A 220,165-nucleotide genomic window follows, 5' to 3' on the forward strand; every position below is an offset into this window, starting at 1 on the left:
ACAAACCATGTCTCTCAAATACAGAGAACAAACAGGGTTGCTGGAGGGGAGATGGGTGGAGGGATGGGCTAAATGGGTGATGGGCATTAAGGAGGACACTTGTTTGGATGAGCACTGGGTGTTATATGTAAGTGATGAATCACTAAATTCTATTCCTGAAAACATTATTACACTACATGTTAATTAACTTGGATTTAAGTTTAAAAAAAAAAAAGGAATCCCAAATCTGATTTTTGCTGGCTTATGTCATAAGGGGAGTTCTGTGTATCTATTTCTGCTCGCTCAAAGGTATATAGAGACATCTGGAACTCTGCAACATACCAAGCCTAATTATTTCAAATCAAGGAGTAAGAGAGATTCAGAAAATATATTTAAAAGAATACTGGGGTGCCTGGGTGGCGCAGTCGGTTAAACGTCCGACTTCAGCCAGGTCACGATCTCGCGGTCTGTGAGTTTGAGCCCCACGTCAGGCTCTGGGCTGATGGCTCGGAGCCTGGAGCCTGTTTCCGATTCTGTGTCTCCCTCTCTCTCTGCCCCTCCCCCGTTCATGCTCTGTCTCTCTCTGTCCCAAAAATAAATAAAAAACGTTGAAAAAAAAAATTAAAAAAAAAAAAAGAATACTAATAAGGGTGACATGTGTTACCAGGTATTAAAACATATACACACCCATGAACAATAATTAATAACGTGTGGTAGAGAACACAAGAAACATGGATACACATCTATCACAAGATGAAGGCCCCATTTCCAATAATAACTATAGTCTTTCATTTATTCAACTAATATATTTATTTTTTAACCTTTATGGAGGTATAATTTTCATGCCATAAAATTTTAAATGTAAAACACAATGATTTTTAGTAAATTTACTGAGTCATGTAGTTTTAGAACATGACTACCTCACTAAAATCCCTCTGTTCCCACCTGCAGCCCTAAGCAGCTGCTAACCTACATTCTGTCTCTATAGATCTGCCTTTTCTGGGCTTCTCATAGAAGTTAAAGTGGGGTGCCTGGGTGGCTCAATCAGTTAAATGTCTGACTCTAATCAAGAGTCAGCTCGAGTCATGATGACTGAGCCCCAAGTTGGGCTCTGTGCTGGGATTTTGTGGAGCCTGCTTGGGATTTTCTCTCTCCCTCTCTCTCTACCCCTCCCCCACTCAGGCACGTGTGCACTCGCTCTCAAAATAAATAACTATTTGGAAAAAAAAAAAATCATACGGTGTGTGGTCTTTAGGGCCTGGCTTCTTTATACATTATACTTTAAAATAATGCATTCAGGGCACCTAGGTGGCTCAGTTGGTTGTATCCAACTCTTGATTTCGGCTCAGGTCATGATCCCAGGATCGTGGGATTGGTCCTGCTCTGCTCAGCAGAAAGCCTGCTTGAAATTCTCTCTCTCTCTCTCTCTCTCTCTCTCTGCCCCTCTCTGCCATTCATGCTCTCTCTCTAAACTAGAATAGAATAGAAAATAAAATTAAAAAAATAAATAAAATAAAATAAAATAAAATAATGTATTCAACCAACTTTATTGGGCAGCCACTTTATGCCAGGCACTATAAACTAGGCTATTGGTAATCACAAAGAGACATCTGGATCTTAGGGTCTAGTGGGGGGGTGGGGTGGGAAAGCAACCAAATAATTATAAATATAAAATTTCAACTAAGTTTCATGATGCTCTGGGAACACGGCTTAGAGTCGCAGGAAGGTTTCCCTAAGGAAGTAACATCTGACTGAGACTGATGAATAGGTGTTAATTAGGCAAAGGAAGCATTTCAGCATTTCAGATAGTGGAAGGAGGTCATGCCCAGCAGCAGGAAGGAACATGTTTACAAATGACTAAGAAGATGTTTGCTTGGAGCTCAGAGAAGGAAGAACAGTAGGAGATAAGGTTGGAGAGAAAGGCAGGGGTCAGATCAACTTGGATCTTATTAAGCCATGTAAAAAATTTTGGTTTATTTTAAGACCCACAGGAAGCCACTGAAGTATTGTAAATAGGATTGAGGGGGTGGGGGAGACATGGGAGACATGGCAGGTTTGTTTAGAAAGACCTATTCTAGCTGCAGGGTGAATAAATTGGAAGAGTCTATGTGGAAGCAGGGAGGTCAGTTAGGCAGTTGCTGTATTAGGTGGGTCCCTTTGGGGTCTCCATTGGCATGCAGGATGGATATTGTCTGGGTGTTGTGCACCAGCCTCCAGGGTGAATTCCACAAAGCTGCATAGCAGGGGCTAAATAATGGGCTTTATTGAGGAAAATAAAAATGTATAGGGCCAGGACAGCAAGAAAAAAGGCAAAGCCCCTCAATCCTCCTGTCATCCCATGGAGAGGCAAGCCAAGGGCCAGAGTACTGTTTGGTCTCAGTACGGAGCACATATCTGCCTTCTAGTCCCTCTTTTTATGGGGCAAGCGTGAAGAAGCAGTCTTGTCAATGGAGGAGTGTACAAGCCGCTGAGCAACAGACAGTTTGGATTTGGGGTGAATGCTTTGTAGAAATTGTCTGGGAATGTCAGCTGCCCATGGAATGTCACCATCTCCACTGCTAGGGTAAAGAAGACACTGTTTCCATGGGACTTGAGTTTGGGTGCAGTCCCTTTCCCCAGGAGAAGGGGGAAGTCGTAGCCACGTCAGCCTGTTCACCAGGCAACCCAGAATGAGGTCATAGTATAATAGCCCTGCTCGCTGCACTGCAGGGGCCACTGCAGTGTCTAGGTAGGGGTTGGCAAACCTTTTCTGTAAAGGGCCAGATGAAAAATAGTTTTGGCTTTGCAAGCCTCTCTTGTCCCAACCACTCAGTTCTGCTCTTGTAACATAAAAGCAGTCATAGACAACATGTAAACAAATGGACGTGTCTGTGTTCCAGTAAAACTCTATTTATGGGGCGACTTGGGTGGCTCAGTTGGTTTAGTGTCCAACTCTTGATTTTGGCTCAGGTCATGATTCCAGGGTCATGAGATCGAGTCCCGTGTCAGAGTCCATGCTGAGCATGAAGCCTGCTTGGGATTATCTCTCTCTCTCTCTCTCTCTCTCTCTCTCTCTCTCTCTCCCCCCGGTCAATCTCCCCCCTTTGTGTGCTCTCTCTCTAAAAAACAACACCCCCCTCCAAAACTGTATTTACACAAAAAAGTTGACAGTGCACAATTTGGCCATCATTTGCTAATCCCTGGCCTAGGCAAAAGATTATGGCAATTTGAATCAGGGAGATGGCAGCGGAGACAAAGTATTTTAGAAATGTTTAAAGATAAAATATGTAGGACTCGGAGAATATGGGAAAGGCAAGGAACAGGGACATGTCAAGGAACTCATTCATCCATTCTACAGTATTGACTAAGGTCTGTGGGGATGGGAGGAGGCATTCTGCTAGCAGTAGGGATACAACCAGTAAAAAAAAAAAAAGTTCCCTGCCCTCATTTAGCTTATATTAAATAGGGGAATCAATAAATAGGTGGTGGTAATTACTAAGAATATTTAAGTAGCCATAGTGACAGGAGTTGAATGTGCTATTTTAGAAAGGGTGGTCAGGGAAAGCTTCTTATGGAAGAAATACTCACCCATTATTTTTCATCCCTGATCCTTCTCCCCTTCCATCCATTATTTCTGTGATTTCACTCTGCTGGTTCTCCTACCTTTCTGGCCAAGCTCTCTCAGGCTCCCTTGAGGGATGTTTGCTTTCTTCTTTTCTCTTTCTTTCTTTCTTTCTTCCTTTCTTGTTTATTTATTTATTTGAAAGAAGAGAGGGCACAAGCAAGGGAGGGACAGAGAGAGAGGGAGAGAGAGAATCCCAAGCAGGCTCTGCACTGTCATCACAGAGCTCTACGTGGGGCTGGATCTCACGACCATGAGATCATGACCTGAGCCGCAATCAAGAGTCATATGCTGAAACGACTGAGTCACCCAGGCACCCCTGCTCCATGCTTGATGCTGTGCTCAGCTGCCACCTCTTCTCACTTGATACTCTTCCTGACAATTCCAGCCACTCCCTGACTTCAATCACAACCCAAACACGGGTCTCTGTTCAACCTCAGTCGCACACACCAAACACGTGCTGGATGTCCTCAGCCAGACTGTCCTCAAGTCCAGAAAGTTAAGAAAGGAATTCATTTTTTCTGGTCTTCGTTCCAAATTCCCATCACAATCTACCCAGCTGTACAAGCCAGAAACCAGGGACTCTTGCTAGACTCCTCCTACCCTTCCCTCCACATCCCATCAGTCAAGTCCATCTGCTGCCATCTCCCTTCCCGCTGTCCTCCTCCCTGTATCAGCACTCTCACTGGGACACATGCAATTACCACTAATAGAAAGATTTAATTTTTTGAATAGGTAACACATTTATATTCTCAAGTGAAAAAGGGCTTTATGGGAAAAGTCCTCCACCCATCTCCCAGACACCCAGTTCATCTTCCCAGAGGCAACTAATGTTATTCACTTTCTTGTATATATCTTTCCAGGAATATTTTATACAAAAATGTGCATTTCTACATTCTAACCCTTTTTTGTCATCTAAATTGTAGCACAGCATAGACAGTGTTCTAATTGTTCTTCATGTAATTTATCTTTCAGATCTATCTTTTCAGTACATAAAGAGCTTTACTGTTCCCATTTCAGGTCTGAATAGCATTCCTTTTCATAAATGCAACTATTTAAGCAAACCCATTTGTTTCCAATCACTTGTTATACCTTGTATTTCATAACTTTGCCTAATCATTTATAAGATAAATTCTTAGAAGTAGCATTGCTACGTCCAAGGATTTCTAATTTTGATAGACACAACGGCTTGTTATTGTTTTTCTTTTAACAGGTATACAAGCACATGGATTTCAGAATCAAATAATTCTCTCAGGTTTGTTATTAAAAAAAACCTAAGTAGACATCATTCTCAAAGGCACCTCTGTTAGGTTTTTTGTTTTGTTTTTAATTTACCCCCATGACTAGGTAACAAGCTGCTTCAGTAATTTTCATGAGTTTTAGCATTATCCATTGACCCTACACTACGGAGATGAGGATTTGGCCTACCTATCCAGTACTCATTACACAGTCGCATTCATCCCCACGCACATCTTTTTTTCTTTTTTTTTTTTTTTTTTTTTTTTTTTGAGCCACAGTGCCCGGCGCGCCTGTGAAAAGGGGAGGGGCAGAGAGTGGAGTACAGAGGCCCCGAAGCGGTCTCTGCGCACCCAGCAGACAGCCCAATGCGGAGCCCGAACTCACGAACCCAACTGCTTGTTAACGCACACCTTTTCCAAGCCTTTAAGGGCTTTCAGGCGCCAAGCAGCCGCTAATTTGCCAGCATTTCCTCTCAGTTGTGACGCTCCACGCCACGTGAGGCCGCTAAGCCCCCGGAAGTTGGCGGGCCGGGGGGCGTTCCCCCTCCAATCCCCGCCTCCTGCGCCTTGCCTGCGCTCCAGTCTCTTTGGCTAGGCCAGAAAAGAGGCGGGACTCCGTTATCCTAGGGCAGTTTCCCGCCGGACCGGAAAGCCGAGAGCACCTAGTGTCGCGGGAGCAGTGCTTTGGTCCCCTGCTCCCGCGACATGGCCTTCAACTTTGGGGCTCCCTCGGGCACCTCTGGCACCGCTGCAGCCACCGCGGCCCCCGCGGGTAAGTGATCCTCCCAGACCTTCTCCCGGGGAGAAAGGGAGGCCTCTGGTCAGCCCCCTCGGTCCGAGACTCTCCAGTCCGGCGAACCTGGGGTCTCTTGGCCACTTGGAGACTTTAGGTGCCCGGGAAAAGGGCGGGCTGCGGCAGAGCGGGCCCAGGCGGCTCCTGAGGAGGCCGCTACGGAACTTGAGGCCCAGCCTGTGGCTCCCACGCTGTGCGTGGATCCCTGCAGTGCCCTGTCCTCCTAGGGTTCGCTTCCCGCCGCCGGCGAGTCGGACTCGGAGAGACTGGAGGACGGCTCCTCTTTCCCATTGCCGGAGACCCGCCCTGCCCTCCCCACCTCAGCCTCCCGGACCCGCGGGAATCCCTGCTTAGCTCCCGCTGCTGGGCTTGGTGAGGTTAGGGCTAGGGACCCCGGGGCGGTGCCCTGCGGCTCCTTCGGTCCTGGCCCCTTTGGTTCTTGCTGCGGGACTTCACGCTCCTGCTCCTTCCTCCTGTCCCCACCTCCTCCGCTTTCTTAACTCGTTTGGAGCTAAGTCAAGGTTTGTCTTTGCTCACTTCTGTGAAACCTGCTGACTCTTCTAATCCTCTTGCTTTCTTTTCTTTTTCTTCTTTCCCATTTTAAAATTTTGTTTCTTTGCCTACACGCCTATCAGGATTTGGTGGGCTTGAGACTGCCAACTCCACCGCCAGTGGGTTTAATTTTGGGGGTTTCGGATTAACTGCTAATCCTGCAGTGAACTTTAATATTGGCAATTTCGGTGTTTCTACTACCTCGGCGACTCCGTTCAATTTTGGTAACAGTCTGGCAAGTGCAGGTAGATACTGCGGGTCGTATGTGTAACGAATGTTGGGAGCCGGAGTCCAAGAATATTTTGTGGTTCCTAGTTTGGGAAAGAACACTGGCTTGCCTAATGAGGAAAGGAAATTCACTTTCTAGTGTGGAATCAAAAACATTTGTATCCAGTTTTGACTGCCTTAAAAGATTCGGTTTTAGGAAGTCTTGCAAGTTATAATGTTCCTTTTTTAAGCTTGCATTTAATTAAACAATATACCTTCCAAGTGATGAGAATTTCGAATGGATTATTATTTTGAGTAGATTATGTTTTCCAAATTATTACGTATCTCTTCCAAAATAAAAGCTCAGCAGTCAGGCTCGTTTTTCTGGGATTCTTGGACTCCTGCAGTCATTTTTTCTTTTTTCCATTTTTCCTGCATCTTTCATTGGAATTTCATTTGATTGTCCTTGTGTTTCCCAAACAAGTCTTATACGAACAGCAGTAACTTGCCTTGTTTTTTATGGTGTGTAACAACAATAATGTATTTCTTTGGTCAACCCCAGATTAGGACACATTTCTATAAGATTTGTAGTTATGGAAAGAGCCCCCAGTTTTTTACTGGATTTTTTGAGAAATGATTAGAGCAATTTATTGTCAAGTAGCATTGAGTTCAAGTAGGTAGGCTAGACATATTTGCATTCAAAGAGATAATTAGGAAGATTTTAGTGTCTATGTGGATTGAAGCTCCTTGGAAATTTGCAAAACACAAACTATAATGTCTGTATATGTGTATATAAATTTAAAATAGGTCTATGTGTCCTTTACATACAGTCACCCTATAGAATAGTCTTGTTCCTCTGCTGCTCGTATATGAATTTCTTGTCCATATTCTCTTACATTACGCCACTTATGCCCGTGCCAATTATATGCATTTGGTAAACATTATTATTTATTCTCTAAAATTTACTTGGGAAGTCTGGTGTTCGTGCAGTATTTGTTAGCACAGTGCGAAAATCATCTTGGCATCTGGTTTGAAACCTTTTTGAAGAATACTTGAAACCTTGAATTCCAAAGATAAAATAATCCATTATTAAATAATCATGTATCACTGCCATTTGGTATGTTTACTTTTCCCTGTTTGCTTAAAATTGGCACTGGGTAAAACAGCAATATTATTTTGAAATTTGTGTTTCTGAACAAAGCCACCCAGCTTGTAATTCAACAACAGTAAATAAACTTGTTGGTATTTGCTTGATTTCATGTTCATTTGGAGTTACCACTGTTAAGTGTTGAGTTGTGATAATATAACTGTATTTTAACTACTTTATATATATGTTCATTAACTGAATCTTCAGCAAAGGGATAGAAACCCTTGTTTATTTTGTATCTTTGCAGATCCACTATTACGAATAAACATTTTTGGTGTTATGAAACATGATAAGATACTAATATTTTTATTGTGTAGCCAATCCAGAATATATCATAGTTTTTCTATGGAAGTGAAGAATAATGAAAAAGATTGAGAACAGTGTTCTGTACTTTAGGTGATTTTTATCAAAATGTTTATAGTTTGCAATACTACAGTAGAACCTACCTGGTTATGGCTGCAACATGCAGTCTATTTGTGAGTAATTTTCCAAATTAAAATTATATGATATCAAAAGGGTTGGGTTTTTTCCTTATATCTTTTATATAACATGAATCCCTGTCTCTTATACTAGGAATATATGAGATTAAAAATTAGAATTCCAGAAAACCTGTGGCATAACTCCGAGATCACTGATGGTTCAAATATTTTTCTTAAAAGTCTTTTTGGTATCACCTTGGTAATCAGACTGACAATAAGGGAAAAAACATAAAACAATTTTAGCTCGTCAGTATTCCATTCCATCCATATGTCAAGTTACATATGGTTAAGATTAGTTTCATCTCTAAACTTAAATCTAAAAATGAAATTTGTAGATCTGTTAGTTGCCAACTTGGTCCATAGGGCTGTGCTAGTTCTCTCTTTCCCTAGTTTTTCCCCCTTCACTCTTCCTTCAAGAAACACATTCTTGTTGTAGGGAGGTCAGTATGTTTCCTTGGGAAAGTTGGTAAATTTTCATGAAGACTAAGTAGAAAGGAAGCTAAAATAGAACCTAAGTTAATTCACCAAAGCCAAAGTTTCAAAGTTAGCACCACAGTCTGCTAATACGATTTGTTTAGCACGCTACTTTAAAAATATTTGAATTCGTTCCAAAAAATTAATTAGTTAATTAGGGTCTAAAATTCTGTAAATTTCACAGAGAAAATCTAGATCTTCGGGTTTTTGGGGGGTGGGATGGGAATAAACAACATTACTACCTTTTTCCTGTGGCAGTAATCTGCTTGAATTTAGAAACTGCTTCCATTTTTAAAAACCGTTCACATTGAACAGTTCTACCAGTCAGTTAACACCTGGTCTATTTCACTTATTAATGTTATCAGCCTAAATCTTACAGGCATTTGAATTTGCAACTCCTGCTCTAAAAGTATATACATAGTCATTTTAGAGTTTGTTAAGCATGCTAGTAGGCTTAACATGTTTTCTCAGCTGTGACTTAAGGGTATGTTGAAGAGTATGTATTGCATTGTGCTATTTCTGTTTTAAATACTTAGTCACTTCTTGCAACATTTGACTTCTTGATTAGTAGTATAGTTTTTTAAAAATTGAAGTTGAAAGTAGAGGAAGGAAAAATTAGATCAATAGATTTTGTCTCTATATGTGGCAACGACATAAAATAATTTGAAAAAGAAATGTATGTATATAAAAGATTGTGTCTGTTTTATTTATCCTTTTTTAATTAGTTGGGTTTGGAGGATTTGGGACAACATCTACAACAGCTGGTTCTGCATTCAGCTTTTCTGCTCCAGCTAACACAGGCACTACTGGTAAGAGGACATCGTACGCCATTTGTAGAAATGAATGAGCTAGAGCTTGGTTTTTTGGTTAACTTAATGCAATTTTAATTTTTCCTTCAAAGGACTCTTCGGTGGTACTCAGAACAAAGGGTTTGGATTTGGTACTGGTTTTGGCACAACAACTGGAAGTAGTACTGGTTTAGGTACTGGTTTGGGAACTGGACTGGGATTTGGAGGATTTAATACACAGCAGCAGCAACAGCAAACTAGTAAGTATAAGGGGCCTTTATCTTACTTTATATGACTTTATATATAAAACTGTAAGATATAGCTGACATCGAGTGCACTGTTCAAAACACTTTAATGATACCTTTTTTTTTTTTTTTGAAAATTTATCAGTATGTTCCACAAGATTCCAAAAGCTACTTCTCATGTCAGTATATGATAATAGCAACTGGGGAGAAGACTGATTAGCAGGATGAGGATTATAAAACTTCTGTGTTTAGTAACAGTCTATGTAAATTTTTGTTGCTAAAAGTAATACAAAAGTAAATCTGCATAAAAGTACAGCTTAATGAATTGTATATATAATAAAGTGAACACCCTTGGAACCAGTACCTAAGTCAGGAGGTGGCCCCTGGCCAACCACTTGAGAAGCCCTCTACATTGCCCTCCCAGTCATTTCCCAGTCAGAGGAACTATAGTCCTGTCTTTCATGGTGATCTGTTCTTTACTTTTCTTTACAGTTTTGTCACGTAAGTGTGTAAACAGTATTGTTTAGTTTTATGTGTCTTAAATCTGTGTAAGTTCCCCTGTTAGCCCTCCCCCCTTTTTTTTCTTTTTCCTATTTGTTAAATCGGACCATTTTTCCTGTAGAGTTTTTCAAGTCAGGACTCTAGTGGATTGCATTCCTGTGGTATAGTTTAACATATTTCGTTGTTTTCTGTGTTTTTTGTAAATTGGGTTGGATATAGGCACTTATTTATGTTGATAGTTGTTTTTTGGTTTCAAGACTACTTTATGGATAGTGTTGTATTCCTTTTTTTTAATGTTTATTTGTTTCGAGAGAGAGAGTGAGCAGGTGATGGCCAGAGAAAGATAGAGAATCCCAAGCAGGCTCCACACTGTCAGTGCAGAGCTTGATGTAGGGCTCAATCCCACAACCATGAGATCATGACCTGAGAAAAACCAACAGTTGGATGCTTAAACCGACTGAGCCACCCAGGCACTCCAGTAGTGTTGTATACTTTATCAAGAGGTATATAATGTCTCTCTTTTTCATTGTATAAGCAGCAGCCATTGGTGATTGTTACGTAGATCCGTTAATTCATTAGGGGTTGCAAAATGGTATTTATTCCAACCCTATGATTCCTTTTCCATGTATTTGTTGGAATACTTTAATAACAAGAAACTTTATCCACTATTTGATTCATCCTTTCCCATATTTATTATTAGTTTTCAAAATAGTTGGTTCCCTATCATTCTCTAAAGGAAACCAATTAATTTTTTTTATAATGTTAGGAACTTAAATATTTCAGCTACCTATATTTGGTATTTTTAATCTGTTGCAGTTATTATCCTTATTGATGCTTAAATGTTGCATCTGTGGCCAAAGATGCAAGCCTCTTCAGACTGGCTCTCAAGTCCTTTGACACAACGTAGAATTAGTCTTTTATTTATTTATTTTTTAAAATTTATTTATTTATTTTGAGAGAGAATGGTGAGGAGGGGCAGAGAGAGGGAGAGAGAGTGAGAATCCCAAGCAGGCTCTCCACTGTTAGCACAGAGCCCAATGCGGGGCTTGAACCCATGAACCATGAGATCATGACCTGACCCAAAATCAAGAGTCGGATGCTTAACTGACTGAGCCACCCACACGTCCCTAGAATTGGTTTTTGATAGCTTCCTTACTATCTGGTATGGCAGTGTTCTCTTGTATGGGCTAATTTATTTAATTCTCACGAGAATCCTATGAAATGGTACTCATGGTATTTCCATTTTATAGGTGAAGAGGGATTGTGACTTTTCCATATACCTCCCAGGAAGTAGTATAGAAACACGAATGTGAATTTTTTGACTTCCTACGTAATGCTCTTTTCACTTTTCCAGTCTTCTACCTCTTAAATCACTTTTGCTTCACTTTTCTTAGGTAACTTGATTGATTGGCTAAAATTCATCCTACTAAAGTTATTCAAGATTAGTAGTTATTAAACATAAATTTAAGGAATTGTCTAGCTAAAAGGACAAAGATAATAATAGTCTCAGAATTCTTTCTGGTATTCTAATTATTCCTCTTTTCTGTTCTCTTCCTGCAAAAATAGAAAGTTTGTTGGAAATCCAAGTACTTTAGGAGAAGAAAGGGAAAGTGAAGTTTTTTTCTTTTGAAATTTTCTTTAAAATAGTATCTCTCCAACTATCCATTACTGTAGTTAAACTTACTTTGGTTAGGAAAAATGGGAAGTTGAATTTGGTGCTATTCATTTGTATAATGAAAGGGGCTTATTCAGTTATGTAGCAGCCACTTACTGACTGTATGTTTGTATGTCATGCATTGGGTATATAAGGTTGAAAGCCACAGTCCCTGCTTATAGTCTACAGGGAGGTAGAATAACGAACATTTAATTAGAATAATAAACTCCAAGTTATCAAAAATACACATATGTTTGAAAGCACTAAAACAGACCCATACAAGGTACTATGGAATACAGAGGAAGAGCTGAGTCTTGAAAGAATTAGTTGGATAAAGTCAGGAAAGGGTATTCCATGTAGAGGGGTAACTGACAGAAGCATCAGTGTATGGCATAGCATGATGAATTTGGGACCTGCTGCTGTAAGGAGTTTTGAGCTTAATCTGCAAAGATTATGGAGCTGTTGCGTTACTTTTCAACCCCCCGCTTGTATGAGGTGCTTGCTGTCTGTTCCATCTGAGATGTGTTTAATTTCAGTTACCTGCTGACTTCCTGGACAGTACCTCTTATTCAATGAAAACTTTGGCAACTGGCTCTCAGTTTTGCTTTTCTTTTCAACTTCTGTCTGGGTTATTTAAACATCACATGGCTATATACTGAGATAGCCATGCCATCTAACTTTTATTCCAGAGACTTCTTCCATTTCACTTAAACCATACTTTTTACCCTGGACCTTGGCAACATCTGAAAATGTTCAGAATCACTAATGTGAACATCCCACAACCTATTCTTTTAGCCTGCCTTTTTAACTACTTCCAGTGTAGCTATTCCTAGACCTCATTAGGAGCTTTAGACAGTGACATTTTCGTTTAGACCATTTTCTATTCTTCCATCAGCTTCTTGTCTATACTCTCTAATTAGCTTAGATTCCATAGCCTGCCATTTCAGTCACTGATTGGCAGTATGCTAAACTTTTTCGTCATTGTATTATGTGCCTGAGGGGGAAAAAAATCCAAGCTGGTGTAAGCCCAACTGTCTGTCTAGATACTGCTTGAGAAAATCACATAATACAAAGGATTAAATAGTATCTCTAAATTCTTTTTTTTTTTTAACATGTTATTTTATTTTTTGAGAAACAGACCATGAGCAAGGAAGGGACAGAGAAAGAGGGAGACACAGAATCCAAAGCAGCCTCCAGGCTATAAGCTGTCAGCACAGAGCCCGATGCGGGTCTTGAACCCATGAACGCAAGTTTGTGACCTGAGCTGAAGTCGGACGCTCAATCGACTGAGCCGCCCAGGCTCCCCCGTTAATTTTTTTTTTAATGTTTGTTTATTTTTGAGAGAAAGAGAGCGCAAGCAGGAGAGGGGCAGAGAGAGGAGACACAGAATTCCAAAGCAGGCTCTAGGCTCTGAGCTGTCAGCAGAGAGCCTGATGTGGGACTAGAACTCAGGAACCATGAGATCATGATCTCTGCTTAAGTTGGACACTTAACCGACTGAGCCACCCAGGCGCCCCAGTACCACTAAATTCCTAATCGCTGACCTAAGTTGGGGCCTCAGCACTGCCTGGTAATTCTACGAAGTTTCTATTTTGTTTTTATGTTTATTTATTTTGAGAGAGAGCACACACGCAAGCGGGGGAAAGGCTAAGAGAATCTGAGGCAGGCTCTGCATTGACAGCACAGAGCCTAACATGGAGCTCATCTCATCAACTATGAGATCATGACCTGAACCGAAATCCAGAGTCCAACATTAACCAACTGAGCCACTGACGCGCCCCAGATTGCTGAAGTATTTTAAAGCAAATCCCAATATGTCCCTTCACTGTCACTTTACTATGCTTCTCTCTTTAAAAATATGGGCATCTCTCCAACTTGCTATTAATAATTCCTTGGTATCCTCTAATACCTAGTTCTTAATCACATTTCCATTTATGTTTCATTGAAGTTTTCTTCAGCTGGTTTACTCAAATAGTGATCCAAACAAGGTCTCCACATTTATTTTCTTGTTGTGTCTCAAGTTTCTTTTTAGTATAGAGTGTTCCCTTGCTCCTTTTTCCCCCCTTCATGAATTGTTGGAGAAACTGGGCCACTTGTCCTATGAAATGTCCCCCATTCTAGATTTGTATCCTTGTAGTATCATTTAACTTTATCCCCCACTTTTCTGGTTAATGAAGTTAGCTTTAGGTACTTTATATTCAAGTTTGACTTTTTGGCACAGATACTTTGCCAGTTGTGCTACGTGCTTCATACTATATCACATTGAAAGTTTTTTTCCCTCTTTTGGTGATGCTAAGATTGATCTTTGGGTTCAGGTGGTGACAGCCAATCTGTCTTGTAAAGTTCCTCATCAGTCTTTAACCTAATGGTTTCATTCACTGATGATCATTGCCTCAGTCAGTTATTTTATTAGGAGTTGCAAAATGGTGATCTCCCATTTCTGCCCTCCCTTCTACACTAAAATTCTTCCGTGAAACAAAGGTTTCCTCCCTCCAGGCGACTGTTTGGTCACCCTGAAATAGAATTTGTATAGGAAGAGTAGGCTAAAAATTTTTTCTTTAATTTTTTTTATTTTAGAGAGAGAGTGCGAGCGGAGGGGAAGGGCAGAGGGAGAGTGGGGGAGAATCTTAAGCAGGCTACACGCTCAGTGCAGAGTCCAACACAGGGCTCTATCCCATGACCTGAGCTGAAATCAAGAGTCAGATGTCCAGCTGACTGAGCCACCTAGGCGCCCCTAAAAATTCTTTTCAACTGACAGTTTTTATAAGAAGTTGTTGTTGGCCTGATTATTTCCAGTGGTGTCCAAGGAATTGCATTTTAAGTTTTTGATCTTTACTTTTAAAAACTGTAATTTTGAATGCATGAGTTTTCATAAATTGACTGTGCTTGAGTTGGTTGCATTCATTATTCTTTTTGATGCTCAAATTATCACAGTTTTGGTCAATATGAGCCCTTGAACAATACCCTGGTCTGTTATTTCTTACCTTATTGTTTAGTACTCCTTATTGCTTCCACTGGTTCATCTTCCCCCTCCTTTTTGCCAGAGGTTTGCACATGCTGTTCATCTTTGCCCCTACCTCATGGCTTGGCTGACTGCTTCCTTTAGGCCTTAGTGAAATTCTAATGGAGCAGTCTTCTCTTGTCTCCCTCCTCCCCCACCCGACCCGACTTGATTAGCTCCCTCATTCAGTACTCTCATAGCCTCTGTATTTCTCTAAGGAACTTACCACAATTGTAAATATTTGTTTGGTGTGCTGAGTTTGTTCACCATGCTGTTCTTAGTATTTAGCTCTGTGTCTAACATTTAGGGGATACTCAGTAAATACTTGTTGAATGAGTGAATGAATGTATGTTATCAAAGATAAAACCAGAAGAGACTATGTATTGTGAGGAAATCTAAGGAAGAAGAGCATTTCCTAGGAGGATGTGTGTTCAGTGAAAGTTGAAGATTTTCTTTGGGAGCTAAAGGAACAATCTACAGCATGAGGACCCTGAGAAGGTAGAGAGGTATGAGAGGTCTAATAATGCTAAGGGGTTGAAAAGAATGTATTGAATTTTATAATTTGAGTTCCTAAGTGCCTTCCAGTGAGTGAACTCTGAGTAGACTAGTGTGGTTGTAATCTAGTGTGAAATGTAAAAAGGCAGCTAAATGAATCAGTACAGATCATAGTTTATCTCATTTAAAAGTTGAGGAGATTGGGGCGCCTGGGTGGCTCAGTCGGTTAAGTGGCCGACTTCGGCTCAGGTCATGATCTCGTGGTCCGTGAGTTCGAGCCCCACGTCGGGCTCTGTGCTGACAGCTCAGAGCCTGGAGCCTGTTTCAGATTCTGTGTCTCCCTCTCTCTGACCCTCCCCCATTCATACTCTGTCTCTCTCTGTCTCAAAAATAATAAATAAACGTTAAAAAAAAAAAAGTTGAGATAAAACCTAGGAATTTCTTAGCCAAGGCTACAATAAATACAATAAATATTGAGCTTATAATACCAGGATTCAAGTCTTGTGGCTTCTAGTCCAGTTCTTTACAGTGTTTATATGTGCCCATTTGGGAATTTATACTATTCATCTAGGGGGGTAATAGTAGCCCCTCTCTAGCCCTGTAGAAGCCCCAGTGACCATATGGTACTTAAAATCTTTAGACCTGAAAGAAACTTAACTATCATCTAATATAGTGGCCCTAAAACTCAGATCATTTTGGTAATATTTTCATGATTTTTCTCTTACCTACTTACCATTTGTGTTATTAAGAATTTTCTTTAGGGGCATCTGGGTGGATAAGTTGGTTAAGTGCCTGACTTCGACTCAGGTCATGATCTCACAGTTCGTGAGTTCGAGTCCCATGTTGGGCTCGCTGCTGTCAGCACAGAGCCTGATGTAGGGCTCAAACTCACAAATTGTGAGATTATGACCTGAGCCTAAACTAAGAGTTGGATGCTCACCCAACTGAGCTACCCAGACTAGGTGCTCCTAGACTTGTTCTTTGATAGAAAGTGAGATAAGCAGATGTGAGGCATTAAAGGCATACTGGCACCCAACCTAGACTTTTTAAAACGTATTATGAGAACAGAGAAAGACAGATACCATATGTTTTCACTCTTATGTGGATCCTGAGAAACTTAACAGAAACCCATGGGGGAGGGGAAGGAAAAAAAAAAAAAAAAAAAGAGGTTAGAGTGGGAGAGAGCCAAAGCATAAGAGACTCTTAAAAACTGAGAACAAACTGAGGGTTGATGGGGGGTGGGAGGAGGGGAGGGTGGGTGATGGGTATTGAGGAGGGCACCTTTTGGGATTAGCACTGGGTGTTGTATGGAAACCAATTTGACAATAAATTTCATATATTGGAAAAAAAATTAATAAATAAAAACAAGGAAAAGTAAATATAGGGCAAGCAACAATCTTTGCCACATCTAGTGCCTAGTGGTGAGCATATTACGGACACTCAAATTCTTCTTGATTGATTAAAAAAAATAAATAAAATGTATTATGAGATAATTAAAAGATATTTTTTTGTTAGGTGAATTAGTCCATTTAGTGACTCAGCTGTTGCCTGATAGCTATAATTTCATGTTCTGGGGATATTTGTCTCCCACTTTGGAAATATTGATCTGATCTAACAACTTCACCCATTTTGTTGGAGAAATTGTAGCCCAGAGAGGTTAAGTGACTTACCCAAAGCTATATAACCTGCTAAAGCTTTAAAAAAAAAAATTTTTTTTTTTAAGTTTTTTAATTTATTCTGAGAGAGAGCACATGAGCAGGGGAGTGACAGAGGAGACGGGAGAGAGAGAATCCCAAGCAGGCCCTGCACTGACAGTGCATAGCCTGATATGGAGCTCAAAGTCACAAACCCATGAGATCTTGACCTGAGCTGAGATCAAGACTCGGACAGTTAACCAACCAACTGAGCCACCCAGGCGCCCCATGACCTGTTAAAGCTTTTAGTTTAGAATCTTGATGATTAGTTCATTTGTTCTTTTTGTTATATATTTCTTTGTTATGAGAGAAGGAAAAGTGATTAAGTTGATACTGATAAAACACTGATATAATGATTCTTGCTGCTTGTTTCCTCCAATTTGTGTTTATTATACACATTTAATAGCAATAAAGGTTTAAAAAACAATTCCACAACTTCACAAACTTTACTTTTCCATTTCATATCCGTATGCATTCTTTCTTTTTTCTTTTTTTTTTGGTGTGGGTCTAATATGGATCCACCTTGTATACTGGTAATGGAATTACTTGTATGAAGAAGATAATCATTAGAAAAGCAAGTTAACATTGTAAGGATTGTCCTAGTATATTAGTTTCCTAATGTTGCCGTAACAAAGTATCACAGACTTAGTGGCTTAAAACAACACAGATTTATTAGCTACAGTTCTAGAGATCAGAGATTGAGAAATGGGTTTCATTGGCCTAAAATCAAGGTGGTGGTAAGGCAACTTATATACATAAACCCTGTGTTACTTCTTCAGGCTCCAGGAGAGTATCCATCCCCTTGCCTTGTCCAGCTTCTAGTCTTTCTCTCCATTTCTTGGCTTATAGTCCCTTCCTCCATCTTCAGACCTCACTTTGACTCTGACCTCACACTTCCCTCTTTAGAACCTTCATGATTGTGTTGAGCCCACTCTGATAATCTGGGATAGTCTCAACTCAGTCTCTAAATTTAATCACATCTGCAAAGTTTCTTTTGCTGTGTAAGGTAACATAGGTTCTGAGGATTAGGATGTGGACGTTGTGGGAGTGGGGGAGGTTGTGGGGGGGTATTATTCTGCCTACCATATCTAGGTTCTGAATTGATTTTTTTTCTTGAAATACTAATTATGGGGTACACTTTTAGCATTAGGTGGTCTCTTCAGTCAGCCTACACAAGCTCCTACCCAGTCCAACCAACTGATAAATACTGCAAGTGCTCTTTCTGCTCCAACACTGTTGGGAGATGAGAGGGATGCTATTTTGGCAAAATGGAATCAGCTGCAGGCCTTTTGGGGAACAGGAAAAGGATATTTCAACAACAACATTCCACCAGTGGAATTCACACAAGAAAATCCCTTTTGCCGATTTAAGGTATTAGTACTTCTTTTGATCCTTACTTGAAGAGTGTGTGTAAGAGAATGTAGTGTTTGGATTAAAATAATACCAAGAAAACAATTGCTTGGTTTTTAGCACTCCTTGAACACAGTACAGTTATGCTTTTGCTTTAAAAATATAGAAGTTATTAAAATGAAGTGATTTCTTACATATATGTGATTGAAGGTGACCAGAATATGACTGAAGGAAGGTGTGATTATAACTTAAAACTGAGGAAAAAGTGTTAACAGAAGGGGAGTGGTCTGCTTGGCATCTATAAAGGGGAGACCCAAAATTAGAATTTAGTGGTATTCATCCAACACTGTCCAGGAAAGTACACCCTAACCAGCAGACAGAAGTAGATGTTCTGTTTGGCATGTATAATTCTCTTGGCACTATTACAGCTGGATGCTAAAGCCATTGAAACAGTGTAGTCTATTTTCTTTCTGATTCCTTGCCTACCAAACAACCTTTTCATTTGAATTTAACTGTCAGAGATTCTGTTTCATCAGCTAGTGAGAGTATTTAGGTCAACTTGATGGTGTATTTTTCATAACAAATTAATGTATTGCAATCCAGTTTATAGTTCAGCCACTTTGGCAAAAAACCAAACAAACCCACTTTTTTGCTGCCTATGTCAGTCACTAATCAATATGTACATAAGCCCTTGTTTGGAGCTGCAAGGCTGAGGATCAGACCCTTTGAACATGGTTAAACAACAAAAAGTGACTAGCTTACCTTATTAAAGAACATCTCTTTATCTCATCACTTTAACAAAAAGTTTTTGAGTGTTTATAGTTGAAATTTTAATACTTTTGTTTAGTGAGGGCTATACAGTGGACATTTTTTTAAATCTGATATATAACATACATACGGTAAAACGCAAACTAGTGTAGAATGAATTTAAATTAAAAAAAAATTTTTTTAGTGTTTATTTTTATTTTTGAGAGAGAGACAGAGCATGAGCAAGGGAGGGGCAGATAGAGAGGGAGACACAGAATCCGAAGCAGGCTCCAAGCTGCCAGCACAGACCCTAATGTGGGGCACGAACCTGTGAACCTCGAGAACATGACCTGAGCCGAAGTCAGATGCTTAACCAACTGAGCCCCATTTTTAAATTATTTTTTTAGAGTTGCATAAGTGGTGACCAAAGAGAAGACTTCTATCTAAAAGAGTGCTTAGAAAGCCATGGTTCGTCATATTTAATATTATATTAAAAACTAACATGCTTCATAAAGTTTTGTATTACATGAAACTATAAAATGAGGTAGATAGTCCTTATAATATTTTTAAATTTGACAGTGTTATTCTACTTTAGAAGTATTTATGTTCAGTAAGTCATTTTTTTATATATCTAAAACTTAGTTTAAGATCCTGTAAGTATATAGTAAAATAAATTAGATCTTGGTCCATGACTTTTGCAGTTACTTTTACAGTTACATGCAGAATTGTTTCATCAGAGTTCAGAAACACCCAACGATAACAAATATCAAAGTTTTTCAGAGGAGAAAGCTATTTGGTTACTCTGTTGGAGAGGAAATTTAAATTTCACTTTAAGTTTATATTATTTTTGGTTAAAATAGTTTCTTTTTATAATTGTGTGATGCTATAGGGCACAGAGTGGTGGGAAGAATCATTATTTCCTTCTTTAGCAGACATTAAGCTGTTTTCCTTGTTTAGGCAGATATTTAAGATATTAAACATCTGATTTAAAATCTACATATTTTTGATACTGTTTATTTTGTCATTCTACAGGCAGTAGGTTATAGTTGTATGCCCAATAATAAAGACGAAGATGGGCTAGTGGTTTTAGTTTTCAACAAAAAAGAAACAGATATTCGAAGCCAGCAACAGCAGTTGGTAGAATCATTGCATAAAGTTTTGGGAGGAAACCAGACCCTTACTGTAAATGTAGAGGGTATTAAAACACTGCCAGATGATCAGTAAGTATACATTAGATGTACTGTTTATTTCTATGTGCCTGCGTCCAGAAAGAGTGATCAACAGTGTTTTTGTTGATAAAACACAGATTAAATCTTAGAGCAGAATGTTATTTCTCAGCTAGTGACCATTCAGTATTGACAGCAACATTTGTTTAAAAACTTTTTTCTTAATCTTGGAGTTCTTAACCCACAGGATGCTAATAATTCCTTAGATTTTCCATTCAGAAACAGGAAGAAACATTAATCATGGCTGTATGCAAATCAAAGCCCACAAAGATGTTACTGGAAAGTGTGATTACTATTCATGTCCATTCATGGCTAAATATGACTGACTTCCCTTCCCTTGTCTTCTATATAATTTTCATACTTAGTGGCAAAAACATTTACTTGAGGATATTTTGGGTTAGAAGAATTATTATCAGTGAGATATAATAACTGAGATCAGATAAGCTTCAACAGAATCTCCAAAGTACTTCTCAATTCTGGAAGATATAGGACTTTGCAGCTAAGCAAACCTTTTACAAATATATGTCTGTCTCATTTTAACTTTATCATTTAGGTTGATTTAGAGGTGAACTTGTGAAGTAAGGGTTCTTTATTTTCCAAGATTTAAGAAAATGCTATTTTAATTCTCTTCTAAAACAACGATCTTTGAATTCAAGTAGCACCTTTCTAAAATCACATGCTGTAGTGATATTTGGAGCTATGAGTTGTGTGCTGTTTTATAACTTAATTATTTTTCCCCCAGGACGGAAGTTGTCATTTATGTTGTTGAGCGTTCTCCAAATGGTACTTCAAGAAGAGTTCCAGCTACAACACTATATGCCCATTTTGAACAAACTAATATAAAAACACAGTTGCAGCAACTTGGTGTAACCCTTTCTATGACTAGAACAGAACTTTCTCCAGCACAGATCAAACAACTTTTACAGAATCCTCCTGCTGGTATGTTTTAGAATCACAAGAGTTGAGGAAATGATAGATTTAGAAACATATATGCTTCCTCTATTTTGGGCGATGGTAGTTGGTTATTAATAAAATCAGTGTTTATCATGTCTGCTATTTTGGGACATAGTTTTGAATGTTTTCGTTGTACTAATTCATTGTCGCTTAGCTTTTTTTTAATCATGGTTAATGTGTTTGTTAGAAATTTTGGGAAATGTTGAACTAAAGAAAAATAGTCCATAAGCTACCCAGAGGTAATTCACTTTTAATATTTTTATTTTTTTCTAGCTTATTTGTTGTTCTGAGTATTCAAGTAAAATATGTGTTCTCACCATAAAAGATTGTAGATAGCATAACTAAATTGAGTATATGACCTATATGACAGATCCTTTTTATCTCCTTTCCACAGAAACCGCTACTATTAATTTGTTGTACATGTGTATGTACATGGAAGTGCTAAAAAAAAAAAAAGGGATTCTGCACTGTACATTTACTGCAACTTGCCTTTCAGTTACAGTATTTCTTAGCACTTTCCATGTTAGTACATGAAAATATTCTTTTTAAAATCTACATGGAATACCACGGATGTACCGTACTTCACTTCTAAGTCATTTCTACCTTTTCTTATGATATTAACATCCTTGTAAATATGTCTTAGAACGTGTGGATCTGTATTTTTTTAGAATAGATCCCTGGTAATGAAATTTTTGAGTCAAGATTGAGTATATTTTATGTATTGTTAGATACAAATTGCTCTTCAAAGAAAGTTGTACACATTATAACACAAAGGTGTTTCTTCTCATTTTTAATTTTTCTAGTATTTTCTCATTTTGATTTATTTTTGCCTACAGTGGAGGTTGTCAGTCTTTTTAATTTTGCCACTCTGATTGGAAAAACTTAATACTTACTTTGATTTGTATTTCCCTTATACAGTAAAATTAAAGCTAAGTAAAATTGATTACTAAGTAACAAAGTATGTTTTACTAAGTAAAACATCTTTTTGTATGTTTATTAGCCACATGTTTGTATCTTTTATGAATTACCTATTCATGTCCTTTACCCATTTTTTTTTTTTATGTTTATTTTGAGAGAGTGAGCATGTGTGCAAGTGGGGAATGGGCAGAGAGAGGGGGAGAAAGAGAATCCCAAACAGGCTCCCACTCATAGCCTGGAGCCCACTGTGGGGCTCAATCCCACCAACCATACGATCATGACCTGAGCTAAAATCAAGAGTTGTACGCTCAACTGACTGAGCCACCTGGACACCCCTGCCCATTTTCTGTTAGATGTTTTTGTCTTCCTTTCTGATTTATAGGAACTCTTTCTATATCCTGGAGGGTAATCTATTTTCCTATAGGTTGTAGGTATTTTCTTTCAATCTATAATATTTTTTTAAGCTTTATCCTACAAAAATTTTCATTTTTGTAATGGTTATATTTGAGAGTCATTTTTTATCACAGCTTTTGAGTTTTTTGTCTTACTTTTAGGAAGGCCTTTCCCATACAAATATGAAAATGGAGAATAGCTTTTATTTTTTTGATTTTGGTTTTGTGTTTTTGGTTTTTGTTTTGTTTTTTGTTTTGTTTTGTTTTTCCAGAAAAAAAAATTTGTCTTTTTGGTAGGTGTTGATCCTATTATTTGGGAACAAGCCAAGGTAGATAATCCTGATTCTGAAAAGTAAGTATATCTTCATCTTGTTTTCATATAAAAACTAATATTTGCTACTAGGGAAGCCAACAAATGCCAACTATTAATTACAATTCCTACCTTTGAGTTGAATTTCAGTTTCATTGCTTTTTAAAGAATGTTCACTGGTAAGGCAGTGTAGTGTAGTGTAAACATTGAAATCTGAGTACCAGTCCCCTAATTATACTTGCTTTTAAAAATACAACTTCTGACCGAACTTTATTTCCTCATTTGTAAAATAAAATAAGGAGGTTGAATAAAATCATTGTGATTTAACATGATTGATTTCATAGTCCTTGATCTGCCTTTGAACCCTAGAAATGTATTGTTAAATTATGTGGATGTTATTATGAAAACCCTAATTTCTTATACTTTGTAATAACAGTAAAAGGCTTAAGGTATGAAAATTAACCAGTTGGATTTCTTCAGGTTAATTCCGGTACCCATGGTGGGTTTCAAAGAACTTCTTCGAAGACTGAAGGTTCAAGATCAGATGACTAAACAACATCAGACCAGATTAGATGTAAGCATTTAGCTTCATTCTCTGCTTCTAGGAGTAGTAAAAGAGATATAGACACTTCTTTTGACCATGCACATTACCGTTTTGTTTTACAGGGAAACAAGATAGTGTACACTGTAAGTTAACAATTACAGTTTTGTGCAAGTACTTAATATAGAGCCTCCAAAATATGTAAATCTTATTTGATACATTTTAACAATGAATTTAGAATTGTTAGCATTGCTATTAGTTTGTAATTTCCATTTCGAGCCAGAGAATGCATACTTTCTTAATTAAGCAATGATATTTATGAGGCCTTACCAAAATGAAGGCTACAGTTATGATTCTTTATGTTGGTGTAGTATAATTGTAGATTGATGAAGCAAATTTAAATTACTGAATGCTTAAATCTACTTAATGTTTTAGTAAGTAGACCTAGTAATCAAATACTTAAAGGTTCTTGAGGGTTACCTCCACATTCTCGTATGTGGAAATCCTGATAACATATTCATTCAGACTGAATAGTGAAAAGCTTCCTGCTTTATGAAGCAACCCATTTCACTGTCAGCTAGCTCTGATAAAAATTCTCTTTCTTACATTGATCTAGTATCTGCCTTGGTATAATTTATACCCTTTTTCCCTGGCATTGCTTTGTAAGCGATAGCTGTGCTTCCTGTGATAGCACTGTAGATATTTGAACATTGTTCTTTTGAACAATTCTTCTTTTTTAGTATTCCCTTCTCTGGCATGTAAATTCAAGCATGTTTTTTGTTTTGTTTTTTAAGTTTATTCTGAGAGAGAAGGAGAGAGAGAGACAAAGTGAGTGGGAGGGGCAGGGAGAGAAAGAGAGAGAGAATCCCAAGCAGGCTGTGCACTGACAGTCCCAATGTGGGGCTTGAACTCCCGAACCGTGAGATCATGACTTGAATTGAAACCAAGAGTTGGACGCTTAACTGACTGACCCACCTAGGTGCCCCCAAGTCGTTTTTCATGTGACATGATTTCCAGCGCCTTCATCCTCTTAGGCTGGACACACTGAATTTATTCCCATCACTTTTAAAATGAGTTACAGTAGTACTACAAATAGGGTTTGACCAAAGTTCTTCAAAGTAAGACCACAGAAGCTATTACTTGCCTTTAGTTTTGTCAGTCTTGGTAGAGGTTTGTCAATTTTATTGATCTTAGTAAAGAACCAAGTTTTTGGTTTCGTTGATTTTTTTCTGTAGTACTGTTAGTAATTTCATTAATCTCTGCTTTTAACCATTTCCTTCATTCTGCTTGCTTTGGGTTTTTCTCTTTTTCTAACGAGACCTTTCCTTTCTAATATAGCACTTTAATGCTGTTAATTTCCTTCTAAGCACTGCTTTACCTCAATCGTGCAAATTTTGATAATGTTATAGTTTAATCTCCGATGCATTAAAGATATTTTCTAATTTGTGGAATTAGAACTTAGAATTGTGGAACAGAACTCCACACTTGTGGGAGTTCTGTTTGACTGTTGGATCTTTTTGACTAATAGATTATTTTAGAAGTATGTTTCATTTCCACATCTTTGGAAATTTTCCTTTTACTCTCATTGATTTCTAGTCTAGTTAGTTCTATTATTGTCAGAGAACTTTGTATGATTTGAATTTTTTTAAGGTGTTTAACCCACATGCCTTTGAATAGAATGTGCATTCTGCTGTTCTGGGTGAAGTTTTCTGTTAGTGTCAGTGAGATCCAGTTGGTTAATTCTTCAGTTCTACTATATTGATTTTTCTGTTTAGTAGTTCTATTGTGAGGGTTGAAGTCTCCAGCTAGAATTGTGGGTTTTGTCCTTTGCTCCTTTCAATTCTTTAAGTGATTGCTCTTGGGCCTTTCTCAGTGGATGGAAGGTGGTGGTAATGGTGTTGGTGCTTTATCCCCCGGGGCACATTTGGCAATGTCTGGAGACTTCTTTGGTTGTTAGAACTGGGTGAGTGCTATAGGCATCTACTGAGATGAGGCGAGGGTGCTGATAAACATCCTACTGTGTACAGAACAGTGCCTCTGCGACAGTTATCTGGCCCAAATCAATACAGTGGTTCCCCCCTTAACCGCCATCTGGAAGCAGATGATCGTCCTGATGAATCATCGGGTCAGTAGTAGCCTAATGCTGTGTCACAATGCCTGTGTCATTCACTTCACTTCATCTCATCAAGTGGGCATTTTATCATCTCACATCATAAGAACAGTAGTGCAGAACAATATTTTGAGAGACCACATTCATGTAACTTATTCCAGTAGATTGTTATAATTGTTCCATTTTATTGTTAATCTCTTACTGTGCCTAATTTATAAATTAAGCTTTATCAAATATGTGCATGTATAGGAAGAAACATCCTATATATAGGATCTGGTACCATCCATGGTGTTAGGCATGGGGGTTGTGTGGATGAGGGGTACTGCTGTAGTACTGGAGCTGAGCAAACCTCTAGATATTACAGTGTGTCTCCTCCATCGGAACTAAAAGGCTTTTCTTGGAGTTGTCAGCATTATGCTCACTTGTCAGTTTTGGGCTTTGTTGAAACCTGTGGGGTGTGCCAGAATTGGGGGAAATGGTAACCTCACCCACCAGTTCAGTGGTACTTCAGTTCATGTCTCCTTCCCCAATCCTCCTGCCACTATTTATTTTTCAAATAGTTGCCCGTGCAGTCTAAGTTTTATAGCTCGATTCAGTAGGTGAGATAAGAGTGGCATATACTAAAGTCCATCTTGTCCAGAATCAAAATTTTTCCTATCTTGGGGTACCTAGGGGGCTCAGTCAGTTAGGCTTCCGACTCTTGATCTCAGCTCAGATCTTGATTATGAGGGTCGTGAATTCAAGCCCCACGTTGGGCTCCACACCGGGTGTGGAGCCTACTTTAAAAAACATTGTTGGGGGACGCCTGGGTGGTTCAGTAGGTTAAGCATCTGACTTCAGATCAGGTTATGATCTCATACTTCATGAGTTCGAGCCCTACATCGGGCTCTGTGCTGACAGCCTGGAGCCTGCTTCACATTCTCTGTCTCCCTCTGCCCCTCCCTGGCTTGTGCACTCTCCCTCTCATAAAAATAAGCATTTAGAAAAAGTTATTCCTATCTTTTCCTAGTTTTTATGTTGGATTTATCTTTTCTTTACTGAATTTCAGGAGTTCACTGTTTACTCTAGATTTTAATCCCTAGTCTGATTTAAATGGTACAGATGTCTCCTACTTTCTCACCTCTCTGCCAACTCTGCTTTTTGGTGTCCTCAGTTGAACAGAAATCCTTAATTTTAACATAACAATACCCACTAGTTTCTTGCCTTGTTTTTCTTCTTGGGATTTTGCTCAAGAAGTCATTCTTCAATCCAAGGTCTGAGAGTCTCCTACATTATTTTTCTGACATTTTATTTAGAGTTTAACCTTCCACATTGGGGTCTTCTGTCTTCATGGAGTTTGACTTTGTACAGTAAGTGGTATGAACCCAACTTTATTTTTCTCTAGTGGGTCAAGTTTGCCAATGTCATCCATAAATAATACCCAGTGTTATTTTACCCAGTGATTTATCAAAGCAAATTTATCCAACCAAATTCCCATATATGTATATGTTATCTATTCTGTTCTTAAGTCAGTTTTACCATTTTCTTTTTTTTTACGTTGTGGCTTTGTAGTGTATCTCAATGTGTGGTAGAGTGAATCTCTGATCTTTGTTCTTTTCAGAGTTGTTTCATCTTTATGGATCTTTACTGTTCTGTAACAGTCTCAGAATCTATTTGTCAAAATGCTAGAATTTTAGTTGGAACTGCATTAAACATATTTGTAGAGAACTGAATCTTAATAAATTATTCCATTATGAACACACTATGTTCTTTTACTCACGGAGGTCTTTACTCATTGAGGTAGTCTTTTGAAACAGTTTAAAAAACTTTTTTCTTGAGGTGGGGGGAAGGAACAGAGAGGGAGAGAGAGCATCTTAAGCTGGCGCCATGCCCAGCACAGATGCAGGGCTCAGTCTCACAACTCTGAGATAATGACCTGAGCCAAAATAGAGTCAGATGCTTAAGTGACTGAGCCACCCAGGTGCCCCTTAAATATTTTCTTTAAAAACCTTATGCCTTCTGGGGCACCTGGGTGGCTTACTCAATTAAGCTTCAACTCTTAATCTTGGCTCAGGCCATGATCTCACAGTTCATGCTTTCAAGCCCCACACCAGGTTCTGCACTGACAGCATGGAACCTGCTTGGAATTCGGTCTCTCTCAAAATAAATAAACTTTAAATGAAGAACTAATAATTTTTAAAACCCTGTGCCTTCTTTCTTGGGTTAACTCCTTAGATTGTTTTCGTGTTTGTGAATAAATACTAAATGGCAACCATTTCTACTTTTCTTAGTTATTGTTGGTTGAGAAGACCACTATATTATTCTTGCGTCTGGAAGCCTGTCAACTTTTTAAAACTGGGGTGGAGGAAGTGCCTAGGTTATGTAATGTAAAACATGGCCACCTAATTTTGTTCCTTCAGCATGACCTGTCACTGGAAAGTTCCCTTAAAAGGCAGTGGACTAAATGTCTTGCACAATCTTCTTCTTACCCTCTTTTCTTATAACATCTCAAGGCAGTGCCACAGAATGATTATGATAGGAACGGTTATGGGATTCAGGTTGGGTAGCGTTAATGAAATGAGTTTTTAACTCTGTAAGGTTAAGACTTCTGTTAAGGCAGAACAGTAACGATTTCAGGCCAAAGAGCAAATCCATGATGGCAAGGCATAAAAATGTATTAGGTTGTATAATAAATATTCTTCCTTTCCCCTCCACTTTGATCACTCTGTCTAAAATATTCAGCACTTAATACTGGACTATACTGTACTTTTCAGATTGTCTGTTAAGGCCACTCCTGGATGTGACTTCATAGATACTTTTTCCATTCAGGGCCTGGTTGTTGGTCCTATACCTCAATATTTTTCAAGTATACACTTATTTTTCTATACACTTTGCCTCATCACTAAATTTCCTAGAGCTCTTAAGAAGCCTTTGAATGGTACTTTTTAATTTTATGGGTGCATAGACGGGAAGAACTATAAAGACAGATGTAGAGGTGTTTATATTTTGAAAGATGAATCTCCGTCTCCTCTTAGAATCAAATTTTTCATATAAACCTGATAAATATTTGTGATGTTTATACTCACCTTCAAAACTTTCTTTTGAAAAACAGATCATATCTGAAGATATTAGCGAATTACAGAAGAATCAAACCACAACTATGGCCAAAATTGCACAATACAAGAGGAAACTCATGGACCTTTCCCATAGAACTTTACAGGTAGTAATTTGGAATTTTTTTGAACATCTGTAAGATTATATGTGTGATAGTGCCGGATAGAGAAAAACACACTGAAAGGAAGGAATAGTAATTTGAAACTGTAAGTACCAAACTTTCTCAGTAAAATCTAGAAGTCAGATGAGAGGTCTCATAGGAGTGGGTGAAGAAAATAAATGTATTCTAAAATTCACATCTTATTGAGAGGGTAGAAGCAGTGAAGAAGTAAATCATCTCGGAGCACAGAAAGCATGTATCTAGTTCTCATAAAAGTAAAAGAAAAATATTTGATTTTCAGTGCTAGAAAAGGGAGTATAACTATTAATGAAACGGCCAGATGAAAAAACAACAGTGGAACTTCAAAATTAACAAGAGGGAGTAAAAGCATGAATAGCAACAAAAACTGAAATTTTAAACTATCATGAAAACAGAAACATTAGGTACCAGAATCAATTGAATATATCAAGAGCTGTATGCAGAATAAAATTTGTAGCATTTAAGCTTTCACTTAAAAAAAATTTTTTTAAATGTTTATCCACTTTTTGAGAGAGATGGAGACTGAGCATGAGTGGGGGAAGGGCAGAGAGAGAGGGAGACACAGAATCAGAAACAGGTTCCAGGCTCTGAGCTGTCGGCACACAGCCTGAGTGGGGCTTGCACCCATGAACTGCGAGATTATGACCTGAGCCTGAGCTGAAGTCGGACACGTAGTTATCATCCTTAAAATACAAACGCAAAGAATAAGCAACTGGTACTTACCTTAAGAAGTTAGAAAGACTCTCAAGAGAAGCCAGTGAGAGAGAAATACAGATATGAAATAAGTGAAATAAAATTAATCATAGTACAGAGAATAAATCGAAAGCTGTTTGTTTGAAAAGATCTTTGAAATGGCTAAACATCTCATGAGGAAAAGGAGAAAGGAAACATTACTACAGACAACAGAACAGAATGAGAAAATACTGCATGCAATTCAGGACAACACATTTGGGAGCTAGAGAAAACAGATTAATTTTGATGATTTCAATTTTGCTAAAAAAACATCTACATAGGTGCAAAAATCTTAAATGGACAAATATATAAATGAGAAACTTCTTAAAGATCAACCATGGAAAAATACCAAGGCCAGATGTTTAACTGCTTAACTTTGTCTAACCACTAAAGAGCTAATTCCTTTAGACAAAAGGAAAAATCTATAGACCATTTCCCCATTTAAAATCACTTTGAGATATAATTCACCCACCATACATTTCAGTGTATATAGTTCATTTATTTAAAGTGTATATAGTTAGTGGTTTTTAGTATATTTAGTCTGTGCAACATTGCCACAGTTAATTTTATGACATTTTCCTCACCCTAAAACAAAACTTCATTCCTATTAGCAGTCACTCCCCATTTCATCCCAAAACCCTGTCCAAGCAACCACTTTCTGTCTCTGTGGATGTGCCTATCCTGGACACTTCAGATAAATGGCATCAAGAGATGTAGTCTTTTGTGACTGGCTTCTTTCATGTAGCGTAGTGTTTTTAAGGTTCATCTGTGTTGTAGCATGTAGTATTACTTCCTTTTTATTGCTGAATAATACTCCATTACATGAAAATACCAATATTCATCAATTCATTAACATTTTGGTTGTCTCCCCCGTTTGGTTATTAACATATGTTGCTATTAACATTTGTGTACAAATATTTGCGTGGACGTGTGTTTTCATTTTTCTTGGGTACCTAAATCTAGGATTGGAATTGCTTGGTCGTATGGTAACTCTGTTTAACTTTTGGAAGAATTGCTGAAAACTTTTCCAGAGCAGCTGTGCTACTTTACATCTCTGCTTCTGGTACCCCCAAATAAAATCTATTCATGTACATTTCTAATAAATAGAGATGCAGATTATGCTAAGTGAAAGAAGCCAGATTTCAAGGCTACAAAAGGCATGATTCCATTTATATGATGTTATGCAAAAAGCAAAACGAGAGACTGGTAACAGGTCAGTAGTTGCCAGGGGCAGGTAATAAAGGGAGAGCAGTGACAACAAGGAGTAGATGGAAACGTTCTGTACCTTGATTGTGGTGATGGTAACAGGATTTTGTCAAAATTCATAGTAACTGAGCACCTAAAATGGGTGATTTTCTTACATGTGGACTACACCTCAATAAATGTGACCAAAAGCAACGTAAATGCATAAAGGATCCAACTATTTATCAAATCCTAAAGGAATATACTGTGATGAAGTAAGGTTTATTTCAGGAATGCAGGGTTGGTTTTATAACAGGAAATCTATCATAAAGGAAAAATATAGAGACTGTTACCAAAATGAACAGCAAATATTCAAAGAAGCAAAGCATTAAAATCCCATTCAGAAAGTAATCCCCCCACCACCAGAAAAAGTAATATCCATTATCTTGGAGGTTTTCATAAATATAACAAGGTAATTAGGTAACTAATATAAACATTGGACAAGATTAAATTGTCTTTTTGCTGATGGCATGATTGTAATATCTAGAAAACTCTTACGAGAAAACCAGAGAATGTGGTTAAAATGGCTAGATACAAGATAAATGTACCCAAACCAGCATACCATTAGTGAAAACAGGAAAATATTATTGTGATGTAAAAATTGTAAGATACTTAGGAATAAATTTATGAGGGAAGTACAAAATCTGAATTCGTCTTTACAAAATGACGTATAAACCATATTTAGATGAGAAGATTCACTATCCACTTTATAAAGTTTGAAAATAATTTCCAACTTTTAAAGACTTGATCAAGAAATCTTTCAGTTCCTCAAGAAGGATAAGTGTTTTCAGAACAGCTTTTGGGGGAACAAAAAGGAAATAGTGAAGGGGACTTGCAAGACTTTAGAACCTATCTTAAAGGTTCTGTGACAAATCAGTGTGGGACTGGCATAAGATTGGACAGTAAAGATAAACAGAATAGAGAATCCAGAAATAGATGCCAACTACATCTTCATGCTTCATATGATGAAGGTGGTATCTCAATTCAGTTGGTTTATTTAATAAATAATGCTAGAGTGACTGGCTGTCTGGGAAAAAAAGAAACTGGACCTCTGTATCATACCATAGACAAAAATAGGTGGATTAAAGATTTAACTAAAAAATTTATGAAGCTACATGCTTGACTGTAGACATTGGAGAGATTTTTGGCCAGAAAGCCAGAAACTATAAAATAAAATTGGCTAATTAGAATTTTGCACAGCAAAAGATATCAGAAGCTATTTGTCAAGTCATGTGACAGATACCAGAAAAAGAAAATTGAATTTGCAAATGGTGATTATTCGTACTATACAAAGAGATTGTTTTTTTACCAAAAAACTCACAGTATGGGCAAAAAATGTGTAAAGGCAGTTCATAGAAGAGCAAATGCAAAGTAGTTTTTGACTATTAAAGGATGCTCCTTTAACTTTTCAGGGAAGTACAGATTAGAGAAGAAATGTGAGCTCCATTCACACTCGTCAGTTTGGGGAAAACTTAAATAACTTCTTGCTGATAGCATTGTGGGGAAAAGGGTACTCTCATGTGGTTTATGAATTTAAATTGTAAAACAATCTAGCAGCTTCTGTTAGACTGAAAACACGTGCTTTTAAACCCAGCGGTCTCATTCTTGGGGGTCTAGATCAGTATCTCTCTATAAAAGTTTATTACTAGAAACAGAATATATACCCCTCAATAGGAGGAATAACTGAATAAATTATTGGTTATTAATGCATGACAAATTATGCAGTCATTAAAAACAAATTAGAGGCATGTCAATATTCTAATGTAGATTGCCTAATAAAAATGGACAAACCTAATCCAACTCTCAAACTGTTAAGATTCCTACTGTAAGTGTATTCAGCTGGTTTCTTTCAACAAATAATGTAAGAAAATTACTTGCATAACTAAAAAGAGACTCATGATTCTGTTGGTATTGTTGGTGGATTTTCTTTATATAGGTCCTAATCAAACAGGAAATTCAGAGGAAGAGTGGGTATGCCATTCAAGCTGATGAAGAGCAGTTGCGAGTTCAGCTAGATACAATTCAGTGTGAACTGAATGCACCTACCCAGTTTAAGGTAGGCATTTATAGGACCATAGAGCTAGAATTTGTCAGTCTTCAAAAAGAGGAATTATGTATACTTGCTTTTATTAAGTATTTTGTTCTCTTTAATCAAAACTTCTTTTTTAAAGTAGATTCTTAATGATGTGGTTTTGGCTTACGTTAATGTTTCACATAATGTACAGAGGGAGAATTACACAACTTTATAAGAGTAGTACCCATCCTTTTAAAAGAAAAAATTCTCTTTTAGAAGTGGTTGCTGTCATTAGCAGTTGTAATTTGACTCGGTCTTATTTTTAGGGCCGACTAAATGAACTGATGTCCCAAATCAGGATGCAGAATCATTTTGGAGCAGTCAAATCTGAGGAAAGATATTACATAGATGCAGATCTGTTACGAGAAATCAAGCAGGTAAGTGCACTAGGGCTAGGGTGCACATTTTAAAAGGAGAATTCACTTCACATCTGTTAGGCTTGCTATTACCCAAAAGAACAGTAAATAACAAGTATTGACAAGACTGTGAAGAAAACAACTTTTGTGTATTTCTGGTGGTGATGTAAAATGGTGCAAGTGCTGTGGAAACAGTTCCTCAAAAAATTAAACATCTAGCTGATACATGATCTAGCAGTTCTACTTCTGGATATATACCTAAAAGAATTGAAAGCAGGGACGCACATATGTTCTTAGCAGCAGCATTCGCAATAGCCAAGATGTCGAAGCAACTCAAGTATTCAAAGACAGATGAATGGATAAACTAAATACAGTGTGTATGTACGTATGTATATATATATATATGTGTGTGTGTGTGTGTGTGTGTGTGTGTGTGTATACACATATATACATACACACACACACACACACACACACACACATCGTGGAGTATTATTCAGCCTTAAAAATGAAGGAAACTAACACTCACTACAACACAGATGAGTCTTGAAAATGTTACGCCAAGTGAAATAAGCCAGTTTAAAAGGATATAGTATAATTATATAGTACACTTATACAGTGTAATTCAGCTCATAGAATGGTCGTTGCCAGGAGCCTGAGGGGAGGGAGAATGGGGAATTAATATTTAATGGGTACAGATTTGGGGAAGATGAAAAAGTTCTAAAAATACAGATTGTAGTGATTTTGCATAATGTGAATATACTAATGTTACTGAACTGTGTGTTTTTAAAAAGGGTTAAGATGGGTATTTTTGTGTTTTGTATATTTTATAATAAAAGATGAATTCAGTTAGTGGAGGCACCACAGTTCCCTACACCCTGCTACTCGTGGCAACAGCAACACACGAGAGGTCATTACAAATGCATAATCTCAGTCCTTACTCCAAACCTACTTAATGTACATTTTATTAAGATCAGAGTGATTTGTATGTACAATTTGAGAAGTAACTGCTCTGTCCTCTATGCCCAACCTGTATGTCACATATAAATTGTAAATATGTACCAATCATTGATCTCCTCAGCCCTCAGGGGACCCAGGTGGAGGTTGGGGTGGCCAGAACCCCTCCAACTACTTTTAGCTCATCTGGTGTGAAAAGTTTGGAAAGTACTGCTCTAGTTTATTTTCCTCAGTATAAATACAGATTGATTTAATGAAACCTGTCTAACCAGTGACTGTATCTAAAGGTATTAAAATGGTAAATTTTGAGGAACATCTTAGGGCTGTTGTCATGGCCTGGGGCATTTTTAGATGGTTATAATTGTCACCTACAAATCCAGTTTTATTATGTGCTTTAGAAGGGATATTGCTATATTATACAACTAAAATCCAGTTTGGCTCCTAGGTTCTTGGGACATATACATCCACTTGACTATATTCCATTGTAAATAACTACAAAACACTAGCTGAGAAAGATTCCAGTATATTGATAGAGTGATTATGCAATAAAGTTTAGAATAACATGAACACTTGTTTTGGGACTGGATCACAGCTCATCACCTAGTTTAGGACCTTGAGCGGGTTTCCTACCTGCATCTCAATTTTTCTATCTGTAGAGATGCTGTAATGCATCCCCAAGAGTGCTTAAAAAAATTTTGTTACTACCCATGAAGCTCTGAAAACTGCTTTAACACTTGGATGCTTTAAAATGTTAGCAATTGTAGTTCTGTTATCATTATATACTTGGTACTTCAAAACATGAAAACTTTTAGTTTTCAGAATTATTTTGCTAGTCCTCCATATCTGAATACCTTCTTGCATTATATTTTAAAAATCTGTATCTTCTGTACAATTTCTATGGAAAATACTGTTCATTTTTTTTGGTTTTGTTTACTATAGGTCATAGAAATGTGTTAGCACAAGCTGTAGTATGAAATGTTTTAATATGCATGTCCACTCTATTTAGAGCAGCTACCAAGTGCTGTATTGCTAGTAAAATAGTGAAAAAGTCCTTTTTCCTGTGCATAGTGTGCAGTTTAATGGCTTAATATATTGATATATATTTTAATTCCTTCTAGCATTTGAAACAACAACAGGAAGGCCTTAGCCATTTGATTAGCATCATAAAAGATGACCTAGAAGATATAAAGTTGGTAGAACATGGATTGAATGAAACCATCCACATCAGAGGTGGTGTCTTTAGTTGACAATTCACAAACTTATGTTAAGGGTTTGTGAAATGTATCTTCTTGCAACATCAGGCCTTCCTTAAGAATGAAACTGACCACATGGAGGGGAGAAAAAGAAAATCCTCTCCTGGTTTTTGAGGAGGCTACTGTCAAATTATTTTCATCAGATCTGAAATAACATCCACTTCACAGCTGTTCAAAGATAGCCTTTGAAAGATTCATACCTGAAAGCTGTTACTGTAAAAGAGAAGTACATAATTACGAAAAGTATGTGCCGCTGTACATTTGGACAACAGCATTATTCTTAAAACTAATCAGTGTTTAATGATTATTCTCCATTGAGCCTGTACTCTGCTTTCCATAGCAAGTAAATATGAAATACCTACTTTGCACATAACAAAATAAACTGTGTAACTATTTGGCTGTTGGAGCTTTGTACTTCAGAATGTAAATGTACGTCAGTTTTTATATATTTGTGAATTCATCTGTGGGAGGAGTAAAGGAAATCCAAGAGTATTTAATGATTGTGGTTATCTTTTCATCCTATAAAGATTTGAAAATATATTTTTATATTATTTTACTTATTTGGAATTTACAGAACACACTTAAGCAATTAGGATATAACAGAATTACATTTTATCATTTTTGCAACTTTTTTTGCTTTTTAGATCTTTTTATTTCTTAAAAAAATGATGAAAACAAATAAATTCTTGATTGTAATTACTTTTATATAATTCTGTCTGATGCTTTATTTGGCTCTCCTCACAAGTATTAAATCATAACCGCAATTTAAGAATTCTAGTCTTGAGTTTGATTTTTCCCTCCTGGAAAATGTATCAATGCTGACCTAGTTTGACTAGGTTATGGCAAGTAAAACTTATTTCAAGTATCATCTATGGTAAAGAATCCCCTGGGGCACCTGGGTGGCTCAGTGCAGTTGAGCATCTGACTTTGGCTCAGGTCATGATCATGGGGTTTGTGAGTTCAAGCCCCCCACATCCAGCTCATTGCTGTCAGCCTGTCAGTGCAGAGCCAGCTTTAGATCCTCTGTCCCCCTCTTTCTGCTCCTGCCTCTCTTGTGCTCTCTCAAAAATAAACATTAAAAAAATTCCTTAATGTATCATTCGGAACTGAAAACACTAGAAAAATCTGAATTAGACATCATGATATGAAATGATTTTTTTTTTTTTAACATTTTGAACAATTTCTGACTACAAACTTCACCCCTGGGCTGTATGTTGACCCCTCTTGTGGTGCTTCAACTTTTCATTTCTGTCGTGCTTTGGCTTGTAATGAGAAGTGTTTTGAGAAATAGCCCCATGAATCTTGCCACACTGTGTTTATGGGAATGGTGAGGGATATGATACTTATCAAGAGGCCATCCTCTCAGATCTCACTGAAGGAAGTTCTGTCCAGCTGTAAACTAGGTTAAAGATGTGTAGAAGACTGGGAACTTCAAAAATGATTCTTTCCAAGTTAGGTGCTGAAAATTTCCAGCCACTTTTGCCAAGTTAATGCCATGCAAACTTGCTATATTCTCTTCCATCATACTTTCCTACTCATTGTGGCAATTCCAACAGTCCCAAAAGAGGAATTTGTCTATTTTTCTGTGTTTTCTTCCTCAGCCAGAAAACAGGCAGTCAGTCCCATCGTCATCCATGTAGCAGAGTATGGAAGGAGTTTCTGGCCCTCTGTATACCCTCCTACAGTAGGGAGAGTTGCTGATGTGTAACTGATGAGAATTGTTACTCACTGAGCCACATACTCTAGTGGACAGACTGCGAGTCACAAATGCTATGTTCACTTCTCTTGCCTTTCGTTTTTTGTGCTCTGATACTCTTAGGCTAATTTCACAAGGTAAATACTCCTAGACAGGGCCAGTCAGCCTCCCAAGTTTCAATCCCACTAACTTCATGTGTTAAGGCAGGCTTATTACCCTCATTCATATAGGCTGTTAGATAACTGGACTTGGTCAAACTACAGGTGTGGTCCAAGCAAGTAAGTCAAGTTCCAGTTTGGGTGGGTAGGAGGAGGAAGGACCCAGTTTGGCCTTAGGACTAAGCTGTGTTCTCCAGTGCTATTTATACAAGTTCTGTGTTTAATCTTCAACTGGCTAACAGTTCTTACAGACAGTCGACTCAAAATTCTGAACATGAACAGAGGCGAAGAGAAGAAAGCACACTGAGACTGCAGGGAAGATGACCACACAGGAGGATCCCAGGCCCACCTCCTCCCACAGACACACTGAGGATGCAACTAACTCTGAAAATGACCTGAAGACTAGCAAAACGGCTCTCTTGCAGCTAGGGATATAAAAAAACCACACTGAGAAGGGTTCAGGAGGCGAAGATGAACCTGAGAACCAAACAGCTAGTGTGGTGACCCACAAGGAATGGAGGTCTTCCCTGAGGAGTGAGGGGATCAGACCCCACATGGGACACATGGAGTGCTTCCAACCCTGGAGACATGCACTGGGAACATGAGCCCCCATAACATCTGGCTTTGAAAATCAGCAGGACTTCTCTCTGGGAGACTTGAGAGGGCAACAGGAAACTCATTCCACTCTTAAAGAGCCAGAACCCTATATCATTAGGTTTAAGACCAAAACAGAGGCAGCAGTTTAAAGTGTCTGGCTAGTATCTGCAGTCTTTATTGACTAATTTTAGGCTACGTGCTGGAGGGGAAGGGTTCCGTAGACACTTTCTCCATGAATGGACATGCTGGTGCACACAATTTTTCTTGCCCTCCTCTTTAAGCCTAGCTGGCCAGCCGCTGGCAGGAGCTAGTATTTACACTCCATCTACTTGCCTATTACTGCTTACCTAGCCCTGGTGTTCTCCTGTGGACCTGCCCCAGCAGGCTCTCTTTGACAGTAGCTCCCACCATGCAAAACTCAGCAGGCAGCCTCCTTATAGCCCTGTGCCCCTCCAAAACCTATCCTGCCCCAGGAAAGTGGGGGGAAGGACCAAGCCCTGTCTTCCACCACACATGCAGCAGTTGCAGCCAGCCGTACCAGGAACTAACCCCACTCCATCAGTACACCCATTACAGCCACAGGCACACCTCTTAGCCAGCCAAGCAGGGGATGAGCCCTGCACACCAGTCTGCCCACAGCAGTCATGACCAGTCATTGCAGCAGCCCTGCCCACCAGTGTACCTGCAGCAGCGGCATCCAGGCCTCACATCCACCTGTGCTGGGGGCCAGCACCACCCACCAGTACACCCTCAGCTGTCCTGGCCCAGTCACAACAGGAGGGTGCATGCAGCCCACCCGGGACACCCTCAGAATGCCTGGTTCTGGTGACCAACGGGACTATGCTACTGGACCCCAAAGGATGACTTCTATATAAGGTCACTACTTTCAAGACCAGGAGATGCAGCTGACCTACCTAACACTCAGAAACAGAGTCAGACAAAATGAGACAATGAAAGAAAACAAACCTCAGAAAAAAACTACATGAAACTACATGAAACAGCAATCTACTTGAGTTCAAAGTCATGGTGATAAAGATGTTCACTGGACTTAAGACAAGAGTGGATGAACTCAGAACTTCAACAAAGAAATAGAAAATATAACAACCAATAAGAGGTGAAGAATTCAGTACTGAAATAAAAAATACATTAGAGGGAATCAACAGCACGTTAGAGGATGTAGTACAGATCACTAATCTAGAAGACAGGGTAGCAGAAACCACTAAAGCTGAACAGCAAAAAGAAAAAAAAATTAAATGAAGTTAAGATTAAGTGAGCTCTGCAACAACAAGTGTACTAACATTTGTATTATAGGGATCCCAAAAGAGGAGAGAAAGAGCCAGAAAACTTATTTGAAGAAATAAAAGTAGAAAGCTTCCCTAATCTGGGGAAGGAAAACAGGCATCCAAGTCCAGGAAGCACAAAGAAACCCCTAACAAAATAAACCCAAAGAGGTCCACACTAAGACACATAATAATTAAACTATCAAAAATTAAAGATAACATCTTAGAAGCAACAAGGGAAAGCAACTAGTTACATACAATGAAGCCCCCATAAGGCTATGAGCTGTCTGTTCACCAGAAACGTTGCAGGCTAGAAGGGAGTGGCAGAATATATTAAAAGTGCTACAAGGGGAAAAAAAAAGGTACAATCAAGAATATTCTACCCAGCAAAGTTATCATTTAGATTTGAAGCTAAACCAACCTTACAAGAAATGTTAAAGGGACTTCTTTAAGGCCATAAATAGAAAATTCTGAATGAAAAATATTTCACTGATGAAAGCAAACATATAGCAAAGGTACTAGATCACTTATAAAGCTAGTATTGTAGGTTAAAAGACAAAAGTAGTAACATCAGTTATATCTACAACAATTAAAGGATACACAAAAAGATGTAAAACAGGCCATCCTAAAACATGAAGGAGGCAAGTAAAAATGTAGTGCTTTTAGAGTGTGTTTGGATTTAAGTGACCATTAACTTATAGATCTAGATTACATAGAATCTAGATATTGTATATATACACAGAATGTTATACATGAACATCAAGGTAGCCACAAACCAAAAACCTGTAATACATATACAAAAAATAAAGAGGAATTAAAGCACAACACTAAAGAATGTCATCAAATCATAAAAGAAAGCAAGATAAGAAAAAAGGAACAAAACTATATGAAACAACCAGAAAACAATAAAATGGCAATGAAGTTCATGCCTACCAATAATTAAATGTAAAGAGACTAAATGTTCTAATCAAAAGACAAAAGGTGATGGAATGGATAAAAAGACAAGACCCACCTACATGTTGCCTATGAGATATTCACTTCAGACCTAAAGACATACAGACTGAAACTGAAGGGCAAGAAAAGGATATTCCATGCAAAAGGAGCCCTCCTCACCCAAAAAACACACCAGGGTACCAATACATATGTCAGATGAAGTAGACTTTAAAATAAAGACTGGGAAGGCTGGGAAGATGGGGGAGTAAGAGGACCTTGAGCTTCCTTAGTCCCCCAGATACAATTAGATAACACCCATATCAGAATAAATAACCCAGAAAATGACCTGAAGACTTGGCAGGACAAACTCCACAACTAAGGCAGGGAACAGGCCACATCAAAGAAGAGTGAAGATGTGGTCTAGGAGCAAAACGGACCATGCCCATCCACACAGCTGGTGGTGCAGAGAAAGCCAGAAAACATACTTTCACACCAGGGAGCCCATGAATGAGGAGGAAAAATCTCCATATTTGCCTCTAACAGTCAAAGGTGCTGAATATTTTGCATTCTTAAAACCAGCAGGACTTAAAGCCTAAAATTTGAAAAATCAGTGGGTTCAGCTCAGAAAGCCTGGATGGCATTAGGACATTAGAAACAGCACAACAGCCTACACAGATACAGCGTAGAACTATCAAGTTGAAAAACAATGGGGAGCCGATGGGAGGGAGAATGATTTGACCATCTCATCATAGCCAGGAAAGACAAGGATCACAGGGAGAGCCCTCCAAGAACAAAGGAGCTGGCAGGCACCATTTCCCTCTTCCACCCCCACCCCCACCCCAAACAATGGCCACCTGGGAAAACCAGCAAGGTGCTGACCCTCCTTACCTAACTTACTAGCACCAAGCCCCATCCTCCATTGCTTGGGTGGATCCGCCCTCCCCAGTCACATCTGCCTGAGTCCTGGTGCCATGGGCCCCTCCCCGAGAAGACCTGTGCAAACCCTGCCAACACCACCTGTCCTGATCCACCTGTCCGTTTTCCAGAACCTCAGTTCCCCATGCAAGGGGGTAGGTCTCATTTTGCAAGCAGATCACTGCACACCTTGCCACCCACAAGAAGCAAAGAACCTCTGAAGACAACTGAAGGAAAAAGAGGCCAAGACTCAACAGCAGAGCACACATAACACACATGGGAGACACTCCCTAAAGCACCAGGCATTGGGGAACAGGAGACACTGCACTTCAAGGCACCACAGGACGTCTTCTTCATAAGGCTATTATTGTTAAGAACAAGAAAGTAGCTGACTTTCCTAACACATACAGACAAAATAAGGAGACAAGAAACATCTCCCGAATGAAAGAAGAGGACCAAACCACAACAGACCAAAATGAAATGGATGTAAGTAATATGCCTGATAGAGAATTTAAAGTAATTATCATAAAGATACCCACTGGACTGGAGAAAAGAGCAGAAGACATCAGTGAAACCTTTAAAACAGATTAAAAAAAAAAAAAAGAACCCATCAGAGATAAATACAATTAATGAAATTAAAAATACACTTTATGGAGGGGCACCTGGGTGGCTCAGTCAGTTAAGCGTCCGACTTCAGCTCAGGTCATGATCTTGCAGCTCGGGAGTTCGAGCCTGGAATCAGGCTCTGTGCTGACAGCTCAGAGCCTGGAGCCTGCTTCAGATTCTGTCTCCCTCTCTCTCCGCTCCTCCTCTCTCTGCTCCTCCCTGCTCACATGCTGTCTCTAAAAAATAAATAAATGTTAAAAAAAAATTTTTTTAATACACTTTATGGAGTAAATAGCAGGCTAGATGAAGCAAAGGAATGAATTAACAACCTGAAAGACAAGTAATGCAAAGTGACCAAGCTGAGAAAAGGACAGAAAGAAAATTATGTGAGCTGAGAATAGTCTTAGGGAACTCAATGACTCTATCAAGTGTAATAACATCCACATTAGAGGGATCTGAGAAGAAGAGAGATAAGGGGGCAGAACATTTATCTGAAGAAATAACAGCTGAAAACTTCCCTAATTTGGGGAAGGAGATAGATACCCAGATCCAGGAGGCATAGATTCCCACTCTCTCCAACCCAAGGAGGTCTACACGAAGACACACAGTAATTAAGCTGGCAAAAAATAGCAATGAAGAAAAAATGTTAAAAGCAGTGAAAGAAGATAGTTCTATACAAGGGGGAACCCCCCTAAAGCTATCAGAGGATTTTTCAGCAGACCAGAAAGGAGTGGCATGATATATTCAAAGTGCTGAGAGAGAAAAATCTGCAGCCAATAATACTCTATCCAGCAAAGCTATCATTCAGAGTAGGAGAGATAAGGAGTTTCTCAAACAAAACTAAGGAGTTCATGCCCACTAAACCGGTCCTACAAGAAATAAAGGGGACTCAGAATGTAAAGAAAGACTGTAAGTGAGAGTATGAAAAATAAACACAAAAGCAGTGAAAATAAATATTTCTGTAAAAATCTATCAAGGGATAAAAAAAAAATACAAGGAAGTAAAATATGACACCATATAACTAAAATGTGGGGAGGACAGGAATAAAGAACAGGTTAAAACTTCAGTACCATCAACTTAATATAGACTGCTATATGCAAAAGATGTTATACACAAGCCTACTGGTAACCACAAATCAAAAACCAATAATAGATATGCAAATAATAAAGAGAAAGGGATCCAAGTATACCACTTAAGAAAGCCAAAACCATGAAAGAGAGCAAGACAAGAATTAGAGAAAATCTACAGTAAAATCACACAAGTAACAAAATGGCAACAATACAGGTCTATCAATAATTACTTTGAATGTAAATGCACTAACCATTCCAATCAAAAGACACTGGGTGACAGAGTGGATAAAAAAAATAAGACATCTCTATGCTGCCTACAAGAGACTCATTTCAGGATGAAAGACTCCTGCAGATTGAAAGTGAGGGGATGGAGGGGGTGCCTGGGTGGTTCAGTCATTTGGGTGTCTGACTTTGGCTCAGGTCATGATTTCCCAGCCTATTATGTTCGGGCCCTGCATCGGACTCTGTGCTGCAGCTCAGAGCCTGGAGCCTGCTTTGAATTCTGTGTCTCACTCTCTTTCTGCCCTTCCCCTACTCACACACTGTCTCTCAAAAAATGAATAAATGTTAAAAAAAAAAATGAAAGTGAGGGGACAGAGAAACATTTATCATGCAAATGGATGCCAAAAGAAAGCTGGGGTAGCAATACTTTTATCAGACAAATTAGACTTTAAAACAAAGACTACAACAAGAAACAAAGGACACTATATAATAATAATAATAATAAAGGGGACAATCCAATAAGAGGATATAACAACTGTAAATATTTATGCACCCAATCTGGGAGCACCCCAATATAGAAAACAGTTAATAACAATGTTAATAACAGTTAATAATAATGATCATAAAAGAAATCATAGCAATACAATAATAGTATGTCCACTTACATCAATGGACAGATCATCTGAACAAAATCAACAAGAAAGCAGAGGCTTTGAAAGACACACTGGACCAGATGGACTTAACATACCTATTCAGAACCTTCCATCCTAAAAGAACATAATACATTCTCTGCAAGTGCACACAGAACATTCTCCAGAAAAGATCACGTATTAGGACACAAAACAAGTTTCAACAATTTCAAAGGAATCAAAGCTATACCATGCATCTTTTCTGACCACAACACCGTGAAGCTAGAAATCAATCACAAGAAAAGACATGGAAAGACCACAAATACACTGAGGTTAAATAACATGCTATTGAACAATGAATGGGTCAACTAAGAATTCAAAGAAGAAATTAAAAATTACATGAAAACAAATGAATATGAAAATACAACAGCCCAAAATCTTTGGGATGCAGCAAAACTGGTTCTAAGAGGTAAGTTTAAAGCAATACAGGCCTATTTAAGAAGAAAAATCTCAAGTAAACAACTTAACCTTACACCTAAAGGAGTTAGAAAAAGAACAAACAAAACCCAAATCCAGCATAAGAAAGGAAATAATAAAGATTAAAGCAGGAACACCTGGGTGGCTCAGTTGGTTGAGCATCCTCTTGATTTGGCCCACATCATGATGCCAGGGTCATGGTGGAGCCTGCTTAAGATTCTCTTTCCCTCTGCCTCTTTCCCCCACTCTTTCTAAAAATTAAAAAAAAAAAAAAAAAGAAGAAGAAACATTAGAGCAGAAATACATGATGTAGAAACTAAAAAACAAGGGGCGCCTGGGTGGCTCGGTCGGTTGAGCGTCCGACTTCGGCTCAGGTCACGATCTCACGGTCCGTGAGTTCGAGCCCCGAGTCAGGCTCCGGGCTGACGGCTCAGAGCCTGGAGCCTGCTTCCGATTCTGTGTCTCCCTCTCTCTCTGCCCCTCCCCCGTTCATGCTCTGTCTCTGTCTCAAAAATAAATAAATGTTAAAAAAAAAAAAATTAAAAAAAAAAAAAGAAACTAAAAAACAAAACAACAGATCAATGAACATAGAAAGTTCATTCTCCGAAAAGATCAACAAAATTGATAAACCTCTTACCAAGACTCATAAAAAAGAGAAGATTCAAATCAACAAAACCTCTAATGAAAAAGGAGAAATAACAACCAACACAGCAGAAATAAAAACAATTGTAACAATGTTTTTTAAAAACCTACAGGCCAACAGACTAGACAACTTAGAAGAAATTAATAAATTCCTAGAAACATATAACCTACCAAAACTGAATCAAGAAAAAAATAGAAAATGTGAGCAACCAATTATCGGCAATGAAATTGAATCAGTAATCAAAAAACTCCCAAAAAACAAAAGTCCAGGACCAGATGGCTTCACAGGAAAATTCTACCAAACACTTAACGAAGAGTTAATATCCATTTTTCTTGACCTATTCCAAAAAATACAAGAAGAAGGAAAACTTCCATATTCAGTCTATGAGGCTAGTATCACCCTGATACCAAAACCAGATAAAGACACTACAAAAAAGAAAACTAGAGGACAATAACTCTCATAAATACAGATGCAAAAAATCATCAACAAAATCCTGGGAAACTGAATCCAATAATACATTAAAAGATATACCAGGATCAAGCTGGATTTATCCCAGAGATTCAAGGGTGGTTCAATATTTGCAGGACAATCAACATGTGTCACATCAAGAAAAAAAGGATGAAAACTGTATGATCATTTCAACACATGCAGAAAAAAGTATTTGACAAAGTACAACATCCATTCATGATAAAAACCCTCAACAAAATCGGCCTGAAAGGAACATACCTCAACATAATAAAGACCTTCTATGAAAAAGCCACACCCAACATCATATTCAGTGGTGAAAAATGGAGAGCTTTTCTCCCCCAAGGTCAGGGAACAGACAAGAATGTCCACTTTCGGGGCGCCTGAGTGGCTCAGTCGGTTAAGCGTCCGACTTCAGCTCAGGTCACAATCTCACAGTCCGTGAGTTCGAGCCCCGCGTTGGGCTCTGGGCTGATGGCTCAGAGCCTGGAGCCTGCTTCCGATTCTGTGTCTCCCTCTCTCTCTGCCCCTCCCCTGTTCATGCTCTGTCTCTCTCTGTCTCAAAAATAAATAAACGTTAAAAAAAAATTTTTTTTTAAATAAAAAAAAAAAAAAAGAATGTCCACTTTCACCATTTTTATTCAGTACAATAGTGGAAGTCCTACCCACCGCAATCAGACAACGAAAAGAAATAAAAGGTATCCATGGTAAGGGAGAAGTAAAGCTTTCACTATTTGCAGATGACATGACAGTATATGTAGAAAACCCTAAAGACTCCACCAGAAAACTACTAGAACTGATAAATTAATTCAGTAGTCACAGGATACAAAATCAAGGTACAGAAATTTGTTGCTGTCCTATATACTAAAAATGAGACATCAGAAAGTGAAATTAAGAAAACAATCCCATTTACAACTGCACCAAAAAATGATAAAATATCTAGGAATAAACTTAAGAGGTGAGAGATCTGTGCTCTGAAAACCATGAAAAACTGCTGAAATTAAAGATGATGCAAAGAAATGGAAAGAAATTCCATGCTCTGGATTGGATGAATAAATACTGTTAAAATGTCTATACTACCCAAAGCAATCTACAGATTTAATACAATCCCTACCAAAATACCATCAGCATTTTTCACAGAGCTAGAACAAACAATCCTAAAATTTGTATGGAACACAAAAAACCCTGAATAGCAAAAGCAGTCTTGAAAAAGAAAAACAAAATCAGAGGTATCACACTTCCAGATTTCAAGTTTTATTACAAAGTGGCAGTAATTAAAACAGTATGACGTAAAAACAGACATACATAAGAATGGAAAAGAACAGAAAATCCAGAAATAAACCCACAAGTATACGGTCAATTTATCTTCAACAAAGGAGGAATGAATATGGGAAAGAGTCTTTCAACAAATGGTGCTGGGAAAACTGGAAATATGCAAAAGAATGAAAATGAACCACTTTCTTTCACCAGACACAAAAATAAACTCAAAATGGATTAAAGACCTAAATGTGAGACCTGAAACAAAAGTCCTTGAAGAGAGCATAGGCAGTAATTTCTGATATCAGCCATAGCAGTATTTTTCTAGATATATCTTCTTAAGCAAGGGAAGTAAAAGGAAACATGAACTGTTGGGACTTCATCAAAATAAAAACCTTCTTCAACAGTGAAGGAAACAATAAAACTAAAAGGCAAACTACTGAATGGGAGAAGATATTTGCAAAATATCATATCCAATAAACAGTGTCTAAAATATATAAACAATGGATCCAACTCAATACCCCAAAAACAAATAATCTAATTAAAAAATGGGCAGAAGGGGGCACCTGGGTGTCTCAGTTAAGCGTCTGACTTCAGCTCAGGTCATGATATCACAGTTGGTGAGTTCGAGCCTGGCATCAGACTCTGTGCTGACAGCTCAGAGCCTGGAGCCTGCTTCAGATTCTGTCTCCCTCTCTCTCTGCCCCTCCCCTGCTCATGCTCTGTCTCTGTCTCTGAACAGTAAATAAATGTTTAAAAAAGAAAAAAAGAAAAAAAAATGGGCAGAAGACATGATCAGACATTTCTTCAAAGAAGACATACAGATGGCCAACAGACACCTGAAAAGACACTCAACATCACTCATCATCAGGGAAATGCAAATCAAAACCACAATGAGATATCACCTCACACCTCTCAGAATGGCTAAAATCAAAAACACATGAAACCGTGTCAGTGAGGAGGTGGAGAAAAAGGAACTCTCTTGTGTTGGTGGGAACACAAATTGGTGCAACTGTTGTTGAAAACAGTATGGATGTTCCTCAAAAAATTAAAAAATAGAACTATCCTAAGATCGAGGAATTGCACTACTGGGTATTTATCCGAAGAATACAAAACCACTAATTCAAAGGGATACATGCACCCCTATGTTTATTGCAGCATTATTTACAATAGCCAAACAGGGAAGCAGACTGTCCACTGACAGAAGACTAGATAAAGATGATGCGGTGTGTGTGTATGTATATATATATATACATACACACACACACACATATATATGTATATACATACACACACACTACATATATATATATATATATATATATATATATATATATTAGAATATTATTCAGCCATAACAAAGAATGACATCTTGTCATTTGCAACAACATGGATGGAGCTAGATGTAATGCTAAGCAAAATAAGTCAGAGAAAGACAAATACCATATGATTTCACTCATGTGGAATTTAAGAAGTCAAACAAATGAGCAAAGGAAAATAAAAAGAGAGAGAGAGAGAGAAACCAAGGAATGGACCCATTTTTTAAAAAAATGTTTAATTGAGAGCGCGAGCAAGAGAGAGTGAGAGCACAAGCAGGGGAGGGGCAGAGAGGGAGGGAGACACAGAATCTGAAGCAGGCTCCAGGCTCTGAGCTGTCAGTACAGAGCCCAATGCAGGGCTCAAACCCAAAACTGTGAGATCATGACCTGAGCTGAAGTTGGATGCCACTTAACCAACTGAGCCACCCAGGTGCCCCAAGGAACAGACTCTTAACTACAGAGAACAAACTGATGGTTACCAGAGGGTAGGTGGGTAGGAGTTGAGGGAAGTAGTGGGTAGGGATGAAAAACTACACTTACCCTAATGAAAAAAATTAAAATAATTAAAAATAAATAAATAAGTAGGTAAATAAATAAATAAAATGAAGACTGTCAGAAGGAACAAAGGCATTAAATAACGAAAAGGGGATCTTTCCAACAAGAGGGTTTAACAATTGTAAATGTGCATCCAATGTGGGAGCACCTAAACAAATATTAACAAACCTTAAAGGGAGAAACTATCCCTAATACAATAATAGGAGATTTTTATTTTTTTTAATTTTTTTAACGTTTATTTATGAGACAGAGAGAGACAGAGCATGAATGGGGGAGGGGCAGAGAGAGGGAGACACAGAATCTGAAACAGGCTCCAGGCTCTGAGCTGTCAGCACAGAGGCCGACGCGGGGCTTGAACTCACGACCGCGAGATCATGACCTGAGCCGAAGCCAGCCGCTCAACCTACTGAGCCACCCAGGCGCCCCAATAATAGGAGATTTTAACACCACACTTACATCAACAGATCATCCAGACAGAAAATAAATAAGGAAAGAGTGATTTTGAACAATATATTAGGCCAGATGGACTTAACAGATGTATACAGATCATTCCATCCAACAACAGAATATACATTTTTTCAAGTGCACAGGCAACATTTTCCAGAACACATCACATGTTAGGCCGCAAAACGAATCTCAATGAATTTAAGGCAACTGAAATCATATCAAGTGTCTTTTCCAACCATAACAGCATGAAACCAGAACTCTGTTACAAGGAAAACTTGATCAAACATAACCACATGAAGACTGAACAACATACTACTCAATAAACAATGAATGGGTCAAGAAAGAAATCAAAGAGGAAATGAAAAATTACTTTGAGACAAATGAAAATGGCAATACAATGGTTCAAAATCTTTGGGATGCAGCAAAAGCAGTTCTAAGAGGGATGTCTACAGCACTAAACCTATCAAAAAATAAGAAAGATGTCACACAATCTAACCTTCCACCTGAAGGAACTAGAAAAGAACAAAGCCCAAAGTTAATAGAAGGAAGAAAATAATAGATTGGAGTAGAAATAAATGACATACAGACTAAAAACCAAAATACAAATGATTAATCCAACTAAGCAGTTTTTTTTTAAGTTAATTTATGTATTTTGAGAGAGAGAGACAGACAGCAAGTGGGGGGAGGGGCAGAGGGAGAAAGAGAAAAAGAAAGAGAGAGAGAGAGAGTCAGTCTCAAGCAGGCTCCATGCTGTCAGCACAGAGCCTGATGTGGGGCTTGAACCCACGGACTGTGAGATCATGACTTGAGCCAAAATTAAGAGTAGAATGCTAAACAATTGAACCACCCAGGCGCCCCTGAAATGGTTTTTTGAAAAGATAAATAATAGTGATAAACCTTTAACCAAACTCCTCAAGAAAAAAAGAGGAACCAAATAATCAGAAATGAAAGAGAAGTTACAAATGACCCCACAGAAATACAAAGGATCAAGACTACTATGAAAAAGTGTTATGTCAACAAATTTGACAACCTAGAAGAAAGACCTAAATTTCCAGACACATACAATCTTCTAAGATTAAATCAGGAATAAGCAGAAAATGTGAACAGACAAATTACAGGTAATGAAATTGAATCAGTAATCAAAAAACCTCTAACATAAAAAGTCTAGGACCAGATGGCTTCATAGGTGACTTGTACAAAACATTTAAAGAAGAGTTAATACCTATCCTTCTCAAGCTATTCCAAAAAAATATTAGAGGATGATTCCAAATTCATTCTCGGAGACCAGCATCACCCTGATACCAAACCCAGACAGAGACAGTATGAAAAAAATTAAAAATTGCAAACACCCCAGAATAACATAGATGCAAAAATCCTCAACAAAATATTCATAAATTGAATTCAACAGTATGTTTAAAAAAAAAAAAAAAGGATCATTCACCATGATCAATTTATTTTGAATTTATTTCAGGGATGCAAGGACAGTTCAATATCTACAAATAAATCAACACGATACATATTAAGAAAATGAAGGATAAAAATCGTATGATCATTTCAATAGATGCAGAAAAAGCATGTGACAGAATTCAACATCTATTTATGATACAAATTCTCAACAGAGCGGGTAGAGAGGGAATGTACCTCAACATAACAGGCCACATGTGACAAGCCTATAGCGAACATACTCAATGGTGAAAAGATGAAAGCTTTTCTTCTAAGGAACAAGACAACTTATTTGTTGTTCTAATCAACTAATCAACTGGTTAATTAGTTACTAGTTGAGAACTAATTAAGTGGTCTAATAAACTAATAAAACTCTCACCACACTTATTCAACATAGTATTGGAAGTCCAAGCTGCAGCAATCAGACAAGGAAATAAAAGGCATCCAAACTGGTAAAGAAAAATGAAACTGTCACTACCTGCATGACACTATATAAAGAACACCTTAATGCTCCACCAAAAAACTACCAGGACTAATAAATGATTCAGTAAAGTTTCAGAATACACAATTAATAAACACAATCTATTGTTTCTATACACTAATAACAAACTATCAGAAAAAGAAATTAAGAAAACAATCCCATGTACAATTACATCAAAAAGAATAAAATACCTAGGGAATAAATTTAACCAAGGAGGTCAAAGACCTGCACTCTGAAAATTATTAAGATATTGATGACATGAAGAAACTGAAGATGACACAGATAAATGGGAAGATTTTCTGTGCTAATGAACTGGAAGGATAATGTTAAATTTCCATACCAACCAAAGCAATCTACAGATTGAGTACAATACCTATCAAAATGCCAATAGTATTTTTCACAGAACAAATAATTCTAAAATTTGTATGGAACCACAAAGGATATGAAATAGCCGAAGCAATCTTGAGAAAGAAGAACAAAACTGGAGGTATCACGCTACAAATATACTACAAATATAGTACAAATCTATTGTAATCAAAACAGTATGGTACTGGCACATAAAAAGACACATGGATCAACTAAATAGAACAGAAAGCCCAGAAATAAACCCACATATATATGGTGAATTAATCTGTGATAAAGAAGGCAAGAATGCACCACAAGGAAAAGACAGTCTCTTTAATAAATGGTACCGGGAAAACTAGAAAACTACATGCAAAAGAATGAAATTTGGCCACTTTTTTATACCACACACAAAAATAAACTAAAAATGAATTGAAGACTTAAATGTGAGACCTAAAACCATAAAACTCCTAAAAGAAAACATAGAGGTAATTCTGGACATCAGCCCCAGAATTATTTTCCTAGATCTGTCCCCTCAGGCATGGGAAACAAAAGCAAAACTAAACAACTGAGACTATATAAGATAAAAAGGCTTTTGCACAAAAAAGGACCATCAACAAAACAAAGAGGCAACCTATGGAATGGGACAATGTATCTGCAAATGATATATCCAATAAAGGGATAATTCCCCCCCCCCCCCACCAAAAAAAGAACGAATTCATACAACTAAATGCCAAGAAAACCAACAATCAGATTAAAAATGGGCAGAGGATCTAAATAGGCATTTTTCAAAGAAGACATACAGACGGCCAACATACACATGAAGAGAGATGCTCGACATCACTATATCAGGAAAATGCAAACCAAAACCACAATGAAGTATCACCTCATAACAGTCAGAAAGCCTAGTACCAAGGAGACAAGAGATAACAAGTGTTGGCGAGGATGTAGAGAAAAGGGAACACTTGTGCATTGATGGTGGGAATGTAAATTGGCACAACCAGGATGGAAAACAGTATGGGGGTTCCTCAAAAAATTAAAAACAGAAATACTATATAATCCGGTAGTTCCACTACTAGGTATTTAGCCAAAGCAAGCCAAAACTCTAACTCGCAAAGTAATATGCACCCCAAGTTCATTGTGGCATTGTTTATAATAGCCAAGGTATGGAAGCAACTCAAGTGTCCACTGATAGATGAATGCACAAAGAAGTTGCGGTATTTATATATACAATGGAATATGACTCAGCCATAAAAATAATGAAACCTTGCTGTCTGTGATGACATGGATGAACCAAAGGGTATTTAGACTATGTCAGACAGGGAAAGACAAATACCATATGATTTCATTTATATGTGCTAAGAAACAAAACAAATGAACAAACAAAACACAGAAACAAACTCATAAATACAGAGACCTGGTGGTTGCCAGAGAGGTGGGGGCAGGGAGGTGTGCAAAATGGATGAAAGGGATTAAGAGGTACAAACTTCCAGTTATAAAATAAGTCACAGGGATGAAATACAAAGCATAGGCAATGTAGTCCATAATACTGTAATTAACTTTTGTGCAGTGATAGCTGGTAACTACACTTACTGTGGTAAGCATTTCAAAATGTATGTAATTCTTAAATCACTGTTGTACACCTGAAACTAATATTCTGTGTCAATTGTAATTAAACATTTTAAAAATAGGGGTGTCTGGGTGGCTCACTCGGTTAAACATCCGACTTCAGTTCAGGTCATGATCCCTCAGTCCATGGGTTCAAGCCCTGTGTGGGTCTCTTGGATAGTTCAGAGCCTGGAGCCTGCTTCGGATTCTGTCTCCTTCTCTCTCTCTGCCCCTCCCCCACTTGTGCTCGGTCTCTCGCTCTCAAAAATAAACATTTAAAAAAATTAAAAATTAGATATAAAATAAGCCAAACAAGGGGGAAAAAAAGTGTACAGACTTTTTAAAAAAAGCACATTGAACCGCTAACACCTAGTTTACATTTTTAGTTTTTCTCTGATCTTTCAAAGTGGACTTAAATCCTCTTTGAAACATTGCAAAATGTAAACAAGTGCCAGTTATCAAAGCCTAGGCCTAAATAAGTCACTATTCAACCACCACAGTATCTTGGGGAAAAGGATACCACACTGTATAACCGCATTTTTCCTTGCTTATTTAGCACATATATTCATTCACTACTGTCTACTTTCCTGGGTTAATATGAGATTTAACTCAGGGACTATAAATGAAACACTTCGTTAATGACTGTGTTTATGTAAGTGTTCATATATTGAGGGAAGATGAAGAGATTGAGGGATGATGCTATTTGAAGTTAAAGTCTGATCACTGAAAGATGAGTAAAAGAATCTTTAAAATCCTAATTCAGGAATTAAATTCATGTTAATCACTAACAGTATTGATATTTTAATAATCTGGCAATTCTGAAATTATATCCAACAATCTTAAATTCTTTTATTGAATTCAATCAGAAGTATACAGGTGAGTTTTTTGCAATCATAAATTAATATAGAAATAAATGAAAAATGAATTCTATGACATATCTGGACCAACTCTGAATTTGCAAAGTAAATAACAAATGTGCAGTCCTCATGTTATCAAGTGACTTTGACCAAAAGTGAAAAATACATCATTCCTTTTGATGGTTTCCTGTGGGATCCCTCAGGATATTTTAAGTAATAAAGAATGTAACAGACTACAGAGCAACAAAGAGATTTACAGCAGAAGCAATGATTAAAATGATGAACGTCGCCAATGGTGGAAGGAGCATTTTGCCAGAGGATGCAGAGGGATGGGTTTTGGGACCTGGAACTGGAACTGGAACTGGAACCGGACCTGGAGCTGTTAATGAGAAGACACAGTGACTGACACATGTCATTTCTGATACTGAGTTTTATCCACCTAAACCATGCAGACATTTAGCCTGAGTCACAAACTTAACTAAAATACTTCTAACCAGAAACAATGTTGAAATAAATATAGTTCATTACAGATTTCAGGCTACATTTTCATATATACCATCAGGGTATGCTGCTCTAGGTTTCATCGAGAATTCCACAGCCTTTTTAATATCTATGCAGACAACATACTTTGTTGTTGTTGTTCAAGTTCTCTAGAATTTCATAGCAATTTTCTGTTTTCATTTTCTGTATATACATGCAAGGTAAAGTTTAATTCTGTGTTTATTTCAAGTAAGGCTATATCTAATATATATATATATGCCACCAGCGACTAATAAATGATTAAATATAGCTGCACTTTTAAATGCTGAGTCCTGCCAGCAGATAAAATAAATTAACTTTTCCCCTCCATACATGAAACACTGTAGAAAATGGCTTCCCTTACATAGGAACTAGTGAAGAGGAACAGTGCAGTCCATCCATGTGAGGATGATGTTTCACATGATAATTCAGTTATCCCTTAACTAAATTATGGCTATATTTTGGTTTAGACCATACAAGGGAGAACTAGGAAGTATCCAAATGGGATCACCACTCAGATTTCATACATGAAACACAGAGAAACAGGCAATAAATTTTATAAGTCTTTAACTCATATTATCAATTTACTTGCCATGCATTTGTATGTATACAGATGGGGAAATGGAGAGGCAGGTGTATTCATACATTAGTTTGTTACTACAGAGCCGTGGTTCTCAAGGGAGCAGTACTGTCCCCTAAGAGGCAGTTTGGGAACTTGTCAGAATATTTTTTGATAGTCACAATAGTGAGGTAGAAGTACAGAAGGCAAGATGGATGCTGTCCAATGCTCTGGACAGTGTTTGCACAATGAAAAATTAACCCACTTCCACACAAACTTCAAATGCATCGCCAGACACACATGTAAGTTAATAATCTATTTATAATGCTTAAACCCAGAACCAAAATCAATTTTATGTAGAAACAAAGTATTTTTGGATAGTTTTAATAAACATTAGTTTCCATCTAGTTTCTACTTCTTCTCTTTCATTTTCTTATACTTGCATAGAATAGCTTCCAGTCTTCTCTTAAATCCAATTTGTGTTAAGTAAATACAATCATCTGTCCATTATGTCTTTTAGTATAATGTAGGCACTTACATATTGAAATGTACATAATTTTGTTATAAATTACAATTAAAAAATTATACTGATATTTTTATGGGTGCAGGTGGGTCTTCTTATCTATGAATGGTACTTCAGCATAGTATAAAGGCTTTATAAATACTTGTTATAAAAAGGGAGAAGTGGGTTGATAGGGTTGAGAACCACAACTCTAAACAGAACACAGCTGAAAATGACTGCTTAAGAAATAAAGCCCAGTTGCTCCCACCATATACACACAATAAGCATTTGGATATGACATTATATTCCGTTACTATGATTCCTGAAACTCTTGAAACTTTGTTCCTGTTATTGAAGAAAAATAAATTTGTCACTTCTTTTATATTGCAGATCAGACACTTATCAACTAAGGAAATGAAGTATTTCTTACTAGGATTGCCAATATCTTCCTGACTTTGGTCTTCTAAAATAGAAACAGATTTTGAGTTAGTTGCATTGTACATCTATATATCCAGAAAGAGAAAAATCTGACTAAATGATTAAGCAAACATGGTTATCTCTGAGAATGGGCCTGCAGGGCAGGGTATTGGGCTTATATGTATGTGTGGGGTTGGGGAAGGGTTTAATTTTTACTCACTTGTGCTCTTTGAAATTTTGTTTACCTTGTATGTACATGTGTTTCCATTAAAAGAAAAATTAAAATTTTATTTACAAAAAAGTACTTTTTCTGCACGTTGAACTAAGATTCCCAAGTACAACATTAATACCAACTATTTACTGAGTGCTTTCTATGTGTCATGCATTGTGTAAACGATTTATGTAATTGTCAGATTTCTTACAGTCCCAGTAGATATAGTTATCAGTATTATACAGATGTTCCTCAAAACTTGCACAAAATCACAGAGGCAATCAGTGGTAGCAATGTCTGATTTCAAAGCCTCTGTTCTCCATTACTATGATATACCACCTCAATTACAATGCTGTGCTAGCATTGAAATATTACAATATTGCCACATTTTGATAGTTTTGAAGCCAGATACCCATTCCAGGAGCCCAGGATAGAGGCGTATTTTTTTTATAACTAAATCTGGCTGGAAGACAAGTGTCATATGACAGAAAGTGAACAAAATTTGAAAAGTGTGAGTCCTGGTTTTCTCTTTCTAGTCCTTTACAGGTTCCTTAAATTTCCTATATTCCATACTTTCATCTCTGAAATGGCAATAACAATATTTATCTTAACGATTAAACGAGATCCTGTGTAAATGTTTTGACACTTTTAAAAAGCTTGCACTACACACAGCTTTCTAGGAGAGAGCACAATACAAAACATTCCCAGCAAAACCTAGTGGCCTCTCTGGAGGACATGGCAAGTGCAGTGAGGAACACAGAATGACTGGTCTCATGCTGTAGGCTTCTCATACACACCTCTCTGATGATGCTGTTCCTGTTACTACAGATCCCCTCACAGTAGCCACCTGACCCTGGGAAGCCTCCTGTTCCATTCTGCAATACACATGTGCAGCTGGAGGCCAACTCTTCCAGTTGCTGGTCAACTATCTTTTTCTTTGCTTAGCCCAGAGAGCCATAATAGCAGCCTGCTGCTCACACTGAAAGGGGTTCTCAATATTTTCTCCCTCTGGCTTGCATACTGGGGTATCAGAGAAGCTGTGCAGCCCAGGTGTCTTCCTTAACCCCCTTAAGACTGAGCTAACTGAATGATAATATTAAAGGACCCAGAACCCCATGGTACCTCCACCCCCAAAAAAGAATTTATTACCAGGTTTTTCATCCAGTTGCACCACTTTTATTCCTAAATGAGAAAGAATTTCAGATAATAATAAAGACAGCTACAACTTACTACTATTTTAACTATTTTAAACTACCATTCATTTTGCCAAACTTTATCTCATTAGGACTTTAATCAGTCCTGCAAGACATAAATTTTCATTTTACAGATGTGGAAGTGGAAGCAGAAGCACCAGCACAGGAAAGTGAAATAGCTTACATAAAAAGTTACCCTGTGAAAATGGCAGAGGAACGACTTCATTAAGCTGGGACTGTCTATACAGCCTGTGTTCATTCCCGACACCTGGCTCAGCAGCTGCCTTTCAGATAACCACTGTATCTCAAAGGAGTCAATGAAAATACTATGCAAACTCGGGCCACTGAGCTGAAGAGTTGTAGACACACAAGGTGTGTCATCAGTGTTGTTAGAGGTTCACTTCAAAGTTGTAACCAAATAAATGTGTGACACAACACGGCAAATCCAGGAAAAAAAAATGAAGTTTGGGGGCCTTTCAACATTTTTCCTCCTCTGTAAGCATATTTTCTGAGCCCCTTCTGAGGAACTTGACAGGAAACACTATACAGTTTCTCTGGTCACAGAAGCTCAAGGCTCCTCAATAGCCTTGTCCTCACCACAGCCTCACACTGTTTAAATATTTTTTTTCATGATTATATTTTATTGGTAGGCTAAATGTGCCATGGTAAATAAAACTGGAAAAACACTTAAGGAACCAAAGTCTTCAGGAATAATGGGTACTTGGCCGTAAGTTAAGAGACCTGGGTCCTTCACTCACTTACATGATCTTGTGCAAAGTACTGAGGCTCCCCTGCATATCTAATGGTGACAACTGTTAACTAAACCCCCCAAATGGGCAACTTCTTCTCTCATATGCCAACCACTGCTTACCAGGTAGTGAAAAAGTTTCTGGAATTTTCATTCCTAAACGAGAAAGAAGTTTTCAGTGACTTACAGTTTGCTCCAATGAGTACGTTCTCCCAACTCTTCTTGTCTGATGAGCTTAAGTGATATAAATGCCAAAGCTCCCACTGCACTGTGATTCCTGGCTTTTTATTTAAAAGTTATGGCTATGAGAGCCCTCACTGTGCAAATCCACTTCAAGCTTAGAGAAGCTTTCTGCCATGGCTTGTCTGTATGCTAGAAGACTGTATTTTGTTACCTGGAAATTCTAGATGCTGAAATGTTAGCCAAAGCGAATAGTCAGCGTCTTCATGACGCTGAATTCTCTGAGTAACTTAAGCTATAGAACCTAGAAGGTGCTGGCCTGCATGCCTCCAGGTCCCAGCAGCCTTGCCTTCAGCCATGCCCCTAACAAGCTAAGTTTCCTGCTCTAGGAACATATGAATGCTAGGGAAGAAAGACACTTTTTTTCCTTTCTACTCTCCTCCCCAGCTAAATCTTAGTAGAATGGCTAGCAGTAGGCTGTAAGGGAAATGCTAATGAATAATAGTCTCATGAAGATATATTTCTTAATGCCTGGGGGAATTCTTCTCACCTCATACTTGGACCCAAAGAGTAAAAAGAAAGCTGTCTTACCAGGTATTTGCGTGGGTTCATGGCTCATCACACCTCAAGACAAAAATAAATATTAGTGTTAATCAATTGTCTTGCATTGTGAATGGTCCCCTCTGTCTACACTTCCCCCATCTCCAATCCTTAAAAAAAAAAAAAAAAAAAAAAAAAAGGGAAAATAAAACTATCAACAAAAACACCTTTTTTTTTTTTTTAAGTTTTATTTATTTTTGAGAAAAAGAGAGCAAGGGAGGGGCAGAGAGAGAGGGAGAGAGAGAACCCCAAGCAGGGTCCATGCTATCAGTGCACAGCCCCACATGGGGCTGGAACCCACAAACTATGAGATTATGACCTGAGCCAAAATCAAGAGTTGGACGCTTAACCGACTGAGCCACGCAGGCACCCCATTTTTTTTTAATTAATTAATTTATTTTTTAATTTTTTAATTTATTTGAGAGAGAGCGAGTACATGCACAAGTGGGGGAGGGTCAGAGAGAGAGAGAGGGAGAAAATCCCAACAGGCTCTGTGCGGCCAATGCATAGCCTGACACGGGGCTCAATGCCACGAGCCGCGAGATCATGACCTGAGTGGAAATGAAATGTTGGACGTTTAACCAACTGAGCCACCCAGGTACTCCCCCCCACCCCAAACACCTTTCAATGGCTTTTCATCCTCTGACAAAGCAAGCCCACTCTTTAGCCTGGTCTTCAAGAACTTTCATGATATGGCCCATATATCTTCAATCAATCTTTATAAGGCAGTCCTAGCACATTGGCTTTTAAACGAAATAGTGCTGGGTCTAAGAGTCTGCTTGGTCTAGTACTATTGTCATTATAATTATTAGTTCTGTGATTGGGCAGGCTTCTAATCCCTCTGAGCTTCAATTCCTTATTTATGCCAACAAATACTTACACTGTAGGTTTGTAGTAAATGATAATTAAAGGAGATACATCATAAAAGTGCTTAGTACACTGCGTGGAACATATTAAACATTCAATTAACGGAGTCCCTCTGTTCTGGCTTAACTCATTCCTCAAACTCTTCCATGTCCAACAATGGCCTTAGTCCTAGGAGTCAGTCCTCATGTCACCTCCTAACCTTATAGCCAGTCTCAGAGGGTACGGAAAAGATCACTTACCAGGTAAGACAGTGGTCTCCTGGCTTTTCGTTCCTAAAGATGAGAGCAGAAATTGTTTAGTGAAAAATACAATCAACTTGAAAATTAATGTAACCTTATATTTATATGGCTTTTTACAGTGGAAAACTAAAAGCTCTGAGAGGTGGCAGGGGACAGGGGCCTGGAGTCTGACTTAACGGTGAGAACAACTATGGCTACTGACCCAGGAGCTCTCTGAAAGTAAGCAAAACTTCCTCTCAGCTCTTGTTGATTTTATAAGATTCAGTCCAAAGACTCTGACCTAGATTTATTTCTTAAAAATAAAACTTCTCGATTACATACATTACAATTACAGATAATTTGGAAAAACACAGGAAATTATTAAAAATTACTCAAAATCCAGATTTCAGAGCTACTCACGCTCAACATTTTTGGTATATCTCCTTTCAATTTCTTTGCTATGTATAATGTATGTTCATATACATTTTTAAGCATTTTTCCCAACTTTATTGATGATGTAATTGATAGCACTGTAAGTTTAAGGTGTACAGCATGATGATTTGAATTATATATATTGTGAAATGATTACAATTAACATCCAGCATCTCATATAGTTATTTAAAAAAAAGAAAGAATGGAGAATTTTAAAAAGCATCTCATGTAGTTATTTTAAAAAAGAAAGAATTTTTCCCTTGTGACAAGATCTACTCTCTTAACAACTTTAAAATGTGCCATACAGCAGTAGTAGTCTAGTCCATCATTCTTTACATTACATACCCAGTACTTATTTGTAAGTGGATGTTTGTATCTTTTGATAGTTAAAATGAAGTTGCCATTACAGTCTGTACACTGTTTTACATATTTTTACTTGCCACTATAAGCACTTTCTCATGTCTTTAAATATTTTTCAAAAACATGATTTTTAAGTTGTTTAGTATTTCATAATATGGATATTAGTTAACAATACCCCACTGTTGGACACTAAGGTTATTTATAAATTCTGGCTACCATCACAGTGTAAACATTTTGCACACAAATCTTTATATTTCCTTAGGGCAAATATCTAAAAAGTGTTAAAACTAGGTTAAAAGGCATGGACATTTTTAAGGCTACATACTATCAAACTGCCCTTCAAAAAAGTTCCAATTTACAATCTTATCATTAATTTATGAGGGTCCCTGTCTCAGCACCCTTGAGGACATTTGAGTAATATCATTATAAAAAAAAAGACAAAAACAAAAACCTGGAAATGAGTTGTACTTTGAAATACACTAAACAATCAGATGTATATAGTTAACAGCATTTATTACTCAGATTGCTGGAAGCAGAAATAAATACACAAAATCATTTTAATTTAGAAAAGAATAATGCCATTTTTTAATGCTCCTGCCCAACACCCTAACCCTAGGTCACAAGAGTTTGTGAGTAATTAGTTATACCTTCCTCTACCCATGTAACAGCTGACCTTATATAAAAGCAGAAAATATGCTCTTTAGAACTAATTCCTCATGTCATGTCTCTAACTGCTCTGTGGGTCATCTTGGAGATAAGACAGATAGGTAAGAGAGAGAGCTTCTGTGTCATCTTTACAAAGAAGGTCCATCTGTAACTCAGGAGGGCTCTGATATACCAAACGAGTACGCTAAAGTGGGTTCTGCCTTCTTCCGACTTTTCCTTACCATGCCATGCTTACCTGTTTCCATCACTAAGAGAGCCATATTGCAAATGAAAACCCCCAGAGTTTATGAAAATGTCTTACCAGAGTCTTCAAGATTCTGGTTTTTCTCACCTAAGTTATAAGAAGAAACTTATCCGTTTTAGTGATAAAACAAAATAACTGAGAATTACTATAGTTACAACAAACTATTTTCAGGTATGATAGCCATAAAGAATCACTTGGTATATCCAGTCAACTAAAGCTACTAAATGTAAGCCAGAGTCTAAATGTACCTAATTGGAACCTTCCTCTGGCCCCCTTTATAAAGAAAAATCATCACATATAGCAAATCTCTTGGGGATCTCAATGAGCTAGAAAAATGTCTGTCTTGAAGAGTTCGCTGAATCTCTGTGAAATGACCAGTAAAACTTGTGGCTGCAATGGGCCAATAAGAAGTGTTGCAAAGCAAGTCCTCAAGGGCATAAAATGCTTCACATCAGGACAGGAAATATCTGCTAAAAATCAAGTAAATTGCATACTTAAGAAAAAGCCAGATGCTGTTCTCTCATCAATAAAGAAAAACATACTGTAGCTACATGGGCCAAACACATAGTAAGGAACTTAAATGCAAAGAAGTGATCTGAGTCATATCACCATAAGTGGAAACTTAGGGAGGAAAAGCATCTAATCACCTAGATACTTTAGTCAAATGATAGCAAATATCAGCATCTCTGACAGATGCAAATGAGTAGCTTTTCTACTTTCATCTGGATGTGTGGTGCCACACAGGCTAATTTCAATGACTAAATACAGAACTATACATAAGAGGTCCTCAGACCTGTCAAAAGCAACTAGCTCTTCAGGTCTACTCTCCTGAACGTTTCCATATTCTTCAGATCTCCAAAGACCCAACCCCTCTCATTTGTAGGAAGGTAAGTTTCCCCAAAATAGATTACCACCCCCCACCCCCGCTTATCTGTCAAGTTACTTCCCTTCCTGTCTGCAAAGTACTTTTTCTTCAGCTAAGAAGTGAATTTGCTAACAGGAAAGAGCTGCTAAATATTAAATATCCATTTAAAGATTATTTTTAAAAATTAGAGCACACTTACCAGGGTTGTAGATATAAATGGGTTGAGAATATTCTGAAATACAAACACGTTTTCATTACCTAAGTACTATCATCAGATTTAAATAAATGTCAGGTTCACTCTATTTTTAAATGCTTGTTAATAATAAAGATTTAGGTTGGCTTACAAAAATACAGTAATATGAGAAATTTAAGATTTTAATCTCAAAGCAAATGGATATGGATTTATTTTAATTACATGAAGAATTCATAGAAAAACTAGCCAGGAAGACAGCTAGAAGCAGACCGTTATTCTCAAACTTTTTAGCAAGGAAATCTTCAAAAGGATCCACCCAAAGCATGCATTAGCCTAAAGCATTTTCTGGAAACCTTGGTTCAAATCTATTGGGCTTATCTGATAATGCCATTCCTCATAGAAATCCTGTTTTTCTTCCCAAATCTTTCCTATGGTCCTCTGAGAAAGATTATTTTTGTTACCTCCTCTTATTTTTCACTGAGGAAGCAGAGACAGACAAACCATATTACCATTCTGTCCCCCCCAATTCCCTCCTTAAGCCAAATGCACTCTACTTCTTCCCTTTGTCAGTCCCCCAGATGTTATTTCCTAAGATATCAAAATATAAGACTATGAATCTAGCTCTGTGCATAGGAATCATGTAGGGGCATTTAGAAGTCCTTAAGCTCCTACATGGACAGGCTACGGTGAGAGTAGCATGGTCCCTGCATGCCCAAGGCAAATGCTGTGTTTGAGAGCACAGCCCCAGGCGTGGCTAGGGGTGGAGAGTAAGCAGCAGAGGCTCCTGGGCCCTCCACCTGACACGGTGGTGGTGGTGGTGGCGGTGGTGGCAGTGGTAGCAGCAGCAGCACATCTTAGCCTCAAGAAAATGATGGCTGATGGTATAATATGGTGGGGTGGCTCTGCCGCATGCCTGGGAGAGGAACGCTGATAAAATTCCCCTTAGAAAGATAATACTTTAAAAGCATATCTTACCCATGTTCTCAATACAATTTTCAGCTTTTAGTCCTGAAATATGAAGATACAGCTTTGTTAGACACAATCTATCTTAGTAAAGATTTCAAATTGGTTTTATGGCTACTGATAACTTAATTTGTCAGCTTTAGTCTATAAGATCCATAATTTGGTGGGATTCAAAATGCAAAACAATTACATTTTTGTATTTATATTACAGCCACCAAACAGTATGATCTTTGATAAAACATCTAATGCTTCTGGAATTAAGTTTCCTTAGCTGTACCTTTTACTGGGAATTTGCTTCAAATGACCTCTAAATACCCATCCAAGGCTAACATTTTATGATTCTATTTTATGATTAGTCTGCAAAAGTTAGGAAAAAATTTACCCATCTGTTCAGTTAATCTTCTCTTCAGATACTAAATGTCCTCAACAGCAAACCTATCCTTTTACTATGACAATTCCTATTCACTGGAGAAAGAGAATCTCAATCAGGTCTTCTAGATCCTTGAATATATAAAGAAAGATCCTTCACATTCATATAAGGCAACAAGTTGGTCTACCCCAAACATTAATCTATGGTCTGTTCCAGAACACTGATCTACATATATAAGAAAATTCTACAGTTTTTGGAGAGCAGGAATATGGCACCTACTAGTATATCTTTATAAGGTCCTAGTCCCTCTCCTTGGTGATGCCCTAGAAAAAGTCACCAGTGCTAGAGCAACAACTCTGATATGCCCAACTATGGTTATGGCAAGAACTTCAGTGAGAGGATGTTTAGATTTGGAGCCATCATGAAATATGGAGGGCTTCCCAGAAAGTCACATGAGGATCTAGAGTCCCATGGTCTCTTCTCCATGTTTGGCTAACTCACTGATCTAATCTGGATATTCAGCTACCTGAGGATGAATCTATCCATCTAAAATGGGGGGGGGGAATCCCCAAGATGTCTGGCTTCACTATGAGAGATGCACTTTTCCATAATCTGCTCTCAAATCCTGTACCATCTTGTGTAGGATTTGAACCAAGAATCTAGGTGTCTTGGTCCAGTTTCCACTGGTCAAGGAAATGGTAGGGATCTGTTCAAATCTGGATGGTGCCCTGAGGCTAACCTCAGGTGTCTGACTAGACTGAAATTTTTATCTATTTATTTTGAGAGAGAGGCAGAGAGAGAGAGAGAGCGCACGTGCACACATCCGGGGGAGGGGCAGAGAGAGGGAGGGAGAGAATCCCAAGCAGGCTCTGCACTGCCAGTGTAGAGCCCAACACGGGACTTGCACCCACAAACCGTGAGATAATGAACTGAGCCAAAACCAAGAGTCAGACACTTAACAGACTGAGCCATCCAGGCGCCCTTAGGCTAGACATTTTTTTTTAATTTTTTTTTTAATGTTTTTATTTATTTTTGAGACAGAGAGAGACAGAGCATGAGCAGGGGAAGGTCAGAGAGAGAGGGAGACACGGAATCTGAAACAGGCTCCAGGCTCCGAGCTGTCAGCACAGAGCCTGACGCGGGGCTGAAACTCACACACCGCGAGATCATGACCTGAGCGGAAGTTGGACGCTCAACTGACTGAGCCACCCAGGCGTCCCTAGACTAGACATTTTTTAAGAACAGTCTAGAGACTAATACAAAATACTGCTTTAGCAGGAAATGAGTAAGTGCAAGCCTTACTCAGAGGACTTAGTTGAGGGTGAGGTAAAGGTGAGGGAAGATGTGGATAAGAAAGCTATTGGTATAATAGAAAGATTCGGCCAGGGGACTAGACACTGGGGGATTTTAAAACTTTTATCTTTCGTCTGTACCACACATTAGAGTATATTTCTCAAAGTGTAGTCTTCTAATCACATACTTAAGAATCATCTGGGTGCTTATTAAAAAGTACACCAGGGCCCTAGCCAGGACTCCGGACTGATACAGAATTTCGGGGGGTGATGCCTTGTATTCTGCATTTTAAACAAGAAATCCCAAGTGATTTTTAAGCACAAAATTTTTGAGAGCCTCCAGTAATAGAGAATGGATCTTCTTTAATGTTTAACACAGATCCATTTATTCAAGACTGCATTTATCTTCCCTATTTGACTGAATTTAATTTTCCGTTAGTTTTTCAACAGCAAAAAAGTAAACTATTTTGGGTTAAAAGAGAGGAGACTGGTGCAGAAATAAACAGGAGAAAGCACAAATATATAGAGAATTAAAGAAGGGACTATAACCAGAGATTTGATAGGTGTAAAAAAACCCACAAGATTACTGTGACTAGATTTACACCAATAAATTTGAAATATAGAACAAATGCCTAGAAAAATAGAACTTATTAAAACTCAAGAATAAATAGAAACTTGAATGGTACTATAACCATTAAGTAGTTTAAATTTTTTCCATAAAAAAAATACAAAGATAATTTGGTTTTTACAGAGTACTAAAGAGGAGGGTGCTGTACAGAGAGAACCCCAGAGATCTTCAAAGGGTTTCCTTTGAATACTGAGCAAAATACGGATCAACTTATGTGATCGGGTATGGGGAAACTACCTGAGGCCAGGGAAAGAATCCATGAGAACACAAATGGTGCCTATTTTTACCAGTCACACTAGAAAACCTTGTAAACTGCCATTTTAGCAGAGAACTCTACAGTAAGAAGACTTAGAAACAGTCCAGACAACAGTAAATAAAGCCCTCTCCGGAGTTCCCTTTCTCCTTCAGCTCCCCAGAAATTACAAATGTCTATAACCAAACTCAGAGCTGATTGGAATTTCCAGCAACAAGACTAATGCAGTATTTGTTAATCACTGGGTTTCTGCACATAAGCATTTCTTCCCTTTGGGAGCTGCTACTGCTTGCCTGTTACTGGGACTGAGACTGTCTCACTGCAAGAAAAGTCATGTCTCTCCAACCCACTATCTTATCATGCGATGGGCTCTCCCTGAATTTAAGTTCCACCAGTAAGATAAAACCCCAGAAGTTCCATTGTCCATGGAGATTTACTTCCAATTAAGAGCCAAACCTGACTCCTAAGGCCTTGACCACTTTCACAAACAAGTGGCTGTCTATGGGACCTGCAGTCTCCAAACAGTGGCGGAGGTGTCCGTGAATGCTATAGCAAATTCACAGGGCTACCAAAGGATATTTTAAAATTTCAGGACAAACGCAGATGTACTTGGTATCTGTCAGGCAGAGCAAGAACTACAACTTGAAGTGGAACTCAGTTGCAAAGTCATCCCATGTCAATATTCTGTTTGATGGACATATTTGCAAGGCTGGGTTTTCAGCAATTATGACAAAAAGCAAATATATGTGAAAAATCAATGTGGATCAGGAAATAAGTGGTGTCTAATCTGATTGCAAAGTCTGACAAACTGTGCAGTGTTAAACAGGCATATATATCCCATTAGCAAGTTACTGTAGCTAAGAATAAAATAATCTTTAGAAAACTGTTTATGTATATTACTTTTTCAAACACTTACTAAGGTGTTAGAACATAAACACTTACTGAGTTGTTTGACTCTATAAATGGAACCTTTTAGGTATTTCTTTTAGCATATGGATACTGTCAAAACAATTACAACACTAGGAACACCATGAACCAAGAAAATCTGAGAACCTCCACATCAGACATCACAAAAGCCTTATGTACTCCTTTACCCTGAACTACTGGCTCAACGGAGACCTTAGCTACAAGACTTCACACCTGAAAAGACAGCACAGTTCTCTAATAAAACAGCCTTCCCCCAGGTCAGACACATCCAATGGAGTGCTGCATCCATCCATTATAATAACTTATTCATTTTCTTGGATGCTCTTGCGAGTAGCTGAACTTCAAATGGTGATCCTGGCAGGAAGTACACCGCCCTGGGACTGACTAAAATCTACCTTTATATACATTCATGTGCCAATCCTAATGCTCTAGACTGTATGATCAGGCCCCTGAGACACTGAGAACTGGATTACTAAAGATAAAGCCATATGTAGTCCCTCTCTACATAAACAAATGCATCAAATACAACTCAAGAACTCAAGCTTTATGCTACATGTGTACATGCTTATATGAAGTGAATGCACCTAGAGAAAAGCACCTGGGGACTGGCAAAGCAAATCAGGCATGTGAGGCCATCATCTACTATAGCTTCTGGCTCTCTAAGCAAATCTACCACAGTAAGGAAGTCATTTATAAAGGATTAGGACCTCGAACGAAAAATTCTATTAGCCTTCCAATGAAGATCTCTACAAGACTGACTGGTTGGCTGTCTTGAGATATTTATAAGTTGCATTAAACCATGCTAACCTCTGTTAGCTAATTTTCCAAGTATCAAGGAATTAGGTGTTAAAGAATGAGGTGAACTGGAGGAATAGCATACTCTCCTCTTTTCTGTGTGGGTGTGCTTGTTCTGACCTCAGTGGATGGATAGACATTCACACAATACCTGTTTTTACTTCAGTAAATCAATACATATTTCATGACCTCAGCAAACAAATAGATCATATTGATTAGATCAAAACCATGAGTACATGAAACTGGAGGTTGACTTTGCTTCCAGTGGTTCTGTAGCTAGACTCCTTTGCCACAGAGGTCACCATGGAACTGATTATTGTGGAAAAAGGAAAGCCAATCTGGATCATCCTCAAGAGGAAGTGACCAACTGTAACGGGATGGGATTATGGTAGGCAGCTTCTGACATGGTTCCCAGTGATCCTGCCTCCTGGTACTCACGCCCTTATATAATCCTCTCCTCTTGCATGTGGACTGAGCCTAATGACTTGTTTTTAGCAAACAGAATACAGCAAAGGTGATGAGACGTTACTTCCATGATTAGGCTGTGAAAGACTATGACTTACTGGAACTTTACTCCTCTCAAGGGAGGCTAAAAAGGAGTGTTAATCAGAACCAGTGAATATACTTATGTTTAATGAGCCCTCAAGGGCTAGGGGTGGATTTATGAAAACTAAATTTGGACAGTCCTACAGGTTTATCTTCCTTCCCTCTTTTGATGGCTTAGCAGAGAACTGGCTCAACAGGTCTCAGTAAGATTAATAAAATAGACTAAAACCAGCCACTGGAATCCAGGGGCTCCTCTGGAGTAAAAGTAACAGGGTTACTTTTCCAGCTAAAGAACCTTGATATATTCCCTGGCCCCATGACTCTACTAATATGTAGAACATATTTACATATATACAATCTTGACCCTCTCTATAGAAACACTGGCCAAAATGACAGATGATCTATGCCTAGCCTGTTCAGTAAAACAATGAGAGATCAGAGTATGATGTATATTGTACTATTTCTCGAAGTTTCCTTCCAGTAAATCTTATATTTGCACTATAAGGCACAGGGAATCCCAAAGCTATGGTTTTCCACAAGGTATCATAATTCATCTATAGTTTTCTCAATCCAGGTACAATTTTCCAATGGGTCATTTTTAAAATAAGGAATGTAGCAGGATTGTACCATTCACATTCACATTCTACCTTTATCAAGTTTTCTAGGAAAATGGTACAGAAGAAGGTTAGCCTGCAGTAATTTCCCCATGAGAAAGGAGTAAGGATTTTGTTTCCATTTACCCCACAGTTCACTCATACAATCTTTGATTAAAACCAAAATTAGTACTTTTGACCACCAGAAAATTGTACTACACCAATGTTTTCTCCAATTCATAACCAACTGACCTATTTTTTGGGTGGAGGGGGGATAACTAGTTTTTGTAAGGCCCACAATAAATTTTTACCTTGGAAATCATACACAAGTTTAAAACCATTAACAGAGAACTATATTAGAGCTAAATTTAGTATAATTTTTTATCCCTTCTAGAAATACATTTTTTTCATCCAGAGTTATATTCAGTGACATTGGAACAAGGTTCTGATTATATCCATCTGGCTTGAGTTTTTAAAATCCCTTATTATCCAAAAAGCCTAGCTTTGGGGCATCTAGGTGGCTCAGTCACTTAAGTATCCGACTTCGGCTCAGATCATGATCTCACAGTTCATGAGTTTGAGCCCCATGTCAGGCTCTGTGCTGACAGCTCAAAGCCTGGAGCCTGCTTCAGATTCCCTGTCTCCCTCTCTCTCTGCTCCTCCCCTGCTCACACTCTGACTCTGCCCCCCCCCCTCAAAAATAAATAAACATTAAAAAAAACCTTAAGGGGCGCCTGGGTGGCTCAGTCAGTTGGGTGTCCGGCTTTGGCTCAGGTCATGATCTCGTCATTCCGAGTTCGAGTCCCGCGTTGGGCTCTGTGCCAACGGCTCAGAGCCTGGGGCCTGCTTTGGATTCTGTGTCTCCCTCTCTCTCTGCCCCTCCCCCACCCACGCGCATGTGCGCGCTCTCTCTCAAAAAGTGAATAAACATTAAAATTAAAAAAAACAAAAAAACTTAAAAAAGAGCCTACCTTTATTATTCTTTTTCTTTAGCTCAAACTAGTTTATACACATTTCTGTTTTTATTTTTTATTTTACTTATTTTCTTGTTTCAAGTTTTCATTTAAATTCTGGTAAGTTAATATGTAGTGTAATACTGGTTTCAGGAGTAGAGTCTAGCGATTCATCACTTACATATAACACCCAGTGCTCTTCACAAAAAGTACCCTCCGTCACCAGCCCACCCTCAGTTTGTTCTTTATAGTTGAGAGTCTCTTATGGTTTGCCTCCCTTTTTTTCCCCCTTCCCCTATGTTCATCTGTTTTGTTTCTTAAATGCCACATCCAAGTGAAATCATATGGTATTTCTTTCTTTCCCTGATTGACTTATTTCACTTAGCAGAAGACTCTCTAGCTCAATCCATGTAATTGCAAATGGGAAGATTTCATTCTTTTTGATAGGTAATGTTCTATTATATGTGTGTGTATACACACATACACACACACACACACACACACACACACCACATCTTCTTTCTCCATTCATCAGGTGATGGACATTTGGGCTCTTTTCATAATTTAGCTATTGTTGATAATGCTGTTATAAACATCAGGGTGCATGTGCCCCTTCAAATCAGTATTTTTATATCTTTTAGGTAATGCATAGTAACACAACTGCTGGGTCATAGGGTAGTTCTATTTTTAACTTCTTGAGGAACCTCCATACTGCTTTCCAGAGTGGCTGCACTAGTTTGCATTCCCACAAACAGTGTTAAGAGGGTTCCCCTTTCTCTGCATTCTCACCAACGTCTGTTGTTTCCTGTGTTAATTTTAGCCATTATGGCAGGTGTGAGGTGGTATCTCATTGTGGTTTTGACTTGTATTTCTCTGATGATGAGTGAAGTTGAGCATCTTTTCATGTGTCTGTTAGCTACGTGAATGTCTTCTTTGGGAAAATGCCTGTTCATGTCTTCTGCCCATTTCTTAACTGGATTACCTTTAGGGTGTTGAGTTTGATAAGTTCTTTACAGATTTTGGATACTAATCCTTTATCAGATATGTCATTTGCAAATATCCTCTTCCATTCTGTAAGTAGTATTTCAGTTTTGTTCTTTCCTTCATTGTGCAGAAGGTTTTTTACTTGATGAAATCCCAATAGTTCATTTTTGTTTTTGTTTCCCTTGCCTCCAGAGATGTGTCTAGTAAGAAGTTGCTGTGGCCAAGGTCAAAGAGGTTGATGCCTGTATTCTCCTCTAGGATTTTGATTTGTCTCACACTTAGGTCTTTTATCCATTTTTATTTTTGTGTATGGTGTAAGAAAGTTGTCCAGTTTCATTCTTCTGCATGTTGCTGTCCAATTTTCCCAACACCATTTGTTGAAGAGTCAGTCTTATTTCCAGTGGATATTCCTTCCAGCTTTGTCAAAGATTAGTTGACTATATAGTTATGGGTCCATTTCCAGGCTTTCTATTTTATTCCATTGACCCATGTGTATATTTTTGTGCCTATCCCATACTGTCTTGATGACCTATAGCTTTGTAATACAGCTTGAAGTCTGAAATTGTTATGCCTCCAGCTTTGCTTTGCTTTTTCAAGAATGCTTTGGACTCTAAGGGTATTTTCTGGCTCCTACAAATTTTACGATTTTTTCTAGCCCTGTGAAACATGCTGGTGGTATTGTGATAGGGATTGCATTAAATGTGTAGATTGCTTTGGGTAGTATAGACATTTTAACAATATCTGTTCTTCTAACTCATGATCATGAAATGTTTTCCATTTCTATTTTGTCATCTTCAATTTCTTTCATAAGCTCTCTAGTTTTCAGAGTACAGATCTTTTACCTCTTTGGTTAGGTTTATTCCTAGTATCATATGGTTTTCTGTACAATTGTGAATGGGACTGATTACTTGATTTCCCTTTGTGCTGCTTCATTATTGGTGGATAGAAATGCAACAGATTTATGTACGTTGATATCATATTCTGCAACTTTGCTGAATTCGTGTATCAGTTCTAGCAGTTTTTTGGTAGGGTCTTTCGGGTTTTCTACATAAGAATATCATGTCATTGTGAAAAATCAAAGTTTGACTTCTTACTTTGACTTAATTCGGATGCCTTTTCTTTCTTCCTGTTGTCTGATTGCTAAGGCTAGGACTTCCAGTATGATAATAACAGGAGTGAGAGTGGACATCCCTGTCTTACTATGGGGCTTAGAGAAAAAGCTCTCAGGTTTTCCTCATTGAGGATAATATTAGCTGTGGGTCTTTTCAATATGGCTTTCATGATGTTGAGGTACATTCCATCTATCCCTACTTTCTTCAGAGTTTTTATCAAATATAGACACTGTATTTTGTCAAATGCTTTTTCTGCATCTATTGAGAAGATAATGTGTTTCTTACCTTTTATTAATGTGGTGTATCACATTGTTTGATTTGTGGATACTGAACCACCCCTGCAGCCCAGGAATAAATCCCACTTGACTGTGGTGAATGGTTCTTTTAATGTGTTGTTGGACTCGATTTGCTAGTATCTTGTTGAGAATTTTTTCATACAGGTTTATCAGGGATGAATTCCCTGTAATTCTGCTTTAGTGGGGTTCTGGTCTCATTTTGAAATTAAGGTAAATGTGGCCTCATAGAATGAGTTTTGAAGTTTTACTTCCATTTATATTTTTTTGGAATAGTTTGAGAAGAAGAGGTATTAACTCTTCTTCAAGTGTCTGGTGTAATTCCCCTGGGAAGTCATCTGGTCTTGGATTCTTGTTTGTTGGGAGCCTTTTGATTACTGATTTACCTTCTTTGCTGGTTATGGATCTGTTCAAATTTCCTATTCTTCCTGTTTCAGTTTTGGTAGTTTGTATATTTAGGAACTTCTCCATTTCCTCCAGAATGCCCAATTTGTTGGCATGTAATTTTTCATAACATTCTAATTGTTTGTATCTCTATGGTGTTAGTTGTGATCTCTCCTCTTTTATTTGTGATTTTATCTATTTGGGTCCTTTCTCTCTCCTTTTTGATAAGTCTGGCTAGGAATTTACCAATTTTATTAATTCTTTCGAAGACCCAGCTCTTAGTTTCATTCATCTGTTCTACTGGGATTTTTTTTCTATATCATTTTTTTATCTTTATTATTTCCCATCTGATGGCTTTTCTAGGCTTTAATTTGCTGTTCCTTTTCTAGCTCCTTTAAGTGTAGGGTTAGGTTGTTTTTTTGGACTTTTCTTGTTTCTTGATGTAGGTCTGTATTGCTATATACTTCCCTCTTAGGATCACCTTTGTTGCATCCCAAAGGTTTTGGACTGTCATGTTTTCATTTTCATTTGCTTCCATGCACTTTTTAAATTTCTTATTTAATTTCCTGGTTAACCCATTCATTCTCCAGTTGGATGTTCTTTAACCTCCATGTATTTGTGGTCTTTCCAGAATTTTTCTTGTGGTTGACTTCAAGTTTCATAGCACTGTGGTCTGAAAATATGTATGGTATGATCTCAATCTTTTTGTACTAGTTGAGGCCTGATTTGTGACCCAGGATGTGATCTACTCTGGAGAATGTTCCATATACACTCAAAAAGAATGTGTATTCTGCTGTTTTAGAATGAAATGTTCTGAATCTCTGTTAAGCCCATCTGGTCCACTGTGCCATTCAAAGCCATTGTTTCCTTGCTGATTTTCTGCTTAGATGATCTGTCTATAACACCCATGGTAGGGGGTATTAAAGTCCCTTACTATTATTGTATTATTGTCAATGAGTTTCTTTGTATTTGTTACTGATTTAAATATAATATATACATATACACACACACACACACACACATATATATATATATAAATATATATATAAATATATATATATATATATATATATATATATATATATATGTACATCCAAGTTAGTATATAGTGCAAAAACGATTTCAGGAGTAGAATCCAGTGATTCATCCCCTACATATAACATTCTGTGCTCATCTCAACAAGTGTTTTGGTAGTTTATATGTTTCTAGGAATTTGTCCATTTCTTCCAGATTGCCCAATTTATTGACATATAATTGCTCATAATAATCTCTTATTAATGTTTTTATTTCTTCAGTGTTAGTTGTGATCTGTCCTCTTTCATTCTTGATTTATTTGGGTCCTTTCCTTTTTCTTGAAAAATATATATATTTTTTAATGTTTATTTGGGGGGGGGGGCAGAGAGGGAGGGAGACACAGAATTGGAAGCAGGCTCCAGGCTCTGAGTTGTCAGCACAGAGCCCAACGTGGGGCTTGAGCTCATGGACTGCGAGATCATGCCCTGGGTTGAAGTTGGACACTTAACTGAGTGAGCCACCCAGGCACCCCCTGGGTCCTTTCCTTTTTCTTTTTGATCAAACTGGCTAAGAGTTTATCAATTTTGTTAATTCTTAAATCAGCTCCCAGTTTCATTGATCTGTTCTGTTATTTTGATTTCGATAGCATTGATTTCTGCTCTAATCTTTATTATTTCCTATCTTCTTCTGGATTTGGGTTTTACTTGCTTTCTTTTTCCAGCTCTTTAAGGTATAAGATTAGGTTGTGTATCTGAGACCTTTCTTTCTTCTTTAGGAAGGCCTGGATTGCTATATACTTCCCTCTTATGACTGCCTTTGCTGCATCCCAGAGGTTTTGGGCTGTTGTGTTATCATTTTCATTAGCTTCCATGTACTTTTTAATTTCTTCTTTAATTTCTTGGTTAACCCATTCATTCTTTAATAGGATGTTCTTTAATCTCCAAGCTATTTGTGGTTCTTCCAAATTTTTTCTTGTGGTTGATTTTGAGTTTCATAGCATTGTGGTCTGAACATACGCATGTCATGATCTTGATCTTTTTGTACTTGCTGAGGATTGATTTGTGTCCCACTATGTGATCTACTCTGGAGAATGTTCCATGTTCACTCAAGAAAAATGTGTATTCTGCTGCTTTAGGATAAAATGTTCTGAATATATATTAAGTCCATCTGGTCCAGTGTGTCGGTCAAAGCCATCGTTTCCTTGTTGATTTTCTGCTTAAATGATCTGTCCACTACTGTAAGTTGGGTGTTGAAGTCCCCTACTATTATGGTATTATTATCAATGAGTTTATGTTTTGATTGATTTCTATATTTGGGTGTTTCAAGTTTGGGGCATATGTATTTATAATTGTTAGCTCTTTTTGTTGGATAGACCCCTTTATTATGATATGGTGCCCTTTTCGTCTCTTTTTAGAGTCTTTGGTTTAAAATCTAATTGGTCTGATGTAACTATGGCTCCTCTGGCTCTTTTTGACATCTATTAGCATTAGAAATGGTTCTCAACTCCTCACTTTCAATCCGGCTGTGTCTTTAGTTCTAAAATGAGTCTCTCATAGGCAGCATATTGAGGGTCTTAATATTTTTATGCAATCTGATACCCTATGTCTTTTGATTGGAGCATTTAGTGCATTTACATTCAGAGTGATTATTAGGTAAGAATTTAGTGCCACTGTACTACCTCTAAAATCAGGGTTTCTGGAGATTTTCTCTGTTCCTTTCTAGTCTTTGTTGCTTTTGGCCTTTCTATCCTATTCAATGAGTCCTCTTTACTATTTATTGCAGGGCTGGTTTAGTGGTCATGAACTCCTTTAGTTTTTGTTTGTCTGAGAAACTCTTTATCTCTCCTTCTATTCTGAATGACAGTCTTGCTGGATAAAGGATTCTTGGCTTCATATTTCTCCCAGTCAGCATATTGAATATATCATGCCACTCCCTTCTGGCTTGCCAAGTTTCTGTGGCGAGATCTGTTGCTAACCTTTTTTGTCTTCTCTTGTAGGTTAGGGATTTCTTTTCCTTTGCTGCTTTCAGGATTCTTTGCTCATCTCCGTATTTTGCAAATTTTACTATGATATGTCCTGGTGTTGGCCTGCCTTTGTTGATTTTGATGGGAGTTCTCTGTGCCTTCTGGATTTGGATGTCTGTTTCCCTCCTCAGATGTGGGAAGTTTTCAACTATAATATGCTCAAATAAACCTTCTTCCCCTTTCCCCCTCTCTTCTTCTGGGACTCCTATGATACAAATGTTATAATGCTTTATGGAGACAATTTATACATTCGTGATCCAGTAATTTTCTTTTCATTTTTTCAGCTTCATCATTTTTCATAATTTTATCTTTTCTTAAATGTTTATTTGTGAAAGAGAGAGAGAAAGAGGGAATGAGTAGGGGAGGAGCAAAGAGACAGACAGAAGATCTCAGGTGGGCTCTGTGCTGACAGCAGACAGCCCAATGCAGGACTTGAACTCACGAACTTTGAGTTCATGACCTGAGTCAAAGTCCAACACTTAACTGACTGACCCACCCAGGCACCCCAATTATTTTATCTTCTATATCAGTTATTCATTCCTCTGCTTCTCCATCCTGGTCATTACAGTCTGTTTAGCATCTCAGTTACTGGATTTTTTATTTAGGCTAGTTTTTAGGTCTTTTGATCTCCATGATAAAGGACTCCCTGGTGTCTTCTATACTTTTCTCAAGTCCAGGTAGTACCCTTATGAATGCTGTTTTAAATTGTGATTCAGGCATATTACTTATACCTATTTTGATTAGATCCCTGCTCATGACCTCTTCTTGTTCTTTCTATTGGGAAGAATTCCTGCAGCTTGTCATTTTGTTTAGATCTCAGTCTTCTGTGTGTTAGGAAAGCCTGTTATGTTTCCTGCTCCTGAGAGCAATAGCTGTATTAAGAAGTCATAGGCTGTTCAGGGCTTCAGGATACACCTCAGGAAGTGTTTTTGGTATATGCTGTGTGCACTGTTGTGTTTTGGCTGTTCTTTTCCTTAGGTCAGTTCTCTGCAGTGCTTCTCCTTGCCTACAGTGGGAGTGTTTGGCCTTGTCTAGTGTGTAGAAAATTTTAACCCTGTGTGTTTTGATCTGCTTGTTTAAAAAGGCTAGATCCTTGGGCACCTGGGTGGCTCAGTGGGTTCAGTGTCTGACTTTGGCTCAAGTCATGATCTCACGGTTCGTGAGCTCGAGCCCTGCATCGGGCTCTGTGCTGACAGCTCAGAGCCTGGAGCCTGCTTCGGGTTCTGTGTTTCCCTCTCTCTCTGCTCCTGCCCTGCTCACACTCTGTCTCTCATAAAGTAAATAAACATTAAAAAAAATACTTAAAAAAAAAAAAAAAAGGCTAGATCCTATTTCCCCTAGAGCTGAAGCTTTGCAGCATTCTGTGGTTAGTAGACTTGGTACTTGTGCTGGTCTTCTGGGGTAGGGGCCCACTGCTGCTCTGGCTCTCAAGTCCACAGTTTAAAAAAAAAAAAAAAAAAAAGACATTCAGAGTACAGGGAGGCAAGGGCTTGGTATAAGCACCTCAAGCTTCCACTAGTTTCTGTGCCTCTCTCTGAAGCCCACTGGTGCTGACAGGAGGGGTTAAAAATGGTGTCAGCCTGTTCTCATGACCAGAGAGGGGAGTGTGCACCTGCTGCTGCTCAGGAAGCCCTCACAGAAGAGCGAACAATCTCCCTTCTGGTGTCTCAGGCTTCCATCAGATACCTGCCTTCACCTTTTCTAAAACAGCCTACCTTTAATTATTACTTTGAGAGGTTTTGTCCCTGAGATCCCATTAGCTGTTTCTAGATAGCAGCAGAGGATGCTGGTTAGATTCCAGTTTAGCATTAAATCTATACAATCATTTCCAGTGGCCTTTGTCAGAGCTCTCCAAAGAAATCGTGCCTGTGAGCCTCCACAAATGTCTCTCCTTGTGGCTGGTTTGAACATTAACTTGCTGTGCAGCCTCTGCCTGACCTTGTGGGGATGCCCACAGTGGTATGCATATTCCTCTCTTCCCTCCTCACAGGAGCTCATATTGCACTTCCACATACAGATCTGAGCTCTGGCTCATTCTTAGTCAACCCAATGGCTCCACCCATTTTGTTCTTTATAATCCAATTCACAACCAACTCTGTGGGTTCCACTGCCCATCTTTTGTCTATCAACCAGATATCAGTGATTAATTTGGCATACAGCTAATGCAGCCAGGGCTTCTGACAGTGTAACCAATGCCTCCACAAATGGCATTTGGCTGAATGCATCAGGAACACCAAAAGTGGTATCATTTTGTTAGCCTAGCTTCAAATGGGTTTCTTGGCTATAATGTGGTTTAGGTGAACAGGTTTTGGGGTGGGTGGTGGGGTCCTAATTTGTAGCATTCACTGATTTCCATGGTAAAACTCTCAACCATGGTGAACTTCAAACTCCTGTGATATATGAGGAACTGGGAAGAGATGTATGCCCACAATCAGCTCCCAAGAGCTGGTATGAACCAGCTCTGACTGGCTTGGTTTTTGGACAGGTCCATTGTATGGTTGATGAGGGGAATGGGTACTTTTCCCCTCAACGCAAATTTACTCCCTCTAGTCTTCATCTGTCCTCTTAAGGTGAATAGTTAGTTTCACTGACTTGCAACTCAGGTCCAGGATTAGGGTGAAGCAAATGAGCTGCCTATGAGTGCAAAATTTAAAAGGCACTTACTCTTAGGATCATGCAAGTTTGCAGATGGCACAAGTGTATGATCCTAAGAATAAGGACCTTCCTTAAATTTTGTGCCCCAGGCACCTCAATGACCACACAGTTTCTGCCATTAAATCAAAAGCAGATCAGCCTCCCACCCTGGCATGATGTCTTATCAGCGCTTCCCTACCTGTTCTTTTTTATCTCATAGTGCCTTGGACATACTGAATCAAAGTCTAAAAGTCTATCCCACTTCTGAAGCCCTACTGTAATACTCATTCTGCTTCATCAGTGGTTTTGGTTTTGGGTTCAGCTAGACCGTCACACTGCTAAGACCCAAAAAGGTTCTCCTCCCACCTGTTTACTTAGTTTGGCAGAAGAATACAAGGCAAGGAACACTGCACACTATTTAGCAGCAGGGAAGCAGCAGATACATACTTTTGGCGCAAGTCATCACAGCTGCCCAAGGCTATTCTTTAATCCCAGAATTATAGCTCAGGTACAAGGAAACATATTTATACAAGTGGTTAGAGGAACCATTCTAGTTTAGTAGCCTCATGCCACATAAAGACGATGATATCTCTGAGACCAGTCCATGAGTGCAGTTTTAGGACTCAGCAAGAAAAACACCTGGGTATGTCATACCACATTCAGGAATGCCCAAAACTATGGCTTCCCCCAAGTATTTATAGTTTATTCACAACCCTCCCAGCTCAGATGCATTTTACCAATCAAGGGCTATGTTTACCCTTACGCAGTGTTCCATGTTTACACAGCTGCCACTCGACCTTCAGCAGATTACAGAGAAACAGTGTGAGGAGAAGAGCAACAGTAGGTCATTCCCACAGGATAATGGAGAAAGGGTTTTGTTAACCTTTCACTCACATACACCAAGCCACAACATCATTAAATTTCAGAATGCTGGGGATAAAGAAAACATTCTAAAACCATCCAGAGAAAAGAAATAAGGTCTCATTCAAAGCTTTAGTAATTAGAATAGCTTCATACTTTTTAACGGCAGCACCAGAAACCAGAAGACAATGGAAGAATAACTCCAAAATTCCAAGGAAAATATTTCCAAAACAGAAATACAAACCTACACAAACTATTACTCAAGCCTATAAGTAGACTTTACAAACATGTAAAGTCTTAAAAATTTCCCTCAATGTCCCTTTTCTCAGAAAACTTTTAGAGAACCCATACCCCTGCCAAACAAAGGAGTAATTCAAGAAAGAGGAGAAAAATCTAAGATATAGAGGACTCCTCACAGGGAAGAAGCAAAAGAAAGTCTCAATAATTGTGAGGAGAGATTTTAGACTATTTAATAGCAGGCCTAAACAGTATATCACAGAGCAGTTTGATGGGAGAATCCAGAAGGAGTATATTCAAAAAAAAAACAAAACCCATAAGAGTGTCTGATATGTCTGATGTATTAAGAAGAGATTTATATTTCAGGGCACCTGGGTGGCTCAGTCAGTTAAGTGTCTGACTTCAGCTCAAGTCATGATCTCACGGTTCATGAGTTTGAGTCCCACATCTGGCTCTGGGGCAGCTCGGAGCCTAGAGCCTGCTTTGGATTCTGTATCTTCCTCTCTCTGCCCCTCCCCTGCTCGCACTCTCTCGCTCTCTCTCTCTCAAAAATAAACATTAAAAAAAAATTTTTTATAACAAAAAAAAGAAGAGATTTATATTTCTAAGGATTTGGGGATGAATTATTGATGGGATATTAAAAACTAAGGATACAAAAAAGCTAATAACTCTGGGTAAAAGAGATATTTAAAAAGGTACCAGTCTTTACTACAGTGGAAGACTGGAAAGGGGACATACACAAACACTGAGGAGGAGGATGGTGGTTATCACATATGTTTGGTTTACTGCTATAACAGCTATTTCAAACTCCCTTCTCTCTTGCCTCCCTACCCTTGAGAGGAAAAGCTAATTACCTTCTTTCCACATTTTTCTTCAAGTTATAAATTACCAAGTAGCTATTCTGGTTAATGATACAGAATCAGAAATCTACTAGCAGTTTCTGGGAAAGCTTTTACTTTCCTTATTAAACAGGCAGATTTAGCTGCCATCCGGATCCCTTCCCTTTCTTTTTGTCTTGAACATGGATTGAGGCCTACAGTTGCAACAGTCACACTGCAAATATGAATCCATAAACCCAACATGCTAAGATTGGTGGAACAGAATAGAGTCTGAATTACTGATGATGTAACTGATGAGGTCTAAAAATCTAACAATCAAGAGATAACATTCTGAAGCCTGTTATTAAAAACTTTGGCTGAAAAATTAAAAATCAATACCACTGAGGAGTGAAAATTGGGGACAGGGAGTGGTGGGGCAGGGAGCTGCTATTTTTCATTGTAAGCCTTACAAGCAGGATTATGGACCAGGTACTTCTTTGTTAGCAGGACTGTTCTGTGCATTTTGTTTAGCAGTGTCCTTGGCATCCACCCATCAGATACTACTAGTAGCAACTAGGGATAACCGTGACAATCAAAAAATTCTAGTTATTGCCAAATGACCCAGCAGGGCAAAACTGCCCCTGGTTGAGAACCGGAGCCCTACAGTATTTTATTTCTTTAACCTTCTAGAATGCTAGAAATGTATTCTTTTGATAAAATTACATTTCCGGGAAAAAAAAACCTAATTATACGAAAGGAGGTAGACTAAGACCATCAGCATCATTTCTCTTTTAAAATACCTTAAAGTTTCTTTTCTGACCTTTCCCTGGGGCTAAGAATCCCACTCCTTCCCTTCCAGACAAGCACAGAGAGAACAGAGATACTTACCACCTAGAAATGCACACTCGTAATGGCTGCAGGTCTTGTTTATGCTTTGAAGGATAAGGTTATTGCTGGTCCCATCCTGTGACACGTTAAAAATCTCATTGAGAGGTATTAAAATAATTCTTTCACTTTCTTTATCAAAAAAATTTTCAATGGCAACTCCAAAGCACGCGTGGATGGTTAACAGAATGTGTTGGTCATCAGGAGCTTGAGGCTTGGCTGAATATGCCAGAGTGAAATGGCCCAATCTGGCTTGGTTGAGCCCTCCAAATTTAAATGAGGTGTCCCGGCTTACACTATACACCACATTTTTGTAACTTTCCTCACAAGGTCTTCTCAGCAACTGCAGGGCTTTTGTCAGGTAAAAATGAAAAGCTTTGAACTGGAAGTCATAGACATATTCTTTTCGAGAGAGACCAGCCATCCTCACAGCTTCATTGAACATACGGTAAAAAGCAGTCTGCTCTCGAGCTTCCGAAACATATGCCATCAGTGCTATTCCATGGTTATCTTTAAAACTCATAGGGAGAAAGATCTGCGTCTTCCTGGCTTCCCACTTCACTTCTGCATTTTCCCACACAGCCTTCAAGAGTGCATGGCTTGCTTTTTCCTCCTTGAGCAGCTGGGGAACATATTTGACTTCCATTCTGTCAGTGCATTTCAGGTATTCATCATCAAATGCATTTTCTGCCATGTCTAACATTTCAGCCTTCACCTTCAAAGGAAAAGGAAAAGGAAATTAACACCCTTGAAAGAAGATATTTGCTGTATATCATTTTCACTCATTTACTGTCTCCACCCTCTCATGCCCTGCCTAGAATTTCTCCCTTGCTTAGAAACAACTTTGGACATGACTTTTATGTAGGAAGTATATTCCATTGCTACTGATAACTCTTCTCAGCTGTGACCTATTTGTATTAAATAGTAAATGTGAGCAGTGAGAAGTATGGCAACAATTATGCCTGTAACTCATTCATTTGAACCTTATGATGCAGAGGAAAGAATGAGTGTGAAAGTGAAGAAATGAGTGGCAGTCCTGGTTTTGAACAATATTCTTAGCTAGATTGCCTCAACCCCTTAAGACTGCTAAATGAATCAAACATCACGTGTGAAATACTGTACATGATAAACACATAATTGTAAATATTCCTTCTCCCTTGTCTATGTGGTTTGAGTAGGACTGATTCTGCACCTTTGGCTCCAATGATAAGCAATGATGCAGATTTAAAAACCAGGGCACTCGCAGCGGGGAGGAAAAAAGCTTTCTTCCTCTGTATTCATAACTCTAAGGATAATATTGGCTTGGGGCAGTCAATAGTTATCCTTTTAGTTCCATGGAGAATCCTGTTTATAAATAAAGCCAACAAAGGAAGGTTTGCAGAGCTAAAAGGTAGAGAGACGAGGCCCTGATAACATTAATTAAGGACCTGGGTCTAGCTGTACCTGAAGACTTTATTCTACCTCAGTTATAAGTATCAATAAATTCCCTCTTTGCTTTAGCTAGTTTGAATAGTGTTTCTGTCATATACAATTGAAAAGGGCCTAATATATCTTTAAATGATACATATAACATAATAAGCAGGGTGGTGAAATGTAATTAGCACTAGCCTAGAGCCAGACAGATCTGAGTTCAAATTCCATAAATAGGTCTAGTTGGATATGAGAAAGTTACTCGTTATTTCTGAGCTTCAATTATTTCATCTAAAGGAAATAATATCTTAACTGCAAGACTGTCGTGTAAAGAATTAATGACAAAATGAATATATGCAAAGCCCCTACCCACAATGCCTACTACGTACTAAGCCTTCAACAAACTGTGGTTATCTTCATTATTTTATGATAGGAATACATGAACTACTATATGTTCCTCAAGGATTTGTATCACATTTACCTTTTCAATTCCAAGCTTCTAGCATAGCAACTAGCAAAATATTCAAGTGAACTAAATGAAAACCCTGTACTCTGGCCTATAGATCAAAACACAGAATGAGCAAATATGCCCACGAACACCATTTAAGGATATCTACAAACAAAAGGATAATGCCCTTACCATTTTCTCTTTCCACTATCCTATACTTGCAATAGTACATTGGCTACATAAGCTGCAACCTAAGCTGGAGACCTCAGTTGAAACGTTAAAAAGATCCTTAGCCAGGGGCTGTTAAAGCTGCATCCTCCACGTGAATGAGTCTTATAAAGTGTGTGAGTAGTGTGTGTGCATGAAAGTTTGTGGTGGGGTGAGGGGAAAGAGTTAAGGGCAGGGAGGGGGAGGGAGAGGGAGAGAGAGAAGGGGAGGGAGAGGGGAAGGGAGGGGGGAGGGAGGGGGGGGGAGAGGGGGAGAGAGAGAGAGAGAGAGAGAGAGAGAGAGAGAGAAATAATCGATTTAAGAAAGCAAAATAGATAACCCAGGTTGGCTATTTGCTTCCTAACATCACTCTTCTCTCCCTCACAAACTTCTTGAAAGAAATGTCTACCCTTGTCATCTCCATTTCATTTCCACTCATATCTCAATCCTTCCCAATCTGGCTTATCATTCCCATTCCTCCACCCAAACAGCTCTCATTAAGGAACACCTCTTATATTCTTTTGAAGACCCAACATATCCTACTAGCCATTAAATGCTGGAGTTTCTTAGGGATACTTTTTTTTTTTTTAATGTTTATTTATTTTTGAGAGACAAAGAGAGAGCATGAGCAGGGGAGGGGCACAGAGAGAGAGAGAGAGAGAGAGGGAAACACAGAATCGGAAGCAGGCTCCAAGCTTTGAGCTGTCAGCACAGAGCCTGACGTGGGGCTCGAACTCATGAACCATGAGATCATGACCTGAGCCGAAGTCGAATGCTTAACCGACTGAGCCACCCAGGTGCTCCTGGGATACTTATTTTTTTAACTCTCAACTCTATACTCTTAGGCAATTGTATACATGTTCATAGTTTCAATTATCATCTAAACACCTCTGACCTGTCCTTGTAAGTGCCAAACCTGTATTATCAACTGCCTACTTAGTAATTCCACTTGAATTGCTCAAAGACCCTTCAAATGTTAATAGTCTAAGACCAAACTTATAATCTTACGACAACCACCAACAACAACCTGGTCCGTACACAGAACCATCTATTCATTTTTTAGTTTTCCCAGGTATCCTCCTCCCAGTCACCCTCTGGGATCACTCCATCACTAAGACCTAACAAACTTCTCCAGAGTGTTTTCTGTATGCCAATCACGAAGTGTTCATATATATTAATGAACTCATTTAATCTTCATGGCAACCCTGTGAGGTAGGTACTGTTATAGTCCCTTCTTAAGGATGAGGAAAGTAAGACAGATTAGCCTGTCTGAAATTGAGATTTGAAGCCAGGAAATCTGGCCCCGGAATCTGTCCTTTTAAACAAAATGTCCTGTTTCCAGTGATAAAAACCACTGACATTGACGCAGCTCTTTCAGAAGACTTTAATTTTCTCCTTGTAACAACTCTTATGAAAGGATAGACAGACAATTCATAACACCATTTTACAAATGAAGAGACTGTGCTAGCATCAGAAACTGTCTTTATTACCAGCTACAAAATATTCTTCTGGGGAAGTCCTTGAGACCCCTGAACTCCTGGGTCTGTAGGTCAGTTTCCTGATGTGGGAATTTGAGCTACAGGAGATCAAATCACTGCCATCTCCTACCCAAGAAAGGTACTTTTCTCTGCAGCACAGAATATACCACAAGGTATCTTGGGCACCGATGCCTGATTTATCTTCAAGACTTAACATATTATAAGATAGCATACCATGAAATGACTTCCCACATTCCTCACATCATATCAGAGGCACATATCATATCATATCCAGTATGTTCCAGTCTTTTCCACATGCCTCTAACCAGTCTCCACAGGTTTAATTTTAGACATCCAGTCTTTCTGGCCCAAGGCCACAGTTGATTGTGTGTTCTGTACAGTGAGTGCCTTGGGCAGTGAAAAAGTTCACAAGTGCCACCACCATTCAGGGACAACTGAATGGACATTAAGGGACATGTCCAAAAGGCTACATGAACACACTGATTATATTTTCTTCCTCTGATTCATCCACTGAAACAAAATCCCAAACTAAGGAAATTTAATTACCTCAAATTTCCTACAAAAATATTATTAAAAATGTGGAAATGGTCTGAATGTTCACAAAAAGAAATTGGTTAAACAAATTACAGAACATTCACAGAACACACATGAAAATTATGTTACAAAACAATGTTAAAAATGCACAGCAAAACCCCAGGGAGATACCACTTCACATCCATTAGAATGGCCATAATAATGGGGGGGGGGGAGGGAAATTAATGTTGGCAAAGATGTAGAGAAACTGAACCCTCATACATTGCTGGTAGGAATATAAAATAGTGCAGCCACAGTGGAAAACAGTTTGGCAGTTCTCAAATATTAAAACATAAAGTTACCGGGGCGCCTGGGTGGCTCAGTCGGTTAAGCGGCCAACTTTGGCTCAGGTTATAATCTCACGGTCCGTGAGTTTGAGCCCCGAGTCGGGCTCTGTGCTGACAGCTCAGAGCCTGGAGCCTGTTTCCGATTCTGTGTCTCCCTCTCTCTGACCCTCCCCCATTCATGCTCTGTCTCTCTCTGTCTCAAAAATAAATAAACGTTAAAAAAAATTTTTAAAAACAAACAAAAAAAACCCATAAAGTTACCATATGACCCAGAAATTTTACTCATAGGTATATATCCAAGAGAACTGAAAACATGTTCACATGAAAGTTCATGAAAATTCAGAGCAGAATTATTCATTCATAAAAGCCAAAAAGTGAGAACCCAAATGTCCATCAATATATAAATGGAGAAACAAAATGTGGCATAATCACACAATGGAATTATTCAGCTCTAAAAAGTAATGAAGTCTAGTATATGCTACAACATGAATGAAGCTTGAAAACAATATACTAGGTGAAAGAAGCCCCGCAAAGGGCCAGATACTGCATGATTCCATTCAGGTTAAATTTTCAGAATAGGCAAATCCAAAGAAACAGAAAGTAGATTAATGGCTGCCAGCGGATGCTGGGAAGAGGGAATTGGGACTGACTGCTAATAGCTACAGGGCTTCTTTTTGGGGTGATGGGAATGTTCTGTAATGAGATAATGGTGATCATTGTACAACATAGTGAATTTACGAAAACCACCATATATTATGCACTTTAAAAGTGTGCTTTTTTAATGACATGTGAATTATTCCTCAATTTAAAAAATCATACTGAAGCACAGGCAACAGAATATACAATGATTCCACAGACAAGGGATCAGAATATTAAATTCAAAAATGACATTTTAATAATTTAACATATTTTAAAGAAGAGACTTCAAATCATTAGATATTCAGTAGCAATGTGAAGCAAGCATGGTGGGGAAAGAAACCAAATGAGATATCAGTCTCATATATACATAAAAATATGTTACAGAATGCTTGAAGATTCAACTGCAAAAAATAAAATCATGAAAGTTCTATCAGAAAAAAAGAACACTAGATGTGAGAAAATGGTCATTACGTAGTTCAATAAAATATACATAACCAAACACTGCACTGTCGTCTTATTTGAACCAAATACATATTTTAAGAATATTTAATGACAAAGACATTTGTAGCACAGTAGTAACTTAAAAAGCAAAAAAATAGTATGCACACTGTGAACCCATTTTTCTAAATGGGTTACATACACACAGAAAAAAACCAAGAAGACTATATACACCAACAGATTAAGACTCTTTCCCTCTGAGTAGAGGGACTGTGGATGATTTTCAGTTTCCTCTGTTTGCTTAATTTTAATTTTTTCAACTTTCTACAGTCAGCCTGTATCAAAGTGTAAAATGAAAAAATAAAAGCTACTTGTAAAAAACAAGTTTACCTATTCTATCCGCTCTCATTTCCATCATCAACCCACATGGATGCCTCAGGCAACATTATATCAAGAGTTCCCATTCCAATGACCACATACTTCCCATTCCAAACATTACCTGGAAAATGTCCATTAGGATCACCGCTGCCAGCAGCATGGTGACCATATCAAAATGTCCTGTCTTCATTTTTCTCTTCTAAATTAAAAGGGAGAAATTCCAATTTAGTTGTTTTAAAAAAGAGGTTTAGGTACGTACAGCAGGATGACACACTATATATTATTTTCATTCACGGTGAAAGTATCATGATGGTCAGGAAGTGATCATCAATAAGTTTCCAATGGCTGTAAGGTCTATTATAATTTGTCTGGTGGTCTAAGACTCTCATTCTACAGATGAGGAAGCAAAAGCTCCAAGAACTTTAGCAATTTGCTCAAGATTAAATCTATCCATTTCCAGTTGTGTTGTCTCTTCTACCATAGTCAGTCACTGGTAGTCATAATTTCTTCCTGTCTCTAAGTTTCTCCTCAGCATACACAAGAAATAATATAAACTAAAAATCACCATTTTAGATTGGTGATCTCCAAGTTCCCAGTTTCCAAAAGGTCTCCAGTAGTTACTGTCCATGCACATCATGCATTCTCTTAACTTCTTTGCAAACCAAGTCACACATATTTGGGTAGGATGGAAGGAATGATGAGCCCAGTAGTGGTACAAACCAGAGAGTTACCAAGGGGTCCTCCTTCCCCCAAATATTTACATTCAAAAGAAGCTCAAGGATAAAACAAGTGTCTTGCATACATTTCTGATGGTGGGAATGAAAATAAGAAAAAACGTGGTAAGCAACAATTCTAAAAAGATTATACAACTCTATTGGCCATACACCCAATCCTTGTCCCGATGTTTATGAGACTGAAAGGGGGTAAACAGGAGGGTGAGAGGCCCTCAAGAGCTGAAGCTCTCTCACAGCCATTAAATGAGTCAATTAAAGGTTGGTCTACAGTTCCTTCCACATACCTACAACAAAGTTGACATTACTGGAACTGAACCGAGACCTCTATTTTATCCTACCATTCACCATATTCTGGCATCTGCAAATGGGAATGAAAAGCACGGGGGAAAGGAAAGTCTTCCCTTTGGCCCCACATTCCTATTTTTATTCAGGAGCAGCCTCTTTCACTAGAGATACTAACATATACTACCAAAATGTCACTTTTGTGTTAAACTTCACTTTCTAAAAATGATTCAAAATATAATACTTGATAGATAATTGTCATGAGGCAGTACGTGCCAAGCAAGCTCTGAATTAGGGTTTTCTTGAAAATTCTTTACTTCCGTAGTCTGAGTGTAAATAAGTCAAAATGTTTACCTGGCTTTTCTGCCTGTGGAGGAAGTTTAAATGATGCTAGGTCTCAAACTGTTTCCCCACTCTTTCAGTTGTGGTAAGCGTGTCTTCGGGATAGGAGGTTGTTGACAGTGAGAGCTGAGAAGGGAATACTTTTCTTTTTATAAACACCCCCAGCAGTAGCCTGGCAGTGGCACATTACCCCATTTGTGTCCTGCTATTTATATCTGGCCCCCACACTATCCTTTGGAATCACTGCTGTTAACACATGAAATCTCCAAGAGGCTTGTAAAGCCACAGCAATTCCCTCTAACCACACACCATGTTCAGTTCTGAACCCTACTGTAGGCTTCTCAGAGTGTGATCACCTCCTTTCCTAACCTTTGACTCTGAGATGTCGAACTAAAGCAAGGATTTTACCCTAGCAAGATGGTTCACATAACTAGGGGAACTTGCTGTGTTAATCTCTGGCAATAATGACTATCACCATTCACTCACCCAGCTTACTATTTTTCAGATACTGTGCCAGCTGCTGGGATACACAAGCACGTAAAACAAAGTACTAAAAAGTACTCATGATGCGATAAAACACATTAATATGCATACTTAACCAAAATACATGTTAAAAACCTAAGTGAATTTTAGAAAAAGTCTAGTGAGAACACCAAGAAGGGAAGGATTTGGTAATACTTGGAACTGTAGCTCTCATTTGAGTATGGTACACATAGTAAATATATTGACTGTAACGCCAAAGAACACTTAGAGTTTATGGACTATAGATAAAAAACTGTGAAATGTCCTAGGCAATTTATGCATATATATAAATCAAAATACATTAAAAGAATGTATTGGGATAGTACACTATGTATAATGGCCCCAACGTGGAAACCATCCAAATGGCTAACAACAGTAGAATGGGATACATCGTTATATTCATACAATGGTATTTTGTATAGCACTGAAAATGAATAAACTCTAACCATATGTAAGAAATGTGGATAAATCTTAACATTTATGCATTTAAGTGACTGTATGACTTAATTCATACAAAGTAACAAAATCAAGCAAAACACATCTATAGCATTAGAGTCAGAATACGGTTACTCTGAGTAGGAGGTATTAACTTGAAGAGGAACAAGGAGAGCATTTAGGATGCTGGTTTTAGTTCTGGGTGTTGACTATACTGATATATTCAGTTTGTGAAAATTACTAAGCTATACATTTATGTGTATTTTCCTCTGTACGTATACATGTATACATATATTATTACTCAAGTAAACATTTTAAATAAAGTGTACCCATTTTTACAAAACCCATCTCTAATCTTCAGCCTTCAAAACCTCTAACCTCTTCCCACCCCACTGGCTAAGCAATTTAAGATACAATTTAATACAGCAATAACATCATTAAAGAAAAAAGTTTGGTCAAAAGGAAAAAAGAGGGTTTGTACACGTTTCAAGCATTATGTTCACACTGACACTGTTTTAAGTCTCAGGCATGTGAGCCTATGGGAAATGCAGTAGTGGAGTTTTCCTGTCTTTGAAGCTGAAGCCTTCCAGATTCATCTACATATCACACAAAAGACAAAGTTCACCAAAAAGAACCTAACAAACACCACAGGAAGTTCAAGGCAGGACTGGCCTTGTTTATGCCCAATACGGTTTTGCTCCACTCCTGTTTTATCCCAGTTATTACCTTTTTAAAATTAATATATAATTAACATACGATATATTAGATTTAGGTATAACAACATAATGTTTTGATATTTGTATATATTACAAAATGATAAGTCTAGTTAATATGTTACCATACAGTTATAAATTTTTGTGTATGTGGTAACTTTTAAGCCTTACTCTCTCAACAACTTTCAAATATGCAATACAGTATTACCTACAATCACCATGTTGTAAATTACATCCCTACGACATTTATTTTATAACTGGAAACTTGCACCTTTGACTCCCTTCACCCATTTCGCCCACCACTCCCAATCCTCAACTCTGGAAACTACCTATCTGTTCTCTGTATCAGGGAGCTTGGTTTTTTTAGTTTTGTTTTGTGGTGGGGTTTTTTTTTTGTTTTTTTAGATTCCACACATAAGTGAGATCATAAGATATTTGTCTTTGACTTATTTCACCTAGCATAGTGTCCTCAAGGTCTATCCATGTTCTCACAAATGGCCAGGTTTCATTCTTTTCAATGGCTGATGACATCCCATTTTATTTACATAGTTGTATACATGTATGTGTATGTATACACACACACAATTTCTCTATCCATTCATCTGTTGTTGGACATATAGTTTGTTTCCATATCCTGGCTACTGTAAATAATGCTATAATGACATGGTGGTGCCTACGTATCTTCCCAAGTTAGTGTTTTGTTTTCTTCATATAAATATCCAGAAGTGAAATTGCTAGATCATATGGTAGTTCTATTTTCAGTTTTTTGAGGAACTCCATATTGTTTTTCATAGTGGCTGCTCCCATATATACTTACCACCAACAGTACACAGAGATCTCTTTTTTTCACATCCTTTCCAACATTTCATGTTTCTTTTTTTTTCCCCCTGTAGCCTGACCCCTTTCTTCTGACTGTAGCCATTCTAACAAATGTGAGGCAATAGCTCACTGTGGTTTTTACTTGAATTTCCCTGATGATTAGTGACTTTGATGGTCTTTTCATTTACCTGTTGGCCTTCTGTATGTCTCCTTTGGAAAAATGTCTGTTCAGAACCTCTGCTCATTTTTAAAACTGTTTATTTTTTTACTGTTGAGTTGTAGGAGTTTTTTTTAATATATTTTGGATATTAACCCCTTATCACATACATGATTTGCAAATATTCTCTCCCATTTAGTACACTGCCTTTTCATTTTTGTTAATAGTTTCTTTTGCTGTGCAGAAACTTTTTAGTTTGAGGTAGTCCCAATTGTGGACTTTTGCTTTCGTTGCCTTTGCTTTTGGTCTCAAATCCAAAATTTACTGCCAAGATTGATATCAAGGAGCTTATTCCCTATGTTTTCTTCCAGAGTTTTTATGGTTTATTTTCTTACATTTAAGTCTTTAAACCATTTTGAGTGAATTTTTGTGTATGGTCTAAGAAAGTGGTCCAGTTTCATTCTTTTGCATGTGGCTATCCAGTTTTCCCAACACCATCTATTAAAGATACTGTCCTTTCCCCATTGTATATTCTTGGTGCCTTTATCATAATTTAATTTACCATATATGTAAGCTAATAAGCCTCTCTCACAGAAAGACTTGCCTCTTGCTGTGGTAGCCCGTGGGGCAGTAGCTATTTAAGAACTCTATCTCTGTAAGGTATAGTCTCATGGGAATGCCACCACCAAACCTAGGTGATGTAGAGGCATCCCCTGGTAGCAAAAATCAGGGCACCAGAGAGTAATGTAAGCTCCTTTATAGAAGATACTGGAAAGCTGGAACAAGGGAGAGAACAAAGAATGCATCTATTGGCCACTGTTCTCTAAGACCGGTTATGGAGCACACCCCGCCCATGTGTGCCAAACCGAAAGCCTGCCCCTCAGTCCAAAGCTCCTGGACAAACAGGTCTTTCTCCGAAACAATAGGTGTGTGTTTCAGTCTGCTATCTCTGCACCTCCCCAGGAGTCCTCACAATGTTCCAGGCACTGTTTAAGATACAGGGGTAGATCAATGAACAAAATAAATAAACACCTTGCTCTCGTCAAGTTTATATTCTTGTGGCAGAAGGGAGTCAAATAACAAAACAAGCAAATTATGTGAGTATGTTAGAATATATTAAGTACTACTGTTTTTTAAAAGTATTACAAGGGGGGCGCCTGGGTGGCTCAGTCGGTTAAGCGGCCGACTTCGGCTCAGGTCATGATCTCACGGTTCGTGAGTTCGAGCCCCACGTCGGGCTCTGTGCCGACAGCTCAGAGCCTGGAGCCTGCTTCACATTCTGTGTCTCCCTCACTCTCTCTGCCCCTTCCCTGCTCGTGCTGTGTCTCTCTCTGTCTCAAAAATAAATAAACATTAAAAAAAAATTTAAAAAAAAATAAAAGTATTACAAGGGAGACTGGGAGTACATGAAGAGTTTACAATTTAAATTCAATGATTAGGGAGGACTCACTGAAAAGGTAATATGTGGGCAAAGATTTGGAGAAGGTATGGCAGTCAGCTACGAAGACTATGGTGGAAGAGCAGTCAGGCAGAGGAAATACAAAAGGTCAATATGGAACATCAGAATAATAGGTAACCACAGAGTGGTAGGAGATAATAAGGTCACAGAGGTAAGGGGGGGGTGGTTGTGGAAAGATCATATAAACCTTTGCAGGCCATTGTAAAAATGCTGGATTTTATGCTAAATGGAATGGAGAAAAAGTTTGAGCAGAGGTATGACATGATCTCACTTATTTTTCAAGAGGCTCACTCTGGCTGTTATGGGGAGAAGAGTCTGCAGGGATGAAGTAGGAAGAGCAGCTTGCAGGTTATTACAATAATGAAAGCAGAGATTACGGTGGTTTGAACCAGGATAGTGACAGTAATGGTAGTCAGGGTGTGACTGACTGGGTGCCTTGGAACTGGTGGCCACACTGGTCTGGAGGAGGGGCTGTCTGGTTCAATCAGCGTCAACCCCGCTTCCGTAGATAGCAGGTACCAAGTGCGGAGGGGCGTGATTTGTTGTAGGTGGGTCCCACCTCCACTGTGGGCCTGCCTACTGTTCCCTGAAGCCCCGCCTTGTTGGTGAGGGGGAGAAAAATGGCCATACCCCAGTCTCTCTTCTATGGACCATGTGTCCCAAGCCACTGTGTTCAGGCCATCCTTGCAATGCTTCAGGCGTGAACCAGGTGGTCTGTCCCACTCCAACGACTCCCACGCTTCCCTGGCACTCAGCTGGGATTTAAACCCTGATGTCTTAAAGATTCCTGCTCCATGAGTCCAAAGGATTAGCACAATACTTTGAAATCCATTCACACTGTTGCATTAATCTGTAGTTCTAAAACTGCAGTGATGGCTGCACAATTCTGTGAATATACTCAAAACCATTAAATTGTATATTCTAAACAGATGAGTTGTATGGTATGTGAATTACATCTCGATAAAGCTGTTTTTTAAAAAGGCATGACTTGTTGATATATGCAACAACAAAGATGAATCTCAAAAGCATTATGCTAAGAAGTCAGTTACCAAACTGACTATATGGTATGACTATATGGTATGACCAGACTATATATGGTATGAAAATATTTAAATGACATTCTAGAAAAGGCAAAACTGTTGTGACAAAAAGCAGATCTGTGGGGGAGATCCAGCAAGGCAGAGAAGTAGGTTCCCTTGTCCCTCAAACACAGCAGTATGGAGGCCAAAGGACTTTGAATTCCAAGAGTCCAGGCTGCAGACTGACAAAGATGTCTCCAGGGGCCCATGGGGACAACTTGGCAGGCCATAGCTGTGCTGTGTGACTGTGGAATGGAAGAGATAAAACAGGCCAGGTAGGCACAGATGGGAGGGACCCCTTCTGGGGAGAGACAAAAGGAAGAGAAAGAGAGGCTGGGGAAGCACAGGACTGTATCTGGATGAGAGAAAAACCATGGACCAGGACCATGGATCAATCTCTAACTGCGGGGCTTTCTCTGGACTGGGGCCAACTGCCCTGTTCAAGCACCTGGGGAGGAGAGGAGCCAGCCCAGGACTAACTAGTTCAGAGGTGCAGTCCATAGTGGGAGAAAGCAATCCCTTCCCTGGAGTGCTGTGGGAAGAAGGTATATAACCATTTGGAGGACAAACACTGCCTGCTCCCACCAGCCAGAGGCCATATATCAGTGGCACGGAGTGGTATTTCCCCGAAACCAGGACTCATGGAGTGGGAATCTGTAAGACATCAGGGTTTAAATCCCAGCTGAGTGCCAGGGAAGCAAGGAAGTCGTCAGAGTGGGACAGACCACCTGGTTCATGCCTGAAGCACTGCAAGGATGGCCTGAACATAGTGGCTTGGGACACCTGGTCCATAGGAGAGAGAATGGGGTATGGCCATTTTTCTCCCCCTCACCAACAAGGCGGGGCTTCAGGGAACAGAAGGTGGGCCCACAGTGAAGGTGGGACCCACCTACAACAAACCACACCCCTCCGTGCCTGGTACCTGCATATCTACAGGAATGGGATTGATGCTGATGAACCAGACAGCCCCTCCTCCAGACCAGCATGGCCACCAGTTCCAAGGCACCCAGAGGTTTTGCATTTCCTGATTTAAGTGTTGGACAATTCATGTTCTGTATGTGTGTGTATATATATATATATATATATACACACACACATATATATATATACACACATATATATATTATATATACACATATATATTATATATACATTATATATATTTAGTTCCCCACCCCTTCTTCCTATTCTCCTTATTTCTTCCCTCTTCTACTCTGGTTATTCTGGCTGTTGGTTTGTTTAAGCAGACATATTTAATCTATTCTCTTTATTTACACCTGTTCTATATCTCCTTCTTTATTTTCCTCTCTCTCACTCTGGATTAAGCCATTTGGTTTCTCTGCCTGGTGAATTTTCATTTCTTTTTCCCCACCCCTGTCATTTCTCTCTTTGTATGGCCTCTTCCATCAACCACTCCCCTACACCATTGTTTTGTTGTAGCTGGTGTTTTTGTTTGTTTGTGTGTTTGTTTTCTTTTCCAGGGCTACTTCTATGAACAAATCAAAGCACACCTGGTTGAGGGTCCAAAACATCACTAGGAGTAGGGAAATAAACCAACAGAGAGCAAGTAACAACTCCAAAAAACAACAACAGAGAGCAAGTAACACATGCCAAAAAACACCTCTTGAAGGGCCAGGCCCTGGACACTGTATAATCCCTCTTTAATACAGTAGTGCTTGCAGGTGCAGGACACATAACAAGCTTTTAAATCACATAAAGGACAGAAAACTAGCCCAAACAATGAAACAGAAGAATTCTCCTCAAAAGAAATTCCAGGAAGAAATGACAGCTAAAAAATTGATAAAAACAGATATACACAATATAACTGAACAAGAATTTAGAATAATAGTCATAAGATTAATCATTGGGCTTGGAAAAAAGCATGTAAGACAGCAGAGAATCTACTGCTTCAGAGATCAAGGAACTAAAAAAATAGTCATGATGAAATTAAAAAATGTTGTAAATGAGGTGCAAAATAAACTAGAGGCAGTAACAGTGAGGACTGAAGAGGAAGCAGGGAGAATAAGTGAAACAGAAGATAAAATTATGGAAAAAGATGAAGCTGAGAAAAAGATAAAAAAAATTCTGGACCACAAGGGAATAATTAGACAACTAAGTGATTCAATGAAATGTAATAATATCCATATCATAGGAGTTCCAGTAAGAAGAAGAGAGAAAGAAAGGGGTGGAAGGTGTACTTGAACAAATCATAGCTGAGAACTTCCCCAATTTGGGGAATGAAACAGACACTGAAATCCAGGAGGCACAGAAAACTCCCTTCAGATGTAACAGGAATTGACCTTCTACATGACATATCATAGTGAAACTGGCAAAATACAAAGATAAAGAGAGAATTCTGAAAGCAGCTAGCGACAAATGGGCCTTAACCTACAAGGGTAGACATAAGGGTAGTAGCAGACCTATCTACTGAAACTTGGCAGGCCAGAAAGGAGTGGCAAGAAATTTTCAATGTGCTGAATAGGAAAAATACGCAGCCAAGAATCCTTTATCCAGCAAGCCTGTCATTCAGAAAGGAGGAGAGATAAAGGTTTTCCTAGACAAAAAAAAACAAACAAAAAACCTGAAGGAGTTCATCACCACTACACCAGTCCTACAAGAGATCCTAAGGGGGACTCTGTGAGTGTAATGTTGCAAAGACCACAAGGGACCAAAGACATCACTGCAAGCATGAAACCTACAGATAACACAATGACTCTAAATCCGTATCTTTCAATAATAACACTGAATGTAAATGGACAAAATGCTCCAATCAAAAGACACAGGGTATCAGAATTGATTAAAAAACAAGACCCATCTATTTGCTGTCCACAAAAGACCCATTTTAGACCTGAGGACACCTTCAGATTGCAAAGTGAGGGGATGGAGATCTATGATGCTACTGGAAGTCACAAGTAACCTAGAGTAGCCATACTTATATCAGACAAACTAAAGGCTGTAACAAGAGATGAAAAAGGGCATTATATCATAATTACAGGATCTATCCATCAAGAAGAGCTAACAATTATAAATGTCTATGAACCAAGTTCAAGAGCACCCAAATATATAAAACAATTAATAACATAAGCAATCTTATTGGGAAAAATGTGGTAACTGCAGGGGACTTTAATACTCTACTTACAGCAATAGACAGATCATCTATATAGTAAATAAAGAAACAATGGCCCTGAATGATACACTGGACCAGATGGACTTGACAGATATATTCAGAACTTTTCATCCTAAAGCAGAATATACATTCTTCTCAAGCGCACATGGAACATTCTCCAAGATAGATCACATACTAGGTCACAAAACATCCCTCAATAAATATAAAAGAACTGAAATCATACCATGCACATTTTCAGATCACAACGCTATGAAACTTGAAATCAACCACAGGAAAAAGTTTGGAAAGAACATCCTACTAAAGAATGAATGGGTCAACCAGGCAATTAAAGAAGAAATTAAAGAATATATGGAAACAAATTAAAATGAAAACACAACAGCCCAAAACCCAATGGGATGCAGCAAAGGCAGTCCTAAGAGGAAAATACCTTGCAATCCAGGCCTATCTCAAGAAACAAGAAAAATCCCAAATATAAAATCTAACAGCACACCTAAAGGAACTAGAAGCAGAACAACAAAGAAACCTCAAGGCCAGCAGAAGAAGAGAAATAAAGATCAGAGCAGAAATAAACAATATAGAATCCAAAAACACAGAACAGATCAATGAAACTAAGAGCTGGTTTTTTGAAAAAATAAACAAAACTGATAAACCCCTAGCCAGACTTCTCAAAAAGAGAGAGGACCCAAATAGATAAAATCACGAATGAAAATGGATTTATCACAACTAATCCCTCAGAAATACAAGCAATTATCAGCAAATACTATGAAAAATTATATGCCAACAAACTGGACAACCTAGAAGAAATGGACAAATTCCTAGACACCCACATGCTACCAAAACTCAAACGGGAAGAAATAGAAAATTTGAAGAGACCCGTAACTAGTGAAGAAATTGAATAAGTTACCAAAAATCTCCCAACAAATTAGAGTCCTGGGCCAGATGGCTTCCCAGGGGAATTCTACCAGACATTTAAAGCAGAGTTAATACCTATCCTTCTCAAGCTGTTCCAAAAAAACAGAAATGGAAGGAAAAATCCCAGACTCATTCTATGAAGCCAGCATTACCTTGATTCCCAAACCAGAGACCCCACCAAAAAAGGAGAATTACAGCCCAATATTCCTGATGAACATGGATGCAAAAATTCTCAACAAGATACTAGCAAATCGAATTCAACAACATATAAAAAGTATTATTCACCATGATCAAGTGGGATTCATTCCTGGGCTGTAGGGCTGGTTCAATATTCACAAATCTATGTGACCTATCACATTAATAAAAGAAAGGATGGGAACCATATGATCCTATCAATAGATGCAGAAAAAGCATTTGACAAAACACGGCATCCTTTCTTAATAATAAAAACCCTCAAGAAAGTCGAGATAGAAGAAACATACCTAAACATCATAAAAGCCATTTATATGAAATGAGCCACAGCTAATATCCTCAATAGAAAAAAACTGAGAGCTTTCCGCCCGAGACCAGGAACACGATAGGGATGTCCACTCTCACCACCATTGTTTAACATAGTGTTGGAAGTCCTAGCATCAGCAATCACATAACAAAATGAAATAAAAGGCATCAAAATTGGCAAAGAAACCAAACTTTCACTTTTTGCAGACAACATGAAATTCATCAAAAAACCAAAAGACTCCACCAAAAGGCTGCTAGAACTGATACACTAATTCAGCAAAGTTGTACAGCAAAGTTGTACAAAATCAATGTACAGAAACCGGTTACATTTCTATACACCAATAATGAAGCAAAAGCAAGACAAATCAAGAAATGCATCCCATTTACAATTGCACCAAGAACCATAAAATACCTAGGAATAAACCTAACCAAAGATGTAAAAGATCCATATGCTGAAAACTATAGAAAACTTATGAAGGAAATTGAAGAAGACACAAAGAAATGGGAAAACATTCCATGCTCATGGGTTGGAAGAATAAATATTCAAATGTCAATACTACCCAAAGCAATCTACATATTAATGCAATCCCAATCAAAATTGCACTGGCATTCTTCTCAAAGCTAGGACAAACAATCCTAAAATTTGTATGGAACCACAAAAGACCCCAAATAGCCAAAGCAATATTGAAAAATAAAAGCAGGGGCCCCTGTGTGGCTCAGCTGGTTAAGCATCCGACTTTAGCTCATGTCATGATCTCACGGTTTGTTGAGTTTCAGCCCCGCATCAGGCTCTGTGCTGACAGCTCAGAACCTGGAGCCTGCTTCAGATTCTGTGTCTCCTTCACTCTCTGCCCCTCCCCCACTCACCCTCTGTCTCTAATATGAATAAACATTAAAAAAAAAAAAAAAAGAAGAAAACCAAAGAGGGAGGCATCAGAATCCCAGACTTCAGCCTCTACTACAAAGCTGTAATCATCAAGACAGCATGGTTTTGGCACAAAAACAGACACATAGACCAGTGGGATAGAATAGAGAACCAAGAAGACCAGTGGGATAGAATAGAGAACCAAGAATTGGACCCACAAATGTATGGCCAACTAATCTTTGACAAAGCAGGAAACAGTATCCAATGGAAAAAAAGACAGTCTCCTTAGCAAATGGTGCTGAAAGAACTGGACGGCAACAAGCAGAAGAATGAAACTGTACCACTTTCTTACACCATATACAAAAATAAACTCAAAATGGATGAAAGACCTTAATGTGAGATAGGAAACCATCAAAACCCTAGAGAAGAAAACACGCAACAACCTCTTTGACCTCAGCTGCAGCAATTTCTTGCTTGACACATCTCCAAAACAAGGGAATTAAAAGCAAAAATGAACTACTGGGATCTCATTAAAAAAAAAAAAAAAAAAAGCTTCTGCACTGCAAAGGAAACAATCAACAAAACTAAAAGGCAACCGATGGAATGGGAAAAGATATTTGTGAATGACATATAGGATAAAGAGTATCCAAAATCTATAAAGAAATCACCAAACTCAACACCCGAAAAACAAATAATCCAGTGAAGAAATGGAAAGACATGAATAGACACTTCTCCAAAGAAGACATCCAGATGGCCAACAGACACATGAAAAGATGATCAATGTCACTCATCATCAGGGAAACACAAATCAAAACCACATTCAGATACCACCTCATACTGGTCAGAGTGGCTAAAATTAAGTCGAGAAACAACAGATGCTGATGAGGATGTGGAGAAATGGGAATCCTCTTGCACTGTCAGTGGGAATGCAAACTGGTGCAGCCACTCTGGAAAACAGTGTGGAGGTTCTTCAAAAAAATAAAAACAGAATTACCCTATGACCCAGCAATAGCACTACTAGGAATTTATCCAAAGGATACAGAAGGGCTGATTCATAGGGGCACATGTACCGCAATGTTTCTAGCAGTGCTTTCAACAATAGCCAAATTATGAAAAGAGCTTGAATGTCCTTCAACTGATGAACGGATAAAGAAGATACGGTTTAGATATACAATGAAATACTACTTGGCAATGAGAAAGAATGAAATAATGTCACTTGCAGCAACATGGATGGAACTGGAAGGTATTATGCTAAGTGAAGTAAGTCAGAGAAAGACAGATATCGTATGTTTTCACCCACATGTGGATCTTGAGAAACTTAACAGAAGATCATGGGGGAAGGGAAGGGAAAAAAATCGTTACAAATAGAGAGGGAGGGAGGCAAACCTTAAGAGACTCTTAAATACAGAGAATAAACTGAGCATGGATGAGGGCTGGGGAGAGGGGAAAATCGGTGATGGGCATTGAGGAGGGCACTTGTTGGGATGAGCACTGGGTGTTGTATGTAAGTGCTGAACCATGGGAATCTACCTCAAAAGCCAAGAGCACACATTACACACTGTATGTTAGCCAATTTGACAAAAAACTGTATTAAAAAAAAAAAAAGATCTGTGATTGCCAGGGACCTGGATGGAGGGAGAAGACTACAAGGGGCATGAGAGAACTTTTGGGGGGGGGTAAAGAAATGTTTTATATCATGATTGTTTTAGTGGTTACTTGATGATATAAATTTATCAAAAGTCAGAGAGTTGTACACTTAGAATATATAAATTTGTATAAATCATACCTAAATGCAACTGATTTTTAAAAATAGACAACAATAGGGGCACGTGGGTGGCTCAGTCGGTTAAGCATCTGACTCTTGATTTCAGCTCAGGTTATGATCTGACCATATGTAAGATCAAGCCCCGCACTGGGTCTGCACTGACAGCATGGATGGAGCCTGCTTGGGATTCTCTCTCTCTCAAAATTAATAAACATTTTTTAAAAATAAAAATAACAAATTCTTTTTTTTTTAAATTTTTTTTAACGTTTATTTATTTTTGAGACAGAGAGAGACAGAGCATGAACAGGGGAGGGTCAGAGAGAGGGAGACACAGAATCGGAAACGGGCTCCAGGCTCCGAGCTGTCAGCACAGAGCCCGACGCGGGGCTTGAACTCACGGACCGTGAGATCATGACCTGAGCCGAAGTCGGCCGCTCAACCAACTGAGCCACTCAGGCGCCCCAATAACAAATTCTTTCATATTCCTTGGAATGTCTTTGGTACCCCATGAGTTATTTGTATCCCAATTTGAAAACTACTACTGGAAAGCATCTGTAATATTGTAATGGCCCATTGATGAGGCTGAAAGGAGCTCAGGGTTGTGATCAGATAATGCAAAGTATATGTATGTGTATTAGAGACTGGAGGCCAAGCTGGGACATTACAGCAGTAAAGGCAAATTACCATCATCCAAAGAAAAACAAGCAGGATCAGATGCCTCAGTGCAGGCCAGTGACCACTAGAGGTCAGCACCAGAACAAGTACCTTTCTTCCAATGGCAGGATTTTAAATTGCTCTTAGGAAGGACAGAAGGGGAGGAAAAAATTCTAAATTGAACTAAATATTTACTCAAAGAAGACTATTTCAACTTATAAATGACTAAGTTTTAATTGGTAATATTAACGTTTCTACCATTAGTGGACACAAGGGTTTGTGAATTAAGTTGAGTTCCAATACAGAGAAATACGGTTTGGTTTCCTTGTTGCATATGGTTCCCCCTCTACATTGTTGGCACTCTTCTGTTAGGGGAAACTGTTGTCTGTTCTCTGCTAGCTCTAGTGGTTAGGCTGGTCTCTAGCACCGGTGACATTTAATTTCTGGTTCAGTACTAAGTATTTTCTATCGCTTTGGGGGCCCAGTTGGCATTGAGTATTCTAAAGAACAATTTCTTTAATTTCTTTAAATTATTACTTTATTTCCTTCATTATTATTGATTTCTTTAAATTATTCTTTAAATTATTACTCATCTATTACCACAGATGAGTTTCCTTGGCTTTGTTGGGCATCTTCCTACAGAAAATTATAACTGGTTTGTGCTGTTACCTTAACTAGGCCCAAAGGCAAACCTAGGAATTAGGAATTCCATCACAATAACCTTGATTTTGTAGAAAACTGGAAAGGAATCTTTGTTCTCAACATATTCTGCTACTTTGGTGTTTCCAAATTACTGCTTGGGTGGTTCCACGTTAGACTTGGTGCTTTTCTAAGAGACCTTGAAAATGGTCCAAAGAGACCATCTGCCTCTGGTTCAAAGAGAGGCAATCCCTGCTGTTCAAGGATTCCTTGAAACTTATCACGTTATTTCTTAAACTACATCAACCGTTTCCAGGGTTTCAGTCCAGAGAAGCCAAGACACAGGAGTCTAATCTTGACTCCTTTTCTTTTTGCTTGGGAACCAACTCTTCTAATCCCAATATTAGTTAGGGGTACTTCTTAATAGGCTATTTCCTCCTCTATCCTATGAACCTCCTTTTTCTGGCATTATCTACTTACTCCTTCTCTTGGACTACTATTAATGACTTAATCTTAAAGATGAATTGAGTGGAATACAGAGATAACAAACTTTACAGAATCTACTTAGTATTTTAAAAATAATTCAGAATATTACCCCTATAACATACAACATATAATGATTACAGTGTAATATTTAGAGACACTACTCTCTTGGTAGATTTTAAGCCTCTAGTCTTTAATTCTCAACTTTTTTTCTCCCACAGTGAGAAACACATTCTTATCAAGGACAATGGGTTTCTATGGCAATGATTTCAAAGTGTGTATGTATATGTGTGGAGTAAGTTATATTAGAGTGCAAGAGGTGTAACTTCAGAAACTTCTCATATGTCCCTCATTATATATGTCATCAGCATATCTTTGCATCTCCTATAATACTTACATCTTTCACACTGTGAGCACTTCATAAATATTTATGAAATGAACAAAGAGAAGGATGGAAAGAGGGAGTAAAGAAGGCCAGTAGCCTCACTAGGCTTAAATTTCCAGGACAAACATTAGCAGAACAGTATCAGAATCCTCAGTTACCAGAGGCAACAATTTAGTCTTTCCAACTAGATCTAATGTGTCTACTACCTTGGGAAGAAATTAATAAGAACTTTCAGCGAAAGTGGTAAGGTGTCCTATTTCTGCTCACCTGGATTTATAATCTTGGCCTCACTGAACAATTAGAACTACCACTGGAAAGCATATCCCTCTATGACTCAGCAATCTTGTACTATTGGAACATGTTACACAAACTCAGTCACAAATTCACAAACAACACTATATGCCAAACCATGGAGTTCAATGTCAATGCTCTAATATTTGTAAACTAACTTTATTTTCTTCACCACTGTGACAGAAGTGTTTGTAAGTGGGAAGCGCTAAGTCATCACATGAGTATTTTCCTATGTGCTGATGCTGAATGGAGGCTAAAGCCTAGTGAATTGTGACCGCTCTTAGCTAACCTGTATGGTCTTACAAATCTCTTTTTCAGCCCTGTATTTCACCCTACAAATTTTTTACTACACTGAAATCTAGTCATCTATTATTTTATTATTTAAATTGGGTAATTTGGCTGGTTTGTCAAGCAATCTAGACAAGAACCACGAAGTCAGCAATTCTCTTTTCTGTGGAGTATAGCTGCAGAGTCCAATCTATAAATATTCACCACAGAAACAGAAGAACTAAGACTAATGTGGCAAAAATTTTAAAAGCAAACTAGGGAATCACTTTATTAAATAACCCCCAAATGTTCTAGGCAGACACCACTCAACAAATATGAATGACCAATGGTAATTGTTGAGGATTTGGTTTCTCATATACCAATCAGTGACTTGGATAACAGACCACCTCTGAGGAAAAGAAATAGGGCATATGATCATTCTCACTTGCAGTCCATCCTTTCAGAATACTCCAAACTTGCAAACCAAATTCTGGGACAATGGAGTGTAACTGAAACTTCTTACTGAGAACAATGTTAACACTAAGTCAGAAAGAAAACCAAAAACTGAAATAGGACATTAGTAAAATTAGGGGATTCCTTGCACTCACAAAGTACTTAAAAAGAGAAAAGTATAAAAAATCTAGGAACAGAGACTTAAAAAGGAGCTGCAAATACACAGCACATAGGAGTCAACATCATCAGAATTCTTCTCTAGACAAGAGCCCAATCTTAAGTGACTGACTGGTTATATGGGCAACTCTAAAGACCGACTTTAGTGGAATTGTCTGTATCCATATAATTCTGCAAAGGCAGTCATTCATTCATTTATTCATTTACTATTAAAAAAAAAACCCACGAAATCTTGAGTTGTCTACTATGGGCCAGACCAGAGCTCAATGTCAATGTTCTAATACTTGTAAATTAACTTCATTTTCTTCACTATTGTGATAGGAATATTTGCAAGTAGGAAGCACTGAGTTATCTGGCATTTTCCTAGGTGCTGGATGGAAACTAATGCCATGTGAATGTGACACCTTTATATCTCACTCTGCTTCAGTAGGGTGACCTGAACCTTAACTGCACAGAAGGTTTATACAAACAATTCATAAATATTTATTGAGAGCTATGGTTAAGTCAGGTGAGGAATCTTAACATTTTTAAGACAGAATTTCTGGCCTCAAGATGTTGTCTGGTGATGGTAATAGATTTAACATGAGGAAGTTTGGGTATCATTATATTGCTAGAAAGGAACAGTCCTGATAAGCAGCACAGTCTCTTTCTTACAAATATATAATTTGGTTTTCCTCTAAAGAATATTGGCTTATAATTACCGTTCTTCTAAATATTTATCTATTTAAAAGTATATATTATCTTAAAATTTTTTATGTAAGTAATACATACAGCTTAAACATTAATTATTTCAGAGGGCTTATACTCCAGGCTCTGTGCTGTCAGCACAGAGCCCGATGTGAGGCTTGAACCCATGAACAGCGAGATCATGACCTGAGCTGAAGTCGGAAGCTTAACCAACTGAGCCACCCAGGCACCCTCATTGTTGTTTTAATTGGCATTCCATGACGATATCTGATGTGGAGCACCTTTTCATATACCTTATTTGCCATCTATGTATCTTCTTTGGTGAAGTATCTTAAGATCTTTGGCCCATTTTTTAATCAGGTTTTTTGTTTTCTTATTGTTGACTTCTAAGAGTTCTTTATATATTTTGAACAACAATTTATTAGATGTGTCTTTGTAAATATTTTCTCTCAGTCTGTGGCTTGTCTTCTCCTTCTCTAACACTGTATCTCACAGAGAAGTTGTGGGGTTTTAAAATTTTTAATTTTTTTAAATTTACATCCAAATTAGTTAGCATATAGTGCAACAATGATTTCAGGAGTAGATTCCTTAGTGCCCCTTACCCATTTAGCCCATCCCCCCTCCCCAAACCCCTCCAGTAACCCTTAGTTTGTTCTCCTTATTTATGAGTCTCTTATGTTTTGTCTCCCTCCCTGTTTTTATATTATTTGTTTCCCTTCCCTTATGTTCATCTGTTTTGTCTCTTAAAGTCCTCATATGAGTGAAGTCATATGATTTTTGTCTTTCTCTGCCTAATTTCACTTAGCATAATACCCTCCAGTTCCATCCACCTAGTTGCAAATGTCAAGATTTCATTCTTTTTGATTGCTGAGTAATACTCCACTGTATATATATATACCACATCTTCTTTAGCCATTCATCCATTGATGGACATTTGGGCTCTTTCCATACTTTGGCTATTGTTGACAGTGCTGCTATAAACATGGGGGTGTATGTGTCCCTTCAAACCAGCACACCTGTATCCCATGGATAAATGCCTAGTAGTGCAATTGCTGGGTTGTAGGTTAGTTCTATTTTTAGTTTTTTGAGGAACCTCCATACTCCTTTCCAGAGTGGCTGTACCAGCTTGCATTCCCACCAACAATGCAAAAAAGATCTTCTTTCTCTGCATCCTCGCCAGCATCTGTTGTTGCCTGAGATGTTAATGTCAGCCATTCTGACAGGTGTAAGGTGGTATCTCATTTGTGGTTTTGATTTGTATTTCCCTGATGATGGGTGATGTTGAGCATTTTATCATGCATCAGTTGGCCATCTGGATGTCTTCTTTGGAGAAGTGTCTATTCATGTCTTTTGTCCATTTCTTCACTGGATTGTTTGTTTTTTGGGTGTTGAGGTTGTAAGTTCTTTATAGATTTTGGATACTAACCCTTTATCTGATGTGTCATTTGCAAAGTATCTTCTCCCATTCTGTCGGTTGCCTTTTAGTTTTGCTGATTGTTTCCTTCACTGTGCAGAAGCTTTTTATTTTGATGAGGTCCCAGTAGTTCATTTTTGCTTTTGTTTCCCTTGCCTCCGGAAACGTGTTGAGTAGGAAGTTGATGCAGCCAAGATCAAAGAGGTTTTTGCCTGCTTTCTCCTTGAGGATTTTGATGGCTTCCTGTCTTACATTTAGGTCTTTCATCCATTTTGAGTTATTCTTGTGTATGGTGTAAGAAAGTGGTCCAGGTTCATTCTGCATGTTGCTGTCCAGTTTTCTTAGCACCACTTGCTGAAGAAACTGTCTTTATTCCACTGGATATTCTTTCCTGCTTTGTCAAAGATTAGTTTGCCATGTGGGGTTTTTTTTTTTTTACATTTATTTATTTTGAGAGAGAGAGCAAGCAAGCATGTGCAAGCCAGAAAGGGGCAGGGGAAGAGAGAGAGAGAGAGAGAGAGAATGAGAGAATGAGAGAATGAGAGAATGAGAGAATGAGAGAATGAGAGAATGAGAGAATGAGAGAATGAGAGAATGAGAGAATGAGAGAATGAGAGAATGAGAGAATGAGAGAATGAGAGAATGAGAGAATGAGAGAATGAGAGAATGAGAGAATGAGAGAATGAGAGAATGAGAGAATGAGAGAATGAGAGAATGAGAGAATGAGAGAATGAGAGAATGAGAGAATGAGAGAATGAGAGAATGAGAGAATGAGAGAATGAGAGAATGAGAATATCCCAAGCAGGCTCCACGTTCAGTGTGGAATCCAACACAGGGATCAATCTCATGAACCATGAGATTGTAACCTGAGGTGAAATCAAAGGTTGGACACCCAGCCAACTGAGCCACCCAGGTGTCCCACAGAGAAATTGTTGTTAATTTTAATGAAGTCCAGCTTATTACTTATTTCTTTCAAGGGTTGTACTTCAGTGTTGTATCTAAAAAGTCATCACCATACTCAAAGTCATCTGGACTTTCTCATATGTTATCTTCTAGAATGTCTTTTATAATTATCTAATTTATATAACTAAAACTATACAGTTACATGGCTTATCTTTTAGAATTTTGCATTTTACATTTAGGTTTATGATCCATCTTGAGTTAATTTTTGTGAATGGTGTCAGGTCTGTGACTAGATTCATTCTTTTGCATGTGGATGTCCAGTTGTTCCAGCACCATATCTTAAAAAGATTATTTTAGGGGCGCCTGGGTGGCTCAGTCGGTTAAGCAGCCGACTTCGGCTCAGGTCATGATCTCGCGGTCCGTGAGTTCAAGCCCCACGTTGGGCTCTGTGCTGACAGCTCAGAGCCTGGAGCCTGTTTCCGACTCTGTGTCTCCCTCTCTCTGACCCTCCCCCATTCATGCTCTGTCTTTCTCTGTCTCAAAAATAAACGTTAAAAAAAAATTTTTTTTAAAGATTATTTTACCTAAATTCAATTAGAACTGAAATTATTCTCCTTCTCATTGTCATTTTTCTTAATTTAAACTTAGTTACTTAACATACAGTGCACTATTTAAGGAATAGAATGCAGCAATTCATGACTTACATACAACACCCAGTGCTCATCAAAACAAGTGCCCTTTTTAATAACCACCACCCACATAGCTCATCTTCCAACCACCTCCATCAACCTTCTGTTCTCTATTGTTAAGAGTCTCCTGTGGTTTGTTTCCCTCTCTTCTTTTACCCTCCTTCCCGTGTGTTCATCTGTTTTGTTTCTGAAATTCCACATGAATGAAATCATATGGTATTTGTCTTTCTCTGACTTATTTTGCTTAGTATAGTACACACTAGCTCCATCCATGTTATTGCAAATTACAAGATTTCATTCTTTTTGATGGCTAAGTAATATGCTACTTTGTGGGGGAGCATTTGGGATCTCTCCATAGTTTGGCTACTGTTGATAACACCACTATAAACACTGGCATGGTTTTAAACTAGTTTTCAAGTGTAGTTTCATAATACACTTAGTTTTCCTATTTTTTGTGTTCCCCAAGTCTCCAAATAGTTAATGATAAACATGTAACTACTTAGATATTTACTGGGAAATTTTCTAAGGAATACATGCAGCAATTCCAAGGCACTGTATTTTAAGTCATTTCTCTAGTGTTTGCAACAGAATGCAGCATTTTTCATATTTTCTCTTCTCTTTTTGTGAATATTGCCTAACTAGATTATATATTTCATTTGTACTCATTCCTCTCCCCACTACTCTCAGTTTAAAACAGTATAAGGTACACAGAATGAGTTTGAGATACATTTACGAAGGATTTAATAAATGATACTTTTAATCCTGTATGAATTATATCCAGAATCTAATATATATTAATGATTTCAGAAAGTTTTTATCATGATTCATTCATTTAACCAACTTATCCTAAATGTTTACTGAGGACCTGCTATAGGTTAAATACTATTCTAGGTGTTGGGATGTATCAATGAAGAAAACAAAGATCTCTGCCTTCAGGAAACCTATGTCTAGCAAGCAGTGGAAGAAAGGGAGGGAGGCAAGTGAAAACGAAAATAAATTAGCCGTTACATAGTGAAGAGAGATGAAGCATACCAGAGTAAGTCAGATTGGAAGTGTGAAGTGTGGGAAGGGGCAGGTTGTAGTATTAAATAGTGGCCAAGGAAGGCCTCACTGAGAGAGGGTAAGATATAAGCATATACTTGAAGGAGATGAAGGAGTCAGCCAAGTGGTTATCTGTACCAAAGCAATCTTTACAGAGAAAATAGCTAGAACTGCATTGTCCAATAACATCTATGGCTACTGAGAACTTAAAATGTTCTCAATGACTAAGTGACTTAGTGACTAAGGAACTAAATTTTTATTGTATTTCATTTTATTTAAGTTTTTAAAATGATATTTGATTTATTCAAAAAAATCTTAAGTATGTGTGCAACAATTCAAGTATGTGAGTCTGTTTCAACTATAAATTTTATAAAATCTAAATAAAGATCAAATATCTGATAAAAATTCAGCACCCAAATGAGATGTGCTATAACAGTGTAAGATATTCAGATTTCAAACACATAGTAAGAAAAATATAAAACATCTTATTTAGATATATTGGGTTAAATAAGATATACTAATAAAATTAATTTCATTTGTTTATTTTTACCTTTTTTAGTATTGCTACTGGAAAATTTTAAATTACACATGTGAATTGCTTCACATTTCTTTTGAACAACACTGAGCTAGAACAAGAAGCCTTCCTGCTAGGTCTGAAGAAAACCAAGAGAGCTCAAAAGTAAACGTTGCTGAACTGAGTGAGTGAATAATATAGCATAAGATGAGGTCAGAGAGGTGCAGGTCTTCTTAAACCTTTCAAACCTTTCTCTGATAACAATGACAGTGACTGAAAATGCAAGGTTGGAGGCAGAATTGACACTTGAAACCAGGTGTCAGAAATTTCTAGAAAACCATTTTGTGTCCCTATCATGCCAATGCACTGTAACATGACATAAAGGACAATGGTGAGAAGAAAGGGGTAACAGTCAAGCCTTATTAAAATCTTGGCGGTGAGCAGGACTGGACAGCTTTCAACAAGTAGGTTAACCCAGTTCCCATGGTCCCAGACCCATAGAGACAGAGACTCTAGTAGTGTCAGGTCAGACCTAGTCCACCGTTCCTTCATTCTCCACATCATTGTCTCCTTTCATCCAAGGCTGCTTCTCCTCAACTAGGAAACAGCTCTTTGTATTTCCTTTCTTATACCATATTAATCACCATCATCTATGCAATAGCTGTATGTATTTTTGTTAATATTTTATTTTTCTAAAGCAGTTGGAAACAATAACTATATTTTCCTGTTCATTTTTCTCCATATGATACAAAATTTATTAATTAACATAGATCTGGGGATGAAAAAAAAAGGCTTCTAAGTGGGATTAAAAATATGCTATTTTCATTCATTCAGCAACTGTAAAATGTCCAAAATTGCATGCAACCCTGTGGATTAAGAAAACAAAACAAGGATAGGGGCACCTGGGTGGCTCAGTCAGTTAAGAATCCAACCCTTGGTTTTGGCTCAGATCATGAGCTCATGGTTTGTGACATCAAGCACTGGTCAGGCACAGGGCTGACAGGTTGAAACCTGCTTGGAATTCTCTCTCTCCCTCTCTCTCTCTCTGCCCCTACCCTGCTCGTGCACATGCTTGTGCATGCAAACTCTCTCAAAATTAGTAAGTAAACATTTTTTTAAAAAGGAATACAAAGCAAGAGTAAACAGGATCTGATTTACTAACCGGAAAGGCCCTGTGGATGTTATGCCTTCTAACTTCTAAGTAAGAGAGCGGAAAAAAAGAATTTTTATTTTTGCCCTGTACATTTCATTTTTAAATGCATAAAGAACACTATTAAAAAGGTGAGCATTTTATATAACATGAAGGACAGAGCAACATTCTGTTCCTGGGCCTGACTAATGTTGTATTCAAGAGTTTAGTTATTAACTCTTTTCCCAAAGCTGGAAACCCCCATGAAGTAATTAGTTAGAACACCATTCAAACTCAAAAGAAAACTGAAGATATTTAATGCTTGCTAATTTAAGCTTACTCCTTTCTAGAACAAGAAATCTTTCCTTTAAAAAAAAAAGGGGGGGGGAAGCAAAACTAAAAGGGGTAGTTCCTTTTGTAGATGAAAGGAGTTGATTACATAAATGAGTCTGGTAGCTTTCTTACATGTGTCTCTTTATCCATAATTGCTTTCTCTTCTGAAAGAAGTGAGTTCCTATTTACTCCTAACCCAAATACCAAATACAAATGCTCTTTTGTTAGCTTTTACATAAAACTGTCAAAGGGCTGGGGTGTCTAGGTCGTTCAGTTGGTTAAGTAATCTTATGGCCTGTGAGTCTGAGCCCTGCATCAGGCTCTGTGCTGACAGCTCAGAGCCTGGAGCCTGCTTCAGATTCTGTGTCTCCCTCTCTCTCTGCCACTCCCCAGCTTGCACTGTCTCTTCTCTCTCTCTCAAAAATAAACATTAAAAAAATGTTTTAAAGTCCTATTTCTAAAGCTTCTCCAAGTCCTAAATCATAATCCATCTCTAGAGAATCTCTCTAGAGATTCTAGAGAAATCATAATCCATTCATATTTCTAAAGCTTCTACAAGTCCTAAATCATAATCCATTCACCAACTCTAAATTAAACTGCAGCAAGAAAATAAGTTGCCACCCACTCCCTACCCCCACCCATCCCCACCACCCCTAACCAAAGTTATTACACATCACGGTTTCAGAATAGCATCCTACATTCTTTGTATTCATTCAAAGGACTATTTAACTGAGAAACAACTGGAAGAGAGGTATGGAACATAACTCTTTGACTGTTAAGTTGGCATATTCAGTTATCCTCTCTCGCTGGGGTAGTATTAAAAGTTCGGCACCAGAGAGAGATGACAGACAAACAAAAAATTTAAAAAGGGGGGTGAGTAGGAAGGAAGGGACAGGTGATAGAAAGGTAGGTACATGGGGCACAGTCTCTTTCCTTTTCCTATGTAATTTTACATGGCAGAGGCAATTAAGGTAATTATTATGAGCACCCTATAGTCAATTCTAAATTATGTTTTATACAGAGGTAAACATATTCCATATATAAGCAATCCAATGGTGGGTAATTCAAAATTAATTTGTTTTTGGAATATTATTTCAGTTGGGGGAAGTAGTGGTATCTAGAAAATAATCTTTACATCTGCGATTGGCTTATGACTTAATAATCTAGGAACCCATAATACTTTAAAATAAGGAACTATCCTGTCAAGACAAGATCTCCATAGTCTCGGTCCCAAATCCTGCTTCTAACTCCATTCTCTGTATGAATACCATCACATTTCAAACTAATGCACAGTCTCAACACAGTTGCTGGGTTTTCTGTTTTTGTTTTATATCTGTAGACACCCTTGTTGTTTCACACTGTCTACACCACTCTGGGGTGGATAGTTAATTGAGATTTTTTTATTTAAGACACTTCCCTTCTTAATTTCTGTAGGATTTGAATTAAGACTCTTCTTGTACAGGCATACCTCAGAGATATGACAGGTTCAGCTCCAGACAACCGCAATAAAACAAATTGTTGCAAAGAAGTGAGTCAAATAAATTTTTCGGTTTCCCAGTGCATATGAAAAATATGGTTACACTCTACTATAGTCACTGTAGTCTATTAAGTGTAAAATAGCATTATGTCTTAAAACTCAATGTACATACCTTAATTAAAAGATACTTTGTGGCTAAAAGAATGTCAAGTATCATCTGAGCTTTTAAAAGAAAGTCATAACCTTTTTGCTGGCAGAGGATCTTGCCTCTATGTTGATGGCTGCTGATCAGGGTGGTAGTTGATGAAGGTTGGGGTAGCTGTAGCAATTTCTTAAAATAAGACAACAATAAAGTTTGCTGCATCAATGAACTCTTCCTTTCATCAACAGTTTCTCTGTAACATCTGATGCTGTCTGAGAACATTTTACCCACAGCAGAACTTCTTTCAAAATTGGGGTCAACTGCGTTGGTGGTATAGTGGTTAGCATAGCTGCCTTCCAAAATTGGGGTCAAAGCTATCAAACCCTGTGGCTGCTATATTAACTCAGTTTATGTAATATTCTAATATTTTAATATTCTATGGAAGTCCTGAATCACTACATGGTACACTTGAAACTAATATTACACTGTATGTTAACTGGAATTTAAATAAAAACTTAAAAAATATTCAGTAAACCACTTTGAATTTTTTTTAATTTGTAATATTTTTTTATTTTAGAGAGAGTGCATGCAAGTGGGGGAGAGGGAGAGAGAAAGACGGAGAGAATCTTATGCATGTTCCAGGCTCAGTGCAGAGCCTGACGTTGGGCTCAATCCCACAACCCCGGGATCATGACCTGAGCCAGAATCAAGAGTCAGACACTCAACCAACTGAGCCACCCAGGCGCCCCTTCAGTAAACCATTTTGTAAACAGATGTGCTGTCACCGAGGCTTTGTTGTTTTATTTATTGTACAGGGCACAAACTAAGTACATTTAGCATAGTTCGTAAAAGCCCTAGGTTTTTGGAATGGTAAAAATGAGCACTGGCTTCAACTTAAAATCACCAGCTGCATCAGCCCCTAACAAGAGTCAGCCTGTTCACTGAAGCTTTGAAACCAGGTATTGACTTCTCTCTAGCTATGAAAGTCACAGATGGCATCTTATTCCAATAGAAGGCTATTTTGTCTATACTGAAACTCTGTTTAGTGTAGCCATTTTCATTAATTGTCACAGCTAGCCCTTCCAAATAACTTGCCGCAGCTTCTACATCAGCACTTGCTGGTTAAATCTCATAAACCAACATGCTAGCTTCAAACACATCCTTGCAACTCCCTCACCTCTTTCAACCTTCACAGAATTGAAGAGAATTAAAGCCTTGCTCTGGATTAAGCTTTGGCTTAAGAAAATGTTGTAGCTGGTTTGATCTTCTATCCAGACCACTAAAATTTTCTCCATATCAGCAATAAGGCTATTTCACTTTCTTATCATTCATATGTTCACTATAGTAACACTTTTAATTTCCTTCAAGAACTTTTTCTCTGCATTTAAAACTTGACTGTTTGATGAAAGAGGTATAGATGTAGCGTACCTTGGCTTTCAACATGTTTTCCTCACTAACCTTAATCATTTCTAGCTTTTGATCTAAAATGAGAGATGTGTGACTCTTCTTTTCTCTTGAACACTTAGAGGCCATTGTAGGATTAGCAACTGGCCTGATTTCAATATTCCTCAGGGAATAGGGAGGGAGAGGGAGAAAAATAGAACAGTGGAGCAGTCAGAACACATACAACATGTATTAAGTTCACCATCTTATATAGGCACAACTCATGACCCCCCAAAATAATTACAACAGTAACATCAATCACTGATCACAGATCACAATAACAAATATAATAATGAAAAAAGTTTGAAATATTACAAGAATTACCAAAATGTTACACAACACAAAATTAGCAAATGTTGGAAAAAATTGTGCTCAATACAGGGTTACCACAAATCTTCAATCTGCAAAAAACAAAACAAAAAAAAAAAAACACCCCAACACATTATCTTCAAAGTGCAATACAGTGAAACTCAATAAAATGAAGTACACCTGTATCAAAGACTTAAATAGAATATATGACAACACTAATAAAATTTGGACATAGATATTTGACTCTAACTCACAGGTCCCCCATGATTTACCTAATGTACCATTTAGCATAACTGATTATTACATATCCTTTATAGCTCAGCATCAGCAGACTGGTTCACTAACCAGAAAGACACCCTTTCCCAATCCAGAAGCACTGCATGAGATTCTGAGGTTTCCTGTTCCTTCATGCCTCCCCATTTGTCCATTGCAAATACCAGGTTTTCCTGAGATCACAGCCATCCTCAAGCTACTCTTCCTTGCCCTAGGACAGATTCAGGTACAGGTCTACAGTGGCTAGTGGCCAGAAAGAGAAAGAAAGGAGAGAGGGAAGTTTCAGCAACACCTTACAACAACTCTGTAAGATGTTATTACTTAATGGCTACGTTCTAAGGTACTCTTGAGCTTGAATTTCAGGTACCTTAGAAATTAACTAGATTTTGTAAGCCAAGAATCACATAATATATTAAACTTTACTTGTGTGGCATCTGGGTGGCTCAGTCAGTTAAGCATCCAAATCTTGATTTTGCTCAGGTCATGATCTCACAGCTGTAAGATCGAGCTCTGAGTCGGACTCTGCACTGAGCTTGGAGCTTAATTGGGATTCTCTTTCTTCTCCCTCTTTCTCTGCCCCTCCCTATCTTGTGTGCTCTCTCTCCCTCATTAACTAAGTAAACTTAAAAAAAAATGACTTCACTTTACCTCACTTACATGTGGAATCCTAAAAAAAAAAAAAAACAACCAAGCTCAAAGAGAAATCAGATGGCCAGAGATGGAGGGCTGGGAGGTTGGTGAAATGGAGGAAGGGAGTCAAAAAGTACAAGCTTCCAGTATAAAATGAGTCATGGGATGTAAAACATAGCATGGCAACTATAGTTAATACTGTATTGCATATATGAAAGTTTCTGAGAGTAGATCTTAAAAGCTCTTATCACAAGAAAAAAATGCTATATGTATTGTGACATTCACTAGACTTGTGGTGATCACTTTGCAATACTTACAAATAACAACTCATGCTGTACACCTAAAACTAGTATTGTATGTTAATTATACCTCATCTTAAATATTCATATATATAAATACATATATACACACAGATACATATACATTTATATGTATCTGTGTGTATATGGAGAGAAAAAAATGTTATATAAGACAATTAGGAGGAATTAGATAAATCAAAGTTCCTGTCCTGGAGGGACCTCTCAAGTTTAACAATTACACTATCATTTTAACATCTATAACCCATAACTCACAGATTTCTTGACTATATTCCCATCAACAACCTTTCTGCTTATTTTATTAGTGTTAGTGCTACATATCCAACTCATATTTAGCTAATGGTTTATTCGGTATCCCTCAACTCTCTTTGTCAGACATGTATAAAAATGTGGTAGTTCTCCAATTCATATTTATGTGGTTTGCTTGTTTTTTTTAATGTTTATTTATTTAGATATCAAGAGAGAAGGAATGATCAGAGATGTGGGGGGACAGAGAGAGAATCCCAAGCAGGCTCCACGCTGTCAGCACAGAGCCCAATGCAGGGCTCAATCCCATGAACTACGACATAATGACCTGAGCAGAATTCAAGAGTCAGATACTTAACTGAGTGAGACATCCAAGCACCCCTTGCTTGTTTGTTTTCTTCAAGTAAATTCTCCTACCCTTAATGTTACTGAATTTCACTAATTCATTTTTTGTTAATGTCAAAGTCATTTGGTAGTTTAACTGAGTTGTCCAGACAATTAGACAATTAGGGATTGTCTGAATGTGTAATGGGAGTAAATGGCAAGTAAAAAACATTTATTTTCTTCTGAGGTACCTACAAGGAGAAACATCAAATGAGAAAAATTGAAAATGTAAGCTAAAAGCCACTTAATTCAAGTTTTTAGTTAGAGAAAAACTAACATAGTTTTTCTAAGTTCAGAGGTTCAACTAACAATCTTTTAAACTTAAAACCACAAAATAACCTTTTAAAAATAAATTTTATAGACATTTTTTAAAAATCCCATTCCATATTATAATCAATTAAAAAGAAAGAATGAAGAAATAGAAAAAAATTGGGGATGTGAATAAAAATTTGAAATTTTTTTAATGTTTATTTACTTTTGAGACAGAGAGAGAGAAAAAGAGGGGTAAACAGAGGCATGGGCGGGGGAGGAGCAGAGAGGGAGAGGGAGACACAGAATCTGAAGCAGGCTCCAGGCTCTGAGCAGGCACAGAGCCCAACACGGGGCTTGAACTCACAAACCGCAAGATCATGACCTGAGCTGAAGTCAGACGCTTAATCAACTAAGCCACCTAGGCACCCCTAAAAATTTGTAAAGGAGCAAAAGAAAAAGAAGCAGAAAGCTAAAAGAACTCTGGCCTTTGGACTTTCTAAAGCAAATGTCTGCAATTAGCTTTTTCCCCTGCACTGTGAATTCAAAGTCAGGAGAGATCACTATTGCTGCTGTTTACAAATTTTAATTCAAAACTCAAGAAAAAATACCCTAACTATGGAAAGGAAAAATATAAGTTGCTTCTGCAACAAAGACTACATAGTTGCTATGTTTGTCTATATGTACATAAATAGGAAATTTCTGCTCTTTTTCTCACCTTTTAAATAACTAGTTTCTTTTTTCTTTTTTGTCCCAGATGACAGAAAGAAATGAATTTCTCTAAACAAATGCATCAGTAGTGATTAATTCCTCGAATTATAAAGCTTACTCAGATAACTGTTAATACATGCATTTTATCAACTTTCACTTTCACTGGAAGAATCTTTTCTTCAGAGCAATACACACCTTGTAGAAACATCTAGCTCTAGCAGTTATAAGCAGCTCAGGTTCAGTCTCTACATTAACTGGTAACCAGACTCAAGTAATTCATTCAAACTCCCAAAGTTCCTATCTACAGTACTCCACACATAACCTTCCTTCATTTTAAAGAATACAAACAAAGCCATTGTTACATGGCTACCAAGCTGGGGTTTTTTTAAAGAAATAGGAAACCTCAATATTAACATGAAATGGGCATTCATATTAACTGAAACATTTATGAGAATAGCCAGAACTTCTTGGCTAAATTCTAAAAAAGTTTGATCCTACTTAATTTTATTGTGCAGACTGCACCCATCACTTGTGAGCAATGAACACTTTACAACTGACCCTTGAACAAAGCAGGGATTAGGGGCACTGAATCCCCAGATAGTTGAAAATTCATGTATAACTTTTGATTCCCAAAAAGTTAATAGCCTGCTGTCGGCCAGAAGCCTTATTAGTAACATAAACAGTTGATTAACAGATTTTGTATGTTATATGTATTATATATTGTATTCTTAAGCTAGAGAAAAGAAAATGTTAAGAAAATCATATGGAAGAGAAAATATATTTACAGTACTATATTTATCAAAACATATCCACATTATCAGTGGACCCATACAGTTCAAACCCTTATTATTCAAGGGTCAGTTGTACTGAGATAGGCTTCTTGTTGGACCATCTCTGATGGGATTCCCTAGTTTCCAACACAATTGCTATCTATACTAGTCAACATGCTGTAAGAAGTTTCTGAAAAGAGAACAAAACCATGCCAAAGCATAGCTCTGAATATCATGGACAAAAACCAAAGTGGGTTGTTATCAATGTTCAATCCTCTGAAGGATTAAAAAAACCTAGTTAACAGAGATTGCCTCAGGAGAGCAAAGACCTGTTTTACTAAGTATGAATTATTTTCATTTTTTTAATTAGATAAAATAGGTATATAACATTTTTCAGTTTCAGGTGTACAACATTCGATATCTTTATGCACTACAAAGTCTAGTTACCATCTATCACCATACAATCGACCCCCTTCACCCACTTCACCAACTCTCCACTCCCTTCCCCTCTGATAAACAACAATCTGTTCTCTGTATCTATGAGTTTGCTTTTGTACTGTTTGCTTTGTTGTTTTGTTGGGAGTTTTTTTTTCTTTACATTCTACACAAATGAAATCATATGGTATTTGTTGTCCTGCATCTGACTTAGCACTTGGCATACTACCCTCAATGTTCATTCATGTCTGCAAATGACAACATTTCATTCTTATTTATGGCTCAGTAATATTCCATTATACATATACCACAGCTTCTTCATCCATTCATCTATCAATGGATGTTTGGGTTGTTTCCATATCTTGGCTATTGGAAATAATGCTGCAATGAAAACAGGGGTACATATATCCTTTTAAATTAGTCTTTTCACATTCTTTGGATAAACACCCAAAAAGTGGAATAACTGGATCATTTAGTTACATCTATTCTTAATTTTTTGAGGAATCTCCATCCTGTTTCCAAGTAGAAGCTGTACCAATTTACAGTCCCACCACATCCCTTCCAAACTTGTTATTTCTTATCTTTTTGATAACCATCATTCTAACAGGTGTGAAGTACTATCTCATTGTGGCTTTGATTTTCATTTCCCTAATAACTAGTGATGCTGAACATCTTTTCATGTGACTGTTGGCCACCTGTATATCTTCCTTGGAACAACTTCTATTCAGATCTTCTGCCAATTTTGTTATCTGCTAATTTTTTTCCTTGTTGAGTTGTAGGAGTTCTTTATAGATTTCAGATATTAGCCCCTTATTGTGTATATGATCTGCAAAGAACTTTTCCATTTGGTAGGTTGCCTTTTTGTTTTGATGATGGTTTCCTTCATTGTGCAGAAGGTTTTTAGTTTATTTTTGTTTCTCTTGCCTTTGGAGTCAGACCCAACAAACACATCCCTAAAATCAGTGTCAAAAAGCTTACCACCTATGCTTTCTTCTAGGAATTTTATATTTTCAAATCATTTCTTTAATCCATTTTAATTTTTGTGTATGAAGATAGTACTATACTTTCATTCTTTTGCATGTGGCTGTCCAATTTCCCCAGCATCACATATTGAAGAAACATCCTTTCTCTGTTGTATGTTCTTGGCTTCTTGGTCATAAATTAATTACCCATATACATGCAGATTTATTTCTGGGTTCTCAATTCTGCTTCATTGATCTCTGTGTCTGTTTTTATGCTAACACCATACTGTTCTGATTAATATAGCTTTATAGTATATTTTGAGGCCACAGAGCATGATACTCCCAGCTTTGTTCTTTCTCAACATTGTTTTAGTTATTTGGTATTTTATGTGGTTCTATATAAAATTGTAATTACTTGTTCTAGTTCTATGAAAAATACTATTCACTGAAATTCTGATAGGCATTACACTGAAACTGTACATTGCTTTGGATAATATGGACATTTTAACAGCATCAATTCTAATCTATGAGCACAGAGTATCTTTCCAGTTATTTGTGTTCTTCATCAATGTCTTACACTTCCACTCTATAGGTCTTTTACCTCCTTGGTTAAATTCAGTCCAAAGTATTTCACTCTTTTTGACGCAATTGTAAATAGGACTGCTTTCTTAATTTCCCTAATAGTTTATTAGTGTAAAGAAATGCCACTGATTTCTGTATATTGATTTTGTATCCTCCAACTTTAGTGAATTAGTTTATTCTAATAGTTTTTTAGTGGAGACCTTAAAGTTTTCTGTATATAGTATTATGTCATCTGCAAATAGTGACAGCTTTATTTCTTCCTTTCCACTCTGTATGCTTTTTTCTTTTTGCTTGCTGTACTGATGTCACCAAGACTTCTAATACTATGCTGAATAAAAGTGGTAAGAGTATATATCCTTGTCTTATTCCTGATATTAAAGGAAAAGCTTTCATCTTTTGATCACTGAGCATGATATGAGCTATGGGGTTGTCATATATAGCCTTTATGATGTTGAGGTATGTTCCCTCTATACTCACATTGTTGAGAGTTTTTATCATAAATGGATGTTGAATTTTGTTAACTGTTTTTTTAAACATCTATTCAGATGCCTATATGACTTTTATCCTTCATTTGGTTAGCTAATGTGGTGTACTGCAGTTTGATTTGTGGATGTTGAGCCATTATTACATCCCTGGAATAAATACTTCATTGTGGCATATGATCCTTTTAATGTCTTGTTGAATTCAGTTTGCTACTATTTTATTGAGAATTTGTGCATCTGTGTTCATCAAGGATACTGGCCTTTTGTTTTCTTTTTTTGTGGTTTCCTTGTCTGGTTTTGGTGTCCAGGTAATGCCAGCCTCATAAAATGACTTTAGAAGCATTCCCTCCTCAAATTTTGGAAGTGTTTGAGAATAGGTATTAATCTTTTTTGAAAGTTTAGTAGAATTCACCAGTGAAACTGTCTAGTCTGGGGTTTTGCTGGGAGGTTTTTTATTATGACCCAAACTTCTACTAGAATTCTGTCTATTCAGATTTTCAATTTTTCCATGATTCAGTCTTGGAAGATTGTGTTTCTAGGAATTTATCCATTTCTTCAAGGTATTCCATTTGTTGGCACATAAATGTTCATAATACAGTTGACCCTTGAACAAAAATGGGTTTGAATTGTGCAGGTCCACTTATACATGAATTTTGTTTTCAATAAATACAGTACTATAAATGTACTTTCTCTTCCTTAAAATTTTCCTAATAACGTTTTATTTTCTCTAGGTTACTTTATTGTAAGAATCCAGTATATAACAGATACGACATATGAAGTATGTTTATTGACTGCTTATGTTATCAATAAGGCTTCCAGTTGACAGTAGGCTATTAGTAGTTAATTATGGGGGGGAGTCAAAAGTTATATGTGGATTTCTGACTAAGCAAGGGGTCAGTGTCCCTAACTCTGGTGTTCTTCAAGAGTCTACTGTACTTTGTTATGATCTTGTATATTTCTGTTAATTTCTTTTTTTCTGACTTTTAAAGTTTTAATTCCAGTATAGTTAGCATACAGAGATACATTAGTTTAATTAATTTCATCTCTGATTTTATTTATTTGAACCTTCTCTTTCTCTCTTGGTGCATCCAGCTAAAGGAATGTCTTTTTTTTTTTTTTTAAATCTTTGCAAAGAACCAGCTCTTCATTTTACTGATTTTTCGATCTTGTCTTTTTCGTCTCTATATTATTTATTTCTGCTCTGCTCTTTATTATTTACTTCCTTCTACTAAATCTTTGGCTTCATTTGTTCCTTTTCTAGTTCCTTTAGGTGTAAAGTGTGATCTTTGATTTTTTTTAATTTTTTAAATATTTATTTTTGAGAGAGAGACAGAGAGTGAGCAGGGGAGGGGGAGAGAGAGAGCGGGAGACACAGAATCCAAAGCAGGCTCCAGGCTCTGAGCTGTCAGCATAGAGCCCAACACAGGGCTTGAACTCACAAGCCATGAGATCATGACCTGAGCCAAAGTCGGATGCTTAACTGACTGAGCCACCCAGGTGCCCCCATTTATTTGATATTTTTCTTGTTTCTTGAGGAAGGCCTGTAATACTATGAACTTCACCCCCCTACCGCCACCCCACCCCTCTGCCTTTGAAATGCTTCTGTTGCATCCGAAAGATTTTGGTATACCGTATTTCTGTTTTCATTTGTCTCTGGGTATTCTTTGATTTCTCCTTTGACTTCTTCATGATCCACTGGTTGTTGAGTAGCATGTTGTTTAAAATACAGATTTTTGTGGGATTTTTTTTCCAGTTTTCTTCTTTTAATCAATTTCTAGTTTCATACCATTGTGGTGAGAAAAGATGCTTGCCATGATTTCAGTCTTCTAAATTTATTAAGACTTGTTTTGTGGCCTAACATACAATCTATCCTGAAGAATATGCACTTGAGAAGAATGTGTATTCTGCTACTTTTGGATGTAGTATTCTGTATGTATCTTGTAAGTTCATCTGATCTAATTTGCCACGTAAGGCTGATGTTTCCTTATTGATTTTCCGTCTGGCTGATCTATCCAATGATATAAGTGGAGTGTTAAAATCCCCTACTATTCTTGTATTGATGTCAATATTGCCAATATCTCCCTTTAGGTCTGTAAATATTTGCTTTATATATTTTGGTGCTTCTATGCTGGGTGCATGTATGTTTACATTATCTCTTCTTACTGGACTGACCCCTTTATTGTTTTGTAATGCCCTTGTCTTTTTACAGTTTTCAAGTCTATTTTATCTAAAATGAATTTTTTAAGAAAATCTATTTTGTCTGATGTAAGTATAGCTATGCCAGATTTCTTTAAATTTCCATTTACATAGAACATCTTTCTCTATCCCCTCACTTCAATCTGTGTGTCTTTACTTCAGAAGAGAGTTTCTTATAGGCATCATATACAAATGGGTCTCTTTTTTTAATTCATTCATCCACTATTTATCTTTTGATTAGAGAATTTACACTTAACTATTGAGAGGTATGTAATTATGCCATTTTGTTAACTGTTTTCTGGTTGTTTTTGTAGTTCCTCTCTATTCCTTCCTTCTTCTCTCTCTTCCTTTGTGATTTTTTTAAGTATATTTATTTATTTTGAGAGAGAGCATGCACACATGTGCATCATGCTGTCAGTGCAGAGCCCAGCATGGGGCTCAATCTCACCAATTGTGAGATCATGACCTGAGCCAAAATCAAGAGTCGAATGCTTAACCAACTGAGCCACCCAGACACCCCTGTTCCACTGTGATTTGATGGTACTCTTCAGGGTTATATTTAGATTTCTTTCTCATTTTCTTTAGTGTATTTACAGTAAGTTTTTGCTTATGATTACCATGAGGTTCATGTATAACATACTATGTATATAACAGTTGGTTTTCATAGGAGCTTAAATTTGAACATACTCCAGAATTTTACATTTTTATTCACCCCCCATGTTTTATATTCTTAATGTCACATTTTACATCGTTTTATTTTATGTATCCCTTAACTAATTATTGTAGTTTTAGTTACTTTTACTACTATTGTCTTTTAACCTTCATAATTCCTTTATAAGTTATTCCACTATCTTTACTATATATTTACCTTTTCCATTCCAACCCTTTTGTATGTTTTCTTGTTACTAACTAGTGTCATCTTTTTTCGGTTTAAAGAAGTCTCTAACATTTCTTGTAAGTCCAGTTAATGGTGATGTACACCTTTAGTTTTGCTTATCTGGAAAACGCATCAGATCTCCTCTTTAATTCTAAATGATAACTTTTCCAGTTAAAGAATTCTTGATTGGAAGTTTTTTCCTTGTAGCACTTTTCATATGTCATCCCACTCCTTGCTGGTCTGCAAAGTTTCTGCTAAAAAAAATCTGCTGATAGCATTATGGAATTTCCTGTGTACACAACAAGTTGTTTCTCTCTTGCTGCTTTTAAGACTCTATTTAACTTTTACAATTCTTATTATTAATGTATCTTGGTGTAGATCTTTTTGGATTCATCCTATTTGGAACTTTGTGGGCTTCCAGAACTTGAATGTCTGTCTCCTTCCCCAGATCAGAGAAGTTTTCAGCCATTATTTCTTAAAGTAAGTTTTGTGGCACTATCTCTCTCTCTTTTCCTTCTGGGATCCCTGTAATGTAAATGTTATTCCTCCAGATATTGTCCCAAAAGCCCCTAAGGTATCTTCACTATTTTTAAAACTCTTTTTTCTCTTTGTTGCTCTGTGTGGATGAGTGCCACTGCTCTGTCTTCTAGCTCACTGATATGTTCTGCTTCACTACAATCTGCTGTTGAACCCCTCTAGTAAATTTTTCAGTTATTGTATTCTTCAGCCCTGTAAGTTCTGTTTGTTAATTTCTTACATTTTCTCTTTGTTGAAGCTCTCACTGTGTTCACCCATTCTTATCCAAGTTTAGAGCATATTAATGACTGTTACTTTGAACTGTTTATTAGGCAGATTTATTACCTGTTTCATTAAGGTCTTTTTCTGAAGTTCTGTCTTATTCTTTCACATTTGGATATTCCTCCATTTCCTCATTTTGCCTGTCTTTGTGTTTTGTATTAGGCAAATCAGCTAACTCTCCCAGCCCTGAAGTAGTTTTGTGTAGGAGATATCCCATGAAACTCAGAAGTGGTATATCCTCTGGCCACCTGTGCCAAGCACTGTAGGGACACCCCCTGTGGGAACTGTGCACACCCACCTACCTTGGTGGGGCGACAACATGAGGGTGGCTGGAGCTCTCACTGGTCTGGCTGTGATGCAAGGCTGCAGTGCGGGTTGTACCCTCCTGGACCCACAGGCTAGAGAAAGAGTTCCAAATGGCAACCACTAGGGCTAGCACCAGCATATTAGAATAAGATTGCAAAAATGGCACCTATAAGTGTCTCCATGTCAGCAGAATCCCAACAAGTTCCTGCATCTCAGGCAGACACCTTAAGATTAATTAAGTAGATGTTCTTCACTTATAATCTAGGTGCTTTCCAAACTGGTGTTTTAGCACGGGGTCAAAGAATGAGTGAATCTATGTACAAGCTATTTAAGAGTAAATTCTCTATTCCCTAAAGTTCTGCGGTTTTCCTGAACATAATCCATGTTGATTTTCAAAGCCAGGCATATTGAGGATTCATCTCTCTTATGAAAGCTACAGTGCCTGATATGCAACACAGATCCTTGATTCTCAAGGAAAAGTTCCATATTTTTCAGATCCTTCCTGGTTGTGGATTGCCTATGGTCTGTTTTCTCTTTTCTTTTCTTTCTTTCTTTCTTTTTTTTTTTTTTTTTTTTTTGAGAGGTTGTGTCTCTGCCTCTCATACCTGTTTCAATGCTGACCTTTTATCCTTTGTTGTAGAGATTCTGTTCCTCTGGTTTTTAGGTCTTATTTTAGAGGAAATTATTCCATATGTAGTTGTAAATCTGTTGTGTCTATGAGAGGAAGTGAGTTCAGGATCCTCCTATATGGCCATCTTGAACTCATCTCTTTATAAATTAGTCTTAAACCATACATACAGGGGTAGGAAGACAAACAGGGTAGGGGGAAATCTGTGCACATGCATAGGCGCACAGTGAAAGCCAGTATGATGCAATGAATTTCCAGATCCAAAACACCTCAGTTTAAACCCCAACATAGACATTTTCTAGCTATGTGACCTGTTTTTTTATTTTTTTTTTTAATTTTTTTTTCAACGTTTTTTATTTATTTTTGGGACAGAGAGAGACAGAGCATGAATGGGGGAGGGGCAGAGAGAGAGGGAGACACATAATCGGAAACAGGCTCCAGGCTCCGAGCCATCAGCCCAGAGCCTGACGCGGGGCTCGAACTCACGGACCGCAAGATCGTGACCTGGCTGAAGTCGGATGCTTAACCGACTGCGCCACCCAGGCGCCCCAATGACCTTTTTTTTTAATATATGAGATTTATTGTCAAATTGGTTTGACACTCATACAACACTCAGGGCTCATCCCAAAAGATGTCCTCTTCAATACCCATCACCCACCCTCCCCCCTCCCACCCCCCATCAACCTTCAGTTCATTCTCAGTTTTTAAGACTCTCTTATGCTTTGGCTCTCTCCAACTCTAACCTCTTTTTTTTTTTTTTCCCATCCCCTCCCCCATGGGTTTCTGTTAAGTTTCTCAGGATCCACATAAGAGTGAAAACATATGGTATCTGTCTTTCTCTGTATGGCTTATTTCACTTAGCATCACACTCTCCAGTTCCATCCACGTTGCTACACAGGGCCATATTTCATTCTTTCTCATTGCCACGTAGTACTCCATTGTGCATATAAACCACAATTTCTTTATTCCATTCATCAGTTGATGGACATTTAGGCTCTTTCCACAGTTTGGCTATTGTTGAGAGTGCTGCTATAAACACTGGGGTACAAGTGCCCCTATGCATCAGCACTCCTGTATCCCTTGGGTAATTCCTAGCAGTGCTACTGCCGGGTCATAGGGTAGGTCTATTTTTAATTTTTTGAGGAACCTCCACACTGTTTTCCAGAGCGGCTGCACCAGTTTGCATTCCCACCAACAGTGCAAGAGGGTTCCCATTTATCCACATCCTCTCCAGCATCTTTAGTCTCCTGATTTGTTCATTTTGGCCACTCTGGTGTAAGGTGGTATCTGAGTGTGGTTTTGATTTGTATTTCCCTGATGAGGAGCGACATTGAGCATCTTTTCATGTGCCTGTTTGCCATCCGGATGTCTTCTTTAGAAAAGTGTCTATTCATGTTTTCTGCCCATTTCTTCACTGGATTATTTGTTTTTCAGGTGTGGAGTTTGGTGAACTCTTTATGGATTTTGGATACTAGCCCTTTGTCCGATGTGTCATTTGCAAATATATTTTCCCATTCAGTTGGTTGCCTTTTAGTTTTGTTGGTTATTTCCTTTGCTGTTCAGAAGCTTTTTATCTTCATGAGGTCCCAATAGTTCATTTTTGATTTTAATTCCCTTGCCTTTGGGGATGTGTCAAGTAAGCAATTGCTACGGCTGAGGTCAGACAGGTCTTTTCCTGCTTTCTCCTCTAGGGTTTTGATGGTTTCCTGTCTCACATTCAGGTCCTTTATCCATTTTGAGTTTATTTTTGTGAATGGTGTGAGAAAGTGGTCTAGTTTCAACCTTCTGCATGTTGCTATCCAGCACCATTTGTTAAAGAAACTGTCTTTTTTCCATTGGATATTCTTTCCTGCTTTGTCTAAGATTAGTTGGCCATACTTTCGTGGGTCTAGTTCTGGGGTTTCTATTCTATTCCATTGGTCTATGTGTCTGTTTTTGTGCCAATACCATGCTGTCTTGATGATTACAGCTTTGTAGTAGAGGCTAAAGTCTGGGATTGTGATGCCTCCTGCTTTGGTCTTCTTCTTCAAAATTACTTTGGTTATTCGGGGCCTTTTGTGGTTCCATACGAATTTTAGGATTGCTTGTTCTAGCTTCAAGAAGAATGCTGGTGCAATTTTGATTGGGATTGCATTGAATGTGTAGATAGCTTTGGGTAGTATTGACATTTTGACAATATTTATTCTTCCAATCCATGAGCACAGAATGTTTTTCCATTTCTTTATATCTTCTTCAATTTCCTTCATAAGCTTTCTATAGTTTTCAGCATACAGACCTTTTACATCTTTGGTTAGATTTATTCCCAGGTATTTTATGCCTTTTGGTGCAATTGTGAATGGGATCAGTTTCTTTGTCTTTCTGTTGCTTCATTGTTAGTGTATGATAATGCAACTGATTTCTGTACATTGATTTTGTATCCTGCAACTTTGCTGAATTCATGTATCAGTTCTAGCAGACTTTTGGTGGAGTCTATCGGATTTTCCATGTATAATATCATGTCATCTGCAAAAAGTGAAATCTTCACTTCATCTTTGCCAATTTTGATGCCTTTGATTTCCTTTTGTTGTCTGATTGCTGATGCTAGAACTCCCAACATTATGTCAAACAACAGCGGTGAGAGTGGACATCCCTGTTGTGTTCCTGATCTCAGGGAAAAAGCTCTCAGTTTTTCCCCATTGAGGATGATATTAGCTGTGGGCTTTTCATAAATGGCTTTTATGATGTTTAAGTATGTTCCTTCTATCCCGACTTACTCAAGGGTTTTTATTAAGAAAGGATGCTGAATTTTGTCAAATGCTTTTTCTGCATCGATTGACAGGATCATATGGTTCTTATCTTTTCTTTTATTAATGTGATGTATCACGTTGATTGATTTGCAAATGCTGAACCAGCCCTGCATCCCAGGAATAAATCCCACTTGGTCATGGTGAATAATTCTTTTTACATGCTGTTGAATTCGATTTGCTAGTATCTTATTGAGAATTTTTGCATCTATATTCATCAGGGATATTGGCCTGTAGTTCTCTTTTTTTACTGGGTCTCTGTCTGGTTTAGGAATCAAAGTAATACTGGCTTCATAGAACGAGTCTGGAAGTTTTCCTTCCCTTTCTATTTTTCGGAATAGCTTGAGAAGGATAGGCATTATCTCTGCTTTAAACGTCTGGTAGAACTCCCCTGGGAAGCCATCTGGCCCTGGACTCTTATTTGTTGGGAGATTTTTGATGATTGATTCAATTTCTTTGCTGGTTATGAGTCTGTTCAAGCTTTCTATTTCCTCCTGATTGAGTTTTGGAAGTGTGTGGGTGTTTCGGAATTTGCCCATTTCTTCCAGGTTTTCCAGTTTGTTGGCATATAATTTTTCATAGTATTCCCTGATAATTGCTTGTATTTCTGAGGGATTGGTTGTAATAATTCCATTTCCATTCATAATTTTATCTATTTGGGTCATCTCCCTTTTCTTTTTGAGAAGCCTGGCTAGAGGTTTATCAATCTTGTTTATTTTTTCAAAAAACCAACTCTTGGTTTCATTGATCTGCTCTACAGTTCTTTTAGATTCTATATTGTTTATTTCTGCTCTGATCTTTATTATTTCTCTTCTTCTGCTGGGTTTAGGCTGTCTTTGCTCTTCTGCTTCTATTTCCTTTAGGTGTGCTGTTAGATTTTGTGTTTGGGATTTTTCTTGTTTCTGGAGATAGGCCTGGATTGCAATGTATTTTCCTCTCAGGACTCCCTTCGCTGCATCCCAAAGCGTTTGGATTGTTGTATTTTCATTTTCGTTTGTTTCCATATATTTTTTAATTTCTTCTCTAATTGCCTGGTTGACCCATTCATTCTTTAGTAGGGTGTTCTTTAACCTCCATGCTTTGGAGGTTTTCCAGACTTTTTCTTGTGGTTGATTTCAAGCTTCATAGCATTGTGGTCTGAAAGTGTGCATGGTATGATCTCAATTCTTGTATACTTATGAAGGGCTGTTTTATGACCCAGTATGGGAATCTATCTTGGAGAAGGTTCCATGTGCACTCGAGAAGAAAGTATATTCTGTTGCTTTGGGATGCAGAGTTCTAAATATATCCGTCAAGTCTATCTGATCCAATGTATCATTCACGGCCCTTGTTTCTTTATTGACCATGTGTCTAGATGATCTATCCATTGTTGTAAGTGAAGTATTAAAGTCCCCTGCAATTACCACATTCTTATCAGTAAGGTTGCTTATGTTTGTAATTGTTTTATATATTTGGGGGCTCCCGTATTCAGTGCATAAACATTTATAATTGTTAGCTCTTCCTGATGGATAAACCCTGTAATTATTATATAATGCCCTTCTTCATCTCTTGTTACAGCCTTCAATCTAAAGTCTAGTTTATTTGATGTAAGTATGGCTACTCCAGCTTTCTTTTGACTTCCAGTAGCATGATAAATAGTTCTCCATCCCCTCAACTTTCAATCTGAAGGTGTCCTCAGGTCTAAAATGAGTCTCTTGTAGACAGCAAATAGATGGGTCTTGTTTTTTTCTCCGTTCTGATACCCTATGTCTTTTGGTTGGCACATTTAGTCCATTTACGTTCAGTGTTATTATAGAAAGATATGGGTTTAGAGTCATTGTGACATCTGTAGGTTTCATGCTTGTAGTGATGTCTCTGGTACTTTGTCTCATAGGATCCCCCTTAGGATCTCTTGTAGGGCTGGTTTAGTGATGATGAATTCCTTCAGTTTTTATTTGTTTGGGAAGACTTTTATCTCTCCTTCTGTTCTAAATGACAGACTTGCTGGATAGAGGATTCTCGGCTGCATATTTTTTTCTGTTCAGCACATTGATGATTTCCTGCCATCCCTTTCTGGCCTGCCAAGTTTCAGTAGAGAGATCCGTCACGAGTCTTATTGGTCTCCCTTTATATGTTAGAGCACGTTTATCCCTAGCTGCTTTCAGAATTTTCTCTTTATCCTTGTATTTTGCCAGTTTCACTATGATATGTCATGCAGAAGACCGATTCAAGTTATGTCTGAAGGGAATTCTCTGTGCCTCTTGGATTTCAATGCCTTTTTCCTTCCCCAGATCAGGGAAGTTCTCAGCTATTATTTCTTCAAGCACACCTTCAGCACCTTTCCCTCTCTGTTCCTCCTCTGGAATACCAATTATGCGTAGATTATTTCTCTTTAGTGCATCACTTAGTTCTCTAATTTTCCCCTCACACTCCTGGATTTTTTATCTTTTTCTCAGCTTCTTCTTTTTCCATAATTGTATCTTCTAGTTCACCTATTCTCTCTCCTCTGCCTCTTCAATCCAAGCTGTGGTCATCTCCATTTTACTTTGCAGCTCATTAATAGCATTTTTTAGCTCCTCCTGGCTGTTACTTAGTCCCTCGATCTCTGTAGCAATAGATGCTCTGCTGTCATTTATACTGTTTTCAAGCCCAGAGATTAATTTTATGACTATTATCCTAAATTCACTTTCTGTTATATTGTTTAAATCGTTTTTGATCAGTTCGTGAGCTGTTGCTATATCCTGGAGATTCTTTTGAGGGGAATTCTTCCGTTTTGTCATTTTGGATAGTCCCTGGAGTGGTGCGGAACTGCAGGGCTCCTCCTCTGTGCTGTCTGGAGTAACCTGCGCTGGTGGGCGGGGCCACAGTCAGACCTGATGTCTGCCCCAGCCCACCGCTGGGACCACACTCAGACTGGTGTGTACCTTTTCTTCCCCTCTCCTAGGGGTGGGATTCACTGTGGGGTGGCGTGGCCCGTCTGGGCTACTTGCACACTGCCAGGCTTGTGGTGCTGGGGATCTGGCGTATTAGCTGGGGTGGATTGGCAAGGTGCACAGGGGCAGGAGGGGCAGGCTCAGCTTGCTTTTCCTTCAGAGATCCACTTTGGGAGGGGCCCTGTGGCACCGGGAGGGAGTCAGACCTGTCGCTGGAGGGATGGATCCGCAGAAGCACAACGATGGGTGTTTGCTCGGTGCAAGCAAGTTCCCTGGCAGGAACTGGTTCCCTTTGGGATTTTGGCTGAGGGATGGGCGAGGGAGATGGCGCTGGCGAGCGCCTTTGTTCCCCGCCAAGCTGAACTCTGTCGTCCATCCGGGGCTCAACAACTCTCCCTCCGGGGCTCAACAACTCTCCCTCCCGTTGTCCTCCAGCCCTCCCGCTCTCCGAGCAGAGCTGTTAACTTATAACCTTACAGATATTAAATCCTGCTTGCTGTCAGAACACACTCCGTCCAGCCCCTCTGCCTTTGCAAGTCAGACTCGGGGGCTCTGCTTTGCCGGCCGGCTGCCCCTCTGCCCCGGCTCCCTCCCGCCAGTCTGTGTATCGCGCACCCCTCACCGCCCTTCCTACCCTCTTCCGTGGGCCTCTCGTCTTCGCTTGGCTCCGGAGACTCCATTCTGCTAGTCTTCTGGTGGTTTTCTGGGTTATTTAGGCAGGTGTGGGTGGAATCTAAGTGATCAGCAGGACGTGCGGTGAGCCCAGCGTCCTCCTATGCCACCATCTTCCCTTCCTCTTGAATCGTTATGTGACCTCTTAATAACCACATAACACTGGGCTTGTTTTTTACTTCTCTGTGTCGAGTTTTTTTTTTTTTTTAATGTTTATTTTTGATAGAGACACACAGTGCGAGCAGGAGACGAGCAGAGAGAGACAGAGACACAGAAACTGAAGCAGGTTCCAGGCTCTGAGCTGTCAGCGCCGAGCCCGATGCAGGACTTGAACCCACAAACTGAAATAATGACCTGAGCAGAAGTCAGACAGCTAAGTGAGCCACTCAGGTGCCCCTCTCTGTATCCAGTTTGCTTATCTGTCAACTGGGCATAATAATAGCTCCCCTCCCAAGGTTGTTGAGAGGAATCAAAGAGTAAACAGATGCATAGTCTGGTACATAGTAGGCACTATGTAAGTATTAGGTACTATTTTTAACTTCTGAGTTAATTTTAGACTTTTACAAAGTTGAAAAAATAGTACAGTGTATCCTTATCTCCCTCACTCTTCTTCTCCCACTGTTAACATCTTATGTCACCTCAGTACAGTTATCAGGAAAAGAAAATGAACATTGGTGACTAAACTACACACTTTACTGAAGAAATAATTTCACCGATTTTTCCACCAATGTCCTTTCTGCTAGGATCCTATCCAAGACCCACACTGTATTTCATTATTTCTTCTTAATCTGCCCCAGTCTGTGGCAGTTCTTCCTGGCAGACACAAACTTAACAAAATGATTAAAATGAGTATTACTAGTAATAAAACATATTAACATTATGAATTCCTTTATATGATACACTGAGAAACACATAACCACATTTTCCAGTTTTCTTGCCAAAAAATGCATAACCTCATTGACATAAAAATAAGCCAAAATTGTGAAACATTCTATAAAATAACTGATCAGTATTACTCAAAAGTGTCACTATTATTTTTGATTTGATAAAAATTAAGAGTAAATTATCATGTTAATGAATATCTATAAACCATGAAAACTTCCCAAAGTTTGACTACATTTTCTTTAATTCTAATTTACATGTAGTTCTCCACTTATCAGTGGAACTTAATTCAAAAATTCATTTGAAGACCCATTATTTTTTTTATGTTTATTCAGAGAGAGCGCGTGCACACGAGCAGGGAAGGGACAGAGACAGAGGGAAAGAGAGAATCGCAAGCAAGCTCCAGGCTGTCAGCACAGAGCCCGATGAAGAGCTCAATCCCACGACCATGAGAGCATGACCTGACCAAAATCAAGAGTCAGGTGCTCAACCGTCTGAGCCATCCAAGCACCCTGAAGACTCATTATTTTCGATCAAGATGATTTTTTTTCCCCCACAACAGGGTCTATATTTCAAGTCAAGAGGTAATTCTATTTTAGCAGGCTTATGAAGTAACTCTACTTTAGCAGACTAGCCTAGAAATCCAACTAATCTAATATGTATTATTTTTCTAGGGAGAAATATACTACAGGTCTCAAAATGTCAGGAATACATTTCTGTCTTATTCACTCTGTCCCCAACCTGATGGGCAACAGGAACTCTGTCTCTTTCCTGGTCTATCTAAATACATTCAACATTTCATTATTCGGCTGCTGTTAAGTAATAATACTTGTTGTCAGCAATTCCCAGGACTGCTCTCCACTTACTCTAAAACTGCCTCTTTTCCATAACTCTTGGATTCCTCGCCATTTGAACCCTATTTCCGAACCCTCAATTTTGGCAATATGTTCAGAGCCTCTCACATCCTGAGAGGCTCTCACATCCTGAGAGGCTCTGAACATATTGCCAAAATTGAGGGTTAGGAAACAGGGCTCAAATGGCGAAGAATGGCCTACTGCACTGACATTAGCTACTTACTACCTAAGACCAGAGTTTCTGTCCATCTCAGCTAATTGTTAAAAGAACATAGGCTTCTTTCCTTTTTCTCTATACTTGGAGTAAGTATCAGTTGTACTTAAGTTTTCTAAGGGTCACTACTACTACCCATGATGGAGAAATAGAGGATAAACATTACTAACAAAGGGGAAATTTTAAGAAGTCTCACAGCGTAAATTAAATGGAGCTCTAGACATTCTCAAGCTTTCTTAGCTGCTTTCTCACCAGGACTCTCAGATTCCATTTATTCAAAACTGTTCCATACTTAGTTTTCTACTTCAATCTTCTTTGGAGTTTTCTATTTTCAAAGGTGGCCTGTATCTAGGAGTTACAAAGTCAGACCTTTGAGATTGCCTTTCACCCCCCTCTTCCATCACAGAAGAAGGGAACGTAAGTGTGCTTTATCATTGCTGTTGTCTCAACTCTGCAACTTTAGTACTAAAGTGTTACTAAATGTGTTAAATTTTTGAAAGAGGGTTACATAATCTCTTGAAGCCTCATTTTCTTCTTTAAAAAGCAAGTGGTAGTACTCTTTCTTGCAGGATTATTGTAAGCACTAGTGAGACACTATGTACAATACATAGCATATGGCAGGCATCCAACAAATGACGGCAGTTTTGGTCTCTATCGCCAATCCTGTTACCATTATTCAGCCCATAACTGCTACAGATGCAAGGTGAAAGGCAGAACTAGAGCTGATGAGTGAGCCATGCTTCCCTAACCACACCTCTGAGCGCTCACCTACCCCCACATTAAAAATAAGAATAGGGCAGTTAGGAAACATAGAAAGTAAGGTAGGATAGATATGTTTCTAAGATGGAACCTTTCAAGAAGTGAGGAAAATCTTAGAAATGAGAATAAAGTTTTGTTGGCTTTTTATAAAAAAGGAAAATGGCATTCAGTATAATATACAAAATAAAAATAATACACAGCCCATCTAAATATTTAAGAATTGTTTTCTTAAACAATTGTTTCCTTTCCAAAAGAAAGTCATTTATTCTAAGTATCAAGATAATCTAAGAAATATTTGTAACAAAAATACCCTTCCAGTCCTTCTGTTTTTATAGTCTTGTCTATATCTATTTAAAACATTACACTGACTAACCTTTAGCTGCAACTGGCAAGCCACATGTACCAAAATGCTCCTTATAAATGGCTATTTTACTTATCTTACTAAAAAATATATGCAGTACAAATAAATCCAATGCAGCTTCATACCTTACACACATATCTCCTCTAACATGCACATGCGGGACTCATCTCTCCAGGAACAATCCTCTTGTGCAATATTCTTTTTCCAACCAGCCCTGAAATAATACCAGCCAGATCTATTTTCTTCTCTTTTCCAACTTTTCTGAAGAGCAATGGAAATAAACTAATGATAAGTAAAGCTACTGCACAATTTTCCCTTACTGAATGAAACTTTTCAGTTAGTTGTTTGTAGTTGTTCATTGCTAATCTCTCACATGTTTCTATCCCTTAACAATAGGGCATGTTGTTTCCCAACTTGGAAAATTAACATGAACATCCACATTGACCTGGCAGTTGTAGACTGCAGTCATTTTCCAGGCGGCCAGTTGAAGGCCATGCACAAAGCTGCCTTTGTTGTGAGAAAAATAATTTCTCTGAAGTTTATGGTGATATTGAAGTTGCTCTGTACAACCCACTGCTCCCGGCCCAATACACGCTACTGGCAGCATTCTGTGAGGAGTACAGAAGACATGGGAAAGAGGGTTAATCTATTTAATGATATAATAGAACTTGATTGTCTCTTCTTCTGGGTTCTAAATTTTAATATTTGAGGTTTTTAAATTTTATCTTAATTTTAAAGGGAAGTAATTCATTGTAAACCCCTATTCTTTTTTTCCTTCTGAATTATTGAAAAAACAAATCAAGTAGTTTCTTTGACACTTGTTAATTATAACCTACTAAAATAACTTGGCAGTAAACCTGGCAAAAAGTAACATGCCAAGGCAAGTAAATTTGGCCCTAAAAAACACAAACAATATTTATATGCTATGCTTTGCCAGATTTTAAAAGGCAAATAATGATTGTTATTTGATAACTCTCATTCCAAGAAGGTAAACATTAGCCTTCCTTTCTGACAAGGAATGGTAGATCAAAATCTTAATTGACTAATTTCCAAGAAAATGAAAAAGCTGTAGTTCAATAAATCACCTGTAGCTTAGCTATTCCTGGAAACCCTCTCCTTTGCAATAAATTTAATTAAGACAATGGAAAACCACCATTCAACTCCAGGAACAAGATACAATAGATAGCCTGTATCTGATGATGAACAAGCATAGTTAAGAAGCAAAGTAAACTGAACTGTAACTATTTTTCAAATCTTCAATCACTGGAAACTCAAAGCTTATTTTTTCTCTTTGTGTTTATCTTTCAGATGTCTTTCCTTTAAAACCAGAACTTTGGTTGAGTTCAGTAATCTTTCATACAAGGTGTGCCAAGATTCTGATTCCATTATTTCTGGCATTCTGAGAAGGAAAAGAAAGATAAATGGCTAGCAGTGGCTCTCTCAAGTATGGGAAGGTCAGTATGGTGATTATGGCTACTGAAGGAATAACACAGAGACAAAGGGTTTACTAAATGAAATGAGAAACACATTTGATGGAATGAACAGCAGGCTGGAAGAAGCGCAGGAATGAATTAGTGACCTAGAAAACAGAGTAATGGAAAGTAATCAAGCTGAACAAAAGAGGAGAAAGACATCTACAAAGTGGAACAGACTTAGGCAACTCAGTGATTCCATCAAATGTATAACATTTGATGGATAAAATAAAATAACATTCTTCCAAAAGAAGAGTAAAAGGGGCAGAAAAATTTATTTTAAGAAATTATTAGCTTCACTAATCTGGGAGAAGGAAACTAATATCCAGAGCCAGGAGGCACCAAGAACCCACAACAAAATCAACAAAAGCAGATCCACACCAAGATATATTGTAATTAAAATGGCAGAATGTTGAAAAATTAAGCATCAAGACCAAAGAAAACAATTACATACAAGGGAAATCTCCTAACTCTATCAGTGATTTTTCAGCATAAAGCTGGCAAGCCTAACATGAGTGCTGAATGGGAAAAAATCTACAGCCAAAAATACACTATCTAGCCAGGCTATCATTCACAATAGAAGGAGAGATAAAGAGTTTTCCAGAAAAACAAAAATGAAAGGAGTTCATGGACTACTAAACTAGACCTGAAAGAAATATTAAAGAGGACTCTGAGTGGAAAGACCAAAATGACAGTATGAAAATAAGAAACACAAAAGCAGCAAAAATGAATATTTTTATTAAAAAAATCAGTCAAGGAACTCACAAAATTAAAAGATGTAAAATATGACACCATATACCTAAAACATGGGGATAAAGGGACTAAAAATTGGTTTCAAACTTAAAAGATCATCAACATAATATAGACAGCTATGTGCACAAAAGATTACATACAACCATAATGGTAACAATAAATCAAAATCCAGTAATAGACATGCAAAGAATAAATAAAAAGAAATGCAAATGTAACACTGAAGAAAGCCAGCAAACCATGACAGAAAGAGAAGAAAGGACTGACAGAGTAGGCAGTCAGTTAGACATGAGCTGGAGGCAAAGGCAGTTAATTACAGGTGACACATTAGAAGCCTCAAGGAATTTCTGGGTTTTCTTATTCTATTCCACTGGTCTATGCGTCTGTTTTCGTGCCAATACCATACTGTATTGATGATTACAGATTTGTAATACAGGCTAAATTCTGGGATTGTGATGCCTCTAGCATTGGCTGTCTTTTTCAACATTACTTTGGCTTTTTGGGGTCTTTTGTGGTTCCATACAAATTTTAGGATTCTTTGTTCTAACTCTGAGAAGAATACTGGTGCTATTTTGATTGGGATTGCACTGAATGTGTAGATTGCTTTGGGTAGTATCGACATTTTAACGGTATTTGTTTTTCCAGTCCATGAGCAAGGAATGCTTTTCCATTTCTTTGTGTCTTCTTCAATTTCTTTTATAACCTTTCTATAGTTTTCAGTGTTGTTTTCCTTTACCTCTTTGGTTAGGTTTATTCCTAGGTATACTATGGTTCTTGGTGCAATTGTAAATGGAATCAATTCCTTGATATCTTTCTGTTGCTTCATTATTGGTGTATAGAAATGCAACCAATTTCTGTACAGATTTTATGTCCTGTGACTCTGCCAAATTCATGTATCAGTTCTAGCAGTTTTTTGGTGGAGTCTTTCTGGTTTTCCATGTATAGTATCAACCTTGCCATTTGCAACAATGTGGATGGAAATGGAGGGTATTAATGCTAAGTGAAATAAGTCAGAGAAAGATACCATATGATTTCACTCATGTGTGGTATTTGAGAAACTTAACAGAAAACCATAGGGGAAGGGAAGGAAAAATAAGATACAAACAGAGAGGGAGGGAAACCACAAGAGACTCTTAAATACAGATAACTGAAGGTTTATTAGGGTGGAGGGTTGGGGGGTGGGGAAAATAGGTGATGGGCATTGAGGAGGGCACTTATTGGGATGAGCACTGGGTGTTGTATATAAGTGACGAATCCAGTAAATCTACTCCTGAAGCCAAGACTAATGGAATGAAAACAAAATAGTTTTTATTATCAGATATTATATACCACCTTACTAAAAACCGCTAAACTGTATACTTTAAAAAAGGTAAATTTTGGGAGATCTAAATTATATCAATAAAAATTAGACTGTGAAAATAATAAAGATTAAATTTAAAAATTTTTAGTTTTTAAAAGAATTTTGTATGTGGAATATATGTAAATAAGTATGTGATTTCAGGATAAAATGTAAATGATAATTCTCAAAAAAGAAGCTCAATAATAAAAAATAATCACCTGAAAACACTAAACTATCTATATATCCCAGATTATGTAACAAAATTAGGTTATATTCTCATCTTACAAAAGGAGGAACTATAAGCTACTATTTACAGTTGATGTAAATAGAAAAGGTAACAAAAATTTTAAAGATTACTAGCAAAATGTAAAACAATGTATTCTTTTCAAGTCACATAAAAAAAAAACGTTAAAGAAAAGAAATTTAAATTGAGAAGGCAATCTGTGAATGCAAACCGCTGCCGTGCCTATGGAAAAAATAAGAGATTCCTCAAAATTTTAAAATAGAACTACCATATGATCCAATAATCACACTACTGGGTATTTAACCGAAGAATACAAAAACACTAATTCAAAAGGATATATGCAACCTTATTTATAATAGTCACAGAAACAGCCCTAGTGTCCATCCAAAGATGAATGGATAAAGGTGATACACACACACACACACACACACACAAAATATTACTCAGCCATAAAAAAGAATGAAATCTTAACCTTGCCATTTGCAACAACATGGATGGATCTAAAAAGTGTAATACTAAGTGAAATAAGTCACCCAGAGAAGACAAATACCATATGATCTCACTTTTATATGGAATTTACGAAAAACAATGAAAAAAAAGACACAAACCAAAAAACCGACCCTTAACTATAGAGAACAAGCTGACAGTTACCAGAGAGGAGGTGAGTGGGGGGAATGAGTGAAATAGGTGAAGAAGCTTAAGAATTCATCTATCATGAGGAACACTGAGTAAAAGTACGTAATTTTTTAATCACTATATTGTACACCAGAAACTAATAGAACACTATTAACTGTACTGTAACTTAGAAAAAAGAAAACAAAAAATAGCAGGAAAGCATTTTTAAAAGTTTACAGACAACCAGTTATCCACTAAATAATTAAATTCACCCATTAAAAGTCCTTTAGGTATGACATTTTAAAGTATCTGCATATGATCCTTTATTCTTTTTTTAGTATTTATTTTTGAGAGACAGAGAGAGAGACAGAGAGTGAGCAGGGGAGGGGTAGAGAGGGGAGACACAGAATCTGAAGCAGGCTCCAGGCTCTGAGCTGTCAGCACAGAGTGCAACACAGGGCTCGAACTCACAAGCCGTGAGATCATGACCTGAGCCAAAGCTGGACGCTTAACTGACTGAGCCACCCAGGCACCCCAGCATATATGACCCACTTAAAACAAAAAGCTCTAGAAAGCTTAAGTGGAAAAGGTAAAGATACATAAGAAAAGACGGTCATTTTTTTTTTAAATCAACAAGTCCCACAACTTTATACAGTAAATAACAGTGCTAAAATATATATAAAGTAAAAACTGTTAAATGTGCAAAAAGAAATGGATATAAATTCAGAAGTACAGGGACACTTGTTTAAATGTGCAATTATAGTCAGCATATAAATAAGGTTAAATAAATGTCATTTGATGTCAAATAAGGTACCCCTTACAGGTGAGAATCTGGACCTAAAAGCAAAAGTAAAGTGATAAAAAAATAAAAATAAAAATGTTCTTTTATACAGTTACGTGAAGAAGGGAGGATGAATAGACTGAAAATAGGAAGACAATCTTCCTGAATGGCAATCAGAATTCATTGTTCGTTGTTAGTTCCATAATGAAATACATTTCTAGGAAATGCTACTTTGAGAAGGCTAGTTCCCATCTGGGTGCCCCTATTCTATATTTATATAGCTCTTTACTCTTTAAAAAGTGCTTTCACATTCCTATTACTTGCAGCACTGTAACATATAGGAAAGGACAGTGATATTTAGAAAATAACAAAACAGAAACTCATGGAAGCAAAAAAGCACCATGACTCAAGGAGGGGAATTCCTGTTGCCCTAAGAGGAATGCACGTGTATAAAAATGCCCTACATATGCTGATAAAGAACTGCCTTTCATGTTCAGCATTTCTATTCCCTCCAAGAAGAGCACTAATGCTGAAGCAGCAGCAACAGCAGTGAAAGACAAACATGAGTGTGAAGGGCATGGTTATAGTCTTGGCTGTGATATTCTGTGCTACAATTGTTCAAGGTATATGGTACTTTTTATTTCTTAACCTATAAATTTCTTTTCTAGTGCTTCAAATGTCTTTTCTTCCATCTTTTCCTAAAAGATTCAATTTTTATTTAACCTCATACATTAGAAGTTACTACTGCTTTGGCAGAAAATGTTTGAAGTATGTAAGGCACTAGAGATGATTATTGAAACTAGAAATGATATACTTCATGGAATTTTTGATTTGGCTACAATATCTGCCAAGAGCCTTAAGCAATAATCTTAAATGTCTGTTAAGATTTATATGAAGTAATGTTATTAGCTTACTGGAAAAATTCTTGAGCCTAAAAGCAAGAGGCAAATAAGCTTAACCTCCAATAAACCTTCATGTTTCCCTTTATTCTTTAATGTGGTTTGTTCACAAATTTAAAGAGAAAAATCAACACCTGACTTTAGTTCCTTTCCCAGTGACAGCAGTGTCAAGTGCTATTTGACAAATTGCTATCTTTATCCTTAATGAAAACCCTGCTTATGTATTTCACCAGGATTATAAACTACAGAGATCTGCTGCAATCAGATGTATTAGTAACTGATGCTATGATCTGTTTTAGGTTTCCCCATGTTCAAAGGGGGACGCTGTCTTTGCATAGGCCCTGGAGTAAAAGGAGTGAAAGTGGCAGATATTGAGAAAGCCACCATAATTTACCCAAGTAACAACTGTAACAAAATAGAAGTGATGTAAGTAATGAACTCGCTAAAGATGACAGTGGTAGAAGCTTTTTTGTTTTGTGTTTTTGTTTTACTTATGTTTTTCCATCCAAAATTTAAGACTGTTTTGGATCTTCCTTAACAGTATCACCTTGAAAGCACATAAAGGACAAAGATGCCTAAATCCCAAATCGAAGCAAGCAAACATTATAATCAAGGTAGGGTACCAGATTACTTCCATTTTATAACTGGTTTTATCCACGACAGATCTTTTGAAAAAACAGCTGCAAATAGGATTCTGCTATGATTTTATGTGAAGCATTTTGATAAGAGGTCTTTGGTTATGACTAGTTTTCCTCTCCTGCCATATATTTTACATGTCACCTCAATCACTTGGAAACAAGAATAGCACAATGTTTTTAAAACTCTCATTTTCTCATTTCAGAAAATTAAAAGAATGAATTTTTTAAAATATCAAGATGTATGAAGTCCTGGGAAAGAAAATTTGAAAACCTAGAACAAGTTTAACCGTGACAACTGAAGTGATAAGAATTCCACAAGAGGAAAGTGATTTTCTCCTGCCTGTTGCAATGTACATTCATGCATTTCTGCATCAGTGAACCTCAGAGTTCCGATGGTTATAATTATTCTGTGACAATGAAAACATTTCTGTCTCTAGAAGTTATGTCTCTGTACTTATCTATCTGCCATATTACAACCTTTAGTTACAATGGAGACATAACATTACTGGACTCAAGAAGACCTTATAAGTCAAAAGCATACATGTGTGTAATAAACATTCCCCAAATAGTTTTAATACAAATCCATTTTTTACCCTAAAATCATACAGCACATATATATCTAGGGAAGAAGTTCTTATATATATTCCCATTTTATAAAAGGCTATAATTTATGAAATGTACTATTAAAAACATAAGCTAAGGAAAACTGGTATGAGTGCAAATATTTTATAACTGAATTAGTAGCTTTGGTCTTAATTTGATTTTTTTCAGCAACTTTTCATTGAGATGTTTTAATGCAATAAAGGTGTGTGTGTCTATTGTGTATTTTATCTATTCTTGTAAACTGTAGCAATATTTTGGACACATTTTAAATATAACAACACTTTTGTCTACCAAAAAAATGTTGAAAAATAAATATATGCAAATGTCTGGCAGTCACCTTTAGTTTTTGGGATTCTTTTCTTTTTTAATTTAAATTCCAATTAATTAACATACAGTGTAGTATTAGTTTCAGGTGTAGAATTCTGTGATTCATACAACATCCGGTGCTCATCACAAGTGCCCTCCTTACTCCCCATCACCTATTTAGCCTCCCCCCCCCCCACCTCCCCTCTGGTGACCATCAGTTTGTTTTCTAGAGTTAAAGAGTCTGTTTCTCATTTTGCCTTTTTTTTTCCTCCCAGGTTCATTTGTTTTCTTAAATTCCACAAAAGAGTGAAATCATATGGTATTCGTCTTTCTCTTATGTCGCTTAGCATAATACTCTCCAGCTCCATCCATTGCAAACGGCAAGATTTCATTCCTCTGGATACCTGAGAAATAATTCCATTTCTTCTTTATTCATCAGTCGATGGATTTGGGCTCTTTCCATAATGTGGCATTTCACAAAGTACAATATTCATTCATGATAAAAATCCTCAACAAAGTAGGGTTAGGGGGAACATACCTCAACATACTAAAGGCCATATACAAAAGACTCACAGATAATATTATCCTCAATGGGGAAAGAATGAGAGCTTTTTCTCTATGGCCAGGAACAAGGCAGGGATGTCCACTCTCACCACTGTTATTTAACACAGTACTAGAAATTCTAGCCACAGCAATCAGACAACAAAAAGAAAAGGCATCCAAATCAGCAAGGAGGGCAGTCAAACTTTCACTATCTGCAGACGACACGATACCCTACATAGAAAACGAAAGACTCTACCAAAAAACTGCTAGAACTGATACACAAATTCAGTAAAGTCACAGGATACAAAATCAATGTACAGAAATCTGTTGCATTTTTTTTATTTTTTATTTTTTAAAATTTACATCCAAATTAGTTAGCATATAGTGCAACAATGATTTCAGGAGTAGATTCCTTAGTGCCCCTTACCCATTTAGCCCATCCCCCCTCCCACAACCCCTCCAGTAACCCTCTGTTTGTTCTCCTTATTTATGAGTCTCTTCTGTTTTGTCTCCCTCCCTGTTTTTATATTATTTTTGTTTCCCTTCTCTTATGTTCATCTGTTTTGTCTCTTAAAGTCCACATATGAGTGAAGTCATATGATTTTTGTCCTTCTCTAATTTCACTTAGCATAATACCCTCCAGTTCCATCCACCTAGTTGCAAATGGCAAGATTTCATTCTTTTTGACTGCCAAGTAATACTCCCATTGTATATATATGTATATACACCACATCTTCTTTATCCATTCATCATCCATCGATGGACATTTGGGCTCTTTCCATACTTTGGCTATTGTTGACAGTGCTGCTATAAACATTAGGGTGCATGTGTCCCTTCGAAACAGCACACCTGTATCCCTTGGATAAATACCTAGTAGTGCAATTGCTGGGTTGTAGGGTAGTTCTATTTTTAGTTTTTTGAGGAACGTCCATACTGTCGTTGCATTTCTATACACCAATAATGAAGCAGCAGAAAAAGAAAACATGGAATCAATCCCATTTACAATTGTGCCAAAATACATAAGATATCTAGGAATAAACCTAACAAAAGAGATAAAAGATCTGTAATCTGGGATTCTTTTTCTTAGAAAAACACCTAACCTACTTTTTTAGTCATGCTTACACCCTAAAATTTTGGGATACCTACACAGTTTTACTTTGAAAAGAATCCAAATCAGTTTTTTTTCTACCAAAATCCCACAACCCTTCTTAAAACAGAAACAATCTTATGTTTTCCAAAAATTAAAATGCCTTTAAAATTTTTAACTTGTATTTCAAGAAATATACAGTCACCTGGCATCACACAGAATTGTTAAGAACTATATTATAATGGGTAGTTGTGAAAAACAACTGTCTCCTTTTTTTAAAGGGGCCTTCCTAGGTTCAAACCCCTGGAGTCTGGGTTGGAGGCCCAAGAGAAAACCAAAGGAAGATCCTTCCAGTAACCAAAGCAAGGTCTTAGCCAGACCACTCTGATCCCAGACTTTGAACTCCAGCTACCACCACAAAGATACTATCAATAGAAAAGTATTTAAAGTTACAGTAGTAGTAGTGTAAATCAGAATAATGGCTTCCTAAGACATATTCCTGTAGCATGACTATGGATAGTCCCTCCTGCAACCTAGTTCCCTTTAGATTTTTGTCTATTTTCCAAGCCTGATTCTTCAGTCTTTCTGTAGATTCTTCAACTAACAACTAAATTTGTTTTCTCCTGAAGCTAAACAGTGTTGGTTTCTCTGCATGTAACTAAAAATCTCAGCTGATACAGCACTTTAAATAGACACCTATACATTTGAAAAATGAAAATATTTGTTACAAAATTATCATAATCAGGTATTTGTTAATTTAAAAACAAAAAAGATTTTAATGTATCATTTGTGTATCTTTCCCATTGATATCGAAGAGCCAACCATAAAGAAGATCAGAGAATGGACAGAAAAGTAAATAGCAGAGCAGGGTGCCTGACACCAAACAAGCCCTCTAAATGACTGACTTTTTTACTGGTGCCCACAAGCAATAATGAGAAGTCAGCTGTTATCCAAGATATTTGTATATAAGTCTCTATAATCTATATCACATATTTATACTATGATATATAATATATATACAGTATAAAGACATAATATATAATATAGATATACAGCATATAGATTTAAATATAGATCATAAACTTATATAAATTTCCATACTGAAATGAGACCTCTATATCAATTCCCTGGATAGTTTTAAGACTTGGATCTAGGGGTGCCTGGGTGGCTTAGTCGGTTAAGCGTCCAACTTCAGCTCGGGTCATGATCTCTCGGGTCATGATCTCACAGTCTGTGAGTTCAAGCCCCACATCGGGTTCTGAGCCCACTTTAGATCTTCTGTCCCCCTCTACCTCTGCCCCTCCCAACTGGTTCTCTTTCTCAAAACAAATAAACTTAAAGAAAGAAAAAGGAAGCATAATGCATTGACCTTCTACCTATCCACTTTGGTATTACTTCCAACACTTAATAAATTTCTTTTTGAGTATTCTATGCAGACAATCTTCTCTGCAAAATTTTATTTCTTCCTCCCCCCCCCCCAATTCTTATGAATTCCTCTTTTTTGTTTAATTTTTCAGGCTAGGACCTACAGCACAATAAAAAAGAAGTGAAAAATGGGCATCTCTGTCTTGTTTTGTAAATTCCCAGTGTTCTTTATAATAGGTAAGACAAGTTAGCTAAATAAGCCCTTTCCTAAGTGTATCTGCTGCATGATTCCAACCCCCAGTTCTAACAGGAGAGTCACACCTTTAGCTGCAGACTAACAGAAACATCTGACAACACAAATAACTTCATCATCCAGAAAGGAAATACTATTTGTTGCACATGGGAGAAAAGCTGAAATCTGGTCAGAGAGCGGCTACATTTGTGAAACGCTGGCTGGTGAAAAACTCATTTAGATTTGTTAAAATACCCTTCTAATCTGCTGTCATCTTTAGAACAGCCTGAAAAGTGGATGGGTTAGGTGTTACAAGGAGTACCTGAGAATAAGAAAACTGAAACGCATACAGATGTAACATTTGTCTAAGATAACAGAGCAAGTCAGAGGCAGATTTATATATTATATATCTAAATGTCTAGTCCATCTCATCATCCTATCAAGTGTGAAGAAAGCAAAACACCATATGGTCTAAAATGCATCTAAACAGAAGTTATTCTCAGCCTTCCCAATCATGATGATTTTAAGGATCTACCCACCCACTTTGCACTTTGCTCATGCTGGCTATGAATGAGGAAACATATAAATAATTTAAAAGTGTGTAACCAGTATTACCAAACATCACCTAAGAGAATCTTATGGGAGTTCAATCAAAACTATGAAAGGGAAAGCTATGCCCTCCTCTCCCACACTGTCCAAGGAATATTATACATCAACTGAGGGAATTCCCAAGTCTACAGAAATCACTGAACTCCTGCTCACTTTTTTAGGAAATTTCTTCTAAGCACACTGGTTTCTCGGAAAGCATTTTTTTCTTGGTCTACAACAAATAGGTCAGAGTGCTCTGTTTCTTTTGGCCTGATGCCATAATTGGAGGATTAAAGATCAATCAGCAGCATCTGAAACTGAAACTAAAGACAGAATATTTCCTTAACTCTTGTTTTCTTTAAAAACTGGACTCAGATTGGGGCACCTGGGTGGCTCAGTCGGTTGGGCGTCCGACTTCGGCTCGGGTCACAATCTCACGGTCCGTGAGTTTGAGCCCCGCGTCAAGCTCTGGGCTGATGGCTCAGAGCCTGGAGCCTGTTTCAGATTCTGTGTCTCCCTCTCTTTGCCCCTCCCCTGTTCATGCTCTGTCTCTCTCTGTCTCAAAAATAAATAAACGTTAAAAAAAAAAAATTAATTAAAAAAATAAATAAATAAATAAATAAAAATAAAAACTGGACTCAGATCAATGAATACAAAGAAAGAGAATATATCCAAAGCTTTGAAAAAACTGGAATATGAATTTAAGGAAAACTGTAATTTAGATTTTTATTCAAATGATTCATGTAGTCTTGGCTGTGGATGTAACAAGAAGAGCTGGCTTGCTATTGTCCCTAAAAGGTTGATTTTTTTCCCCTAATTTTTCTTCATATTGATAACACAAAGTTCCTCTCCCCTGAGGCAAATCCCCATTCAAAACAAGAATAGAAGGATCCTTTGTTTTGATTCTATGCTCACCAGACAACACTCTGATTGCTAATTCAACTTTCTAGATACCGTGATACTGGAAAAGAGTGACATGGATACCAGACTGAATATTCCCAGTCACTGGGAGATCCTAATTATAAATAAATAAATAAATAAATAGTCTTAGTCTCCTGTAGATTTGGTCAACTGAACTAATTATTTGACAAAATTAATTCTTTACTCTGGATGATTAGCAAAAAAATGGGAGTTTCTGGACTGTAAAACTGAGAACTAGGCCCTACAGAATCCCAAAAAGGTGTTACCATTCCCATGAGATTCTACCAACCAGCCTGACTGGTTGGCTGGCTTCCTGCCATTTGTTGTGACATTTCTCTAATTGCATATGCTGCTTTCCCTTCCTGGCCATCTTTCTAAATGAATACAATATTCATGTGAACACTCCTGATCATAAGGAGTACATTCTTCTATGAACCTCCATATTACTTATTGTCTGAATCACTCAATTGGCACTGATCATAGTTTCTTTTATTGATACTGTTTCATAATTTTTGCTCTTTGCAATTAGAATTCAACCATTAACAACAGACACTGGATCGATATATCCCCTGGGATTAGCTTGATTACTAACATAAAGTACACAAACAATGAGAACAAGCACAACTCTCCTCATTATTCCTCCAACACTATCCATGGCCGTATATGTAATGTACACGGAAGAGTTTGCATTCCTTCATTTACTTAAGAAGCTTTTTAGGAGTATCACCCTTTGTATATTTACCCCATAGTCCTTGGAATGAAGACTCTGGACTATAGCTAGCTGAGAATATTTGTATTGATTCTACCTACTTGAATCCATACTAACTTCTGGGGAAATTACAATCTTAAATTAAACTTCGTTCTTCAATCTAGAAAAATCAATAATACCCATGTCCTAACGCAGAAATCTGAATCAATGGAAATTCTTTTTCAAGACATACAATTCTTATTTATGTTGTTTCTTAAAGTCTGTATAGATTCATTCATCTATCCATCTTCTTATCCAGTATTTACTGAATACCTTCCATATGCCAGGTGATATTCTAAATGGCTAGGGATGCAGTTGTGAATAAGACTGATAAGGTACCTGCTCTTTTGGGCCTTACATTTTATTGTGGAGAAATAGACACTAAACTAATAAAAAACTAACCAAATATCAGATAAAGAGAAATACCAGGCAGAGAATTAAAGTAAGATCATGGCTGCTTTAGATCGTATGCTAAGAAAAGGCACTAAAGGGGTATCTGGGTGGCTCAGTCGGTTAAGCTTCCAACTTCAGCTCAGGTCATGATCTCATGGTTAGTGGATTCAAGCCCCCATCAGGCTCTGTACTGACGGCTCAGAGCCTGGAGCCTGCTTTGGATTCTGTGTCTCCCTCTCTCTCTGCCCCCTTCCCTGTTCATGCTCTGTGTGTCTGCCTCTCAAAACTAAATAAATATTTTTTAAAAATTAAAAAAAGGCACTCAACTCCAAATGCCAAGAAGGAAATCACCCATGCATAAACAGGAAAAAGCATTCCAGATAAAGAAAACAGCTAATCACTGTGACTGGAGTATAGTAGCTGAGAGAAAACAATATGAGATGAAGACGGATGAATAGGTAAGGGACAGATCACAGAGAACTCCGTTAAAAAAGTCAGTTACAAAATTAGGTTTAATTCTAAACATAACTAGAAGTTGCTGGAGGGTCATAAGAAGAGGAGTGCCATGTGACTTATGTTTTAAAAATATCCCTCTTGGGGTGCCTGGGTGGCTTAGGCATCTGACTCTTGATTTCAGCTCAGGTCTTGATCTCAGGGTATGAGAAAAAAAAAATCACTCTGCTCTGCTACAGGAATGAAAAAGAATGAAAGCATACATCTAGAAAAAGATTTCTACAAAAATGTTTGTGGTAGCTTTATATGTAAGAACTAAAATCTCGAAAGAGATGAGGTGTCCACTGACAAGAGAATTGATAAACCAACTGGTGTATTTGTTCAATGGAATACTATGCCGCAGTAAAGACATACAAAATACTGACTCATGCAACTATGTAGATGAATCTAAAAAAATATGCTGAGAGGGTTTGAGGAGGAGTTAAGATGGCAGAGCAGTAGGGGGACCCTATGCTTGCCTCAACTTTTGAACACAGCTAGATAAATACCCAATAATTCCCAACACCCAAGAAACTGATAAGAATGCTGTGAGAATAAACTGAAGAACTAGAGGGAGAAAAGAAGTCACATCGTGGAAGGTAGGAGGTATGGAGATGTGATTCTGGGGATAAAAGAATTGCGGCTACTGTGGAGGGGAAAGAATCTTGATCTCTGAGAGAGGAGAGAGAAAGAGAAACAGAAAGCAGCACAGGGGATTGCATAACAGAAACATTTCCCAAAAACTGTTGACTGGGAAAACTAGAAAGCCTGATTATTCCAAGTTTTAACAAGCAGTGGAGCTCAAAGTCTGAAGTTTTAAAAGTCTGCACCACCACCAGGTAGAGCCTGACAGGCACAGTGGTGCTCCTGTGGGGAAGGAGGGCAAAGGCCCAGAGCAGACAACGTGATCTGAGGATCCCCTAAGTCACACTGTGAGAGACAGTTTCTCTTCCTGGAGTGCACCTGGGAGAAGTGGCATGGTCTTTCAGGAGACAAAAGAGCTGATGGGCACCAATGTGCAAATTAGCATAGGAACAGAGATACCTGCTGAAAGCACCAAACTTGGTGCCAGCTCTTTGCTGTGCTTTACCATCAACCCCAACACCTGTGCAAAAGCTGCTACAGCTTTTCTGGACTAACCAGCATCAGCTGCAGAGTGGTAAGACACTCCCCCCCCCCCCCCCCCGAGGATCAGTGCCTGTTCCAACCTGGCCAGGTCCCCAAAATTTGGAGTTCTGAAACCCAGGTGCATGCCTAAGAAAAAAAACACGGGGGGCGCCTGGGTGGCGCAGTCGGTTAAGCGTCCGACTTCAGCCAGGTCACGATCTCACGGTCCGTGAGTTCGAGCCCCGCATCAGGCTCTGGGCTGATGGCTCGGAGCCTGGAGCCTGGAGCCTGTTTCCGATTCTGTGTCTCCCTCTCTCTCTGCCCCTCCCCCGTTCATGCTCTGTCTCTCTCTGTCCCAAAAATAAATAAGAAACATTGAAAAAAAAATTTAAAAAAAAAGAAAAAAAAAAAAAGAAAAAAACACGGGACTAGCGTGCCTCCTAACATGCAGACAGCTTGGACACTAGGTGAAGGCAGGGATCTGATGGAAGCTGGGGACACAAAAGGGGAAATTGTTCACTCTTCTGTGAAGGGCTTCCTGAACAGCGGTGGGTACAAACTCCCATCTCTGGGGAGGAGAGTGGGCTAATGCCGTTCCCTTCCCAACTCCCCACCCTCCCCACTCCCACCCACTAGCACTGACAGACCTCAGTGAGCAACACAGCATCCCCAAGTGGAGGCTGGAGGCACTTACACCAAGCCCCATCTCCCTGCACCCTGTGCATGCATCTTTATTAGGCCAAGTTGGCCTGAGAACCAGCTCAGCAAACCCCTCCACCAGAAGACCAGCATAAACCCCTTGCACACACGAAGGCTACTGATCATAGAGTTCCGCAAAGCTTCAGCTCTAGGGGAAATAGGATCTAGCCTCTTTTAACAAGCAAACCAAAACACACCTAATTAAAACTTGCCACACAGTGGACAAGGTCCAAACACTCCCTATGCAGGCAAGGAGAAACTCTGCAGTGAACTGACCTGAGGGAAAGAACAGCCAAAACACAACAAAAGAGTGCACACTTTGAAACAATTCCGAAACACAAGGCCCTAGACAGTATAGATCTTTTTCTTAATATAGTCGTTACTCTCAGGAGAATGAAATATACTAGGCTTTCCTAATACACAAAAAAACAGTGACACAGACAAAATGCCAAAATGGATGAATTCACCCCAAAAGAAAGACGAGGAAGAGCTCTAAGTCAGGGATCTAATCAAAATAGATAAGTAATATTCCTGAACCAGAATTTACAACAACAATCAAGGATACTAGATAGACTTGAGAAAGGCATAAAAGACACTAGAGAATCCCTTACTTCAGAGATAAAAGAACTAAAAACTAATCAGGCCAAGTAAAAAATGCTATAACAAAGATGCAAAAACGACTAGATATAATGACAATGAAGACAGACAAAGTAGAAGAATAAATTAGTAACAGAACAGATAAAATTATATAAAATATGAACCTGAAAAGAAGAGGAAAGGGAAATTATTGGATCACAAATGCAAACTTAAGGAACTCAGCGACTCCATAAAGTATAATAATATTTGTATCATAAAAGTCTTAAAAGGAGCAAGAGGAGAAGAGCAGATTTATTTGAGCAAACTAGCTAAAAAACTCCCTATCTGGAGAAGGAAACAGATATCAAACTCCAGGAGGCACAGAGAACTCCCATTAAATTCAACAAAACCCAGCCAATGCCAAGACACACCATAGTAAACATTTTTAAATATAGAGATAAGAATCCTTAAACAACAAGGGAAAAGAAATCCCTAACCTACAAGGGAAGAAAAATAGGGTTCACAGCATCTCTCTCCACAGAAACCTGGCAGGCCATAACAGAGTGGTATGATATATTCAACCTGTTGAATGCAGCCATGAATGCTTTATCCAGCAAAGGTGTCATTCAGAATAAAAGGAGAGATAAAGAGTTTCACTGGCAGCCAAACAAAAAGGAGACCACTAACCCAGCCCTGCAAGAAATATTAAAGGGGACATGCTGAGTGGGAAAGACCAAAAGCAACAAAGACTAGGGGGTGGGGGGAAACAGAAAAAAATCTCTGGAAACAGCAACTTTAGAAATAACACAATGGCACTAAATTCTTATCTAGCCATAATTACTCTGAATGTAAATGGACTAACTGCTCCAAACCAAAGAAAAAGGGTATCAGAATGGATAAGGAAACAAGACCTAACTATAAGCTGCTTACAGAAGACTCATTTAAAAATTTTTTTTTAATTTTTATTTTTGAGAGAGAGACCAAGTGCAAGCAGGGGAGGGGCAGAGAGAGAGAGGAAGACACAGAACCCAAAGCAGGCTCCAGGCTCTGAGCTGTCAGCACAAAGCCCAACACAGGTCTTGAACCCATGAACCCCAATATCATGACCTGAGCCAAAGTTGGACACTTAATTGACTGAGCCACAAGGCTCCCCAGAAGCCTCAATTTAGCCCTAAAGAACCTGCAGATCTAAAGTGAGGGAATGGAGAATCATCTATCATGCCAATGGACATCAAAGGAAAGGTGGACTAGCCATACTTCTATCAAAAAAACTAGATTTTAAGCCAAAGACTGTAACAAGAGATGAAGGGTACTATATCATAATTAAGGGTCTATCCAACAAGATCTAACAATTGTAAACATTTATGCCCCCAACTTGAAAACACCCAAATATATAAATCAATAAATAACAAATATAAAGAAACTCATTGATAATTATAATAATAATAATAGGGGGCTTTAACACCCCACTTAAGAAATGGACAAATAATCTAAGCAGAGAATCAACAAAGAAACAATGGCTTTGAGTGACACACCAGACCAGATGGACTTAACACATATATTCAGAATATTTCATTCTAAAGCAGCAGAAATCATATTCTTCTCAAGTGCACATGGAACAGAATAGATCACATACTGGGACACAAATCAACCCTCAACAAGTATAAAAAGACTGAGATCATATCATGCATACTTTCAGACCACAATGCTATGAAACTTAAAGTCAAGCACAAGAAAAAATATGGAAAGGCCACCAATACATGGAGGTTAAAGAACATCCTACTAAAGAATGAATGGGTTAACCAAGGAATTAAAAAAGAAATTAAAATTTACATGGAAGCAAATGAAAATGAAAACAGGACAGTCCAAAACATTTGGGATACAGCAAAGGTGGTACTAAGAGGGAAGTATATAGCAATATGGGTCTACCTCAAAAATGAAGAAAACTCTCAAATATACAATCTAACCTTATACCTAAAGGACCTAAAAAAAGAACAGAAAATACAGCCTAAGCCCAAGAGAAGAGAAATAATAAAGATGAGAGAAAAAATAAATGATACAGAAACAAAATAAAAAACCAGCAGAACAGCTCAACGAAAATAAGAGCTACTTCTTTAAAATAATAAGTAAAATTAATAAACCTTTAGCCAGACTTACCAAAAAGAAAAGAGAAAGGGCCCAAATAAAATTACAAATGAAATACTAAAGATCACAACCAATACCAGAGAAACACAAACCATTGTGAGATCATATAAACCATTATGAAAAACTATATGCTAACAAATTGGGCAATCTGGAAGAAATGGATAAATTCTAAGGAACATACAAACTACCAAAACTGAAACAGGAATAGACAATTTGAACAGACCCATTACCAACAAAGAAATTGAAGCAGTAATCAAAAATCTCCCAACAAACAAAAGTCCAGGACCAGATGGCTTCCCAGGGGAATTCTACCAGACATTTAGAGAAGAGTGAATACCTATTCTTATCAAACTGTTCCAAAAAATGCAAATGGAAGGAAAACTTCCAAACTCATTCTACAAGGCCAGCATTACCTTGATTCCAAAACCAAAGATCCCACTAAAAAGGAGAATTGCAGGCCAATATCCCTGATGAACATGGATGCAAACATTCTCAGCAAGATATCAGCAAATCAAGTCCAATAGTACATTAAAAGAATCATTCACCACTATCAAGTGAGATTTATTCCTGGGCTGCAAGGGTGATCTAATATTTGCAAATCAATCAACGTGATACACCACATTAATAAAAGAAACAGTAAGAACTATTTGATCCTCTCACTAGATGCAAAAAAGAATTTGACAAAAGACAGCATCCATTTGATAAAAGCCCTCAACAAAATAGAAATAGAGGGAACATACCTCAAGATCATAAAAGCCACATAGGAAAGACCCACAAATAATATCATCTTCAATGGGGAAAAAATGAGAGCTTTTCCTCTAGTCAGAAATAAGACAGGAATATCCACTGAGAGGGCTAGGCTAGGAGTCCTAGCCTCAGCAATGAGACAACATAAAGAAATAAAAGACACCCAAAATGGCAAGTAAGAAGTCAAACTTTCACTATTCACAGACCATGTGATAACTCTACATAGAAAATCCAAAAGACTCCACCAAAAAATTGCTAGAACTGATATGTGAGTTCAGCAAAGTCTGATATAAAATGAAAATACAGAAATCTGTTACATTTCTATACACCAACAATAAAGCAGCAAGAAGAGAAATCAAGTGCACAAAAATCCATAAGGTATCTAGGAATAAACCTAACAAAAGAGGCAAAAGATATGCATTCTGAAACTATAGAACACTTATGAAAGAAACTGAAGACAACCCAAATAAATGGAAAAACATCCCATGCTCATGAACTGGAAGAAGAAATATTGTTAAAATGTCTATAATACCCAAAGCAAACTATGTATTTAATGTAATCCCTACCAAAATACCACTATCATGTTTCACAGAGCTAGAACAATTCTATAATTTATACAGAATCACAGAAGATCCCAAATAGCCAAAGAAATCTTGAAAAATAAAAGCAAACCTGGAGGCATCACAATTCTGGACTTCAAGCTATATTATAAAGGCTATGATCATTAAGATAGCATAGTATTGCCAATGAAACTGGATCAGTGGAAGAGAATAAAAAAACCAGAAATGGATCCACAACTATAGGCCAACTAATCTTTGACAAACCAAGAAAGAATACCCAATGGGAAAAAAAAAATGTCTCTTCAACAAATGGTGTTGGGAAAACTGAACATGCAGAATGAAGATGGACACTTTTCCTACACTGTACACAAAAATAAACTCAAACTACATGAAAGACCTAAATGTGACCCAAGAAACCATCAAAATCTTAGATAACACAGGCAGCAACTCCTATGACCTCGGCTGCAGCAACTCCTTACTAGACATGTCTCTGGAGGCACAGAAAACAAAAGCAAACATGAACTATTGTGATTTCATCAAGATAAAAGGCTTCTGTACAGTGAAAGAAACAATCAACAAAACTAAAAGAATATCTACAAAATGGAAGAAGATATTTGCAAATGACATATCAGATAAAAGGTTAGTATCCAAAATTAATGAAGAACTTATCAAACTCAACACCCCAAAAATAAAAAATCTGGTTAAGTAATGGGCATAATACAGGAACATTTTTCCAAAGAAGACATCCAGCTGGCTAACAGACACATGAAAAGATGCTCAACGTCACTCATCATCAGGAAAATACACATCAAAACCACAATGACATACCACCTCACATCTGTCAGAATAGCTAAAATTAACAACAAATAAAACAACAGGTTTTGGAAAGGACATGGTGAAAGGGAACACTCTTAACACTGTTTGTGGAAATGCAAACTGGTGCAGCTACTCTGGAAAACAGTATGGAGGTTCCTCAAAAGGTTAAAAATAGAGGTGCCTTGATGACTCAGTTGGTTGAGCATCCAACTCTTGATTTTGGCTCAGGTCATGATCCCAGGGTTGTGGGATCAAGCCTTGCATCATGCCATGTTCAGCATGGAGCCTGTTTGAGATTCCTCCCTCTCCCCTCTGCTCCTCTCCCTTGCTCACATCCTCTCTCTAAAGAAAAAAAAATTAAAAATACAACTACCCTAAGACCCAGCAATTGCACTACACTACTAGGTATTTACCCAAAGGATACAAAAATACTGACTCTGAGGGGCACATGCACCCTGATGTGTACAGCAGCATTATCAACAATAAATGAATTATGGAAAGAGCCAAATGTCCACCAACTGCTAAGTGGATAAAGAACAAGCAGTATATATATACAATGGAATATTACTCAGCCATCAAAAAAAATGAAATCTTGGGGCACCTGGGTGGCTCAGTCAGTTGAGCCACCAACTCTTGATTTTGGCTCAGTTCATGGTCCCACAGTCATGAGACTGAGCCCTGTGTCAGGCTTCACACTGAATGCAGAGCCTGCTTAAGATTCTCCCTCTCTCCTTCTGCCCTTCTCCCCTGCCTGCTCTCTGTCGCTCGAAAATTAAAAAAAAAAAAAAAAAAAAAAAAGAAATCTTGCTTTTTGCAACAACACAGAGCTGGAGTGTATTATGCTGAGTGAAATAAGTCAGGCAGAGAAAAACAAATACCATGATTTCACTCATATGTGTAATTTAAGAAACAATACAGATAAACACAGGTAAGGGAAAAAAGAGAGAGAAAGAAAAGCAAACTGTAAGAGACTCTTAACTATAGAGAACTGAGGGCTGATGAAGGGATGTGGGTGGGCGATGGGCTACATGGGTGATGGGTATTAAGGTGGGCACTTGTAATGAGCTGAGTTTATATGTAAGTGATGAATTACTAAATTCTATCCATGGAACCAATTGTACCCTCTATGTTAACTAGAGGGTAACTAACTAGAATTTAAAATTAGAATTTAATTAAAACTAGAATTTAAGTTAAAATGTGAAAAAAATAAAATATGTAAACATATAAGTAAATATTAAAAATATGCTGAGAAAAAGCCTTGAACCAAAGAATACATACTAAAATTGTTCTGTTTATATGAATTTCTAGAAGAGAACAAATCTATATTTAAAAAATTCAAAAGAGTAGTGGTGTCAAGAGAAGAGGAGATGGGGTGAGAACTGACTGGCAGGTAGCGTGAAGGAACTTTCTGGAGTGGCGGTGATGTTCTATAACTTGATAGGGGTTTGGATAACTTGGATATACAAGTGTATGTAATTCTAAGATTGATTTACTGGTACACTTAGGATCTGAACTTTTCAACATACATGAATTTTACCTCAAAAAGGAACCATAAGGGGCACCTAGGTGGCTCAGTCACTTATGTGTCTGGCTTCAGCTCAGGTCATGATCTCTCAGTTCATGAGTTCAAGCCCCACATCAGGCTCTGTGCTGACAGCTCCGAGCCTGGAGCCTGCTTTGGATTCTGTGTCCCCCCCCCCCCGCCCCTCCCCTGCTTGTATTCTCTTTCTCTCTAAAAAAAAAAAAATAAACATTTTAAAAAAAGAACTATAAAACCTAACTATTGAAAGCACTTCTGGGATGATGAAGTAATGACCTCTGTAAAAGCAAAAACAGCACTGGAAAAAATTGTCAAAACCCTATTTTTCAAAACTCTTCAATTAACCAACAGTCTGCAGCAGTAGGGAAAATATCTAAGAAACAGCTTGATCTCAGTAAGAACAGAAAATTTTCTGGCACTTTTCACTGTCCTATTCTCATTCCCCTCTCCCAGTAGCTTTGAAAAATAACAGCCTCACAACTATGTATCTCTGAAAAGCTGCCTCAAAGCCAATGGAGAGGGAGAATCAGTTTGGAGCTCTCAAAAAGCCCATCCTAGATGATTATCACTAGTGACTTGGTTAAAAGCTTTCTTAAAACCTCACATGGCTTGTCTTTATTTAACTTGACCCTGGACTCACTTAGTGTGAAAAAGTAATTGTTTAACAATTATTAAATGCCTGAAGTAGGTGGGTCTAATAAAAGACTGAAACTTATTTTAAAGGAAAGACTAGGGAATGAGAGGTCTATGGAGGGCTTTGAAAAGCTCCAATATAGTCCTAAGAATCTAGAAGTTCACACACTAGTGCAGGGCTGTGTGCACATTCAGAAGAAACCTGAAATGGCCCTAATCTTTCACCTCAAGCTGACCCTGAGGCTCTGCACAAACTAGAAATGAAGGCTAAAGCAGAACTGTAGACAGCCTCTCAGAGCCCTGAAGGCATAACCCAACACATACACAGAGCCCTTGTTAAAGGCTGGGAGATTTATTGGTTCAAGGCATTTAAAGAAATCTTAGTCCAAGAGTGCCTGGTTGGTTCAGTTCGTTAAGTGTCCGACACTTAATTTCAGCTCAGGTCATGATCTCACAGTTGGTGGGATCGAGCCCCGCGATGGGCTCCACACTGACAGCATTGAGCCTGCTTGGGATTTTCTCTCCCCGCCCTCTGCCTCTCACCTACTTGCATGTGCTCTCTCTCTCAAAATAAATAAGTAAACATTAAAAAAAAAAAAAAGAAATCTTAGCCCAATCATTAGCTCACCATTAAGCTAACTAAACAAAGATGTCAGTGGCTATACACAATAAATAATAAAGACATTACAGAATTAGTTCAGGAAAATCACTAAAGAAACAGCAACAACAGCAAATCCCCAGGAGGGGAGAAACCAGATTTCCCAAGTTACTACATTATTTAAAACATCGAGTTTTAACAACAACAACAAAAAAATACAAAGAAACATGCAAAGAAAGAGGAAAGTATGACTCATACACACTTAGAGAGCATTCAATAGAAACTATTCCAAAAAAAGCCCAGGGACTTCTTCACTGGACCTACTAGACAAAGACTTTAAGCCGCTATTATAAACATGTTCAAAGAACTAAAGGAAGCCCATGTCTGAAGAATTAAAAGAAAGAATGAGAACACCACCTTACTGAATAAAGAATATCAGTAAAAAATTATAGAAAAGAATCTCCAGCTTTAAAAAGTATAATAACCGATGTAAGAAATTCACTAGAAAGGTGCAACAGATAATTTAAACTTGCAAAAGAAAAAAATCAGCAAACCTGAAGACAAGGTAACTGAAATTTTCAGAAAAAAAAAAAAGAAAGAAAGAAAAATGGACAGAGACTCAGAGATGAACATAACACCATAAAGCATACCACCATATACGTAATAGGAGGAAAGAGAAAGAAGGGGCAGAAGGAATATCTGAAGAAATAATAGCCAAGATATTCCAAAATTTGATGAAAACATTAACCTGAGTATCTGAGAAACTCAACAAACTCCAGAGATCTACAACTAAAATATTATAGTCAAACTGTCAAAATTCAAAGACTGAATCTTTAAAGCAGCAAGAGAAAAGTGCTTTATCATGCACAAGGGAGCCTCAGTAAGACTAACAAATAGGGGTTTCTGGGTGGCTCAGCTGGTTGAGTGTCCAACTCTTGATTTCAGCTCAGGTCATGATCTCACAGTTTGTGACTTTGAGGCCCACACTGGGCTCTGCACTGACAGTGTGGAGCCTGCTTGGGATTCTCTCTCTCCCCCTCCCTCTCTGCCCCTCCCCCGCTTGCACACACTCTCTCTCTCTCTAAATAAATTAATTAATTAATTAAAAAAAAAGATGAACAACTAAGGTCTCATCAGAAACTATGAAAATGTCACATTCCTGCCCTCTGGTTTTTAAATTAAAGTATTAAAAGAAAAATACTATCACCAAGAATTATCCTGCAAAACAATATTTCAAAATGAAAGAGATGACTGTTGTACAACTCTGTGAATATACTTAAAAACCTTTGAACTATATACTTTAAATGAGTTAATCACACATTTTCTTTATTGAAATCAAATAATGAACTAAAAATATCTGTGTAACACAAAAGGTAGCAGTAATAGGAGAAAAGAGAAGTAAAAAAGACAAGACATAGAGGAAGAAAATAGCAAAATGTCAGATGTAAAGCCTACCTTATTATTAATTACATTAAATGTAAATGGACTAAACACTCCAATCAGAAGTCAGACATTGGCAGAATGGATTTTTAAAGAAACCTGATCCAACTGTACACTTTTTAGACGAGACATAATTTAGATTCAAAGACAAAATAGTTTAAAGAACAGAAAAACATCATGCTAATAGTAACCAAAAGAGAGCTGAGTAGCTACACTAATAAACAAGACAAAAAGTGTTAGAGATAAAGAATGACATTTTATAATGATTTAACAAACTGCAATGGTTAAGAATAATATCAAGAACTTTTGTAAGGAATCTAGATTTCTGGTAAAAAAACAAAAACAAAAACAATCAGGGGTGCCTGGGTGGCTCAGTTGATTAAGCATCCGACTTTGGCTCAGGTCGTGATCTCACAGCTCGTGGGTCTAAGCTCTGCATTGGGCTCTGTGCTGACAGCTCAGAGCCTAGAGCCTGGAGCCTGCTTTGGATTCTGGGTCTCCATTTCTCTCTGTCCCTCCCTCCTCTCCCCCCCCCAAAATAAATTAACATTTAAAAAATTTTTTAAAAAGGAAAAGCAGAACAAAACAGGAGGCATCACAATCCCAGATTTCCAAAGTCGTATTACAAAGCTACAGTAATCAAAACAGTATAGTACTAGCACAAAAACAGACAGATGGATCAAAAGAACAGAATAGAAAACCCAAAAAATAAACACACAAATATATGGTCAATTCATCTTCAACAAAGGAGGAAAGACTATGCAATGGAAAAAAGACTGTTTCTTCAACAAATGGTGCTGGGAAAACTGGACAGCCAAATGCAAAGAATGAAACTAGACCACTTTCTTATACCACATTAAAAAAATCCTCAAAACAGGGGCACCTGGGTGGCTCAGTCGGTTAAGCGTCCGACTTCAGCTCAGGTCACGATCTCGCGGTCCGTGAGTTCAAGCCCCGCGTCGGGCTCTGGGCTGATGGCTCAGAGCCTGGAGCCTGCTTCCGATTCTGTGTCTCCCTCTCTCTCTGCCCCTCCCCCGTTCATGCTCTGTCTCTCTCTGTCTCAAAAAGAAATAAAACGTTAAAAAAAAAAAAAACTTAAAAAAAAAAAATCCTCAAAACAGATTAAGGACCTATATATGAGATGTAAAACCATAAAAATCCTTAAGAGAACACACGCAGTAATTTCTGGCATTGGCTATAGCAGCATTTTTCTAGATGCATCTCCTGAGGCAAGGGAAATAAAAGAAAAATAAACCATTGGGACATCAAAATAAAAAGCTTCTGCATAATGAAGGAAATAATCAACAAAGCTAAAAAACAACCTACTAAATGAGAGTATGTATTTGAAAATGTCACATGTGATAAAGGTTAGTATCCAAAACACCTAATGAACTGATACAACTCAACAAACAAAACACAAATACTCTGATTAAAATGGGCAGAAGACATGAATAGACATTTCTCCAAAGAAGACATACAAATGGCCAACAGACACATGAAAAGACACTCAACATCATTCATCAGGGAAATGCGAATCAAAACTACAATGAGATATCACCTCATAACTGTCAGAATGGCTAAAAACAAAACACAAGTGTTGGTGAGGATATGGAGAAAAAGGAACCCTCATGCACTACTGGTAGGAATGCAAAGTGGTACAGCCACTGTGGAAAACAATATGGAGATTCCTCAAGAAATTAAGAAGAGAACTACCCTAAGATTCAGGGGGTGCGTGGGTGCCTCAGTCAGCTGAGTGTCTGACTCCCAACTTACGCCTGGGTCATGGGATCAGGCCCGACATTGGGCTTGGTGCTGAGCATGGAGTCTGCTTGGGATTCTCTCTCTCCCTCTGCCCCTCTCCCCTGCCTGTGTGCTCTCTCTCAAAAAAAATTTTAAAAATTAAAATGAATTTAAAAAAAGAATTATCCTAGGATTCAGCAATCATGCTACTGGGTATTTCTGTCTCAAAAAGAAATAAAAATACAAAACACTAATTCAAAGGGATACATGGCACTCCTATGTTTACCACAGCATTATTTACAATAGTCAAATTATGAAAGCAGGCCAAGTATCAACCAATAAATGAATGGATAAAGAAAATGTTGGGGGGGTGTGTGTATGTATGTCCATATATATGTGTGTGTGTGTGTGTGTGTGTGTGTGTGTGTGTGTGTGTGTGTATGTGTACACACATTTCCACTATTTCCAATAATATGGATGGAACTAGAGAGTATAATGCTAAGCAAAATAAGTCAGAGAAAGACAGTGTACAATTTCACTTGTATGTGGAATTTAAGAAATAAAACAAACTAGCATAGGAAAAAAGACAAATTAAGAAACAGACTCAGCTATAGAGAACAAACTCATGGTTACCAGAGAAGAGGTGGGTAGGGAGATGGGTGAAATAGGTGATAGGGATTACAGAGTATATTAATCACGATGAGCACTGAGTAATATATAGAACTGTTGAATTACCATATTGTACTGAAATATAACACTATGCTAACTATACAGGAATTAAAATTAAAAACTTAAAAAAATTAAGTGAATAAAAGTACTTTGAAGTATATTTGGGAGTATACACACTATCTAATTGTTTACTAGCTAACATTCATGTGTATCTGTATGTTTACATGAATAACTTATATGTACAATACCATCTTTCACTTTAATATTAAACCCAGTTTTTAAGTTTTATTTATTTAAGTTTTATTTATTAAGTTTTATTTATTTATTAAACTTTTTCTCTGAGTGTTCAATTACTGAGACACCCAAAGTAACTACAAAGATGGCTTTAGCCATTTAGAGAAAACGGAAATCAGAAATCAAAATCGAGAACAATACTCTCTGTAAAGAGGTAGCATAACAGAGCTGTTAAGAACATGGACTTTAGAGTTAGAATTACTGGGTTAAATGAGTCATTATTTAAAGAATAACTGAGCCAATAATCATAAAGCACTTCAAACATAGCCTGACCTGCAGTTTTTGCTATGTAATGTTTAACTAAATAAAAAATATCAAATAAAAAATATTTTCTCATCAATAAGAGATACTTGGTCCACTTCATATGTAATGTGCCTCAAACTCTCTTTACTTTTGCTAAACAGAGAGCATCTTATCTGAGAACTTAGATCCTAACAAAAGTGAAATTATCACCACATACTTTTTTGTTTGTTTGATGTTGGAACTGTTCAAAGCCTCTTCCATTCATGTCAGACATTTCTCTGAAATTTTTGGCATTTTTACTCACAGTCTAATTTTTAATTCTGCACAAACAGCTATGGGAGGTCCCCTTCTGTCCCTGTCTCTCATAAGCCTCTCCCTCCTCATCAGACGAAAGTCTCTTTCCTGGGTGAAAGTCTTCTGGGTTCTATCAGTTCCTGCCTCATTTCTCTCCCTTTTGTCTTTCCAGTTTCCCACAAATCCCCTGACTTACTGACTGGAAAGCTTATCCCTGGAACAGACTGACCTGGGATTCAGCACTCCAGCAATTTTGGCCTGCCTCAGGCAACTCAGACACAGTTCTGATGATGAAATTCCTACATTTGAGGTTCCAAGTTTTACGTGTGCCCAGTTTGCAGATATAGGCTTTATCTTGGTGTCTATGCCAAGTTTTAAACCTGTATGTACCAGCTAAACTAGTTTAATCCTAGGATGGAAGTTTTGCCTTTCCCTGGCTTATCTGAAGATTGTTGTAGCTTAGCTAACTATGAAAAGACCTCCCCAGATATTTCCCTAGATTCCAAGTATTCACCTAAACAGATTTCCCACTGCAGTGTAATGCCTGTATTTTGAACAGCATTTCATCTTGGATCCCGTTGCCAATCACTTGCAAAGAACATAATCAGACTGTTCTATCAGTTGGGTACTGAACTTCCACTGTTAGGCCCAACATGTTACATTATACGGGTATCATCTGCCTCCTACTGATGTTGTCTGCTATGAATAATCTGCCAAGTGCTACTGAATACTAAGAAACCAGTTTTTGCCCCTATTTGCCAACTTAAAATTATGCTAAGTTGTTATTACTGCTACTAATTGAATACCTTTTTTCCCCTTTGCTTTGCATTTGACAATGTCTTAGAGCTGTATCAATGTCAAGTCAACCTGTTTCCATCCTGTTCTCCCACCAAGGTCTCTCTACTCATGAACCCTTTTAAAAGTTTTCTTCAAAAAGGAAATCCTTTGGTTTTTTGCAATAACCTTATTACAGTTATTAATCATTTTCCTATGCCAGTCTAGATGTTGTCTTATAATGTTTCATTCAGGGACTTTCCTGTAATACACAAAAACTGTTTACTAACACTAACAAAAATCAGACTCTATTTACTAACAGTAATCAGATAGCCAAATGAGTAATGTTTTCTGTCAAAATAGTTACATGTTGGAGACTATTCACTTATTCTAATGATGTTACAAGTGTCCAAAACATGTCTGGAGTTAATTTTTTTTTTAACATTATTTTTGAGAAGACAGAGAGACAGAGCATAAGTGAGGAGGGGCAGAGAAAGAGAGGGAGACACAGAATCTGAAGCAGGCTCCCGGCTCTGAGTTCTCAGCACAGAGACGGGGCTCAAACCCACCGACCACGAGATCATAACCGAGCCAAAGTCAGATGCTTACTCCGTATCTGGAATTCTTTAAAACTTGCCAGTTCCATACCTTTGACCTTGTCCAAGAAGAGCAAAATTTTCAAAAATTGGATTTAACTACAAAGGATGAAAAATTGCTATTACTGAAGAATTTTTAAAATTTTCTTACTCTCAGGGGAGCAGGCAAGATGGTGGAACAGCATGGAAGTTTTTTGTGTGTCTTGCATCCATGATATACAGCCGGACCAACACACCTAGAAAACTGATTGGAGGATTAACACAACCTGAACCACAGAATTCAGCAGGTACACGGCACAAAGAGGTGAATTTGGGGAGCAAGAAGCTGAAGAGGGTAGGGAGCTGCTTTTGTGGGCAGAGAGAGGATGGAGACTGGGGAGGGGATGAGAATATGGGAAAAGCACCCCTCCCCAAAAGCAGCTGGAGAGAAAGTGGAAAATTGGAAACAGCTGCAGGGACTAAACTAAAAAGGGAGAAAGGAGAGGGTTTAAATGCCATTAAGACTGTAAACAAGGGGAGCGCGAAGTCTGCAACCCTGCAGCTCGATACCTGTCGGTGCTCTGGTGGGAAGGGCGAATCCCCAGGAACAGAGTGGGGGCCGGGAGGTTCTCCAGCCACATGGGGAAAAGCAGCTCCACTGCTGGAAGGACATTTGGTGGAAACTGTTGAAGCCACCTGGTCCCAGCAGACCCCAGAAAACGGCCACATTCACTGGTGCTGGAACAAGGTCGTTAAGAGTGAAGCCTGGTGCCAGATGTGTGTTGTAATTTTCCATAATCCCTGAAACGCTGCTGCTACACTATCTCGCGAACTTTTTCTGGGGCGGCTGGCATCTGGCCACAGTCTGGGGCACCAGCAGCAGCAGGGTCCAGCAAGCGTTCCTGGGAGCAGCTAACATTCGGCCATTGCTCATTTGGCCACTGGTTGATGAGACCCTCCTGCAGAGGGGCAGAACAGGTCAAAGCTGCAGTCCTTCACAAGGGGCCAGGGAAAACAGCCACATCTGAGACAAAACTCGGGAGAGAGGTACTGCCTGGGGCCTGGTCATGGAGAGTGAAAACGTGGGGAGTGGACAAAAGCTGAAGACAGAAGACGGGTGCGCGACTGCTGATCTGGGAGAACAGACTGGGTAGCTGGGTGGCACCATTTTCACCACTCCCGCGCATACACTCCTACAATCGCAGCAACAATCCACCCCAGGAGGCTAGCAGCGCCATCTAGTGGAAAGCAGAGCCATTACACCGAGCCCTGCCCAACTGGGCCAACTTGGCTCTTCAGGAACACAAGTCTCACCGCCAGCTTCCTTTATGGACTATAAAGCACTACATCAACTGACTTCTAGAGGAAAACGAAGTAATTTCAGTCCTACTTCAATCTGTTAGCAAGTCTATTCAATTTTTTTCTTTTTTTTTTCTCTTCTACACTTTTCTTTTTCTTGAATAAAGAGAAAAAATTCATTTTTATTTTCAATTATTAAAAATATTTTTCGGGGCGCCGGGGTGGCGCAGTCGGTTAAGCGTCCGACTTCAGCCAGGTTACGATCTCGCGGTCTGTGAGTTCGAGCCCCGCGTCAGGCTCTGGGCTGATGGCTTGGAGCCTGGAGCCTGTTTCCGATTCTGTGTCTCCCTCTCTCTCTGCCCCTCCCCCGTTCATGTTCTGTCTCTCTCTGTCCCAAAAATAAATTAAAAAAAAAAAAAAAAGTTGAAAAAAAAATATTTTTTTATCACTATATTTTTTACTTTTCTGTAAATTTTTTCAAATTCTATTTTACTTCCATCATTTCACTTTAGTCTACGTCAGTGTATTCACCTTTTCAAATTTTCAAACAATTTCCTTTTTCTGCTTTTCGTTTCTTTTCTTTTTCTCGAATGCAGAAACAGAAAAGCTTAATTTTTACTTTCAATTTCTATTAAAAATATTTTTCTTTAACTTTTTCACTATATTTTTTGCTTTTATGTAAATTTTTTCAAATTCTATTTTACTTCCATCATTTTATTTTAGTCTACTACAGTGTATTCACTTTTTCAAATTTTCAAGCGATTTCCTTTTTCTTTTCTTGACCCCCCTTTTTTCTTCTCTGTCAAACCACTTACAAACACCCAGACCAAAACACACCTAAGATATAGCATCATTTATTCAATTTGTGTGTGTTTTTAGTTTTTAAAATTTTTGTATTTCTATTTTTCTACCTCATTAATTCCTTTTCTCCCTTCAAAATGACAAAACAAAGGAATTCACCCCAAAAGAAAGAGCACAAAGAAACAACAGCCAGGGATTTAACCAACACAGATACACACAAGATGTCTGAACCAGAATTTAGAATCACGATAATAAGAATACCAGCTGGAGTCAAAAATAGATTAGAATCCCTTTTTGCAGAGATAAAAGAAGTAAAAAATGGCCAGAACGAAATTAAAAATGTTGTAACTGAGCTTCAATCACGCATGGATGCCGCGGCGGCAAGGATGGATGAGGCAGAACAGAGAATTAGCAACACAGAGGACAAACTTATAGAGAATAATGAAGCAGAAAAAAAGAGGGAGATTAAGGCCAAAAGAGCACGATGTAAGAATTAGAGAAATCAGTGACTCATTAAAAAGGAACATCAGAATCATAGGGGTCCCAGAAGAGGAAAACTTTACTAACCTGGGGAAAGACACAGACATCAAAATCCAGGAAGCACAGAGGACCCCCATGAGATTCAACAAAACCAACCATCAGCAAGGCATATCATAGTCAAATTCACAAAATACTCAGGCAAGGAGAGAATCATGAAAGCAGCAAGGGACAAAAAGTCCCTAACCTAAAGGGAAGACAGATCAGGTTTGCAGCAGACCTATCCACAGAAACTTGGCAGGCCAGAAAGGAGTGGCAGGATATATTCAGTGTGCTGAATCAGAAAAATATGCAGCCAAGAATTCTTTATCCAGCAATGCTGTCATTCAAAATAGAAGGAGAGAGAAAAAGTTTCCCAGACAAAAATTAAAGGAGTTTGTGACCACTAAACCAGCCCTGCAATAAATTTTAAGGGGGACTGAGAGGAGAAAATATGGGGGGGGGGGAATATATATGTGTGTGTGTGTGTGTGTATGTATATGTATATATATATATACACACACACATATATATATATACACACACATATATATATCTCAAAAGCAACAAAGATTAGAAAGGACCAGAGACACCGCCAGAAACTCCAACTTTACAAGCATCATTATGGCAATAAATTCATATCTTTCAGTACTCACTCTAAATGTCAATGGGCTCAATGCTCCAATCAAAAGATATAAGGTAACAGAATGGGTAAGAAAACAAGATCCATCTATATGCTGTTTACAAGAGACCCACTTTAGACCTAAAGACACCTTCAGATTGAAAGTAAGGGAATGGAGAACCAACCATCTATCATGCTAATGGTCAACAAAAGAAAATCAGAGTAGCCATACTTATATCAGACAATCTAGACTTTAAAATAAAGACTGTATCAAGAGATGCAGAAGGGCATTATATCATAATCAAGGGGTCTATCCACCAAGAAGACCTAACAATTGTAAACATTTATGTGCCAAATGTGAAAGCACCCAAATACATAAATCAATTAATCACAAGCATAAAGAAACTCATCGATAGTAATACCATAATAGTAGAAGACTTCAACACCCCACTCACAGCAATGGACAGATCATCTAATCAAAAAATCAACAAGGAAACAATAGCTTTGAATGACACACTGGACCAGATGGACTTAACAGATATATTCAGAACATTTCATCCTAAAGCAGCAGAATATACATTCTTCTCCAGTGAACATGGAACGTTCTCCAGAACACACCATATACTGGGACACAAATCAGCCCTAAGTAAATACAAAAAGATCAAGCTCATACTGTGCATATTTTCAGACCACAACACTATGAAACTCAAAATCAACCACAAGAAAAAATTTGGAAAGGTAACAAATACTTGGAGACTAAAGAACATCTTACTAAAGAAAGAATGGGCTAACCAAGAAGTTAAAGAGGAAATTAAAAAGTATATGGAAGTCAAAGAAAATGATAACACCACAACCCAAAACCTCTAGGACACAGCAAAGGCGGTCATAAGAGGAAAGTATACAGCAATCCAGGCCTTCCTAAAGAAGGAAGAAAGATCTCAGATACACAACCTAAACTTACACCTTATGGAGCTGGAAAAAGACCAGCAAATAAAACCCAAAACCAGCAGAAGACAGGAAATAATAAAAACTAGGGCAGAAATTAATGCTATTGAAACAACAACAACAACAACAACAAAAAAAAACAGTAGAACAGATCAATGAAACCAGAAGCTGGTTCTTTGAAAGAATTAACAAAATTGATAAACCACTAGCCAGTTTGATCAAAAATAAAAAGGAAAGGACCCAAATAAATAAAATCATGAATGAAAGAGCACAAGCAACACAGCAGAAATGAAAACAATAAGAGAATATTATGAGCAATTATATGCCAAAAAAAATGGGCAATCTGGAAGAAATGGACAAATTCCTAGAAACATATACACTACCAAAACTGAAACAGGAAGAAATAGAAAATTTGAACACACCCATAACCAGTAAGGAAATCGAATTAGTAATCAAAAATCTGCCAAAAAAACAAGAGTCCAGGGACACATGGCTTTCCGGGGAATTCTACCAAACATTTAAGGAAGAGTTAACACCTATTCTCTTGAAGCTGTTCCAAAATATAGAAATGGAAGGAAAACTTCCAAACTCTTTCTATGAAGCCAGCATTACCTTGATTCCAAAACCAGACAGAGACCCCACTACAAAGGAGAACTACAGACCAATTTCCCTGATTAACATGGATGTAAAAATCCTCAGTAAGATATTAGCCAACTGGCTCCAACAATACATTAAAAAAATTATTCACCACGACCAAGTGGGATTTATACCTGGGATGCAGGGCTGGTTCAATATCCACAAAACAATTAATGTGATTCATCACATCACTGAAAGAAAGGACAAGAACCATATGATCCTCTCAATAGATGCAGAGAAAGCATCTGACAAAATACAGCATCCTTTCTTGATAAAAACCCTCAAGAAAGCGGGAATAGAAGGAGCATACCCTGAGATCATAAAAGCCATATATAAACAACCCAATGCTAATATCAGCCTCAATGGAGAAAAACTGAGAGCTTTCCCCCTAAGGTCAGGAACAAGACAGGGATGTCCACTCTCACCACTGTTATTCAACATAGTATTGGAAGTCTTAGCCTCTGCAATCAGACAACACAAAGAAAGAAAAGGCATCCAAATTGGCCAGGAGGAGGTCAAACTTTCACTCTTCGCAGATGACATGATACTCTATATGGAAAACCCAAAAGATTCCACCAAAAAAATGCTAGAATTGATTCATGAATTCAGCAAAGTTTCAGGACATAAAATCAACACATAGAAACTGGTTGCATTCCTATACACCAACAATGAAGCAACAGAAAGAGAAATCAAGGAATCGATTCCATTTAGAGTTGCACAAAAAACCACAAAATACCTAGGAATACATCTAACCAAAGAGGTGAAAAATCTATACACTGAAAACTATAGAAACCTTAGGAAAGAAACTGAAGAAAACACAAAAAAATGGAAAAAGATTCCATGCTCCTGCATAGGAAGAACAAATATTGTTAAAATGTCAATACTACCCAAAGCAATCTACATATTCAATGCAATCCCTATCAAAATAACACCAGCATTCTTCACAGAGCTAGAACAATTAATCCTAAAATTTGTATGGAACCAGAAAAGACCCTGAATAGCCAAAGCAATCTTGAAAAAGAAAACCAAAGCAGGAGGCATCACAATCCTGGACTTCAAGCTATACTACAATGCTGCAATCATCAACACAGTATGGTGCTGGCACAAGAACAGACACTCAGATCAATGGAACAGCATAGAGAGTCCAGAAATGGACCCACAAACCTATGGCCAACTAATCTTTGACAAAGCAGGAAAGAAGATCCAATGGAATAAAGACAGTCTCTTCAGCAAGTGGTACTGGGAAAACTGGACAGCGACATGCAGAAGAATGAACCTGGACCACTTTCTTGCACCATACACAAAAATAACTCAAAATGGATGAAAGACCTAAATGTAAGACAGGAAGCCATCAAAATCCTCAAGGAGAAAGCAGGCAAAAACCTCTTTGATCTTGGCTGCATCAACTTCCTACTCAACACGTTTCCGGAGGCAAGGGAAACAAAAGCAAAAATGAACTACTGGGACCTCATCAAAATAAAAAGCTTCTGCACAGTGAAGGAAACAATCAGCAAAACTAAAAGGCAACCGACAGAATGGGAGAAGATACTTGCAAATGACACATCAGATAAAGGGTTAGTATCCAAAATCTATAAAGAACTTATCAAACTCAACACCCAAAAAACAAACAATCCAGTGAAGAAATGGACAAAAGACATGAATAGACACTTCTCCAAAGAAGACATCCAGATGGCCAGCTGACACATGAAAAAATGCTCAAATCACTCATCATCAGGGAAATACAAATCAGAACCACAATGAGATACCACCTTACACCTGTCATAATGGCTAACATTAACAACTCAGGCAACAACAGATGTTGGCGAGGATTGGGAGAAAGAGGATCTCTTTTGCACTGTTAGTGGGAATGCAAGCTGGTGCAGCCGCTCTGGAAAACAGTATGGAGGTTCCTCAAAAAACTAAAAATAGAACTACACTCTGACTCAGCAATTGCACTACTAGGCATTTATCAATGGGATACAGGTGTGCTGGTTTGAAGGGACACATGCACCCCCATGTTTATAGCAGCACTATCAACAATAGCCAAAGTATGGAAAGAACCCAAATGTCCATCAATGGATGAATGGATAAAGAAGATGTGGTATATATATGTATATATACAATGGAGTATTACTCGGCAATCAAAAAGAATGAAATCTTGCCATTTGCAACTAGATGGATGGAACTGGAGGGTATTATGATAAGTGAAATTAGTCAGAGAAAGAAAAAATCATATGACTTCACTCATATGAGGACTTTAAGAGACAAAACAGATGAACATAAGGGAAGGGAAACAAAAATAATATAAAAACAGGGAGGGAGACAAAACAGAAGAGACTCATAAATATGGAGAACAAACTGAGGGTTTACTGGAGGGGTTGTGGGAGGGGGGATGGGCTAAATGGGTAAGGGGCACTAAGGAATCTACTCCTGAAATCATTGCTGCACTATATGCTAACTAATTTGGATGTACATTTTAAGAAATAAAAAATAAAATTAAAAAAATAAAAAAATAAAAAATATTTAAAAATTTTTTTAAATTAAAAAAAAATTTTTCTTACCCTCTGAAAGTAATTACAGAAATGTAAGATAAATGCTGAGAAAAAGCATTATAGGTAGACTAAATAGATGACAACCTTTGTGTGACCTAACACAATTATCTCATCCCTAAGGTTCTTTTTCCATATACAAAATGAAAATAACTTTCCTATTTTTTTTTTTTACAAGTTATTGTAAAAATAGGGGCGCCTGGGTAGCTCAGTCGGTTAAGTGTCTGACTTCGGCTCAGGTCATGATCTCGCAGTTTGTGGGTTCGAGCCCCATGTTGGGCAATGTGCTGACTGCCCAGAGCCTGGAGCCTGCCTCAGATTCTGTGTCACTCTCTCTCTCTGCTCCTCCCCCACTCTCTGTCTGTCTCTCAAAGATAAATGAACATAAAAAAAAAAAATTTTAGAAACAAGTTATTGTAAAAATTTAAAAAATGACATCTCTGAAACTCATGAAGTGAATATATCCATATTCATGCCTTACTGCTGCAAATTAAGATAGATTCAAGGGGTGCCTGGGTGGCTCAGTCAGTTAAGCGGCCGACTTCGGCTCAGGTCACGATCTCGCGGTCCGTGAGTTCGAGCCCTGCGTCGGGCTCTGTGCTGACAGCTCAGAGCCTGGAGCCTGTTTCAGATTCTGTGTCTCCCTCTCTCTCTGCCCCTCCCCTGTTCATGCTCTGTCTCTCTCTGTCTCAAAAATAAATAAACGTTAAAAAAAAAATTTAAAAAAAAATAGATTCAAAACACAGTATTAAGACATACTCATTTTGAAACTGTATTCCTCAGCCATAGAAAAGAATAAAATCTTACCATTTGTAATGGCATGGAATAGAGGAAGGTAGTATTATACTAAACAAAATAAATCAAAAAAAGACAAATACAGGAAGATTTCACTCATGTGGAATTTAAGAAACAAATGAGGGGTGCCTGGGTGGCTCAGGTCACGATCTCGCGATTCTTGAGTCTGAGCCCCACATAGGGCTGTCTACCGTCAGCATAGAGCCCACTTCGGCTCCTCTGTACCCACCCCCCCCCCCAAAAACAACCAACATTTAAAAAAATGAACACAGGAGGGGGAAAAAAGGGCAAACCAAGAAACAGACTCTTAACTACAGAGAACTGATGGTTATTGGAGGGCAAGTCGGGGGGGGGGTGGTGAAAAATAGGTGATGGTTATTAAAAAGGACACTCGTGGTGAGCACCAGGTATTATATGCAAGTGATAAATCACTAAATTCTACATCTGAAACTAATATTACACTGTATGTTAACTGGAATTTAAATAAAAACTTGAAAAAAAACCCGTAGGCAGGATTCTGACTTGAGGATTAAGTTGACATCTTTATTTTGCAGGAGGCAAAACATGAGAATCAAAGTTTCATTTAAAAAGTTTAATTAGGGGGGCGCCTGGGTGGTGCAGTCGGTTAAGCGTCCAACTTCAGCCAGGTCACGATCTCGCGGTCCGTGAGTTCGAGCCCCGCGTCAGGCTCTGGGCTGATGGCTCGGAGCCTGGAGCCTGTTTCAGATTCTGTGTCTCCCTCTCTCTCTGCCCCTCACCCGTTCATGCTCTCTCTCTGTCCCAAAAAAAAAAATAAATTAAAAAGTTTCATTAGGGGCGCCTGGGTGGCTCAGTTGGTTAAGCGGCTAACTTCGGCTCAGGTCATGATCTCGCGGTCTGTGAGTTCGAGCCCCGCGTCAGGCTCTGTGCTGACAGCTCAGAGCCTGGAGCCTGTTTCCTATTCTGTGTCTCCCTCTCTCTGACCCTCCCCCGTTCATGCTCTGTCTCTCTCTGTCTCAAAAATAAATAAACATTAAAGAAAAAAATTAAAAAAAAATAAAAAGTTTCATTAAATTTTTTTTTCATTAAAAATAACCACATATGCAATGAAGTTCTGTTTTTCAAGAAATAGTTCATGTTTTAGAAAGTGAAACCTAACTCACTCTTAGTGAAAAATGGGGGTGGAGGGAAATTCCATAACTCCGAGCCACAATAAATACTAATAATACCTTTGATTCTGCAACATGGGACTTCCCCAAGAAACAGGCATCAGGTTTTGCTTAGTCAACTAGAATGTTATCCAATCAGAGTTAGAGAGGGAAAGTGCCTTTACAAATAAATACTGCATCCCAGCCCCACGTTTTCTGAGACACTCAACTGCTTAGACATTCTGAGCCTACCACAGAGGAACCTCCAGTCACAGCACCATGAACCAACGAGCTGTTCTTATTTTCTGTCTTATCTTTCTGACTCTGAGTGGAACTCAAGGTAAGGAACATGAAAGGATATTTAATTTCTAAAGTCAGAAATAGGACTGCATATAAGTTCTATAATTACAGGAATAGCATATTTGCAAAAGTTTTACAGCCTGCCTATAAATGAAGACTAAATGAGCAGAGATTCTCTCTGGTCACAGGTCAGAAAGGCAAATGGAATAAAAGGATGGGGGAACAGAAGAGTAAGAGGATAGAGAAAATGTAAGGGAATGAGGACAGAGAGAATGAGACAGATACTTCTTAAGTAACTCAATTAACCATAGGAACTGGGCTCAGGGGTATAAGTTTACAATTCACAAGTTGCAATTCCATTCTTTCAGATAATCAACTAATCAATCATTCAGAGCTGTATTATAATAGGATCATTCCCTCTCAGATTACCTCAAATAACATGGGGATATAGGTTCTGCTAAGTAGTAGCCAATCCACACTAAACGACTAAAACGAAAACTGCACTAACCTCCCCTACTGTACTTGTCTTTTTTCCCCACAGGAATACCTCTCTCTAGAACACCACGCTGTACCTGTATCAAGATTAGTGAACTATCTGTAAATCTAAGGTCCTTAGAAAAACTTGAAGTGATTCCTGCAAGTCACTTTTGTCCACGTGTTGAAATCATGTGAGTAAATGCCTTCTGAAAGTCACTTCTCTAGTTGTAATCATATATTAAATATGTATGATCACAAAATCAATAAATGCTTTGTACGATTCTAAGACTTCTACATAGCAAAGGGAAACATCTAGAGTGAAACATAAACATCTGGCTTAAAAACTGTATATTACACCTGTTTTATTGGCCCAACATCATTCTAAATATTTTCCCTCTTACTTCTACAGTGCTACAATGAAAAAGAATGGGGAGAAAACATGCCTGAATCCAGAGTCTAAGACCATCAAGAATTTAGTGAAAGCAATTAGCAAGGAAAGGTAGGTTTGCTGTCATTTGCAGAATTGCTCTTTAAGAAATGTCAATTTGGGGAAGTCAGAAATATTTGCAGTGAGCTTTCCTGTGGGATCCCTTGGCTTAAAAGTGTGTTTACCACCATGCCTGCCACTACCTGTATTTATTTTTATACTGAGATTGCCATCGTCTGTGGTATCAAAAGTTAGCTACCTAACTAGAAGTGTCAATAGGTCATTTTAACCTTGAGGCAGAGCTAGAACTATCCAAGCAAAACTACCAAATTTTCCCCAAGCCTCTCCTGTCCCTAAAAAAGCAGCTCTTGCAATCCACAATGACTATGTAGCATCAGGAAAGCTCACCACTTTGCCTGGGGACTTGCGAGTTACCTATGAACTCAGAATGTTCTAAGCAGAACCCAGGCTGAAGCCAGAGTTGAGCATATCACACTTTTACATCCCCTTTCTCTTCCTACAGGTCTAAAAGATCTCCTTGAACACAGAAGCATAATCATTGTACTGACAAAGATGGACCAGAAAGAGACTACCTCTGCCATCATTTCCCTACATACTTGTCAAGCCCTAATTGTCCCTGGATTGCAGTTCTCCTAAAAGGTGACCAACCACTGTCACCAAATAAGCTGCTACTACTCCTTGAGGGAGGTGGATGGTTCATCACCCTGAGCTGTTTAGTACGAACTCTGCTCTGGCACTGTAAGCTAAAGGTGCTACATTTTTAGTGAATGTACCAGGTCCTAGCCCTGCTACTAACACTTTCCTCACCTTTCATATCTTCTAAAGGTTATTAAAGATATTCCCACCTCTGGGTTTATCCAAGTTCTCAGAACTTAAGAAAAACAAATAGCCATAATACAATTTCCTTTTTTAAGAAAGATCTTTACTCCATGGGATTCTACTGCTATCCTCCCAAGGGGCCCATATTCTTCCAGTGGTTATATATACACAATTCCAAATACATAAAAGAACCTAAAAATGTCTGAAAATGTATGTGAAAATACTATTATTTAATGAAAACTGCACAAAGTTGAGTTCTCAGACGTACATATGTCTTAATATTGTTTTCAGTGTGTATGGAATAACTTGTGTAATGAAGTACTACACATGAATGAATAAAAAATTTTAAGTCTAGATATATACTATGCATGTTATGTAAGGCATACCCTGGATGTTTTTCAAAATAAAAATGCTGTACTCCTTTAGCAGTAATTTTTTTGAGAGAGTATGTGTGCAAGTGAGTGAGGGGCAGAGAAAGTGAGAGAATCCCAAGAGGGGCAGAGGGAGGGGGTGCGGGGGAGGGAGGGAGGTGAGGAAGAGGGGCACAAGCTCATGAACCATGAGATCATGACCTGAACCAAAGTCAGATGCTTAACAACTGAGCCACCCAGACACCCTCCCTCGGCAACATTAAGAAAGATTATACAATTGTTAACAAATCAAAAAGGTATTAAAATAATAACTAATACATATTTCATAAAAGAATCTCACAGTAGAAGACAAATGACTTGGAGAATTACCATATTCCTTCCAACTGCAGTCTGCTGAAAGACCCATCATACAAGATTCCTTCAGGACTGATGTGGCATAACAGACTTTGCCTGAGCTTCAGACCCTTATAGGGAGAGATCTATGTGATATCTCCACCTGAATATCCTACAGAAATATCAAACTCTAAAATATCTCAAATTTTCTTCTTCCCCAGATCTAGTTCTCTGCCTTTTTTAAATGTCCTAGTTTAACAGCAATATCATCCACTCAGTTCCCCGAACCAGAAACCTGGAAGTAATTCTACATTCCTCTCTCACCTCCCACATCCAATTAATCACTAAGGAGGTATTTACAATGCATTTAGTCAGCAAATTAATTGTATCTAGAATATATAAAAAGAAAAATAGAAAAAGATAGATAACTAAGCGAAAAATGGGAAATAGAAATGAATAGGAATGTCACAGGAAAAAAAATGCACAAGTCCTCAACATATAAAATTGTTCTGCATCATTAGTAATCAGGGACATCTACATTCAAATCATTTTGGGATACCATTTGACACCACAAGACTGGCAAAATTCTTTAAGTTGGATAAATACCAAGAGACAGGAAGAGTAGAGCAATGAGGAATGCCCCTCTACTGCTGGTGAAAGAGGAAAGAGCTACCGTAACTGGTTCGAAAACCAGGTTGGGGGGCGCCTGGGTGACTCAGTTGGTTAAGGGTCCAGCTTCTGCTCAGGTCATGATCTCACGGTTTGTGAGTTCAAGCCCCGCGTTGGGCTCTGTGCTGACAGCCCAGAGCCTGGATTCTGCTTCGGATTCTGTGTCTCCCTCTCTCTCTGCCCTTCCCTCTGTTCACACTCTCTCTCAAAACTGAATAAACGTTAAAAAAAAAAAAAAGAAAACCAGGTTGGTATTATCTTGTAAAATTTAACGTGTGCACTCTATGTCCTAGCAATTCTGCTACTATGCATACACCACGGATAAATTCTTGTATATTACATATATTAAAGAATGTTACAGCAGCATTGTTTATAATAGCAAACTCTGGACACAATCCAAATGTCCATAAATAGAATGGATAAGTAAATAAGGGTATACTAATTCAATGAAGTATTACACAACAGTAGAAATACACAAAATGGAACTATATACATCAACATGGGTGATCTCAAAAACAGTCTTGCACAAAAGAAGCATGTCACAGAATAGTACATACAGCATAGTTCTATTTACTATGAAATTCTAAAACAGGCAAACTTAACACTGGATTTAGGAATGAAGACATATATGATGAACACACACACACAAAAGGAATTTCCATAAAATTCGGGATGGTAACTACTTCAGAAAGTGAGAAAAGAATGCAATCAGGGAGGGGCACATAAGAGGCTTCTGAATTACAGTAAAGTTCTATTTTTTACCTAGGTAGTGAGTACGTGAAAATTTGTTCTTTAATCTGTACCTACACATTTTTTTTTAATTCATAAAGACCACAAACACATGGAGATTAAACATGCTACTCAATAATGAATGGGTCAACCAAGAAATCAAAGAAGAAATAAAAAAATACACAGAAACAAATGAAAATACAAATGTACAAAATCTTTGGGATGCAGCAAAAGTGGTCCAAAGAGGGAAGTGTATAGCAATACACACCTACATCAAGAATAAAAGTATCCAACAGCCTAACCTTACACCTGAAGAAACGAGGGGAAAAAAATAAAAAATACAGAGACCTGAGGGTTGCTGGAGGGGAGGAAAGGGAGACGAGCACTGTATATTATATGTAAGTGATGAATCACTGGGTTCTACTCCTGAAACCAATACTTGCTGTATGTTAACTAACTTGAATTTAAATAAATTTTTTAAAAAGTGAAGCCTAAAGCCAGTAGAAGGAATAAAGTAAAAAAGATTAGAGCAGAAATAAATGATACAGAAACTTAAAAAACAGAACAGATCAATGAAACCAGGAGCTGGTTCTTTGAAAAAATTAACCTCTAACCTCTAACCTCTATTAAAAAGAGAAAGGACCCAAATGCATCACAAATGAGAGAGAAAAAATAACGACCAACTCTATAGAAATACAATGATAAGAGATTATGAAAAACTGTATGCCAATATACTGAACAACCTATAAGAAATGGATAATTCCTAGAAATACATAAACTACCAACACTGAAACAGAAAAAAATAGAAAACTTGAACATACCAATTACCAACAAAGAAATTAAATCAGTAATTTTAAAACTCCCAACAAACAAAAGTCAAGGACCAGATGGCTTCACAAGCAAATTGTACCAAACATTTCAAGATGAATTAATACCTATTCTTCTCAAACTATTCCAAAAAATAGAAAAAAAGGAAAACTTCCAAATTCATTCTATGAAGCCAGCATTGCCCTGACGCCAAAACCAGATAAAGACCTCACCAAAAAAGAGAACTACAGACCCATATGCCTGATGAACACAGATGCAAAAATTCTAAATAAAATACTAACAAACCAAATCAAGCACAGTAAAAAAAAAAAAAAAAAAACTCAACACAATCAAGTGGGATTTATTCCCTGGTTGCAAAGATGGTTGAACATTTGCAAATTAACCACTCAACATGACACACCTCATTAAGAACAGATAAAAACTATATGATCATTTGGATCGATGCAGAAAAAGCATTTGACAAAGTACAACATCCATTCATGATAAAAACTCCCAACAAAGTAGGGTTAGAGGGAACATACCTCAACATAATAAAGGCCTTATATGAAAAACCCACAGCTAATATCATCCTCAATGGGGAAAAACCGAGAGGTCTCAGTTTTTCAGTAGGTTCCTCTACAATCAGGAACAAGACAGGGATGTCCACTCTCACCACTTTTATTCAACATCGTAATGTAAGTCTTAGCCACAGCAATCAGACAACAAAAAGAAACAAAAAGCATCCAAATTAGCAAGGAAGATGTCAAACTTCCACTATTTGCAGATGACATCATACTCTACACAGAAAACCAGAAAGACTACCAAAAAACTGCTAAAACTGATACACAAATTCAGTAAAGTCGCAGAAAAACAATCAACATACAGAAATTGGTTTCATTTCTGTGTGCCAATAATGAAGCAGCAGAAAGAAATGAAGGAATCCATCCCATTTACAACTATACCAAAACAATAAGATACCTAGGAACAAACCAAACCAAAGAGGTGAAAGACCTATACTCTGAAAACTGTAAAACACTGATGAAAAAAATCCAAGATGATACAAAGAAATGGAAAGACATTCCATACTCATGCATGGGAAGAAAAAATATTGTTAAAACGTCTATACTACTCAAAGCAATCTACACATTTAATACAATCCCCCTCAATATACCACCAGCGTTTTTCACAGAGTTAGAACAAACAATCCTAAAATTTACATGAAACCACAAAAGACCCCAAATAGCCAAACCAGTCTTGAAAAAGAAGAACAAAACTGGAGGCATCACAATTCCAGACTTCCAAGTTCTATTACAAAGCTGTAGTAATCAAACCAGTATAGTACTAGCACAAAAACAGACACATAAATCAATACAACAGAATGGAAAACCCAGAAATGAACCTAATTATATGGTCAATTAATCTTTGACAAAGCAAGAAAGAATATCAAATGGAAAAAAGTGTCTTCAACCAAATGGTGCTGGGAAAACTGGATAGCAACATGCTAAAGAATGAAACCACTTCCTCACACCAGACACAAAAAATAAAATCAAAAGTAATTAAAAACCTAAATGTAAGACATGAAACCATCAAAATCTTAAAGAAGAACACAGACAGTAACCTCTTTGACATCAGCCAAAGCAACTTCTTTCTAGATATGTCTCCTGAGGCAAGGGGAACAAAAGCAAAAATAAACTATTGGGACCTCATGAAACTAAAAAGCTTTTGCACAGCAAAGAAAACAATCAACAAAACTAAAAAGCAACCTACGGAATGGGAGAAGATATTTGCAAATGATATATCTGATAAAGGGTTAATTAACATCTAAAATATGTAAAAAAAAAAACTTATGCAACTTAATACACAAAAAAGCAAACAATCCAATTGAAAAATAAGCAGAAGACATGAATACATTTTTCCAAATAAGACATACAGATGACAAACAGACATGAAAAGATGCTCAACATCACTGATCATCAGGGAAATACAAATCAGGATGTCGGTGAGGATGTGGAAAAAGGGAACCCTCTTGCACGGTTGATGGGAATGCAAACTGGTGCATCCACTCTGGAAAGCAGTATGGAGATTCCTCAAAAAGTTAAAAACAGATACCCTAGGATCCAGGAATTGCACTACTAGGTATTTACCCAAAGAATACAAAAAAATTAAAAGGGATATATGCACCCCGACGTTTATAACTGCATTATCAACAATAGCCAAATTATGGAAAGCCCAAGGATCCAATGACAGATGAATGGATAAAGAAAATGTGATGTAAGTATATACACACGACTATTATTCAGCCACAAAAAATACTGAAATATAGCTATTTGCAACGACATGGACGAAGCTAGAGAATATTATTCTAAGTGAAGTAAGTCAGAGAAAGACAAACACCACATGATTTCACTCATATATGGAATTGAAGAAACAAAGGAGCACGGGGAAAAAGGCAAACCAAGAAACAGACTCTTAACTATAGAGAACAAACTGATGATTACCAGAGGGGAGGTGGGTAGAGGGATGGGTTAAATAGGCGATGGGGAGTAAGGAGTGCACTTGTGATGAGCACCACGTGTTGTATGGAAGCGCTGAATTACTATACTGTACACCTGAAACTAATATTAAACTTTGTTAGCTAACTGGAATTTAAACAAAAACTTATATAGGGGTGCCTGAGTAGCTCAGTCAGTTAAGCATCTGACTCTTGATATGGGCTCCGTTTACGGGATCAAGGCCCACTTAGGCCTCTGTGCTGACAGCAAGGAACCTGCTTGGGACTATCTCTCTGCCCCTCCCTCACTCTTGCATGCACGCTTGCTCTCTCTCAAAATAACTTTATAAATATATCTTTTTAAAAATGCTATGTTTTACATTAAAAGAGCATAACAAACTAGCAAAGAAATGAAAAATTCCAGGATATAACCAATTGTGAGATATCTTCATGAATATCAAACAACTTTACATAGCAAAATAGAAGAATAAAGAGAGCTATCACTGGGGATGTAAACTATAGCATGGTGACTACAGTTTATAATACTGTACTGAGTATCCGAAAGCTGCTAAGAGAATACATCTTAAAATTTCTCATCACAAGACCCCCATGTTTATAGCAGCACTATCAACAATAGCCAAAATATGGAAAGAACCCAAATGTCCATAGATGGATGAATGGATAAAGAAAATGTGGTATACACACACACACACACACACACACACACACACACACACAATGGAGTATTACTCAGCAATCAAAAAGAATGAAATCTTGCCATTTGCAACTACGTGGATGGAACTGGAGGGTATTATGCTAAGTGAAATTAGTCAGCGAAAGACAAAAATCATAGGACTTCACTCACATGAGGACTTTAAGAAATAAAACAGATGAACATAAGGGAAGGGAAACAAAAATAATATAAAAACAGGGAGGAGGACAAAACAAAAAAGACTCATAAATATGGAGAACAAACTGAGGGTTGCTGGAGGAGTTGTGGGAAGGGGGGGTGGGCTAAACGGTTAAGGGGCATTAAGTAATCTACTGAAATCATTGCTTCACTATATACTAATTTGGATGTAAATATTAAAAAACAAAAAATAAAGTTAAATCAAATAAAAATTAATTCTCATCAAAAGAAAAATATTCTTACTACAATGACTTATTGTGGGAAATCATTTCACAACATAAACAAACATCAAATCATGTTATACACTTGAAACCAACATAATGTTATTTGTCAACTATACGTCAATGGAAGAAACTTAGAAAAAAAAAACCCTAATGTAATACCAAAAAGACAGAGAGAGAATAGGTAAAAGGAAAAAAGTAAATTCTAGCGCAAAGAATGTGATCAAAAACATAGGGGTGAGATAGCACAGTGTTTTCAACCTGGAATAATGTAAATATAAAACTAGAGACATGAATATTGTAGAAAATGATGGAGAGGGGCGCCTGGGTGGCTCAGTCGGTTGAGAGACCGACTTCGGCTCAGGTCACGATCTCATGGTTTGTGAGTTCGAGCCCCGCGTCGGGCTCTGTGCTGACAGCTCAGAGCCTGGAGCCTGCTTCTGATTCTGTGTCTCCCTCTCTCTCTGCCCCTCCCTCACTCATGCTCTGTCTCTCCCTGTCTCAGAAATAAATAAACATTAAAAAAAAAATTTTTTTTAAAAAGAAAATGATGGAGAGACAGATAAGAATTACATTATGAGAGCCTTTATTTGCTAGGTATGCCATCACCATCAATGTATATTTATAAGCTGTATGCATGTTACAAAATATACACAAAAAATAACAGATTGTTAGACCAAACTCCCAAAATACTAAAGATCTAACACAATGAAAGTTTATTTTTTTGCTCAAAGTTCCATGTAGCTTGGCAATGCCTCTATGTTGACTCAATAATACAGTCCCCCCTGTCTCAACTGCACACTGTCATGACAGAAAAGACAAAGGGAGAAGTGGCATACTGGCTCTTAAATGCTACAGCCCACATTACCTTGTCCTGAACAAGGTCTTGCCTTCCCTAATCTAAATGAGGGATAGAAACTGGAAGGGGAAGTGCACTTGTCTCTGCATAAGTAGGTAATTTCTTAGATAAGTTTTTTTTTTTTTAATTGTAAGACAAAAACCAAGGCTCATGCAGAAATCCAGCTCAGAAAAAGTCTAAACAGATTTTAAGTCTATTTTCTGAAATAAATTAGATCAGGGGTGAAGAAGAATTCCTTTTCTGGGTAGAAAGTTCACCAATGTCCGAAGTAAATAAAATTTGAGGTACACAGAGAACAAATGAACCCATCTACTGTAGTATGGTCATGTTATAAATCCGAGGGAGAGAAATCTCCTTTTTCTAGGAAAATACATGGCCCACAATGATCTATATATTGCAACATGATCTAAGAATACTGGCCTTAAGGAAAAGGGGAAAGTGATTGTAATTGTGTCTCTTAATTTTCTTTGTCATAGTCTACTTAGTTAATTCACTGTTCATATTTAGAATTTGATAACACCATTCTTGCTTCATTCAGGGGCAGGTCAAGAACCTCACTAAAGCAGTAAGAATATGACAATGATTACTCTGGTGATTCGCACAAGTCATTAAAGTCTTCCTGCACCTGTTTTCTCATTTATATAGGTAGAAACAGAAATCCTCCAGGGGCACCTGGGTGACTCAGTTGGTGAAGCATCCAACTTTGGCTCAGGTGATGATCTCATGGCTTGTGAGTTCGACCCCCACAGCAGGCTCTGTGCTGACAGCTCAGAGCCTGGAGCCTGCTTCAGATTCAGTGTCTCCCTCTCTCTCTGCCCCTCCCCTTTTCTCTCTCTCTCTAAAATAAACATTAAAATTTTTTTAAATTAAAAAAAAAGGAATCCTCCAGAAATATTACTAAATGTCACTAAAATAAATTATTAATAGTTCAAATACTATTAACAGGTGATAGAATTATAGATGATTTTTATTTTTTACTTTTATTTTACAAGTTTTCTACAAGGAATATTTCTACCATTTCTAATCAGAGAGAAAAAAAATTAAGTGAAAACCAATTTTCAAAGACACTATATATATGCATGCTTATCTTAAAGGACTAGGATTTATGTTGTTAGTGACCTTCATGAAATGATGCATCTCTGGAAAAGATCTGAAATAAAAACAGTCTTCCAAAATGAGGTCTATGAGAGCAGAAACTACACCTAATTTGCCACTGTATGCATGTATGTATACACACATGTGTGTATACAGATACATACATGCATGTGTACATATACATACACACATATACATACATATACCTCAGAACTTTTGTCCAATGCTGTACTAAAATTTAATTGCTTATATTAAAAAATCATTAAACAACTACTAGATATATATTTCAGGTCACCAGACAATAATATGTCATTATTAGTTTCCCTGCTCACCCTCTTGCCTGCTACCATTTACTCTCTACACAACAGCCAATGTAGTAGTTTTAAAACATAAATGAGATTATGGATACCCCTGGTTTCATCTTTCCAAAAGCATCCCATCACACTTTAAATGATACCCAAAATGTTTCCTTATAGTCTGTAATGCTCTACATAACTCTTCCACCTCATTCCTACCATTCTCCCCTCAATGTTTCCATTCCAGCTATACAGCCTCTTATTGCTTCTCAAGCACAGCAAACACATTCCCATCATTTCCATAGTTTATTCCTTCACTTTATTCAGGTCCCTGCTCAAATATCACCTTCTCAGAAGCGGTTCTTCACCAATCTATTAAAAATAATATCACTTCTATCACTCTCAATCTTTTTACCCTCCTTTTTATAGCCATTATCACTATCTGTAAATATATTACATACTTTTTCATCTGTTTATTCCATATCCTCAAAAAGGTCTACGAGAGCAGAAACTACACCTGTCTTATTTACCACTGTATCATTGGTATCTACCGGTGTACCTGACACACAGTAATGCTCAATACTCACTGAATGAATGAATAAGTTACTGACATTTGCCATAGCTAGAATCCGTTGGAAATTGGTATTCACTCCAAGGACAGGACCACTTCCCAAAGACATTAGATAGTTCTTAAACCTTAGAAGAAAGTAAACTTAGAAATAAAGAGCTTACTAGTTTTGTTGAATCACCATATACCCACAGAAGAAATTATGACCTTCTCCCATTACAATATCCAGCATGTGCACTGGCAAACTGTTTACTAGACTATGAGAGTCCCGTGGGAAAAGAATTAAGGTTTTAAGCAGGGGCTTACAGGACTTTCAAAAATAAAAATGTTTCAAAACTAAGTTTAATGTTTTAATAGTAGCAACAGCTGTTCAGAGGAGGGGAAAGTCCCCTCCACCCCAAGTTTCATCCTGAAAGATGATTCTTTCAAAATAAAAAATAACTTGTGTTATTTTCACTTGAGATAGAGAAGAGCATGTTGTTTACATATTATGCAACATTTTCCCAGGACACTCAAATCTAATTAAAGCCAGAATAGCGTGGCTATCTCATTCTCTAGACTCAGATCCAAGAAATCCCCTTAGTTAACTGTAGAATGGGAAACGGGGAGAAAAGAAAAAGGACAGCTGAAAAAAGTTCAACATCAGTCTGAACCTGCAATGCTGTTATTCCCAGAGCAGATGATCTTGGGATGTGTCATTTTTAGGGCTCAGCAACTTCCCTAAAATTATAAGCAAAATATATAAACATACATGTATCCATAGTTTTTTACCAGTCTCAGTTCTACAACCTTCAAATGGTTAAAATTCATAAGTCTGTCCTAATTCATCACAGACCTTCAACACACCACATCACTTTGTAGAGCATTCACTTTAGACCATATGGATACTAATATATGTACTTCATATCTATGTAATCTTACATTCAAATACTGGAAATACTAGGCCAGTGTGGGGATTTAACAAACCTAAGCTCATCTCAGAGATCTGGGTCCTAAAGGAGACATTAATGGTTATTTCCCAAGTATTCCTAAAATTTACAAGACCATCTGACCTACTGCATTAATCATAATAATAACACACACACACACACACACACACTTTTTTTTTTTTTTTTTTTTACCTCTAGAACCACTAAGGCACAAACTTGGCTCTGTTGTTAGAAATTAGAGACCTTTAATTATATGAGGTGAAAGGGAACTAAGCCTAGAATATTCTCAATGCAATCAAGTTCAACTTAATAAATAATTGCTATGCCCCTCCTAACTTCAAGATCCAATGGCACAAACAAGGACAATCAACACATGATGCCTGGCCATAAAATTATAATAATCTAGTTGAGGAAACAAAAAACATATATAATTCAAATGCCGCCAACAACAAAAGATAAGCATACCAGTACTCAGATAAGTGGTATTTGTAAATAAAACTGATCAAAAAAGAAATCTAGCATGTTGGAAGTGACAAATGCGTTGGATACAGTTAGTAGAAATAGGTGTTAAATCAGAGAAACATGTAAATATAATGAAAGCTCTGTAGGGATATAAAACAAGGTAAAGTTTTAAAGATAAAATTAAAGAATGCTTATATTCTTGCAATCATGAGAATGAAATGAACAAAGGTCAAAGTTATAACTTGACAAAATGGAATGAATACAGAGTAAAATCAGGACTAAACCATGAATGTGCCACTCACCATGTGGTAATAGAACTTCTCATCTTGTCAATGATAGTAAACAAATTACACACATAGGGGTGTGTGGGTGGCTCAGTCAGTTAAGCCTCCAACTCTTGGTCTTGGCTCAAGTCATGATCTCACAATTTGTGAGACTGAACCCCACATGGGCTCTGCACTGATAGCACAGAGCCTGCCTGGGACTCTCTCTCTCCCTCTGCCCCTCCCCTGCATGCATGCACTCTCTCTAAATTAATTAAATTAAAAAAAAAAATTTCACACAGCAATAAAGTCAACCATAGTAGGAGAATAATATACGATCTAGCTAGCTCCACCTTAAAAGCAGTTCTAGGGAGGAGCTTGGAAAGCTTCTGTGCAAGGAAGAGTTGAGGCACACTGAAATTGTCAAGACTTTATTTGAGCATACATCAATTCAAAATGGGCAGCACCAAACGAAAGGTGGTTAGGAACACTCCACTGACAGGAGCTAGGGGAGAGATTTTTATAGAAAAGATATTGAAATGAATCAAGGAAATTATCCGATTGGCTATGACTTTAATAGGTGCCTTATTTGGGAAAGCCTACTTGTCTATCTGTGATTGGTTGTTCCTAAGTTTTATTTTCTCAGATTCAAGTGTATTGACTACAGCTTAGATTTTGGTTTGCTTGCGTAGGCTTCCAAGCAACCTCAATCTAACAGCCTCCTTATTTATTTCAACAGTTCATAAAGAAATCTTCAATTATAGTTATAAAGAATTATACTAAGCATACTGCTCATGAATTTAGATCTTGTAGAGCAGTTGTATCTCCTGATGATGGGTTATCAATACAAATAAATGAAATGTGTGCGGACACATGTTGTCTCATCTATTCTTGTCAACGCTCCATGATTACTCACAAGGAATGCTAATGGGAATAGGGCAAATGATTCAACATTACAAATGCTGGAAATAAGTGTAAAGGATTCAGGAAAGGAATAGATGACCTAGAGCCGTGGTATAGTCAAGGAAGATTTGACAAAGTAAGCAGAATTTGTAGTTGTCTGCTCAAAGTAATCTAAGTGAAACTTAACTAAGGAGCATTCAGAGAAGTTCAGCTTAGCCAGGGGGCAAGAATCACAGAATCAGCATTGTAGACATACACTGTCTATGTACACATACAGACTTCTATAAATAAACATACCTATGGCACTAACGTATTATTTAGCTTGTATAGTATTATTTAGCTATTTAGAGAAAGACCGGATTGAGGAAAAACAAATACTAGAAACATTAAAATCTCAAGTCACAGACTTGAGACTCTATTTTAAAAAGCATATTCTGTATTTTTTTGGAATAAGCAAAAACTAAATTGGAATTATACATTTTTAGGGAACAAATGTAACTAATAATATGTCTACATCTGGCTAAATAACTCAAAATAAAAACTTACAATCAGCGCACCTGGGTGGCTCAGTCAGTTAAGTGTCCGACTTCAGCTCAGGTCCTAATCTTAAGGTTCATGAGTTCAAGCCTCACATCGGGCTCTGCACTGACAGTGTGGAGCCTGAATGGGATTCTCTCTTTCTCCCTCTCTCTCTCTGCCCTTCCCTCACCTGTGCATGTGTGTGCTCGGTCTCTCTTTCAAAATAAACTTAAAAAAAAAAAAAAAAAACTTACTATCAAACTAAGAACAAAGGATTTTCAACAATGACATACAAGAAACCACAAAACCTAGTAACAAATACCACAAAACCAAAGAAAAAAGTAAAATAGAACATATACACAATGATGGACCTCATGAGTTAAGAATGTTAGAGCACAACTTCAGCTGGGAGCACTACCACCATTCCTACCAGAAGCACATTGTATCTTGCAGTAAGTGGCGAGTTTGGTTTGAAAATACACATTCAATTCTATAATCTGAAAAACAGTAGCAACTATTATTTTTGTAATTAAAAATTATTTAAAAAAAACGTATACAATCTTCATGGCTGACAGAGATTCTAAGAAAAGAAAAAGAAAAAGAAAAAGAAAAGAAAAAGAAAAAGAAAAAGAAAAAGAAAAAGAAAAAGAAAAAGATTTGGAATAAACTTTGTTGTTAATGCGATATATTAACATTCGTTTGCTGTAAACACTAATAGGCACTTTTGGTTTCAAAAGAAGTATATGTTTTATTTTAAATTCAAGTTTGATTTTTCTGGTACCAGAGTACAATACAAAAGGGGCTTTTAGTTCCCAAAAGCTAGCTTTTGTTGCTATTTCCTGTATTTCACAACTTGCAGGTCCTCTGAATGGTAGAAAATGAGCACATTTTCAAAACAACACCATTTAATTCTGAGTTGAGTACCAGTTAGTGGTAAGATTTGAAGGGGATGGTTATTAGGTTGTGAACATACATGTATAGATAAAGGAAAAACTTTTACTTAAGGTATGAATTAAATATATATTGCAAAGACAGATGTAATTTCCTCATTTTGAGAGAAAATACACAAAGGTAATTTTCGGAATTCAACTTTGATTCAGGTTTCACAGATAACTTCCTGAAATTTACTCCAAATAAGTTTTATCCTATCACACAAGAGCAAGCTTTGTGTGTCATTCTACTTCTCTTGACCTATATTTATACAGGTATGTCAAGTCACTGGCTGACCACAATTAAATGGAAACTTCAGTAACCACACACAAGAAATATCTACTTTGCACAAATATTTGGGAAAGTTACCAATGGATAGTTCCAGCAGTCAACAAGCAAAATCAACAACCCCTGAAGAGTGAGAGGATCAGATTCCCAGTGTTAGCACAATACTCAATGTCTAGTTTTTAACAAAAAATCACAAAGCATACAATAAACAAGAAAGTATGGCCCAATCAAAAGAAAGAACTGACAAAAAATCATTCCTGAGGAAGCCCAGACATTCAGTGGACTTACTAGATAAATATATTAAGTCAACTGCATTAAGTATCCTCAAAGAGCTAAAGGAACCCATGTACAAAGAATAAGAGGAAACTGGGAAAATGTGTGAATAAAATGAGAACATCGATAAAGAGACACAAATTATAAAAAGGAACCAAATAGAAATTCTGGAGCAGGTAAGTAAAAAACTGAAATGAAAAATTCACTAGAGGGTTTCACCAGCAGCTGTGAGTCAGCTAAAGAATCAGCAATTTGAAAACAGGACAACTAAAAATACTGAGTCTGAAAAGCAGAAAGGAAAAAAAAAAGTGGAGCCTAAGGGACCTAGAATAGCATCAAATGAACCAGTAGACTCATAATGCAAGGCCCAGAAAGAGAATAAAAAGTAACAGAGAGAATATATGCATAAATGACAGAAAACTTCCCAAATCTGATGGACTACATGAATCCACACACCCAAGAATCTAAATGAACTCCAAGAAGGATAAACCCAAAGAGATCCACATGGTAGTCAAATGGTCAAAACAGAGACAGAGACTCCTGAAAGCATCAAGAGAGAAGGGACTCCTCACATACAAGGGATCCTCAATAAGACTGACAGCCAATTTCTCACAAATGTTAGAGACCAGAAGGAATAGGATTACATATTTAAGTTGCTGGAAAAAGATCTGTCAACGAAGAATTCTAGATCTGGCAAAGCTACCCTTTAAGAATGAAGGAGAAATGAAGACAATTCAAGATAAACAGAAGCTAAGAGAGTTCATTACCATTGGATTTGCCCTACAAAAAAATGTTAAAGGGAGTCCTTCAGGCTAAAATGAAAGAACACTAGTCAGTAAACCGAAGCAGTATGAAGGAAGAGAAAAATGTATTTTGAGAGAAAGAACATGCAAGCATGAGTGGGGGAGGGGCAGAGAGGGGGAGAGAGAATCTCAAGCAGGCTCCACACTGTCAGTGCAGAGCCCAATGTGGGTAACTACATAGTGAAGGAGGAGGAAGAGAAAAAGGAGAAGGAAGGATGAAGGCAGAAAAAAGTGGAGGAGGAGGAATAGGAGAAACTACAGCTACCTAGGCTATATTGCTGGAGAGAGAGCCCACAAGGTGAAGTGTTCAGGGGCCATTTAACCCCTGGGCTATACTGCTAGGGAAGGAGGCCACATGGAGGCAGTCCATGATGCTATTTTGGCCAACCCTCCAGATGTCTTCAGACCCAGCCACTACTACTTGATTGCAACTAGAGAAAAATCACTATTTAAAAAACTTTGGTGGGAAAATTAGATATTAATTTGGAGATCAAAAAACTTAAATCCATAATTCGGCTACTGTTGATAATGCTGCTATAAACATCGGGGTGCATGTACCCCTTCTAATCAGTATTTTTGTATCCTTTGGGTAAATATCTAGTAGTGCAATTGCTGGATTATAGGATAATTCTATTTTCAACTTTTTGAGGAACCTCCATACTGTTTTCCACAGTGGCTGCAGCAATTTACATTTTCACCAACAACGTAAGAGGGTTCTCCTTTCTCCACATCCTTGCCAACATCAGTTTCCTGTGTTGTTAATTTTAGCCATTCTGATAGGTGTGAGGTGAGTATCTTTTCATGTGAGTATCTTTTCAATGTTGAGTATCTTTTCATGTGAATGCTAGCCACCTATATGTCTCCTTTTCAAAAATGTCTATTCATATCTTATTCCCATGTCTTAACTGGATTATTTGTTTTTTGGGTGTTGAGTTTGGTAAGTTCTTTATAGATTTTGGATACTAATCCTTTATCAGATACGTTATTTACAAATATCTTCTCCCATTCCAAAGGCTGCCTTTTAGTTTTATTGACAATAGCCAAATTATGGAAATAGCCCAAATGTCCATCAATTACTGAATGGACAAAGAACTTGTGGCATACACACATACACACACGCGATGAAAGATTACTCAACAATAAAAAAGAATGAAATATTGCCATTTGTAACAACATGGATGAAGCCTGAGTGTACTATGCTAAGTGAAATTAGTCAGAGAAAGACAAAAACCATATTATTTCACTCATATGTGGAATTTAAGAAACAAAACAGATAAACATGGTGGCAGGGGGAAGAGAGGCAAACCATAAAATAGACTCTTAACTATAGAGAACTGAGGGTTGCTGGAGGGGAAGTGGGCAGAGAGATGGGTTAAATGGATGATAGGTATTAAGGAGGGCACTGGTTGTAATGAGCACTGGGTATTACATGTAAAGGATCAATCACTGGGTTCTACTACTGAAACTGATACACTATATGCTAACTGGAATTTTTTTTAAGTGTATTTATGTATTTTGAGAGAGAGAACACACAAGCATGAGTCGGGGAGGGGCAGAGAGAGAGGGGGAGAGAGAATCTCAAGCAGGCTCCACACTGTCAGTGCAGAGCCCAATGTGGAGCTCAATCCCACAAACAATGACCTGAGCTGAAATCAAGAGTCAGACATTTAACAAGACACCCAGGCACCCCTACTTACTGGAATTTAAATAAAAACGTGACCATTAAAAAAAAAAGAAACTTACATCTACTCTTTATACAATATCAGACAATAATTTACAGCTTGAAACCATCAACTATTGAATATCTATACACTACAGGGTACCTGGCTAGCCCAGTCAGCAGAGCATGTGACTCTGGATCTCAGAGTTGTGAATTCAAGCTCCATGCTGGGTATGAAGCCTACTTAAAAAAGAAAGGGGAAAAAATATATCTGAAGTGAACATAGGTCAGTATTATGTAAAAATGAAAAACTTCTCAACAGTTAACAGCAAAAACTTAAGATAAAAAGAAGGCAATGAGCCTAATAATATTAAATATAGATGGGGATATAGGGTCAATGAAACCCTCTTTCACTGCTGGTGGAAGCATAAACAGTACAAATTAAGTTGTATATACACACACTCTAAGAACCAGCAATTCCACTCCTAATAATACACTCAACAAACACATACATATATGCGCCAAAAAATATGCAAAGAACATTCATAACTGCAACATTCAGTTTAGCCCAAAATTGGGAAAAAATCAAAATGTCCATTAACTGAATATATACCTCGTGGTAAGTCATACAATAGAATATAACAGGGCAATTAAAGTGAATGAACACTCTTCCATACATGACACAGATGAATCTCACAAACGTTTAGTGATAGGGATGAGACTCTAAATAGGACATACACAGTACCATTTATATAGTTCAAAAATAGGCAAATTCATTGACAGTATAGCTTTAGGGAAGAAGAAAAGTATTGTCACGTCACTGAAATTTGGTGAAAATCCACTGAGCCACAATGCTGATACACTTTTCTATACATACACCTATTTCCCCCTGTCTATTGGTTATATTAATTAGCTGAGGCTGTCACACAAAATACCACAGACTGAGTGGCTTAAGCAACAAATTTATTTTTTCACAATTCTGGAGACTAGAATTCCAAGATCAAGGAGTGAACTCAGTTGGTTTCTTTGTGAGACCTCTCTCCTTGGCTTGTTGACAGCCCTCCTTTCCCTGTGTCCTCACATGGTCTTCTCTGTACATCGCTACATCCTTATGTTCTCATAAGGACATCAGTCATAATGGATTAGGGCCCACCTAATGACCTCATACCTCTTTAAAGTCTCTGTCCCCAAACACAGTCACATTCTGAAGTACTGGTGGTTAGAACTTCAACATACCATATTTTGAGTGGACAGAGAATTGCTTAGAACATGTGATACACTTCAATAAAAATTATGCAAGAAATGAAGGCAACAAAAAGGCAGATATTTTAACTAAAAATGGATTAAAGTTTTCTATAAAATATGCAAAGAACTGACATACATTTAGAAAGTCAATACTCTGACTCCACTTGACAAGGGATCTTGAAAAGGTAGCAGATTCAGGTATTAAGCCAACACAAACTAAAAGGTCAACAAGAAACTGAAATAAGCACTGATCTCAGGTGCCAAGTCTCACATATTAAACAAAATAAATACAAATGACAAAAGAATTGGGAAACTGGTACATGTATATATCGATGGGGGCATTACAAAATTAATCTACTCTTTCTGGCATGTAATCTGTTAAAATGTTATAGAAGATATAAAGATGTTTTAACCCTTGTCTCTATACTTCCCAAAAAGGAAAATATCCCAAGAAAGTAAAATCTTTCAAAAACTATTAAGAGGTATTTTTTGAATTCTGAAATAGAAACAACTCCAATAGAAAAACTCCAGGGATGACAGAATAAGCAGGCTACAAATAGAAAAAACATTTTTAAAATATAAACTACGCAGATATAAGGAAATGTTAATGTAAAATAAGATTATTTAAAGATATTGCTTAATGACAAGGGTCAGATGTGGATATAAGTGTAAACAGGGGTCTTTGTGAATCTCCTCACCTCACTCCTTTGTTTAAAACTCTTCAAGGTTTGCTCAGCACATAGAGATGTACAAGGCCCTTCATCGTCCGGTGGCTACTGTATTTCTAGCCACCTTTCTCACCACTCCAATTATATTATCACTGTACCCTTCATCCTACCAAGGTTCTTGCAGTTTCCAAATTTTGACATCCTTTTTCTCATGCCTCTTGCTCAAAATGCCTCCCCCACTCATCTTCTAGTAACAAATTCCAACCAACTCTCCCTTCCACACCTAATTCAACCAGAGCTGTGACCTTCTCTGCGCCTCCAATAATTGAGTACAGTCCTTTATCATACCACTTCCAATACAGGACTCGCTACACTGTCTCCCCACAAAACTGTGAGCTCTTTGAGGGCAGATTTTTGTTCCTATTTGTGTCCTAAAAGTATAGAATAACAGCTTGATAAATGACATTAATGAATAATAAAGAGTAAATGAAGAATACGAATTTTTCTTGTAATTTTACCGAAACAATGTGAATGTAAGTCACTTTAAATAAATATTGATTTTTAAACAAAAATATTTTCTCGCTCTTCAGGATAATTTTTCTTCAATCAGGCAGCAGCTTAAAACTTATGGTAACAGGTCGTCAGACTACCACAGAGCAAAAATGTATTACTGCCAGAATTTAGCCACAGCTGTCCTTTAAATGATGTCCTAACATTCCCTCTCAGAATAGTTAATAGATTTAATCCAATCCTCTAGCTTTACCTAAAAAATATAAACCAGGAGGCCAGGTATCAAGATCAGTAAAGGTAAAACTTGTTCCCTTCTGTTATCTGAGAAGTGGACAGGACTTGAACCCCCCCCCCCCCCCCACACACACACACACAACTATTATTTGCCTGCAGACACCTTACCATACAAGAATATTGTGGAAGGAAGAAATGACTCCCTGCATGGGGGGAAAAAAAAGAGGAAAAAAGAAAAAATCAGAATGCTAAGTAGGGGCTTCTGAGACTTTCAAGAAATAAACCCTTTTCAAGTCAGCGTCCTTTAAAACTAGCAATACCTACTGAGAGAAGGGGAAGTCCACCCTGCAAAAATTCAAACAGGCCTGGGGATTTCATTATGAAAAGAAACTTCCCCTTTCACAAGCAAAAAGGAAGACTTATTGTCACTGTGACAGACTCTAAAACTATGTCCATAATTAAACAGACCACACGGATTCCATAATCAAAAAGAGAAAGGCGGAAGTCCGGACACGCACATGAAAACAAAACCCTGCCTCTGCAAAATCCTGCCACACACACACGAAAACAAAATCCTGCAATCCTGCTCTTGAAGGTTACCCGAGCATTTGGTTCCTTGGGGGTCGGGGATTTTTGGGGGGCAAAACAGGTTAAAACCACGTCCAAAGGGAAAGTGGAATTATCTGTTGATTTCAACTGCACTGATAATCCTTGGCTCTTTTCCCAGGACTGTGAGAACTGCCTGCAATATCCTCTTGCTGAGTTTCTGTTTCTCCTAAAAGCCCTCTCTAGCCATAAACAGCGCTTCAATGGGATTTTCCCTGTCCTTCTGCCCAGGCAGGAAAGTGGGGTTTTTTCTCAGAGCTTTCAAGGCAATTTCGGAAAGGCGTCTTTGGAAACAAGCGACAGCACAGGCCTGGGCTGAGGGCAACAGTGTCAGCCTTCATTTCCACGGGCCACCCCTACCCCTAGGTGCTTGGTGGGGAACAGTCCCACCCCTCAGCGGGGCCTCCACACGAGCCCTCCCATCCGGCTTGTTTGCGGCGTAAATTAGCCCCTTCTGTGTAATATAAACAAGGCTGGCCTTCCGCGGCTCCTGATCCTAGGACCCCCTTTCTCTTGTCCAAAACGCCTTGTCCCTGTCACTACAAACCATGGTCGGAGGACCCTCCCAAGCCTCACCTGGCCGCCTCAGCCCCGATAACCAAGCCCTTTGGAGGCCATTGGTCCCTCCAGCGTCAACCCAAGCCTCGTGTGGAAACTGCAAAACAGGCCCCGCTCCTGACGTCCCCCAAGGAAACGTGGCCTCCGGGGTCGGGGGGCTGTGGGCCAGATACGGGGCAGAGAGGAGAACTCCCAAGGAGCTCAGCCACTACCTTTCTCTCGATGCGTTCCTCCAGCCACCTCAGCACGGGCACCACAGGCGGGAGCGAGCTGCGCCTGTAGCCTCTCCACTGAAAGTTCTGGAAGCGGGCTGGCTGGGCATGCGCAGTGCTCGCACCACAGCCTCTAGGGAGGTCACCTGGTCTGGCCTCCCGCCTCCCCCCTCTCAACTTCCGCGAAACAAGACAGTGCCACGCACGCACGCACGCACGCGCAGTGTCGAGACAGGCCGGGAGCCTTCGTTCACTCTTGTATTCCCTCGGTCCTGCGCGCCAGGCACGGTGGTGGGACGGAGATGTTCGAAAGCCTTCCTCGTTCCTGTGGCGGAAGGAGATTGGACTATAGGATTTCTGGTGAAGGTGACATTGCCTTCAATGTCAGCACTCGGTGGTGTGAGATTATCTGTAAGAACCCTGAACAAGTCTGGGGGGTCAGTGAAATCTTCCCAGAGTTAATGCCATCCTGGATATCTAAGGTAAGGTTACTACTACTAGGCTAGCAAGGCAGTGCAGGTGCAGCATTCCAGGCAGGGAGGCCACGAGCAAAAACAGCGCGATGGGTAAGAGGCATGGTCCCTTTGAAGAACGGAGGGAAGAAAGGGTGTGGGAGCAGAGTCCTGCAGGCAGAGTCTGGAAAGGTGGGCAAGGGCCGACCATGCTGGACCTTAGTGTTTATCCTAAGAAATTTTTGTCTCCTTTTTCTTTGCTAGAAAGAATGATCTCTGGCTTTGTGGTACTTTGCGGTTGACAATGAATTGTTGCCATTAACTTTAACGACCTGTGAGGTCAGTAATAGTTTTATCAGCAGAGGGAGCAGAGGCTTGCAGAAGTTAAGTATTTTGCAGTCATTAAGTAGCAAAGCTGGGACTTAAACCCAGCTCTGCGCTATGCACGGTCAGTCATTACCAGAATTAAGCATTACCGAGTGAATAAGCTGTATCAAAGGTCACCACAAGTTTTCTTTGAAAAGAGTTCTGCATTAAAAGTCATCAAAAAATCGGTCAAAAAATGCACACCATGTTACAGAAAACCCTAATATATGTTCCCCATTATTCTACAGCATGCATTCGCATTGGGGATGGGATGGGGAAGGAGATTACCCTCAAGGGAACAAAAATTGGTCCTTGGGGAACTGAAAAAATTTTAGATGTTACACATATTAGTGGCCCAGCCAAGTTTAATCCTACCCAACAAAATCTTATTTTTTAATATCTAATTTTTCTCTTTAAGAAGAAATTTAATTACGATTTGGGTTCGTTTTAATTTAATCTCAGGAGAGGCAATAACAAAAAAAAAAAAGTTAAATGTTGTGAGCCCAAATATCCATCAATTGATGAATGGATGAAGACAATAAGGTATAGATAGACAACGAAATATTATTTGGCCATAAAAAAAATGAAATCTTGCCATTTGCAATAACACGGATGGAGCCAGAGAGTATTATGCTAAGCGAAATAAGTCAGAGAAAATACCATATGATTTCACTCGTATGTGGAATTTAAACAACAAAACAAATGAGCAAAGGGGAAAAAAACAGAGAGGCAAATCAAGAAATAGATTCTTAACTATGGAGACCAAACTGATGGTTACCAGAAGGAAGGTGAGTGAGGGATGGGTTGAATAGGTGCTGGGGATTAAGGAGTGCACTTGTGATGAGCACCAGGTGTATGGAATTGTTGACACTATGTTGTACACCTGAAACTAATATTATACTATATGTTACTGGGCTTTAAATTAAAACTTTAGGGGCACCTGGTTGGCTCAGTCGGTTAAGTGTCCGACTTCAGCTCAGGTCATTATTTCACAGTTGGTGAGTTCAAGCCCCACATCGGGCTCTGTGCTAACAGCTCAGAGCCTGGAGCTTGCTTCCGTTTCTCTGTCTAGCTCTCTCTCTGCCCCTCTCCTGCTTGTGTTCTCTCTCAAAAATAAATAAACATTAAAAAAATAAAACTTTAAAAAAAAAGAACTGTTTTTTTGCAGTAATGGAACCTCCAAATTTTAGTGGATCAACCAAAATAAAGATCACATTTCCTAACTTCCTGTGCAGCTAGGTGTGACCACATGAATAAGCTCTGACCCATGGAAAGTGATGAGTAAAACTTCCAGATAGGTCTGAAAATGAGAAACATGCCCTTTTTCTGCCATACCACCATCCTGTCCCTGGAAAGTAGACATGATGGCAAGCCCCTTTGAGCCATATACCTAGACATGAACATATACCTAGACATATACTGGGGACATGAACCTAGAGATGATAATAAAGCAAATGATAGAAGGAGCCTAAGTTGGGGCACCTGGGTGGCTCAGTCAGTTAAGCGTCCAACTTTGGCTCAGGTCATGATCTCGCAGTTCGTGAGTTCAAGCCCCGCATGGGGCTCTGTGCTGACAGCTCAGAAGCTGAAGCCTGCTTTGGATTCTGTGTCTCCCTCTCTCTGCTCCTCCCCTGCTCATGCTTACTCTCTCTCTCTCTCTCTCTCTCTCTCTCTCTCTCTCTCTCTCTCTCTCAGAAATAAAGAAACATTAAAAAAATTAAAAAAAGAAAAAAAAAAGGAGCCTGAGAGACTTAATGCAGCAGAACCACCATACAAGCCCTAGTCCACCTGCCTCTGTCAGGGAGAAATACACTTCTGTATTAGTCACTATTAATTTGGGTCTCCATTATATGCAACTAATCCCTTGTTCCTTTTTAAATTTATTATTATGGTTAAAAAAAGCATAACATCAAATCTACCATTTTAATCATTTCTAAGTGTACAGTTCAGTAGTCTTTAGTTATACTCACATTGTTGTACAACTGATCTCTAGAAGTTTTTAATCTTATAACCCCGAAACTCTTTCCCCACTAAAGACTAATTTCACCTCACCCTTCCCCCCAGCCCTTTGCAGCCACCTTCCCACTCTCTGTTTCTAAGATTTGACTTTAGATATTTCATATGAATATTGTCCTTTTGTGACTGGCTTATTTCACTTAGCATAATACCAAGGATCATCCATGTTGTAGCATGTGACAAGATTTCCTTTTTTAAGACAACATAATTATGTATATATACTACATTTTCTTTATCCATTCAACTGTAAACAGACATTTGGGTTGCTGTGCCTCTTGGGTATTGTAAATAATGCTAAGATGAACATGGGTGTGCAAATATCTCTTTGAGAGCCTGCTATGAATTCTTTTGGACATATTCCCAGAAGTGGGATTGCTGGATCAAATGGTGATTCCATTTTCCATTTTTTAAGAAACCTCCATATTTTTTTCTGTAATGGCTACACCATTTTATATTCCTACCAACTGTGTACAGGAGTTCCAACTTCTCTACATCCTTTCCAACACTTGTTATTTTCTGGTTTTTGATAGTGGCATCCTGATGAGTTTGAGGTGATATTTCACTGTGGTTTTGATTTGCATTTCCCTAACAATTAGTGATGTTGAGCATCTTTTTATGTGCTTGGGCCTTTTGTATATTTTCTTTACAGAAATGTCTATTCAAGTCTTTGCCTGCTTTTTAAACCAGTTATTGGAGTTTTGTTGTTGTGTTATAGAAGTTCCTTATATATTTGGATCTTAACTCCTTATCAGATATGTCATTTGAATTCATTCCATTGGTTCCTTTTTTACTCTATTGTTTCCTTTGATTGTAAAAATTTCTAAGTTTGATGTAGTCCCATTTATCTTTTTTCAACTGGTCCCTATACTAACTAGTCTAACCATTTTAGAAAATAATAAACTGTAGCAGGAGTGATACAAAAAAAAAAAAAAAAAATGAGCTTGCCACAGTAGAAAATGACCTGGTCCCTAAGGATATTAAGATGCTGACTGTTTAAGATTTTTGGGTAGAAAATACAGAAAAAATAAATGTAGCCATACAGAAGGATATTTTATAAATAGTAAGAAAATTTGGAAAGTGTATTATTTATCTGGACTTTAGTATTTTCTGTCTGGAAGCACATCTGCAACCCTTGTTGTGTAATATTCATTATGTAACCTATTCTTCACCCAGGTGAGTAGCTGTGATTTTGCTAAAGGCTGCTGGTGATTCTGGTTTCATACCCTTATAATAAACTACCCATTTATGTGAAATGGAAGTAAAACATGCAGAAATTCCCTTGGATATGAGAGTAGGGTTTCCCCCAGCACAATTAAGTTTGTGGTCAGTTTAGCTACATCAGCTAAAAATACCAGCCAATCAGAGTTTAGGAGAGAATTGGATTTTCCAAATAAATATGATTCCCAGGAGCATGTTCTCTATAGAAATTCTCAGGCTTGAAATCCAATACAGAAGTGATTCAATAGAACTCCATTCTATCACTATGAAGAAAAGTGGTATTCCTCTCTTGTTGAGTATCATCTTCCTGACTCTGCTTGGCGGTCAAGGTAAGGGGTTCTGAGTTATATTAGGTTAGTAAAGTTAGAGATATAAATTGCTATTGAAGTCTCTTGATTTTGCCAATAGAGTTGATTACATGCATCAGATAGTGATATAAGTCATTCATGAAAGGTTCTAAGTGATGTAGTTGATTGCCCAAAGTTGATTTTTTTTTCCTGAGAGAGAGAGGAGGGGGTGCAGGTGAGCAAGAGGCAGAGAGAGAGCACAAGAATCCCGTGAAGGGCAGAGAGAGGGAGAAAGAGAGAAGCGGGGCTTACACAAAGTGGGGCTCACACAAAGTGGGGCTCACCCAGAGCGGGGCTCGAACTCACGAACCATGAGATCATGACCTGAGTCAGAGACAGATGCTTAACCTACTGAGCCACCCAGGCATCCCTACAAAGTTGATTTCTAAGACCTGCTAAGTCAAACATTGATCTTCTCGGTCTGGATGTCTGAATTCCTGACATGCAGTAACTGTTGAGTAAATGCGTGTTGAATGGGGTGATAATGAGATCAAAAGGTTTGTCCCCTAAATCATTTTTATAGCCCTTAATACTGTTTCTTGATAATATGTCTGTGGTTAACCAATTAAGTGTCCAATAATCAGGTCTCTAATCTGTTTACTAACTACCATTGGGCAAATTAATGAACTTTTCTAGACTTGAGTTTCCTCAGTTGTAAAATGGAGATTTATAGTCATGCTTTTACTACCTACCACTCGATGTGTGGCATATAGTAAGCACTGAGTAAATATATGTTGAATGAATGAAAGAATTAAGGAATGAAGATAGTGTATTTCAAAGGGTTTTTAAAGGTTTAAAGCACTATCAAAAAGCAAGGCAGTGGGGAGGATGAGGATGATGGTTGCAATTGGTTATTATAAGTATAGCTTTCTAAAACCAGCTCCATTCCCCTAATGTCAGTAATAAATGGCTTTAGGAGTTGCCTAAGAAATTGTGGTCCAAATAGCACACATGAATCAGGTGTGTGTCTGACCTGTGATAGGCATTTGTTAAATATTGCAAAAATCTCCAGGGGCGCCTGAGTGGCTCAGTTGGTTAAGTGTCCAACTTCAGGTCATGATCTCACAGTTCATGAGTCCAAGCCCCACATCAGGCTCTGGGCTGACAGCTCAAAGCCTGGAGCCTGCTTCAGATTCTGTGTCTCCCTTTCTCTCTCTGCCCATGCCCCGCTTACGTTCTGTCTCTCTGTCTCTCTCAAAAATAAACGTTAAAAAAAATTTTTTTTTTAATTTCCTTTCCTAAGGTTGTAAGATATGGTAGTTAAAAGCAATGCATTTGGACTCAAAAAAACCTAAACTGAAATACTGCTCCTGCCCCCAAAAGCTAAATTACTGTGTTCTTTACATAACTTCTTTGAACCTTAGCTTCTTTAGCTATAAAATGAGGATAATACCTCCTCAGAGTTTGTGGAAATGATTAACAGTGTGGGCTCACAGCTTGGGAGCCTTTCTGGTGTGATCTAAAACGGGCCCCCTTAATCAGAGGGCAGGGAGAGATCAAAAAAGAGGCAGGCCACTCCAAGTTGGTAGGTTGCAGTTGTAATAATATCAAAGGGAACTTACATAGGAGGCTTGTCTTGAGTGCCCACCAACCCCTAAAAACTTATAAAGAGGCCCTAACTTGGCTTAGTCATGTATGCAATGCAGGTATTTTCAACATCACATCACCATCTCAAGGCTGTGTCCTTGGCTTGGAGAAGCCTCTGGGAGCCAGAAAAGCAAGAGGAACCCTTATTCCAAGGACAGGGGAGGGGAAGAGGAGTCTCCTGGGGCCCAGGTCCAGCTCATAGGTCAATTAGCAGTAACCTTTTTTCTTTCCCCAACAGACAGACACTAATGTGACAGTAATAATCATGACTCAGTCAAATGTATCATTTTGATGGATCACCTAAATTGAAACTTTGCCTTGGGGTGCCTGGGTATCTCAGTCTGTTGAGCATCTGACTCCTGGTTTCAGCTCAGGTCATGATCCTAGGGTCATGGGATGGAGCCCTGCATCAGGCTCCACTTGAGCGTACAGCCTGCTTAAGATTCTCTCCCTCTGTCCCTCACTCTAGCACATGCTCTAAAGAAACAAATAAATAAATAGAGACATTGCCTTAAATCAATGTGCTCTACCTTCTTTCCCTTAGGAACCCTAATAATGAGGAATAGACGCTGTTTCTGCATCAACACCAGCCAAGGGACAATCCACCTAAAATCCTTAAAGGACCTTAAACAATTTGCCCCAAGCCCTTCTTGTGAGAAAACTGAAATCATGTAAGTAACAACTCATCCAAAACACATGTACCATATTGGCAGGAACATTAAATTTAGTGTGAATATTAGCGTCAGAACACTTGTTCAAATTCAGATGATTTCCCCTCCATAAATCTGAGCTACTTCTTTTTTTAGTTCTAAATAATAAGGAACTTCTGGTAGAGATTAGAACCAAGGATAATATATAATCAAGCATGTAGAAAATATTTAATGCAGATAACCCAAAAGAAGAAAATAAAAATCATTTATAATTCTACCACCAGTGATAAATGCTAGTCACTCCTTGCCCTTGTCTTCCAAATTTCCCTTATTTGTGTTTGTGTGCATATATAGTTGCCACATATATATACATATACATACACAAAAATAAAATCATACAGTACGTACTCTTATAGACTGCCTTTTTATTAACACCATATCATGAACATTTCCTCATGTCGGTAAATCTTCTATAATACCATTTTTTCTGATGTCATTGTTAATGGCCAAATTATATTCCATCCTATGGATGCACCATAATTTATATGAGCAATGCTTAAATGTAGATTATTTCCAGTATTTTGCTATTGAAATCAAACTGTTACTGTGGCAGTATTGTGTCTTTAGTTCTTTCCTATTAATAATAACTTTTCATGGGGTGTTATATGGAAGTGTTGAATCACGATATTGCACACCTGAAACTAATAGTACACTGTTAATTGGAATTTAAATAAAAACTCAATAATAACATTTCTAAAGATTAGAATCGCTAGTTTCAGTCTTTCGAAACCTAAATCAAGACTGATCTATAGAACAGATATTCGTATCCTCAGATTATACAGAGAAATTAAAGAAAAAAATTTTTAATTGTTCCTGGAGAGTCTGCTGTGAGTAATTTAAAAAATTCAACCAGTCCGTTAATTGTGTTTCAGAAAAATATTTTATGTTTTAGGGAGTTTCATTAGAAAATTTAGCATAACTCATGTTGATTTTCACAGTTTCTACAAAAAAAAAAAAGTAGCTATATTGACAGCTTTTCTATTTTGCTTCTTCACTTAAACATAAATATTTCCAACAGAGCATCACTAATATTGTCGTTACATATAAGTTTAAGTTTCTCTTATTGCATATTTCAGTTGGATTTTTTTAATTTAGGGCTGTGTGCTATCCTAGAAATTTGCCTAAGTCCCCTCACTCACTAAGAAAACGAATAGGCAGGAAGACTGGAAGTCTCAGATGCTTATTGTGATAACACAAATACATTTTAATTGGGGGACTTCATTCTGAGAGTAAGATGAGGAATTTAAATTATTGAAAGTAAAATAAATCTTGTTGCTATTTCCTTGGCAGTGTGACAATGAAGAATGGGGATCAAACGTGTCTAAACCCAGATTCAGCAGATGTGAAAGAATTGATTAAAGAGTGGGAGAAACAGGTTAGTGACTAGGAGGAACAAAGTTTTCTTTCTTTCAGAAATTAACTTTTAAAGACAAAGAATTTATGTGGTTCCTTTAAGGATATGTTTTTCATTTATGTTATTGTGCTTCTATCTTGTTCCTAGAATAATGTCATCACTGTGAGGTATAATTGTATTTTTGCATGTAGTATCACTTGTCTGTCTCCCCCACTAGAAGTACATGTGTGTTGAATTGAAAGGTAGACACTGAGGATGGAAAGGTAATAAAGTATAAGCCCTCCCTGATGTAGCAAATGCACTAACAGTTATAGCACAATGTGAGAAATATAAAATAAAGATATGTACAAGAGTCTTGAAGATTATAGAAGGGGTAATTAATTTTGCCAGAAGGAGGGGCAGGGAGAAAGTGTTAAGGAAGACTTTTCATATGACTGGGGTCTTGAAGAATAAGTAGTTCACCAAGAGAGTAAGGACAGCATGAAAAAGAAGCATAGACCATGAGAGAGCTTGCTGTATTCGGGGAGCCTCAAGTAATGTGGCTGGAGTTGTATGAAGGGAGTGAAAAGTAGAAAAGTAGACCAGGACAAAGTGGGAAGAATCCTGTGTAATGTGCTCAGGAGTTAAATGTGAAGAGGGCCACAGAATATGTAGCTGGGAACTTGGCTTCAGGAGTCTGACAGTCTGGTGGTTCTGCCACATACTAGCTATGCAACTTTGGGCAAGCCACCCTCTCTAGGCCTCCCTCTCCTCCTCTGTAAAAAGTGGATGATAATAGTACCAGCCTCAGAAGGTTGTAGTTTGGACAGGTGGGTTGTAAGCAGAATTAGAGTAAAGGCAGTAATAGGCCAAGAGAATAGACAAAAGAAGATCAGTTACAAGGCTGTGGCCTCCTGCTCAAAGTCAGTGATGTAAAGAGAAGCAAAAGGAGCCCCTCTGAGAGTGAAGCAACTTTAAACCAGGTTTGAAGACTTAAAAACAAAACAAAACCACAGTCTGGAAAGTCCAAATATAATGTAAAGAAGGAAAAATGGTAAGATAAAGAAACATTACCCTTGTTTTCCTTCTCCTTACAGGTGAGCCAAAAGAAAAAGCAAAAGAAAGGGAAAAAAACTCAAAAAAGCAGGAAAATTTTTAAAGTTAAAAAATCTCAACATCCTCATCAAAAGAAGACCACATGAGCAACCACTTTACCAACCTTATGCCCAAAAGGTTTTCTTAATTATGATGAAATAATTCCAAAAGGAGATGGCATCTTAATCCATAAGCTTTTTATTTGACTGGAAATTTTCAAGCATTATTATGAAATTTTAATTAAAGCTAGAAAGTTGCTTTTGAAATCTAAACATTAAGAATTGTTACAGGCTATAGTTTGACTTTGTTCTTCCACCTCCAGCCAACTGAATTTCGTCATGTTAAGACCACGGTCTTAACACCCACATCTGGACAAATGTGCACAGAATCATATCCTGTACACAGTCACATCCCACACACAACAGCTGCTTAGAAGATCAGCCCTGCACTTCCCAGGCCACAAATTCCAGCCTCTAGAGAATATTCTGAGGCACATGTCAGCAAGCCCCAGCCTGTCAGCATGCTAATAAGCCTAGCAGTTTGGAATCGAGCCGGACCTCACCAACCTGCCATGGCCATCTGCATCTGTATTTGAATCTGCCCACAGGCCTCACAGTGTATCTGACAGACCCATGCTGGTTGTTTCTGGGGGCCACAGCTGAAGAACACTAGCACTTGGCTTTCAGAACCTTCTGTCCAGCTTTTGAGGACATTAGACTCCAGCATGACTGCCCACGCTGATCTTATTGTTCACCTTTGCTTCAGTCAAGCCTGTTCCTCACCATTCTACCACAATTTAGTGCCTATCTCTGCTATAACGTCATGCTCTCATTTACCTGGGTCTACTCCTTTTCACTCTTATGCTAGCACTCCATAGGAATGCCTTCTTCTCCCCACTCATCCTCATTTGACCCAGTCTTTGGTTCAGTTTAATCCTGCCTCTTAACTAAAATCTTCTGGACACTTGGATTATTTTAAAACTCCAAGTTCACTTGTGTTCAATGCAATATAGGTGAACACTCAATTGTTTTCTGATTATTTTTTGCATGTTTATTTCTCAAACCAGATTGTCAGCCCCTTGAGGGCAGGGACCACAGTTCATTTCCTTGATTCTGTCACCATGCCTAGTATACTATGAACTAGGTTTTGAATAATTTTTTAATTACAAATTTTACAAGTAGGAGGGCAGCCAGACTGCCTCCTCAGGGCAGGATCTGGCTATATTGGCTGTTCCATAATGTTTAACCCCTGGTAACCTCTTCTACTCATTATCTTTACGCCATTGTCACTGCAGGAATAGGAGCTGATGCAACATTCTTGTTTCATGACAGGATGTTAACTTCACCTTTTGAACAAACAAAAATGCTTAGAACACCGGATATTCTGAACTATTTTCATAAAATAATACAGGATACTGAGTATCACAGAATCTTACAATAGGAAGGAGCTTTCCTGTCCAACTTTTACCCACCTCGTACAAAAATTCCTTTAATACTATTCCTGGGACAAGCCTCAGTTCTCTGTCTGACAAGAAAACCACCAAGTTCCTTTTGAAAACTCATTTTAGATAAATATAAATTTCATTCTCAGTTTAACCTATTTCAGAGTTTGTAAAGTATTGTGATTATCAATTGCCATCCCAGGTCTCATGAGAAAGGGGGAAGGATATGAAGAAACCAAGAGCTGGAGAGAGTAGCAAATCCTGTTAGTGGTGACATGGCTGGTGCCCAGTTAGCCTCAAAAGAGCTTGGAAACCCTCTTGAAGAAGAGGTTCAGTGAATTATGTAGGAAAGGACATCTTTGGCCAGAATTTAAACTTACACCTACTTTGCCAGATTCTGTCACTTCTTACACTGCAGGTGATTTTTAGTGTTGCCCAGCGATGATCGCACCCAAACATCATCATATCTAATTGTGAAACTCTTTAGCTCCTTCCATGAAACCCCTGAAAACTCTGAACATTTCATAATTTGAGAGTGTGACCCAGTTCCCACAGGTAAAGTGGACAGTGTGTAACAACCAGAGACAACATGTTTTGACTAAGTACCTATGACATATATATACGTGATAAGCATTCATCATTTATATATATATGTATACTCTCTAAGCAAATAATTATTAAGTTCAAAGCAGTTCTGGCATATATACCTTGTACTTTGAAATATTTTCTTTCTTTAAAGGCAAGGGCATCAATAAATAGACCATTGATCAGAAAACAAATACTGATTGGGGCACCTGGGTGGCTCAGTTAAGCGTTTGACTCTTGGTTTCGGCTCAGGTTATGATCTCACAGTTCATAGGACAGCATGACAGCACAGAACCTGGTTCAGATTCTCTCTCTTTCTCTCTGCCCCTCCCCTGCTTTTGCGCGTGCTCGCTCTCTCTCAAAATAAGACCTGCATTTTAAAAAAATACTGATTTTTTTAATATCTTGGACATGCACCTCAATCATTACATGTTTAACAGTAATTATTAGATGTCCTTTTTCATTTGTTTCCATGTCAGATAGGCTATAGTTGAGATAAAGACATGGAAGCCCTTTATAGAGCTCTTTGGAGACAGAAGAAAAACTTCTATGGAAAATATGACAACAATGCCTTATAACAACATTGATTTTGAAGAGTTATGTAGAATGCAATTTATTTCCTAGTCCTGAAAGTTAATGCTATTCCAATGAGATATAAACCAGGAAACCAAAACTGTCCTAACCCTTTTCCATATCCTGAAAGTATATATATTGAAATATTATAAAGCCTCAAGTAGTTATGATGGAGCTCTAAACTTCTTTAAGGGTCCAGGAAACTTAGGCTGGAGGTATTATGCAGTGTGGACTAAGAAGGTTGAGAATGAACAACGAATATCAGCCTTGTACATTTGAAGTACACTTGAGAGTCCAGAAAGGTACGATGTTTGGGCAGGTAGCAGCTGCTGATGGTGGACATGACTACTCACAAGGGCCTTAACCTAAGAAACTACAGGATGCTGTGAAAAGAGCTAAGATTCTGGATTCTGAGATATCTTAGTTAAGATCAGAAGCCTACCACTTATTAGCTATGTGACCTCAGTTCAAATATACTGTTTAATCTCCGTATACACCAGTTCCCTTATTCAGGATTGTTGTGAGGAACTGGCCCAGCATATACCTGATGCATAGAAAGTACTCAATGTCAGTCCCAACCTTCCCTGACCACTTAGCTCTGCTGCACTTTCCTTGCAACAGAGGGTTCCACATCTCATACATGGAAAGATGTTCCCAGGACTAAAAAAATGTATTGGAAAAATGAGACCAAAAGCTCATTTGACAAGTTTTGTGTATCTACATTTTTTATACTCATTTTCCAGACCATCATTGTCCATTTCCTAGATGACAATAGCCTCCCTATTTTACCTCCTGTCTCTCTTAGTCAACTTTTCTCTTGCTTCCTTACCGTTCTGACAGCTAGAATGATCCTTGCAAAGCATAATTCATAGAATACCACCACTTTGCTCAAAATCCTGTAATTTAGAATTAAGTCAAACATACCAGGGTCTACAAAGCCCCATATGAGTTTAGGCTTTGTGTGCCTTTCTGACCATGCTCCCTCCATCCTTCCCGTTCAAATACTAGCTTCAGCCTCACCTTTTTGTCTCTCAAGCACACTGAGTTCATTTCCTTCTCAGGGTCTTTGTGTATGCTATTCTCTGTTGTGCTGGGCTGTGCTATATCAACTCGGTTAATCTGGGAACTCTGTTTTCCAGAATTCTCTTCCCTGTGTAGTTCTAGGTTAGAGTTAACCAAAGAGGCGTGAGATTTGGAAGGCAGAAGTGAGGGAATGACCATTACTCTTGAATAGGTATGACAGACACAGTGGTATCCAGGGGATTCCAGCTTGCCCTTGCAGTCCTCCATGTTTACCTCATCTTCATGACTGCTGGCCTTGTGACTAACAATGGTCCCAAACCCTCCAGCAGATACTTGGAAGTACTTCTGAAGGATTGATTGGTGAATATTTCTCCAACCCCTTAAATATTCTGCCAGACTTTTGCTTCCAAAGATCCTTCCTCATCTGTATAAGATGTTATTCCTATAGTAAATTCTTTATTCCCACAATAGTCAGAGAGCCTCTGTTTTCCTAACTGATACACCTGTGCCACCTTCTTCGCATAGCTGTTCCTACCTCATTATTTGAGTTTCAGCTTAAATGTCACTTCACAGAGACTCCGTAATGAAATTGTCATCTTGTCCCCAGACCCTCTCTAGTATAGTGCTTTCCAAAGTCGAGTTGTGTACACCCTCTGGAGTGGGTGAAATGAGAATATTCATGAATATTTTTGTCTAAAAAATAAGAAAGAGCTGAAGATTTACTATAAATCTGAACCTAGTAGTTGATACTGACAGCTTCACTTAATGCATTTGTCAAGTGGTCATGGGTCACATGGAGATTTCCTGCAGAAAAAGTGAGACATACACAACTGGGAGGCATTGACACGTGTCCTCAGTCAGTCAGTGGCTTTCAGTGCATTGCAACAATGGGTTGCCCCTTATATGGGCACAGTCTTCTCTGGCTAACTCTAAACTACAACCAGAATTATGAAGATTGTAAGATAGAGTGCTAAGCAAGCCAGCCTTCACAAAATGGGCAAGTGACTTTAAAAGATTCCTATTAAGAAATTCATATGGGTGACTTGGTTAAGCGTCCAACTTCAGCTTGCATCATGATCTCACAGTTTTAAGTTTGAGCCCCACATTGGGCTCTGCAGAGCCTGCTTCAGACCCTCTGTCTCCCTCTCTCTGCCCCTCCCCTGCTCGCTCTCTCTCTCAAAAATAAATAAACATTAAAAAAAATTCATATGGAAGATAATAATAATGCAAACATAAACTAACAAAATAAAACACACATACAGAGGATGCCCGTTATAATTTTATCTAGAAAGGCCCACAATTTACAAAATCTATAGTCTGTTTCTCTTTTATCACAATCTGATAAATCAATCAAACTTCATCACAGTCTGAAATTGTCTTTTGAAAATATTTATGTAGTTATTTCCTATCCCCCACTCCACCACAAACATTAAGTTTCTTGACTGCAGAAAGTACTCTTCACCTTGGCATCCATAGTGCTTAGAGCAGTGCCTGTCACTTTGGAAGCACTTAATATGTATTTTTTTTTAGTTAAATGACATATGCTTCACCCTAAATCTTCTTCCAGGCCTTTCCCAAATCAATCTCAACCACTCTTACCACAATCATTTAAACTTACCATGCTCATTTCTGCCTTCAATTTCACTGATGGTCTTTTGTTCATCTGCTCCCTTCACCCACCCCTTCAATCCCGTCTGAATCCCACCTATTCATGATTCAAATCTTGCTTTTCCATCCCACCCAGTACTCCATCCCAGAATGCTCCTGGGCACACTGAAATCCTCCCACTGTGAGTACTCTGTCAGAAACTTTAACCATAAGAATTGTTCTCTAATTTAAAATTTAAATTATTTTGCTATACCAGAAAGCAGTCTGTAGCTGAACAAGCTTTTTATATTAGAGCAACTGTTAAGGAGATCAGTAAAATATTTAGTCTGTAAGCTGTACTTTTTAATTTAAATGCCAGTGATTTCTAGGTGAGTTAATGGGGAAAACTATTTGAGGGTTCTTCATCCCTTCAGGGAAAAAAGAAAGTTGCTTTCTTAACAGAAAGGAAGATACAGGGAGAGATTGCAATTACAGAAGCTTTAGAATACTATCACTTTCTTTTTTGGCCTGTGTAGAGAGAAGATGAAATTAAGTGATAGGAGAAAAAAGCAACCTTCCTTGCTGATAAGGAGTTAGCTAGCTCCTAGGTAGTCACCTGGCCGAGACATCCCTTGAGGCATTTTGATACCAAATTACAGTATTTTAAAATTCCAAGGGGACGGGGGTGTTTGACCCTACATTTTAAGGACGTTAGTAAATCACAAAGGAGCTGTCAAATCTAAGTGTGTTAATAACATTATGGACTGGACCAAACTGATAAAAGATTAGAGGGAAAGGTAGCAAAGTATCCATAACTATTTGCTTTCTTTAAAAGCTTGCTATATGAATAAAGAAATTTCATCTTTTAAATACAGTATTTTATTATACTGTTTCAAGTCGACTGTTTTCATAAAGAATTTGTCTTACTTTAAAAAAAAAAGAAAAAGGAAAGAGTTGCTGGTACCTCCATTTCCAGGGAACAGGGCCTTGGCCTCTGCCTTTTGTGTAGAGCATAGGACCCATTAGGCCCAGCCACCCATCATCAGCCTTTCTTAAGCATCAGAGTAGACAGCCTGCATTTCCTCCACAAGGAGGAACTGAAAATCAAAACCTGTAAGTATGAGATGAGAAATGTCAAAATAAACTATGTAATAGGAAAAACGTGTTGTTACGTGTGTGTCATCAATTTTTATATTAATTTAAACAAATTTTTATTTATGTTATAAACAGCAGAATTTACATCTATCTGATAAAATAAACATCTATCAAGGAAGATAGATGTCTCTTGTTTGGAGCCTTTGATTAGGGCCAGACTAACATAGGAGTTTTTATGGAATCGAAATTGAAGCAAAAGTGAGGGGTGCCTGGGTGGCTCAGAGGGTTAAGTGTCCCACTTTAGCTCGGTCATGATCTCACAATTCATAGGTTCAAGCCCCATGTCCAGCTCTGTGCTGACAAATTGGAGCCTGGACGCTGCTTTGGATTGTCTCTCTCTCTCTCTCTCTCTCTGCCCCTTCCAGGCTTGTGCTCGCTCTCTCTTGCTCTCTCTCGCTCTCTCTCAAATAATTTTTTTTTTTAAAGGCAAAAGGGGGGGCGCCTGGGTGGCTTGGTCGATTAAGCGTCTGACTTCGGCTCAGGTCATGATCTCACGGTCCGTGGGTTCCAGCCCCGCGTCGGGCTCTGTGCTGACAGCTCAGAGCCTGGAGCCTGTTTCGGATTCTGTGTCTCCCTCTCTCTCTGCTCCTCCCCTGTTCATGCTCTGTCTCTCTGTCTCAAAAATAAATAAACGTTAAAAAAAAAAAATTAAAAAAAAAAAGGCAAAAGGGAGCTAAATTTCTCTGAATAATGAGAAGACAAGAATTATCTCTGGCAGCTAGGGAGAGTGTTGGGGATCCTGGAACAGCAAAAAGAGAGGCAGGAGAGGGAGATGGGAAGGGGGACAGCATGCCAAAGTAAAATGATAAAGAAGGCCAGTGGGAAATTTCCGGTGGGGAGACCAGCTTTAAAACATTGCTGTGTAACATTTGGTTTTAATTGTGAGCCTTCTTGAGACTCTGGAAATATTGGGACAGGTTTTAGATTTCTCATTGATGGAACAGGGGCTTAAGTCACTCTACTTGGATATTGAAGGTAACTCCAGAAGGCTAGAGAACTTTGGGGCCACTTGGGTTATGTAGCAGCCATGGAGGTGTGCTGCTCGAATCACCCTGCAACAAAGATCTTGCTGGTCAGCCACAAAGAGGGCAGTTGGCCACCGCCTCTAGCTGGTGCAGCTTGGCTCCCCTCAGGTTTCAGGCCATGGTCTTACTGGGCAGCTTCCAAAGAATACTAGGACCTGGTCATGTCTGCCAAGTGCAGGACTCCCCTTATGGACAGTCTTTAATTGGGAGCTCCCCGCTGGATTGACTAAGACTTTATCAATCTGTATCACAGTCTGAGGCAGTCTCTGCCCAATTCTTCTCCCTTCCTGTTTTATTTTTGAAGGGTTAACTCCAATAAACTTCTTGCACATCTGATTCTATCTCAGTGCCCGCTTCCCGGAGAACCCAAATGACACAGGTTACATATACTTTTTATTTTTTTTTAATGTTTATTATTTATTTTTGAGAAAGAGGATGAGCAACGGAGAGGCAGAGAGAGAGGGAGAGAGAGAATCCCAAGCAGGCTTCGTGCTGCCAATGCAGAGCCCAATGTGGGGCTTGGACTCACAAACCATGAGATCGTGACCTGAGCCAAAGTCAAGAGTCAGACTTAACCGACTAAGCCACCCAGGCTCCCCTATACTTTTTATTTTGATCACTAAGTGTTAGCTGCTATTATCTTTATTATTCTCTCCCATAGCCCCAAACACAGACTTTTACCAGTGGGGGAAACCTTACAGATGGAAGTACATCCAAGAGTCTGGAAATAAAGACATTACTGGTCTGTCACACATTGGCCGAGTAGTGTTGACAAGTGTTATGGCCTCTCTGAGTAGCAGTTTCCTCATCTGTAAACTGAAGCGTAAGGGACTACGATCTCTAAGTTTCTTGCAAAGCATTCAGTGTTCAGTATTCTCTCCAGTACACCACAGTTTTTGTGTAATGGAGACCTGATGGCTAAACCTGGTCACATGTTACAATGACGCTCCCTGTACTCCTTTAAGTATGTTTATGTTTGAAAATAAAGCACTGTAGGGAACTAATCTAGGGCAGCCAAAATAGAAAAGCCAAAATCTAGGAAACAACTTCTCTGGTCTTAGGTTATTCTGATAACAATGAGATGGGAATTAGAAGACTCTGAAAGAGTTTCATTATTTCTTTATTTCCTATCGAATGTAATGCCGAGTAATATCCAGGTAGTTCCTCCATTGCTCCATTCCTCTGCCTGAGATTGTCCATTTGTCCATTACCCTCTGTGGGTCCCTCAACTTGGGGGTAGACAACAGAGGGGATGCTATTCCTTTCATAACTGAGAAGAACATTCTGGGGGAGGTGTAGGTTCACAACTCTCCCTGGAGCATCCCTGGTATAATCTGAAACTGGCCACTTCACGCAGAGGTCAGGGAGAGACCAAAGATAGAGGCAGGCCACTCCAGGTTGGTAAGGTGGTAGTTTTAATAATAGCCAATGGAACTTACACCCAGGCTTGTGCTGTGTGGCACAAAATGAATGGATCCCGCACCCACCTGCCAAATCCTAAAAGTTTATCAAGAGGCATTAACAGAGTTCAGTCACATACACCGTGCAGGTGTTCCCAACATCACATCATTATCTCAAGACTATGTCCTTGCAGCAGCCTCTGGGATCCAGAAAGGCAAGTGGCACCCATATTTCAAGAACAGGGGAGGGGGGAGGAGCATCCCATCCCCCAGGTCCAGCTCACAGGTTCACTGGCAGTTTCATCTTTCAATGACCCTCCTCAATAGGAAAAGAGAAAAATCTTCTCCTCAATATTATTTATTTCCTGAAATAAATAAGATCCTTGAGGTTGTGGATGCTTGAGGATATCTCACCATAACCTTCATATCATTTGGGCCACAGAGAAACATGTTTCTTCCTAATATTTATAGAAAGAAAAAAAAAAGCAAGGATGATTTATCAGCAAATAAATGGGTAATTTATACACATTACATGTTCTCTCCCCCTATTGTAACTTGTATTCTTTTTTCTTATGTTTATTTATTTATTTTGAGAGAGCACGCACATGAGCAGAGGGACAGAGAGAGAGGGAGAGAGAATCCCAAGCAGGATCTGAGCTGTCAGCACAGAGCCTGATACAGGACTCAAACTCACAAACCGCGAAATCACAATCTGAGCTGAAAATCAAGATCTGAATGCTCAACTGACTGAGCTACCAGGTGCCCTGTAACTTGTCTTCTTAAAAGGGACCCCAGGGGCGCCTGGGTGGCTCAGTCGGTTAAGCGTCTGACTTCGGCTCAGGTCATGATCTCACAGTTTGTGAGTTCGAGCCCTGCGTCGGGCTCTGTGCTGACAGCTCAGAGCCTGGAGCCTGCTTCACATTCTGTGTCTCCCTCTCTCTCTGCCCCTTCCCTGCTCATGCTCTGTCTCTCTCTGTCTCAAAAATAAATAAACATTAAAAAAAAAAATTAAAAAAAAAGGGACCCCAAAATCCTTATATACCTTGCTAAAACAAAACAAAAACAAAAAACTAGCCCCAGTTTATCATATTTCTCATGAGGTGGAAAAATTATATAGTGGTATGAGAACATCTTGGGCCCCCTAATGGAAATTTTCCTAATGGGTTCCCATGACAATGAAAATCAGGAATACCCAAACTAAACCACATTAATCGTCTTTACATTGTCTAAATTAATCCAGCAAGTAAAGCAGATCTTACAGAATAAGGCAATGAACTGCATTGGGTTCATCTGGCATACCCAAGAAATCTGGGAAAAGGATAAGAGCAAGCCTTTATTTCTTTACCCCTTATGAGATAAATATTGATAAAATGTGCAGTGGCCTATCTTCAAAGGAGCTACTTTCCCACTATCATAAAATCACTGAAGATCTTTCAAAGCCAACTAAAATGTTATCACCCTTTGAAGTTTAAAGTATAAAGACATAAAAAGTATAAACCCTTTGAAATGTTAAGTATAAAGACATAAAAAGTAAAAACCATCAGATGGTTCTTGAAAAACATTTTGACATAAGAACTTGGCTGTGGTGGTTTCAGAGAAAAAAAAATAGCAGAGAATGATGGTGGAACTAGTCCCTGTTGAACCTAGGGTTGATTGATTTGTCCAAGGGCAGAGCCAACAGTTCTCATTGTCCACAAGGAGGAAAGGATGAATGGAATTCTGGGCAAAACTAACAATAAAGCCGGGGGGGGGGGGAGGGAGGGGGGATAAAGAACAACAAAAAATTAAATTAGCCTTAAAAAGAACTTTGCTGTTGAGTTTGTATGTGGTCATTTTGTCAAATGATAGAATTTTCTTGTTTAAAAAAAAGCACGAGCTCCCTCCAGTGGCTAATCTAACAGTTTTTAAAAACAAGCTGTTTTAACTAGAAAAGGACTAAAATATACCTGGCTTTTCTGAACATAGTCAATATTACTGGGTTTCTAACAAGAGAGACAATAACTAGAATCCACATGTTAGTCACTTACTGATCTTGAGGTAAATTTTGCCTGTCGATGTCTAAGATATTTTAAGTTGTTACTTCAATAAATCAAATCACACAATTGAAGAAGCAGAAGACACTAGAGATTGTGTGTTTATTCATTCGACAAATACTGATTACCTAGTATGTGCCATGTGTGGAGGATTGAGCAATGAACAAAACAAAGTCCTCATGAAATTCATATTTTATTGGAAGAAAGACAGACAATAAACAATTAAGCTAGTATATACATAGTAGGCCAGAGGCTTATAAGAACTGTGGAGAAAAATAAAGCAGAAGGGAGTGTGGAGGAGAGGCAGGAAGTCACAGAAGGCCTCCCCAATAAGATGTCACTTGAGCATCAGAGGAAAACAGCAAGTATGAAGGCCCTGAGGCTTGATGCATTGAAGGCAGAAGGCTATTTTGCCTGGGGCAGAGTGGGGAAAGCGAATGTGATTGGAGAGGAGAGAGGTAGTGTGGCGTCAGATTATGTATGGCCTTCTATGCCACTGAAGGATATTAGCTTTAAATCTGAGTGAGAAGGGAGGTTGGAGGAATAACCTGAGTCATTTAAGTGTCCCTCTGGTTACCACTATAAGAACATACATGGGGCACCTGGGTGGTTCAGTTGGTTAAACGTCTGACTCTTCATTTCAGCTCAGGTCATGATCTCATGGTTCCTGAGTTTGAGCCCCACATAGGGCTCCTCGCTGACAGGGCAGAACCTGCTTGGAATTCTTATTCTGTCTCTCCCTGTCCCTCCTCCCCCTTCAAAATAAATAAATAAACTTAAAAAAAAATAACAAACATAAGTGGGGGAGGGATGGCAAGGGAAGAAGCAGAGAGACCAGTTAAAGGCCAGTTACTGAATATGTTTCCAGAAGGAGGGAGAGACCAACTGTATCCAATGCTGCAGATAAGATAAAGAATGAAAACTGAACATTGGACTTAGCAACATCACAGCAGTGGGTGACCTTGATAAAAACAGTTTTAGTGGAATGGTGGAAGCAAAGGACTGGTTGGCAAGTTTCTTAAAATGTAAATAAAACTTATCATTTGATCTAGGCATTCACCAAGAGAAATGAAAACATATGTCTACATAAAGACTTGAACACAAATATCGATAGTCAAAAATGGGAACAATTCAAATAGTTAACAATAGGTAAATGGATAAACAAAATACATTATATCCATACAATGGAATACTACTCAAGAATAAAAGGAATAAACTATTGATATACACAACATGGATGCATCTCAAAATTATTATGCTAAATGAAAGAAGTCTGAAACAAAAGACTAATGTACTATTCCGCTTACATAACATTTCTGCAAATGAAATCTTATGTTGACAGAAAGAAACTGTACGCTTGTCTGGGGACAGTGGAGCACAAGGGAAGTTGGGAATAATGGATATATTCATTATCTTCATGGTGATGATGCTTTCATGAGTGCATACACATATCAAAACTCATCAAATTGTACACTTTATGGCCAATTTCTCATACATTAATTACATCTTAATAAATTTGTAAAATAAATACATGATTATTAGAAAATAAAGGATGGGATCTCACATGGAAGCAGGGGTGTTGGCGTTAGATAGGCTCAAAAAATATCACGAGCACATCAAACCCATCATTCCCATCTATTATTGCTATATTTAGCATCAATTTAATGGAAAATTTCAGTTGATCATCATGTGGATCATACGATATGGCAGTGTAATAGTCGTGAGGTTGGCATGAGAATTGGCTTTGTTCAACACTCTCATTTTACAAAGAAGGAAATATTCCCTAAGGAATGCCACAAAGTTCTGTTACATAAATGATACTAATAAACCCTCATGGAGGTTACTACCTGTCTCAACTGAGTTATTGTTTCTTTGTCCTCTATGTATCCCCCCCCCAACCCGCATGTCAAAACTTTACACAGCTTTCAAGACCTTTCTCAGGTACATCCATCTTCATGAAACATTTCCTTATTCCTCAAAACAAACATAATTTCTCCTCCCTTTATCCAAAGCTTCATTGTACCTAGCCAAAACTATCCATCTCACCAAGTTCTAACCAAGGAGATAAATACATTAGTATTACACTGTTTGGAACTTTTTTGTAAGGCTAATTCAGGCAGAAGGTGCACCCTTTGCCCTTCCCCACTTCCCTTCTTCCTACTGCTTCTAATACTTAATAGCTCAAGACTGGTGCTTCAGCTGCTGTCTGGACTATCATACCCTCCTCCACACAAAAGGCACCCCAAATAAAGATATGAGTGTGCATCTTATGCAATCAAGATTTAAAATAGCCTCTAGTCTAGGCCCCTTTAATCAAGAGAGTTTTAGGGGCACCTGGGTGGTTCATTCAGTTAAGCGTCTGACTTTGGCTCAGGTCATGATCTCATGGTTTGTGTGTTCAAGCCCCTCATTGGGCTCTGTGCTGACAGCTCAGGGCTTGGAGCCTGCTTTGAATTGTCTCCTCTTTCTGCCCCTCCCCCACTCGTGCTCTGTCTGTTTGTCTCTCTGTCTCTCAAAAATAAACATTAAAAAATATGGGGTTTTTTTGTAATTTAACTTTATTTTTTATTTTTTAAAATTTGCATCCAAATTAGTATATAGTGAAGCAATGATTTCAGGAGTAGATTCCTTAATGCCCCTTACCCATTTAGCCAATCCCCCCTCCCACAACCCCTCCAGCAACCCTCAGTTTGTTCTCCATATTTATGAGTCTCTTTTGTTTTGTCCCCCTCCCTGTTTTTATATTATTTTTGTTTCCCTTCCCTTATGTTCATCTGTTTTGTCTCTTAAAGTCCTCATATGAGTGAAGTCATATGATTTTTGTCTTTCTCTGACTAATTTCACTTAGCATAATACCCTCCAGTTCCATCCAAATGGCAAGATTTCATTCTTTTTGATTGCTGAGTAATACTCCATTGTGTGTGTGTATATATATACATACATATATACATATGTGTGTGTATATATATATGTATATATATACCACATTTTCTTTATCCATTCATCCATCGATGGACATTTGGGTTCTTTCCATACTTTGACTATTGTTGATAGTGCTGCTATAAACATGGGGGTGCATGTAAAAAAATGTTTTTAAAGAAATTTTTACTCCATTTGAATCTAGATGATATGGTCCATTTTATAATTATTATAGCATCTCTTTTGCAATGGTATAAAGGAGATTTTTAGAATAATTCTCTTCCAGTTAAAAATTATTTGGGGATCAGAAAAAGATGGAAAGTTCTTTTGCCAATTCAAGACTAAATATAGAAATGAACATGGAGTTTTCTTGTCATTGATCTGGCTAATATACATTAAATATATGTAGATTATGTTACACATAATATATTGTTTAATATATTTAAAAATACATATTCAGCCACTCTCAGCCTTAGTTTTCTCATGGATAAAAAAAAAAATCCTGCTTTTAGCATGTTTGGGGGTAAAATGAACAAAGCTATATGTCCTCCTTAGAAGAGCACAGAAAGTCTAGCATCATTAGGACTGCATAATCTCAGCCAACTCATTTTTCTCAGCTGCTTCCCTGCTGCACACTCCCCTCCCAACATTGAGTTACACCAAAATTCTGGCCATCCTTAAATCCACCAGACTCTTTCAAGCCTTTATTCCTTTATACAGGTTATTTTCTTTATATAGAAAGCCTTTCTTTCCCTCCTCCATGGAAACTCATCTTTCAGGATTTCAATCAAGTAGTACCATAACCGAAACATTCTGGTTCCTCTAGGCTGGGTTGTCCTTCCCATTGCTTCCACTGCTCTACTAAAGGGACATTTTTATTCATTTTATTATTTTTTAATGTTTATTTTTGAGGGTGGGGAAGGGCAGAGAGAGAGGGAGACACAGAATCTGAAGTAGGCTCGAGGCTCTAAGCTGTCAGCACAGAGCCGGACACGGGACTTGAAGCTATGAACCGTGAGATCATGACCTGAGCCAAAGTTGGATGCTTAACTGACTAAGCCACCCAGTTGCCCCCATTTTTATTCATTTTAAATGTGTTTGTCTCTTTGTCTCCCTTTTTAGTCTATGAGATTCCTAAGTCTATGAGATTTAGTCCTAAGATTCCTAAATGTCTATGCCTCATTTATTTTTGTATTCCTAGCACCTACCCTAGTTCCTGACATGTAGATTGCAAAGAAAAGTTTGTGACATGGCCTAAGTGTTTCATTCATGTCATATTTTTGTTTTTAAAGATAAATATTCATAGTATATAAGCTTATGAGTTTGAATTATATTAAATAATTTCAAAAATTCAATATATTTCATTTTGAGAATATTTTTTTCCTAATACAACCTAACCGATTTTTTAAAAATTTAAATCTATGAATTTTTTAAGTTTATTTACGCATTTAAGTAATCTCTACACCCAATATGGGGCTCAAACTCACAACTCTGAGATCAAGAATCTCATGCTCCATGGGCTAAGCCAGCTGATGACCCTATGAATGGATTTTTAAAAAATATTTATTGCTTACATTTTCTTCTTAATAACTTCACAAGTACCCGACACAATGATTAATAAATAGAATAGTCATTTTCCAAACATAGCTGAAAAATTAATGGTAATTTGCACAGCGGTCTTGATTTTGCTTGTGCTCAGGTGTAATCACACAATTATCTGGTTTTTGGCTCATTCCACAGAGTTCTGTGATGACTTGGACTGAAAGTTGATGTTCTGTGAAATTGTTTATATTAAGCAGAAGAATATCGCTGCCCCTCAATTAATGCCATACCATTTACTAGGTGACAACTGTGAAGCTCCTTTTTCCTTTCTCAACTAGTTACAGTCAAAACTGCCTGGACTGAAATCCCCAGCTCCCACACCAGCTATGTATTTGGGCAATTTGTCTGAGCCAATTTCCTCCTCTGTAAAGTGCAGATAATTATATTATCTAATTTAGAGGGATTTTCTGAGGATTAAATGAGTAATGCAAGTGAAGTGCTTGGAACAGTGCCTGACACAGAGTGAGTGATCACATGTATATTTGTATTAACAGCCTAGCTTGTTCATTCATTCACCACATTTTTTGTCTTTGCACACAGTGAAATTGTAGAAATGTATTCTCTTCGAATTACCAGCATTTGAATTTAAAACTCTGACTGAAGA

General features: G+C 38.1%; 5 protein-coding genes across 9 annotated transcripts; 4 read left to right on the forward strand and 1 right to left on the reverse strand.

Annotated features, from left to right (window-relative positions):
• The first annotated feature begins 5,380 nt into the window (after positions 1 to 5,380).
• Positions 5,381 to 59,470, forward strand: NUP54 (nucleoporin 54). 2 transcript variants are annotated; one of them, XM_042984362.1, is made up of 12 exons: positions 5,381 to 5,590; positions 9,196 to 9,279; positions 9,372 to 9,518; positions 17,993 to 18,219; positions 19,978 to 20,165; positions 20,914 to 21,110; positions 22,733 to 22,787; positions 23,226 to 23,319; positions 28,488 to 28,595; positions 32,539 to 32,658; positions 32,943 to 33,053; positions 59,397 to 59,470. In XM_042984362.1, exons 1-12 carry the CDS (start codon positions 5,524 to 5,526, stop codon positions 59,451 to 59,453), a joined length of 1,455 nt encoding a protein of 484 aa, XP_042840296.1. In that variant the 5' UTR covers positions 5,381 to 5,523; the 3' UTR covers positions 59,454 to 59,470. The 2 variants fall into 2 exon arrangements, with proteins under 2 accessions (XP_042840296.1, XP_007074864.1); XM_007074802.3 differs by lacking the exon at positions 59,397 to 59,470 and adding an exon at positions 35,108 to 35,783 and having other exon boundaries at positions 5,384 to 5,590.
• ART3 (ADP-ribosyltransferase 3 (inactive)) lies at positions 53,215 to 195,261 on the reverse strand. 4 transcript variants are annotated; one of them, XM_042984364.1, is made up of 12 exons: positions 195,095 to 195,261; positions 86,582 to 86,659; positions 80,585 to 81,296; positions 62,992 to 63,024; positions 62,023 to 62,055; positions 61,016 to 61,045; positions 59,278 to 59,310; positions 58,163 to 58,195; positions 57,515 to 57,547; positions 56,600 to 56,632; positions 55,253 to 55,285; positions 53,215 to 53,621 (listed from the first exon to the last, which is right to left on the reverse strand). In XM_042984364.1, the coding sequence occupies exons 2-12, from the start codon at positions 86,648 to 86,650 to the stop codon at positions 53,476 to 53,478; spliced, it is 1,188 nt and encodes a 395-aa protein (XP_042840298.1). In that variant the 5' UTR covers positions 86,651 to 86,659; positions 195,095 to 195,261; the 3' UTR covers positions 53,215 to 53,475. The 4 variants fall into 4 exon arrangements, with proteins under 4 accessions (XP_042840298.1, XP_042840299.1, XP_007074865.2 ...); XM_042984365.1 differs by lacking the exon at positions 195,095 to 195,261 and adding an exon at positions 134,008 to 134,143; XM_007074803.2 differs by lacking the exon at positions 195,095 to 195,261 and adding an exon at positions 87,831 to 87,944.
• Positions 135,289 to 141,603, forward strand: CXCL11 (C-X-C motif chemokine ligand 11). The gene is made up of 5 exons (XM_015542447.2): positions 135,289 to 135,336; positions 139,581 to 139,706; positions 140,282 to 140,408; positions 140,524 to 140,596; positions 140,824 to 141,603. The coding sequence occupies exons 2-5, from the start codon at positions 139,646 to 139,648 to the stop codon at positions 140,863 to 140,865; spliced, it is 303 nt and encodes a 100-aa protein (XP_015397933.1). The 5' UTR covers positions 135,289 to 135,336; positions 139,581 to 139,645; the 3' UTR covers positions 140,866 to 141,603.
• On the forward strand, positions 172,876 to 174,605 carry CXCL10 (C-X-C motif chemokine ligand 10). Its single transcript, XM_007074807.3, has 4 exons — positions 172,876 to 172,978; positions 173,480 to 173,606; positions 173,825 to 173,914; positions 174,366 to 174,605. Exons 1-4 carry the CDS (start codon positions 172,918 to 172,920, stop codon positions 174,382 to 174,384), a joined length of 297 nt encoding a protein of 98 aa, XP_007074869.1. The 5' UTR covers positions 172,876 to 172,917; the 3' UTR covers positions 174,385 to 174,605.
• A 4,104-nt stretch (positions 195,262 to 199,365) lies between the features above and the next one.
• On the forward strand, positions 199,366 to 206,492 carry CXCL9 (C-X-C motif chemokine ligand 9). Its single transcript, XM_007074808.3, has 4 exons — positions 199,366 to 199,475; positions 201,625 to 201,751; positions 203,081 to 203,165; positions 204,221 to 206,492. The coding sequence occupies exons 1-4, from the start codon at positions 199,412 to 199,414 to the stop codon at positions 204,323 to 204,325; spliced, it is 381 nt and encodes a 126-aa protein (XP_007074870.1). The 5' UTR covers positions 199,366 to 199,411; the 3' UTR covers positions 204,326 to 206,492.
• Positions 206,493 to 220,165: the final 13,673 nt, after the last annotated feature.

This window comes from Panthera tigris, chromosome B1, assembly GCF_018350195.1.
Source record: "Panthera tigris isolate Pti1 chromosome B1, P.tigris_Pti1_mat1.1, whole genome shotgun sequence".
Classification (NCBI taxonomy): Eukaryota; Metazoa; Chordata; class Mammalia; order Carnivora; family Felidae; genus Panthera; species Panthera tigris.

Excerpts from the sequence above, each read along its gene's own strand:
- NUP54 (XM_007074802.3), top strand. The coding sequence starts at position 5,524 with ATGGCCTTCAACTTTGGGGCTCCCTCGGGCACCTCTGGCACCGCTGCA. Across the intron at positions 18,220-19,977 it reads ATCCCTTTTGCCGATTTAAG|GCAGTAGGTTATAGTTGTAT; the intron begins GTATTAGTACTT and ends GTCATTCTACAG. Across the intron at positions 22,788-23,225 it reads GATAATCCTGATTCTGAAAA|GTTAATTCCGGTACCCATGG; the intron begins GTAAGTATATCT and ends GGATTTCTTCAG.
- ART3 (XM_042984364.1), bottom strand. The coding sequence starts at position 86,650 with ATGAAGACAGGACATTTTGATATGGTCACCATGCTGCTGGCAGCGGTG. Across the intron at positions 63,025-80,584 it reads CGAGTGTGCATTTCTAGGTG|GACTAAAAGCTGAAAATTGT; the intron begins GTAAGTATCTCT and ends TTCATATTTCAG. Across the intron at positions 62,056-62,991 it reads AAATTGTATTGAGAACATGG|AATATTCTCAACCCATTTAT; the intron begins GTAAGATATGCT and ends TTTGTATTTCAG.
- CXCL11 (XM_015542447.2), top strand. The coding sequence starts at position 139,646 with ATGAGTGTGAAGGGCATGGTTATAGTCTTGGCTGTGATATTCTGTGCT. Across the intron at positions 139,707-140,281 it reads CTGTGCTACAATTGTTCAAG|GTTTCCCCATGTTCAAAGGG; the intron begins GTATATGGTACT and ends GATCTGTTTTAG. Across the intron at positions 140,597-140,823 it reads AAGCAAACATTATAATCAAG|AAAATTAAAAGAATGAATTT; the intron begins GTAGGGTACCAG and ends TTCTCATTTCAG.
- CXCL10 (XM_007074807.3), top strand. The coding sequence starts at position 172,918 with ATGAACCAACGAGCTGTTCTTATTTTCTGTCTTATCTTTCTGACTCTG. Across the intron at positions 172,979-173,479 it reads GACTCTGAGTGGAACTCAAG|GAATACCTCTCTCTAGAACA; the intron begins GTAAGGAACATG and ends TTTTCCCCACAG. Across the intron at positions 173,607-173,824 it reads TGTCCACGTGTTGAAATCAT|TGCTACAATGAAAAAGAATG; the intron begins GTGAGTAAATGC and ends TTACTTCTACAG.
- CXCL9 (XM_007074808.3), top strand. The coding sequence starts at position 199,412 with ATGAAGAAAAGTGGTATTCCTCTCTTGTTGAGTATCATCTTCCTGACT. Across the intron at positions 199,476-201,624 it reads GACTCTGCTTGGCGGTCAAG|GAACCCTAATAATGAGGAAT; the intron begins GTAAGGGGTTCT and ends TCTTTCCCTTAG. Across the intron at positions 201,752-203,080 it reads TGTGAGAAAACTGAAATCAT|TGTGACAATGAAGAATGGGG; the intron begins GTAAGTAACAAC and ends TTTCCTTGGCAG.